Source organism: Aspergillus alliaceus (genome assembly GCF_009176365.1).
Source record: "Aspergillus alliaceus strain CBS 536.65 unplaced genomic scaffold BDW43scaffold_24, whole genome shotgun sequence".
In the NCBI taxonomy this organism is placed as follows: Eukaryota; Fungi; Ascomycota; class Eurotiomycetes; order Eurotiales; family Aspergillaceae; genus Aspergillus; species Aspergillus alliaceus.
This window is the reverse complement of record NW_022474707.1, coordinates 96,871-351,271: the sequence shown is the minus strand read 5'-3', so window position 1 is coordinate 351,271 and position 254,401 is coordinate 96,871. Positions and strand designations below refer to the sequence as shown.

The 254,401-nt window shown below is 47.7% G+C and overlaps 80 protein-coding genes and 11 non-coding genes across 91 annotated transcripts in view; 46 read left to right on the top strand and 45 right to left on the bottom strand.

Moving 5' to 3' along the window:
* Positions 1-2,221, top strand: part of BDW43DRAFT_300577 (FAD-dependent oxidoreductase) — a gene marked incomplete at both ends in the record, with an annotated part of 2,433 nt that extends 212 nt beyond the window's left edge. Inside the window, 10 exons of the mRNA XM_032044921.1 lie at positions 1-91; positions 170-209; positions 245-420; positions 479-589; positions 675-843; positions 1,032-1,200; positions 1,247-1,402; positions 1,447-1,610; positions 1,671-2,042; positions 2,107-2,221. The exon at positions 1-91 is cut by the window's left edge and continues 83 nt beyond it. Coding sequence (XP_031899969.1) covers positions 1-91; positions 170-209; positions 245-420; positions 479-589; positions 675-843; positions 1,032-1,200; positions 1,247-1,402; positions 1,447-1,610; positions 1,671-2,042; positions 2,107-2,221 — 1,563 coding nt within the window. The remainder of the gene's footprint in view (positions 92-169; positions 210-244; positions 421-478; positions 590-674; positions 844-1,031; positions 1,201-1,246; positions 1,403-1,446; positions 1,611-1,670; positions 2,043-2,106) is intronic.
* A 166-nt stretch (positions 2,222-2,387) lies between these two features.
* Positions 2,388-4,110, bottom strand: BDW43DRAFT_94944 (bZIP transcription factor). The gene is made up of 3 exons (XM_032050758.1): positions 3,983-4,110; positions 2,852-3,932; positions 2,388-2,787 (listed from the first exon to the last, which is right to left on the bottom strand). Exons 1-3 carry the CDS (start codon positions 4,055-4,057, stop codon positions 2,687-2,689), a joined length of 1,257 nt encoding a protein of 418 aa, XP_031899968.1. The 5' UTR covers positions 4,058-4,110; the 3' UTR covers positions 2,388-2,686.
* Positions 4,111-4,442: 332 nt separating this feature from the next.
* Positions 4,443-6,777, bottom strand: BDW43DRAFT_94937 (uncharacterized protein). Its single transcript, XM_032050757.1, has 3 exons — positions 5,550-6,777; positions 4,808-5,496; positions 4,443-4,755 (listed from the first exon to the last, which is right to left on the bottom strand). The coding sequence occupies exons 1-3, from the start codon at positions 6,325-6,327 to the stop codon at positions 4,495-4,497; spliced, it is 1,728 nt and encodes a 575-aa protein (XP_031899967.1). The 5' UTR covers positions 6,328-6,777; the 3' UTR covers positions 4,443-4,494.
* A 280-nt stretch (positions 6,778-7,057) lies between these two features.
* On the bottom strand, positions 7,058-9,345 carry BDW43DRAFT_277479 (DNA-directed DNA polymerase eta). Its single transcript, XM_032042066.1, has one exon. The coding sequence runs from the start codon at positions 9,248-9,250 to the stop codon at positions 7,229-7,231; it is 2,022 nt and encodes a 673-aa protein (XP_031899966.1). The 5' UTR covers positions 9,251-9,345; the 3' UTR covers positions 7,058-7,228.
* Positions 9,346-13,735: 4,390 nt separating this feature from the next.
* On the top strand, positions 13,736-15,119 carry BDW43DRAFT_94748 (putative transcription factor RfeG). Its single transcript, XM_032050756.1, has 3 exons — positions 13,736-14,097; positions 14,205-14,249; positions 14,326-15,119. The coding sequence occupies exons 1-3, from the start codon at positions 13,951-13,953 to the stop codon at positions 14,971-14,973; spliced, it is 840 nt and encodes a 279-aa protein (XP_031899965.1). The 5' UTR covers positions 13,736-13,950; the 3' UTR covers positions 14,974-15,119.
* Positions 15,120-16,107: 988 nt separating this feature from the next.
* Positions 16,108-17,976, top strand: BDW43DRAFT_94725 (uncharacterized protein). The gene is made up of 2 exons (XM_032050755.1): positions 16,108-16,581; positions 16,637-17,976. The coding sequence occupies exons 1-2, from the start codon at positions 16,366-16,368 to the stop codon at positions 17,798-17,800; spliced, it is 1,380 nt and encodes a 459-aa protein (XP_031899964.1). The 5' UTR covers positions 16,108-16,365; the 3' UTR covers positions 17,801-17,976.
* Positions 17,977-18,458: 482 nt separating this feature from the next.
* BDW43DRAFT_311530 (NADH:ubiquinone oxidoreductase subunit NDUFA3) lies at positions 18,459-18,754 on the bottom strand (the record flags this gene model as incomplete). Its single annotated transcript, XM_032047210.1, has 2 exons — positions 18,459-18,505; positions 18,571-18,754. 2 exons carry the CDS (start codon positions 18,752-18,754, stop codon positions 18,459-18,461), a joined length of 231 nt encoding a protein of 76 aa, XP_031899963.1.
* A 346-nt stretch (positions 18,755-19,100) lies between these two features.
* On the top strand, positions 19,101-21,116 carry BDW43DRAFT_94657 (dolichyl-diphosphooligosaccharide-protein glycotransferase). Its single transcript, XM_032050752.1, has 4 exons — positions 19,101-19,308; positions 19,359-19,469; positions 19,538-20,247; positions 20,306-21,116. Exons 1-4 carry the CDS (start codon positions 19,167-19,169, stop codon positions 20,729-20,731), a joined length of 1,389 nt encoding a protein of 462 aa, XP_031899962.1. The 5' UTR covers positions 19,101-19,166; the 3' UTR covers positions 20,732-21,116.
* A 2,261-nt stretch (positions 21,117-23,377) lies between these two features.
* Positions 23,378-25,222, top strand: mpkC (mitogen-activated protein kinase mpkC). Its single transcript, XM_032050749.1, has 9 exons — positions 23,378-23,531; positions 23,591-23,638; positions 23,722-23,851; positions 23,910-23,953; positions 24,057-24,156; positions 24,208-24,564; positions 24,630-24,708; positions 24,767-24,950; positions 25,001-25,222. The coding sequence occupies exons 1-9, from the start codon at positions 23,479-23,481 to the stop codon at positions 25,116-25,118; spliced, it is 1,113 nt and encodes a 370-aa protein (XP_031899961.1). The 5' UTR covers positions 23,378-23,478; the 3' UTR covers positions 25,119-25,222.
* An 87-nt stretch (positions 25,223-25,309) lies between these two features.
* On the top strand, positions 25,310-26,047 carry BDW43DRAFT_94591 (uncharacterized protein). The gene has a single exon (XM_032050750.1). The coding sequence runs from the start codon at positions 25,568-25,570 to the stop codon at positions 25,940-25,942; it is 375 nt and encodes a 124-aa protein (XP_031899960.1). The 5' UTR covers positions 25,310-25,567; the 3' UTR covers positions 25,943-26,047.
* A 354-nt stretch (positions 26,048-26,401) lies between these two features.
* Positions 26,402-26,507, top strand: BDW43DRAFT_t127. Its single transcript has one exon. It is a non-coding gene; the product is annotated as a tRNA-Met (tRNA).
* Positions 26,508-28,168: 1,661 nt separating this feature from the next.
* BDW43DRAFT_277454 (uncharacterized protein) lies at positions 28,169-28,931 on the bottom strand. The gene is made up of 2 exons (XM_032042065.1): positions 28,428-28,931; positions 28,169-28,337 (listed from the first exon to the last, which is right to left on the bottom strand). Exon 1 carries the CDS (start codon positions 28,900-28,902, stop codon positions 28,606-28,608), a length of 297 nt encoding a protein of 98 aa, XP_031899959.1. The 5' UTR covers positions 28,903-28,931; the 3' UTR covers positions 28,169-28,337; positions 28,428-28,605.
* A 350-nt stretch (positions 28,932-29,281) lies between these two features.
* BDW43DRAFT_94552 (uncharacterized protein) lies at positions 29,282-29,777 on the top strand. The gene is made up of 2 exons (XM_032050748.1): positions 29,282-29,519; positions 29,569-29,777. Exons 1-2 carry the CDS (start codon positions 29,387-29,389, stop codon positions 29,688-29,690), a joined length of 255 nt encoding a protein of 84 aa, XP_031899958.1. The 5' UTR covers positions 29,282-29,386; the 3' UTR covers positions 29,691-29,777.
* On the top strand, positions 29,282-32,909 carry BDW43DRAFT_277448 (transcription factor domain-containing protein). Its single transcript, XM_032042064.1, has 5 exons — positions 29,282-30,041; positions 30,102-30,392; positions 30,459-31,500; positions 31,555-31,970; positions 32,037-32,909. Exons 1-5 carry the CDS (start codon positions 29,864-29,866, stop codon positions 32,261-32,263), a joined length of 2,154 nt encoding a protein of 717 aa, XP_031899957.1. The 5' UTR covers positions 29,282-29,863; the 3' UTR covers positions 32,264-32,909.
* A 4,593-nt stretch (positions 32,910-37,502) lies between these two features.
* On the bottom strand, positions 37,503-37,584 carry BDW43DRAFT_t126. Its single transcript has one exon. It is a non-coding gene; the product is annotated as a tRNA-Leu (tRNA).
* A 176-nt stretch (positions 37,585-37,760) lies between these two features.
* On the bottom strand, positions 37,761-38,697 carry BDW43DRAFT_277445 (uncharacterized protein). Its single transcript, XM_032042063.1, has one exon. The coding sequence runs from the start codon at positions 38,456-38,458 to the stop codon at positions 38,255-38,257; it is 204 nt and encodes a 67-aa protein (XP_031899956.1). The 5' UTR covers positions 38,459-38,697; the 3' UTR covers positions 37,761-38,254.
* Positions 38,698-42,018: 3,321 nt separating this feature from the next.
* On the top strand, positions 42,019-43,667 carry BDW43DRAFT_277434 (uncharacterized protein; the record flags this gene model as incomplete). Its single annotated transcript, XM_032042062.1, has 2 exons — positions 42,019-42,728; positions 42,803-43,667. Coding segments are annotated over exons 1-2 (1,258 nt in total), but the record flags the coding sequence as incomplete, so codon positions are not given.
* A 45-nt stretch (positions 43,668-43,712) lies between these two features.
* On the bottom strand, positions 43,713-44,396 carry BDW43DRAFT_311524 (uncharacterized protein; the record flags this gene model as incomplete). The annotated part of the gene is made up of 1 exon (XM_032047209.1): positions 43,713-44,396. The coding sequence occupies one exon, from the start codon at positions 44,394-44,396 to the stop codon at positions 43,713-43,715; it is 684 nt and encodes a 227-aa protein (XP_031899954.1).
* Positions 44,397-45,103: 707 nt separating this feature from the next.
* BDW43DRAFT_94454 (uncharacterized protein) lies at positions 45,104-45,496 on the bottom strand. The gene is made up of 2 exons (XM_032050747.1): positions 45,328-45,496; positions 45,104-45,248 (listed from the first exon to the last, which is right to left on the bottom strand). The coding sequence occupies exons 1-2, from the start codon at positions 45,388-45,390 to the stop codon at positions 45,141-45,143; spliced, it is 171 nt and encodes a 56-aa protein (XP_031899953.1). The 5' UTR covers positions 45,391-45,496; the 3' UTR covers positions 45,104-45,140.
* A 107-nt stretch (positions 45,497-45,603) lies between these two features.
* On the bottom strand, positions 45,604-47,876 carry BDW43DRAFT_319874 (uncharacterized protein; the record flags this gene model as incomplete). Its single annotated transcript, XM_032048984.1, has 4 exons — positions 47,497-47,876; positions 46,779-47,351; positions 46,581-46,637; positions 45,604-46,514 (listed from the first exon to the last, which is right to left on the bottom strand). Exons 1-4 carry the CDS (start codon positions 47,510-47,512, stop codon positions 45,604-45,606), a joined length of 1,557 nt encoding a protein of 518 aa, XP_031899952.1. The 5' UTR covers positions 47,513-47,876.
* A 1,744-nt stretch (positions 47,877-49,620) lies between these two features.
* BDW43DRAFT_277418 (putative transcriptional regulator (Cti6)) lies at positions 49,621-52,981 on the top strand. The gene is made up of 4 exons (XM_032042061.1): positions 49,621-50,622; positions 50,848-51,129; positions 51,217-51,473; positions 51,534-52,981. Exons 1-4 carry the CDS (start codon positions 50,024-50,026, stop codon positions 52,229-52,231), a joined length of 1,836 nt encoding a protein of 611 aa, XP_031899951.1. The 5' UTR covers positions 49,621-50,023; the 3' UTR covers positions 52,232-52,981.
* Positions 52,982-53,641: 660 nt separating this feature from the next.
* hexA (putative Woronin body protein HexA) lies at positions 53,642-54,972 on the bottom strand. The gene has a single exon (XM_032050746.1). It carries the CDS (start codon positions 54,401-54,403, stop codon positions 53,723-53,725), a length of 681 nt encoding a protein of 226 aa, XP_031899950.1. The 5' UTR covers positions 54,404-54,972; the 3' UTR covers positions 53,642-53,722.
* Positions 54,973-57,486: 2,514 nt separating this feature from the next.
* Positions 57,487-62,231, bottom strand: BDW43DRAFT_277410 (uncharacterized protein). Its single transcript, XM_032042060.1, has 2 exons — positions 61,823-62,231; positions 57,487-61,765 (listed from the first exon to the last, which is right to left on the bottom strand). Exons 1-2 carry the CDS (start codon positions 61,856-61,858, stop codon positions 57,743-57,745), a joined length of 4,059 nt encoding a protein of 1,352 aa, XP_031899949.1. The 5' UTR covers positions 61,859-62,231; the 3' UTR covers positions 57,487-57,742.
* Positions 62,232-64,440: 2,209 nt separating this feature from the next.
* Positions 64,441-64,585, bottom strand: BDW43DRAFT_t125. Its single transcript has one exon. It is a non-coding gene; the product is annotated as a tRNA-Lys (tRNA).
* Positions 64,586-65,228: 643 nt separating this feature from the next.
* Positions 65,229-65,787, top strand: BDW43DRAFT_311520 (uncharacterized protein; the record flags this gene model as incomplete). The annotated part of the gene is made up of 2 exons (XM_032047208.1): positions 65,229-65,400; positions 65,474-65,787. The coding sequence occupies 2 exons, from the start codon at positions 65,229-65,231 to the stop codon at positions 65,785-65,787; spliced, it is 486 nt and encodes a 161-aa protein (XP_031899948.1).
* A 4,189-nt stretch (positions 65,788-69,976) lies between these two features.
* BDW43DRAFT_t128 lies at positions 69,977-70,060 on the top strand. Its single transcript has one exon. It is a non-coding gene; the product is annotated as a tRNA-Arg (tRNA).
* A 1,323-nt stretch (positions 70,061-71,383) lies between these two features.
* BDW43DRAFT_t129 lies at positions 71,384-71,467 on the top strand. Its single transcript has one exon. It is a non-coding gene; the product is annotated as a tRNA-Arg (tRNA).
* Positions 71,468-71,842: 375 nt separating this feature from the next.
* BDW43DRAFT_311519 (uncharacterized protein) lies at positions 71,843-73,586 on the top strand (the record flags this gene model as incomplete). The annotated part of the gene is made up of 2 exons (XM_032047207.1): positions 71,843-71,906; positions 71,962-73,586. The coding sequence occupies 2 exons, from the start codon at positions 71,843-71,845 to the stop codon at positions 73,584-73,586; spliced, it is 1,689 nt and encodes a 562-aa protein (XP_031899947.1).
* A 140-nt stretch (positions 73,587-73,726) lies between these two features.
* On the top strand, positions 73,727-75,790 carry BDW43DRAFT_319867 (aminotransferase-like domain-containing protein; the record flags this gene model as incomplete). Its single annotated transcript, XM_032048983.1, has 4 exons — positions 73,727-74,149; positions 74,203-74,236; positions 74,308-75,470; positions 75,533-75,790. The coding sequence occupies exons 1-4, from the start codon at positions 74,012-74,014 to the stop codon at positions 75,788-75,790; spliced, it is 1,593 nt and encodes a 530-aa protein (XP_031899946.1). The 5' UTR covers positions 73,727-74,011.
* A 573-nt stretch (positions 75,791-76,363) lies between these two features.
* BDW43DRAFT_311517 (alpha/beta fold hydrolase) lies at positions 76,364-77,578 on the top strand (the record flags this gene model as incomplete). Its single annotated transcript, XM_032047206.1, has 1 exon — positions 76,364-77,578. One exon carries the CDS (start codon positions 76,364-76,366, stop codon positions 77,576-77,578), a length of 1,215 nt encoding a protein of 404 aa, XP_031899945.1.
* On the bottom strand, positions 77,345-79,317 carry BDW43DRAFT_277401 (copper acquisition factor BIM1-like domain-containing protein). The gene is made up of 3 exons (XM_032042059.1): positions 78,403-79,317; positions 78,026-78,339; positions 77,345-77,970 (listed from the first exon to the last, which is right to left on the bottom strand). The coding sequence occupies exons 1-3, from the start codon at positions 78,635-78,637 to the stop codon at positions 77,779-77,781; spliced, it is 741 nt and encodes a 246-aa protein (XP_031899944.1). The 5' UTR covers positions 78,638-79,317; the 3' UTR covers positions 77,345-77,778.
* A 13-nt stretch (positions 79,318-79,330) lies between these two features.
* BDW43DRAFT_277400 (SRR1 family protein) lies at positions 79,331-80,586 on the top strand. The gene is made up of 2 exons (XM_032042058.1): positions 79,331-80,026; positions 80,107-80,586. The coding sequence occupies exons 1-2, from the start codon at positions 79,600-79,602 to the stop codon at positions 80,463-80,465; spliced, it is 786 nt and encodes a 261-aa protein (XP_031899943.1). The 5' UTR covers positions 79,331-79,599; the 3' UTR covers positions 80,466-80,586.
* Positions 80,587-80,960: 374 nt separating this feature from the next.
* bgt3 (putative cell wall glucanase) lies at positions 80,961-83,050 on the bottom strand (the record flags this gene model as incomplete). Its single annotated transcript, XM_032047205.1, has 2 exons — positions 80,961-81,105; positions 81,159-83,050. 2 exons carry the CDS (start codon positions 83,048-83,050, stop codon positions 80,961-80,963), a joined length of 2,037 nt encoding a protein of 678 aa, XP_031899942.1.
* A 1,797-nt stretch (positions 83,051-84,847) lies between these two features.
* BDW43DRAFT_300562 (uncharacterized protein) lies at positions 84,848-88,732 on the bottom strand (the record flags this gene model as incomplete). Its single annotated transcript, XM_032044920.1, has 5 exons — positions 84,848-85,050; positions 85,204-85,926; positions 86,267-87,319; positions 87,439-87,703; positions 88,658-88,732. The coding sequence occupies 5 exons, from the start codon at positions 88,730-88,732 to the stop codon at positions 84,848-84,850; spliced, it is 2,319 nt and encodes a 772-aa protein (XP_031899941.1).
* Positions 88,733-93,704: 4,972 nt separating this feature from the next.
* BDW43DRAFT_277375 (uncharacterized protein) lies at positions 93,705-94,565 on the bottom strand. The gene is made up of 2 exons (XM_032042057.1): positions 93,906-94,565; positions 93,705-93,843 (listed from the first exon to the last, which is right to left on the bottom strand). Exon 1 carries the CDS (start codon positions 94,484-94,486, stop codon positions 94,277-94,279), a length of 210 nt encoding a protein of 69 aa, XP_031899940.1. The 5' UTR covers positions 94,487-94,565; the 3' UTR covers positions 93,705-93,843; positions 93,906-94,276.
* Positions 94,566-100,133: 5,568 nt separating this feature from the next.
* On the bottom strand, positions 100,134-102,837 carry BDW43DRAFT_93818 (uncharacterized protein). Its single transcript, XM_032050745.1, has 2 exons — positions 102,397-102,837; positions 100,134-102,338 (listed from the first exon to the last, which is right to left on the bottom strand). Exon 2 carries the CDS (start codon positions 102,242-102,244, stop codon positions 100,427-100,429), a length of 1,818 nt encoding a protein of 605 aa, XP_031899939.1. The 5' UTR covers positions 102,245-102,338; positions 102,397-102,837; the 3' UTR covers positions 100,134-100,426.
* Positions 102,838-106,032: 3,195 nt separating this feature from the next.
* On the bottom strand, positions 106,033-108,145 carry BDW43DRAFT_277361 (DHHC family palmitoyltransferase). The gene is made up of 6 exons (XM_032042056.1): positions 107,841-108,145; positions 107,279-107,783; positions 107,104-107,227; positions 107,005-107,045; positions 106,343-106,944; positions 106,033-106,296 (listed from the first exon to the last, which is right to left on the bottom strand). Exons 1-5 carry the CDS (start codon positions 107,947-107,949, stop codon positions 106,383-106,385), a joined length of 1,341 nt encoding a protein of 446 aa, XP_031899938.1. The 5' UTR covers positions 107,950-108,145; the 3' UTR covers positions 106,033-106,296; positions 106,343-106,382.
* Positions 108,146-114,464: 6,319 nt separating this feature from the next.
* Positions 114,465-118,249, bottom strand: BDW43DRAFT_300559 (uncharacterized protein; the record flags this gene model as incomplete). Its single annotated transcript, XM_032044919.1, has 5 exons — positions 114,465-114,664; positions 114,892-115,132; positions 115,200-115,936; positions 116,056-118,041; positions 118,171-118,249. The coding sequence occupies 5 exons, from the start codon at positions 118,247-118,249 to the stop codon at positions 114,465-114,467; spliced, it is 3,243 nt and encodes a 1,080-aa protein (XP_031899937.1).
* A 7,091-nt stretch (positions 118,250-125,340) lies between these two features.
* On the top strand, positions 125,341-127,045 carry BDW43DRAFT_93502 (type II myosin). The gene is made up of 3 exons (XM_032050743.1): positions 125,341-125,380; positions 125,476-126,514; positions 126,575-127,045. The coding sequence occupies exons 2-3, from the start codon at positions 125,609-125,611 to the stop codon at positions 127,001-127,003; spliced, it is 1,335 nt and encodes a 444-aa protein (XP_031899936.1). The 5' UTR covers positions 125,341-125,380; positions 125,476-125,608; the 3' UTR covers positions 127,004-127,045.
* Positions 127,046-128,036: 991 nt separating this feature from the next.
* Positions 128,037-129,100, top strand: BDW43DRAFT_93492 (pre-mRNA-splicing factor ISY1). Its single transcript, XM_032050742.1, has 2 exons — positions 128,037-128,110; positions 128,230-129,100. Exons 1-2 carry the CDS (start codon positions 128,108-128,110, stop codon positions 128,983-128,985), a joined length of 759 nt encoding a protein of 252 aa, XP_031899935.1. The 5' UTR covers positions 128,037-128,107; the 3' UTR covers positions 128,986-129,100.
* BDW43DRAFT_93489 (putative GTPase MTG1) lies at positions 129,100-130,386 on the bottom strand. Its single transcript, XM_032050741.1, has 2 exons — positions 130,043-130,386; positions 129,100-129,964 (listed from the first exon to the last, which is right to left on the bottom strand). Exons 1-2 carry the CDS (start codon positions 130,310-130,312, stop codon positions 129,215-129,217), a joined length of 1,020 nt encoding a protein of 339 aa, XP_031899934.1. The 5' UTR covers positions 130,313-130,386; the 3' UTR covers positions 129,100-129,214.
* Positions 130,387-131,150: 764 nt separating this feature from the next.
* On the top strand, positions 131,151-132,564 carry BDW43DRAFT_93440 (uncharacterized protein). The gene is made up of 3 exons (XM_032050738.1): positions 131,151-131,614; positions 131,672-132,016; positions 132,073-132,564. Exons 1-3 carry the CDS (start codon positions 131,403-131,405, stop codon positions 132,263-132,265), a joined length of 750 nt encoding a protein of 249 aa, XP_031899933.1. The 5' UTR covers positions 131,151-131,402; the 3' UTR covers positions 132,266-132,564.
* A 400-nt stretch (positions 132,565-132,964) lies between these two features.
* Positions 132,965-134,301, top strand: BDW43DRAFT_311505 (alpha/beta fold hydrolase; the record flags this gene model as incomplete). Its single annotated transcript, XM_032047204.1, has 6 exons — positions 132,965-133,055; positions 133,115-133,164; positions 133,225-133,332; positions 133,402-133,514; positions 133,569-133,954; positions 134,015-134,301. 6 exons carry the CDS (start codon positions 132,965-132,967, stop codon positions 134,299-134,301), a joined length of 1,035 nt encoding a protein of 344 aa, XP_031899932.1.
* Positions 134,302-134,469: 168 nt separating this feature from the next.
* BDW43DRAFT_93448 (uncharacterized protein) lies at positions 134,470-137,046 on the top strand. Its single transcript, XM_032050739.1, has 4 exons — positions 134,470-135,076; positions 135,159-135,252; positions 135,321-136,252; positions 136,307-137,046. Exons 1-4 carry the CDS (start codon positions 134,637-134,639, stop codon positions 136,893-136,895), a joined length of 2,055 nt encoding a protein of 684 aa, XP_031899931.1. The 5' UTR covers positions 134,470-134,636; the 3' UTR covers positions 136,896-137,046.
* On the bottom strand, positions 137,033-140,055 carry BDW43DRAFT_93468 (phosphatidylinositol 3-kinase VPS34). The gene is made up of 2 exons (XM_032050740.1): positions 139,915-140,055; positions 137,033-139,820 (listed from the first exon to the last, which is right to left on the bottom strand). The coding sequence occupies exons 1-2, from the start codon at positions 139,971-139,973 to the stop codon at positions 137,171-137,173; spliced, it is 2,709 nt and encodes a 902-aa protein (XP_031899930.1). The 5' UTR covers positions 139,974-140,055; the 3' UTR covers positions 137,033-137,170.
* A 327-nt stretch (positions 140,056-140,382) lies between these two features.
* BDW43DRAFT_300552 (Nse4 C-terminal-domain-containing protein) lies at positions 140,383-143,537 on the top strand (the record flags this gene model as incomplete). Its single annotated transcript, XM_032044918.1, has 5 exons — positions 140,383-140,695; positions 140,748-141,593; positions 141,649-141,823; positions 142,350-142,354; positions 142,852-143,537. The coding sequence occupies 5 exons, from the start codon at positions 140,383-140,385 to the stop codon at positions 143,535-143,537; spliced, it is 2,025 nt and encodes a 674-aa protein (XP_031899929.1).
* A 6,929-nt stretch (positions 143,538-150,466) lies between these two features.
* Positions 150,467-151,732, top strand: BDW43DRAFT_93380 (MARVEL domain-containing protein). Its single transcript, XM_032050737.1, has 6 exons — positions 150,467-150,541; positions 150,609-150,796; positions 150,881-151,040; positions 151,103-151,290; positions 151,351-151,397; positions 151,449-151,732. Exons 2-6 carry the CDS (start codon positions 150,734-150,736, stop codon positions 151,486-151,488), a joined length of 498 nt encoding a protein of 165 aa, XP_031899928.1. The 5' UTR covers positions 150,467-150,541; positions 150,609-150,733; the 3' UTR covers positions 151,489-151,732.
* A 402-nt stretch (positions 151,733-152,134) lies between these two features.
* BDW43DRAFT_277299 (uncharacterized protein) lies at positions 152,135-154,414 on the top strand. The gene is made up of 2 exons (XM_032042055.1): positions 152,135-152,801; positions 152,868-154,414. Exons 1-2 carry the CDS (start codon positions 152,608-152,610, stop codon positions 154,312-154,314), a joined length of 1,641 nt encoding a protein of 546 aa, XP_031899927.1. The 5' UTR covers positions 152,135-152,607; the 3' UTR covers positions 154,315-154,414.
* Positions 154,415-154,427: 13 nt separating this feature from the next.
* BDW43DRAFT_277297 (putative serine/threonine-protein phosphatase) lies at positions 154,428-156,253 on the bottom strand. Its single transcript, XM_032042054.1, has 3 exons — positions 155,538-156,253; positions 154,979-155,463; positions 154,428-154,895 (listed from the first exon to the last, which is right to left on the bottom strand). The coding sequence occupies exons 1-3, from the start codon at positions 156,085-156,087 to the stop codon at positions 154,653-154,655; spliced, it is 1,278 nt and encodes a 425-aa protein (XP_031899926.1). The 5' UTR covers positions 156,088-156,253; the 3' UTR covers positions 154,428-154,652.
* A 267-nt stretch (positions 156,254-156,520) lies between these two features.
* BDW43DRAFT_277296 (uncharacterized protein) lies at positions 156,521-157,178 on the bottom strand. Its single transcript, XM_032042053.1, has one exon. It carries the CDS (start codon positions 157,126-157,128, stop codon positions 156,862-156,864), a length of 267 nt encoding a protein of 88 aa, XP_031899925.1. The 5' UTR covers positions 157,129-157,178; the 3' UTR covers positions 156,521-156,861.
* Positions 157,179-160,045: 2,867 nt separating this feature from the next.
* Positions 160,046-161,877, bottom strand: BDW43DRAFT_277295 (tRNA threonylcarbamoyladenosine dehydratase). Its single transcript, XM_032042052.1, has 3 exons — positions 161,644-161,877; positions 161,486-161,588; positions 160,046-161,422 (listed from the first exon to the last, which is right to left on the bottom strand). Exons 1-3 carry the CDS (start codon positions 161,824-161,826, stop codon positions 160,167-160,169), a joined length of 1,542 nt encoding a protein of 513 aa, XP_031899924.1. The 5' UTR covers positions 161,827-161,877; the 3' UTR covers positions 160,046-160,166.
* A 284-nt stretch (positions 161,878-162,161) lies between these two features.
* On the top strand, positions 162,162-163,136 carry BDW43DRAFT_277293 (uncharacterized protein). The gene is made up of 2 exons (XM_032042051.1): positions 162,162-162,188; positions 162,250-163,136. The coding sequence occupies exon 2, from the start codon at positions 162,500-162,502 to the stop codon at positions 162,770-162,772; it is 273 nt and encodes a 90-aa protein (XP_031899923.1). The 5' UTR covers positions 162,162-162,188; positions 162,250-162,499; the 3' UTR covers positions 162,773-163,136.
* A 111-nt stretch (positions 163,137-163,247) lies between these two features.
* On the bottom strand, positions 163,248-165,139 carry BDW43DRAFT_277292 (homoserine O-acetyltransferase family protein). The gene has a single exon (XM_032042050.1). The coding sequence runs from the start codon at positions 165,066-165,068 to the stop codon at positions 163,473-163,475; it is 1,596 nt and encodes a 531-aa protein (XP_031899922.1). The 5' UTR covers positions 165,069-165,139; the 3' UTR covers positions 163,248-163,472.
* Positions 165,140-168,080: 2,941 nt separating this feature from the next.
* Positions 168,081-169,232, top strand: BDW43DRAFT_300548 (glycosyltransferase family 32 protein; the record flags this gene model as incomplete). Its single annotated transcript, XM_032044917.1, has 2 exons — positions 168,081-169,146; positions 169,204-169,232. The coding sequence occupies 2 exons, from the start codon at positions 168,081-168,083 to the stop codon at positions 169,230-169,232; spliced, it is 1,095 nt and encodes a 364-aa protein (XP_031899921.1).
* A 1,407-nt stretch (positions 169,233-170,639) lies between these two features.
* On the bottom strand, positions 170,640-172,267 carry BDW43DRAFT_93301 (cAMP-dependent protein kinase). Its single transcript, XM_032050736.1, has 4 exons — positions 171,917-172,267; positions 171,756-171,848; positions 171,577-171,701; positions 170,640-171,468 (listed from the first exon to the last, which is right to left on the bottom strand). The coding sequence occupies exons 1-4, from the start codon at positions 172,167-172,169 to the stop codon at positions 170,749-170,751; spliced, it is 1,191 nt and encodes a 396-aa protein (XP_031899920.1). The 5' UTR covers positions 172,170-172,267; the 3' UTR covers positions 170,640-170,748.
* A 259-nt stretch (positions 172,268-172,526) lies between these two features.
* Positions 172,527-174,002, bottom strand: BDW43DRAFT_277284 (V-type proton ATPase proteolipid subunit). Its single transcript, XM_032042049.1, has 8 exons — positions 173,749-174,002; positions 173,662-173,679; positions 173,595-173,607; positions 173,451-173,533; positions 173,279-173,391; positions 173,134-173,218; positions 172,991-173,076; positions 172,527-172,937 (listed from the first exon to the last, which is right to left on the bottom strand). Exons 1-8 carry the CDS (start codon positions 173,794-173,796, stop codon positions 172,895-172,897), a joined length of 489 nt encoding a protein of 162 aa, XP_031899919.1. The 5' UTR covers positions 173,797-174,002; the 3' UTR covers positions 172,527-172,894.
* Positions 174,003-174,561: 559 nt separating this feature from the next.
* Positions 174,562-178,549, top strand: rom2 (putative Rho guanyl nucleotide exchange factor (Rom2)). The gene is made up of 2 exons (XM_032050734.1): positions 174,562-177,850; positions 177,914-178,549. Exons 1-2 carry the CDS (start codon positions 174,764-174,766, stop codon positions 178,397-178,399), a joined length of 3,573 nt encoding a protein of 1,190 aa, XP_031899918.1. The 5' UTR covers positions 174,562-174,763; the 3' UTR covers positions 178,400-178,549.
* Positions 178,550-179,728: 1,179 nt separating this feature from the next.
* On the bottom strand, positions 179,729-181,269 carry aspA (putative septin AspA; the record flags this gene model as incomplete). Its single annotated transcript, XM_032044916.1, has 6 exons — positions 179,729-179,960; positions 180,019-180,621; positions 180,677-180,764; positions 180,822-180,938; positions 181,004-181,079; positions 181,249-181,269. The coding sequence occupies 6 exons, from the start codon at positions 181,267-181,269 to the stop codon at positions 179,729-179,731; spliced, it is 1,137 nt and encodes a 378-aa protein (XP_031899917.1).
* A 1,634-nt stretch (positions 181,270-182,903) lies between these two features.
* Positions 182,904-184,676, top strand: BDW43DRAFT_93089 (phosphatidylinositol-3,5-bisphosphate binding protein HSV2). Its single transcript, XM_032050732.1, has 5 exons — positions 182,904-183,177; positions 183,260-183,298; positions 183,377-183,474; positions 183,544-183,900; positions 183,953-184,676. Exons 1-5 carry the CDS (start codon positions 183,057-183,059, stop codon positions 184,478-184,480), a joined length of 1,143 nt encoding a protein of 380 aa, XP_031899916.1. The 5' UTR covers positions 182,904-183,056; the 3' UTR covers positions 184,481-184,676.
* Positions 184,677-185,890, bottom strand: BDW43DRAFT_93109 (uncharacterized protein). The gene is made up of 2 exons (XM_032050733.1): positions 185,762-185,890; positions 184,677-185,692 (listed from the first exon to the last, which is right to left on the bottom strand). Exons 1-2 carry the CDS (start codon positions 185,815-185,817, stop codon positions 184,873-184,875), a joined length of 876 nt encoding a protein of 291 aa, XP_031899915.1. The 5' UTR covers positions 185,818-185,890; the 3' UTR covers positions 184,677-184,872.
* A 157-nt stretch (positions 185,891-186,047) lies between these two features.
* BDW43DRAFT_277263 (dynein family protein) lies at positions 186,048-188,504 on the top strand. The gene is made up of 6 exons (XM_032042048.1): positions 186,048-186,504; positions 186,592-186,753; positions 186,829-187,211; positions 187,291-187,384; positions 187,449-188,080; positions 188,152-188,504. Exons 1-6 carry the CDS (start codon positions 186,348-186,350, stop codon positions 188,299-188,301), a joined length of 1,578 nt encoding a protein of 525 aa, XP_031899914.1. The 5' UTR covers positions 186,048-186,347; the 3' UTR covers positions 188,302-188,504.
* A 183-nt stretch (positions 188,505-188,687) lies between these two features.
* BDW43DRAFT_t124 lies at positions 188,688-188,759 on the bottom strand. Its single transcript has one exon. It is a non-coding gene; the product is annotated as a tRNA-Ala (tRNA).
* Positions 188,760-189,539: 780 nt separating this feature from the next.
* BDW43DRAFT_300541 (uncharacterized protein) lies at positions 189,540-191,563 on the top strand (the record flags this gene model as incomplete). Its single annotated transcript, XM_032044915.1, has 3 exons — positions 189,540-189,635; positions 189,690-189,854; positions 189,932-191,563. 3 exons carry the CDS (start codon positions 189,540-189,542, stop codon positions 191,561-191,563), a joined length of 1,893 nt encoding a protein of 630 aa, XP_031899913.1.
* A 732-nt stretch (positions 191,564-192,295) lies between these two features.
* On the bottom strand, positions 192,296-192,367 carry BDW43DRAFT_t123. Its single transcript has one exon. It is a non-coding gene; the product is annotated as a tRNA-Ala (tRNA).
* Positions 192,368-194,124: 1,757 nt separating this feature from the next.
* On the top strand, positions 194,125-194,196 carry BDW43DRAFT_t130. Its single transcript has one exon. It is a non-coding gene; the product is annotated as a tRNA-Ala (tRNA).
* Positions 194,197-194,299: 103 nt separating this feature from the next.
* Positions 194,300-196,454, bottom strand: BDW43DRAFT_277255 (spermidine synthase). The gene is made up of 3 exons (XM_032042047.1): positions 195,288-196,454; positions 194,934-195,240; positions 194,300-194,886 (listed from the first exon to the last, which is right to left on the bottom strand). The coding sequence occupies exons 1-3, from the start codon at positions 196,235-196,237 to the stop codon at positions 194,491-194,493; spliced, it is 1,653 nt and encodes a 550-aa protein (XP_031899912.1). The 5' UTR covers positions 196,238-196,454; the 3' UTR covers positions 194,300-194,490.
* Positions 196,455-196,575: 121 nt separating this feature from the next.
* On the top strand, positions 196,576-197,790 carry BDW43DRAFT_277251 (uncharacterized protein). The gene is made up of 2 exons (XM_032042046.1): positions 196,576-196,817; positions 196,911-197,790. Exons 1-2 carry the CDS (start codon positions 196,661-196,663, stop codon positions 197,363-197,365), a joined length of 612 nt encoding a protein of 203 aa, XP_031899911.1. The 5' UTR covers positions 196,576-196,660; the 3' UTR covers positions 197,366-197,790.
* Positions 197,791-198,801: 1,011 nt separating this feature from the next.
* BDW43DRAFT_311483 (putative serine/threonine protein kinase) lies at positions 198,802-199,917 on the top strand (the record flags this gene model as incomplete). The annotated part of the gene is made up of 2 exons (XM_032047203.1): positions 198,802-199,513; positions 199,586-199,917. The coding sequence occupies 2 exons, from the start codon at positions 198,802-198,804 to the stop codon at positions 199,915-199,917; spliced, it is 1,044 nt and encodes a 347-aa protein (XP_031899910.1).
* Positions 199,918-201,018: 1,101 nt separating this feature from the next.
* Positions 201,019-201,089, top strand: BDW43DRAFT_t131. Its single transcript has one exon. It is a non-coding gene; the product is annotated as a tRNA-Gly (tRNA).
* Positions 201,090-201,183: 94 nt separating this feature from the next.
* BDW43DRAFT_311482 (uncharacterized protein) lies at positions 201,184-201,872 on the bottom strand (the record flags this gene model as incomplete). The annotated part of the gene is made up of 2 exons (XM_032047202.1): positions 201,184-201,344; positions 201,407-201,872. 2 exons carry the CDS (start codon positions 201,870-201,872, stop codon positions 201,184-201,186), a joined length of 627 nt encoding a protein of 208 aa, XP_031899909.1.
* A 722-nt stretch (positions 201,873-202,594) lies between these two features.
* Positions 202,595-204,925, bottom strand: BDW43DRAFT_300539 (ketopantoate reductase PanE/ApbA C terminal-domain-containing protein; the record flags this gene model as incomplete). Its single annotated transcript, XM_032044914.1, has 5 exons — positions 202,595-203,579; positions 204,012-204,227; positions 204,308-204,369; positions 204,451-204,782; positions 204,844-204,925. 5 exons carry the CDS (start codon positions 204,923-204,925, stop codon positions 202,595-202,597), a joined length of 1,677 nt encoding a protein of 558 aa, XP_031899908.1.
* Positions 204,926-205,249: 324 nt separating this feature from the next.
* BDW43DRAFT_311479 (MFS transporter) lies at positions 205,250-206,962 on the top strand (the record flags this gene model as incomplete). The annotated part of the gene is made up of 2 exons (XM_032047201.1): positions 205,250-205,639; positions 205,691-206,962. 2 exons carry the CDS (start codon positions 205,250-205,252, stop codon positions 206,960-206,962), a joined length of 1,662 nt encoding a protein of 553 aa, XP_031899907.1.
* Positions 206,963-208,196: 1,234 nt separating this feature from the next.
* Positions 208,197-210,079, bottom strand: BDW43DRAFT_319835 (uncharacterized protein). The gene has a single exon (XM_032048982.1). It carries the CDS (start codon positions 210,043-210,045, stop codon positions 208,303-208,305), a length of 1,743 nt encoding a protein of 580 aa, XP_031899906.1. The 5' UTR covers positions 210,046-210,079; the 3' UTR covers positions 208,197-208,302.
* Positions 210,080-210,772: 693 nt separating this feature from the next.
* BDW43DRAFT_319832 (uncharacterized protein) lies at positions 210,773-211,814 on the top strand (the record flags this gene model as incomplete). Its single annotated transcript, XM_032048981.1, has 2 exons — positions 210,773-210,937; positions 210,990-211,814. 2 exons carry the CDS (start codon positions 210,773-210,775, stop codon positions 211,812-211,814), a joined length of 990 nt encoding a protein of 329 aa, XP_031899905.1.
* A 442-nt stretch (positions 211,815-212,256) lies between these two features.
* Positions 212,257-213,694, top strand: BDW43DRAFT_300535 (major facilitator superfamily domain-containing protein; the record flags this gene model as incomplete). The annotated part of the gene is made up of 6 exons (XM_032044913.1): positions 212,257-212,291; positions 212,345-212,487; positions 212,544-212,563; positions 212,616-212,971; positions 213,112-213,486; positions 213,610-213,694. The coding sequence occupies 6 exons, from the start codon at positions 212,257-212,259 to the stop codon at positions 213,692-213,694; spliced, it is 1,014 nt and encodes a 337-aa protein (XP_031899904.1).
* A 2,032-nt stretch (positions 213,695-215,726) lies between these two features.
* Positions 215,727-217,440, top strand: BDW43DRAFT_311475 (fungal specific transcription factor domain-containing protein; the record flags this gene model as incomplete). The annotated part of the gene is made up of 2 exons (XM_032047200.1): positions 215,727-217,322; positions 217,390-217,440. 2 exons carry the CDS (start codon positions 215,727-215,729, stop codon positions 217,438-217,440), a joined length of 1,647 nt encoding a protein of 548 aa, XP_031899903.1.
* A 447-nt stretch (positions 217,441-217,887) lies between these two features.
* Positions 217,888-219,586, top strand: BDW43DRAFT_277236 (putative sulfate/molybdate transporter). Its single transcript, XM_032042045.1, has one exon. The coding sequence runs from the start codon at positions 218,056-218,058 to the stop codon at positions 219,370-219,372; it is 1,317 nt and encodes a 438-aa protein (XP_031899902.1). The 5' UTR covers positions 217,888-218,055; the 3' UTR covers positions 219,373-219,586.
* Positions 219,572-220,042, bottom strand: BDW43DRAFT_277234 (uncharacterized protein). The gene has a single exon (XM_032042044.1). The coding sequence runs from the start codon at positions 219,933-219,935 to the stop codon at positions 219,657-219,659; it is 279 nt and encodes a 92-aa protein (XP_031899901.1). The 5' UTR covers positions 219,936-220,042; the 3' UTR covers positions 219,572-219,656.
* Positions 220,043-220,642: 600 nt separating this feature from the next.
* BDW43DRAFT_t122 lies at positions 220,643-220,714 on the bottom strand. The gene has a single exon. It is a non-coding gene; the product is annotated as a tRNA-Ala (tRNA).
* Positions 220,715-220,870: 156 nt separating this feature from the next.
* BDW43DRAFT_277233 (snoRNA-binding rRNA-processing protein UTP15) lies at positions 220,871-223,142 on the top strand. The gene has a single exon (XM_032042043.1). The coding sequence runs from the start codon at positions 221,005-221,007 to the stop codon at positions 222,628-222,630; it is 1,626 nt and encodes a 541-aa protein (XP_031899900.1). The 5' UTR covers positions 220,871-221,004; the 3' UTR covers positions 222,631-223,142.
* On the bottom strand, positions 222,734-223,863 carry BDW43DRAFT_319830 (phytanoyl-CoA dioxygenase family protein). The gene has a single exon (XM_032048980.1). The coding sequence runs from the start codon at positions 223,800-223,802 to the stop codon at positions 222,837-222,839; it is 966 nt and encodes a 321-aa protein (XP_031899899.1). The 5' UTR covers positions 223,803-223,863; the 3' UTR covers positions 222,734-222,836.
* Positions 223,864-225,100: 1,237 nt separating this feature from the next.
* BDW43DRAFT_319827 (dipeptidyl peptidase III) lies at positions 225,101-227,493 on the top strand (the record flags this gene model as incomplete). Its single annotated transcript, XM_032048979.1, has 6 exons — positions 225,101-225,415; positions 225,472-226,300; positions 226,356-226,405; positions 226,461-226,896; positions 226,955-227,052; positions 227,104-227,493. 6 exons carry the CDS (start codon positions 225,101-225,103, stop codon positions 227,491-227,493), a joined length of 2,118 nt encoding a protein of 705 aa, XP_031899898.1.
* Positions 227,494-230,053: 2,560 nt separating this feature from the next.
* BDW43DRAFT_t121 lies at positions 230,054-230,125 on the bottom strand. Its single transcript has one exon. It is a non-coding gene; the product is annotated as a tRNA-Ala (tRNA).
* Positions 230,126-231,412: 1,287 nt separating this feature from the next.
* On the top strand, positions 231,413-234,674 carry BDW43DRAFT_277224 (uncharacterized protein). Its single transcript, XM_032042042.1, has 2 exons — positions 231,413-231,886; positions 231,957-234,674. Exons 1-2 carry the CDS (start codon positions 231,654-231,656, stop codon positions 234,430-234,432), a joined length of 2,709 nt encoding a protein of 902 aa, XP_031899897.1. The 5' UTR covers positions 231,413-231,653; the 3' UTR covers positions 234,433-234,674.
* A 225-nt stretch (positions 234,675-234,899) lies between these two features.
* BDW43DRAFT_92926 (putative pathogenicity factor) lies at positions 234,900-236,018 on the top strand. Its single transcript, XM_032050730.1, has one exon. It carries the CDS (start codon positions 235,035-235,037, stop codon positions 235,914-235,916), a length of 882 nt encoding a protein of 293 aa, XP_031899896.1. The 5' UTR covers positions 234,900-235,034; the 3' UTR covers positions 235,917-236,018.
* A 103-nt stretch (positions 236,019-236,121) lies between these two features.
* On the bottom strand, positions 236,122-237,297 carry BDW43DRAFT_92902 (uncharacterized protein). Its single transcript, XM_032050729.1, has 4 exons — positions 236,978-237,297; positions 236,851-236,918; positions 236,495-236,779; positions 236,122-236,421 (listed from the first exon to the last, which is right to left on the bottom strand). The coding sequence occupies exons 1-4, from the start codon at positions 237,075-237,077 to the stop codon at positions 236,248-236,250; spliced, it is 627 nt and encodes a 208-aa protein (XP_031899895.1). The 5' UTR covers positions 237,078-237,297; the 3' UTR covers positions 236,122-236,247.
* Positions 237,298-238,133: 836 nt separating this feature from the next.
* On the bottom strand, positions 238,134-242,538 carry BDW43DRAFT_92871 (U6 snRNP complex subunit PRP24). Its single transcript, XM_032050728.1, has 3 exons — positions 239,720-242,538; positions 239,439-239,666; positions 238,134-239,382 (listed from the first exon to the last, which is right to left on the bottom strand). Exons 1-3 carry the CDS (start codon positions 242,273-242,275, stop codon positions 238,282-238,284), a joined length of 3,885 nt encoding a protein of 1,294 aa, XP_031899894.1. The 5' UTR covers positions 242,276-242,538; the 3' UTR covers positions 238,134-238,281.
* Positions 242,539-243,776: 1,238 nt separating this feature from the next.
* Positions 243,777-245,684, top strand: BDW43DRAFT_92790 (mitochondrial 54S ribosomal protein uL22m). The gene is made up of 2 exons (XM_032050725.1): positions 243,777-244,144; positions 244,221-245,684. Exons 1-2 carry the CDS (start codon positions 243,823-243,825, stop codon positions 245,225-245,227), a joined length of 1,329 nt encoding a protein of 442 aa, XP_031899893.1. The 5' UTR covers positions 243,777-243,822; the 3' UTR covers positions 245,228-245,684.
* Positions 245,445-247,040, bottom strand: BDW43DRAFT_92799 (phosphoglycerate mutase family protein). Its single transcript, XM_032050726.1, has 5 exons — positions 247,004-247,040; positions 246,779-246,925; positions 246,499-246,711; positions 246,153-246,395; positions 245,445-246,060 (listed from the first exon to the last, which is right to left on the bottom strand). Exons 2-5 carry the CDS (start codon positions 246,881-246,883, stop codon positions 245,662-245,664), a joined length of 960 nt encoding a protein of 319 aa, XP_031899892.1. The 5' UTR covers positions 246,884-246,925; positions 247,004-247,040; the 3' UTR covers positions 245,445-245,661.
* On the bottom strand, positions 246,819-249,406 carry BDW43DRAFT_92842 (uncharacterized protein). The gene is made up of 3 exons (XM_032050727.1): positions 248,432-249,406; positions 246,962-248,382; positions 246,819-246,858 (listed from the first exon to the last, which is right to left on the bottom strand). Exons 1-2 carry the CDS (start codon positions 249,257-249,259, stop codon positions 247,477-247,479), a joined length of 1,734 nt encoding a protein of 577 aa, XP_031899891.1. The 5' UTR covers positions 249,260-249,406; the 3' UTR covers positions 246,819-246,858; positions 246,962-247,476.
* A 569-nt stretch (positions 249,407-249,975) lies between these two features.
* On the bottom strand, positions 249,976-252,056 carry BDW43DRAFT_311462 (putative GPI anchored protein; the record flags this gene model as incomplete). The annotated part of the gene is made up of 6 exons (XM_032047199.1): positions 249,976-250,570; positions 250,624-250,688; positions 250,739-250,840; positions 250,894-251,140; positions 251,200-251,538; positions 251,590-252,056. The coding sequence occupies 6 exons, from the start codon at positions 252,054-252,056 to the stop codon at positions 249,976-249,978; spliced, it is 1,815 nt and encodes a 604-aa protein (XP_031899890.1).
* Between the last annotated feature and the right edge of the window lie 2,345 nt (positions 252,057-254,401).

The window sequence follows — 254,401 nt, the reverse complement described above, 5'->3', positions numbered from 1 at the left end:
CTGATTACCCACCGGATAAGGTCTTCATTCGTGATTCTTGTGGAAGACCACTCCTGTCCATTGAGAACTATAACCAGTATACGTCTGGACGGTTTGTAGAGCCGTACTCCTATAGATTTGTTATCATGCCTATCAATCTGACAACGAATCCCCCGCTATGGTTATCTAGTCATCTTTTTCGACCATCTGATGATCGAGATTCTCTACAAGTTCCAAGTTAAAGATGAAGGTGCTCACTTCTCAGAGTTCAGACTATCCGAACTGATCCATCCTGTGTCACTGTCACTACCAAAACAGGTCAATCCTACATGGGTGATATTGTCGATGGAGCAGATGGATTCCATTCGACAGTACATAAGCAAATGTGGGAAGAAGCCAGGGAAAAGGAGCCTTCATGGATAGTACCATTGGAAGAAAATGGTGCGGGCCTCTTCGATTTGCACTAGTTTATACAAGGCGCTGACATCTATGTGGACAGGACTCCCGACGGCATATGCATGCATATTTGGAATCTCGGAAGGGGTCCCCGGTATCGAGAAAGGAACACTCTGTTCTGTGTGCAACGAACATTTCTCGTACCTCGTCCCTAGTGGACCTGGGGAAAGGATATGCCAGTTCCTGGGGAGAAACATAGGGAAAACGGCGTGTGGACCAGATATCCTCGATTCTCAAAGAAGAGGAGGCTTTGGCGAAGGAACGCGAGAACGATCAAATTACTCCAACGTTGAGGTTTTCAGATCTGTACAAGCTCAAGACCAATTCGGTGCATACCAGTCTACCCGAGTATATCTATAAAAGATGGTATTTCCAAAGAACTATTATCATTGGCGATTCTTGTCATAAGTTGAGGACCTCGGCTATCTAGAGACTTGGAGGTGATTTCCATATTGAGATGCCGTAAACAGTTCGAGCCCCTGACAGGACAAGGAGGAAACTCGGCGATTGAAACTGCCGCCTCGATCTTTATCAACGGCAGACATTTCATCCGCTTTTGAAAGGGTCTAATGCCAACGCGAAGAACATATGTGGAGCTTAGTTAAAGCCTCCCATGCTCGGAAGCATTTGGAGTGCAAGGAAACTCCGCTGTTGAAGTTGATAACAAAATATATCACCCCCTACTACCCTTTACAAACGATAATGGATAACTCGACCGCGACATATTTCAGCAGTTTCATTAGACATGCTCCCTATACCAAAGAGGTCAAGAGGTATTCCTTTCACATTGAGCTGCTCAGGGCTCCGACAGCCTGAGGGACGACCATTGGACTTCTGCCATACGCAGGATATCTCCTCATTGCTTTTGTCGCTTTCCGATTACTTCGCTGCCGCCACAACCAATGGGTCACGAGCATTGGTCTGTCAAGCAGTCCGTAACCAGTCGGTAAAGTCGGGAGTGATGGAGGTTCCTATTCACCGAAATATACCCAATTTCGGCCTCTCAACAAGATCCTCCAGTCCCTGGTAACCATCTTTCTGTCCGTGGTTGCAGGTCCATCCAGACCAGAACAAGCTTTACACCTGTTGTACTTCTTGGTGTCAATGTTAGCTCTAACCTCCATTTTCACGGTGGAGGGCTATCGACCAAGGAATAAATGGACCCTTCTAGCAAGGTATGGATTGCATCGAAATTTCGTGTTTCAATTGTTTCTGATCTTTTCCTACAAGCCCAGTTTATGGGCCGTTCTGTACCAGCTTCGTGGAATTGGATTGATCGCCTCATTCTCTTCCATGATAGACATGTTCGTTACAGCTAGGATATCCTACTTTTCACTGGTCACTAGAACTCTGGCAGAGTCGACAGCTAAAGCCATCCTCCCCGCAGTGGCGGCAGTATATATCCTTCCTACAATGCTTTTGTTTTTTCCCATTGGAGAAGCACAGGCGCGTCAGGCTATAGTCACTGGGTGGCATCCAGCGCCGGTCTTTGCTGTTATCGGAACCGAGATACTGTCCCGGGCAATCAAATGGATAGATCGAAGACAGAGCAAAACCAAGACGCTATCAGCTGATGAGAGAGCTGATCTTGATCTACCCACCTGTGTGTTCTTTACACAACGATGGGGGGCATATCGGCCTGTTCTCATCTGACCTGACCTCAATCCTCAGCTGCTTGCTTTTGGACAAGCCCTCCCTCACCCACCTATTCTTCCCAGTGGACGTTTTTGCACCTGCCGCGACCTTGGCAGATTGGGTTTTCTTCAAAATGATCTCCTTCTGGTAACTGCTTCAACATTTCTGTTGGGCTGGATTAGTGTTGGGGTATACACCGAGTCCGAATTTCGAATGTCTTTTCGTTGCCAGCGTTGGCCGCAATTGCTATAGGGTACTTCGGAGTTGAACCAGGTGCAACCGCAGCAGCGACCTAGAACTAGCGTAAACAGATAACGAGCCGAAGGAATTCCGTCAGCATAGTTGAACAGTCGGTCATTCCCCGTCGTGTCGTTCCAGTGGCTGAGTATCGACGTATCGACTATGGAAAAAGACGAAATGGAAACATCGCTGTTATACCGCAACGGGCATGGTCAAGATAAACAAGTTGGTTCTATATCTGTCAATAGTCTTGCTTTTCCTCTTCACTATCCATGAATTGTCATAGGAATGGGGACATTGTATAGGAATACTGAGCTGTACGTCATTGGTTCTGGACGTGGAGCGCTTGTTCAGAAACATTCGTACGGCCCGCTAATCAGACGGGTTTCCATGTCACATTCTGCCATACCAGAGTCTCGACATCGGATCGACGAAATCCTGCAACGCAACCAAGACAGATACAGAGTCGACTTAGTCCTAGAATATAATTCAGTAAAAGCCGGTACGAGGCCATGGGCTGTATACACCGTAGGTAACATACCATCGATGACAGGATCCTCGTCAAGAACCATAACCATGTTACTAGGGGTAGATTGATCAGGTATAAACAGGCCAGAAGAATCAACAATGTTACCACTTTGAAGTGGCAAATTGTGCGTCATGCTTGAATCGCCGTCCATACGAGATATTGATAATACCGAGGCTAGGTAATTCTCCTTAAGTACGATACCCTTCTCGATCAAGAACCCTTCGATATCATTGACATCGAACCACTCTTCATCACTGGGGAGCTCCAGCACGCCATTTGTCGTACGAAACGGAAGCAGGTTCTGAGAACGAGAGCCCTGTGTTGCCTGTGGGAAGTGCGTTCCGGCGCCGCCAAGACTTATGAATGGAAATCGACGGTCATAGACTGGATTACATGGTCTCGTTCGCAGTACTCGCCCAAAGTAAACTCGGAGTTGCTCTCGCGAAACGGATTGCGAAACAAGCCCAAATTGCGGCAACATGTCCTCATCTACCACGGTGGCGTTGTTCAGGTACCGGTATCCGTTTTCTGCGGAGGTGCGATAGAGCCTTTGTGTGAATGTCGTGGTCGCGTATACTATAGTGTGATTATCACGATCTATAGACAAAGGAAGACTAATGCAAGGGCTGGATTCATGATCAATAGGCTTAACCGGTGGCAAAAAACCATTAGATGAGCCCAAGAAGCGACGCCAGAAATCAGACGATTGTGCCTTTTCTTTGGTCCATGCTGGGCCACCTGTAGTTGCTTTGTCGCCCTGACAAGGCTTGGAAGACGGCCTGTTCCTAGTCTGTTGGTGGTTCTGATTATGGGAAGTTGGACTGCAGCTGTCTTCATTGGGCGAGGCATGACAACCAGCCCTCCTTAATTGGAAGGAAATCTCATTCTGCAGAAGCTTCACAGCCTGTAATAGTTGAGCTTGGGACAATTGAGCGCCTGGTTTGACGACTCGAGAGTCAAACGAATCCATGATCTGACCAAGCTGTCCGAATGCATCTTCTAGTATAGCAACTCGAGATTTCAACGTGGCAAGCAGCGACTGTTGCCGGGATCGATAGGCCCTTTGGGCTTCTCGAAGCTGGGTTCGTCGTACCTATGCCAACCATGAGAAAGGGGCCAAGGAGCGAGTACTACACAGCTCACCGTGTCTGGTGTCGCGGTTGAAGCCTTGCGAGGCCGGCCTCTATTTCGAGATGGCTCTTGAGGAGAGCTAGACATTGATATTGATAGTGTCTTGGAAGTTTATCTCCGTTCTTAATGGGCAATTCTGGTTGGTTCGTTGTTCAGTTGATGTTCCTGCAGGTTGAAACTTTCGCCTTAAAAGGCGATCGAGGGCTTGGCGGTCTAGACTATCGATAAGTCATCATCCAGAGTGCACGTGCCAGCTATTAATAACCATTCCTACAATCCATGTCATCATCTACAGCTTATGTGAAAATTGCACATATGAACTAAATTACTGAAGGAGAGATGATATTTATCTATAAGTCATTCAGGTGGTCTCTCAAAAGTATGATAGCAGTATCTAAACAGCTGTTTCGGGAAACCTAGAGTAGTATCCGTCGTGTCATCTAATCATGATAGCTAAAGATCAAAGGAAATGCAATGAAAGACCGGCCTTCCAAATAAGCTACCTGTGTGGGCAGATAAGTATTTCACCATCTGCCCGAATGAGGCCTCCCACGCCGGTCGTCAACTAGATTGCGTTCTTTTATCCGTCGCTCTTCGCGATGACGGAAGGGAGGAGAAGCCGGCCTGTCTAGCATCAATGGCCGATCCCCTGGCATTGCTGCTGGTGGTACTGGAGGGGGTGGGGGAGGAGGTAAAGAGGTCCTCCCACGATGGATCTCCTGGATCCGTCGTCGGCGTGCGCGACGAATTTCTTCTGATAAGTCAACCAGAGCAGAAACATCTTCCTGTGCGAATCTGTTAGTTGAGGGATTCGTAGCGAGAGGAAGGTTCACTAACGAATTGAAGGTATGAAAATACGTAATAAGAAGACACTGTTTCCTCGTATTCATATCCTGACTTTTCAATTGCTTCCCTCACCACGAGATCTTTGGTGATCTCCGTCCAGAGCCCATCTCGTTGGTCTTTCATCCCTATATATCGTCGCCCTACTTTGCCCCGTGCAAAATCCGGATCACTTTCCGAATGTCTTTCTTCACTTACAGTGAATTTAGGCTTTCTGTCTTTGGTGAGGGGTTCTTTACCCCCCTGAGGAATATCATCTAGAATGGCTTCTCGATCTGCCTTAGGGGCAGCGGTGACAATTGCCCAGTCCTCTCCGGCCATTTTGGGGGTACTTTCCCGTATAGGCCGCTCAAGCTCACGAGGTCTACTATAGACCTCTTCCGCTACTTCGCGTTCGTCGAGCATGCGCCCGCCATTTGGCGTAACTTCGTGAATGGATATTTCTTTCTCACGTTCGATAGACCTTGGTCGGGATCGATGGATTGGAAAGCCTTCCTGCCTTTGCCGGAATAAAGGTTCTGCGGGTGGCCCCCGTGCCAGGATTGGGGGCTCCGGCCCACCACGTTCCTCAACGAGTATCTCTTCAAGGGATGTGCTTCTTGACGTTTCCTTCCTAGGCTTCTCAAAACTAACTTCTGGACTAGGTGCACGGGGCGGACGTGGAGGACGGGGTATGTGATAACCTATCAATAGGTCAATAAATGCGATAACAGTCTCAGCCATTTCACTAGCCCACCTTCCGGGCTATGCATATGCCGCTTCGCTAAGTTGTGATGTATGGGCACCTGATCTAGAGAAACATCCGCAGAATCTTCTGATTCAAGGGATGACATGTCTTGATCGTTCTGTTGGAGGTCAAGTTTGTTTGGATGCCTTCTTCGCCTCTCTTTTCGGAATAAAAGCTCATCTTCCTGTTCATATTCGTCCTCATCAAGGTCCGTGACAGGACCCGATCCAGGGCGTAACCGCGGCAGTGCATGGTAACGAGGGTCACCGAGGGTTCTTCTATATTCGTGTTTTAAATCATCGATGCTGGGTGGTAAGTCCCGTTCATATTCTGAGCGACGAGTTCCATGTTTCGAGAACTCGTCGCGGACATCACCGCGGTGCGGCGCAGAACGTCTGCTTGGAATGATAGGAATCTCTCCTTCGGAGTCACTTTCCGTCATCTTCCTAGTTAACTCTTCATCTTGAGAGACATAGTCTTCCTCCTCGATAATTTCTCTTCGACGTGGCCGCCGACTTTTGAACGTGTCATCTCTAACCTTCCGGAACTCCCTCGATGTCTCACGAGGGGGTTCGCGGATCAATTCAGGTCCTGGATTATCTCGAATGCGAAGACGGTCAAATTCATCGACTGGTGGAGGGCTTGGCGCTCGAGGTTGTTCATAAAGTACTTCCTCTTTGTAACGACGCCCACCTCGAGGTCGGTGTTGGTGCTTATGACGATAATGGTCCCGTTCCACTTCGTACATGTCCTCGTCGTAATCACGGACATGGTGTCGCCGAGGCATGGTGTAACCAAGGAATTGGATAGCAAATAAGACAAATTATCCAGGTTGGCCGAAAAGAAAAATAAGAAGTGGAGCTAGAGACCGTTACTGGGTGCCTTCATTGGACATTTCTGCTACACCCGTCCTGTGAGGGGCTTGGTGTGCAGAGAGACCGATTGTACAGTAGATAAGAACTCGGAAGCTTCTGGTGATTCCAAGGTATAGGGAATGTTCTGAAGTCCAGGTGTAGGGAGATAAAAGTGAGACACGTGCACAAATATGGTAGGTGAGAGAAAGAACTGAAACATCAAATCACAATGACTGTTGGTTTGGATTGAAATTCAACCCCGCGGCTGGTTTTGCTGATGTCACCGCTGCAGAGACGGGACCTAAAAGTGCAAAACCACCACCAATTGGACAACCCATGTTGATTGCAATGCTTTTCAATTCCAAACAGTTGGGATCTCCTTAGCTTGTCAGTAAGTTCGATTCTCCAGTAAACTAAGGCTGCACTGGAACCATGGTTGACATGGGCCTACGGCTTTCAGCTAAGAACTCCGATAGTTATTTTTATCGATTGGAGTTTGCTGGTGTTAGTGCTTTCCCTTGTTGTGTGTGAGATCCTCAGCGAAATTTACGAAGCATGATCCCAACGGATATGTTAATGGTGCAGCACGTGTTTCTAAGAACCTTTCACATAGCTCTACGATGCGATCTTGTTGAACGATGAGATCCGCTAGTATCAGCCAGAGGGGGAAAAGAGACAATAGCATGTTATCTCCCCCCCCCCCCCGGCCCAACGACTGGAACAGGCGCAGACAAACCTCGGGGAAATCAGGCTCGCCTGAATGAGCAAAAATTCTTTTTGTTCGCCCAGCCGATCTAGATGTTAGGAGGGATAAGCGAGTCGAATTCAATGGCATTATCCGAAGGCGAGACGCCTTTGCCCTTTCTCAGGTTTACCCCGATTATTACGGCCAGGTCTGCCGCGAGCGCTAGAGGATCTCGTATTATTTGGCGGGCGTGCTGTTTGCTGGGATCTCATGGCTGCTTGCCTTTCTTCTCTTTCTAACTCCTTAGCAAAATGCCAGTCATCGTGTTCGTTCCTCTCAACGTCCGGTACCGAATTGCCGCAACGATCACAAATATAGAATCCCGTCGCCAGTCCTGCCAGCTCAGTATTACATGGATCCACGGATGGAAGCATGCTTTCTCTGTTTTCTTCGGGACCCGTCGCGAGTATCACCGATTCACCTTCGCTCAGCTGTTGCTTTGTGCTGATTCCGGGAGCTTGGTTGAAGAAGCGTTTTATGCCATCTTCCTCAACTTTTCTCCGTTTCTCACTTGGTTCTAGCATCTCTGGTAGGCTTTCTGTAGCACGGTCCTTTGCAGAATGACCGATGTACTTAGCCTGGTCTCCCTTGAGAAGGAATGAATCTATTGCTTTGTTATTGCCAACCCCATCTTCAAACCCACCGACGCTCAGAGACAAATTTGCGCAAGGCCAGGCACGTCCATCACCGATAACTTGCCGGAGCAATGTCCTACCGAGTTCGAAAAGTAATGTTTCGTCGATCGGCGTTGAGCCAGGAATGGGGCTTTGGCGAGAGCGAACCTGTGCACCTTGCCTATGATGCAGAGCGATAGTCTTCGGACGGCGTCGGTGCTCAAGCACACCATCCTCCACAAGACGTCCATAGATATCGGCTGCAAAGATCCGCAGCCACCTTTCCGCCTGCTCGATGGAGTTGATACTCGGTCTGAAAGACTTTGCGGATAGCATAGATTTAATTTGTGTCCTGGGGTTGACTTCGCTCCGATCCTCGCCGCGGATGATTCCATATAGCCAATTAGCAGTATCATCATCCAGTTTGGCCCGGAACTGTTCTACCGTAACCTGTAAAAGGTCGCTGACTTGCTCGGTCCCAAATAGAGCCGTAACCTGATCCCCCAGTTTGCCCCCAAGCATTCGTATTTTGGTAAACTTAAAGCCCGCCAAAAACTTCTGGATGGCACGATTGCGCACAATGGTCTGTTTGTCCGGTTTGTTACTGGAGCTCCCCAGTTTTGCCATCATCTTGTTCTTTGCAATACCTGCAGAGCACGTATATCTCAGTTTATCCCAGACAGCTGTGCGAACCGATCGAACAATTTCGGACCCTATAAGCATTGCAATATCATCCCAATCGGGATCATCCACCTCCGTTTCGTTATCATCTAAATCTACTAGGCAATCACCCTGGTTCCATTCCAGCGCCGTTGTAGGAGGGCGGGGCAGCAAAGCGATACGGTCATCACAATCAGGTCCGTTCCGTAATTCTGGATACCGCTGAAGAAGGACTCCATAAACCAGCGGGGACAAATCGATGAAAACTTCATCGACGCTGGCTTTTTCAACGTTCGCTTGCTGTATCTGAACCTGGGGACCCAGTCCCTGTTCTCCCTCTACCAGATCTGCATACCACCTCGCCAGATCCTCCCTCATAACTTTCAAGATCTTGCGAGATTCCGCCCGATACGGATCCAAACACACTTTATCCGTATTCATCCTCTTATAAGCATCATCCCTGTACGCCCATTTCCCACCTTCGCCTTCTCGGAACGTAGCAACATGCTGCAAAACAACTTCCGGACAAAGATTTCGCGCTTCCTTCGCGGAAATCATCCGGGTTATCCCAAAAGCTCGCGCTGGATAGTTGATCGCGATAAGCGAGTCCCACTGCCGGACTGCGAGGGGTATTTCTCGCGGCGTTTGCAGCCGCACCATCTCGCATTGAGCGTAGAAAGCATCCAGATCAACATGGGCGATTACCCGGAGCGGAGAGGCTGTCGAACTTTGCCGAAGGAGCTGCAGTTGGCGGTAGGTGTAGCAGGAATGTTTCTTCACGGGGTTGCTCGGGGAGGAAGGGGACGCAACGAAAGGGTCTGGGGAAGAACGCGGCATATCGATAATGACTGTTCCGGTGTCATGCTGGCTTTATGGACGGGTTATAGGAAATCGGGGCGCCGCGAACGCGTGCAGTCTCTGCTGTACCATCGGAAAACAGTGTCGAGAGATTGAAGATCGCTGATCCATCGTATAAAACCGGACTGTCGCCCTAGCAGCCAATTGGATGCCGTGAGCTAGTACGAATATAGTTTAGTGTTAAATTCATATCTGACAGACACTGGGTTCAGACCCACAAGATTTTAAGTAGTTACTTATGATTCCGAATTCTTACAGTATGTTCATCACAAATCCATTTGTTCAAATGTATCATTTTGGCCGACAGAAACACGGTCTCCGGCGATGGGTGGTTCCTATGGTTTACCTTTAGGCTGAACTGGTCGCTTTGTGGTCAGGACTGAACCACCAAACTTACGAGTATTGGAGACGGTTTAGACTCAGGATATAACCTCCTACCAACCGCAAGGACGAAGGGATGTTGCATGAACTTGATATTTTCACAACTTGCTTGTCACTTACAAAATTTGAAGCCTAAATAAATGACAAAGTGACAGAGTCTCGATAATCACATACAAATAGTCAACTGCGCGCAAAGCAGCCTGAGATTCTTAGCCTTCGAAGCCGGGGGAAAACAACGGATTTACGTATATATGGTCCAGTGGTGAATAAACATAATAGCTAGCTAAATGACTAGCCCAGATGGCTTAAAAAAGAATTACTGTCAAGGGTCTCCAACAATACTAGGGAAATTCCTTTGTCTTATTCGCAAAACAAGTATAAGCGCACGTATACTACATCGCTAGGCTTTCCATTGCTGCAAGAGTGGGAAAAGACGAATGGTTTAGATAAGAGCTAAAGCGTGCAGTTTTCACTAAAGTATCATAATCCAGGTAGCCATGGTGTTGAGGGTGTTTACTTTCTCTGTTTACTCCCACCCGTGATTTGACTCGGAGGGGTTGCAAGGTTGGTGTGGCAATATAACAACCCGCATTTCGACTGTGCAAATCAATCGAGTATCGCTATGAATAACTTGGTCAGTGGCTCTCGAAGCCGACTCTCGGCCAATTTGTTAAAGTCCCCCATTGGTTAGACACCAGCCTTCTTATCGCGGGAGCGGTCCGAGGTATCATTGGTATCGGACAATCCTGGATCGTTGCAGAGTTATGTGGTCCAATATGTGAAAATGTGACACTCTTCTCCAATTCTTCTTATACAGTGCAACCATGTTTCAGTATTCCGGCTTTGAAGCAATCGGAAGGTGTTGAGGGCATGGCATCGGGGTTGGAAATGGCTGTAAGTGTTGCAATCCCTACTACAAAAGCCACCTGCGTTCGCCATGGCCAAAAAACAGGGAGTAACAGGATGTCATTTGTTTATGTTCGCACAAAGTTCCAGCAGTCCTGGCCATCTGACTCGATGTTTGCAACGCGGCCGAAGGCAAAAGGAGAGATTCTCGGGCATATCGAACACAATGCGATGAATCAGTTGACACCGCAAACACTTGATGGGACTACAAACGATGATAACGGTTGAGAGCCGACAACCAGTCGACAGACTAATGGCGTTCTACTCTTGTCAGTCATCACGAGTTCGTCTTGGATTTGATCGGATAGAGGCGTCATGATATCATGACGCATGGACCCCAACAGCTTTTAGCCCATGAGCATCATGCCCTTTCCTTTAGGCAAAGGGTGTATCCGCCAGGTCCCAGGACGGCCAGTCAAAAGCAGGTCAATCGTATGTTTCGAAACGAGAAAAGTCTTTCGGGGCGTCAGACGGTCGCTCTCATGCATGATTGAGTCGATTTGAGGCTTCCCAATGGCCCAAGTCTAAATTTTGCGTTCTGCGGGCTAGATATCAAGTAGAACTGAGGTGACACCGTAGCCTCTCTAGCATCTCCATCTAGGCACCCTCAGCTTGGTGATCGCCCGGTGAGGCAAGATGGAAGACATTCAATAACGGGATACAGTCTGCATCCGCATCGCCTGGGTCTGCCTGCTCCCCAGCGAGACAACTAGGTTAGATGCAGCTACCGTACCGAGCGCCGCCCCCATGCAGCAGCGGAAGGACACCTGGACGGATATCATTCGGGCATCAACGGAAAGGATCCACCCTCTGGGACTCACCGCTGCATATAACGTCGATTCGTATCAGGGCATCAGCAGATGTAGGGAAGAGCGTAATCACCGGAAGGGCCTTATTTAACTCGCCCAGAAGACCTTCGACTAAAATAACAATAAAATAGAATAAAATAGCAATAATAAAGTAAATTCAATGAGATAGATACCGGCGGCTAACTGGCTAATAGGTGAGGCTTCAAGCCAGTCTCCACAGTCTAGTGAAGGGAGGAGGGGAGGAGAGGGGGAACTTGGGGGGATGGAAGGCTGGGCTTCCGATCAGATGGATACTCTAACCTGCAGAAGTGGTCGGTGGCGGAATTGACTAGGATAGAAAGGGAGGAGAGCGATCATGCAGCTGGCCGGAAATGGCTACTGTACTGGTCATGGTACCCGTAACCGCAGGTGTGTGTGTGTGTATAATCTTCGGTTAGTGATGGAAAGCTGGCTCATAGTTAATTGTTAATTTCGAGAAAGAAATCCATTAGTCACCCTATGTTGAACTGGAGCCAGAAGAATGGGTAGGCATCCTCCACTCCGGGTAGCGGGTCGGGCGGGCTCGAGCCTTGGATCGAGAAATGATTTTACGGCGGAGCGTTTGACAGGGCCCGTATGGAGAGACTAGTTCATAGTGTAGGATGTCTTAGTGTCAGCGGGTAATGAACGAATGACTGCCCAAAAACCCGCCACGCATTCCTACCCAACATCATTGACTATCCTCTTTCTGACTGGCTGGACAATATTTCGGCAACGAAAGTTACCCTTGACTGGTTGTTCAGGTACTGGGATGATGTGAGTGGTAATCCGTAGGTAGGAGGAGGATGTTACTCTTCGTGGTGTGTCAGTGACAATGCGCTTTGAGTGGCAAGTCACCGGAACACACCACTTGGCCTCTGGGGATGAGGACCTACAAAGTAATTTTTTTTCTGAAGGCGATGTTGCAGATGCAAAAAAGAGTTGAAAGAAAAACCGGGTAACACGCTTTGTGTAACTGAATCATAAGATGAGGATATACCTCGTTCTTCCATCGTTGATTTACTTCTGGAAGTTGTTGAGTCCACCTCAGCTCGAGAAGTACCGCCATCCTTGCGCTGGACGTACGTATTCTGCGACAGTTTCTGTGTGACTTCGAAGAATCTTACAACCGAATTGAAGTCAATGGGCGAGAGACACCGCCCCTTGTCTGTTGATTGGATTTTGACTTTTTATTTTCCTTGAAAAATAACTTTCTATTGATTTTATGTTTCTTTTTTGGGATATAGGATGTTATTGATCTCCTGTGCCTCACCTAAAAAAAAAATGAAGCAATTAGTTATTGCATGGTGGAGCGAGACAAAAAGAGAGAGACAAAAAGAGAGAGACAAAAAGAGAGAGACAAAGTGAGTGAGGCTGGCCAAGGACTGGCTGCTCATTGAAGGGAGTCTCCCATGGTTCCTTTGATGGGTCCCAAAAAAACCCCCCCGATGAAAAGGGAGAGAAGTAAACAACGCTAGAATTGTACATTTTTCTGAATAAAAATGGTTCAACAAACTATAGAGTCAGAAGGAAAAAGAAAAATAGAGAAGAAAAAAGTAAAACTTTGACTCCATACAAAAATTTTCGCCTTCTTCTCCCCAATAAACAAATAAGCAGACGGCTAGGGACAGGAAAATCATTCTAGTTCGTCCGCCTTATTCGTCCATGCAGTTCCTTCAGTGAGAGTGGAGTCCAGTCGTGGCACCAGACAGAAGGCCAGCAGCCCAAAAAACCGGCCCAACAGCCCAAATGGCCAACCGCGCGTCGTTCCCTTCAGTCCAATCCCAGGCAAACAAACCTCTTCCCTCCCCACCCTCCACTTTCGCCTTCTTATCTCCCCGTGCGCCTCTCCGTCCTCTTTTTTCTACCTTGCTTTCCTCTTTCTTCTCTTCCTTTCCCTTTTTTCCCTTTTTTCCTTTTCCCGCAAACCTAACCCCTGGCATCTCTCGCCAGTTCGAAGGAATCAAAAGTGTACAAGGAGTGCTTGGAAAAGAGAAACAAGGAAAGAGAGTCATCAACGGAGTGCCCCCACTTAGGATCGGCCCCTTTACCCCCTCACCTGAAACCCTTCTTCTCTTCGCTTGACCCGAGTGCGCTTTCATTTTATTTCTTCTATCCTCTCCTACAGTCACCATCTCGACTCTTCGGTCCTGTCGTTGCCGTCCGGATACCTAGCCAAAGGAGACCGTCTCTCACAACCATTGTGTGGACAATAACTTGCACCCGGGTTTCTTTACTTTCCTCTCACTGGTGAAATTTCTCCCAGAGAGACCAGTCTGTGGACTCGCTTGCTCTTTAAAGACATCCCTTGTTCTGCGTCGTGGGTGATTTTGTCAATCAAAAAGTTTCCGGTTAGCCATCAGCCTTGGAGTTACCTGGACACACTCTCATTTGAGTTGTACTTCTGCTGTTTCTTCTTCCAAAGCAACCATAAGAGGACATCATCTCCCCATCACTGGACCATTTCAACTTTATAACTTTTTTCCGGACTCCCTGGATTTCCTGGTGCCCATTTGGATCCCTTGGCTTATTGTACCTTAATACTGGACCTATTCCCTGGACAAAATGACTGGACGCCTTGGATATGAAGGACGCCCGGAGCGTCAGAACGAATACTTTATCCCCGGTGATGGAATCAGCCGGGAAGTGATCCAGGCAGACATATGCCGTTACCTTGGAAATGATGCGCTCGTAAGACCTGGAAACCACCAAGTGTGTCTCCCGAAATTTCCTTATAACTGCCGAGAAACGAATCGGTCCAGCAATGGCAATGAGTCTTTCATTCGTTGTAACCCCGTTACTGACTGGATGTGAAACAGGGTCGACAGGGCTTCTTTATCCGTGCTTATAGAAATCTCACTTCAGTAAGTTGGACGCGGTTGAGGTGATGTTGACGTTTGATCTTTGTATTTCGAAACTGACCGGGGCACGGTGTTTTAGGAAATGATTGCTGATCTCAAAGCTGACTCTGCTCGGTGGGAGGCAGATGTGCTCCGTCGCGCTGACCAAGGCTATCCCAGAGGTAGTTACATTCAAGACTACAGTGTGTCTCAACCGCCACCTAACATGGTTCCAGCAACCTATGCTTCTTCATCAATTCATGAAGGGCGTCAGCAGCAGGGTCCATCTCCTCCACCTACATACAGTGCACCACCTCCTCAACCATATGTGGACCCTTACACTCAGCCCCCATACGGGCAGACCCAAAGTCCCCAGTATCCAGTTTCCTCTTCATATCCTGCAAACCACTCACCCTTTGGATCTGGACAAACCTATCCACCTCCCCAGGTTCCTTACTCTGCACCAAGCCAGCCCCCGGTGTCTGCCGATATGCATCAAACATATACGTACACAACCACCGCTGGCTATGGCTACGAAAATGGAAGGAACAACCCTAGATACCCTGGGCCTGGTTATGAGACAGAATCTGACTATTCCCCCGTTACTTCCGGGATAGCTTACCCAGCTACTACTGCCCCAGACCCCCGGATAGGAGGAATGGACCCAAGATATACCCCGGAGTCGGCATACTCGGACCGCAGTAGGCCACAGCCAACAAGGGAGAGAGATCCAGCCCGCCGGCGGTAGAAGAAGAATGCTTTTCTCTTTTATTTTTCTGTGAATTCCAAGGGTGTAGCTGCAATTCCACCTTTTGTCTCGGGAAAACATCGCCTTAGGAGTATTAAAAACCTGCGCAACACCAAAGTTTCGCCCACACCTCCAGCATCTATACGGTTTGGATGCTTTCCTTTTTGCTTTTTACTTAGCCTGTGAAAAAAAGACTCAGGCCGGAGAGAAGATGATGTTCAATATGTGGAGAACCAAATTGCAGTCTATTGGGAGCCATACCTTAGGAAACCCGGATCTCGTTTGACCTGGATGCCGATCAAGATGTCCTTGCTTGATTCTTTATTGCTCAAAAAACGTCTCCGACGTTGGCTAGCTATTCTCTTTTTTTTTTTTTTTTTATTTTATCTTTTCTCTTTTCTGCTTGACCTGGCTATTGCTACCGTTAAAGAGGTCAGAAAGCATTAATAATGTGAACCTTGACTGGCTTTGGGGGCTCTCGCGTGATGGGGGAACGAAAAGGTGGATTTTTGGCTATGTTGTAATGCCCGGTGCTGGTCTTCGTGTTATTGTTACTTTGCCTCCAATCTCCACCATTGGAAAACTATTCCCATTTTTTGCGATTTTGCGGTGTACTGGATGTGGTCTTTGTTGTTTCTTGTGTGCTGCTTCTTTCTTTATTCCATCTCGAGAGGTTTTCTTTTTTCGATTGTTTCTTCCAACGTGAGGAGTGCAGGGAGCATTCGACTGATTCTGGATTCCATCAGCCTAGGAGCTTTGATGATATACAGTGATGCTGTTCATGAGCTATATGTAGATATGAGCATATATGGCGTTGTTCTTTGTCCATTCAATGGCTTTGACCCTGGAGGTGTTCCAGAACCATTCAATAACTGATGTTTGCTAGTCGGCTCAGACTATGATTATCTTCTTCCGCGTTGTTACCCAACTGCCCTTGTGGATTCCTAATCACCGCCCATGGATGCCCTTGATGGCTATAGCCATTTGGTCTCTACCCCGACCTGTGATGTATCCTGGACAATCTATGCTTTTGTGCATTTTTACCAGCAACAGTTGTGCACATGTTCCCGTACCGTGGGCCCGGCTTAAAGGAAGTAGCTGTCATGTCCATTGTTTGCAATAGTGCCTCTGCGCATGAGTCGTCTTTTGTTTACTTCTGGAGAACTCATCAACGCCATGGCGATAGGTGAGAGTATCATGAAACGCAGTAACAGAACACCTCACAGCCATGAGATTTGTTTCGTTCTCTTTCTCTCTCTCCCATCTCTATCTTCTCAGTCAGCTAATGTCCTCATCCTCTACCCTTTACCTTTCGATTTGTTCCCTTGACCTTGTAACTTGTATAGCCGTTTCCCAGTCGTGCCCTCTTCGATACCCTTCTCTGCAGCCAACATGGAGTCAAGTTTTCCACACTTCAGAGACGGTGACGTGAACATAGTCGTATATAAGGACGTTTATCGCCTACATTCCTCCACCCTCAAAGCCTGTTCGCGCGAGTTGAGAGACCTACTTTCGTCACTCAGCCCCTTTGGATTTGGTCACTACGGTTACCTGCAGCTTGAGCTGGTAGAATCAGTGTCGCATGGATATGGAGTGCTAGAGGTTCAGGCAAGTCGATAACTGGGCGATCAAGACCCCCGGCGCTAATAGCTCCATTGCTTAGGATCCGAATGACCAATACCAGAACGGTTCCATGTATATGCAACTCCAGAAACCGATAATTATGTGGCCTCCAGCAGTCCGTCTTGTTTGGGCTAACATGTTCAAGATCTTTTACGACCTTTCCCCACTGCTAGACCAAGGGGGTCTGGAGAATGTCCTAAGCCGCTGCTGGGATTTGATCGATCTGGCCGACTGCCTTAGAGCGACACGTGCGGTATTCCCCATGATCGAAACCTCTCTTCAGGATCTAGGCTCACACTTTTATGCGCTTATCGCTGACGATCCGATCAACTGGATGAAGCTAGGCACGTACATGCGATCGGCGCTTATCTTCAAGGAGGCAGCAATCCACATCATCGGGAACTGGAATGCTCTGGGGGATGATCTTGACTATTTGCCCAGTGTTGTCCATGAATTGTGTGAGAGTAGATACCGTGAGCTCGTCATATTCAAGCAAGAACTTGAAGCCCGAATGCTTCAACATTGTCCTTATCAAACACTGCGTGGCGGTCCGCACAGCGAATTCATGGTCGCTCCCTATGCGAAGGACTTGAGCATGTGGATGGCAATGACCTTCTACAGTCAGTGGTTTTGTGTCGCGATCTGCGAGAACCGCACCTACTTTGCTCGTGATGGTGGTGCCGCGTTTTACCGTAGCATCTATGCTGGAGGCGATGCTTACCTAGGTGTTGAAGAGCAGGAGACTTACAACGTCATCCACATGAATGCACGCAGGGCCAGAATACTCGAAAATAGGCTGGGCATCCTCAAAGCTGATATGAGCAGATTTGTTGCAGTTCTCCTGGTGAATGAAAGCCGCTATGATGCTGACCTTATGGGAGAACTGCCTTACCTGACCTGCTGCAAGATTGAGGACGATGAACTCCCGTGGATCACTTGGCCCGATGGTGATTGGCACGTTGATAGCGACGAGGAGCTTTTCTTATCTGATTATGAACGTATTGCAGAAAGTGATATGGATGACGTGGTCAGCGGGACGGGGTTTACTGAGACCGGGGCTGCTGACTCTGAAAATGAAAACGATGCTGACATTGAAGACGCTGAGGCTACTAATACTGAGGGCTCTGAAACCGAGGAAGAGAAAGAAGACGAGACTGCCACTCTTACAGTCGAAGAAGACGAGATGGCGATGATACCTGCATAAGACCATTACTGCTGGCTTGACGGGATCTATCAAGACTTAGCTCGGTATCTGGGCCTTCTGTACAGCAATATGTCGGCGGAGGAGTCGATTCATTAGTATCTGATCTCGCGTCACTTAATAGCGAATTCGGAGCACAGCTCAACGTAGCATTTTGGATTTGACAACCAACCGTGGCCACGAGAATGCTCGACGGCGAAATAACACAGGAGGAAGCTAGCAATATGTATTAAGACTTATTGAAGTGACTCACACCGGTCATTATGCAGTTAGTATTACAGTTACCTGTGAATAAATGCCGCGACTACTACCACAGATAGGCAGATAGGAAACAAATGGCATTATTCACCCCTCTATGATCGTTTTCCCTGTACAATACAATGTGACGCTGATCACCAAGCTAGTAAGCCGTAAGGGTATAGAGACATTTAGGGGCAATGGCAAAGGAGAGATTGAGCAATCCAGGAGCCATCCATTTTGTCCAGATATCAATCAACCCGGCACAAATCTCCTGCCCAGCCTCAGGGGATGGGCGGCGTAATCGGAGACGTCCGACAAAGAGTAGGTAGTCTTTAAATTGACTGAAATTCCCAGCTAAATACACCAAGCAAAACCAAATCTGAAAATCGACACTTGATTCCGTTCGCTATCCCTGGCGAATTTACTCGTCATCGAACCCTTGCGGGATCTGCCGGGGTCCTTGAGGAACTGCGTCAAATCAGCAAAGCGTGGCCCAGGAACGTCCGGGAAAGCAGTGAAAGTATCACACTTACTGGGATATGTTAGGGGAATGGGTTCCGGGTCAACGTCGCCGAAGGCCCGTCTGATCGGAGGCAGAGCCACCAACGAGATGGGACCCATGGCACCGATGACAAGCGAGTAGAAGATAGCAGGCTTTTCATGAGAGGCCCAGCGGAGGTACCGGAGAGGTGTCGACCAGAATTGAGGGGTAGACATTGTGAAATGAAAGGGTTAGGAAGTAGTCGGACGTCAAAAGAAACTTTTCGCAGGAACGGCCGTCGCGAGACGACTAAACGGGCGGTCCCGGCGGAAGAAAGACAAGGCTTTCAATCGAAGTAATGGGTAAACCGTGGGATTGAGCGATTCCCGGGTGTCTAAGGAAAGGCAATTGGGGTGGGTGGTGTGGTTTGACGTTGCGACGGGGTAGAGGGGAGGTTGAAAGTGACGAAAGGCCGGCAATGCATTGCACCCGTCAGTTCCAAAGCGGCGAGCAAGTCTTGGCATTCGGTCCAAACACGTCGCCCGTTTACATACTGTCAACTCCAAATATCTTCAACAACTCGGATCTGGCTCCGTATTTGTTTCTCTCCCGTCATTCTTTCCGCTCCGCTGCGCGGATCCCTATAAGATGCGGTGGTGTCTTTCTTTACTGCTATTCGGCTTCTTGGCTGTTGTACATGCGTTGAGTAGTTCGGGGAGCCGTCTACTTGTTGTTCTGGAGGATGCAGCTGAGAAGGAGGCATATTCGACATTCTGGGGAGACCTAGAAGGTAAGGCATGCTCTGCAATCTGGAAGCAATTTACGCTGATCTTCTCACAGCTCGAGGATACAACCTTGTCTTCGAATCGCCCAAGAACGACCAGCTCTCTTTGCTCGCACTCGGAGAGAGAGCTTACGACCATGTCCTTCTTCTTCCCCCTCGGTCGAAAGGTTCGCATATTACCCCATTGGTAACGCAATTTGGTACATGTTACAAGTCAATTGACTAAATGGCGCAGGCTTTGGACCTGCTTTGAGCCCCAAGAACATCATCGAATTCCTGAACAAGGACGGCAACATCCTGCTCGCCCTTTCCGGCAAGTCTACCACGCCCAGTGCAATCAGCTCGCTCCTCCTGGAACTCGATCTCCATTTGTCTACCGACCGTTCCTCCGTTGTCGTCGACCATTTCAACTATGACACTCTTTCTGCGGTTGAGAAGCACGATGTCCTGCTTCTCCAGCGGCCGGGCCAGTTGAGACCCGACACCAAGTCTTTCTTTGGCGGCGAGGGCGTTCTAGCCTTCCCAAGGGCTGCCCCTCACACTCTAGGAGACTCCAACCCACTACTCGCGCCTATCCTGCGTGCGCCGGCAACTGCTTACAGCTACAACCCCAAGGAGGATTTGGGTTCGGTTGACGATGTTTTGGCTTCTGGATCTCAGCTGGCTCTTGTTTCGGCCATGCAAGCCAGAAATTCTGCCCGCTTTACCCTTCTGGGCTCTGTTGAAAGTCTCCAGGACGCTTGGTTCTCCGCCACCGTCAAGGCCCCTGGCAACGAAAAGGAGACTGAGACGGCTAACCGTGAGTTTGCCAAACAGCTGACCGCCTGGACCTTCAAGGAGACTGGAGTCCTCAAGGTTGGCAAGATTGAGCATCATTTGGTCCAGAATGGCGAAATTGCTCCGGTGGAATTGAACCCTAAGATCTACCGTATCAAGAACGAGACAGTATGTAGCTATGGCATTTGTAAACTGACACTAGGCTTGAACTAACATGACTTTACAGGTTTTCAGCATTGAGGTCTCCGAGTACGACTATGACAAGTACGTTCCATTTGAAGTCCCCGAGAACGACGCCCTCCAGCTCGAGTTCACCATGCTCTCCCCCTTCCATCGCCTTGACCTCCAGCCTTCCCGCAAGACAGAAAACAGCACCATATACAGCACCAAGTTCACCGTTCCCGATCAACACGGAATCTTCTCCTTCCGTGTCAACTACAAGCGTCCCTTCTTCAACAACATCGAAGAGAAGCACGAGGTGACTGTCCGCCACCTCGCTCACAACGAGTATCCTCGCAGCTGGAAGATTAGCGGGGGGTGGGTCTGGATCGCTGGCCTCTGGTCTGTCATCGCTGGTTTCCTGGCGTTCGTGATAATTTGGCTTTACTCTGCGCCCAGATCTACTGCTTCTACGACTAAGAAAACGCAGTGAATAATGAATGTATTGTATCATCGATGATCACTTGAATGAATTGTCGTTACATGAGCTTTTTCCTTTTTAAGACTGTATATATTTCTCATATTTCTACACGCTGTAGAGAACTGAGATGCAACAGATTTTGTTCGTTCACATGGCCGTTGCGTTCTTTCTCAACTTTCTCTCCGGCCAAGATCGGAATATAATTTCCAGGTCATCCTTGTAGGCTCATGTCCGGACAACCAGCAATAGGAGAGCCCAAGTTGCTCTCTTCGCTAGCTGGTCAGGCGCAGAAGACGCCTGGGTAATACTTTAGCTCTTAGTTGTTTCCCTCTATAATAGGGCTAACACATGTCGCTGTCAGGTCCAATTGATATGGATCGAAGGTATACATTACCACTCCTAGAATATCAGGTGAAAATAATAGCTACCATCTTCGTCAGTCTCTACATCTTCATATATGCTGATCGACATCTGTTACTCATCCACCCACCACCTTAGTCATTCTGCCACCTCGCATAGAGCATATGATTGGCGACAATAGAGGCGGTGATGACACCATTCGCCACAGCGTACCTGAACCTCTCGCAACCCTACCTCAGTACAAAGATACATACTTATCTCATTCAATTAGGGTTGCTCATGGGGACAGCTGGTACGGCATTAGTCTTATCACTTTCCTCTTGAGGATATATTTTTCCCAACTACACAGGTAGCATACAAAATGCGTGATAGGTAGAATGCTTGCCCCAATGGGCCTCACCGTACGTAGGTCCCACTCACCAAATTTTTGAGCATTTTACGTCCCACTGTCGCTGTAGCTTCCGAATCTGGGAAAGAAAGGGCCGTTTGCGCACGCTCTTTGCAAGGTAGCGTCGAGAGGCGTCGAGAGGCGTCGAGCATTTTCCGCACGGCTCCACCGATAATGACGCAATTTTGGGCTCTGTGGCGGCCTGCGACGCCATTGGGTATGCAGAGTACTGTATACCGAGGTTTTGAGGATTTTGCTCAGGCCATTAAGACGGTGTTCAAGGTTAAGCTTCATGGATAATGACAGGGTCTAGACTCCGAGAAGAATGATTGGAACTATGGTTCCGAGGGACGAATCGTCAGAGGTTTCCGAGTATCTCCCGCGATATTTCCGATTCACTATTAGTTATCTAGGGCTCGCAGAACCTCATCGTAGCCTGCGGGAAGCGAGGTTGGTGGCAACCGGTATATCTCCGCATATGATGCTGACGATTGGGAGCGGCTTCTGTCGGCTCTTGTGACGTCTTGAACTTTGTTGGGGGCTATCTTTTCACTGCTGTTGGTTTGGAGTCGGGTCAAATGGCGTTTCGGGGTATAGGGGTTATGGCGAATGAAAGGAGCCTGGGGAAGGTATCAAGCAGGGGGAACTAAGTCAGTGAGTAACAAGTCTGATGTGGCTGAGAGGAGACGGCACTTCTCTCGTTCTATTGGAGGACCGTTCCGTCCACAGGGTTTAAATACTCTGTCGTTCCATGCGGCTGTTCGTTGGGTTGGGAAGCGTGTGTGTCTGACCGCTAGGATGAATGTGGCGAGATTCTTATGAAGCATAAGGCCATGGTGACAATCTGTGGAGGTCAACAACTGTGACAGAGAAATAAGGTCGATCTCTGTGTCAGTTGATTGATGGTCCCTGCATTCATATGGGGATGCGTGTGACAGGGAAGCGAGGCATCCAGGTGTTGGGAAGAACTTGGAGAGACTCCTATCAGGCGAAAAGACATGGTAAATCTCACAGCTGCCAAGCGGGAACCACATCTGACAACCGAATGAAGCGTCCTGGAACACTTAGCTTAAGGCTGAGAGGCAAAAGTCGGAACATACTTCCGAGCCTAGAAACCAATTATAGTCAAGTTCGAGTTATCAATGGAATTGACAGCCTGTTCATACGGGGACCATGGTGTGTGAGGCCATTGGTAGTGTGTCTCCTGTTGGCGACAGTCGTCGTGGGGGTTCTAGATTAGCAACAGAACGTGATTGGGGAGTAGGGTACGCCATGCATCCAGTGGCAATAAGGGTTGAGAGGTGGCTGGTTGAGCAGGAGAACCTCGCTTCAATTAGACCAGAATGATGCCTTTTCTTTGTTCTTATTGCCCAGTAATCCTAAACAACTCGGGATGATCCGAGTTGATAGTAGATGATACCCCTGGCCACGTAGTACCGTAGAAAGCTGACTGGTGAAGGATGTGTCACACAGGACGGACTCTGGAACCACAACGGTTGGAGAGGGCCATGGGTTACTCAATATAGGGGCTCCATTCTTCTGTGGATATAAGGGCGAGTGGATACTCAAGAAATGTTGCACCGAAAATCCGCTCGCTGCCTTGATTCGGGGGCATCCCGCTGGTGGCATCTCATCCCGCCAATCAGGGTTCCTCTTGTCCATAGACTCGAAAGGTCTACGAATGGATAACGCCAGTTCTCCCTTTCGCGCTTCTGATTTCCCCCTCAAACCCACAAGAGACAGTGGCTGGCAGTAGTCACTGGGTTTTACAATTTCCCTTTGGGTAGGTAGCCTTACGGTTGTCTCCATTCACGCCTTCGCACGAGCCCGGTAGTCTCGACTAGATCTTCCCGTTTGCTTCATTGTGGGAAAAGCAGGGCTTGACGTTCTCAATCTGCTCTTTTCGCTTTTTTGATTTTCCCTGTTTTTCTTTTTTTTTTATTTATTTCTTATCTTTTTTTTCCTTTCTTAGCAACCTGCCGCTATTATCGCGCCAATCCTAGACTACAGCATGGAGTTTATTCGTGCAGAAATTCTGGGTACTACGTTCGAAACCACGAGCAGGTACTGATCCTCATGGTGTGAGATACTTCGTAATGATGCCGTAGGTAACATTCAATCAGATATGCAAATGTGCAACCCGTCGGTTTGGGTGCGTTCGGGCTTGTGTGGTATAACTCTACAACTACCCTAGACCTGGGTCCAGGGAGACCATGGCCCCTGGATTCAACAAGCTAACAAAAGGGATTCTCAGTTCCGCATATGATCAGATCACGCAGCAACATGTCGCCGTCAAAAAGATGATGAACCCCTTCGCCAACTCGGCCATTGCGAAGCGTACGTATAGAGAGGTCAAACTTCTGAAACAGTTGCGCCATGAAAATGTTTGGACCCCTCAGCCATGCTCACCCGGCAGACGCCTGCATCGCTAACTCAAGACAGCTTATTGGCTTGTGCGATATCTTTATCTCTCCACTGGAAGACATGTACGTATGGCAGAATTGAACTTACACATGGCTGTTTTTTTTCCTTTTTTTTTTTTCTTTTTTGATCATTCCTCTCAGCGTACTGATGCCCAGGTCTTGCTAGATACCTAGTGACGGAACTTCTGGGGGCTGATCTCAGCCGGCTCCTAGGAGCAAGGCCTCTCGACAATAAATTTGCTCAGTACTTCATGTACCAGATTATGGTATTATTCTTCGTATAGGTGATGTGACATAGAACCTCTAACCGTCTACAGCGCGGACTGAAATACATCCACTCTGCCGGCGTCATACACCGTGATCTGAAACCAAGCAATCTCCTTGTCAATGAGAACTGTGATCTGAAGATCTGCGATTTTGGTCTTGCCCGAGTACAGGAACCTCATATGACGGGCTACGTCTCAACGAGATACTACCGAGCACCCGAGATTATGCTGACATGGCAGAGGTACGATAATATGGTGGATATCTGGAGTGCAGGCTGTATCCTCGCCGAGATGCTTCGAGGGAAGCCGCTGTTTCCAGGGAAAGACCATATTAACCAGTTCTACTTGATCACTGAAATTCTTGGTCACCCACCCCCAGAGGTAGTTCAGAAGGTAACAAGTGGCAATGTGAGTATTTGCGCTCTTATCTTGCAGAATGATCTTGTTTTCACTCACATGAAGGGCCTATTTAGACTCAGCGAGTTGTCAATTCACTACCGAGACGGGAGCCACGTCCACTGAAGGAAGTGTTCGAAGGATATGATAGTGATGGTAATAACCCGTTAACTCGAATACAGTCATAAGGAAGTATACTCACTTGTTATGACAGCCATCAGCCTCCTCGAACAGCTGCTTTTGTTCGATTCAGACAAGAGACTAACCGCCGAGAACGCTTTGAAGCACTCCTATCTTGCTGCTTACCATGATCCCGATGACGAGCCTGTGGCTACAGAGAGATTCGACTGGTCGTTCAATGATGTGGACCTTCCTCCAGAGACATGGAAACTTATGATGTTCGTTGCAATCGGCTTTATATGGTGTGCAACTAACCAAGTCCCTACAGATATTCCGAAGTCCTCGATTATCACAGCATCGGCTCAGCTGGAGCACTAGATGTAGGGTCGACAATGGAAGAAACATCTTTCGACCCTGCTTTCGACTTTCTTCGTACCGACATATGAGGCTCGCCGCGAATCGAGAATACACGCAATGATCTAAGCTCGCCACTCAATACAGAGGGAAAAGACAAAGGGATATTACAGATGTATCTTTTCCCGCGCATCACCCACTGAAAGAATTTTTAGTACATAGACTCCACTACTGGAATCCTAGGATCTGCAGTTAGGGTAATCAGTGTTCTTGGTAAGTTGGCTATATTTGGAGGTTGTGCCATGCCCCTTGCTGGGCGAGGTCTTCCCAACAAATATTAAATAGTGAATCTAAAGTAAACTTTCTGAACTGATCAAAGATTCTCTTTTATTGTTCATATCTCGTACCCACTACTGCAGGCTGCGGCGCTTACCCATTATCAGGACCTTTAGGTAAACGAACCCCACCTCATACCACGACCGACTAGAGACAGTTGACCACTAAGAGTGCAAATACTTCTCAAGCAACAAAATTATACACAATGCGAATCATCTTCGGTACCACCCTCCTCGGCACAGCCTACGCCCTCCCCTCCATTCACAGCCTACACCAAGCCATCCCCAACGCAACCTGGGGTTTTTCTCTATACCAAAATAATCATTGCACGGGAGAGATAACACTCTTCTCAGGAATCAGAGGCACACCATGTCGCAATGCGATTCTCAATGGCGGGGCATTGTCCTACGTCCCAGACAAGATCACAAGTTCCCACTGCAAGGTACATCTCTTCAACGATGGCCACTGCTCTGGTAACCGGACGGTTGGTGTCTTTAGGAAGGCTATTAGACCGACCTGCCGAGTGTCAACGTGGGGAGGAAGGGAGACCCAGATCAGGAGTTTCTATGTAAAGTGTTGAGCTTTGTTTGGGTTTCTTCCAGATGTTGTTTTTCCTGCTATGCGGATAATGATCTTTTACGAGTTAGTTATTATGGCAGGTCAGTAACGTGGTTGGATTCTACATATACGATTATTTATCATGCGTCGCAGCATACGATCATCCATGATTTGAGACTACTTAATGAAATTTACGATGGAGGTTACTTGATTACCTAGACATAAGAAGCCTTCATGCCGAAATGGCAAACCAACGCCTCCTATTCTGTAAGGGAACTGTGCAGAAGCAAGGGTCTAGCTCTAGGGATAGGTTATGGACACGAAAAACCATAGGTGGATGAGCAAGGCGCAAACCTGAGAGTTAGTAACTAGGATTAGATTACCTGGGTTCAAGATGTATAGTTGAACTTTGCAATTGTGGGTGTGTCGCTAATAAACAACCTTAGAATATAAGGTCAATAAAGAGATCTTCTTTCAACAAGTTTCCATAGTCTAGTGGTTAGGACGGCGGTCTCATAGAAATATGACAGATCCTATGCTAAAGGAGCTGCGATCCGCAAGCACGAGTTCGATTCTCGTTGGAAGCAATTTCTTTTTTTTGCCTCGCTTTTCACCTTTCTATACTAATTTTTCTTCTTTTTCACCATGATGCCCCAGATCGAAAGATGAATGAATATGTATGAGAAAAATTCTCTTATCCGTATTGGCTGATTCTACGGTACTCAGATGTATCCCGCTTCCTTGAACATCGAATCGTAAATAACACTCAACACAAACAATCCAGACATTTTGATCAGTACTGGTCCCAAATATATATATATATATATGTATGTATACCAGAACAAATTCCCCCAGACCTAAATGGACCTCTATAATCCGCGCATATTAACATTTTATCAACCGTCCCACCATCATAATGCCAACCAGCGACCGTCGAAGACAAGGTCCGTACTTGATAGCAGCCCAGCCCTCACAGGATAGATCGCCATTGATAAGGGAGAGCTAATGGTAGTAGAATGATAAAGCAAGACTCCAATGGACTCCAACCGATATCATGTTGGAGCTGTGGGCACAGATGGGTACATGCATTGTTCAATTAATCTGATAAAGGGTCCTTCTACTCCAAGACGGTTGGTTAGCTTATCTGATACAAAGCATTCCAGATAAAGGTGGAGAGAAGAGCATGCCCCATATCCATATTGCCCCATATCCATATGTACACAGCCTTGCGGTACGCTTCCCTCGATTCAACATGTTCTCACTTAAATAGAAAGCCTTAGAAGGTCCAAAGCTTGAACCTGTCGTATTAGCAAGGAGCCCAACGGAATTTCTAAATCAGGACTAATAAAGAGATGGCGGTCACTGATCTCCTCACTGACATGCTAATAGGAAAGGAGAGACTTAGAGCTCGCAAGCGACTCGGCTTCAAGTAAAGCTATTGTGCTTTCAATACAAACAATCAAACATAGTTTTACAGCCATTCCTCAGATTCGACCCAGGGTCTTGGAAGAAATTCCTATTGGAATGGCTATATGATAGCCTAATCAAAATTTCTTGTGATATAGAAACTAGACTTTTGGGTGGCATTCATTGGCTTTCGAGCATTTTATTAATATCCAGTAGTTGGTATGAGAAAATACTAAAACCGATGGAGTGAATTGTCTGTGGAGTTGAACACCTGTTCTCTTTCAGAGCTTGGAAATATTGCATTATTGCATGTCTGCATGTCAGATGGGAGAGCCAGGAAGTGAGTGGAGTGGGTCTCACTATGCAATAAGAAGCTCATTGAATATGCATTCATATTGTTCTAGTGAGTTGATCGTGTTGGAGTCGATGCATGCCTACTCCAACGCACATGGGCCTTGGCAGTTGGAGATACGAGATCACATCGCGATACTACCATGAAAAATATCACACAGCTTTCTTTTTCACTCTCGTTTTAGATACTCATATTAGTTGTTTGAATTATTATAGCAACAGTATATGGCGCGTGTGTAACCTGTACATATGATCATCTGCTCAGCATTTAGATATTCAAACGATCAATACGGACTACCAATAAAGCGATAATCAAAACAGCCAGTCTACTGCTATAGACTTTTGTATTTACCTCTTCCACGCCTCCTTACATTACTTGGCCAACCTTCGCTACTTGAGTAGATATCCTCAATCTACAGCGAGGGCATGGCCCTGTATAAAAGATGCGAAAGTAGAACATAGGAATATCACAGTATCAGCAACTTCTTCCGGATTCCCCATCCTCTTTATCGGGGTAATATCCACACCGGGCTTCATTCTTTCCCGGTCCTCTTCGCTGTGAGTTGTCATAGGGGTCTCAATAATAACTGGACAGACACAATTCACTCGGATCCCAGAGCCATCTTTCGAGTAGTCTATCGCATCGGAGCGTGTCATTGCTATAACTGCTGTTTTAGAACTCCAGCATGCAGCAGTAGACATCAAAAAGAAGACTGTGGCGGAGAGAAAGTAAGAAGAAAGTGGCTTACGAGTACTAGGAGCGCCGACAATCCCCAACTGACTAGTGATATTGACTATAGCCCCCCACCCTCCCTCTGAGAAGGGCGACCAGGATAGTGGCTGAGTAGTGGTCCCTGCTTGATCATTTGCCTTAGCTCCGCCCTTGAAAATAGCTAACAACCTCGATAGTTAACACTGTTAATGTGGTCAAAGGCATCCGTTGAACAATTCTGTCGATCGCAGAGCGTCTCCGAGAATGCCGGCACATTTTACTGCGTAGTCCAGTCGCCCAAAGACGTCGACAACCTCAGCGATAAAGGACTCCACAAATGGTCCATCTACGATATCTCCAGCTCGAACAACGAGGGTGGCTGAGGGGGAGAGATTAAAGATCGCTTGTTTGGTTTGATCCAACGAGGTCGGGTTGAGATTTGTGATTGCGATCCGTTCACATCCTGCTGAAGCAAACTTTTCGCAACCGCTGCCCCGATACCTAGTTAGCATGTTAGCAAACCACCCACAGGAGCTTTGTAGGTAGTATTCTCGTCGCACCCCCGTTACCAGCTCACGTAATGACGGCGACTCCGGGAACTGTGTATGTTCGTCATTGATTTGATCTGTGGTTTATGGTTTGGTTTGTTCCGTTAGCTTGTTGAAGGGCTGTGAAAGGGAAGGTAATCGTTAAAAGCTTCGATGTTTAATCCTGAGATAATATCTACTAGCACTAGATATATGTGTTAACGCAAACTGGTTCTATATTTGGAGTTGAAGCGATTAAATCAACAAATCGGTGTCAGAGGTGGGGGTTTTCCAACTGCCGAAAGGGTGGCGCTAGTGTTGGAGTCAGTTCTTCTCTTCCTCAACTCTTTTCAAGTTAAACCTCCTCCAAGTCAATGAATCCACCCACCCCCTTGCATTCTCATTGTCTCCAAGTGGAGAGACCTATACTATCTTTAATCTGTCAGCGTGTTTTTCCCCAAATGTCTTGATGTTGTCCCAGTCATCCTCACCTCAACCTCGGGGCACTCGTCGCTCGAGCGTTGGAGCAAAAGCCCGAGTTTGCGACCATTGCGGACGCACTTTCAGAAGAACTGAACATCTGGAACGGCACGTGCGCACTCGTAAGTTAAAAAAATCCTGGCCTCGTCCAAATTAAAAAAAAAAATTTAGTAATTCTTCGGTCGGACGCTATTCGCTTCGGAGATCAATCATTGAGTATTTCTGTACAGATACAAAAGAAAAGCCATATGTTTGTTTCTGCGGGGCTGCCTTTACCCGACGAGATCTTCTGAAGCGCCACACGCGCATCACCCATGAGAGCAATGGTTTAATATCACCGACCTCACAGCCTCAGCCAGAATCCTCTGGCCAGTCGCTTGCGCGGCGTACGTCAGATCCTCCAGTAGCTCAGCAATACAATGTACCACCCGCACCGCGGCCGGACATTCCCCTGGTCCCACCTCCTATGGAACAATGGACTGGCCCACAGCATGGACCGTACCTAGAACATAATCAGAGCCTACTTAATGCAGGTGGTAGTAGTGCAGGCTTAAGCCCGCATCCTGCTGTGACCCATGACGCGGACATTCTACAGGCTGCCCAACTTCTACTTCCCGGCAGCTTTCGGGACACTCAGCCTCCTCGTGATTATTCCCTATCGGTCCATGATGCTCAGATAGTACATACAGCTAACTCCTTTCTAGCCCAACCGATACAATATCTCCCGGAGGAGCTCAATCACTTCCAAGAGTTTACGCACTTCCTAGACTCCATCGGATTGCCATCCGAATGGGTTCCCACCCTGAGAGAAGTTCCTCAGGTTCAGAGTACAGTCCCTGCCGACATTCCGGACACTGTCAGGAATACCAGAGAGCAGCAACCAGGTACTTCTCGTCGGGGTCAGGCGGAGCGCACACGCGCTGATTCTCCCTTCCGATCTTGGTTGCCCTCTGTGCCCCCTGGGGACCAGAGCTTGGGGACGGTCTCAGACTATGGTAAGCAAAGGTCCTTTGCAGGGCGCATCTAATATCTAGCAACTCAACGTGCCTAACTTGACCCAGAACCTCCTCAAAATTCCATGAAGGTCAACCCGTCGAGGGTCACTGAAGACCAACGATTACGTCTTGCAGCTTCTTTGGAAGAGTATCGCCACCTGATTCCGGACTTCGTCCTCCCTTCGCGGCACACGTTGACAAGGTATTTAACGTCTTTCTTTGATGGATTCCATCCCCATCTACCATATCTACATCTCCCAACGCTGCGAATCAATGAGCGCGCCCCAGAGCTTGTTTTAGCGTTGATGACAATAGGCGCTCAATATCGATTTGAGCATCGAAATGCAGAACGGCTTTTCTATGCTTCCAAAGCGATTGTGCTACATAAGCTTTCAAAGGAAACGCACACACCACTGGCCGCATACAATGGTATCATCCAAATACCGCTAAACGACATTCGTGAACTATCGCAACAGTCAGGCCAGGCTACAGCATTACCTTCTTCGGAAGATGCTTTAGGAATGAGTGCATGGAGGCAAATTGAAACCATACGCACCCTGCTTACTTTAATGGGATACTCCACGTGGGAGAAGCAAGAACTGGTTCAAGAAGCTTATGGTTTACAAGGCCTCCTTGTGCGATGCTTGCGCGAGTTCGGCATGACAGAAAACATTACGGTTACCCCACGACAATCACCCATGCAGTGGCATGAGTGGGCAGAAGAAGAGTCGATCCGGCGTACCAGATTTATCTCTTTCTGTTTCGTTCATATCCATAGTATAGCATACAACATCTATCCGGTCCTTCGCAGCAGTGAGGTTTATTTGCGCTTACCCTGTTCCACGAAGGAGTGGAAAGCAACAACCGCCCAGGAATGGGAGCTCGCTCAGAAAGAGGCTGGTCGCCAACAGCTGTTCTTCCAGGATGCCCTAGCCCTTCTTCTACAACCGTCGCGGGCGACAGTCTTACTAGATCCGATCCCGGCGCCACTGGGAAACTATATTCTCCTTCATGGTCTTCTTCAACGCATCCACCTTGTGAGTGAACTTTCCCTGCCAACCGGAGATCAAACATTTTCGCTACCGACAGAGGAACTGAATAAACTGGAGTAAGTTGCTATCATTGCTTGCCTTTCGATATTACCGCTGACATGACACGCTAGGAGAGCTCTCCGGTCCTGGACTTCCGTTTGGCAGCAGGCCCCAGAATCGAGCCTTGATCCTCATAATGAGAACGGACCCATTCCTTTTACTTCGAGCTCACTTCTGGGATTGGCTTACGTTCGTCTCTCCCTAAACCTAGGACCTTACCGTCAGCTCGACACAAGGGACCCGTACCGTATAGCCTCTGCATTGCACAGATCACCGCGACCCGGTAGAAGCTATCGGTTGACGCCCGCTCTCATCTACTCAGCACATGCGCTGAGTATTCCTGTGCGGCTGGGCATTGACCACGTTGCACGCAGTCAAGCGTTCTTTTGGAGTGTCCGCCATTCGATTGCCAGCCTGGAATGTGCTGTTCTCCTTAGCAAATGGCTTATTTTTTTAGCTCAAGCTGGAGGTGATCAGAGTCTGAGTGGTATGAACATGTGTGGATCAATTTTTACCCTGAAAAGTACAGTTTTACTGACTCTATCTTGCCTAGATAATGAAAGTCGAATATTAAACTGGACCCGTTGTATTGTCGAGGAAGCATATTCTTCAATGGACTTGGAAGAAGGGGAAAGTGTCCCTACCCTGGACCCTATCGGCCTTGGGCTTGCAGTCATTAAACTTTGGTCTCGCCTGTTCCGAAAGAACACCCAGTGGCCATTCATCAATGTCCTCGGAGATAGTTTAGAGAAGTATTTGGCCCTGATTCAGCAAGGCTAAAGATCCGTATACGCCGTGATTTCCATGGTATAAGCCGCCGCTTATATCAGAATACAATACCATGCAGCTGGTTCAAATATGACAGAAACAACTATGCGCTACCGTTTACTTTGTTTCCATCATAGGTCCATCAGTTCCTTCTCAGGGTCTGCTGCGTATAGACCAAGTCAGCCTACTCGGCCGTGCCTCCCTTGTTCGATACTCAGGCCATATCGTGGTCAAATGAAGGACCGAGACGATTCCACCCTTGCATCCGGGTAGTTGAAGGCTCCCGTCCCATCAAGAGCGCAGCTTTGTGCACCATTATAAACCATCGGCAGTCGGTGAATACAACGCATCAAACACTGAGGTTTTTGTCCAGGATATAGAGAAGACGCACATTGTCATGAACCTCGATCCAGCTCAGCGGAAGAAATGCTCTCCATCGTTGAAAGCTATCGGAATGCTTCATAACCTATTTAGGCGGGGCTCGCCTTCCGGTTAGCCTTTTCCAGGAGCGCATACAAACATTTCTCGTCATACATCCTTATATCAAGTATATAGCCATGTACATTACATAACACCGTGCGGCTTGCCAAGTTTTCAGTCATACTACAACGGTGAGCGCTGGTACAGTCGGTGAATAATAGAAACATATAAGTGGAAATTGTAATTTTCTACCTACAATGAGCTGTATGCCCGGATTGGAGAATATAATAATATCTCAGAAGTATCTTTAGAAGGGAAATGGAGCAAAGAGATAAAACGAATAGTTTCTGGAATTTAGTAACTTCTATCAAAATGATAGATAGGTTCATATAAATAAAAGAAAGCATTGGAGATAACAGCATAGATTATATACTTGATAATGCTCATCAACAAACTCAACCTTCACATCGTCAAGACAGAACCCCCAATCCCGTCCATCAGGCGCATAAGCAAACAATTCCACCACATTAACCCTCCGACCCAACGTCGAATCCCACCTATCAAACTCATAATACTACATTGGCTACCTCCAGGCCTCTAAGTATATAACCCAGGCAGGGTACACGTTCCGCGCCCGAGAATCCGACCCATCTAGAACCAGCTCTTAGGCCCTCACTTCTACAACCGAACGGTATGGTACTTCGCCCAAGGGCTTGAACGCCAGACCCTTGAGGTTGAAGTACTGGGAAACGTCGTTGTCAGCCGCCGAGTTAGAAGCGAATCGGGGCAAAGAACGGCGGTTTGATCGAGAGGCTAAAAGCGTGTTTGAGAATGAAAAGGCACGATCCACGTCTTCTTTGTCGATATAGCCATTTGCGGTGGCACTTAGAGTATCAAGGACTGTGAAGGAATTGAAATTCAGGTTGGAATAAGTGGAGATGCTCCCCAGGCCGTTTGGGGTCGGAAGGTCGTCGAACTAGGCCCTAATGCAAGTTTCTTCCTTGCCAACTTTAGGCGGGATGGGACGTATGTACGTTCAGTGTGGTCTCTTGTTCACTTATCCTGGGACTATTAGTGCTGTTTAGTGTTGATACATGGCTCAATGCTATCTGCACTTCTGTCGTGGCCGCCAGGTGAAGAAGTACTTGGATTATAACGAGAACCCGGGATGGATTTTAGTCCTATTACAGAAGAGAGTATTGGAAAAATTCAAGTCATCTGGGGAACGACGCGGGGTGCGCTAGTTAATATATCCTGACCATCATCACCAAAAATGTAAAAGGTCGACATTAATAAACCTAGTACGTGTTTTAGACTGCTATAGCCTAAAGCTGGCTAAATAAGATGCTTCCTACAGCTGCCTGTTCGTCTTCGAATATAAGATTTGAGCAAGATTTTGCGGAGATATATGCATCCAGGCTCTGGAGAGACTTGTATATCCCCACATAATTAACCCCACACTGAGCGAGGAATAGCCCATAGCCTTTCGGGATGATCAGCCGAATCCCTAAATATGACAAGGACAGATCTAGATTGCTGTATGCTACGTTACCTATTCCTAAAATAGTTCCCAATAAAGATTCATTAGCGCAGGTGGCTCTTGTTTACTCAATTCAGCATCCATCGATAATATCCTCGAATATTAGCACCACGTAACCTATGCTACGGGAAAAAGAAAACGGAAGTACTACACTAATCCATAATACTCTCATACCATAATATCTTTGGTTATAAAGTTTCATCGACGCTCGTCGATACCATTATATACTGACCGGACATTGAGTAAGATATCTATTGCCCTGCATGCACTGAGAACGTAGATTAGTGGTAAAGGCCAGTTATCATGCCATGTCATACTTTAGCTTCAAGAGGACTAATCCAAGTAAAGGTTCCATTTAAGCCATAAAGCATCCTTCCCATAGCTCTTGAAGGGAAACACCTCTTGGGGAAGCAGACAAGACCTTTAGAGTCCATTGTATCCATGAAGTGAAACGGTTTCCAGATATTTAAGGTCACTCCCTGCCTTGTATCTCTCAAGATATCTTCTCATAAGCCCAAGCTCGCTTTTCGAAATCTCTTCCCACCGGTCATCAAACAGGCCTCGCAACACTTGCACGGCATTCAAACCTCGCTTCTACCCAAAGCATCAATATGTCACTTATTGTCCCTAGCGTTATGCTTTATGCTTTGTCATTCTCTATACCTGGCAGCTGTGGTATTGTGATCTGCGGGTCTCCCGTCTCTTCAAGGGTACGTGGAGAAGATTGCGGTTGTACCTGTGTAGGGTCAGGTATGGCTTGTCACGGTAGCGGCATCTCCTGTCTCATCGCAACTTTCAATATCTGCTATGGTGCATGCAATTTGCTCTGCGGCAAAGAATATAGAGGATGGAGAACCCGGCTTTCCCGGGACACTTACATCCTCTACTGACCCGGCTGCGTCCACGGGAGCGTACTTTGAAGCTTAGAGGCTACAAAGCAGACTAGGTCATCAGATTCTCAGGGTACGTATGACTGAATCTCGTTAGACGTCAATCTTTGGAATTTCATCAATGCTTAGTAAAGTCGGGTCAAGCACGATTGCGGAATTGAGGGATCTTAATTCTCGTAATAATGCCCCAGATAAGAATTCATATGCTTCTGAATCATATTCTGGAGGGTGTGATGAGTGTTGATAGTATCTTATTCGTGTTCTGACGCTTGTCGAATAAGGTGATTAGCAATGGTATGAATAAGTATTTTATATTAAGTAGCCTACATTTTAATACATGCTGGTGTATGAAGACCTCCATCACACATATGGGCAGAGTAGAGTTCGTTGGCAAGAACTATATGTCTAAGATCGATCCGAGGACTTGGGGTCAGAAGATTCCACAAATCGGCAATTTTATTCAGTATAAAGCTGCCACATCCCAACAATCTCCCCTTCCCAGGCTCAGGGTCCAGAATCATGCGAGCCGGTCTAAAATATGTTGACTTTACGAATGGTCATGAACTATTAGGTAAATCAGACAAATCCCAGCCTTCCATGGACAACACATTCGAGCCATCTTCATCTGCCTCTGCGTTGGATGCCCTCATCGTCTTGCTCAGAGACTGAATATCCCGACGGGTTCCTATTGAAATTCCTTTGGCTGCTGTTGAACCATTCCAGCCCTCTAAAATAGTCCCAAAGAGTCAAAACTCCGCATATAACAAGCAGAAACCTGTCTATCGACTTTGAGAGCGCCATATCTCGCGTCTATCTTATGTTTACACGCCCCATGGTACTTGTAACCATCTGTTCGGGAGAAATTCACCTGGAGCCAATTGAAAATGAGCGCCATGCTGAAGCTAAAACTTAGCGAACGCGAGTCATGAGTGGAAATGACACATACAATGACCTTTGGGATGATGATCAGCGGCTATCGCCGATACCGATGCAAGGACTGGTAGCATATGTAACACCCTTAATCAGTTGATGGTTGGGGTATCATGCTCCCTTGGCACAGCGTAGTTTACCTGCACACAACTAGTTATCACCCAGCAGCTAGCTATCTTATTGTTTAATGGCATTGGTCAAGGGACATACTTCGGGTACTTATGTGTAATTTGACGCGCATCGGAATAAGTGCTGAATTCTGCTGGGATTAGAGCATGCGGGCAGCGTTCGTCATCTATGGAAACCAGATACTGATGCTAGATATATTATCTTGAGATTTACTGACCATAGTAAGCGTGTGTTTGGCATTCTTCATGTGGATTGGACGTCAGTATACGCTCTATGCTCTGTTGAAGGGCTTTTTGGGATAACGTGACCGGAGCATGAAACTGTTCACACCCCCAACTCACATTGTGTAAAAGTCAATGTTACAGCAAGGTGAGTGGGATAGCTATTTAGTCTTCCATACCATGGTCTTTGGACCGCGTATGGGGAAACATTGGAATACAGGTCGTCTTACACTAGCAGCGAGGGAATTCGGCCAGGGAGGATATGGCAGCCATGACTCCTCATGTGACCTGGTTTCCGAATTCACGGCGTATACTAGGAATGGCAAGGTCGATGACCGACACATGAGAGAAAAGGGCCGTGATATAGGCCACATCGGCCGTATCATGGAAACAACGACGGTACAACGCACCGGCGACTAATGGTGTACTGCCTGTCGGGACAATGACGAGGAATGACGGGCCCGACTCTGAGATATGTGTACTGCAAGAGTCAGCCGGGGGATATCTGTGCCCGTCGATGACGAGTTGTTCTTGTAGGCGATTACAGTATGTTAGAAAGACGATAGTTTACATGGCAAACCTTTGCTGGCGGCTGGTGTGCCTAAAGCCACGGGGATATTGACTATCTACTTCGGTTCAACCTTGGGAAAGCACCTGCGGTTGAAGCTTAATATTTCCGGAATAATGGAAGCCACAACGCACTTGGGGATGGCATTTATCACTTGACATGATGTTACATCGTTAGACGGCCTCCGGATACTGGTACATGATGTGAGCCCCCGAAGGATAGCTCTAGATTTAGATGATGTGGCAGAAGATCACTTTCCAACAAATCATTAATCAATCCGTTTCCTGAGGTAATTCATTGTTCCACTAGTCAACTTCCATCGTTTTTAATTAGTTGATCGCGGTTAGTCAATCAATGTGAATTTATTATTCTTCAGTGACTAGGATCGGTAGGATGAGTATTACAAAACAAAAGAGAGGGAGAGGAACTAGAAAAAAAAAAAAAAAAAAAAAAACAAGAGCAGCAGGAAATGAACATCAATCGTGGGGTTAATTTAATCAATATTCGGCTCGGGAATTAGAAAAATTCTAATTTTTAGAGCTAAAAAATATGTTGACGAGAGTGGGATTTGAACCCACGCCCCTTTCGAGACTGGAACCTTACTCCAGCGCCTTGGACCGCTCGGCCATCTCGCCTATTGATATAGGAGAAAAATCTTATTTGGCATTATGATAGAAAATACAGTTATACTTATCCGCTGACCGAAACATAGGGACAATTCGCCGCTGCTCTCTTCTATCCTTATCTTTCATTGCATAAATTGAATCGATAAAAGAAAACTGATAGAAACTGGGTTTGGTACATACCTAGCGTCGGGTGATTAAACATGGTTTATATCCGCTAGACCCAGTGATGCTACCTAGGATTATATATGATGGAACACCTGCCGCGCATAGGGAGATCCCCGCAGCCTCAATCCTTCTTTTAGGGTATCTATCCACCCCACCTTACTTCATTTGTTATGCATGCATCAGGCTGAAGACTTCGCTAATTTTGCTACACATACCGAGTTTAATCCGGTATACGTCCTCATAGTATGCGCTCTTCGACTTCACCGGTACCTGTACCAAATGCAGCAGACTTGGTTGCAGGAACGTCAACAATTTCCATGCAATGCCACAAAATAGCATCTGCAGATAGCATGGACACCTTCCGATGGTAACCCATGAAGCTTCTAGCCTGCCTATAGAGCTATGAGATTGAGACTGTCGAGACTACTTCATACTATATAAAATGTCAGCATTAACTGAACAGAACCGCGAAGATAAGCACCTACATGCAAGATACTATCAGTGAGCCCTTCTATTATTTCTGAGAATGACCCATGCCTTCCCTTTGATATAGCCTCATTGCAGATGCTAAATATTGCCATTCAGTGTCCTGCAATGCTGATGATGGATTATACCCCTCGGTTAAGCCCCGCTCCCTTCCTTTTTGTCTCACAATTACGATATAGTTACCCTGGCTAGCGAATTCCTTCTTGTCATCCGCGCTCTTTGGATGACTCATCTCGTCCTAATTCCACGGTGCGTCCATAGGTGACGGAACTACCGAAAGAGTCAAGAGAATTCACCTGATATCTCACATGGACCTGCAAAGGCTGCCTCCCAATCGATGACCTTGAGTGGACCAGTGGGCGTAGAGGACCTTCATTCAGGGGAGAAAAGTAGAATCATCGGGGTATCCAGAGAAACTATCACCCTTGTGCAAAGTAGCTTCGGCCATGATCGACGTCGAGGTACTCAAACAAGAGATTCTTTCTTTTTCCTCTGTATAAGTCTAAAACTCTACGGGATCTATAAAAAGACTAAGAGAAACTAACATCCATACGTAGCCGTAGATAGCAATTATGGGTAAGAGATTATATTAGTAGCGGTGAGGTGCTTGACAGGGTATGGCTTGAGTATGCAGGATATAATGTACTTGTCCTTCAAATGGATAATTCAACTAGCCACAAGTTTTAATGCGATTCGTGTTTCATTGGTCGGATGGTAGACACTCATTCCTCTGAGAGTGATACACACCATGGTTTTCTGTACAAGCCGCCGGCTAGGCTATCTTGACCGCGATGGTTGTGTAACTGTGTTGAATGAATGAGGAGACACCTGGTAGCTGCCCGTAGCGGTGTTGAATTAAGTTATAAGAGGTAGCACGAAGCAGAAGTGATAGACCTTACACATCACACAGATCCAACATGACGCTAAGATATAGGGTAGACGAACTGTACAACAATATTTTATCTGCTATCCCTGAAACGGGAGTGTGCATGCATGGAAGAACAATTTATATCGCCAGGCATTCAGGTTAACACTACTACAGACATGAATATTGCATTGCGAGGCATAAACTCTGGCAGGTCAAGAGTCTAATTACAGATCGGATCTAGCATACTTAAGATACTAGTATCATGGGGCTCTCTGTGCCGTGTGAGCCGTCTAACATATCAGCAAGTGTGGAATGTTAGATGGAAGCTACCAGATAGGATCGGCTTTGTTGTTCTAGTTTCGTAGTCATTGTATGTTGTATACTAAATGAAAAGACAACTGACAGATCATGTCAGAAGCGAAAAGATTTCTTAAGATAACGATTTAAGTATATATTGGTGGCTCTCCTATCACAATTAGAATTTCGTTGATACTGTACTGACTATAAACATGATGATCATCTGCAGATAATTATTCAACTTGAGTAACAGTATGATGTGTATGCAGGTAACTGCAGCAGAACAAGCTTAGAATTCTATCAAAAGAATCTCCTACTTGTAAAAGATGGATGCAATAGTGCAGGTTAGTTCTAATAGATGTTGGCGGGAAAGTAACCCTACCCCAGTCGTTAGGGAATTAATGGATCCATGATCACCATTCTTTGAGAACTCCCGGGCGTGAAGCGGCGATACTCACCTACGTATGCTCGAAACAAACAAATATCCCATACCGGAATCTAGGCATGCTCGTTGATTATTGTTTCCCCCCTCTCTCAACAATTGTAGATTATGGGTGGGACGACGTCCCAGTGGGTTAGATTAGCTTTCCGCCTGTATGCTTGTGGGTAGCTAGGAGCTATTGGTCTTAATATAGTGCTTATTATAGTTGCGGAATTTCCCCGACATCGTGACTCTGGATGTAACACTTGCCTGACCGGGGCTGGTATTGGCCTATCAGAATGACGAGAAAAGCGGGAAGTATTTGGGGGGTTCTTGATTCCACAATTTTGTGTAGTAAGGAGCTCATACAATTATGGAGTAATTATGGGGTAAAAAGGTAAGGCTGGGGTTTAAAATGCGCGGCAGGGCAAGTGACCCATCAGGTGATAAGGGCCCCGTGACCAACAATGGCCTATCGCGTTCGGTTTGCGGTATGATTTTCAGGGTGCTAGTCCCTACTATCGTCCATTCTTCCTGGGTTGGGTTTAATTTTCCCGTTCATGTTCTGATTAAGACCAGGGGACATATGCTTTCTTACGACAATGCGAGGACAAACAATATTCCCCGAGACCAGACACGATGCGGTTTTTCGTTTGTACCCCGGCTGGCCAACCAATTCACTCGGGGATGAGCAATACAAGTCACTAGTACCAATTTAGGTCTTACAAGACCCTCGGACAGATGTAGTATGAAGTCTTTCATGGTCCTTTGAGAGAAGGAAATGGATCACCAATGATACTCAGGAACCAAACAGTGAGCTGGTCATTTGACGGGAAGCCCTCCCCACCCTAGCCCTGATGGATTGCGCGGTCCTTTTCACTCCTTAATTCGCCCCCATGTAGGAGTAGGAGTTGAAGGAGTAGTGGAGTAGTCTAGAAGGGAAGGGCCTGAATATAGATTCCTCTGGATCCCAGGAGGGACCCAATGAAGAGGAATGAGGAGAATCCAAGAATACGGTGGCGAAGAATAGACCAATTGTTGCATTCTTCGTGGACATTAAATCTTACCATCATGACCTAATCTACTAAACCCGAAGTAGTTGATCCACCACTTTTCTATGACCATTACTTCTTCCCGCTACTGCTAATGCTAATCCTACTTACAAATTACTGCTTATACTACCTTGGATGATGTACACTCATACCCTTATTCACTTATTATGGCACGATGATTTTCACTGACCACTCATCGAATTCGGTACGTATGCTAAGTATGTTATGCTATACTTTTGTTTTACGTTTGCTTGTAAGCATCCTCGGAACCAGTAGGAGTCCGTGAGAAACACCAGCGATAAAATGGTTTCTCTCTCTTTCTTTGCTTTTCTTCTTTTGACCCCCTATTTGTTTTTTCTCTTTTCCTTTTTCTTTTTTGATTATATTATGCACATGGGCAGGCTCTTACATTTAAGTACAGCTATCGGTAAAACCCAGCGGGTAAGGCAACAAAGAGCGAGATCGTCGCTTCTTCTGCCTGCTTTAGTTTCATCTCGCCTTCCCCGAAGTTGCTGCATCTGCAGGCTGTTCCCCGACTTTTGCAGCTGAAGAACGGTGTGAATATTCTGAGTGGATGGCTTGGCAAGGGGTGCTTGATTGCTTCGTCCCAACGTTGTGAGGATTTACTCGGGCCTCTGACAACTTGGCCCTTGCAGTGGCTCCGGACTGGCCAACGGCTTTTTCCAAATACGAGAGGGTATTCCACCTCTCAATCCCTACTATCTCTCTCGTGGTCATTTATCAATCCTACCTATCATTGTTTGTATCGCTTCCCCCTGCGTTGGCTTTATTCACCGCCAGGCTTCTTGTGAATGCCACATCCTCATCTCTGTTACCACTGTCTTTGTCTCTGTCAACCTTTTCCCGTTCTTCTAGAAATGCAGTTGCACACTTTCCCCTTGATCATGTAGTTTCTACAGCCAACGTGACTCGCTCCATACTTACCTCTCACCAAGCTCAACACCACCCCACCTTCAAGATGGACTGTCTCCCGAAAGGCTTGGTGTCGATAACGAGGAAAGTGCCATCGGAGCTGGACGACATGAATGTTGTGGACACAAGAGATATTACACGGCTATGGAAAGGTAAGCCCGCCCCCTTTCGAGGTAGTGATAAGCTGACTCAGATGTTGAAGTATACAATACTCATCCTTCAGTCCATGAAGGCGACATCGGATACAGGCTGGAGAATTTCTTCTGGAGGATCTGGGGTAGCGACCGGCTTCGCAGCTCAATGGACGGTTCGACGCTGGCCAAATTGTTCCTACAAATATGCGACTCTAATCCAATGTCGATTTCTATACTCCAGCAGTTAAAAAGGGTGAGTGGACTTAGACTTGCAACAGGAAACTTCCTTTCTGTTTCTCTAGGCAGGAGGCTGATTCCGTTCACCCAGGAGAATTCGTCTCGTTCTGCAAGGGGAAGCGACGACAAACCGCAAGAGACGCCGACTAGTAACACTAGAGCCAGACGAGCCCCCCTACAGCCCATCTTGAAAAAATCAAGTACGCCCTCAGGGGAAACACACAAAACAACTCGGCTACTTCTTACCAGTGTCGAAGGCCAGAGCATTGAGCGCAAGCCATCCAACCCTCCGACCCCAGTTCCGCCATCTCAACCTACACTGGAAGATTTCAACCGACCAGCGCAGAAGAATAAGACCGTTTTTGTGGCGGGAAAAGGCAAGAGTACCAAGCGCCGGCCGGTGATCATGCGACGCAAGTCATCGCAAACATCTTCTGGTGCAAGTACCCGTACTCAGAGCCCGCAGCGGGCCTCCAAATTATTGACCCTGAGAACTCGAGAAACACCATCGAAACAGGAAGACTCCAGTGATTCCGAGGCAGATGCAATGCACATAGAACGTAAGTAGTCGTCTCAGGGTGCTAGGATCATACCTTCTCTTGAGACCTCCCTCCAACTTCTGACCCATCCACAGATGTCGTGCCTCGTGAGAAAATTAGCGATGCGACCGACAAACCCCCCGAGCTGCCACCGGAGTTTCTATCAAATCTGAAAGGTATCCTCGCCGATAAAGGATCACCGCCGCAGAGTACCAAATCGGCTCCCCCCAAATGGGGCTTTGTTACAACCGATGACTGGACCCACTACGATGTAAGGTACCTAGAGCCAGAGAACTATGAACAGCCATCATCAGAGTCACTCGTTGATAGAGGCTTCCGTTCGCGCTTTACAGAGCAAGTTGACCTGGAGAAGGAGTATTTGGCCACGTCCGTGGGGGCGAGCACAAAAGAGGGACTATTGCAATTTCTTCAATCTAGATCATCCGAAGTCAAGACCAGCGACGATGCCTCTCACGCACAGTCGGGCCTGAATGTAGATACGCCCACCACGAGCTCTGGTATCCCGATCCTAACACCAAACACTGATAGTTCTACAACATTCTCTACTAACAGTGACCGCGCGACATCTGGAGGCTTTCCAACTCTTCTAACACCTTTCTCCCTAACTCGCGGACGCGGCCAGCTTAGTCTGCTCATTGAAGAGAACCGAAAGAAACAAGCAGCCGAGGGTAAGCAAGTGAGCGGTGGCGTCCTAGCCTTGACATAGTGTGGGCGCCTGGATACCTAGTAGTTGTCACATTGGACGAGAATCCTGGTTACAAGAGGTTTTTGAGGATCAAGACCTTACTTGGGGCTAATAAGAGATTCAGGAACTATGATATGTATTAACGAAGACCAAGATCAGGGTAGAATACAAAGGCCCATTTTTCACTTGAGCTGCTCTATTAAAACCAGAAAACCCCATGAGACTGGCTCACTCCCCCCCCCCTTTCCATCCCGATTGATTTAAAACACAAAGGAAAAAAAACATTCATGACCCCACAATCACACCGAAGCAGCCTCCTTCGGCGCCTCACCCTCACCCTTAGGCTCCCCCTTCAGCATCTCAATATCCCCAACTCCCCCAGCACTCCGCAACCTCCACCACCTCAACCCCTCAATAACAGTCGTCCCAACCCAAAACACCAAATTCACCAAATCCACCCAAACAGCTCTCCTCATCCTCTTCGTCCTCTCTACCTCCTTCTCGCTCCCACTCCCATAAACCCCAATATACATCCCCCCAAACACCCCAAACACCACCAACCACAACACGACCAACACAACCCCCCACCCAACCCTCCCCATCGACCCCACAACCCTCCTCTCCCTCTCCAACCGCCCCAGCTTCATCATCACCACCCCGTACCCAAAATACACCAGCCCCGTCCCGGCCCCCAGGAACCCCGTCACGAGCGCATACACCCACTTCGCGTTCTGGGGGTCGCCGTGCTCCCGCGCGGAGTGTACGTCCCGCCCGTAGAGACCGATGACCGTGAGTCCGAAGACGAGTTGCAGGAAGAAGAGGGTGAGTTCGACGTAGGCTTTGTAGCGGACGGGGCGAGGGGCGAGGGGCGCTGAGCGGGTGGTTGTGTTGGTGTCGAGGGGGGTGCCGTTTTTCTTGGCTTGGTGCGTTTTGTAGGCGTTGGCGCCGATTTTGGCGGCTTTGCCGGCGAGGACCCACCACATTATTCTTTTGGAGTTGGGTAGTATGTATGTATGTATGTATATATGGGTATGTTGAGGGTTGGTCTTGGTTTGTGGGAGCCGCTGTGGACACTAAGGCAGAAGAGAAGATGGAGGGACCGGATGTGAGTGAGGCTTTGTCTTTGGATGAAGATGAGGTCTTGATTAAGGAAGAGGATTAGATTGAGGAAGTGTGAGGTGAATGCGGTCCAGCGCGGAAATATGGAATTATGTATGTCCTGGCAATGGGTCTATTCGGTATGATTCAAAGAAATAGAGAGAAGTTGGTATGCCGCGAGAGGGATGGTGGGGGTGTTATGAAAGAAGTGGCTCAACGGAGGCCACCCGGACAATGGAAGGGTTGGAATTATTGATTGATTCAATGAGGGGAGTGGTTGTCTTCTCTTGGTAGGATCTATGGAGGTTCTGTTCCTCTTATATATGTTGACAATGAAGGGGTCTCGAGGTACATGGTTTATCATTCGGAGCTTTGTCTTCGTCAGCTTTGCCTGCGCGCCTGCCTGTAATTTGAGTGTTACTATATTAAGTACCTGCTGGGATTTTGTTTCTCGGACTGTGTTGCGGAGTTCTTGTCCATTCATTTGGGGGTTTGCTACTTGAGTTGAAACATGGGGTTGCTGTATTAGGATGGATTGAGGTTGCGCGCGCTTAAAGGTGGTCTTTAGATGTGCTGGGTAGCGCAGTAGTGGCCGTTTGGATTGGTGATCAGGGAAGCGCTATGGTGGATCATGGGTCTATGTTTGGTTGCAGAAGATCATTGAGACTAACCATGGTTGATTGGAGGATAGTGCTACTTATCCCTACGATTAACCATGCATGCATACATCCATATCCCTGATCAACGACTGTCAGTGTTCCTGTTCAACATCCCAACGATCCATTCGCCCCTCGCCAATCCATCCAACAGTCATACATAATAAATATCAATAGATACCAAATACCAGCCTGGTCTACAACAAGTAGCCAGGAAATCCATGCATTATGCTGCCAACATCAAGTTCATCAATACTCAGAGTGGGGATTCATTAATACAACCGTTTGCTGAAGAAATGAAAGGCTAATAGGCGATCATGTAAAACCAAGAAAGACTAACAACAAAGAGAGCATGACAAAAGGAAATGAGAGGCACGGCCTCTAAGGTGAAACATCACTCCACGAGAGTGGATCGCCTGGACCGTGCATCTATTTGTCAGGGCGGTCGACTCGTCCCGTCGTCTATCGCAGCTTTAGCGCCGGCTGCGGCAGTGGCCTGATTCCCTGGCGGCAGCGGAGTCTTGAAGCACGCCGGAGGTGCAGGTGGCACTGGGGGTGGTGCAGAACCCGGCTCATCGTCATATTCATTCGCTAAATAGTCATCATCATCATGCAGCCCTGGCCCACCCATGGAAGAATGATCGGCAGACGCTCGGTCGCATCCTTGATCAAAATGTACCTGCTGAGTCGCCGCATTCTTCATTGCGTTCTTCGTCGCCTTCTTGCCCTTTCGACCTTTCATCTTCGCTTTCTCCAATAGTCTCTTCTTCTCTGCCAATCGCTTCCGCTCCTTACGATCTTTGATCTCATACTGCCGAATAAGAGCCTCCGGGGGACGGCCAAAGATACTCTCATATTCGCAGAACTCACATATCCAAAGGTCTTCCATGCTCGGTGGATGATGAAGATTAGAGTACTGCTGCTGGATCTTACGTTGGCGTGCAGCCAAGGCATAGATACTTCCAGGTGACCGCTTCTTCTTTTTACCCGCAGTTGCAGGTTCTGTCCCTGGAGCTCGTTGCTGGGATTTCCCTTGCTGGTCCATCTGGGAGGTGATGTTGGGGCTTGTTTGTGTTCCTTGTGTAGAAGACCCCCTCTGATTCTGTGCAGGGCGGGGTAGGGAATTTGGTGAACGATGTGTGCGGTACGGGCTCTGCGGCTGTAGTGCCATACCCTTTGACGAGTCGGACTCGCATGTGAAGGTGAATTGGGTCTTGGTTGGGGTGGTGGTCTGCTGCTCCAACATGCTAACATTGCTCGATCCTCGTGGGGGTGATGAGAATGACGCTGCAGCATTGGCTATGGCAGCGGAGATGATGCCTTGATCGGATGTTGCAGGGGGTTCACCTGCCATGGGATGTGAGGGAGGCCCTAAGAGAGGAATAGGAGGTATGGAATAGAGATCCTACGTACCTGGTAAGGACAAAACCCCGTCCCGGCGACCTGATGATCGCCCTTGTGGCCAACTGACTTGAGTATGGAGAGACAACGAAGCCCTCCCTGTGCTGCTACGAGTGCCATGACGCGAAAGACGCCCTCTTCCCGCACCAGAGAGACCATTGGAAACCGGCGATGCAGGGCTTCCAGTGCCATAGAAAGTACTTACATGACTTCCGTCCACCGGCACAGTGGAAGGTGCAGAGCTCGCTAGACCCATACTGGAGAACTCGGGAGAGAGCGCGGAGAGATGGCCAGCCAAATTCCCCGGTGTGGGGATCTTGCGTTTCTTCTTATTGTTAGTGTTCTCAAAGGCATCGTACCCATCGGGACCTGCCGAGGATGACTTGATTTGAGTGCGTGATCCGTTGCTCGAGTGCCCTGGTGGCATTGTTGGGGACGAGGATGATTCACGAAAACCGGCACTGCGGCGCACAACCACGGGGCCATCTTCGTCACCGCTCTCTGCGTCGAAACCGTTCTCATAAGGATGGTGGTGGTCGGGCTCCGGTGTCTGGTCATGGTCGTCACTCTGCTGCACATACACTTTAGATTCATTCACAGCCTCTCCGTTATCCGTACAAGATCCGTAGAACAGTTGGGTGGCTGGGGGAGCCGGGGGGTAGAGGATGGACTCGGCCGTCTCGGAGGACAGCCGAGAGCGAAGAGTACGTTTGGGAAGGGGACGAATCAGCCTATCCGGATAGACAGGCGACGGTGTATCTGGGGCCGTGTTATACATCCCATCTGCGGGCGACAGTATCAGCAACTGAACAACCAGCAGATCCTCTCTCGGGAGCTTGTCATCCAGCCATGGGACAATCCCCTGGATGACACATATCCAGACTAGATGATGTCCCCTAGAGTAGGCATCCTTGGTGGAAGGACATACTCAGCGTAGCAGTCATTATGCCAGTGTCTTCGTCTCTTTGAACTTCCACAACCACAGCCACACGGGCTTTTGTCTCTTGACGTTCCAATTTGCCGATGATGAACACGACTTAAGTCTCCCCCGCTTCCTTCTCCCTATGGCCCTTTCTTTTCCTTTTCTTTTTCTTTCTTTTTTCTTTATGTATTTAGGAATTCCCAAAATCCTTTTGAATTATCTAGAGTGATATCCGTGGTTTTGGTATAATATGGTGAGGGTGCAAAGTAAGGACGAATACGGAGATGGTCCTAAACCTCAATACCCACTGTCAGTTGTCATGTTCACAAATGCTGGCAACCGGAACCACAACCCAAGACCGAGTTCGGAGACTGGGTGCCTCATTTTTGTCTCCAGGTTCCAACCGGCCTCAACGCCAAGGAAGGTACAAAGGGCAATCTCGGAAAGCAAAAGAACTCACCAACTTAACCAAATACCGACACCGCCGTTGCAGACTTTTTGGTACCCAAGTTGTCGGCAAGGACCTGGCACAAACCCCGACCGTCACCTCAGAACGAAAGGAAAAGGGAATGACAAGGGAAAGAAGAACAAATTACGGGCAAATCCAAACAATCGGAGAAGGGGAGAATGAAAACGGGGAACGAGGGGGAAGTATAGGGGAGAAAGGCGGAGGGGTGTGGAATAGTCTTGTCGTTAATAATAATAACTAATGTTCATCTGGAGCTGCGGACTAAGGAAGGTCTGTGCCTCAGGCAAGCATCAGCCGCTAATCCCGTTTGGGTGGGGAATATCATTTCGGCATCTCGGCCGCAGTGAAATCAATGGCAAGAGACCCCTTCGATTCACCATCCTTCGATATTCATTCTTGTCTTCTCAGAATTACTACTATGGGGACCCTAACACGGACCAAACCGTCAACCCTATAACCTACTCACTACCGTGATTGGAGATGGAGTCTATCATTCGTTAATCGCCCGGACTGACACTTCCCAAAGTCTAATCTACTGCCCCCTTGTTAAATTAACTGCAGTTGGTCTCCATCGCTGCAAGGAACTGGTATTTCTCTTTCCCATCAACAACCGCGACCTTTCCAAGTATTCTAACCTCACTATGGTTCGGAGGTTAATTGCGTGGATCAACTCAGTGATCCCCACGAGAATAGAGTTGTTGCAAGGTACACACGTGTCACCCATAATCCTATGCGTGTACCAGGTTTGAGGGAGGGGTGCAACAGTTCACCATGTTTGTCCCGACGCAAATATCCCTGAGGAACTGGTATGAAACTAGTCTAGGCATGACTCACCCAAGAGTCTATCGTGGATCATGGTGACTCGGCGGGCATCCTATCGATCCAAGGTACAACCGTAGTCATTCGCAGTGCGATCGCTGTCTCTCAAGCGCAAACTAGGGAAGCCCGACAACACTGGTTCGTAGTAAATTCTGATCCGAACTAGAAAGTAATTAGTCGGTATTTTACACACTGCAACTTGACATGGCAAATAGGGGTCATTGCGACCCTTGGTGCATTGGTTTCGGTTTGGTTCTGCCCGCTTTTTTTCATTGCAGATACCGGAGATTTTTGTAGGGTAAGATGACGGAATACTGCGATCCGTGCTTTTCAATCAATTGTTAGCCGCATCGGATATGAAAGAGATTCATTTCATGAAATTGTAAGAGGAAAAAAGCGGACGGGAGGGCAGGAATGTAGAGAGTCGGTCGCAGGATGACGATGTTATCAGCGCGGGGTTTTGGAATTGGACGGAGATAATTCCATACACGCGGGAACGCATTCACCACCCACAGCAGATTGTAGGAAATATTGATGTTGATAGGGTTAGTAGCTCTAGAGAGTAGATAACTCCACATCAGAAGCGACAGAATAAAAAAATAAAATAAAAAAAAAAATCACACAGATCCTCTCCAGGTTCCAAGAAGGAGAAATAAAATAAAAAAGCCATCGTGCGGTGTCGCGTCGAAAGTTCGCATCGCGAAGGAAAAGTGAAAGCGGGGAAGAAGGCGGACCGGGCAGTAGCCAATGGCGAGGAGGGGAGAAGCAGAGAAATGCGCGATGATAGTAAGTAGTCCGTAGTCCGTAATCCGTAACCGTTCCCGTCACTGTCTCTTTCCGCTCTTCTCGCTCTCCTCACTCCATTTCTCTCGCTCGCTCGCTTTTCTCACAAAAAGCTCCCCCACCCCTCAGACTATGTAGTCCTCGGGTTTGGTGCGAGCTCGCTGACGCTGCTTTTGGATCTTCTCATCCTTTTGTCTCAATTGCCAGCTTTTGTTCCTTCTCTCACGCACTTTTGCTTTTCCCTTCTCTGCATCATTTTTTCATTCTTGTACAAGTCGCTTTCAACTCCCAGCTCTCCACTTGCGTGCGACAGCTTGCACACGGGCAGCGTCTGCTCGACTTCGCCCTCTACCGAAGCCCTATAGCTATATCATCTTTCCTCTTTACGTTCTTACGGATATTATATTGTCAGATTAGAAATCCTTATCCTTATCCCACCTTATATAACCGCCGCCTTGCACCATGACTCCTCGTCGCTCCTCTCGTGCCCGTACCTCCCAACCCTCTCCCGTCATTCTCCAACACACGAATTCCTCGAGTTCTTCTGTCTCACTCACTCGTGAGCGAAGTACTCGTTCTAATGCTAAGGTTCCGTCTCCCCAGGGGTCGTCGGGGCACCGCTCCCAGTCCATCGATGAGAACGACGGCTCAAAGCATGACTTCCCGCAAACGCGGCAGCGCCAGCGTGCCCGAGGAGACGAGGAAATAGACAAAATTGCGGAAGTGGAGGAAGAGGAGGGAGAAGAGGATGAAGAGGAAGAAATAACCAGATGTCTCTGTGGTCAACAAGAGTACCCAGGCCTGCCCCCTTCTCGTCGGGACCTCCTCGGTCGCAATGGTGTGCATGCCAGAGTTAAAGATGATCCCATCTTGAACTTCTCGGCGGACTCGTCGGATTTATTGTCCGACGATATTGGAAGTATGTTCATCCAATGTGATCAATGCAAAGTTTGGCAGCACGGTGGCTGTGTTGGAATCATGGATGAGGCAATGAGTCCCGATGAATATTTCTGTGAAGAGTGCCGCAAGGATCTCCACAGAATCAAGAATGAGTCAAATGGGTATGTTCACCACCGTTATTCAAGATCTCTCTCTCTCTCTTCCTCAAAATCCGAACCTTCTATTACGTGCAATTACCATTGAAATGTTATCCTTGCCCTCGTTCTTTCAGCGTCTTTCTTTCTTCCTTTCTTTCTCTTTTTTACTTTTTAGTTACATATCGTTATTTGCAGATGCCGTTGAGACCCCTCAAAAAACTTACGAACTTGGCACTTACCATTTGGCAGACAATACTCGTCTCAGTACCTTCCTGTTGCCCCCTCTTCCTCAGCGGCTTCCTCCCGAGATTCATCCCGAGACAATTCTAAGCGGGCGAAAGACTCCAAATCGCGATCAAATGATTCAGCTGCCAATCCCAAGCGTCGGTCGACTATGAATAGTCGTGATGCCGCCTACGATGAAGAAGAGCTAATTCGTCGTGCGATTGAGGAAAGCAAGGAAGAAACCAAACCAGCTTCGGATGAGGCTGCAGCTCGGAGAGGAAAAAGAAGTCGCAGTGACAGTGAAGCGTAAGTACATCATGGGACGGAGTGGGGTTGCATTCCCTTCGGGTCGATGGCGGCCGAGAACGAATTGCTAACTGAGGCATACTCTAGTCACAAGCAGGCGACGAAGCGACAGCGCACGAGCTCACCATCCCCCGGTGCTACTTCGAATAAACAAAGTAACCCACCATCCCAGCCCGCTTCAGATGATGACAAGGCCAAGGCCGCTACAAATGGGACTCGAAGACAGAGAGCTGCGTCCCGGAGTCAGCGTGACAAAGAGATAAAGGACGTTGAAGAGCCTGAGCCTGAACAGGCAGAGGCGACCAACCGTAGAAAAGGAAGGCCAGATCGACGGAAAGGCGACGGTTAGTAATTCTATTACTTTTCTGTGGTCAGTTGTATTTGTGAGGCTAATTACCTTATAGGAGCGGACTCTGATCATGAGGCGGTTTCTCCAACAAGAACTGTTGCGACCAACCCAGAACCACCACTGCCGAGCCCTGATACCACAGCCCCTGCTACAGAGCCTGCACCCTCCCGTCCATCTACACGAAAGTCTGGTCGGCCGCCCGCACGTCGTGGTGGCCGAGTTGGGCGCAATCAATATACTAGAGATCGTGATGCGAACGGCAATGGGGACCCAGGTTTCATGATGAATTCTCCGCGGCGCGGGCAATCCCACGATAACGGTGGTGATTCACCCAGGGTGGGTGGACCCAATGGGGCATATCTAAATGGCAGCGAATCGGGGAAGCCGAGCCGACCACGATATATGACCCACCGAACTACTATGAATGAGATGAAGAGGCGTGTTGCCGCCATTTTGGAGTTCATCTCCCGAATGCAAGTGGAAATGGCCTCCGCTGGGGAGAACACTACACCTCCCGGACATAGTGACCAGATCAACGGTATCCTCATGAAGGCTGTGAGTGAGCAGCTTGAGAATGCCATGACGTCAGCGGTCAGTGAAGCAGATTCGGGCACAGCTACCACGGATGGTGAATCTGGAAGCGCACCGACAGAAAAAGATTTTAAGGACTTGAGTAGTGTTGAGATGATGGATGTACTCACACGGCATCTTCTCAAGTGGCAGCAGGAATACGGGAAATTTGGGGAGAGGTGACCACGTCAACCTTACTCTGGATTCCTCTCTCCTTATTTCTCATGTGAACCATTTCTTTCTGGGCAGGTATTTCCACCAGGGATGCTTTTGATGCGTACGATACCCTGTTCGTCTCTTCTCAACATGTGGATTTGTATATTACGGATACTGGTGCAACATTTTAAACTGGATCGGTTGCGGCGTTGCGCGAAACTTACGGCATTAGTACACTTCTCTGCTTAATATGATTTTGCTTTGACCCTCTTGATGAGAACCGGCGTTACAGTCACGGTGACTTTGGATACTCTTTCTTCATACTGATTATCGGCATACGGTATACTGATCTTGGATTCTTCCTTGAAGGCGTCGTGTTGCCTTGTGTCTACGACATTCTACATCTCTACACTTCCCAATCCTTCCTTTCCATTCATGTTGACAATAGCTTTGTGTGATGTTTATTTTGGATTCATATCTGGCTCGGAGTCATTCCTCGGTTCACTACAGCACGGGGTTATTGGTGTTGGTCGGCTGCTTTCATTTCATCACTTGACTACCGTCCTTGGCTCTTACCGGATGGGCTGCATTGGATCCATGTTGGACAATTCTCCTTCATTTTGCTTTTCTTTTTAATTTCTTCATCGACGTTTCGATATTGAGATACAGTTGTAGCTCTATTCTTTGAGTGAATATAAATACAATATCCTTTCTATCTATCGAGGGGTTTGTCCATCATAAATATATAATGTTCACGACAATTGATATTAGAGCGGATTAGATTATCAAGTAAAATCTACGTACTATATTTATAAATTTTATCAGCCTGATATTTGTTGAGACTTTTATTGGACCGGGGTACGCAAATTACTAATCGGTACTTTTACAATGCTAATGGCAAATATCCATCTATCCAGGATAAGTATGGCAACGATGATCTGATTCAACTGCATACACGTACGGGAAACAAAGGGGCCAACATAGGGATAACCGTAGTGTTTTGTTATTTGGTATAGGTAACCTTAGGCTAACTACTATACTATCTAGTACTTACTCATGCCCGAGGTGAATATGTGGGCAGGGAATGTAGCAATGAGAACAATACTACTGTCGACGAAGCGTATGACCTGGATGGATGAGTCGAGGCGAAGAGAATGTGTGATAATTATGGATGGTGCTGGGCATGACTCTACTACGAAGGATCGAAGAAAGGAGTGAATCACGGGTACAGAGAATGAGTAAGGGAAGATTTACATGAATCAAAATCCAGTCAATTACGTTGCTAGGTACAAGGCCATCATACAAATTGAAGCACATTGAAAAACGTTGCAAAGGGCCATTTTCATCCTCCGTCATCCATGAGAGATACAAAAACTCAGGTCGTGATTTGATCGTTCGCTATTCATCGTGCAAGGAGAGAGGACTGTGACGTCAATACCCCTGATCCGGGTCCAGTGGAAGAGGTGCGGGTACACTAACCTTAACCAGGTCCCGGCTAAACAAAAGCGGGCAAATGATTTACAGGCGGGAAGCGTGGATCACCTTGTAGTCCACAACAAGCTCGCGGCCACCGTCGTTGATGACCAGAGCACGCACGCTACCACGGCCCTCCTCGAAGGCATCCTTGATGCGGCGGAAGAGGTGGCCCTGGGGCACAACGGGGATACCCTGCTTGACGTCACCAGTCTCGGTCATGGCGACAATCTCACCGTCACGGAGATCCAGGATGCGGTAGGTCTTGTAGACAGGACCCAGCATGGTCTGGACGACAACCGAGGGGGAGGGGTTGGAGATGAAGCTGGACTCTTCTTGCAGTTGACGGGTGAAGAGGTCGACACCAAGGTAGCGGTGCTGGCCGGTCTGGGGCGACACGGAGATACGGATGACCTGGCAGGGGCGGCCCTGGAGGATCAGGATGTCGCCAATGCGGATGAAGTGGCAGGGAATGGGCACAGTGTCAGCGTTGTTGCGACCGCCACCGCTGCGTGGTTCAACGATGCGAACATCCTCACGGACACCCTCACGGATACGAACTGGACCGCGATCGTCAGCAACGACGGTATCTTGACGGTCATGGTGATGATGGCCATGATCATGATGGTGATCATGGTGGTGGAAAGGGTGCATGATGCGGTCGGCAGCGCGTTCCACACCACGACGGAAGGAGTGGTAGTTACCGTCGTCGTCGTAGTATCCCATCTTGCGAGCTGGGGGATGATCAACTACAGTAGTAGTGCTAAGAACCTTGACCTTCGACGAAGGAGGGTTGACTGGTTCGACAGCGAGTTGAGACTGGCCAACAGAGGAGCCGGGGTACGTGTCGCGGACGGGAGCTTGATAAGCTTTGTCGTACGAGACGTTGACCTGGGAACGGGAAGGAGTACGGTCGTACGAGACGTCAGTAGTGTGCTGGCGTTGCTCGTAGGATTCTACACTAGGCCGTTGGGTAGTGTTGGTGTTATAAACGTCGTAGGTCGGAGTGACACGACGACGATATTCACGCTCAGTGATGTCGAGCTGGTTGGAAAGCTCTTGATCGTAAACCTTCGGGGGCTCTTGGAAGCGGACCGACGAGGTAGGTTCACGATAGCTAAGGGCAAGTCAAGTTAGACTAAAACACAAAGGAGGAGGTTGGGGGGGAGCGAGGTGATTGGGTGATTATATTGGGGACGAGAGCGTTGGGGGGAAGTGGGAATGTTTTTGAGATGATATGATATGTGCCATGATTTGTTTTGTTTTGTTTTGGTGCCACGTAATTAGTTTAGGGACTAATGGCTTTTAGCCCCCGATGCAGCTGAAGCCACTAGACCTGTGGTGACACCGCTTGTTGTGACCATCTCCACTTGGTGGGTAATCCCCGGTCCCCTCCCCAATAAGCGCCCCCCGTAAGGGAGAAAGAAAAGAAAAGGAAAAAACAAAACAAAACACGAATTGTGCAATACACCTCAAAACCAAGGGTGGCGGGTCTTCCCCCAATTGCGGGAGAATTGATTGATATCAGAAAACAAAATTCCGCGGAGAAAATACAGTCCAACGCAGACAATGGAGAGATCGGAGCTCTGAAATTGAGATCAGATGCAAGAGGTACCAATAGACATACCGTTCACGGGCGAGATCAATCTCGGGGTAATTCTTCTGCTGCTGCTGAATGCGCTCTTCGGTGTAAACCGAGTAATCGTCAGACCGGCGGGATGGACGAGAGTCGCGCTGGACGTGTAGATCTATCTCTTCCTTTCCGTAGATACGGGGATCCGGGAGAGGAGCCTCTGTTCGAGTATCTTCCCGTTCGACGTGCGAAGGACGATCGAAATTGACTTCTCCCTCTACTCTTTCAGCGGCAGGAGTAGTCTGAGAAACAGCGTCACTCCGGTACGACGACGGGAAGACACTGAAAGGGATGGGGACGCGGGCGTCAAAGTCCAGATTGGCTGTCCTTTGGCGGTCTTTCCTCGAATGCCTTTCGAACTGTTGCGAAACAACTCGAAAGACTAGACAAGAAAAGACTCTTTACGAGGGGGAAGTCTTTCTCGCGGGGAAAGTGAAGTGGAGGTGAAAGAAGCGATTACAGATCCGATAGATAGATCTATAAAAGCGGAGACGAATTCCTGATGAGAGGAATGTGAGATAAGCTTAAGGGGGGTAAAGAAGGATTGAGGAATGTTGAGGGGAGATGGAGATAGAAAAGAAGAGGAAAAGCAGAGAGGAGGGTGCACAGCTTGAAATAATAACACCTTTTACTTTATTTTTATTTTTTCCCTCAGTATTCTCATTACCGTCGTCGTTGTTGACAACACGCGTTTGTTTACGGCGCTTTCCCTCTTTCGGGGTGGACCAACCTCCTCTACTCAAAAGTTCGGTTGATCTTATCATTTTGCGCTCTTTCTCTCTCCCTCGCTCTTTTTCCCGAGGCTCTTCTAATGCTTCTCTTGGAACTACTATACGTACTTTCCGGGGATCGTCTAATGAGATGTTTCGTTCTCAGCAACATCAAAGAAACCCGCAGAACCCGTCCCGAGCAGTAAGGTCCCTCCTATATATATCAAACCTCATCCACTCTCTTTTCCAACTTCAGTTAGTCCAATCGGTGCTCACCGCAATCCACGAGCTCTCTGGTTTGCCTGCAAGCTAAGACTCTTCACATGCATATCGCCAACTTTAGTTTGGAGTCTGAAACCCTGTGATTATTCTTAGTGTTGTTCTTCATTTATCTAATTTTTGCTGGCTGAACTTGAGGACCTAAGCACCAGAATCACCAATCTTACGGGAAGTCAGCAGCATCCACTTCTATCACCATGGCAACCTTCGCTTCCCCCGGGGCGAATCGGGCGTCTGGATCCCTTGGCACTGAGCTCCAGGCGATCGACAGTGGGAGCCCACGGGTGTATCGGCTCGAGTCTTTTCCCTCCTTCACAGGCTAATAGATGTGGCCGACTATTCTCACTCGCCTCGATCCTGTACGGATGAAAGTACGAGAGTAACAATTATTATATGGGCTAGAACCTATCAAATCTGGTTCCACCATCGGCATCTGCAGCTCCCCCAAATACCTGCCTTCGTGGAACCTCGTCATTGGAGTTGCACTGCTCCTCCGCCCCTCGGCTTTTGACTCCACCAGAGTGCGTCCAAGCTCGATCGTGATTGCTCTGGATTCACGGTTGCTAGTCCGGCGCCAACCTCGCGATTTTCTTACCCAAGTCCTCCCCAACGAGCTTTGTGCATTGACTTTTCTTTCAAGAAAATTTGCCACAAATACCCGATGGGATCCCCAGCCACAGGTCTAGGCTCGTCAGCATAGACTCGAATTGGGTGGCTGTATGTTTGGTACTGTACCTCTGGGTGCCCGTGTGGGGAGTTCATCGTTCCATCGGTCGGAGTGGAGAGCACCCGAGATTCTGACCAGAATCGATCCCCAGGGCCGTGCAGTGGTGATCAACTGATGGTAAGATATTCGGCATGACATTGATCCTCATTGAAAAGCAAAGGTAATGATTATTGTAATATAATGCAATGCAATGTAAATCGTAGAACTTTTGGAATATTCATGCGCATTGTTTCTCTCGATGCCCCGATTCCCCACATGTTAACCGAGCCAAGACGAGTAAAAAGAAAAAAAATAAAAAATAATTGACGAGGTATGATTATAAATTAAACAGAAGTCAATGATTATACTCTGTATAGATGATACATAATATATAAAGGATCATAAATAAATAAATATTGCTGGCCTCGGACCGCCACAGATAAGAATGACATCTCCAACGAGGGTATCAAATGTCAGTATTAAATCAACATAGTAGTGTACACTCTACCTGCGGTGCTGAGACAATCTCGGCCGCTGAAAGCGTGTATAGGTGAGCCGTATCTCATTAGTCTTTTGTTTCCTGGTGCCACCAACTCCTTGTATAGGTAGAGCCTCCTAGTCACAGACAGCAGGCGAACGTATTAAAAATAACATATGAAGAATAAATCGAATATTAAAGCAGACGTGTCATAAACATGGGAAGAATAGTGCGGCCCATACTATAAAGAAGAACAGGCCTAGATTCGCAGGCCAAATGCCTTCCGCAGCCGAGGGAAACGCTTCTTTCGACCGGAGGCGAAACCTACTTCCATGGCATCCGTGGCATTGGTGCCAGCCAAGTCGGCTTTCCCGGTGTTAGGATCCACGGCATTTGATGCTGTACTGCCATTTCGAAAGGCTCCGTCTGCTGTCCTAGGCCGCCCAGCGGGATACAGGGACGAGGAAGGAGCGTCAGTGTCCACCTCTTTGCGATCGGAGCGGAGGGGCCAGCTGTCGCCATTGGATGACCTGGAGATTCCCCTCCTAAGGCGTCTGGGGGAAGAGGCTGGCCTAATGTTGTTTGCGGTTATCGTCGTGATAGTATTCCCCCGACCACCATTGAGTCCAAGATCTTCATGTACTTGATCTGGGTTTAGGGAGCTGTTTCTGCTTTCCGGGTGGCCCCGGGGGATTCTATGCTCCGACAGTGCTCTAGGCTTTCTGATGCTGAAACGATGAAGCAGACTATTTCTGCGTCCATTGGGTTGTCGGAGAAACTCCTCCATTTCTTCCTCAGACATCCCACGAGATTTGGCCACAGCTGCAAGCGCAGGGTTCCGGGCAGTTTTGAGGTTAGTTGCTTGATCCTTGGCGACTGGGGCTGACTGTTCGTTATCAGAGCTATCTTCTAACTCTGTCGAGTCACCATCATGGGCTCCTTCTCGCCGAGGGATGCCGCGAACAGGAGGGAGTTTGCTCATTACGCAGTCCTCATCGTCGCTTGAATCTCCGAATCGACTTTGCCATCTGTGTTGACTGGTGTCCTGTTCATCGTCTGACTCCGCGAAACGTGATGAAAACAGTGCCCCAGACACCCTTGCATTCCTGGCCCTCTGCACTTTTCCAGTAGAGAAAAAAGCATGTTTTTCACGCCGAGGGTCACTCGACCGCAGAGTGACACGTAGAGTACCAGTGCCTGAGCCCGACGAAAGAGGCCGGCTATTAGTAGGCGGTGATCTCGTTCTATGAGGGGAAGAAGTCCGTAATGGACTGCTTGAGTGACCTCGTAAAGTCTGTCGTATGGTGTGTGGCGAATTTTTCCGGGGACGATTCGATCTTTTGAAGCTGCTAGATGAATCACTGCCGTTCGACAACGGCCTTTGAGGCTCAGAGCTTTTCGCATTGGCATGCAGTTCGTCATCTAGACCTGCAACCACACCATTAAGTAGATTTGGGGCCCATGAAGCGGGTCGCTTTTTGATCTGTTCGTAGCCAGCTTTATGCCGTGGCTGATATGTAGCGTTTCCGGATTGTGGTTGAAGTGGGCCGCCTTGGATAATTGAGCTGGTTGTTTCACGCACAGGACAATCCCCCTGACCATTCACCAGTATAGATCGGTTTTCCTTGCTTGTAGCTATAGAGGAACGTGGGATTTCTCGTACATTCGTGTTACTGTTGGCCCGTACAGGGAATGGAGGGTACGGAGACGAGTACGGAAGTCGCTCGTGTGAAGAGGCCGGCGATTCTGGAACTGGTGAGAGAGATAAAGTGTGTACAGGGTTTACCACGCGAGCAATCTGACAGGTTTGCGGAATGTCAGGCAAGTTAGATGGTCCTTCCTCAATCCTGCGCATGTTATCATCTGTAGTCACATGCACTTCCACTACATCTTTGTGCTGCTCAGACAGGGGTTCATCAACGACAGCATTAATAGAACCAAAAACATCGCTCTCAAGCCCTTCTTCAGCATCACTGTATATACTCTCGCCGGACTCGTCATCGCTTATATTGCTCCGAGTTATATCGACGGCAGTATCGCCTGTGGGCTGCTTCTTGTCTTTCCGCCTAGTAGAGTCGTGGCTTGTGGAATCGAACTCTAAAGATGATCGCGGAAATCCTCCTGGCACGGTATACCAGTCAAGGCTCGAGCGCCCTTTTTCACCTTCAGGGGTCGCTGGTTGGACCGCGATCCCAGGCATTGGTAGGTTTTGATTGGGCTCCTGCTTTCCTTCATCTTGAAGCGAATTTAATGGCACTGGCCGGACACCCTGTGTATTTTGTAAGTCTCCTTGGAGAACGGGACCTTTTTCACCCAGAGTCTCTGTGAGTGCTCCCCTCTTAGCCACCACTGCAGGGGTAGGCGATGTTGTTTCTTTGAGTTGTGCATGGGCGTCCTCTGACTGAGTGTTGGATAGTATGGCTCCGATAGCATGGTCATTCGAAAAAGAACTCGAAGACACGTGAGGCTCTGAGGAAGCTGTCGACTCGTTATCACTTGATTCCTGCCGAACTGGTTCTTGATGCTCGCCATCCTTGCTCCGTCGTACACTACCAAACGAAGGGAGCTCAGGTCGAGGCTTGAACACTTCATCAAATCCATCTGATCCGGCAGCTGCGGATTTCTTTTTACTCATTCCAAACCAACTTGTCCTTCCCTTCGACTTCACTGGAGGCGACTCAAAACTAGTAGCTTCTGGGGAGGTTGGTGGACTTGCTGCTACCCCAACCACTTCCGCTTCATCATCGAAACTGACCTTGACGGGCTTTCTTCGGAACCCGAGCCTAGAACCCTCATCAGATCCCACAGAAGTCCCATCTGAGAGTTCGCTGAGAGCGGGGCCGGGCCGCAGCACTACTCCAGTCCTACCGTCAGGGGATAGCGAGCACTTTCTCGGGTTCTTCATTGCTGATTTGGCAGGAGACACTGACCGGGGAGGAGGTTGATGCAAGTGCTCTCCAACAATGCTCATAACCGAGAGCTGGTTGGAGAAGCGAGCCGATCTCCCAGGGCTGCTCGGCTGGCAGGCTCGCGGCAGTTGGGATTCCCGGTCAGGGCCGAACGAACTGGTAGACTCCGGTGAGCTGACGATGGAGCTCGGTAATTGGTCCTTTAACTTTTCAGGCGTTGGTGTCCGGGCAATAGGCAGGGTCTCCGACAACGATGGCTCGACCGGCACCGGCTCAATTCCCTCCATCGGCACGCCTGCTTCCGCACGTTCCTCCCCCTGGTAATCTTCAGGAACAGTCGAAGGTCGTTTTGTAAGCACTGGACGTGACGGTGGCTGTTGATGATCTGGCTCTAGAAGATGTCCACTACGGGCAGGGTCACGAGGCTGATGCTGGTCGTGTACTGGCTGATCACGTACTGGCTGGTCGCGAGCTTGGTAAGCTATAGGCCCCCTAGATGCTTGGTCTCTGGCATTCTGATCTCGGTGCGCAGCCAAGCGAGGAGGGGATGATTGGTATGTAGCTTCATCATTTCGGGGTACTATTGCCGCTTGCGCCGCTAAAACCGCAGTGTCTACCGGCTGAGCACCTCTTCCGGGACTACCAGAAACTACCTCTCTTGTCTTCCTCCGTGCGGAAACATTGGCAGTCTGGGGAGGAGATTTTTGCGCTTTCGGGGAATCGGCAGATGATAAATGGCTAGCTATGGATGCGCAGGCGGAGGTGTCCCGTCTGTCAAGAGGCTCCGAAGCCAGAGTTGGAGAGTTAGGCCGAGAGATCATCGGGTAGGAGAAGTTGATCGAATTCCTACTTCCGGCCCTCTGGATTTCCGGTACCTGGTCCGACCCTCTGACATCCGGATCAACGCTGGCACCTCGACCAAACGGCTGCCGCTTCACGGGGGACGTCGGTCGCATGGACGGCCCGACACTTACTGAGCGCCGATTGGGGGGGGTTCGTGTCGCATATTCCCGGGGAATTGAAGGGATGGGAGGGGCGATGAGGACTGGGCCAGAACTAGAAGTGGGACGATGAGGTGACTGATCTCGGAAAGTCCGGCTGCTCATAGAGCTTGAGCTATTGGCCCGACGAAGAGCATTCTGACTGGACGGGTGCAAACCGCCGGAGAGGCTGGACTGAGAGGCGACGGAAGCGCGCCGCTGGATCATCCGCTTTGTCTGAACATTTTCCACGGGAGTCGGTGTGGGCGTGAGACTCCGCAAGGCAGCGGCGGCGGCGGCGGATGAAAGACTCGATGAGGAGGGTTGAGATTTGAGGAAAGCATGGGAGGCGGCCGACTGAGCCGATTGCGCATTAGATGTAGAGAGTGGTTGCTAGAAGTAGACATTGGTGTTAATGTTTGATGCAGCGAGATCATATAGCAGACTGACTTGATGATGCGACGAGCTCCTTCGTCTCCGGAACATGTTGGTTACCCAAGCCAAAACTCCTACGGCGTGTTGCCACCAGGCAGACACGTGAGGTTATAGATAGTAATCCCTCTCACCCGAGAAAAACAACAGTTCGGACCGTTGAATAGAATGCGACTGTTTTGACGGGGGTTTGTGTTGATCGAGGGATGGGGGGGACACGGAAATGGTAGAGAAAAGGTGACGAGGGGAGCACGAGGGGTTCGTCAAGCCAGAGCTAAAGCAAGGTTAAAAAAAGGAGTCAACGGAATTTTGGGTATTGACTTCGTTAATCCATGAAGACGGTGGTTTTTGGGGGGAGAAAAGTTCAAGTTTCAAGTCAGGGATCATTTCATTACATAGCGAAGTTGTTTTCTAAGGCGGAGAGAGAGGTCTGGAACTTGCGTCATGACGCCAATTCAATCAAAACGAAACGTTTTTTTAAGGTTAAGTTCGGTTTTTTTTATTTTCCCAACCGCAGGAACATGAACCTTCCAGTTTAGAATTCCCGAGAACATCTCATCGTGACAACCGAGTTACCTAAACTCCCATATGTACAGTGCCTTAACTATAACGCCCCTGATCGAATTACTGTTAACAGCCTTTCTTCCTTCGAAAAGAAGCATGAATCTCTTCCAACCTCCAGTCAACCACTGTAAATCATCGTATCTTCCCCCCAGCAGCTGAGCTTCTTCTCTAATGCCCCTTCAACATATTGCAAAAAGATTCTTGCCTTTGGCATACATATCAAAGTAGCAGGACCTTATTCCTCCACACTACTTGGGTTAGTAAAACTATGATAATCTAATTTGCTACTTTAGTATTTCCAGGGCTTACCGGAGATCCTTCCGCACAGGGAACTTCCCAATCAAGCCTGCTTCCATGGATAATTGAAGGTGTACGACATACGCCTGGGTTTTCTTCAGTGCGTCCGGCACAATTCTTTCATATTCAGCCGTATATTCAATGGTCCTTTTTCATGAGATGGCTTACACCAAGTAGAGGGGCTTGATGTGATTATCCCCTTTTGGGGTTGACGCCTCCTCGGTCTTATCTGCAGTATCAGCACCTCCAGTGCTCGCAGAGAGAAAGCAAAGATAAAGATAGAGATAAAAGTAATCTTCATGGTGCGATACTTGAAGTGGTAGGAGGTGTTAGTACTTTATTTGAATGGATAATAAACCTGATTCATAAAGAAAAGATACAGTTTAAGGTAGTATACTCATGCTGGAAGATGGGAGTCCTTATATATTCAATGAGCCAAAAATCAGTTCTTCGGTTAAACGATATACTTAGTGAATAGGATTACAGTTCGAAAATTACCAGTTCTTTAAAGATTGTAGCTTTATATTCACAGTTTATTTCTCTTAAATGTGTTACATTGCTGTTTTAGGCTATATTAGTACTTCATGGTGCATGTAAGTCTAGCTAGAGACCTCTAAGCCTATATCAGAGACCTATCAAAGAACGATCGGCATATGTTCTGTTCAACGCTCAACTAGACACTAGACTCTGAGTTTCTCGCTATACCTTAATGGTAACATGCCAAAATCCTACATAAACCAAGGATTCACATTCGTATAACTCACCAACAAAAATATTCAGTCTTGAAGATTGTGTGGCCTTCGAATATAGAGTTAGCTCTAAATTTGGCTGTAGTTAACATCCGAAGCTCTAAAGACACGGTCGAATGTCTGATGAAAAGAACAGCAATAGCTTCCACCACGGCCATTACTACCATTTTCAAGTCAGCCTGACCTATAATAAAAAAGCAATTAGTGGATCGACTAAGTTCCCAACGTTGGGTTAATGAACCGTGCCCCGGGGAAACGACATTAAACTCCAAGCAAAGTATATTGCCCGGGCTGAAGTCAGACCGTTCTCGAATTCACAACTATCCCTTGTTTCCTTCCCATGAACACTGTGCTGGCTGATTTGATATGGTCTTCAGTGGCAGCTTTATGAATTAGTGTTAGTGATTTACGCAAAATTGCTAACCGTTTAGCTTGGGGCTACATGATGAGTCTCATTGTCTACAGACTGACTCTGATGAGCCTACAGTGTGTGAGAAAATAGGGTCTGTACATACATCCAGTGCCAAAAGAATTAGGATATTCGTCTCTATTTGCCACAAACAATTCAAATGACTGCAATTAAACCCAGAACAATAAACCCGCAATGAGCTTCACACGGATCCTTGAACTTCGAGATTCACGGCAGTTTAATGACATGGAAGCTATGAAGCTTGTGTGGCCAGGCATACACGAACCGTGCGCCTTAGAGCGCTCGATGAACTTGCCAGATTCTTACTATATTACTCAGACAAGATCTTACCTACATAAGTAAAGCGAAGCGAAAATGTCTTATCCAGGCCACCGGTCAAGTAATGAAAACCAAAGAAAAAGATATGAATAGGAATTGTCATTGGGAATGAAAACAATTATTCCAAGATATACCGCAGCCAGAATTATATAGGCAGACATTTAATAGCCACGTTAACCTGATACTCCTTCACTCTGATGTGACTCCATATACTGTTCGAAGAAGCTGGATGTTTCCCTCAAAAGAGAAACTGAAGATTCAGGAATCAAAAACTTTGATGACAAGGACGGGATTCGAACCCGCGAATCAATCGAAACTAGTGATTGGAAAGAACCTAACTTTGAGGTTGTTAGTTGACATCTAATGCTACTGGTGAATGAGGGGGACAAACAACTAGCGCCATAACCACTCGGCCACCTTGCCAGGGCATAAGAAAGACTATCTTCGCACTGCCTCTTCAATATAAAGATAAGGTGAATCTCAGTATGTGGGTAAGTGATTACCTGAGGGTATTCGTTGAAGATCTCTAGAGATATCCTAAAGGAAAGTTGTAGCATTGCGTGGTCTCTGGCGTATGTTTCTATGTTTCCGAATATCATATTCGCCATGGTATTTCTTGCGTCATTATACCCATTGCAACCCCAACAATTGATGGATCTTGACTCTACAATGAATATAGTCTATTGGGTGATAGATGAATATCGAATTTCAACGTTGAGACTATCAAGGCAGCATAGGGCTGAACTAATCTAGACTAGGTTCCCGAATTAGCAGAAGCTTGGTGTATCTATTGCACTCGGAGTTCCATGTTCCACGTGTCTTAATATCTAATGCTGAACTCCCGTTCTCTCATTTTCTATCTTAGATAACATAAAATTATTTGCTAGACAGAGTCACTGTCTTAGTCCTTCGTATACCTGGGTATAAAGATGACAGAAACCCCGTCGGGTTGGTGTTACTAGACGCAAGGAAATCTGAACCCGTTTCTCTCCAAAACTACTTGTTACAATGAAAATTTATAGTCCAGCAATTCCATTCGGCTCGACAACCGTGGTTTTAGGATCCAATGGCTACATCGGCTCTGAAACATGTGAAAAGCTCCTCTAGGCAGGGTACCGGGTGCGGGGCACGGTTCGAGACGTCGAAAAGTGTCAAGGTTAGATACCCAAAGATTTCGGCAAGAAATAGCCCGGAAGATTCGAACTTGTCTGGGTCAGAGACTTCGCAGCTGAAGGAGCGTTCGATATAGCCCTTCGAAGGTATATGGCCCTGCTCCATTCAGTAACACCAGCGCTAACATACGGTATGTAGGAGCGGCGGGGTTGATTTACGTTTCAACTGCTATAATCTTCTGCCCAGAACCGGAAAAGGCAGTGGACCCCGTGGAGCGAGGAACTATCAACACACTTGAAGCTGCATCTCGAGCTGGGGTGCAGCGTCATGTATTGAGCTCTAGCTCTAAGGCTGTCGAGGCGACCGTCTATGACCAACCGCACAAGATAACGGTCGACACATTCAACTACGAGGGTCTGCGGAACGCAGGTGAAGGGCATACTGTGGAGTCACTTGACAGCTCATGGAGCGTGTATAGCGCTAGTAGAGCTGCTGTAGAGCTCACATTCTAGGCCTGGGTGAAGGATAACAACCCCCCTTTGAGGCTAACTGTGTTGTGTTCGATAGAAAATTTGGACGTGTTTTGGATGTGGAGAATATTAATACCGGTCCTAGTTCTTCGACAGGAATTCTAAAGAATGCCCTCGCTGGTAACTGGGACGGCGTGTTTCTCTATCTTGATAGTGTCTGGCCTTCAGACCTGCATATTAGGCTTTCATCTCAACCTTGTGGGGCCAGTAGTATCCAAGCACCAATAGGTTCCGACAGCATATTTCGCCAACGTTGAGGATAGCGCACGCCTTTTGGTGGCTGCCACTACTCTGTCTATGGTTAATAAAGAACGAAGTTTCGGCTACTATGGTCACGCCACGTGGAATGATTTACGACAGTGGTACACCGTGTCTTTCCTGATCGACAGGATATTGTGGCCCGAAATGATCTCGATATCATTGGCAGAGATCAGTCAGATGCGGATGAGCTCATCCAAAGGACCGAGTAGCTGCTTAAACCAGCCCGGTTTTCCCTGCGCGGAAGATACACTCCGAGCTTTCGTAGGTAGTTTCTACTAGAACGTAGGGACATTGTCAACATATAAGGAATTCAAGATTTTTGGGGATGAAGGCCAACTCAGAAGACACGCACACCATATTAGAAATTCTAACAAGGCTAATAGCCTCGGACAGTGCGGTAAGCTCTAGAAGAGAACTTTCTGATTGGCCTATATCGCTTATCCTAGAGATGATCAGATGATCTTCTGGAATATAATGGTCTCGGAGGATAGAGTGTTTTAGCTTTTGTTGAGGTGCATAGTGGAATTTCCAGTGAGAAAGTGTCAGTATAGTGATTGACAACAGAAACTGCGAGAGTTGAGAGCCTAACCCAGAGATGGTTCTTAATATCGATATAAACTGATGCACACGTCAATGTATTTACATCATAGCAATTAAGTCAGGACCCTTCTGGTATAATTCACTAAAGTAGGCCTAGTTGCCAAATAATTGAGAACATTCATTAGGTCCTAGGAATTAGACGAGATGAAAAGAGCTGCTCAAGGAGAATTATGGGGAATGAACCGCTTCGGTGTGATTAGGGACGCAGGTAGCGTTGGTAGGGGTTAGACCCAAGGTAATAATTCAGGGCGCCTCAGCAATGGCGCAAAAGATCTACAATGACTAAACCGAGGGGAAAAATGTGAAATCTCGGGTCTTTTTTAAAAAAAAAAAAAGAGAAGGTGCTCTCCAGGGCGACTCTTATTGCTGATAGATTTTAGCAATGTTAGACAGTGAAGTGTTGAGGCCCAATTCGGAACGCCGAATCCTCAATACACAAAAGACTACGATGACAAGAATACTGAAAACAAGCAGCTTAAGGTGTGATTAGCTATTAATACTAGCTAGGCTTTCGTATCTCTATTTTTTTGGACCTCAAGTTTTACCCCGGCATCCTTCAAACGATCAACATAACTCATCCACAAGTATAAACGTGACAAATTCACTATATTTGAAAGTTCTTTTCCCCATTATTCTCATGCTCTGTCATCCAATCGATCCAGCAAGCAATGTGCACCCACGCATGTCACAAGTGCGTTCAACTTCAACTCATGTAACGATCCATGGTGTGTAAAGGATGCCCACATTCGCGGGGAGACACTTCCCCTCATCTTTCCAATAGCGCGGAACTCTGCACTTTCTAAATGACGAAGTTTGTTTACGTCAGGAGCGGGGGCTTTGCAAGTCACAACCTGTCGAATGAGATGGGCACGACCCTGACCATGTTCTTCTTCGGGTCCGAGCACGTATGAAGGGGATGGACAGCAGAATGAGATTGGCCTTCGTAAGCAAGTGCACAAGAAGAGCAGAGAGGACGCCGCCGACTGGAAGGTGTTCCTCATAATGGAAGCCGTGGCCGTAGAGGTCAAGATTCTAGGAAGTACTACAGTGCTCTATAGGCTCATTACCTGGACCTACAAAAGATGTTGCAATGCTCCTAGTCTATGAATGCAGCGGTATCCAAATAAACAAGTCATCAATGGTGGCTTTGGGATAACGCTTGGGCGTGACGGAGACAAGTTCCATGAATGGCCCCAAAAGATACCATGTCGAGCCATAAGTTGCGAATAGATCGGAACAGTCATGAGTGAGCCAGCGCTCATTGCTCTAATACTGGAACGAGCTGTAGGTAACTGGTCAAGTACCTTAGGGTAAAGGGTACAGAAGCCTTTCTTACTCAAGTTTTCCATAATTTCAATTGGCTAGGAATATCGCGCTCACGCATCTCCTTCGCAATCAGGAATGTAGTGATATCCGACGGCGTGTAAGTGAAGAGTCCATGTAGAAGCTGCATCATTCTTTGCTTCAAGCTTCCAATTCTAGGCCACTGTCACTCTTACTAGAGATCCACTCTTTCTAGCTGTTTCACCATAACGCACCATCATGTCTTCAATTCACGGTGTCTCTGTTGTGCTGGAAATCGTCACTAAATGAAGCCTTCAGCGGAAACTGGTTATTTACAAGTCCACATCATGAACCCCAAGAGTAGCACATGCTACTACAATGAGTATTTAGAACTGGTGAAATGGTCCGACCCCATTGATGACCACTTTCACTTCCGAAGAATTCGATACAGGCCTTCAGGACCAAAACCTATGAAGCCGACCGCATGTAAAAGGGTTAGATCGTGGAATATTTTCGCTGATAACAAGATAGACGTACCAGGCTGTGCTCGATTGGGATTGATGGCTTCAATCCCCCTACCAGATTCTCCAAGCGAGACATATATCTACCTAAAATGCACCATTGTAGACTTGTGGGGTAATTTTGCGTAATAAATTGTGCGCATAACCTTCCGGTGAAGCCAGGAGCACCGAAGAGAGCAATATCATGCATTATTCTGCACCACGGCCGTGACGTGACCTTCGGAGACGAAGTTGTTTCTTCGACTATCTTATGATGGAATGGTGGTTCCAATAGTGTAGAGAGCCACATATTCCGTATAGGCTGTTAAACTCGATTAACCGGAGTTCCGAGTTGAGGTCAACCCGAAGGTCCGGTATGACGGGCTTGAAACATGGCTCAGCAGCAAATTACAAATCAGCCATGCACGCCTCGGGGCTTTCTAATATTCTGGGTTAGTGAGATTGTCGACATGTACCCGACAGCGAGACGATATTGCACCGAAGGATCGTGCAAATTCCCAGCAGCAAAGTATGGCTAGTCGTGACCGTGGCTCAAATCCATCGAACACACTAGAATACCGCTTCGAAAGAGCACTTACAGCATTCCAATACGTTTATATAGCATTTCTAGAGGTTTTGTTGCTGATAGATTGAGCATAGGGCATGCTATATATATATTTTTATGTATCTTAATAATGGTTTAGAACATGACCCCACAGACGAGGCAATCGATCTTAGACTTGGGGGCTTATATTCACCACAGGAGTAATTTTACAGCTTCGCCTACTGCTCCTAGACTCTCCTAGGACTAAAAAACAAAAAGACATTAGTTTTTGGGCATATGTGTGCAAACTGTAAATACGAATCAAGGCAAATATGCTGTCAGCAGGCATAGCACCGCTGCATTCTCGAGGCATAACATCCCATTTCTAGACCAAGCTTATAGAATGAGATAGGCGCAACTCACCAGCATGTAAAAAGCTTCAAGTACCGTGGTCTCAGAAGGTTATTTTGTAGTGTGATACTTGTTCTACGGGGGTATATCTATAGTAATATGGGATTCTTATTTTTCTGCTGCTGTATGTGATGATTGCTCATTCATAAATAGCAATCCCACGACAGAAAGTTAGATATTGTAGCATTTCCGACTGAATTCAACTATGGGAGAAGAAACACTATCATACAAGGATTGTGTTATGGGAAGTAGGCCTGCCTAACCACGTGACAGACAGGTCGTCACACTGTAGGGCTAACATTCGTTGGGCTTAGCCAATGGAATTGATTTGTTCTAGTCTACATGAACCAGAATCAGGTACTCTAGATGGATGACCCCAATAGTGTTTTGGGGAGGAAGAGGGGAGATGAAAGGAAGTATAATATTTGTGTCATCCAGAAAATTTATGTTTGTAGTAGGGGTTAAATAAGACTATATATTTTTGTGTCGGTGGGGCCGCGAAGCTTTAACCTTAGGAGATTTTCGTATTTGGGGACTTAGACACAATAAGCTCCGGCAAAACACAACCAAGGCCCCCGTAGCGCAATGGTAGCGCGTAAGACTTCTAGCTTTACAAGCGATCTTAAGGTTGCGAGTTCGAGCCTCGCCGGGGGCTTTATACCTTCTAGTCAATTTTTTAAACCAATTTTTAATAACCATTATTATTATCAATGTGTTCTCAATCCAGCATTTATTTTCCTTTCCTTTCTTTTTCTTTTCTTTTCTTTTTTTGTTTTTCACTTCGAATTGGCCTAGAAATTCGTCCGAACCTACAGCTTTACAACCAAACCCCTTCGCATGCAGTCTCGATACACTGAGCTATTGTCTTATGCAGAAGTATCGGTAGTCAATGACAGGCCTACGCAAAGCTGTGCCTTCCACGAAATCAACGTTCCTGTATGCATCTATAACCTCAAGCGATTCTCCAGTCTCACACCTGATGACCTAACTGAAGGGACCGATGAGAAATGCTATAATTCTCGTGGTCTTTTGAGGGCATTGCACGCACTTAGAAGGGGAAAGCTGGACCCGCCTCCGAGAGGCCTCCTTGTCCTGAGAGTATCAGAGGGAAAGCATTCGTGTCTATGAAAAGCTTTGACAGCGAAAGCTATAAAAACAAATCAAATGAACTAGTCTATAACTGAGTGGAAATACAGGACATGTTATTCATGGAGCACCTCTGTGGTGCTAAAGGAAGTTACAAATACTGCTGAAACCCAAATCACGACAACCAATGGGACACTCTTCTGGTAGAGAATATGGCGGTAGTCCATTCACAGACTTGATTGTCTGAACGCCAAAACGAGACGACAGGGTCATAAAGAATTAGCCAGTCTTTCTGAGACTATTAATAGAGATAATCTAGACACCACACGTCATGTTCAAGCCCGAGTCGAGGATTTGACACCTTTAATAAACCAAGCGACTGCGGATAGATTCCTTAATCCGGCTACTGACCCCTACAAACACTGGGGCGAGAGTCTTTTGCCTTAAGTCCTCGAGAAGGGAAGGCTACAAAACTGAAAAGAACGTCGCTGGGTGTAGCCGAAAGATTTGGCGAAAAGGAAAAGGAGTTTTGCAGGGCAAAGTATACTAGTATACTATACCTCTGGTATAACTTAAGAGATATTGATTTCTCTTACTTACTGTTCTATCAAGTTCCCGCCAGATATAGATATTGAGGGGTGGTAACCAAGTGAGATTTGTGTTTATACAAGAGAGGACGATCCTGCTTGTCGCCTGGCATTTCATGTCTGACCTACAGTTCCGACTAGATCAAGGTAGTATATTATGAGAATAATGCAAACATAATTCCCCTCTGCCAATATATTCATGGACATATATATCTGCTGATAACTTCACGGGGATATTAAAAAATTAGTTGGATGCTTTAAATTTTCTTTAATAAATCCTAAAAGTTGAAACCAACGCAACGACAGCCCCCGTAGCGCAATGGTAGCGCGTAAGACTTCTAGCTTTACAAGCGATCTTAAGGTTGCGAGTTCGAGCCTCGCCGGGGGCTTCGCCATTGCTTTTTCATCATTTTTTAACAAATATAATTTTTTCTTGCTCGTCCTTCATATACAACCAGCTGTGTGTGATTAAGTAGTTTGAACGGTCATCGCCGAGTCAACGTTCAAGAACTCAAATGTATCATGGAGTCCTATGGATCTGCGAACATCCAAAGTCCCATTCGAACTGATTACAGAGATTATAGCAATAACTGCCAACTTTTGGCCGTAAAATACCAAGATTTCGGTAAAATATCCAGAGCTCCATTCAGTCCGCAATCGGCCTCACTAGCTTGATAAGGTTTAATTAAAATCTCCGTGCGTTCCTTCAACCATCTATTAACCTCTACTACTACTACTACTACTATCACTCAACTTGAGCACTCATGGATTCTCAGCGCGAGCATGTCGACTCTTACCCAACTAACTTCAATAGTATATCTCCTAATAGTTAGTATACATACGCCCCTTGTGAGAAGGTAGTATCTCTAAACTATTCTTGTAGCTCAACCCTCTGAAGGTATGCTCTCAGCTTTACTGCAGGGGGATACATCCTATCAGAATTATGGGCCTCGTGATGATCCCACAGCATTCCTTTCTGAAAGTAGTCAGCATGTGCCCCTCAATATGTATCCGCTCAACGAAGAGATGATACTCCCCGAGGTGGACAACTCTCTCTATGATGCTTCGTCCTACAGCTTTTACGACACTGAAAACATCGAGACCTGGAATATGGCAGAGTTACAGAAACAGCAATATATTGGCAATTATAATGGACAGTTACAGCTACAACAGTCACCGAGCATGTTATCTATGCCAAATTTGGGGGTTTGCGAACCTGACGTGGCTTTACCAGACTTTGATAGCTCAAATGCAAGCGCAAGCCTGCCTTGCAGCGGAAGCAACAGCCTCAGCCATCGCGGACTAACCGGGCGTTCTTTATCAACACCCACGTCTATATCATCGGATAGCGGCATGGATCCAATGCAGAGATGGCGCGAGAGCCCTCCAGAAACCGAGCCAGCATCTTTGTCAGCTATAGCAGATGCCTTACGCAAAATGTCCACCCGAGGAGTGGTTGGTTCAAGCTCAGGCAGAAGAGCGGAATCTATTGCTAGCTTTCAAAGCGGCACAAGCCGTTCGTCAAGCTCGGTTGCATCAGCCAGATCGTCGAGATCGGTCGGCCGCCGAAGCCCAATACCTGCGTTCCGAGGCCAAGTTAGAAAGTCCCGGAAGAATGATGCAGTACGAAGTAGCAACGCTCGAATATTCCATTGCACATTCTGTTGCGATACCTTTACGAGAAAGCACGACTGGACCCGCCATGAAAAATCTCTCCACCTGAATGTCGATCAATGGGCTTGTGCTCCATATGGTGGCTCAGTTCTGTCACCCTCGACGGGAAGAATCCACTGTGCCTATTGCAACATACTTGATCCGACTGACGATCATCTGGAGAGCCATAACCATAGTGCTTGTCATAGCGCCCAAGTGACGCGTTGTTTCAGACGCAAGGACCACCTTGTTCAGCACCTTCGCGGATTTCATAGTCTTAAAACTCTACCAATTATCGAAGACTGGAAGGTCGAACCTCCTTCGATCATCTCTCGCTGCGGCTTTTGTGATGAACAGCTACCCTCATGGCAAGCACGTGCCGATCATCTAGCGGCACATTTCCGGCAAGGCTTGACCATGAACGATTGGAAAGGAGACCACTGCTTTGAATCATCTATCGCAGCTCAGATCCAAAACGCCTTCCCCCCTTACCTCCTGGGCTCTGAAGCCAAAAGCATGGTACCGTTCTCTGCGACCGACCCAAGAACGCTCGATCATCTGTCCCAAATTTATCAACGAAATGGAGAGGTATATTCAGACCGGCAACTCGATGTATTCGACTCTAACATTAGACCGGTGTTTGATCTCACTCCTACCTCTTATTTAAGGTGGATGACTTTTCGCTTAGGGCGTTTTGCACAACAAAGCATCGCAAATGGCGTTTTCCCTACCGATAAGATGTTCCAAGATGAATCCCGGCGGCTGGTGTATGGGGATAAAGATGCATGGGAGCAAACTATAGCCGATAACGACGAATGGCTGTCCTCCTTTCGGAGACAGCACCTTTCGAGTTGAATAAGAAATGGCACCTTTCTCACTCGGCTTTCCGATCTATTAAATAATCAACTTACTTTCTGCACACGGTCTGGGCGCACATTTTAAGTACCATGCCGCCCTATACGCCCAATCTTAGAGCAACACACCAAGCTGCGCTTTTGGTGGCAACCCGAAAACCAACGCGGGGCTAAGTGGATACTCATAAGCCCTAGGGCGCATAAACTCCCCGCTTGTCGCGCCTTAAGGCCCAATTCGTACCAGACTTCTGATGTCCAAGAAACTTCTTCGTCTTAAACTATGAGGAAGCACTGCAATATGCGTCATTTACATATCCCCTGGGCCTCAGAAAAGGGATCGATTTCTGCATTTGAGACGTTCTTTGAGCCGTCTCATTCAACCAGTATAAGCGCTTCTCTTCGGGCTAGTCTTCGATCGATACTACAATGGCAACTCGGCTGAGCAGCACAGGTGTCTCTGACAAACGGAGACACCTAAATGATATTTATGAGAGAAGAGCCAAAGCTGGCAAGCTTGTCGCTGGCGTGGGTGCTAAATCTAACAGCGACATGTTCAAGGCCACTGTGAGATTATCCACCCAATCTTCCATTACTATGCCCTAACATGAGGATATAAGGGAGGCGGCAAACCGAAAGCTAAGAGTTGGGACTGTGAGAGAGCCTATTCCTAGAAACAAATGTTGACAAAGAAATCGACTTGAGTTCCTGACACTTTTATGTAGCTCATTTCAGCCGGGAAAGCAAGTCACGATTGCCTGGTATGCTCAAACAAGCCGCTGGGTACCTCAAAACCCCGGGCCTCGTCTCTCTGGGGGGTGGTCTCCCATCTAGCGAACACTTTCCGGTTTATAAATGCAGCCTTCGTGTGCCCACGCCGCCACATTTCTCCGAAAAGAATGCGATTTCGCCCGATAGTCCTACAACCCAGACTGTCAGCATTGGAAAGTACGACGTTAATGCTGGGCTCTCAGAGTATGACCTCTCCATCGCATTGAATTATGGACAATCAATGGGCTCGGCCCAGATGCTGCGCTTCCTCACAGAGCACACCGAGCTGGTCCATAATCCAGCCTACGCTGACTGGCAAGTCTGTCAGACAATCGGGAGCACCGGTGCTCTTGAGCTCACCATTCGCATGTTTTGCGATCGTGAACGGGGTGACTCCATTCTCACCGAGGAATACAGCTACGCCACTGCACTTGAAACCCTTGCTCCCCTGGGCATTAAAGCCTTTGGCGTCAAAATGGACGACGAAGGCCTTCTTCCAGAGAGCATGGATGACCTCCTTAGCTCTTGGGATGAGCGGCCCCGTGGCGCCAGAAAGCCACACATTCTGTATACAGTTCCTTCGGGACAGAATCCAACAGGCGCGACCCAAAGTCTCAAACGACGTCGTGACATTTATGCAATCTGCCAGAAGCATGATATCTTTATGATCGAAGATGAACCATATTATTTTATTCAAATGCCCCCCTATCGGGGCAGAAATGGCTCAGGATACAAATCCCCGGAGGATATTGAATCTTTTCTCGCTGGACTTGTCCCCTCCTATTTAACCATTGATGTCGACGGCCGAGTGTTGCGCATGGATTCTTTCTCCAAAGTACTCGCACCGGGATCGAGATTGGGATGGATCACAGCCAGCGCGCAGGTAGTCCAACAATATATCTATCACTCCGAGGTTGCCGATCACGGTCCAAGCGGAATCTCACAAATCATGCTGTGGAAACTGCTTGATGAAACCTGGGGGCATGAAGGATACTTAAAATGGCTGATTGATCTGAAAGATAACTATACCAGAAGAAGGAACACGCTGCTTGCTGCTTGCGAACAATACTTACCCACGTCCATTGTTAGTTGGACACCCCCCGCATCGGGCATGTTTGTGAGTATATTCTCTCCTTTACTCCTTGGTTGTCTTGCACTATTGCTGACAACATACCGCAGCTCTGGCTCAAAGTCGATCATTCTAAACATCCAGATTACCCTCGCCGCTCTACTGAAGAGATCGAGGAAGAAATTTTCAACCAAGCTATTGGTAATGGAGTTCTTTGCGCTCGCGGTTCCTGGTTCCGCACCGAATCTAGCACGCCTGCGAGCGGGTTGTTTTTCCGTACAACGTTCGCAAGCGCCAGCGAAGAAGTGATGGATAGCGCTGTCCAGCGATTGGGCCAAACAATTCGCCAATCATTTCAAATCGACTAGAAACTTCATAATTATATGAAAAGGTCTGATCCTGTATACATCGGGTGTCTCTTTGATGAATTAGTATTCTTCATATAATATAATGTGATAACTACAAGACGACATTAACGCATGCATCGCTGGTTTAAAGAATGGATATACAGAGATCCTTTAAAGAGATTTTCGACTCAACCAGATAGTGGTTCACCGATTTATACAACAAATATGATGTCATGGGTGGGGAATGCATAGATATTGAAGTCCCAAAGTTTCAGTAGTCTTCTATAACTCTACCAGAAACGAAACATGATCTACAACCAACGACCAGCCAATCAATGGCTTACTCACCCTCAAGATATAGTTAACTACAAACAACAGCTCCACAGCATGTGATATGCACCACCCTCTCCACCTCGGGTAATCAATAAGGCTGATCTATGTATATTAATCAACTACACATTCAACTCTGTATATAAGAACAGAACAGAACCACAACACACCCTACACCAACCTAGAACCCTCAAACGAACCCCCGCAATCATATACACACCCATATCCCCATACTACCATACCTTCATCCAAAAAATCCCAAAAATGACCACTACCACCACCGAACTCCCTCCCCTCCCCCTCCCCCCGACCATAACCACCCGCCTCATCCCCACCAAAACCCTCACCTTCCATATCCTCGAATCCGGCCGAGACCCAAACACCCCACGCCCCCTCCTCCTCCTCTGCCACGGCTTCCCCGAACTCGCCTTCTCCTGGCGTAAAGTCATCCCCCCGCTCGCAGCAGCCGGCTACCACGTTGTAGCCCCAGACCAACGCGGCTTCGGCCGCACAACAGGCTGGGACACCCGCCCCTTCGATAAGGTCGACCTAAACACCTTCACGCTAACCTCTTTCGTCCGGGACATGGTGACGCTTGTACACGCCCTAGGCTACACATCGGTGAAATGCATCGTGGGGCACGACGCCGGCGCCGTAACGGCCGCAATGTGCGCGCTCATCCGGCCCGATATCTTCACCAGCCTTGTCCTGCTCAGCCACCCCTTCAATGGGAGTCCGGTGTTACCCTTTAACACAGCTTATTCCGCCCCCGGAGAAGGGACAGGGGGCGGAGAAAAGGAGAGCGGAGGGACGGAGTCCGCGGCTGGGGGCCACGTGCATGCTGAGCTTGCTGCGCTGGGAAGGAAGCATTATAAGTGGTATTATTCGACTGAAGTGGCGGATGGGGAGATGACGAAGCCACCGAACGGGCTGGCGGATTTCCTGCGGGGGTATTTTCATCTCAAGAGTGGGTCTTGGGGTGGAAATCGGCCGGTTCCGTTGAGTGGGTGGAGCGCAGGGGAGTTGGTGCAGTTGCCGTATTACTATGTTATGCCGGTGGAGGCAAGTATGCCGGAGGCTGTGGCGAGGCATATGGCGGAGGAGTCGGAGGCTGCGGTGCAGGCTTCGCGGGAGTGGTTGTCGGATGAGGCGCTTGGGGTTTATGTGGGTGAGTTTGGGCGGACGGGGTTTCAGGGAGGGTTGAATTGGTATCGGGTGCGGACGGCGGCGGGGGGACGGTATACGGGGGATTTCGATGTGTTTGCCGGGAGAAAGATTGAGGTGCCGACGGCTTTTGTGTCGGGGAAGTTGGATTGGGGGATTTATCAGGAGCCTGGGGCTTTGGAGAAGATGGTGGACGGGAGGGTTTGTGGGGATTTTAGGATCTTGAGGTTGGTTGATGGGGTTGGGCATTGGGCGCCGCAGGAGTGTCCTGATGTTGTTGTGGAGGTTGTTTTGGAATTGGTTCGGGGTTTGTAGATGACGACAGGAGGAAAGGGCATTGTATGCATGGTTGTATATTGTGAGAAAGTTTCATATTAAGCAGGTTAATGCACACATTTAACCACATGTAGAGTGAGAAGTCGGAAACTATATTGGGTATGGTATGTATATATGGGTGTTAAGTCGGCCTAGCAAGCGGGCTCAATTACGAGTATCGTGACAAACAAAATGAACATTTACATCATCATAAAACCCATCACAGTCGCCAGAACCACAGGTAATAGTGTTGTAAACGTCCCTCTCGTTGCACCCGAAGTTAGCGATGTTGAAGCGAAGACCTGTGAGAAGGTGATATGACTCGAGTTGAAGCAATTATCGCGGGTGACCTCGGCGACGTCTTCTGGTTCGGCGAATTCGATATCCACACACTATAACATGTCAGCCTATATCCGTTGGCCAAGACTCAAGACACATAGAACATACATTGTACAAAGCGGCGCCATGCTTGGCCGTCTCAATGACTTGGATCGTAGCATGATCGCCAGGGCTCACGCTGATGCTGGCCGGCAACGGGACTTGTGGCAAGCAGACCGTGCCCGGATACGGGTCATTGGAAGGACCGTTGATCTGGAAGGGTGGGATCATGGGGTGGCTCATATTCGGGGGCACCGTTCCCAAACCCAGGTTGATGTAGATGAACGCTGTCGCATGACCCTGGAACCAGCCAGGTTGGAAAGCGACCGCACCGCCGCGGACGGGCCATTTAGTTCTGTTGGTTGATGTGGGCATGCCTCCGCCTGTGGGATAACCCATCGTTAGAAAGTTGATAGCTTAGATGAGCTGTTCTCGGGTCATCATACAAGGGTAAATCCATTCTTGCCCATAGGGATATATCAAGGAGTAACTGTCAGTTGCATTGGCTGAAGAGTTAAGCCTGATGGCTGCGCCGAGACCATTGGCTTCCTCGACGGTGCCGTTTGTGTGCAAGTTATTCCCTCTATACCCGGGATACGTGATGACCGTGTGGGCGTTTGCCAAGCCCAGGCATATAAGGAGAATGGCCATCCATTTGGATATTGATGATTGGAAGGTCATGGTGCTTAGAATGAGCCTCGTTGACCAAGATAAAGAAAGGGGGAGACCAAGAAGTAAAGCTGACAAAAGACGGCGCAAGAGCGCAGAGATGTGGAAGTCTCCTGTGCTCTCTCGACTAGAAACACATCCAGAGAATCAAGTCAACTCGACGTCAACCAATATGCGAACAGTTCAATTGTCCCAAACGATCATCCTCGAAACAAGCTTCCAGCATGGTTAGGAGGAGGAGCGGGTGGACAAGACTTTTTGAGGGACCCAAGGCATGAGCTAAATCCTGCCATAGCGCCCACCTCCAGACACAGCGGGGAGGAGAAGAACATGCCGGACGAGTGAGGATGCAGAAGCGCGATGTGACCACACCCGCAGATGAGGTGTGCTACACAAGAACTCTGTGAACAAAAGTGACAGCTGCAGCAAGGCATTGGATGTACGTGAGGGGAGTAAGAGGCAGATCAACGCCTGGGATTGGACCAAGAAGGAGATCCAAGACGCCCACTGCAGGTGGCATCACTTTCGGCAGGGTGATCGGCCGTCTCATTCGTGGAAGTTGGGGATTGCAAGCGCCCCTAATCGGACGCTAAGAAAGGCACATCACAGCCGCTACTGAAGGCTGGGCGCTTAGAGAGATCATCTGAGGGAGAGCAAGAGCGTTGATGGGAGGGGGGGTGGTGAATGGAACAAAACTATTGAGGGTAAGCATTCAGCATCTCGACATGTTATGCTACCCTCTGCTACTTACCTTCTTGCCATCATTTGGTGGATGATTGAAGGAATGAATATGAGTATCAGAGACATCGCCTATACTATCAGACTACTATTTTGTTGGAGATGCAAACCCGATAAGATAACAACACTCTTGACCGCCCGCATTTATCACGATCAGTTAATCTAATTTATTCATTCATTCAATCAATCACAATTCCAACACTAACTTTCAATCCCAGTTAAAAATCCCTGCAAAAATGCCCCACAGCAACCGCAAGAGAAATCTCAACTACCACAAGCGTCTCGAAGTCACAGACTCCAGCGGCTGGACGCACGTCACGGCAGGCGGAAAAAGCGCCCGTCGAGTTTTGCACACCTCCCAAAAACATCATGGCAATACAGAACAAGGCGAGCAGTCCCAGATCCTTGTCCCCGCCGAAGCGCCGACGAATTTGAAATTGGAAGATCTACAAACACAGTTCCAGGGTTATCGACAACGATGGGAGGGGTCGGAGAGTTGGAGGGTAGTTGAGGGGACATTATCGTCGGCGACGGCAAAAGTGGATCGCATGGTCTGTATTGGTCTGGGAAGTCCCAGCGGGTTTTTGAAAGGTGGTTGGGTGGACCGGAGGAGTGTATCGATGTATCAGCTCGCCGGGTTGGTGAGCGTCTTGGATTTGTTGAGTGAGTATTGCTTTCTTTTATCGTTCTGTCCTCTTTTCTACATGTGGGTGATTACTTGTATACTGACAATGTCTGGTTAGGAAAGTTTAACCCCAACCTTCAAGTTTACGCCCAAGACCCTGTGTTTAATACTCACGACAAGTCCCTGCTCGCGTCTCTTGATATCACCGTTCTCGACCATCCTCACGCCTTCGAACAAGTCTCCCCGGACACCGTCCTCTACTGCCCCGGTGCGGAACGGACGCATCTTGAGCAACTGCTTTCTCATGCGCCTGTCCTCGTCTTTGGTGGCCCCTTGGAAGATATCGAGTCGGAGGCAGTGAGGCAGTTCGCGGAATCAAGGAGGTCGGTAAGGATTCCGCGGTTTGAGGACATGGAACATGCATTCTGGAATATGAGGGTGTATCTACCCTCAGAGGCCGACAACGCTGGGGAATAGATGAGGGGGCGACGTTGTGTCTGGAAACCACTGTAAATATATCTGTATGATACGATTAATGACCTGACCGACTAGACTAACCAGGTGGAAATAAACTGCTACTACGGATCCACTGTAAACCGACTCCCTAACGCTAAACAAATGTAGTATTTGCAATATCCTGAAACCTGCCCATCAACGTCAAATGCTCAGCAGATATATACAGGGACACTCTTCCATCAAAAAAACATCCAGCAATGAATGTGCAGTATAGAACAATAGTAAACATTTCGCACAGAAGGGACATGAAAATACATCAATCAAACATTTCCACCATCCACTAAATTACAAATCAGACAAATATTAAACACCGAAGCAAGCTCTCGCAAAGCCTATATCGCATCATAAAGGGAACGTGGTCATTATTATCGTCAATGAAAGTGGGAAAGAGGGAGGGAGAACGGGAGTTCGTCAAAATCATAGAAGAGCTCATGACAAAACAAAAGGCACCTTGAATTATGTAGCCGTTTTACCCCCACAATCAGGGATTTTGAGGCCCGGCTTCAACTTGCGCCCAGCATCCATAAGGCCCCATTTATCTTCCCAATTCTGGTCCTTGGTGTTGAACTGGATCTTCCAAGGCTCATCAAACGCCTCGAACCTAGAGTATCTGTTAGAATGAGATCCGACTGAAGTTGAAGCGGGTGGACATACCAGAAGTAATCTGTGCCATTTTCCATTGCCTGGCAAACCCAGTCTGACATGAATTGGTTCATCTCATCAACGCCGGCTACGGAGCCGGCTTTATCGTCTGCACATTTATTGTTCGACCCGCAATCATTACCTCCACCACTTGGCCACCCCACCTCGGATATGACTTGCTTCTTATTTGTACCCTTCGTTAGCGGGACATCGTGGGCATTCCAAAAAGTCCAGGTCCAGCTAGCAGCATCTTCAACCTTAACACCTGCGAAGAAGGGGTGCACGTTGGACATGACCAGATCCGAGGCTTTAACAAGTTCTGGCTTCCAGTTGTCACCGAGGTCCGATGTCGCTATTGGGAGGTCAAAGCTCTTCTCTTTGAAGTGATTCCTTACATCGTCCATATAAGAAATCAGCTTCTTTTGCGCGCTAGTGTCGTCATTCCCCGCTCGATAGAGTGCTTCATTGCCGACTATAGCGCCCTTAAAGATGGAAATGTCTTTTGCATCGTCCAAGACCTTGTACAATTGCTTGATCTGCCTATCGTTCGTCGTGTCATTTGAGTCAATCCACACACCCAGCCAGAGCTTCATGTCCTTCAATTCCAACCTGTCAATGGCATGTAAGACCATCTCTGTCTGATTGCAATCCGTGCCATATAGCCGGATAGTGTTGGTCAACTGCGAAAGCACTGCCAAGTCGCGAGTGACGTTATTCTGAGAAGGTGGGTATTTGAGGCACAACGGATACTGGACTCCCCAGGGAGTATAATCCATACCTGGAAATACTTTGTGGAGGTCCGGATTGTTCATCAAAGATTTGATTTCCGAGGAGTCCTTGTCGAGGTCACCGTTCGATTGCGTATCGCTGGACGCCGATTCCGTGGTGGGGTCCGGATCTTCATTTTCTCGGTTGCCCAAAGTACCGCCGACAGCGCCGCCGACGATCGCCCCGACAATAATGAAGGCCAAGACTATGCCTACGATCCACCCGCGTTTGCGACTGCCCCCTCCAGGCATAGGTTTGGTCCATCGGCTCTTTTCTCCAGCCTCCAAGCGTGCCCCTGGCACCGGTCCATAGGAAGGATTGTCGACTTTCTTCGATCTGAACAAGCCAAATAGCCCACCTGCAGCGCCCCCCCCAGTCGCAGCCGCCGGAACTGCCCTCGCAGTTTGACTGGCGGAGTTGCTATTTGGGGCGGGCATGAAGCCATCGTCCCCATCATCGGCTATCTCGTCAGGATTTATGACGAGGGGATAATCCCCAGCGGAGCTGTAGGCGGACTGTCGTTGATACGGGCCCGCATCCATAGCCGGTATACCCTGATACGGACTGTCAAAAAAACTGCGTTGAGACGGATTTGAGCCACCTGGAGTTAATTGGCCCGCGGGAGCAGCAGCGGCTCCTAGTGCAACATTAGAGCCGTAAGAGTCTCGAGGGCGCAAGTTCTCAGAGCTTTCGTGCGATCCGCCGGCGGGTGGTGTCGGAATATAAGGGTTGTCCGATCCGGTGGTGTTATAACCTCGTTCAGCAGGCATGTTGCGTCCGTCTGTATCCCTAAAAGCGTCAATTCCACTCTGGCGGTTATGGGAGTTGGCAACGCCAAGGGCGATACCACTGATTCCACCGCCAACGGCGGCAGGGCCAAGATTATCCATCCCTGGTGTCGTTGAATTCATGCGCATCGGTTGCGCGTTTCCCAGGGTTTGACCCCAACCTCGGTCGCCTTCTTCCTGGACTGAGAGAAACCCACTAGAGGGGGGGCTTCTGGCGGAAACGGGGGAAATGTCGCTGTATTGTGGAGGACTGTTTGCGAAATTCCCGTCTTGAGAACGAACTGGCGAAACTTCCCCTGCACCGTCATCACCTTGGTTGAAGCTGAATGTCCGGTGGGGACCGGACATGTTCATGGACAAGAAGCGGCGATGCTTTTTTTTTTTTTTAACTCTTATTAGATGTCGTGATGAGAGTTTGGATAAAATTCCGCGAGAATAAATCTATGCAACTAATAAAGAAGTCCCAATAGTAGGTTGTCGACAGGTAGATGTGGTGAAATGGAGAGTTGAGCGAGCGAGCAAGGAGCCGAATCAAATGGGGACAGCGCAGAAGCAGTTGGGTTAATTAATGGGAGATAAAAGGCCCTGAAAGTGTACCGGATCAGCGGGCAGGAACAGAGTCTGGAACCACGGTTCCCGAACGACCCAGACGAAGTGTCCGGATCAATCAGATCATTCGAACCGAAACGGAAAGCGTGTGGGATTGCGTATGGTGACAACTTTCAGAGTCGGTGACACGATAGAACACCAGGAAAGATCATACTGTAGAAATCAGACAATGTCACCGAAATAGATGCGACGGGATGTGAGGTGAGGGGCCACAGCTCATAAGCGGGAAGTATGTATGTACTTTGTATGTAAATCGCGGGAATAATGGACGAAGAATAGAGGAGACAGAAATCCGGGTCGTGGAAGATCGATCAGAAAGAAGACAAGGGCAAATCACAAAGATGAATGACTTGACTTGATTTGAGAGAGCAATTTCAAAGGAGAGAGGAGACAACTGCATTCGGAACCTAGAAGTTGAGAGTTGTGGCGGCTGGTGACCCCGACAACCATTGAATCTGATTGTTACCGTACCTTTACATGGTCCAGGGTCCAATCCCGTTCGGGTGTCGCTCCACTCCTAGTCTGGAAGTATTCCGTAGGTAAAGGTTCTAATTCAATCGAAACACCCTGAATGCGGGCATCCTTTTCTTTATTTACGGAGTAACCCTGCATGGAGTCCGTCAGCGTACATAATTATCCTACCCCTATCATTCTCTTCCAATCCTCACCCTGTTAAATCTGTCAACGACAAATTGGCCGCTCTCGGAAATACATACGTAAGCTTTTCCCCGGCATGCGCACATGCCTCAGGTTTGTCTCAAGTCATGATCACTTACTGACCTGCACCCCAAGTGGTCAAAGCTACCTTACTCCCCCATACAATTCGTTACCCGTAGTCTCCGAATTCTGTCTGCATAACTACTCTCGTATTCGCAATTCTTCGTTATCAGATTTTAGCTTGTTCTATTCTAATATTATACTTGTACAACTCCCCTCGAAGTGATACAATTCCTAGAAACATTCTAATGTCTCGGATTACGCTTCGCCGAATTCCGTCCCGTCTTCTGCCTGAACCTTAAACGAGTCTATAAATATCTGCACCGAGGAAACATGACAGGCCTGTAAGCCTTACAGTAGTTATGGTCCTCTTGAAAGAGAAAGTCAAAGACAAAGTAGAAACACAAAAGCGTACATGCCATCCATTCATGATACATAAAATGATTCATCGACGACATCCATACTATCCATATCACCAGAGGAAATCATTTTTCTGTCCTAGATCCCGTCATAATCATTCCTTCCAGCATAGTCATCACGGTCATAAAAACGAGTCGTTAAAGGAAAGCCAAAGGAAAAGAAAGAAAGAGAAGAAAAGCATGGTGTTTCCACCCTTAAAACACCGTATACCCTGTAGAACCGCCTAAAACCGCCATGTTACCGGTTCTCGAGACACCCACGATCTCTATATACTCTACACACAGCGGCCAAGTCTCATACCCCAGATTCACTGCCAGACGAAAGCATGAAAACCGTAAGAAATCGTGAAGAATAGAGTTATAAAAAAAGGCGGCGACAGTGACTTTTGACCTAGAACCCCTAGGCTTCAACTTCCTCTGCACTGCGTCGGGATGCAGAGTATGTATTTGCCCCACTGGCCCGACCCGGAGGAGCAGTTGTTCGTCTTCTGCGCTCCTGGAATCTTCGTTTTCCCGCTCGGGTCTCGAAGTGTCGGGGGATGGAAGTCGGTTCCTGACCTGCAGCTAACATGGTGCTGCGCATTTTGTTCCGGTACGCGTCAACTGTTCCCCGGGAAAATGATTAGCCTCCGAATTCATTGCGATGTTTTATTACTCTGTGGTACGGGAGTGAGCCCTGTCGATGACATCGGACGGACAGTTACCCGATCCGTCGATGCCACAAGGCGTACGAAATAGGTATGGGGATTCACGTACGAGATCGCTGTAGGAACAGCATGCGCCCTGCAAAGACACGGCTCTGGCTCCAACTCATCCGGTAGCCCAGGTCGTTCAGTAGCACTTCCTTCTTTCGACGTGCTCTCGACAGTTTAGGAACAGTAACTTCGCTATCTCCATCAATACTGGGTGCCGGGACTAGGATTCGTCCAGCGATGGGGGTTTCCTCGTCATCTTCCTCAGTGTCATCCTTGATGTATCTTCTGCCAGGAACGACCCGACCAGGTGGGTTTTTCATCTGAACGGGGAAATATGTTCGAGGGTAAACAGAGTTCGACATCCGGTATGAGTCGGGGATCTCATTCATATCCACCTGGTCCAGCATAACCTTGACACGAACACGACACCCCCGTTGACTGTCCTCGACCAGTATAAATTTGCGCCGTTTGCCTTCAGGAAACACACCGAATAGCGCGTCATTGCTTGGGTTACGCTCATCCTCATCGTCATCTTCAATTTCCTCGATCTTGCTCGAGGACGTTGCAACAGTTGGGTGCCGTCCAAGGGTAGTTATCCCACTATCACGAATGAGAGGGGGTATCGAAGGGCCCCTGACACCTCCTGGAGTACTCGGAGGAGGCGGAAATGCAGGATAGCCGTGGAATACCTGCCCAGTGCGGAGCTCCGTGGGCGAATGCCCAGGGGTCGAGTGACCGTCTGGAGCAGGTGGACGATTGGTACCATTCGCAAAACCAGCAGTACCTGTATTATGAACGTATAGCAGTATATAAATTAGCCTACACTGAAATGCATATTGCGGATCGTGATTCAGGGTGCAAAAGGGTACAGAATGAATGGTAAGATAACAAACACGAAAGGGTATGATGGGTAAAACAACAAAACACGAAGACCTCTCCAGGCATAATAGAAATACATAGGGTACAATATCCACCAGCCCACAAAGCTTCCTCTGTTCAAATATGGTATCCTTCCGCACGGTGTTATGACAACATGAATGGATGATACATGGTATTTAGACAAGTCCACCATATTCAATGAAAACGGCGGTAAACGTAAACAAATTATACGTGGTGGAACATACCGCTTACTTCCTCGTTACTTGCATTTCCCTCGGGTTGAGCATGATGGTGATGCAGTTGCGGAGGCCCCATAGCTAAAGGGCCCAATGAAGGACGTGGACCAGGCGCTGCCAAACTGGCACCGGGAACAACGGGGGCAACGGGTGAAGCAGTGGCCATATGAGCAGGTGGTTGTGCAGGCAGGCCTTGCCGTCTGTTCATCTTGGCCATTCTTCTCACACGCCTGCTTCGAAGTCGAGGATCCTGATTGCTGTTTCTCCAGCTGTCAACAGCGCGTTGAATCAACCCACGTTTCCCCCTTAATGCAGGATTAAGCTCTGCTAAAGCCCATCCAACAGCATTACACTCTGTCTCGTATACTAGTCTGTTACCTCTGTATTGATCCTTGCTGCAACAGGCTCGGGGGTAAACGCAATTTTCCGTCTTGAACTCTTGGCTTAGGTTATCCACGTTAACAGATTCGACATCACAACGGATGGTATATTCCATCTTAACGCGATCTCGAGAGTATTCAAAAGCGATCCATTGGACCCCGTTGCTGTCCTGGCGTACCACCAGTGGGGTGGTGGCTGGAATGGGGCCCGGCGCAGCGCTTGTACTTGCTCCGATAGCTGAATTTTGATGGTGCACACTGCTTGCAGGGATTGAGCCACCGCTTGCTGCAGGGAGTGGCGGGTTCAAGACTGTTCGCTGCGGAGGTGTCGGTTGTTGCTGCGCCGTCACGGTACTGGGGCTAGTAGCCATAGTGACTGTCGGTGCCTGTGTATGGGGTATGGGCGCGGAACTTGTCTGATGGGGCAATATCATCGATTGTGACGTGAGAGGGTGCTGGGACGAGGCGTGTCCGTACGCTGAAGGCTGCACAGGATTTATAGAATACGGTTGATAACCATAGATCTGCGATGCCATTTGTGGTGATTGACTATAAAGATTCCGACTATGCTGCTCGTGGGACTGGGAAGTTACCGATGCAGGAGAGCCGGACTGTGGTGTTTGATACATTGGAGGATAAGGCCTCTGCATCTGTGTGGTTGTTGCCATCATTTCAGGCGGCCCTAGCAGCGAATCAGTAACGGAAGCCCGGTTTGGTCACCCGGCCTTTCTCCAATTCTGGTGAAGATATGACCGAGTAGGTGTGTGCGATTGATGGGCGATCTACGAAAGTTTCACTCACCACTTGAGGGATATTGAGCTGGTGCACTCGCTGTTGTATATGGAGGATGGGACGCGTAATACCCCGGTTCCTGTGCTGATTGTCCGTACGGATGTGGATGGTGTAGAACTCCGTTTCCCAGAGTGTGAGAGGCGTATGATCCAGAAGGTAAAGTAGTGCTGGGTTGGTGAGGAGAGTTGGGCTGCTTTTGCTGTTGCACAAGACTTGCTGGTCTTGGATGTTGAAGGTGAAGGTGGGGCGGACCTTGATGCCCAGAATGTCGTAGCTAGAATCCAACTCAGTTAGCTCTTGTTCATCACCTGGGACTCCATAGGAAGTCTGCTAATGAAATTATCCACGGAGATTTGTGACATAGATAAGAACAACAAAGATAGTGAGAAATGGGCACGCTCTGAGAAAGCTGGATCATTTTGTGCTGGCAGTGGCTGTTGTAGTCCTGATTGTAGCCAAGCCTCATAGAGAGCAGCAGTCTATGGTGCTGTAAAATGGTGCAGGCAACTTTAACGCCAATATTTGATCTATTGCCCTAGTATAGGACTGGATCTGATAAACCATTTCATGCGACAGTGCCAATAGATCTCATGGAGAATGTGACACCAATTTCAACTTTTGTTTTCTTTTCTCTCCATAGTTGGAGATTCAGAAGACCTCTGAGAAGCTCAGACCAAACTTGATGCAACACATGCCGAAGAAACGTGTGAACCACATTGACAGGAGGGCCACCAACAATGGTATTATGAGGACTGCGCGAAGTAGTGTTTTAAGGGCTGGAGCCAGGGTCAGGTAAAACAGCGGAACACATTCAGGATCTTTCGGAGTCCAACGATCTTGAGAATGTATCATGTTTGACTATGATTTGCGAAAGCACTCGGCTTCAGGGATGAACTCAATTTTGCGCGTAGTCAAGATACCAATTGAGACAGAACAGCAGAACGTGAGACCTGCATGGGTTCTCTATCAAGCCTTAGACAAGCATACCCATGGATCGGGCGCTCTGAAGGATCATGAATGGGAGAATGGGCACAGTAACTGACAATGCCTGGATCTTGGTCTAGGAGTCCGGGATCTCGCTTATTGCCGAAGGTCTCTCGTAACTCTCATACAATAGCTGGGTTGCCCTTGGATGGAAATAGAGCCATCGAAGTATGGGTTCCAATCGCGATGAATGAAAAGAAAAGAAAACAAAACAAAACAAAGCACAAAAGCAAACCGCACTTACATGGTCGTCAGCAGGCTCGTCTTTGTATTTAGACGTCGATGGATGGGCTAGGTCAGTCTGAACCATGCCGGTCATGACTGACCTTCAAGTGGCCTGGAATCGAATTATCTTTGTTTTGATTTTTTGTTTGATGAACCCGACCCGTACACTGTAACGGAGGGCAGTTTAGACAAAATCCGATTAAAATTCTTTTAGAAGGAAAGGATAAGGGGACAAGATATTGCTTGGGGGGATGGCAAGGTCTTCGAGGTGACGAACGACGGTTATGACCAAATTGAGAGGCTCAGTGGCAAGGGTAGTGGCTTGTTGGTCTGTGGCTCTAGACTGGGGGGCGGTTAAGGGATCTTTGATGAAAGACTAAGGGTGTGCTGCAAGAGCCAGTGTAATGTGGAGGGTCCAGGGTTGTTATTTAGCTGCACTGGAGACCCATCCTTCAGGCAGACAGACGTCAGGAAAGGAAAAATGGAACCATCCCGGATATGGACTTAGAGGGCTGAATGTGAGAGGAGAGGAGATTTGGGAAAAAAGAAAAACAAGAGAGGAAGAAGTGAATGGTGGGGATATCAGAAGGAGCTTGTAACTAGCGGGAAGGTGGTGTAATATTGGCCGGGGGTCGATGCAGGACACAGGTAAAAGTGAATGTGACAGTGAAAGGGGTCCTAGATTAAGCCTAGAGCTTGTAACTAGAGCCGAGAGAAGATATAGATTAGATGCTTGGGAAGGATGATTTGCAGCATGCAGCGACGGTGCGTGGAAACGATGAATGAAAGGACCCAGACGAACCTTGTACAGACAGAACAGGGAGTTTCCTTCAAACGCAAAAAAAAGAATAATGTGCAGATGATGTCCGTTCACGTCGAGTCCAGGTTTCGGTGTTTTTTGTGATTTGCCTCCAGGCTGGTTGGGAATAATAATGTAAAATATAAAAAAGTGGAGGGGAACAGATCGTAAAATAGAATAAAAAAGGGTAAGGAAGAGTACGGAGTACTTGTTTGTCTCTCCTTATTTGAGTTCGTAAAAAAAGAAAACCAAAAAAAGAAAGAAAAGAAAGAAAAAACCGAGTCAGTGAATTAGAAAACAATGAAAATAAATCCTAAATAAGGAATAAAGACAAAGACAAGGAATCGGAGAGACCCGCCAAGTGACGTGACGACAATTTATGATAATGGGAGACACCTCGTCTCTAGTTGGATCTTCACGTCTAGTACTCCAAGGGACAAAATGTATCTCAAAAAAAAAGAGGGGATGAGAGATGTGGAGGGGAAGAGGATGTAAAAAAAGAGGGAGAAGAGGGAAGTAATACTACCTGTCTAGCCTATCCATTGATGATTCTCTCTAATAAGGTAACAGTAGAATTAGTTAGTACTTGTATGTATGTATGTACAGTAGGAGCTGCTGCAGAGGCAGTATGGGTGCTGCTGATAGCCATGTATAATTTTCATCACAAGTACTCCCAATAATAATGAGGGTAATAATTATAATAATGACACTAGTAACCATAACCATGATTGTTATTATTATTATTACGATTGTATAGAGATAGAATTCACAAATAAGCAAATGAATGAACAGAGACAAGAAGTTAAAAAAAAAAAATAAAAATAAAAATAAAAGTAAAAATTGAAAAATGAAAAATGAAAAATGAAAAATGGCTCTGGCAGAGACACATGCAGCTTCAAACCAGAGAAGGAATAGTGTGATGTGGGTGTGAGTGTAAGTGTGTGCCCCCAGGGGAAATGAGTGTGTGTCTGTATGGCTGTGACAGATCGTGTTGGGCAGAAGAATCATTGATTGCTTGCTTTCTATTTTTGTATTAAAACCTGTCGTAATCAATACTACTTCCTTTCCCCTTGAGACACCGTGAGGGAGATTTATTTAGTGAGTGATTAGTGTCATTGTTATCTGCGGGAAAAAAAGTAAAAAGGTAGAGAAGTAAAGAAGAAAAAACCGGACAGAAAAGCTATCACTGCAACCAACAAAAAAAATTAAAAAAAAGAGAGAAAGAGGGAAAGAAGAAAAAGAAAAAAAAAGAGCTAAAATTAAAATTCCCCATTGGCATCGACGAAATCCCATAACCCACAATATCCTCTTTAGGTTTGGGGGTTTCTGGCTTGGATGGTCTGGAATAATGAAGATTGGCGCCGGGAGGAATAGGCACAATACAGTAGTCAATTTAGTTTAGTTTAGTGTTTAGTTCATCGGGGGGAAGACGGCGACTATGGGTGGGTTATTCCCTGAAGCCTTTCAGTCATAGTGTCCTTCAAAACAGGCAAAAGTTAGTCGGAGTTAAGAGAGCTAACGTTGTGTTCCAGGTTATGGATCTGGCAGAGCCCGAATTCAGGTACCACACACACACACACGCTTCAGCTTCTTTCACTCACACGAGCAAGACCACCGAGAACAAGGATCATCGGCACCGTGACTTTGGGCGGATGAGTAGCATCAGTCATGCGTCCAGTGATCTCCCTTCCATTGACAAACCAATCTAATATTGATAGCTCGGTGCTGGGCCCTGACAGCCTATGACATCCACTTGGTGTGCATGGACCTGTAGTATTTTAGTATCAGTGGGACCGTCCGAGTTTTGAGGTAGGTAGTATATCAAATATTCCCAATCATCTAATATGACCACGAGACCAGAGTGACGTAGAAAAGCACTGGTAAAAGTAATAGTCTTGGCTGCTGAGCAGCATGTATAGTCAGAGTCACAGTATTTTATTTTATTTTTTGACCCATTCTGTGCCATTACTTTTCTTCTTTCTTTTTAGTGTGTGTTGTTGATGTTGTTGGCATTTCCCTTCACGTTCCTCTTTTCCCTTACCCCGAGTAGAGGTAGCAAACTCAACGCAATAATACACCCGCGACTCGATCGGGTTACACTCCGGTATGGAAACAACCGATCTAACTTGCTCCCGTCAGCCTTGCTCCCACTTTTCCAGGCGCCACACGCCATACCTATCCACCCCTCCCGAGCTCTCCATCAAATAGAATCCTCTCGTGAGGGGCAAAAGGTGAACAGCTCCATCGTGCCAGGTAAAGACCTAATGATGATGCAGAAAATCTAAGGAGGAGAAGAAATAGAAAAACCTAGACAATGTCAAATAATCCAATAACTAATTTATTACGAGCCCCCTCCGGCCCCGTCCAAATAAACTCGAAACAGTCTAACGGCGTTCGGCCGGATGATTCTCCCTCATTACTCTCACGAAAGAGGATGTTGTTGACCTGTGTAACCCTAATCTGTAAGAAGGCAAGCGGCTGATCGATCATTACCCTCCTCTGTTTCTGGTGCGTATCGCCAACCAATCTCTGCATTGTGCTTTGGAACTGGGAGCCATGATATCAAAAGAAAATACTGATCTAATAATGATGGTAATAATCATCATCACCATCCTTATTCGATAGACTTACCCGTGCAATGAGTGATCGGGTCACCCTGTAAATGGTTGGCTGGGGGGAAATCTGCTGCCCTCTACTAGTATCGGAGCCGTAGCCACAATCGTGACTTAATTAGACTGTCCGTCACTGCTCCTCGGGAGTCGGGGACTCGCTTGAATCTCCAGATTCCCTCGAACAAACAGCCTCTCAGGCGTCAGGATTCCATGTCTGCGCCCCCACATGTACTTCTGTGCAATCAGACTGTGGGCCCACCGAGTTTAGTGAGTCTTGGCTCTGGGACTTGATTGAGAGCGACTCTTCGAGGCCTTGATTTCTTTTCTTTTTCATTTTCGCTTATTTATTATTATTATATTTACTATTTTATATTATCAATATCATCATCATTATTATTTCTTTTTTTTTTTCCTCTCACTTTTTTTTTTTTTTTTTTTTTTTTTTTTTTTTTTTTTTTTTTTTTTTTTTTTTTTTTTTTCGTCTCTCCAGAAGAACTGGCAAAGACAATAAGAGTGGTAAGATAATTTCGGTCACATTGCGACAGAGACATTGGGGTATTTTTTTTTCTAAGATAAGCTCCCCATCCTTTTCCCGAAACAAAACAAGCATGGGATTGCTCTCGTGCATCTTACCCATGTGAAAATTGAAACTGAATCTAGCAGCGTGTGCAGGTAAGATCTCCGTCATCTTGAAATTGCTGGGACCCCATCACGGTCCATACATCTCCAGAGAGGCGTGCATGCTACCGCTTATTCCCCGTATGTCAAAGCAGATAGTGCCTTAATCAAGGGGTTGGATCTGTCTACCGATATGTGCAGTAGAGTACAGTTAATCTGCCACGCAAGCTAGGCCCTGAACAGGTGCCACTTAGCTAGTCATAGTGTTACCTTATGGTGCTGCTGTTGTAGCTGTGGATGCTGAAGAGGTCCAGGTAGGCAGTCACGGGTAGATTCAGCTGTCGATACTACACTACTTACCATAGCGCGTACCATTGTTTGGTGGACTAAATCCTTCCAGAACAGGGCTAGCGCACAGGTCGTTGTCATCCAAGCTCTTCCTTTTCAGTTCACAACTGCTGCGCCGCTCAATCGCTTGAAAAATCAACCGACCACTCTTTAGGAGGCTATGTGTACTCTGTATGGCATGCTCACCACCTTAGCTGCCTTTTAGCGTCGGGTCGGTGGAGCTTTTGGGCTGGACGCAAGCAACGGTGTCAGGCTTCCTCGGCCTACGATTGGCACAGGCCTTTATGATCGATGCAGGGTGCTAAAGACCGCTCATCTTCCGCCTCCATAGTCCTGTATTCCCCCCGGTCGCTTGCCGTTCACCGGCCTCTTTTTATTGTCCTTTTTTCTTTTTCTTCTTTTTTTTCCCCTTTCTCTGTGCGAGAATCTTCAAATCCCGCTATCTACGTTTTTCTTTCTTTTCCTTTTTATTAATATTGTCCTGTATTATCTTTTCATTTGCTTCGTATGATTTGATAATCCCCCTTTGTTGGACCGGAAATCCGAAACCCACATATTGAGGGCAGTTCCAGAACAATCCCCCCCATCTGGCTTGAAAGTTATACTGCACGCCTGTGTGGGTTTTATCACACAGAAAGGAAGCCGCGGATCTTGAGAGATTTTTTCTTTTCTTTTTTTTTTTTTTTTTGAGACGGAAAAGAAATCCTCTAGGGGCGTGTGGGCAAAGCTTTGACAAACGATAGAGACGCGGAGCCGACCTATATACGGACGACTGGAGCGAATAATTACCAGTACATACGGAGATAACCGCTTTGATCAGTACCGGTAGTGAGTGATCCTATGGGTACCGATCAACCTCTATCGGTTTTCTGGTTGACCCTGGCTTCAAGTTCGTTCCTCCGTGCAGGGATTGTTTCGGGAGGCCGTGCTCGGAAACAACCATGCGTGTCGATTAGGGTTGTGGGAATTGCTAACAGACTTACGGAAAACACGCTTAACCAGTCCTGGCCAGTATGTTAGATCAACAAGTGTATAGTGGAGCCACTGGGAGTGGGTGATACATCCTTTACCTCTCAATGTAGACTATACCTGTGCCAATCGAGATCTTGATACTGAATCAACAATGTGACTAGTTCACAAGTTCCCCCGCCCTGTTTGCTTGTTTTACTGTGGTAGAGAGTCGCCACATACATAGTAGTATGCCTATTGTCTGACGAGTGGAGGAGACTTGTCGACAGCTGGAACCGAAAAACGAGGACCATCATAATAATAACAATAGATAATGAGCCCCGGATGACAGTGAAAAGCGGAGCAATATCACTAAAAAAGCTAAGGAAAACGAACCACGGGGGGCTGTCTTTCCGACTCCGACCCCTGGGCGGATCAAACAAATCCCACAGTGGCTCGATATCGTTGGATCGACTGGGGCTGTGAGTTGATCCGCGGTGATATCCGGTAGGTCGTGGAGCATATCCTTATAACAGAGAGGGCACGGAGTGTCCCTCCGTATAAGGTTGATCTAAATTTGCCGTTGTCAACTAGCAATGTAGGCAGTATTGATTATTATTACCATTATTATTACTATATTATGATTATTGTAATCATTGTTGTTCCCCTTCTCCTTTACTATGCAAAACATGTGCAACGGACGTCCTGCCAAAAATGTAACTCTGAAAGTTAAAAAGATAGTGGGGAAAAAGAATTACAAAGAGAGAGAGCGAAAACGGCTAACTGTTAGAAACTCTCAAACACACTAACTAGATTTACTTAGGTAAGCCTAGAGAAGGTTAACTTCATTTCCTCCAGTGGAACATTATTATTATTATTAGTAGTAGTATGATCATGAATATTTCTCCAAAAAACTTTTTCTTTTTTGACTTTTCACTTAAGGTGCTATCTTACTTTAGGAGATGATCAGCAACCGGGGGTGTCATGCACATCAGAGTCTGCTCTATCCATACGGATAATATTAATAAGAATCCCTGATCAAAAAACGATCAACTATATTGGAATAAGGCAAAGTGACCAGATAGGTACCACGTTTCATACCTTGTCTGTTAATCTGAAATGGTCTACTAGACAATATAATAGTGGCTATACTAAGGGGAAGGCCACACCCTTATTCCCATCGCGGTTTCAGCCCTGATGCTCTTCATAAGACGTCATGCAATCACAGCTATTCTCCTTTATGGATCATCTGGGATAACAACACCAATATTAATAGGTTCAGTAATATGAAACTCCAAAGATCTCCAACTAAGCCCAGTCCTGTCCCTATTAGGCCCCCTTTAGCAAGAAAACTAAATCAGCGCTGCAACCCTCCTCTCTATCCCTCGATGTAGCCCCGCAGTCCGTCTCCACTGGTATTATACTCCCGCCGGAACCCTAACATTATAACCCACTTTCTCCTCGGACACACACTGTGATTCTTAGCCAATCTCTGGCGCTTCCATTCACAGCAAAGGCGAGACTGTTCCATGATCGCCTAGTTCAAACAGCCACTGGAATCTCCCTACAGCAAGTGAGAATCAATTTCTTTTTTCCTACCGTTCAGTAATACCTACGATGTGGGCCCGAATCACCAACACTACTACCTTACGCGATGATATCCGCTACTCGTTCACTTCCCTCTATAGATAGTGTACTCTGGGTAGATCCAGCGCAGCCCCGGAGATCCTATCGGGCCCAAAAAAGACTCACCACAGTGTCTAAAAAGGAAAAATCTTGACCTTCTTGGCATTTCCTTGGCAACCTCAGTGCCTGATGGTTGCCCTAATCCACTAGCTTTTCGCCTGTAGCCTTGGCTCAACAGGTGATCCAAGTTCCCCTAACGTTCAGATCCATGACAAAGAGAAGGAAGGCTTCGAACCTAATCACTAACAGCAACCTTCAGGAACTATATCGAAATTTGTCATTCTTAAACCATGGGACCCGAATTTCAAATCTTGCCCAACCCATGGCACCACGATGGGCCCCAGATCGGATATTCATCGTTTATGACATCCGAGGGAGGTCTCCGTGGTAGATATCCGAGACCTTCATTTCACTTACTATGATAGCACTAGTCTGTCCAATCCCCATATCGTTCTGTAGGAGTTTGATGAAGGGTCGGTCTCGACAGGCCGATTGTTACCGACCATCAGATTTTTCATCCGGAGTAATCCTTTTTTCTTTTCTTTTGAAGAGTGATGTGATCATCCACGCTAGTAAGGGGAGCTGGAGTGTGGGAAGCAAGCATTTCGAGCAACTAGGGAGGGCATGAGTCTCCACTTCAGCTTCCTTTTTTTCCTCTTTTATTTTCTTTCTCACGTTCCTGTGTTGCATCGATCGTTCTTTGGAACACTCGTGCTCTGTACTTTCTGGCAAGCAGATATGGAGCAATCTTGCGCATATTACTTGAGGGGTCATACAACCTTGTTGTTGATCCATGCTTCAGTCGGCTGGGCTACCCAATGAGGCCATTCCAGAATCCCTTTTTCGTCCTCCTTGAGACTAATACATCCCATGCATACAACGGGAGACTCACAATGCTACATGACAGGAAAGGCAAAATAAATGAATTGAGCCCAAGTCAGGCTAGTGTTGATTCACCCAACCAGTCAACGGTGGGGTACGGTGTGCTCCGTAGTATTATTGCTATTATTATGATTTTCTAGGTACATATCTATTTCTTTTTCTCCGCACTGAGCAGATCCATTTCAAGTCCAGGTATGCAACCGGAACACGGGCCAAAGAGCCGCTTACCCGATTAAGGTTAGTGGCAGGTAAACTTGAACCACTCTACTAGGTAGTGGTGGCCGAAGCTCGGGAAGTCCAGTCAAACAAAGTAGCCGTCCAGTGGTAGAAGCAATTTTAGTGGATGGGTACCTACTTTTCCTCTACTAGCTAAGGTTCACTTCCTACGGGCCCTTACTAAACTCTCCGCTTCGTGTGGTTACTAATCCATCCGTCTTCTAGCTAGGAAACTAGTTCACTAACTATTAGTAGGACGATCTATGGTTGCCATTATGGTCCATTGTTTGGCGTCCGTGGACGGAAATAACCGAACGTCTACCGGACAATCCATGAGTTTCGGCGCCCCTCATTAAACTTATTTGTGATCGATTACCAGATCCAAGAAGTTAGTAGGAGTACGTACTCGTGTAGTATCCGTCTACTCCGGGGCTTTCCGTCGAAAGAGAGCTACGGGACTCGACCAAACAATCGAATGATAATGAGGATAGATAGTAAGATACTACCTCGTAATCCGTTAAGGTGATACAAACGCTAACCTAAAACAAAAAAAAATCATCGATGTCAACGAATAACCAGTCAGATTGATCACCCCGGAAGAACATGTGATCCGAGCCCCCCCAGGACAGGGCGCAACCTTCCAATCTATGTACTTGTACCTAAAATACCTAAAGGCAACCGGTATTCTCCGGCCCCACCATCCGGCGAAAGACAACCGACGGAGGGGTTTCTGGACCTCAACGGGAAGGGGAAAAAGAAATAGCTGCTACTACTGCTGCCACTACCACCTACCTCTTACCTACTAACCAGCTAGCCAGACCACACCAACATATTAAATTATTTTTAGGACAAGCGACACAGACAGGACAAGTGGACCAAAAAAAAAAAGAACCAAAAAAAACCCATCATCCTAATTTCTCCCTCCATTAACTTATCATAGCAATAATCCAACCAAAAGTTGCCTGTCTCATCTTCTCTATGCGGGTACTCCGCACGTCCTAATATAACTGACTCGTACACACCCGTCATGCCTGCCATTAACACCCACTTAATGCGTCCAAGACATGCAATCACCTCAGTACCAGAACAATATCTACCTACCTGCAGCCCCCTATCTATAATGATGCGGTAGTTGGCACATCCGAGAAGGTAACTGTACCTAGCAGACCTTACTAACGGAAAAAGTGACCAATACGCGAATCAGTAAATTAGACTCGCTTACGTCCAATTAAAGACCATGTTCATGTTTCATCCTTGGTGTGGTTTTTGCACTGACGCCAACGCGGACTAACGGCGGGTGATTAGCGGGCGTCTCCTTGGACTTTGACTTCCCGGTGAAATTTTCACCGTTGGTTTTGTTTATGGTCTTTTTTTTTTTTTTTTTTTTTTTTTTTTTTTTTTTTTGTATGGGTATCTTGAGATGGACCATTGGGATTGGGGGGAAGCAAGATTTTGGGTGTTATGTTATTGTTAGTTAGCACATGCGGGTTGGTGTAGGAGAATGGAAGGGGGGAAGTATATTCCGAGGTTGAACTGAGGTTACTACTTAGTACTAGTAGGTAGTAAGTAGTAAGTAATTCATGGGGGAGTGATTTGAAGGAGGGACAATAGAAAATGAAAACGAAAAAAGAAGCAAAAATTAAATTAAAAAAAAATTCAACGACTCCAAAAAGTAAGTTAAGGCAAAACCATCATAGAGTTTAGTAAATATTCACCGACAGGCTCAACAATGTGAGCAGTGTCAAAAGTTATTTAATTTATCTTTTTTATTCCTGCCCCCCCCGTTTAATTCAATGCAGAAGCGTTGTGAGGAAGTAATGATCTAACGACGATCCCTTTCCTTCCCAGGCATACTATGCTCTCCAGTACGGAGTTAGATACTGGGATAGCCTGAAGTATGTACTAGGTAGAGTTCCTACCTACCTACGCCCTCCCATACGAGGGAGACCCAAACCCAAAAACTATAATAATTAAATAGTAATAAATCCCTCCAATGTGTCATGGTCGAACCCCAAAAATATTGTAATACTACATAGTATTATCGCGCATCACTACTTATCCTGGAGCAAACATACATGACAGACGGCCACACGGTCTGAATTAATCAGAAGTAATCATATTTTTCGCCGCCCAGTCTGACCTAGTTTGCCGATAATCCGAAAGGATTGTCGACCACCAGGCAACACATCCAACAATTGCCTCGTATCCCCAGATGTGATTGGAAGGCTCGCTTTTACTGTCTTCCGTCATCCGGATACTAGCGGTCTTGGAAATGCAACGATCCTCGGACAACTCGGGATTTAACTTAGGGGCATGTTTGTTTGTTTTTTTCCCCTCCTCGAGACGAGATGAACGAAGTAGCTTCCTACGCGCCACAGCATTGGTTTTTTTTTTTAATTTAATTTTTGACCATCCACCCACCCACCCACACATACATACATACATACACATCCGATAATCTTTTTGGAGAAGGGAGAGAATTCCAGCGGCGAATGACAACGCCGGTGCTATCGCTATACCGGATTGTCCTTTTCTCTCTCTCTCTCCTTTTCTATTTTTGACAGATGACAAGAGATTTTAGTGACAATATAACAAATTCAAAAAACCAGGCCTCGGAAAAAAGAAAAGAAAAAAACAAAAGAACAAAATTCAACGGTTGACAGATAAAAGGATCAGGGGACCCTTGTCTTCCCGTCGATTCCTTGTAGACGTGCGTGCGATAAAACATGTTCATCCGCTGCGGGAGAGTTGCGTTAGGATGCGCCTATAGGATCTCTAAAGTCAAACTAAAAAGGAAGCTAAACGCGGGCGATGCGACGTCCGACGCTGATCGAAATATAGGGCTTACATCTATCGACAACCGGACGTGGAGAATTGGCTTATGAGAACGAATGGCTTGACTTCTCCGTACCGGAAACAGTAAAAGAAGGAGCAGACAGAAAAGAGAGACTGGGAGGGAGGGGGAAACAAACAACAAGTGACAACACTCTGCAGAAGCACGCAACTCTGGGTCAGTGTAGTACACACTGCTCTCCGTATCTTCCTGATCTCGTATCATAAGCCAGTCACCGGAGGTTCCCGCGTAGTACAACATAACTCATACGAGTAGTCAGGAGACTTGCAAGATTGTCTTTCTTCACTGCTAATTGGACCGCTCTATGTTTGCTTAGAAAATGACTTGGCCAAAATGATGTATACAATGATGCAATAAATAACCCTCAGCGAATAGCCAATACAACAAAGTCCAGCTTGATTGATCGCTTCACTCTTCACATGGACAATAAACATCATCAACTATTCATCCGCACGTCTTATGTCTTATGTTGTAATTGTCCACAACCCATTATCCGTTTCAAAACTTCATTTCTTACCCGTGACTTCATGTGTACAGTTCAGTGGAAATCAGAACAATCGGAAATGTTAAACAGGGAAGGAGGGAGAAAAGCAAGGAACAATGTGCCAAATCATAACAGATTGTTTGTCATGCTGCTGAATTTACAGGCTCTGCCGTTCGGTGCAAGTCTGCTGCTGGCTTGTCTTCGATCGTCAGAGGATGATCATCATCGTCCTCCTCATCGTCGCTCGAGAAGTCCTCTACCGCACGGCCACGTCTGCGGTCTTCCTCTCGCCGCCGACGTCGCTCCTGGATATATTCGTGGTGACGAGCATCTACAAACAGTCAGTATCGGAAACTCAAAACGCTAGGAACGTTCGGGCCAACCATACCTCGTATCTCTTGAGTTTTGACTGCATACGCTTGAATTTCCTCTTTAGATAGTACCCGCAGAACTATCACGTAGTCCGACCGTTCCTCAAAGCGCTCACGGCCAGCTTCCAGAGCCGCAGGGTTGACCAGTCGGCGGTCAATTTTAGTCCATCTCGCTCCAGGAGGGATTCCTTTCTTGTGCGCGTCCTTCAGAGGTGCCACTCCTTCTCGTACAGGGTTAGGTTCCTCTGGGAATTTGTCTGTAGGGGTCTTTAAAATCCCTCTGGGTGGAGTATCAGAAGCTGTAGATTCTGCCTTTTTGTCATCCCCACGACTAGCTGGTTCGGGATGGTCCGCTTCCTTCGTGTTAGGACTATCTCGTGTACGATGTCGCGAGTGAAATCGGTGTCGTCGAGGTTGCTCAACTGTGAGGTGTTGAGATGGGCGGTCGCTACTGCTTGTAGAACCATGAGATCCACTACGTCTCTGGTGGGGCAACACCTCACGTCTATACTTCCTCGTGTCCTCGTCTGACGTGTATGCATCCGAATCGCCGTCGACTCGGCGCCTGGACGACCTTTGTGCTCGACTATGACGTGCTCCATGATCGTGATCGTGCAAGCGATGGCGCTCAGCTCTTTGAGACTGATTGTAGTCGTCGTATACACTGCCTAGGACAGCCGTCCCTAGGCCAGTAGTAGACCCTGGGATAGCGTGATCATTAGCTACGGAATTCCTCAACCCGCCGTCGTCGTGTAATTGTCGACTATTTCGATCGCCATCATGCCGCCGGCGCTGATGCCGACGTCGATGAACATCGTCGTAATCACTCCTGTAAGAGGAATATCCTTCATCCGCCTCCTGGTGTAGCGAAACTGGATTCCGTCGCCTGGACCGCCGGTATGCACTAGCGATGTCGATATCGCTATCCGCAGTGCCATGGGTCGAACGCCGCACTCGCGGATCCCACTCAAGTCTGTCAAAACCTCTTGTAGATGGGGGAGGCCTTGGCGAACGAGACTCTACCCTTGGTAGCAATTGGGGGTCGTCGATTCCGGTCAAGCTCTGGGGTCTCTCTCCCCAATATGAGCCTCGGTCGTGACGCAACCGCGCGGCAGAGTCTTTCTCAAATTGCTCACGAGGGTTGGTGTAGGAGTAAGCATCGTAATCGTCAATGTCCTCTCCTTTGCGAAGGCCACCCGGCGGCGGATATCGCGAGCGCCTATTGTGACCATGCTCCCTGTAGGCGCTGTGGAAAATTGGCGACCTCATCGGTCGATCATTCGGGTCCAACCGTCCTGTATCGCTGGCATAATCGATATGGGAGATGGAGAGAGGATGACGCCGGTGGTGTCGAGACGAAGAGGATGGCATCAGATGGTGATCTTGGTTTGTAAGAGGGCTAGGAGAACGGCGATGGCTTGTTGTTACCACGGGGGGTGCTCTGGGCCCATGAAGACGGCCAGGGGCCAGATGGGTGTCTGCAGCGGACGTGGTGCTGCTCCGTTGCCTTGGACGGATCGCATATTCCGTCCGCAACTTCGTAGAATGGCCAGCGTCTCGATAGGTTTTAGAGGAGACCTGCTGGGCTTCTAAACCTCCTTCTCGAAAATATCGGGGGTCGTACGCCGTCACCACATAAGGACTGGATGAGTGGCCCGAGTATGTGGATCGACTGGCGGAGGGGTCGTAGGAAGAGCTGAGCTGCACCGTTCCGGTGGAGGCTCGCATGGGATCAATCATACGTGAGCCGCTCGGAGACATGGACCGGTAGTGTGCAGTAGGGCTCATTCCAATGCCTTGCTGACAATGGTGCGAGGTATATACCAAGACCGATCGTAGAAATGCGGAGGCGGGCAACGTTTGATTCGAAGAAAACAAAGCGCTGAAATAAGCTCTGTCAGGGCGACGTCAGGAATTTAAAGGAGATAGACAAATCAGACGTAGAAGACACAAAGAATTTACATGAAATCCACAGAATAGGGTAGAAATTTGCTGTCTGGAAAAAATAGAACCCTTTGGGCACCAGGCCAGGAAAGTAGTCAATGAACTAAAGAAAGTTAAGGCTGAGGGGCAAAAAAAGAAAAGGAGCTAGTACTGGATGCCTGAACCCGCAGGCCACGAGAGAGGAAGCGAGATAGCACGAGCGGAGAGACGACGATATTTATGATTGATAGTGGATCACAGGAGCTTTCACAACGAGATGTCGGCAGCCGGACAATAAAAATAAAAAGAATACTGAACAATAACGGATGGTGGACAAACCGTCAGAATGGAGATTGACCATAAAGAATCCAAATAATCTTCTTTAGGAGTCTTCAGTGGGCTGTGACGAAAGAGGGTCCTCGACGACGCGCACTAACAACGGTCAGAGACTAATGATGGCATAGATCACCACAGAAAGTGGAACACCAACCAGATTATATAATTAGTAAGGTTAGATTGCCTCCCGTAAGAATCGAGTACTCGCCCCAGCAGGGCTCCCTTAATAGATAGTTGTGATTCGTTCAAGGTTTGAAGTGAAGAGATATGCAGTCTCAAGAGGTAGGTTATTTTATTATTTCTTACATTGTCGGTAGGAATAGAGTGAATAGTGTCTGGGGGATACCGGTAAAAGAAGGAAAAAGTAACCATGGATGCCAATGGCTTGGGGCCGCTCCCGTGCCATTGGGTGCTTGTTGTATGTTTTCATGTTTGCACCCCCTCCCATGGTCACGCCCCCTTCGGATCATCTCTGTTTCCTTTTCCGCAACTCAATCGCTTTGCTTCCACCAACCATTCGGATCAATGCCAAAGAAGAGCCTCAGGGTATGACTCGGATAAGAGGTATCACAAGGCCTCACTGCCTCTCAGCATTTCCCATATCGGTCTCAAAATCGGGATGACGATGCCGGTTCAACCGCTCTTCAACCTTCATTAGGTCTTTGTCTCCACTGCTCCGGTTTTAACCGTGGTGATAGTGATACAACTACTATGGCACTAGTAGTTCCTGACCTATAATGTGTAGTTGCAGTCTATCGAGCACGCTTCACATCATCCGTCAAGGCCGTCAATGTTCACTTTTGATTCGGGGTGAGAGCGTCCCCGTTGTCTAAGTATTGGCGGGCGAATCACCCGCTCTCCCGTATCCACCATTTCCACCTACCGTCGCCAAGCGATGCATCGGGTGCACATTGCTGTCTACTAGTCTAAGCGCAGGAAGAAGCACCGCATCAATGACATCATCTAATGGGTGGTACTGCCACTCGGGATCTCGATGTGGGCTCGCCTAGCCCAAGTATCTGTACTACGGAATAAAATTAAGGAACTTAAAAGTGGGGTCGCCGAATTTCTAGAAAAATACTCCCAAGGGGTGTATGTACGAACTATGCACCCTTGAATGCGGACAATCTTTCATAGAATCAATCTACAGGCATTGCTAAAAACCCCGCTTAGTATCTTATGGTCATGATGAATGTCTACGCATGCGTTTGTGATGTCGACTCGCAGGTGATCGAAAACTCCCCAAGGCTCAGCTCAGCACGGGCAACCGGGCACCTCCCGTCTCGTCATCAGGAGGCCCAATAGTAGTGGGGAATCCCCGATTCTCCCTTGCTTGATCGTGAGGGTTTTCGGCGATAGCGTTGGGTATTGAGCGCCTTGAAACAACTTTCACTCTCCCTTACCCACACATTTGCTTCACTTTTCTCGCCTCTAGCTTCCTTGCTCTTTACCGGCCGAGCAAAGAGGTTGCGGGATTTCTTTTAACTTCACCTGTCGCTGTGGTAAATTTCTTCTTCTGTAACCGAGGTGCAACCCGTCAGGGTTAACCGGGTCCTAATTACGATCAGGTCACATCCTTGAGTGCATCCATAGCACAATTTTGACACGGGATATCAGCATGTTGAAACGCCCTACTTATGTAGGCAATTGAAACCGTTGTTAGAGAATCTGTTCGTCACATGTCACCAAAGGGTATTCCGGGTTTGTGTATATGCATGAATATCACCCTGGTACCTTGGGATCCCTTTCCACTGAAGAATAACGACCCCATCTACGACCCATCGGTGCTGAGCAGTTTTTTATATGTGTCTATCTACATAAAACCTCTCTCATTCATGTACCGCCCATCTTATAATGACAAAGGATGAATGTCTACGCGAAGCTTTCACAATTAAACCTGAGGAAGCTTCTGGCCACAAGCTCAGGTATCCAATGATAACAATCATTGCGGACATCGCAAAACCAGCTACTAACCTACTCAGCCACAGCTGTGCCCTAGAGTTAGCCCAGCCCAGAGCTTAGATTTCCAAATCTACGACTCAATGACCCATATTTAGGGCTTCGGATGACGTACTGATCATGTGGCATAGGCCTCCGGGGGTGCCTACATTCTTTGTCCCTGGTTTTACAGATGCTTGATAGTGGGAAGTCACATATGACATTAGACCTTCGAGACCTGAGCCTCATTCAAATTCTCGATCTCATTGCATTGCGCGTCAGGCACAATCTTGCTCACAGCACGAGCCCAAGATACTGGGTGTTGACATCCCAACCTATCTCAAATGGACTTCGGTGAATTCAACGAAAGTGTTTTGGTAGGGCACACTGGCAGAAGGATTCGGGTTCGTGCCCTGCAATGCCCGTGGTAAACGTTCAGAAGGGCAAAACACGACGCTTCACCTGGTGCTTGAGAGTGGTATATAAAGTCGGTTCGAAACGACCGGAAACTTTATCCTTATCTTTTTCTCTGCCATCCTAAGTCATTCCATGGCATTACACCCCTAGTCATCGAGAAGTATAATATCGCAGCCGATTTAATTCCGCAAGATAGATTAGATCTCCTCTCAACCGGTACATACTTTGCCCCTTCCATAATCTCCTTCTATCTATTCCTGATACACATTAGAACACTCTCCTCTTAGCCAAACGACATACCTTGGTTGTCCATCTATCACCGGAAAACATCTACATATCTCCTACCTTAAAATGGCACATAACACTCCGCTAGCCCCTCAACACATTCAGAACGCCTCCCGGCCCAGCATGGTCGGATGGTGGATATGCTGTTCATGTGGTTGCGAGAACAACCCTGCTTTGAGTCCCGATCAGTGCGCTGTTTGCGGACACAGTAAATGCCCTTACTGCCCCCAGGCTTGACAACAATGACGGATAACTTCCGATGCTAAATTCTGTACTACTTCTGCTTCTGCTTTGTTTTCGTCTTTTTTCTATACCCCTTTTTGGTTATCTTCTGATGGGAATATTTCGGCTTTATCTTCTATATAATATATAGCATAGTGGTCTTTTTTCGGGTTTATTAGGGTGATCCGCTTTACAATGTACTATTATTCTTGGCTTTTACTTTATTTGGTTTGTTTTTATTTTTATCTTTATTAAGGGATTAGAGTTAGTTGTACGTCATTGAAGTACTTGGAATGCTGTTGTAGGTGAAGAACCACGTGAGCAGATATCGTCAGGGATGTTAACTTTCTTTGTACTACTTTCTATATGTAGAGAGATTATAGGTCGCGGACTATCTCATGTAGATAATGACATAGGCAGGAGTAGTGATAGAATATTGTTTTTTGTTGCTGCTCTACGGGGTTATCTGCACGTCATGCATACATATGTATTTATTCTCGGCTATTTAATGGCTTATCATTAGTTATGTTTAGTCTTATGTACCAATAGGCTGGAGTATTTCTCACGGCACTGAGGCTATATATCTCTACTCTTATTAATGTATGTTATTGATTGCTTCGTGTGGTCCAAGTTAGCCAGTGATACTGTGCCCAAAAGCCTGTAAAGGTGTTGAACAAAAAGAAATTCCCAGGTGCAATGCTTGAATAAGGATCGAGCATCTTCCAGAATTAGCAAAACTCCCGCATGATGGTGATGGGTATATACCGCCGCAATGTTCCCAGTATCTATTAACCGAAATTGTATCTCAACTGTGCTGTTTATGTTTGCTTCGTCTCCGTTTACGCTTCGATGCCCTATCTCTAGGCTCGCTATCTTCCGCCATGGGATGCTCGAGTCCGGCCTCGGCCTTTAGCCTCTTTACCACCGGCCCAAGCGCAAAAGCGCTTTCCAGACTACTATGATCTGCACATGGGCTATGCTTGAGAGGAAGTAACCAATCAAAAAGAGAGTAACCCAAGACTTGTTGGAGGTTTTTGAAAGAAGTACCCAGGTCGAAAGGATTTTCGCCTGGGAGGGTCTGGAGAACAGCAAATACATGCTGTTCTCCTGCTGGCTGATATTGCTGGTGCTCTGCTATATCCTCCGCATTTGGAGGCCTCGGGGGTAAAGGGTAAGTTATAGTACGGAATGTCGGTGCCCACCGGGAGTTGGGATTGAGCTTGGAAAGCATATGCCCGGGCACACGTATAGCCAATGTCCAAACCGCAGACCGACGATTCAAGTTCTCAATTGTCGTCAAATTATACATAGCCAGCTGTACAGAGCTGAGAGTCATTCCAAAGGCGAAAACCCCAAAAAGACAACTCCTATGATTAATTAGAAGACTATTCAATGAGACGACAGCGATTGCAGCTGCGCGTACTTACAGTCCAATGCCAACAGCCCAATGAGGGTTCACCTCGCCAGTCTTGAAAGGTTAGTCGAGTCATGGCAGGCTTTACTACGCTAAAGAGATATGCACTTACTTCTCGTCGGAGCTCAGCAGTAAATATCGCACAAACAATAAGAGCAAACGTGCAAAAGACGGTGGTATAGGACACAAACTGAATGAAGAATTTAAATGATGTTTCCGAGACCACACCTCCTACCCTTGTAATGGTTAGTAAGGCCGTGATTTCCGAAAAGAGAAGCATGACCCACCAAGGACAGAAGTGATCCATTTTACGAACACACCGGTCTACTTCCCGACAATGGTGCGCTCTGTCTGTCTTGTACTGACAACAAGTAGAACAGTATGTAGGCCTTCCATCTGGCTGACACACAAACACATCCTTCGTATAAAAGCTTTCCAATCCTTTCGTATCTAGGGGAAATGCGTTTCCTCCAGCGTTGTGATCGACGCCCCTTTCAATATCTACCTCATCCGATATGTCCGATTTCTCTGTTGTTTTCGGCATTCGATGGCTTCTCTTCCTCCGCTTGCTCTCCCGGCGATGTGGAGTCGGCACCTCGGCGTTCTGTTGATCAAGAAGTGATGGAGATCCTCGTGGGAGGAAGCCGGGATTCCAGATGACATTATACAATAGCCGAAGGTACGTTACAATCACCGGAATGAGGAAAACGTAATATACAGTAACTATCGCTGCTCCAGTACCAATTCTAGGGCTGCGATCATACTTCGGTAGAGGATGGATAAGGTAGTCGACTATATTTGAAGAGCGAATTAGCATCACCTTCGATCCGAGAATGGGGGAAAACTTACTACACAGAGGTTTTGTAATGGCGTATGAGGCGTAAATGACAGTACAAAGCAACACCAGAGGTATAATCCTAGCTACCGCTATACTGACGCGCCTGTCTGGACGCGCCATCGGAAATTAAAGGTGAAAGGGATGAAATTGCCTTCGCATTGAGGCGTACTAAGGCGGATAGGTATAGAATTGAATCGGAACCTGTATCTATACAAAAAAGAAGAAACGAATATGTACAGCTACCACACGAGGCACTACCAGCCGGGGAAATGAAAGCCTTGGGCTAACTGGGAAAATATGGCCGGCAGGGAGAAGAGGAGAGTTGTTGCCTCTGTCCTGAGGAACGTGATAGCCTGGTGCAAACCCGTCAAACCTCAAACAGGACGACGTCATGTGCTGTCACATGATGACAAGCGACTTTTTAGTTTCACCCTCTCTATCTAATCACGATCTCCCAACTATTTCATAGATACCCGTGCTGCCAAATTTACATGATGTTCCGTGCACAACCAACACAACGATTGATGGGTAAAGGGCCTTGGCATGGACATCCCATCCCCTTCATGTCTTTGATCTCATCATCAATGTGATCAACAACAAGGATCTTGCTAGGCGGTAATGTCAGGTTTAGATTAACTCCCTCAAGATCTGGCCTTACAGAATGCGATTGAGATCCACCCAAGCATTGTCTCTCGCCTTTTTTTTCTTCTTCTCTCGTACATTCCATTAAAGCGCGCTTTTTGATGAAATACGCTTTTGAAAGGTTTTAAAATTTCTGCCTATGAGTTTGTATCAACGTAAAGAGTCCCCATTTGAGATGCGAACGTCATCGGGACGGGAATAACATGGAGACCTGAAACATATCATTTAGTCTGGGTCCAATAGGTGTCACTTGTTGAACGTGGTATCGGTATAGCAGGACGGTAGCCTTGTAGAAGGATCGTGCCAAGAGGGGAGAATATGCGACATCTCTGAGTTGATTCAAAGTGGATGCAAGCAAGTACAAGCTTTACGCATGACGCAGGATTTAGCATTCCCTTTTTTTGCTCCAGGTATCAACATATTGTACTCCTAGGATTGGTGATCAGTCGATTAGCTCCTAGGAGCTTTTGTTTGATGCTTTGTGCTGATTTTGACGTAGGCACATATTGGATGCCATGACCACGTCTAGACTATGAGCGAGTTATGAGTTGAGTTACGACATCACCTCACCGTTGTGAAGGGAGAGGATCAGAGAGAAGAAAAGAAATTTGAGATGGCAAAAACAAAGGAGAGAAGGCGGGAGAAGAGAAAAAGCGAAAACAAGAAGATTTCGGGGAAATAGCATGATCAAAAGAAGAACAGCGAGTGTGTCATTTTCCCATGAAAGTAATGGTCATTCTTCGTGTCGGGCGTCATACAAACCCGCAGTGTGCAGGGTTGTGGATGGCCTTGGGACTATAGCAGGCAGCAAACAGGGATGCCTGCTGAGTCGGAAGCTGGGGTGGGCGTTTTTGACCGACAGAAGCACTAGTAACTGCACTTGTGGGCTCCCATAATGGGCAAAAAATGACGGTAAGGGCCAGAAGGCTTAAGATTGCGATAGAGAGAGAGGTGCTGAGCTGGAGGACTGAGGCTCTAGGGTCGTTGCCTGAATGGTAGGGTACCTTGCCTAGTACCCATACTAGTAAAAGTGGAGAACACTTTGCCCGATCCAGCATCTTATCCAGGCTATGCTTCGTCTGCATCCACTTAATTAACAGGGAAAAGGAAAGGTATGGAGAGAAACAGCAAAAAAGATTAATCAGTTTCAAGCCAGAAAAATACAGGCAAAATGCGCGGGGATGAACGGGCAAAACTGAGTGCCCCAAGCCTTGTCAGTCTTCCGCCTTTTGGAAGACATTCCGCCCACGCCGACAATGAATTGAGTCAACTTGCTGCAGGATTCTTTTAATCCTTCTTCTAAGGCCGCCAGTGTATGATTCATAGTGCTGCTGAATGTTGTTCAAGGTGATCTAGACACATAACAGCCGGGGCGAAAATAATATCCTGCCAAGCCACTTTTTTGATCTACTTCCTAAACGGCCCCTTATTGCAGAAGATTACACTTACCCGATGCCTGAGGTAATATGATTTTAGCCCCGATTGGGGCAGAGTAGTGGCCTGGGGCTTGCCTGATATGTCGAAGCCACACTATTCAGGCGAAGACTGCCTTGTCATTGTCAGAGTGATTCACCTTTCTCGTCTTCCATCTCTATTTAAACCTCTCTAGCTTCCTCTCCCATCTTGAATCTCATTAACAGCAAACAATTTGACTCTTACTGACTCTCTCATACACTCTTCGATCATCGTCGCTCATCCCTATTGAACATTGTCTTCCACTGCCTCTAGCTACCACTACTTCATCCTCTGCAGCATCCTCATTGATTGATACTGCACCTTGCACTCTCCACCCTCTATCTAGGCAGAGAACAATTGTAACCAACATAATGCCTTGCTACCACGAGTTGTCGCCCTTCTCTCAAGTCCCCTCTCATGTCGAGCGCAGGGACTCGGTCAGCTCCCTGAGCTCGGTATCGTCCATTATGGAGGACGACTCCTTGGTTCATCGGCCATCCATCTCCCATGTGGATGTGCCTGGAAGCTCTCTCCGAGGCCTCTCCGGCCATGTTAAGAGCAATTCATACCTTTACATCTGCTGCAAGTGTCATGATGGACCGAAACTATACACCTACCAACCCAAGTGTGTTATGTGCTCCCACACTGTCTGCTCCGACTGCCAGTATGTGAAGTAGTGCTCCAGAGCCTTCCGAGCGCCTGAGGTAAGAGCTTCCGGATTGGATACTAGTGTGGTAACCTGAAGCTGACATGGTTGTTTAGTGTTAAATTACTATTTCTTTTAATGTCGAGACGGGATCTTACGACGTCAACGCGTTTCTGATGGTTATCTGAGCGATTTCATTATGAGCATGGCACGGAACATGAAACAATCATGGGCAAGGGAGTCTTGGAATGGTTTCTCTAGCTTTTTCTTTCTTTTTATCTTGGAGTGTTTAATCATGCATGAGGTGCATAGACTTTACCGGTTCCAGCGTTCGGATTATTGTTGATGTTTTGAGTTTCGTGATGGGCCCATGGGGCCGCTGCACGACTGAGTATAGCTGGACTATACTTAGCCGAAGGGTGCCTTGCTTGCAGCCGGAACCATGGGTCGTGGGGCATATCCATTGTTATTATTATGGCTACTTTATTTTCGTTGCTTAGATGTTGCTATTAGAGCTCTGATGTTTGTATTCTAATGAAACCAAGTTTTGTTTATTTTTGGCATCTTTTCATTACTATAGTAGGGCTCGATTTAATTTATTAAGTAGTGCTTCCCGCCTTTCTGCCTGGCCTGGTCACCCCGTAACCCGAAACCCTCGCTGGTTTCTAACGACAGAAAAAGAAAAAGAAAAAGTCAGAGCATTAGATAAAAACGATAGCCAATCAATGAATTGTACACATTTTTAGAGATCAATAAATAGATACAAAACATTTGCCACCTGTCATCCGTACCGGACTCTCTAAAAATTGACAGGGTGCATACCATACATAACACGTGTGGTCGATCCGCCCCAAGTTCAAACGAACCACAGACCCCCGTATTCCAATTTCCGCAGCTGAGCCCATGGACAAGCTCGAGGCTGACTTCTGGTAGGCTAGTTTCCCGAGCCTCAAGTCTTGGTCTACCAGTCAGGACTCAGACTGGCAAAGACCTGCAGATCATGCAAGCCACTTTCTGGCTCTTTTCTTTCTTACTTTCCCATCCCAAGTTGATCCCACCGCCCTTTCTGCCGGTAACAGTATGCGTTTAGCCCTATGCTGGTGAGAAAATGGCGGTCTTGCGGCGTTTTTCGGCCTTGGTTACTATCTTTTGACGATTATTTCTCCGCTCTTTCGGGTTCTGCATGTTCAGGTCTGATGACTCTTATCTCGTAGATCTTCTTTTCTCTGTACTTCCTGTCTTTCCACCATACGGATTGAGTCTCAACCTGGCCGAGAGGCTGTGTTCGTGATCTCTTTCTTGTCGCAACGAAAAGGTCGTACAAAGTAGCCATCTAGAACCCAACACTCTGGAGAGCCTGGCGTTCGATCGTGAGTGCAAAAGACTCTGGGAAATAGAAAAGGGAGAAAAAAAAATCTAGTAATAATAATAAAACGGGGAAATATAGTATTCAATTAAATTAGACATCTACTAAGCCATCATTCGGGCTCGGCCAAATCAAGTGCCCGTCAAAACGGGTCTCTATAACTATGGAGGGTGTAAGACGGCACCCGTTCTCCCAACCCCACTTGCTGTCGAAGAGCGTGGGACAACATTCCGAAACCCGTCAGAGAAAAGAAAAAGCCACATGGTGTAATCTTGGCATGATATTACGGCTATAATTATGTCTATATCATTCCATTGCTAGGGGTTCATCCTAGTTCACTACCGTATATATTCAACGTTACTTCGTATGTAGATTCTTTTTGTGTCGATCTTCTGTATGACAATCTGCTATTTCTAGACTTGTCAGATTTCCCACCTGAAACTTGCAGTGCCTTTGTGCTGTAAAAAATAAATCCGGGGGGCGGTTACTATTGTAATTCAGACCGGAACATGCAGTACAAATCTGATCTATTGCTGCGTGTTGGAGCATTCAGGGACTGATTAAGACATGCATGGATCTATACATATCCCCTTGTTCTGGTTTTTATGTGTCTCTGAAAATAAACATCAGGGCGCATGTTGTGTTGATTTGTGATAACTCCTTTAGTACATTCCTCGTAGCACTACATTAATATGTCGAAGTCGACCAGATCATTTCTCCAGGCTTCGATTTGTAAGACTTTCTCCAGATAGTGATTCAACATCTATGGGATACAGTCATATTTCCCCCATAATAGCCACCACATATACCAAAAACACCCGACCGCTTGATAATCTCCGCCGAGATTTTAGAAATCAAGATTCCAGACATGATATCACACAGACCAGTAATTGTAAGCAAAATTAATAAGCAGCTTTCAGCCTTAAACAAAAGTACTAGCACACGCTACCAGCTACCCGGGTACTTGGTTCATGTATGATTATTTTTGAATTTTTATTTTTAATAATTTATTTTTCAAAATTTATCTGTGGTCTTATTTCTCACCTGCGTTAACGGACACCCATTAAGCCGTTTGATTTTAGTTCCATCCACTTTTCTGGATCAGAAAAGGTAATACGGTCACTTGCTCAGCTCCTACCGTATCGAAATCCAATCCGTCCCCCGTTTGTTGGTTGTTGGTGTTACCCTAAATGCATTTACTCTATCAGAATGTCTCGCGGCACGGATCAGTAACTATAGATAGCACTCTTAGTTTTAGTTTTCAGTTTTAGTTTAACTCTTTTCCTTCTTTCTTCATTCCAAGATATGGATTCATTACTTTTTAACTGGCTGTCTCGTCAGCGATGTCAGGATCCAGGAACAGCACAGCCCCAAATGCTGAAGACTGGGGAATGCTAAGGGGAGATTAGTATCGTGCTAGTTCATAGTGTTAGTGGTCGCCCTGATGTAACTTAACCTTCCATGCATGCCTGAGTCAGAAGGTCATAGGATTCCTGATGAGTCAGTTCTTTTGAGCAGGAAGCTTCAGTGACTCAGTTGGTCTTTGTATTCCTTGCTGGATGGGTCAGAAGTTGATGGAAGAGCAGGTGACACTGTTCCTTCGGGGGTTGTCGTTGCGACCTCGTCCTAAAGTATCCGAACTAGGACTTTCTGTGCGGGGAGCCTGGCAGGTCACGGGTAAATTACGGAGTCGGGCCCTTCGGGCTGATCATTGGGGGCCGACCAATGGAAGCCCTTGAGTAGACGCCCGTTTGCGCCTTGGGGTTAGGTCTTCGGTCATAGGCGCTAGACGCCCCGCTCCACTCCGCCTACGAATAAAAAAGATTATCAAGGGAGTCAAAAACAAAAATTAACAAGATAGATTAAATCAGTTAATGCAGTATTGGTCGTTTGTTCATTGCTATGTACTCCTATGATCCGAATGCCCGGCTGTACAATCGCATTCTTCCACTCCTCCCGGAGGAAGTAACGCCCGACCAGACCTGGCGAGGTTGGATTAAGAATAAGCTGTTCTCATTCTCTCCAGGCCGTCGTATGGCCTGTTCTGCTGTCAGGGCATAGGTGGAACCGCCTACGTCCACCTCCTTAAGAGGAAAAAGAAGAAAAGAAATATATCCTCACCAACTTCATGCTCCGTTTCTAGCCCAACTAGTGATAGATCAAAGAGGCAAGATAATGGTGCTCACTTAAATGAGTCCAATGGACACATTAGATCCCGAATCTGTTAGAAAACAAAGGCGGAAAGCTTGACCTGCTAATATAACAAGGCTGGGAAAGAAAACTTTCTGGTCAAACAGAAAGGAAGCGAGACGCGGGTATCAGGGTAGTGATGCAAAGAAAGCTGTTACTGGAGTATCCAGCATGAAGGAATGGACTTGCATGTCTAGATGGCTTGACGGTTTCGCACATATATGTGCTTCACCTGGTTTGAGTCGGCAATACTCAGAAGATATCGGTAGCTCACCTTAGGAAGAGAAGAAGAGCTCCCTCGAGTGTGAATGATTGAGTATTGTAGGCAAAGGCTTGTTACAAGGGCAAGACTCGTGAAGGATCCTGAAGGAAGCGTCTACGGTATGCGGCTATCTCGTTGGCCACAGTGTTAAAATCTTTCACCTTGTCGCGCCGCATGTCGTTGATAATGTTTTTCAACCCAGCAATGTAGCTGTCTTTTTCTTCGGGTGTTTTGCCCTCACGAAGAGATCCCATCTGGACAAGGATCTTGTCATCTGTTGACGTTAATAGCCCTGTTTGTCAGCATCCGCACAGTGTAAAGGCGACCATAGCAGGCAAAGGTAAAGGTAGGAGGTGACTGAAGGGTATAGAGGGAAGGGGTAGAGTGCGGAAAGGATGTCATGATGAATAAATGAACAGAAATACGTGAAGTAGAGAAGTGACTTCAAGTTATGGTACATGGGAAGGTGTTGTAATTGTTTGCTCAAGTCTGTCGACGCACCGCTAAGATTCATATCGCGAAAGTGTTGAAATTCGCAGGACCGGTCATTGCAGACACCGCCTGCCCCCTCAAAAGGACAGAGATACACCATAGGGTCAATGTTATGGCTGTAAGTTAGGGAACGATAGCCGCCCGTAACATCATTAGTGTAGTTTGGATGATACCGGTAAGCCTTGAAAGATTTCAATGGACTAATATAAGGCGAGAACTTATGATCTGAATCTCCTGGCTGCCGAGCATTCTATAACTTGCGTCAGCCTTCGATCCCTTGCTTGAACCAGAGATTATCGCACATCCAGAAGGCCAACCTGATTATCCTCTCCCAGCTGTGAGACGCCTGGGCCTTGGGCATTTCCCATCGGTAGCTCACCGGTGATCTGAGGTTTTGTTGCGGGAGATGTAGAGACTATGGGCTCTATGGGTCCAGGAGAAGCAGGACTAAAGGGGGGTGTGTAGACCAAGTCAGCTGGGCTTGCATTGCCTTCAGGTTCTGGGGGCTCATAGGCTTCTGAAACAGAGGATTTAGCAGAAGCCTGGTCTTCAGTCATTTCAACGTCTTGTTTATCAGAACTCGAGGACCTATCGGATCGTATTTCCCCGTTCGCGGATTGAGACCTTTTCGGTAGGGAGTGATCATGTGCCTCGTTCGACATGCTCACTTCCACCTGGCTAGCGTCTTGTACTTCATCTGCCACTTCTGACATACGGATGTTTGGCACGGGAGTCTGGGCCTGAGAGTCTCTTTGATCAGAAGATACAGAGTCATCAACACTGTCATCCTCACTGTCACTGTCACTGTCACTGTCACTATCACTGGACTCATCCATGGACGATCCCGTGGAGTCGGATGAAGAAGTAGGCGTTGATTCCCTACTAGCTTCGGATACGATAGGTTGGCTCGCGGTAAAGCCATGGCCTGGGTCAGCCGGGGTTTCGAGAGTGGCTTCTTTGGTGCCAGCATGTTCCAGAAGCAAATTTTCAGGTTCGGAGCTGACTGACACTTCGCTTTCTTTTCTATCCGGAACGTTTGGCTTGGGGGGTTGGGCTATACAGAAGTATTTAAGATAACGTAAGTCCAGGATCCGTAGACACTGCTTCAGTGCGGAAGCTATAAAGAATAGCCTTGTCGAAAAAAAGTGTGCAATATACACGAACAATACATACCTTTATTTGCCGATTCTTGCTCCTTACCCTTTAGCCTGTCCAGTGCTGATTCCACCTCTTCCAAGGAGACTCCATTGAGCTCTGTGTTAAGATTGCTGAGTTCCTCTAGGAGTTGCTGTCGGCCCTCTTTTCCCCTTGTGATCTCCAGCAGTAGCTTCTCCTGTTCGATATTGAACTCCGCTAGCCTTGTTTCCGACTTTTGTATTTCTGCCTCCAAGGCAGGAACTCCAGATTCGATCTCATGTTTCCGCAAAACTTTGGTCTTCATGTTTTCCAATTGCGCTGTGTCCATGGAGTCTAAAGAACATGGTAGATCATTCGGAGTAATATAGAAACCAGGAGTTGAGGCTGTAGTTTCTGGTAGAGCATTCACGATGTTGTCCTGCGAAGAATCGCGCCCACTGGAAGATTCTGCAAGGTGTATAATGGATTCACGAACTTCAGCATCCGATTGTGGGGAGGTTTCAGGAGGCGATGACTCTGAGGAGTCCACTGTACGAGGAGACTGGGTACGGCTGGCAGCTAACTTTGCCTTCTTGCGTTGCTCAAGCTCAGCGATCCGCCTGTGCATTGCTTGTATCTCGAGATCTTTCCTCCGGAGATCGTCTTGATCATGGTTTCTCGGATTTTGCGGAGTTGCAGACAGGGAAAACCCTAGACTTGATGATGTCACGGGTCTCGGGGGGAGGGACTCCGTAGAAAGATAAGTTCGTGCTGGACCCTCCATGATTGAAGAGCCTGCATTTTCTTCAGAAGTCTCAATCTCCATAGCATCATCTTCATCATCCGCATATAAATCGTCATCGCTGATGTCGATAATGAGTCTATCCGCAGAGACACCATGATCCACTCCGTTGTTGAAGGCTTTCCTCGGCATGGGAACAGGCTCGTCGAAATCAGATGCTCTTGGACGCTTGCGTTGGTTGACGCGAGGCTGCGGCGTCGAATCGACCACAAGTTCCTGAGAAGGCGTCACATATGACTCGTTAGGTGATTTTTCTTCTACCTCCGTCATGAATAGGCCAGGGATACGTGCAAGAGCACCGGTCTCAGGATCAGGGGGACGATCGGGCAGTGGATGCTGTATAGATGGGGACTTCGGATTTGAAGCGGAATCGTAGACTGGTTTCGTATTTGACTGTGTGTTTTCCAGAGACAAATCATCTTGGGTCGGTTTTTGCTGCAGCCTCATCAAGCCCTGCTTCTTGAGTTGCTCGATTCGCTGCCTAGCCAGCTCTGTCTGTGCCTTGTTCTTTTCCCTAACACGCATCTCCTTTTCTTGCGAGGTTGTTCCTGCAGAATTAATGGCATCGCCTGGCTTTTCTATATCGGTTGCCGCTGAGCTGCTGGATGTTGGTGCTTCCTTTGTCGCATTCCTTTGGGGTGATGCAGGTGCTCCCGATGACTTGGCAGCCTTCGCAGCAAGCATACGCGCGATGACTTCTTTTCGTTCCATAGGCTTTGGTGTGCCTTGCTGGGATGAAGGAGTAGTTGTTGGGGCGTGTTCTGGTAGCCCACTCATTTGCGTCATATTGTCTACCCTTATTGCGTCAACTGCGTGCTTTCTCCCTGACTCTTGCGCACGAGAACTCGCCGTCGGGATGGTAGGTTCTGTGACTGAATGATCTGGTGTTGCGGAGGGCATAGCAGATACCTGAGTTGATGCAGTATCTGGTTGTGGTGTGGGAACCTTGATGCCAACTTCTTCGTAAAGTTGCTTGAGTATCACTGGATTGATACCTTCCCCAACTAGCTCGGTGTATCGGATATTGTGAGGAGCTAAACTAAGGAGAGCACCCTGCGCTTGTACTCGAAGTTGTGCAGGCGACTTTCCACCATTAGGCATTGCCTGCGAGTCTGTTGTAGATGGGAGAAATGTGGACTTAGTAGATGAGCCTTGACTGTGCCGTTTCGGTGGTGGTTCCTCAACGATCATATCTGCGGAGATAAATGGTTCGGCATTCACTGAGATTGGGGGGTTATATGCTGCGAATTATTAGCTCATAACAGGGTAAAATTGAGAAGAGGGGGCTCGGTTACGGGATCCACTATCTCGGCTCGATGAACGACAGCTAGGTGAGGAAGCCTCCCCTTCCTCAACATCTGATGAAGCACACCGGGTGTCTTTTGGCACGTAGCCATTGGACTTTGTCTGGTGGATATTTCCAGCTCGGTCTTCCCTCCCATTCAACATTCTGAGATCAGTACGCTGCTGGGGTCCCCGTCCTATAGTTGGAGGACTCAAATTATGACGAGACTCTGCTTCTTGTTGCAAAGCCTCTTCCCCATCAGTAAGTTCACCTTCCTCTCGGTCCAAATCCTGGTTTAAGGTTGACGGGATTACAGGCTGTTGATGAGTATTAGTCACGGAGCCCGAACTGTTTTGCGATGGAAAATCACTCGTCAAAGGGCAACCGGGAGGCGTATCTATGGGCACGCTCGCAGCTGGTATCGGTGGGTATCTTAACGGTGGCATTTGCATAGGAGGGAAAGGGGGAGGAGGAAATTGCGACGGTGCAAAGTTTCCCATGAAAGGGAAAGGAGGTGGCGGTAACGACCCAACGGGCCCGGGAGCTCCTAGGCCCGGGAGACGGGCATTTGCAGTGAAATTAACTTCATTGAAGTTAAGCGGATACTGAGCGCCATCGTGTGACTGCTGATACGGAGGCATTTGATTTTGGTTGAAGGGAAAACTATGCGGTAGTGAGGGCGGCATAGAGGCTGACGGAGAAGAATTTGAGTAAGCCCACTGTCGCGTATAATTGGAAGGTCGCCCGAAAGAGGAAGTTGGGGCTTGGTAAGACATTGTCCAGTGACCAACTGAATTATTACATTCAAGATCAAATGTGTGGTGTACTGCGCATTGTGAGTAACAGATTAGCTACCGCGGTGAAAGGCTTCGCACATCATCAAGCTCGACGAGCAGAAATCCGCAAAACACCAAACTCTGGAAGATGGGAGTGAGGGCGCGATCGGACAGTAGTCAAACTATTCTTTACATAGAAACGACTGTGCGCGCGACATGAAATATGCTTTCCTGGGAGAATACAGAGTTAGAGGGGTAGCAAAGAATATTTCGCAGCCGAAGCGACACAAGACCGCAGGAAGCGAATTGTTAAAGGGAGGCAATCGATGTGCAGCTCCAAATCCGAAAGGGTCAAGTTTCGTGCCGTACACGCCACGTGACAAATGTATACAGATCGGGACTAGTGCGCGATCGGCATCGGGAGCCCAAGGAACGCAGGATGTAAACAAACATGCGGGCCCAATAGCGCATGGAGCAAGTGGTCAGTGACCTAGGATACAGGGACCTGCACCTTGCTGCAGTTTTACCAATTACTCTCTACCTAAGGTTCTGTCAACCGGCCGGTCTGCCGACTTCCTCTCTCACTGAGATTAATGCTTTGATTTGTGGTGTCCTACAGCTCAATTACTGAGCTCCTCACGACTTACATCCATTGTTATATGATAATAACCGAACTTTCGAATGATGACCTATTGAATTGACGACGATATGCTTCCATCCCAGTTGAATGGCTCGCCAAAGCGTGCAAACCCCTTCAGCCGCGCATCTCCGTCTCCGTCACCCTCGCCATCTCCTGCGCCCAGAGCTGCACGGCCAAAGTCGGCGCTAGTGACGTCGTCAAGTAAATTCGAAGAGGCAAGAGGCCACTTTCGAAACTCCTCTTCTCTCACACCAGCCACACAAGCTCCATTTGCTCGGATCGCTAGTCGTCAAAGGTCGAATTCTTTACGAAACGATGCCGCCTCCGGGACATTTGCTCCGGAATTCATAAAGACAGAGGAACTCAAACGTGGAGCAGACCAGATTCGGGGCCTTGAAGGTGACAATGACTTTTCCGGGAATAAGTACGTCTGGTTACGTGATCCTGAAAAGGCGTTTATACGAGGGCTTGTGCTAGAGGAAAGAGATAACGGGAAGCTTCTCGTACAGAGTGATGATGGCGAGGTATGAGCTATGGATTACTATCGCATCGTCTTTACTCACATATCAGCAGCAATGCGAAGTTGATTCCGATCAAGTTGACAAGGTCAACCCAGCGAAGTTCGATAAAGCGGATGACATGGCCGAACTTACTCATCTGAATGAAGCTTCGGTGGTACATAACCTGCATAGTCGATACCAAGCAGATATGATATATGTCAGTACTTCTTTTCTCTTCTTCGGTGTTCGTTGGCCCAACATGCTGACTAGTTGAACCCAGACTTACTCAGGATTATTCCTTGTTACGGTCAATCCTTACTGCCCATTATCAATCTACTCCAACGAGTATGTGAAAATGTACAAGGGACGAAGCAGAGAGGAAACTCGACCCCATATCTTTGCGATGGCGGATGAGGCATTTCGGAACCTGGTTGAAGAGGGCGAGAACCAAAGCATTCTTGTGACGTAAGTTTCTCTGTCAATCAGTCATTGTCAGACCATGCGTTGACATGAAGATGAAGAGGAGAATCTGGAGCAGGCAAGACAGAGAATACCAAGAAGGTTATTCAATATCTTGCAGCAGTCGCAACGTCTGATACGCCACATGCCCGCTCAGGGACCAAGCATTTATCCATTCTGTCTCAGCAAATATTGAGAGCAAATCCAATACTTGAATCGTTCGGTAATGCCCAGACAGTGAGAAACAATAATTCTTCCCGTTTCGGCAAGTTTATTCGAATCGAGTTCACCCGCTCTGGTCAGATCTCTGGTGCCTGGATTGATTGGTACCTGTTGGAAAAGTCTCGAGTCGTGAAACCTAACACCCAGGAACGAAATTATCACATTTTCTACCAATTACTGCGGGGTGCGGACCAGACCTTGAGGGAAACTCTACTCTTATCGAATCTGGGAATTGAGGATTTTGCGTATACACGAGACGGGAATGACAGCATCGTTGGGGTATCAGATGAAGAAGAATGGAACTCATTACTCGAAGCATTCCATGTTATGGATTTTTCGGAAGCCGAACAGATGCATATCCTTCGAACGATCTCGGCTGTGCTTCATTTAGGAAATGTTACTGTTGTCAAGGAGAGCCTGCGTGCTGATCAGGCAGCCTTGGGCCCTGATTCACTCAGTAGCATAGAAAGGGCTTGTCAGCTGCTAGGGATAGCCACAGGGCCTTTCGTAAAAGGCTTACTACATCCTAGGGTGAAAGCAGGGCGCGAGTGGGTGGAGAAGGTCCAAACACCTGAACAGGTCCGACTTGCCCTCGACGCTCTTGCAAAGGGTATCTACGAACGTTCTTTCGGAAATCTTGTCACTCGTATCAACCAGCGGCTGGATCGCGGCACCGTCACTGGCGACGATAATTATTTTATTGGAGTCCTTGATATAGCTGGATTCGAAATCTTCCAAAACAACAGTTTTGAGCAACTATGCATCAACTATACGAACGAGAAGTTGCAGCAGTTTTTCAACCACCACATGTTTGTGCTGGAACAAGAGGAGTACGCAAAGGAACAGATCGAATGGCAGTTCATTGATTTCGGCAAAGACCTGCAGCCGACAATCGATCTAATTGAGTTAACCAACCCTATTGGTATTTTCTCGTGCTTGGATGAGGATTGCGTCATGCCCAAGGCCACGGACAAATCATTCACGGACAAACTTCATTCGCTCTGGGACCGAAAATCTCCCAAGTATCGTGCCTCCCGGTTGAGCCAGGGGTTCGTCCTGACTCACTACGCCGCCGAGGTAGAGTACGATACTAATGGCTGGCTTGAAAAGAACAAGGACCCCCTGAATGACAATGTGACTCGCTTACTTGCGGCCTCGAAAGATCAACACGTTGCAGACTTGTTTTCGGATTGTGGAGACCCGGATGATGAGGCGGATTACCCTAAAAGCCGAGTAAAGAAAGGACTATTCCGTACAGTCGCGCAGAGGCACAAGGAGCATTTGTCAAGTTTAATGTCTTCATTGAACTCAACACATCCCCATTTCGTTCGGTGTATTATTCCCAATCACAAGAAAAGGCCGAAGATGTTCAATGCGCCTCTGGTTCTCGACCAATTACGATGCAACGGTGTGTTGGAAGGGATAAGGATTGCCCGTACGGGATTCCCTAACCGACTGTCATTTGCCGAGTTCCGTCAGCGATATGAGGTGCTCTGTCGTAATGTGTCGAAAAATTATATAGACGGACAAACCGTTGCCCAGATGATGTTGGACAAGCTAGGCATGGACCCAACCTGGTACCGTGTCGGTCGAACGAAGGTATTCTTTCGGGCTGGTGTGCTGGCCGAGCTGGAAGAAAAGCGAGATGAGCTCATTCGATCCATCATGACACGCTTCCAGTCGGTAGCGAGAGGTTTTGTGCAGCGGCGTATCTCCAACAAACTCTTATATCGAGCCGAAGCGACCAGGATACTTCAGCAGAACTTCGGAGTCTATCTGAAATTAAAATCAAATCCATGGTGGCGGTTATTTTCTCGCATGAAACCCCTACTTGGAGAGACGCGAACAGCCGACGAAGTCAAGAAGAGAGACGAGAAAATCCAGCAACTGGAAGTGAAGGTGAAGCAGGACCTTGCCGACAGGCAAAAACTAGACGAAGAAAGACGTCGGACAGAGATAGAGATGCAAAAAATCCAGCAAACCTTGGAGAGTGAAAGGGCTCTAGCTCTAGACAAGGAGGAAATATTTAAAAGACTCCAAATGCGCGAAGTTGAGCTAAGCGAAAAGTTGGCAGGTGCAATTGCGGACCAAGAAAGTCTAGAGGATCAATTAGATGAGCTGATCGCAGCAAAGAAGCGATGTGATGAGGAGCTCCAGCAGCGGATAACACAGCTCGAGCAGGCTGGAGAGATTATACAACGCTTCGAAACTGAAAAGCATGAGATGCAGGCACATCTGGAAGAAATTGACCGCAAATTGTTGGAGGCCGAGCAAGCCTCTGCCCGGAAAGATGACAATCTCAAAGAGTTAGAGCAAGAGCTGAAAATGCTGCAGAGCCACCTCACCTTGAAAGACCGTAAGGTTCAAGACTTGGAAGCCAAACTTCTGAAAGTAGATCAGGACCTCGACCTTAAGTTAGCCAAGACATCCAAAGAGCTGGATCAATCAAAGATACAGGTTAAAGAGTTGGTTGATGAAAACCGCTCGATTCGCCAGCAGATCTCTGATCTCTCTGCAACATCTACAGGTTACGAGGAGATGCTCAGACGTAAGGAAAGTGAGATGGCCGTGCTGCGGAACGATGCTAGAAGACACGAAGAGGACAAGCAGCAATTAGAAACCGAAAGGAATTCCCTTTCAGCCCGCCATGACAACATGCAAAAACGTCTGCGCGAACTGCAAGCAGAGACAGATGCTATGAAATCAGAAAAGGCCCAACTGGAGCGAGAGCTAACTGATGTTAAGAAGCTTCTCGAAGAGAAGATCTCAGAGGATGCAGAAGCTGTAGAGAGCCGGAAGCTCTTGGAACAGCAGATCCACGATCTTAAGGAACAGTTGTTTCAGGCACAGGCAGAACTCAGTCGAGAGCGTCAATCGAGAGATGATGTCCAAATGCTTGCGGAGCATAATCTCGCAGAGTTGCGCGACAAGTACACTTCCTTAAATGAATCAAAAATAATCATTGAAAAGGAAATGTATATCCAGCAGGACACACTCCGCCGTGCCACCGAGGCCCGCCTAGCAGCTGAGCAATCACGCAAAGAGCTCCAGACAGAGTTGATCAAGCTACGGGATCGCTTCACTAGCGTGGAAAACGCTCGTCTTAATGCGGAGGCCGAAATTGAACGAAACATCATGAATCAAGCCAATGACCGGGTGGATAGCGTCCGAAAGGACCTCAACGAAAAAACATGCCAGCTGGAAGAAATAGAGGCTGAAAGAGCGCGTTTATCGGCTAGGGTTCAAGAGCTAACGAACGCAATCGCGGAATCGGACAACTTCCGTATTCGCCATGACCAACATAAAGAACGACTGGAACGGGAATTAGTAACTCTGAAGGGCCGACTCACTGCATCAGAAAATGACAATCGGGCATTGTTGACCAAGATTCAACAAAAGAACCTCGATATTGCTAGGTCAAACTCAAAGGCCAGCGAAAATCAACGGCTCCGTGTCACAACACTGCAGAGGGAGAAAGCCAAGCTGGAAGATGACAGTAAGAAGCTCGCCCGCCAGCTAGGGGATCTTCAACTTTCAATTACATCTCTAGAAAAACAGAAAGAGAAACTTTCGTTAAGCTTAGAGGACTTGAACCACGAGGCAAACAGGGAGCGCAAAGCCTGTAGGAATGCTGAAAAGGCCGCATCCACTGCCAGCCTTCAGCTTGCTGAAGCCAATAGGAACTTAGAGACGGAGAGGCAATTGCGGACTCAAGCTCAAACAAACACACGGACACTTCAAACCTCACTTGACACTGCAAATAAAGAGATTGAGGACCTCCACCGTCAACTGATGCTGCTTCACAAGGCCGTTGACCCTGCCTCCGACCAGTCTCCTGAGTCCTGGGAAAATGTGCAGCCTGACTTATCGAAGAAGGTAGACCTAGCTCAATTACTTGATACTACACGGACCCAGCTGCAAGTAACGGAGGAAAAGTATAACAGAGCCGAAAGCCAGCTTGCCGAAATGCGCCGTCGCCACGGAGACGAGATGCGAGAGCTAGATTCTCGTTATTCTTCATCCAAGCGGGCATTGCTGGAAGAGATCGACCAAAATCAGGCCGTCAACCGTACGCCAACGCACCTGAGGAAGGACCCTGAAAGCGGACTCGTGAAGAAGTATACTACGCCAACGACACCGAATCGAAGGTTTAATCTGAACGAAGCTGCCAATGACTCTGCCCGGTCCGATCGTACAGTCGACACTGTAGGTTATCAAAGGCGCATGGACATGGCAGCTGAGCTCGAGGAGCTTCAGAACAAACTTCAGATGAGTGAAATGCAGAACAAACACCTCCAGAGCCAACTCCAGCAAACAACCCCTCTCAGGGACATTTGGCAAGATGAGAGCCCTTCAGTCAGACGAATGCAACTCTTAGAACGTGAAAATGGACGTCTGCATGACCAGCTTGATGACTCTGCCAAGAAGGTTTCTGCACTTGAGCGAAGTATTCATTTGGGCGACCTCTCCTTGCGGGATGTGCAAGCCAAGTCACACGAGGAGCTTTATGACTTGATCAATTCCCAAGAGCAATCCAGACGGTCATTACTCAAGGTCCACAATGAAGTTATTGCCGAATTCAGCGACCTCAAAGCCCAATTGGAAAAGCACAAGCGATCGAAAGCTACCCTCGAGGTTGAGCTTCGTGATTTACGTTCTGAAGCACAAGAGCTACAGCTGACTAGGGATCAAGACGCTGTAAGCAGAAACCAGCTTCTTCAAGAGTTCGCTGATCTGCAAATTCGATTAGATGCGGAAACGTCGAGATCTGCTGACCTTGCTTCAAGCCAAAGCCTTTACAAAACTCGTGCCGATGAGTATTTTAGCAAACTTGAGCAAGCAGAGGTTACTGTACTCAAAGCTACTCGAGCAGAACAATTTGCTAAAGTGCAAGCTCAGGAGGCGGAAGACACCTGCGCACGGATAATGTCCGAGCGCAAAGAGATGGACAGCCTTGTAGAAGATCTGCAGCGACAAACGCAGTCCCTAGAGGCGAGAATGGAGGATCAAGCAGCGGAACTACAAGGTGCACTACAATCGAAGCAACGTCTTCAAAATGAGCTTGATGACTATAGGAATCAACGCGCCATAGATATTGAGGATAAGGAGACTTCTATGGAGCAAACCCGTCAAAAGTACCAAAGGGAATTCTCTACCCTCACTAATGAACTCGAGATGGAGCGGGAAAAGATCTTGAAGGTCCGCAGTGAGAACTCCCGCCTTCGAGAAGAGCTTGAAGATCTCCGCAGTAAATGGGACAATGAGGTATTGAATAGCTCGACATGGGCCAAGGAGAAATCTCGAATGGAGGTCATGCTCCAGGACGTGACGACATCTCGGGATGACGCCGTCAACGCCCACAATGAAGCCCAAAGTCGGGTCGTAACTCTTCTATCGCAGGTGAGAGACTTGCGAACCTCAGTTGATGACGTCACTGCAGAACGAGATATGTTGCTTAAGGAGAAGAAGATGCTGGAAGTACGCCTGACTGAAGCTGGGGAGAGATTAGAGGAACTCGCCAAGGGAGAAAGTCCATCTATGCGCAACGCCGCAAGCATGGGCCGTGAACTTCTTGAACTCAAATCTAAGCTTGCCCAGCAAGAGGATGTTTCTGCTGCTGCCGTTGGGAAAATGAGACGGGCAGACGCTCTTGTGACAGAAATCCAGAAGGAAATCACCGCGGAAAGAGAGGCAAACGCCCAGCTCTTCAAGGATAAAGCTGCTTTGGAGAAGCAACTGAAAGAATCACAGCTGCGCTGTGTAGATCTGGAAACGAAGAGCTATTCGTCAGGTAGCCAAGACGTCAAATTCCTGCACAAGAGAATCAAAGATGTATGTACATCCCCCCTCATTGCTTAATCATGTCCACACATTAACGAACCGATTGTTCAGCTGGAGGCCCACCTCGAGGAGCAGGAGTCTAAACATAGCTCAGAGCAGCGTTCCCTTCGGAACGTTGATCGTACTGTCAAAGATCTCCAGTCTCAAATAGAGCGACGGGATAGAATGAACGCGCAACTTACTGACGATGTCAACAAGTCGCGCGATAAGATTGAGCGTTTACTCAGAAACATTGAGCAGCTCCAGCACAACGATACAGATACGCAATTCCAAGTGCGTCGGGTGGAACGTGAGCTTCGAGAAGAGAAAGAAAAATCATTGCGGCTAGAGCGCGAATTACAAGGGTGGAAATCTCTTCGAGTTGAACGAGGACGCGGTCATGTCACTTTCAATGACGTTGGAAGCAGAAAGGGTAGCAGTGGGGTTTCCTCCGGGGCCATACCACAAAGAATGCCTAGCAACACCAAAGGCTTCTTATAAACAAAATAATGACCAAGCAGGTTGATCCTGCTGAGCACCGCCGCATCTAAGGAATCAGGTTCTTCAAGAAAGGACCTGAGCTATGGATAATGACAATGACGTTATGTCTATGCTGCATGGCTATGGGGTGTTAATGTGAAGGACTCGTAGATTACTTTCCTCTTTACCTTCTTTCTATCTTTTTTCTTGCTTGTCTTTTGGTGGCATATGTGTATATGACCGTTAAGTGATACAATGATCTGCATTCGAATTGGTTGCTATTATTAGTATATCATGTAATTTTACAAAGTATTGTCTACAAAGTGTAATGCAATGTTTCCTCACCTTAATATAGATATACAAATCAATGGTAAGATCTGAGTCGCGCAGGTAGAACAGCATTGTTTAAGGACATTCATGCAATAGCTATTCAAGCTCCTAGACTACTATGGCCACTCAACAAGGTCCTCTAATTTATTTTTTTATTTAATTTTTTTTGAGTTGTTTTTATGTGTAGAGAGGTGCCTGTATTCCGTGAAAGATGGGGACGGATAAACATACTATATATTTCCAACTCAAAAGAGGTAAAATAAACATGATAAGTTGATAACTTGTGCATACCCTCTGCATGCTATCATCTTCTTCACCAGAAATCCGATGTTAAAAGATATGTGATGGGCATCGACTCAGATTAGTATAGTGGGAACACAAAACATGTTGTCCTTGCTGGTAACCCGCTTTGCTGCGTGCTTGAGGAGTTGCCCACTATGCCTTATCGATAGTTCATATAATACCCTGTAAGAGCCTAATAATATAAAATCAGAGCACCCAGTCCTCCAAAGCTCTAAATACGTCCCAAGACCTAGCATAGACCTCGAACCAGTTCCGATTCCATGGGTAGTAGTGATCCCTTCGAAAACCGTTTTTGGTTGGTCGACACCGAGATACATTAGCCGCGCGCCTAAATCCAAACAAGTTTAGCGCTCGCTTGAGCCGAACGTTTCCCGAGCCCACCCAAAGCTCGGATCAAGTTACTGCCATGACATGAAGGTATATTTCTTCAACCCGCCCATCTCCTATCCCTCCCAGACACTGCACTGAGATCGACCCGCGCAGCTATCCACCATGGCAAGTAACCCACAATCCTACCACGACCAGCAAAGAAACCTTCCCCACCCCTCCATATGCGCTCCCATACCCAAAAAACAGTTACCCTCGCCCGCTAACCAAGCTATGACCGATAACAGGCGCGAAACAGCGAAAAAGCCCAGTCGATGCTCTTCCGCTTCCGGGCGCAGCAGGCCGCGGATCTCGGAATCATCGATATCGGCCGCACTCGGCGGCCTAAGGCGATTACGTCGGTGGACTCGATCCCCATGTGCGAGAAATGGCGCGGGCAGGTCCTTAAGGAAATCTCGCGCAAGGTATCTCGCATTCAGGAGGCTAGTTTGAGCGATTATCAGATTCGGGACCTGAATGATGAGATTAATAAGTTGATGCGCGAGAAGTGGATTTGGGAGATGCAGATTCGGAATTTGGGCGGCCCGAATTATATGCGTGGTTCTGGGCGAGTGTATGATGATGAGGGGAGGGAGATCCCCGGTGGTGGGAAGGGGTATCGGTATTTTGGGCGCGCTAGGGAGTTGCCTGGTGTCAAGGAGATGTTTGAGGCTGCATCTCGACGGGGTCGACGGCCTGCGGAGGAAGAGGAGGAGGAAAGTCGCGGTCGAGGTGGAGATATCGCGACGAAGAAGGTGGATGCGAATTATTTCGGTTATGGGCTGGATGAAGAGGATGGCACGCTGCTAGCCTATGAGAAACAGAAGGAGAAGGAGGCTGTTGAGAGTCTGCGGGGGAAGAAGGAAAAGGACGTGGAAGATGGGTGGGAGCCACTGCCTGGTGATGCTGGTGATGGCGTTGAATGGAGGCTGCCGACGCTGGAGGAGGTACAGGAGGAACTTGTTGATCGCCGGAGGAGAAGGTTGCTGGAGAAGATCACTTAAGATGGCGTGCATGGCCTGGTGTACAGGGTGTCTTTCCAACATTCCGTTGCTCAAGAGTTTCTTCTAAAGGCGTTATGGGTGTCGTTTCATAATGTGCTATCATATGCGCTTAGCTCTCGTTTTTGATATATGACCTTTTCTTTTTACGCATTCAAGGAGAAGCAGAAAAAGCTCAACTTATGATACCAACAAGTCTCGTTCTATTGTACAATGGACATATGATTTTTATTTACAGTTTCTGGGGGTGTTGTTTTCTCGCTATTCTCTCAGCCTTCCGCGCCTGGGACATACTCATTCCCACTTCATCCTTCGTACCTTCTTGGATATGACGCTCCTCGGCTTGCAGATCATCGAGGAAGAACTTTCCTAAGCCACCAGCGCGCCATTTTTGGATGAAATGTAGGGCCGCAAGTTCGGTATTCGGGACACCACCTTTAGCAAGAAGACCGGTATGGCGGGCGAAGTCGTTCAGGAGAGGCATAATTTCATTTGTTGGGGTAGACCAACGCTCGTATACTTGGGTATTATGCAAATTTATATGATATAACAGGTAGTCTGCTAAAGTGACGGGTGAGATAACAGAGTCCTTGACGCAACCACAGAGCGCCAGTTTTAGCATTTTCTCTGCATCGGGGACATAAGGCATGAAGACACCGGGCGTGTCTAGCACGTAGACGTGAGAGCCATTCTCTCTCTCGATAATCTTGACGGGGGTCCCAATTTTCCTTGTAATACCCGGTTGGCCGCCTGTCTGTACAGCCTTGGCCTTGCGCACACCCTGGTTCCGTAGGTTATTGATTAGTGTCGACTTGCCAACGTTTGGCATGCCGACAACCATAACTCGACATCCAACGAGCTTGTCGGGCCCTTCGGCGTCGTTTCGTAAATGTTTTAATATTGAACTCACATCCGGGCGGGACGCAGAGCTAACAAAGAACACGGCGCTATTTTGGTCAAATCTTTGAATTGTTTTCTCTGCCTATACAAACGAACAGTAAGATATTGTTAATTATATATTATGCCAGGTTAGGATAATATATAATCGGACTGAACTTACCAATTTTTGCGCTGGTGACCCTGATTCTGCACCTAGATCCCTTTTGGTATAGACAATTAACCGTCTCGTCTTTCCCAAGGCCTCCTCAAACATGGGATTGATAGATGTAACTGGCACTCTGTAGTCGCGACATTCAACAACATAGTCAATGGACGACAGCATATTCTGCATCCTTTTCAGGCCAGCCCTGTGATGGCCTAAGAAATACGACCTTGGGATGGACGCATAGCTGGGGAACGTCTGCCGTGGAAGGAAGTTGGCTGCCATCATACAATGATTTGATAGATATTAGCGGGCAATAAACAGAATCGAGAACGAACTCTTCCTCCGAACATTATTGAGAGTCTACTGCGCAATAGTAAAGACTATGAAGAGAAACAGATAGTTTGATATCACTGTCGGCAATATGTCAAGAACCAACAGGCGGTGAGGAAAGCGGTGATATTGGTTTCCACAATCGTTACCTAAGAGGTGATTGGCTAGCGGAAAGAATGGATATACTAATCATGCTTCAGGTGTTCCAGCAGTCGAAGGGTGTGTACACAGGTCACGGCACCTCTCCTCAAGGGTCGCATGACACTTACCTTTTTCACGTGATTGCCAAGACCATTAACAAGCAGGAAGAAGTCGCATCAGATCATAAATTACAAGCCCCTGAGTGAATTCTGATACCTTTTTATTTCTGTAAGGGAATTATATTTACCTGCTCATACTCCGGAAGCTGTAGCTGTCCTGCAGTCACCTCACGAAGTTACCATATGTACCACATCTAAATCATTAAAATTTAAATATAGAATTTAACAAGTAATAATTTAGCACTTGATAAGCAGTTCAACATACATTCTTTGCCAAAGACGCCATAATTGGTGGCGAGGATAGTAGTGGAGAGGATGGTGGCGTGTAAGGATATTGAAAGGGGTCATGCGAATTGAAATTTTGGTCTTATGGGGAAACACCTCGTTCGGTGATCACATGATCTAAGCTTGCTTAATAAGCAATTTCGGGTCACACCACCTAAAACGAGCCCAGCTCACCTGAAACCACAGGGTAGGTTAAGTACTCCACAATGTATGACAAATATGAGATTGAATCCACTCTACCATGTTAGGATAGATAGATACTATGGATTCAGTAAGCTTATCAGAAGGTACTATGTCCAATCGGCTCAAAAAGGATGAGAGGTTGACGTCAGTCCACGTTTGCACCTTCCACTGCGGCAGCTCACTGCCACTCAAACCAAAGTCATATAGTTAGATGTTGATGTCACTCCACGTTGTCAAACCTTAACATAGATCCTTTTTCTACCCTTGCAACCCAAGTTTAACAGCACCGGAGTCTAGACCCATATCCTCTCCGCATAATGTCTAATTTCAAGTGGGCTCATCGAGTTGGCCATCTCATTGTTCAACCAGTTGATTTGCAGCATAACCCTCCGGAAAGTTACCTCTTCGTCCAAGATGGGCTTATCGTATCATGTGGAGTGTTATACGCTATGTGCTATTTTTTTTGTATACTGCGAACTTACAGAGACAAGACATACCCAGGAGCCAGTTTCGGGGGCATTCAATACCTGTAAGTCTCAAAATCATCGTTGAGGTGTGCGATTGCATCTTACAACGTCACCCATAGCAGCTTGACCATGGCATATGAGATATATTACGCGTTCACCACCACATCTACATGGTTCGAAAAGCTCGCTTTCTTAGTCTGGTTTGAATTCGACCTCGGTTTCTCAATAACAGCAATTCAGCAAGCCCACCGCCCGGATCAGAGGATCCGTCTTACTCGGAATATGATCTGCGGCGTCTTAGCTGGGATATTGTTCCTCCGGTGGTTGGCCAGTATGTACCCAGATGAGCGAGAACAAATCACCGCGTACTGGACTGGCATCCTTCTGCAATTTCCTATTGGTTGGATATGCTTGTATAGCCTGTGGAAGAAGCATGACACGAGCGGCCATTCTCTCGAGATGTGGTACGTGTCCTTCCTGCCCATTGTGGCACAAGCACCGGCTTTGCTAAATGGATCAGGGTTACTCGATACCTGGGATGCTTCACAGCATATGGCGTCTTTTTCTGGCGCTATCTGAACATCCCTCAGAACTGGGCATATGTGGGGTCAGCATGGAGTATTTGGACCATTGTGTTGACTCTGATTCCGGAGACGATTTATCCATTCGTCTATTTCTGGGTTTTCAGGGCAAGCAAGGTCAAATCAGAGTGAAGGTCTGCTGTAGTTCCAACTGCGAAGAGCTTCGGGGGTTATCGTGACTCTAACTGCAGGGTAAAAACTTATGCAAGAGGATCACAATTGGTAGTACTGGGGATCGGGACAAGCCCGTTGCCTAGACTCTTAAGTCACTAAATTGATAGGAATTCATACTAGTACCAACTCGGGAAGGCTTTCCTAACGGTTTTCTAGAAGTACCTCGGCTCTTCAATGAACCATCCTCGTTGATTCGTGCTGTTGTTACCCCGTAATTTCATAGGGTACTGTACTAGGTAGGATGCATAGGGCGGGTTCATCCTTCAACGATTTACAATACTAGGATCTCCTACATTTTACGTAACTCGTACTTTGGTGTCTACAACCTTTTGAAAGTCTCTCTCCGCTCAGAGCAGAGATTGGGGGTCATCACACATCACTAATCATGATTTAATATCCGCTGTGATGAATGACCCACTTCGCCGGAATGTATGCCCCACTTTAGCAGAGCACATAAGATCACATAAACATAATTCACCACAGGGTCAGAAGATCTAAATGGTTGTAGATCCCCTCTCAAAACAATGGCTGTGGTACAGACTAGGGATCTTTCTTCTGGGACTGGCGGAGGTAGGTTTTACTACTTAACACAACTATACCCCTCGTGAGCCGCCATACATTGTTACACAATTCTCTATTCTCAGAAACCACATCAACATGTCTTCCTCTACTACCCTCGACAAGATCAACGTTGTCAACGATCCTCGGATCCGTCGCTGCTCTGCCACCATTAATGGCAAGACATACGGTAGGGTTTCTTGCTTCCTCGATTAGAGGGAGAAAGCCTAGCTAACGTTAGTTTGATAGGGTATCTTCTTGCCCAGCCTGAGGGAGGCTTTACCCGCACGGTCTTCTTGGTATAACATCTAGTTTGACCAATGGGATCACTGGTCGCTAACCCGTGCAATAACTTCTAGATTCATGGCTTCCCAGACTTGTCTATGGGTTGGAGATACCAGATCCCTGTTTTTCTCAAACTTGGCTTCCGCGTTGTCGCCGTCGACTGTATTGGATACGGACGTTCAGTAAGTTCTAAGTGACTAAATACACGGGAAGGGTTTGTCCCGGGGTTTTTGCTAATCTAGGTTGTTCAGGATGCACCAACTGGGTCTCTCGACCCATATTCCTACCAGTCGCACGCTGATGACTTATTCGAACTTGGGAAGCAGCTTGGCTGTGAAAATATTGTTCTTGCTGGTCATGACTGGTATGTAGCCACTTACTGACATATCATGAGAGCATGTTTAATATTTTCATAAAGGGGTTCGGTGATTGCCTCTCGGTTTACTCTTTACCACCCATCTTTCATCACCCATCTCATTCTCTTTGTTGTCCCCTACCTTCCTCCCTCGTCAAAATACATTGATACGGCGGACCTCGCCAAGCTCGTCCCCACAGTTGCCTACCAACTGCAATTTGGCAGCGCAGACGGCGTGGTAGAGTCCCATACCCAAGATAAGGAAGGTATCCGCGCCTTCCTCAATGGTCTGTACGGTGGAGCCACTCCTGAAGGCAAGTTTGCCATGGATTCAACCCGCGGGTTTGACTTTGATTTGGCCACCAAGCTGGGCCATACGAGGTTGCTCAGCGAGGATGAACTGCAATATTACGTAGAGGAGTACTCAAGAAACGGGCTCCAAGGACCATGTGAGTACACCTCGTCCTCATTCTGCCAGCGTCAGAAAGCAAAAGCTAATATACTTGTAGGCAACTACTACCGTATTCGCCAGCAGAGCTTCACGGATGAACAGCCTCTCCTAGCTCAGGGCAAAGAGGCAATCTCAATCAAGTGCCCCGTGCTCTACGTTCATGCGCTAGCCGACCTTGTGGTCAACTCCGAGATGCCAAAGGCCATGGTGCCCTTCGTGCCCAATCTCACCGTGAAAGAAGTCGAGGCAGGACATTGGGCTCTGTGGCAGAAGCCAGCGGAGGTGAATGCTTTTGTGACGGAGTGGTTGCAGCAGCAGGGACTTGTTGAGTCGTCTAAGCTGTAGAACTGTGGGTTATTAGCTCTAAAGATATTTTCCGTAATTTAAAGAGTTAATGCATCTGCTAGCTTTTTTCTTTTCGGTTCCTTAACTTTATTATGTATGTTCAGTTTTGGCTTGGCGTGAAGTCAATCTTAGTAGTCAAGAGACCACCCCTCATTGGCGCACGTATTTAACTAAATCCATGAACAACGACTATAAAACCAACAACGTCACCGTCTCCACCAACGACTCTGCCTTTGCTTCCCCCAGAGTCTACGAATAGGTTGATAATTTATTTCTCTACTTAGAGAGACTGGGAATGCGATCACAAATGCTACATTGTCTCAATTATCCAATACATGTCCCTGATCTCGGCTTTTCGACCCCGCTCTACTCGAGCCTCTGCCCTACGCCACAGGCCCCCGAGGCGACCGAATGGGCGAGAACAAAGTGGTGTCCACGAGATTGAGGTTGACGAAAGAGATGATGCACATTCAATTATAACACCCTCAAAGCACACCCCTAAAGCGTTTCGCGTCTTACGGGGCTCCGTATCGGCTGGCGGGCCTCTACGTCCCTTCCGGTTGGTGAAGCAGGATATCGTCAACCTTCGTCGCCGATATGTCTCAGACTGGACGTTATTCAACCAGTTAATTTTTGCCAGCGCGGTCTATCTCTTTTTCACTAACCTTCTTCCGGGAATCACTTTTGCCAGTGATTTATATGTCCTGACTGGCAAGACTTGGGGCACTATTGAGGTCGTGTTTAGTACAGGACTATGCGGGGTTATCTTCTCTTTGTATGTTACCCCCAATCCACGGTGTACATATTTGTCGTCGCTCGCGTAGCTCCGTTAAATCTTTGAAGCTGACGATTTCCAGATTCTCCATTCAACCGCTGACAATTCTTGGTGTCACTGGTCCTTTCTCTGTACTAGCTGAGAACATCTATGCATTATGCGACGAAGTGTTCAAGGTATTCTCCTTATCAAAGCAATGACAACATCTGTCTGCTTTTTGACAGCGCGTTAACAACAGATATAGGTACCCTTCCTCCCTTTTATGGCATGGTCCCTGATTCACGCAGCATGGCTACATTATATCTTGGCCATAATTAATGCTCACGACTGGACTATGCGCTATGTGACAACATTTGCCACGGAGATTTTCTCTCTCCTGAACAGTATCATCTATTTTCACAAAGCAATCCAAGAGCTTGAAAGAGCACACGATACTCTCTCGTTCGCTGCTTTCCTGTACGCGGTGATCGGTGCCGTCGGCACCATGCTACTGGCCATTTTTCTCTCCACAGCCGAGAGCTGGAAGCCTTTATTCCATCGATACATCCGAATGGGGCTGACAGAGTATGCTGCTGCAATTTCCATTATCGTCTTCATTGCCATGCCCCACATTGGTGAATTAGCATATCTCGACAAGATGACTCTGCCCGTCAGCAGCTCCTTCAAACCCACATCACCAGAGCGTGACAAGTTCTTCGTTGAATTCTGGACCCTACCCATCGAATGGGTCTTCGCCGCCATAATCCCAGGAATCATCATCACCATTCTTTTCTTCTTCGACCACGAGGTCAGCTCCATAATATGCACGATCGATAGATACGGAACCCGTAAGCCCGGAGGCTTCGCATGGGACATCATCCTATTAGGCACAACAACCGCTCTTTGTGGAATCCTGGGCATCCCACCCGCCAACGGCCTCCTACCCCAAGCACCCCTGCACTCTGAATCACTAATGCATTCCGAACGAGAACAGCGCACCATTACCATAGACAGCGAAGAGAAAGTCGAATCGCACGATGTTAAACGCGTTCACGAACAGCGCTGGTCATCCTTTCTGCACGCAGGGGCTATCCTTCTCTTCGTCAGCCCGCCATTCATGAAAGTCCTTGGCTTAACGCCGACAAGCGTTCTTGCTGGATTGTTCATGTTTATGGGCGAACAAAGTCTATCAGTCAAGTAAGTACTCTGCGTAGCTCGATGGCACGGGAAACGTAGCTCATGCAGCCGCAGCCCCATACTATATCGAACCTTCTACCTCCTCACCCCGCCTTCAGAACTCCCGCCTCTGCCCTCGTCCTTGGCGAAGCAGGCGGATGGTTCAGATATGAATGATACCAGCCCGCCACCACGCCCCTCTTACGTCCCCATCCACCTATACACTATCCTTCAGATCGTCATCTCGGTGGTCATTTTCATCGTCACTCTGACGCGAGGCGCTCCTGCCTTTCCCGTTCTCATCGTTGCTCTTGTCCCCTTCCGCCTGCTAGTGATGAAACGCTGGTGGCCGCGCGAGGTCCTCCGCTTCGTCGATGCCTGGGCTTGCAGAGAAGGGACGCCTGAGGATGATGAGGATGCAGAGGCAAAGAAGGATGGGACCATCAGCGGCGCTAGTCAGAGTACCGAAGTAGGTGGTATATTTTCCTCGCGGTTAGATGAGACTGGGATGCATTCTGGGACGCCGGCCGTGATACCTAGGCCAATGTCTCATCCAGGTGAGGTGGATATCTTGGACAGGAGTGAAACTGGACAGGAATGGGTGGAGCTTGAGTTCCGAACACGGCAAGACGAGGAACTGGGTCGGCCGATCAAGGGTTGTTGATCGTGTTGATTTGCCGATGTGGATTGTCAACTATGGAGGGTTAGGAGTATATATTTATCCCGGTCATATGGAATTCCTATCTATAGATCTATTTATTGACAAAGAATACTATCCCAAGTCGACTAGGGTATCTTCCGCAGACAAGACGTGCGCCGACCCCATCCCATGACTCCTTATTATACCAATACATTAAGAATAGCGCCAAAGCCAGTATTAGTATCCCAAAATCGAAGCGGCAAATAAGAATTCCGGCGAGCGCTAGCTGTGATGTTACATCATGCTCTCCAACCTTGGACGAACTCATGGAGACGGTCAATAACCACACCAAATATAGCGTTGACGCTGTCACCGATAAGCTGTTCGAAATGACGAATAGCCTCCTCTTCTGTCATCTCGAGGTGGAATCTCTCTTTGACCTTGAGGACCGCCTTATCCGGTTCGACACGGATATCGGGGATATTGGCGTCGACCATTAAACTGAAAAGGTTAAGGATAAGGTTTGCTGACTTGCGCAGCGTGGTATATGCTGTGAAACAGTATTGCTTGAATTGGAGGTAATGAGGAGAGGTGGTACCGCCCATTCCTTCGACCATTTCTTTGCAGAGCTTCATCATCGGGGCAAATGGTTTGGGGTCTCGGCCTAGAATGAATCCGAAGTCGGCGTGGAAGAAATGACCATCTGGAGCTAGTAGGAGATTCTCAAGGTGCCTGTCGCCGACGCCGAGGAGGTATGTGATCACGCAATAGCCGGCACATGATTTTATATAGGTATCCATGGTCTCCTTTCGGACGCCGAGGGGTTCACTTTCATCGGGGTTGTGTTCTTGGAGGTATGCAAGAACTGATCTATGCTTGGCCGAGATCGCAGACAGAGAGGCTGACGGAATGAACTGAACGGCGCCCGCCGTAGCATTAGTCGCAAGAATTCGATATGGTGTCAGTTTGAGATCTAGGTTTTCCTTCTGTAGGAGACGGTCCATCAGAATGATAATCTGTATAACGAGTTGATCTTGGCGAAGATCATCGCCGACTTTGAACAAGATCGGATATTTCTGCCCTCCTGATGTTTTGAAAGTGATGAGTAAAGGAGACAATGTAGATTTGAAGACATTGGACTCATCCGGAAAACAGCCCGTGACTAGAATTTCCGGGTCTAAGGGTAGCGGCAATGGAGGCTCAATGTGCACTATATCATTCTTAGGGTCTTTTAGGTACTTTTTGAGCTTCTCGATTTTTAGTGGTCGGGTGTCGCGTGAAAATCGAAGATCCTTGGCGATTTTTGACAGTATGGCAACCAGTTCGCCCTGACGCAACAGTGTCTTTCGATGCCCGGGATGAACTTGTTCTAAGTCAGTCATGAAGTAATATTCTACCCGAGCAAAGAGTCTGCGCTGGGCTGATAGGGTTCCTGGGCTGGTGTCATCACATTCAACCATTAGATACCAGTGGAAATAGTTGCCAAGCTTGAAATTGTTTGCAGCACGAGTGATTAAGAAATTAGCCAGAGACGAGTCATGAGCACTGTCCTCGGTTTCATTGTTGGAATTGTCCTCGTACTTTAGCGCTTGTACCAACTGGAGAAGGTAAAGGAGAAGCTCTTCGTCATCAGCCTTCCGAAGTCTTTCAACTGCATAAGAACGAACTGCAGAATTATCGAAAGTGGGTCCTAGGAGCTCCAAAGCATCGTCAACATCGATTTCAGTCCATTTCGGAAGGATTTCCACTGCTTGATGCGATTCACCGGCATCCCGCCAATTCACGGACTTCACGAATTTAGTCAATGCTCTCTTCTCACGAGTTAAATAGTACCTGAAACGCCAAACAAGGTCTTTCTCCTCAGCAGTGAGGTCTTGCGTCGGCTCGTATGATAGTATGGCATTTAGTTCATCCCGGATCTTTGGATTCGGTTTCAGGTCTCTGTCCATTATGCCAGTACGATGACTACGAATGAGTCTCCTATGCTTATCCTCACAGGGATTACCTGTCTGACCAACTTCAGGGTCGTAGATTCTGATTACGCCCTCCCCGTCAGCGCCTTCGATTCCGGGACCAAAGCGTACCTCCGGAGCAGGTTTCAAGGCAGAGTTAGGATTCGTAGGTGCGGTCAGGGGATAGGGCGAGATAGGAGGCGGCGGATACTCGTGGTCGGACCAGACGATGGGGTGGTCAAAACGTGGAAATTCGACATAGAGAGTAAAATTTTCGTCATCAAAATCCTCCCCATCTGAATCCTCTCCATCTGCGCCATTTTCGCCTGTGGATTTTTGCTTCGTCGATTTCAAGAGGATGGTCCGCTTTCTAGCGGCTTCTTCGGCATTAAGCTTCAGCTTCTCCAGCTGACGGAAGACCATCTGGTCCATCCAATCAATGCGTGGTATTTCTCCCATCTCATGTTTTTTGATCAAGACCTCCACTCTTTCCAACTCCATCTCCTCGGGAGAAGGGCCTAGCGGGTCGGGGATATTGGCCTTCCGTCGTCTCATCGGTGGACTGGAAGGGGTACTTGTCGAAGAAAATCCATCCGCAGCTTTATGGCGATATACTTTGCACTTCTGCCTTCCTGTTTTCAATTTACCCTCTTCATCAAATAGAGATAACGTTGTTCCGCCAAATGGAATATAATGACCTTGCGCACCTTCGCCGCCAAATGGGGACAGGTCCCAAACTGTTATAGCAAGCTGACATCCAAATGGGGCATCTTTAAGGGACATGGGCATTTGCAGCCATTCGTTCCAAGTACGGGTCGATTTGAACGTCCTATATGAGGTCTGTAAAGGCACTCCCAGCGGCTTTGAATCCGACCATAGTTGCACTGTAACGAACAGATCAGACGTTGGATTCTGCGTCGAACCGAGGTGTCGTAATTCCGATCGCTTTAAGAGTACAGAAAAGGGTATCTCTTTTTGCTTCCCTTCCAAGGAGCCACTGCCAAGTAGTCAGTCAATTTGTTAATTTTGCGTCTAAGAGCATCCTGCCATTGCAATGCAGCTCACAGGTCCATTGGAGTCCGGTCGCTTACATTTTGATATAAATCGGAAAGTCCACCTGAGTGGAAACGGCGAAAGTAAAGGCCTCCATTCTGATTCGGAGATTCCGAATCCGCCCTCATTGACTCCTGGAGCCCTTCATTGTGTATGTTTAAGTAAAAGGAGGACAAGAGAGCTCCGTCCGGGGAGATGGCGATTGATTGGCTGGGGGCCAAGAGCACTTATCGGATGACGCGGGGTCAGCTGAGTCCACGTGATGCCGTTCGCAACGCGTTTTGATGCGCGAAATCAAAGAAGTTATGGGGTTGACTGATGTGATTATTTTTTGAGGTAATTGTGAGCGGCCTATTTTCCTTATGTCTTACTTGTCCGAGTGACCTTGGCCTCTCCAATCATCGCTCGTAGATTATATCCGTGTTTCACCACCCTGTCACTGTCTTTGTCCAATCGTGGTCGCGTTTTGTGTTCGACGTACTTTCGTCGAAGTCCCGCCGCTAAGCATGGCACGCATTTCACATGCCCAAAGTCCACCAAGTCAATCTTCATCGTCAGAGCCTTCATCCGATAAGGAGAACCATCAAGCTCCTTCTCGTGTTGCAAAGAGAAGTCAGACCAAGACCATGGCCTCTGGCGCTACTGCGAAGCGCCAGCGACTGTCAAATAGAACGTCCGATACTATTCAAAGTGACAGTCAACCTCAACTACCACCGTTGCAACAAAATATCGATAAGAGATACTACGATCCAGATCAGGATGAAAATGAAAGAAGACGAGTAAGAAAAGGGCTCAGGGACTTGACGCGCGAGCTACATGGTAAGGTGTCACCGGACAAAGCTCCATTTACGACTTCCTAACGATCGTGTAGATTCTAGGAGTGAGTTTATGCAGGCTGGGAACCATGGCATTCGGGATACCATCAAAAAAGCCAATGAATACTTTCAGGATGTTAAGCAAACTTCCGACGCTACGATTGATTCCCGTCTCTTGGTCACTGCGGCCGACCTGTCATACAAGAAAACAGCACATTTAGTCTTAGGAGATGGCTCTGCAGGTATAGACGTTGACGAATTTGTCTCTAAGTGTATATCCTTCATGCGCAGTGCTCCAGGAGATTCACAAAATATAATGCCTAGCACGCAGCGTCGTCGTACGCAAGCCCCGGGTAGAAGCCAAGCGGACCCCAACGATAGTGATGACGACCAGGGAGATGCACTGAACTGGGACTGGCTTGGGCGATCTGCTTGCTTTCGCCATAATTCGCGACCGTCCATCTCTGGTTTCTTGCTAGGGCCGTTATCGGTACAAAAGCGCACACGACAGATTACACAGCGAAGGGCTACAGAGCGTCGCGATCCGTCACAAGCAGTGCGACCGCAGGAACTTCAAGAAGAAGACCTGGACCGACAAGAAACGTCCAATCTTACCGCCATGTGCACTAGTATAAACAAACTGCTGGCGAGAATACAGAATGCTGGCCAGGACAATGTAGATAGGGTCCTATTGCAGCTGGATGAGGAACCAACAGAAGAGATGGTACAAGAAGTGATGGCTAAATATCATGTTGCTGATGATGGCGGTGTCCCTCTGTTTCAGTTCTGCATAAATCCGAGATCTTTCGGACAGAGCGTGGAAAATCTGTTTTACGTCAGCTTCCTTGTCAGAGATGGCACTGTTGGTATCCAAGTGGATAGTCGGGAATTGCCAACCTTGCGTAAGTTTCCCTCTATTCCAAGTCCTGCTTCGTTAACTAACACCGGCCATTACAGATGCCGCGAAACCGTATGCCCCGAGCGAAGCCTTGAAGAAAGGGGTTCAAAAACACCAGGCTATATTCAGCCTTGACTTTGAAACCTGGAGGGACTTAATCGAGGTATACGGCATCAAGGAATCCATCATTCCTCATCGTGCCGAAGAGCAACAAGAGAACAATGGGCGGGGCTGGTATGGCTAAGGTGTTCGCCTAGGCATGTCTTCCAACTGCAACCTGTGGAGCTCGGCCTCAAACTCTTGTTCTCCCTTTCCGCCTTTTGCTTAAATTGCACATACTTATGATACCCATATTACTGTGAAGATTCCATATAACATCATTTTTGGAGCATATCTGTGGTGACTTGTAAATTGTTTGTATAGCGACTTCATTTAGTGTCTCACATCTGCTCAATCAAACATATACTATCCATACATTTTGTTCACATACCAATGCATAATACTTGGTAATATGGCAGCAAGATAGCTTAGGAAGCAACAGTCTTCAAATTGTCGGCTTAGAGATATTCAGCGTTCTAGACCGGGAGTACTTACGCATATAAGTATAACTATGGAAAGGGCAAATTCGTATTAGTAAGCCGCTCAGCTTCGAACAGTTAGTAGCTGAGGTACTAGTACTACCCTATAATAGTACGGAGCAGTGCTGTAACATGTCCCAGGCACCAGAAGATCATTGGAGAGATGAGGTTCACAGGATTAGGCCGAGTGTGGCCACAGTGCGGAGAGAATTATATGGAGCCCCGCTCTATGTTGACGTCACGCGTAGCCACAGGTCCAGATCCCGATGCTTAATTAATTGACGGATTATATGATCATGCCAGAGGATATGAGATCCTATGGACAACTCAGCAGCTAAAAGGCCACGATCCTTCCTTGGACCTCGCCTGTACTTGATAAATATCCCATTCCCCTCATCATCATAATTACCATTTGATACGAGTCGCACGCAAGAGACACGCAAGCCACACTCGAGGAGATTCAGCCATGGCTCCTCAACTTTTCCCAAAGAACCCCTCTGAGGTGATGGTGATCCGCAATGTGACGTCGGATGTGATAACAATGAGCCTGCCATTCGCGAGATTTGGACGTTTAAAGTTCGGTGGACGAGGGACTCTAGGTATGTGACTATATATTCCTTTCATGACTACATCCCACTCCCCATTGGCAAGCTTGCACAACAAATTAACTAACGGCCCCCGTAGTTAAGTTAGCGTCCGGTGCTCTCGCAGTGTTCTCTCCCGTCTCTCTTACACCAGAAGTCCGCGAAACCATTTCGAGTCTGGGCGGCAACCTCAAATACATCGCCGCGCTGGACCTAGAGCACCACATCAACATAACGCCGTGGAAGGAGGCATACCCCGACGCTAAAATCATCGCGCCCGAAGGTCTCTACGAAAAGCGACAGTCCAATCCCGAACACAAAGATACACCGTTCCACCACGTGTTCCGCAAAGAGAACAAAGGGCAGCAGAAAATCTCCGAAGAGTTTGACTCGGAGTTTGAGACTGAATACGTGTACGGGCATCCGTCGCGGGAGCTTGTCTTTCTGCATAAGCGATCCGGCACGCTCATTGAGGCCGATCTTTTGTTTAATCTACCCGCAAGGGAGCAGTATTCGAAGACCGGTGAAAGTGCCACTTCAGGGGCTCTTACCAAGATTATTAGCCCATTGTTATCGACTCACCCGCCTGCGACATGGCAGAAGAGGTTCGTGTGGTATATACTGTCGAGTGGTGATCGACGGGCGTTTAATGAGTCGGTAAGACGGATTGATAAGTGGGATTTTAATCGGTTGATCCCGTGCCATGGGGATGTGGTTGAAAGTGGTGCTAAGGGAGTTTTCCGGACAGTGATGGAATGGCACTTGGAGGAGAAGAAGAATATCTGATTATTTTTCTTTTATGGTTTGACATAATTTGTTTCCTGTTGCTGGGGTGTTTCCCGCAGTTTACTACTACTACTATTATCTGTAGGGAATAAAAGATTTTAATAATATTTTAAAGGTATACCTATCGAGTATTATTGTCTAAAATATGTAGAATTCAGGATTGACATATGAGCTTTCTCAAATCGTTTTAGCAAGTAATCTATATTAAGTTTCATATATATAACTTTAGTGCCTATATAGTTTAGTAATATCTTCAATATTCGGAGGTAATCATATCAAAGTTGGAGAATGATAGAACCAGCAATCTACTGTTTTGTTTTTGTTCGAGATGACTCTATATAACTATTAGCTGACGGGCAAATGGTAGTAATTGTGTTCATAGAGTAAGTCTTTATAGGTAGAGTTGTTTTCAACAACTCAAACGAGATCATCGAGAACAAGTAGAAAGAATACTATCCAGAGCAATTTCTAGATGGGTGCAAGAATCCAGCATCAGGATAAGAATATACTATTTAAAAATGATTTTTTTTATCAAGTCTAGAGCTCATTCATTACCACCATACTCTTTTTTTTTTTAAAAAAAGCACCATAAATTAACGATGTCACCTCCATCTTCCTCTATCAACTCATAAAAATGCTTCTCGCGATCTGACCCCAAGTTGTCCAAGAGCAGATAGAATATAAGATATTTCAATTTGCAAAGCACCTATCCTGTGAAGTGAGGGAGCATCCCAGATTATACGAATCAAACAAAGTCAATAAAGCCTGGCACTCCCCGATGATAAAGTATAGTCAGATTTATTGAGGATCTTGAAAAGCTTTTGGGAGAAACGGCTGACAGATGACGTGGTGAAGCTACATCATGGTCTATCTATCATCCTGCTATCTCCTTGGGTCCACGCCCTTCTTTTGAAACTCACCTAACGTACTAAGGTGCCTATGCCCTAGGCTGCATGCCTAATGAGGACTGCCTCCTATCAATATCTGAAAGATGTGGAAGTGAGCTATGCCAATCAGCAATTGATCTGTCCACTCGTCTTACATTTCTATGGATTGTAGCACCAGGTCGAAATGTAGGGAACTAACTGGGTAAGGGATCTGATATCACCTGCCTCAACTCTAAATATGTTGACCGGAATTACACAGTACATGACGGCCCCTCCCTCATTACATCCTCGGGTTTAAAATCTAGCCCACTAACTGACTATGGAGTATGCAGATTACTAAGGTAACAGCAAAGATTCCAGAGAAAAAAATTATATATACATACTCTGCTTAATAGAAAAGAACAGCTAAGGTCGGATCTAGTATACCAATGCGCAATCAAATAGTTTCGTCTGTACAGGGGTTTCTCTGATAACATGATCAGGACCAAAGGGCCATTAACCAAGCCTGGGGCCTGGGAGAACATCGTTCCTATGCACCCCGTACTCCCACCTGATATTGTACCATCCCAGCTTTCCCCTTCCTCCCCTCTCCCCCCATTCTTTTTTTTCACCTTCTCTAAGGGGGAGGGAAGTTTGAGTCTAACACCCCTCCCAAAGTGTTCCAAGAACAAATAAATCGAAAAGAAACAGGAAATTCTTGACGTATAGCGAGAGAATGGTAAGGTTCATCGAGCCTCTACGATTACGCCAGGACATCATGGTTAATAGTGGTTTTACATTATACGCTCAGCGCTCTAATCTGTTCAGAATAATCATTTTACCCTTATATTACATCCGCATCAGTGCTTGACTTCGCCGCCTGTTCCTCAACTCCTCTTTACGAACCGGCACAAAATTTCTAAATCTGCTGGAGGCCAAGAGGCCCTATACAGCGCCGTTGGGGTATTTCCTAATTTCATCTTGGATGGAGGCAAACCCACGACCTTTCATATCACTGTGTCAGCCGGGGCAGCTCTCCTGAGCGGCATATGGACAGGACGCCTATATTCCAGGAAATCTGAACTGTACTCAGAAATACTGGTCTGGATAATACTGCCGACCATGTTTAAGATAGCAAGATGACTAGAGGTTAACAAGATCCGAAGGGGAGCCTCTTTTAGCGATCCAGTACCTCAGCCTCTGTCCGCAACATCATTATGGATCGTTGCGCTAGGTATTGCTACGTTTTCTGTCTTCCAAGCGGAAAACGAAACACTTGGACTTCTTGTAAGTATCTTACTATTTGAAAGGAGTTATCCCTAACGCTAATCACTAACAGCCGCTATTTACCCCACTTCTAATATCAGAGAAGTATCTTGGTTGCGAGTTCTGTGATACTACAATATTTGATTTCATGCGCTTTACTCCTTTTATGCACACAGTTTGGGGTACAACCCTGCTTGCTTCATTTTTTATCGTTACTTTAGCAGGTTGGCATTTTCAGGGATATTTCCTTTCGACTATTCCGGTCCCTGCTCTATTAGGTATCTATATCATTCTTACACCCAGGACTGGTCGAAGCACTCGGGTTATTCCTTTCTTTGATATTGAAGCCGCCATTTGTCCCCTTACGCTGCGTGTTGTCAGTCAGTTGGCCATGGTATTTGGTGTGGAGACTGTCGCATTTGGTTCCCTTAGAAGCCAAACTAAAGCCACTCTTATATTGGGCTTAGTGAAAGCGTTAAATTGGTATTTCTCAACTGGAATAGTATGTTCCGTCCTTCATCAAGAGATTCGAGCAACACTTTCTAGCTTAGTAGACTCAACATGGTTCTTGGCGTACTGCCACTACTATAAGGATATTCAGCGTTACGTCCACACGAAATACCATGATGCTGTCCTCGGATTCTCGACCTTATTACATATCATAGCATCACTTCTCGCATTTAGTCAATTCATCTATATGCTTCCAACAAGGTCCCGGTCAGTTCTCTGGATCTTTTCTTCTGTGTCTCTTATCCCATTCCTTGCCAATAGATTCACAATGCACAAACTTCAGTGATCCGTTCTGGACTGCATCCTGTTGAATCTTTGATCCACAATGCTAAGATGGGCTTCGACGGTCTACTTCGAAAGCAATCGCAAAATTATACCGCTGCGTATAATGAATATCGACATCGATACGGCATATAGCCGCCACCTGGTTCTGAAGCCTGGTATAAGTTTGCTAAATTACGTCAACCGCCTATTGTTGATGAATTTGATATGATATATGAGGTTGTCGCACCATTCTTGCAATTGAATGGTCAAGACATTCATGATATTATGAACGGTATTCAAGTCATGTCGAACAGCGAGCAGTGGTTCTGTATATTTTCTGGTCAGCAGGCTAAGACTCACTGTAGTCATGCCGATCGCACTTTTGACAGACATATACAGCGCTTGTTGAATCAGCTTCTGGAGAATTTAGGCAGCGGTCTTCCAGACATTAGATTACTTGTTAATCATCTTGATGAACCAAGCGTCCTCATTCCCCCACGATTGCTGGAAAAAGATGGCCTTCGCACTAAGTACTTCAACTTAAAAAATGTCGAGGTAGCCGGTCTGGGATACGCTTACGAAATTTTGCTCCTCCCGGAAAAGGAACAGTGCCCAGATTCCAGCGGATAGATTTATCCTCTCCTTAGCGCTATGGATCTTTGCCAACATTCTGAGTATAGCGCTATGCATGGCCTTACTATTAGCCCTACATCTTTCATCTCTTTGAGGTTACCGTGCCAATTTTGTCAACGGGTTCTCTTTCCACAATGGGCGGTTTCTTATATCCTAGCCCAGCCTATAATGAGACTGAATTTAGATACTTAGATGCCGTTATTGAAAGGGAGAAAAAGCAGAACAATCTTTACTGGGCAGGCTCTACTACTGGTGGTTTTGCTGTGGATGAAAAGTGGCAATGCTTCCATCGATAAAGATTTGTTCAGTTGGCGCAGAATTTAGAACACTGTCAGTGTTCCTATCTCCAGGGATATGATGGTGTTATTAGCCAAGCGAAATCATCATTCCTTGACAGCCAGTTATTCAATGTGACTTTCACCCGAATATTTCAATGCAAGCGAGGATACTGCAGGGATCAATATGCCCACTTTAATATAATGTCGTGGGCAGACAAAGATCAGGCCCTTTAGTAACGGCTTGTATTTGATATAGATGGAAATGGTATAAGCGGCTGTTATAATAAACTTCCTGCTTCAAAATCAGTTCCATTAAAACAGACTCTATTGCGAGAGTGGCATGTTGAACGTATCAGGGAACGGGTTCATTATATTCCAGTTAGTCCAGGTATGGAAGAGCTTCCTGAGATAATTTTATATCTTACATCTACTGAAACGGGGAAGAAAAGGGCTCAAGAAATAGCGAAGCAGGGTCGTGACCGGTTTTCCAAAGCCTTCTGCGATGTTGACCTGTCCATATACGTGTACAGAATATTGCTAGAGCTATCGAGGCAGAAGATCTGAAAAGGTTGGCTATTTGATACAGAATGTTTATTTTAGCTTCAAATGCACTTGTGCCCAAAGCCCACCATAAAGTACGCAAATCTTGCAATATCACTTCATTTCACTGCCACAAGCTAGTTCAGGAGCTACGGCTGTTTTGGAAAGTTTGCTAGGATTCCTTATAAGCTGATGCCCTGTAATCCATTGATGTACATGTCTTTACTTTCTTCTTATGCTTAGAACGTTTAGTTATGTCCATTCTTCTCGCCTGCTGTAAACATGTTCACCACCGTGGACGCCCTCGCCGCTTTCTTCTGGGTTTGTTGATATGGTCGATTATATGGACTGTTCTGGAGGTGCTTTTGATTCAGCAACGAGTCTACACAGTGGATAACATTCCATCTTCTTCATCATGCCGGTTTGAGCGGATATTTATTTCCAGTACGCACTGGAATAACGAAGCTATCCTCCGGAGCCATTGGAACAATGCGGTGATCCAACTGGGCAAAGACATTGGGTCCAGAAAACATTTTCATAAGCATTTTCGAAGGTGGGAGCTATGATAATAGCAGGGGCGTACTTCAAGACCTCGATTTGAGCTAGATCACTTAGTCGTACGGCGAAATTTCACCCTCTCCGAAACAACTCATCAAGATGAGATATCAAACTATCCGAGCGACGGTTGGATTGACCCTCCCAGTGGTCGAAAGGAATTGAGACGCATACCTTATCTGGCTCGATTGCGCAACTTAACTTTTGAGACCTCTAGAGGATCTTCTTTGTTAAGGCCGCTCGTCTAACCACAGGCTTTTATAGTAGCCATACCTATATCTCCCTTTCTATCGAATACTCCTTTACTATTTCGTGCAATACCAGATTCTCTTGCACTTTTCATCTGGAGGGTTCCGAATGTTGCTTGACATGTGCGTGCACGTGTGTTTTTTTAAGGGACATTGGTTGCGGCGAGGAAGGTATAAAAAAGATCGTGGATTTCTGAAATCATTTTTCAGGTTGCCCTTACTATATCACGAAAGGTACACCAAGTGGAGTTTTTGAGTCCTTCCAAGTACTCGGTATAAACTGTCGAATCGTTAGAAAATTGGTAAAACCGTAAAATGGACCAATAATGTACTTGATAGCATGTATACTAGCTGTTTTATACTCAGGGATTAGCTTAGGGGAGTTTACTTTTAGCCTTAGACTACTGTTGGCTCTCTTAGTTACTCACTACTAATATTTTAAAGATAGTACTTTCCCGGGCTTTTGAAAAGTAGTGCCCTTACTTTAGAAACTGATAAATTAGAAGAATATAACAGTATTACTCTAATTAATAGACTTTAAGAAATTTTAATATAGACAAAATTTACAGTACTTAGCACCTTATACCTATGAAGAGTGGTAGTTACTATATGCTATACAATCTTGAATGATCCTCATCAGCGAACGAACAAAACCAAAAGGGGATTTCCGGAAGGTGATAGAATGACACTTAGAAGAGAGGAAGAATATCCGATCCCTTTTCAGGGCTAACATTTGCTTTCTGTTGTTGTGCTCTCTACATTTAATTTGTTGATGCGGGCGTTAGACCGCACTGCGATGATTTTATATTTCTTCTATTCCTACGTACTCTGTACTGTACTCGGGACTACATAAAAGATATGGGAATAATCAATGCACATCAAATCACCACCACGCGTTTATCGTTTATCGCGAGTTCTGGAACGAGGGTCGATAGAAGATCGGTCAGCGGCTAAGAAAATCGGAAATCATGGATAGTATCATCACCTAGTATTACTGAGTAGTAGTAGTAGTAGTAGGGAAACAAATGGGAAATAATTGAACTGATTAATGACGATGTGGCGGTCAGATGATCTTCAGGCTACAATGTTGCGAATGACGTCACCCTCACTGGTATTTCGTCACCCAAGTTTGAAGAGTCAAATGAGAAGAATCCAAATAAGAAAAAAAGAAATTGAAAAGTATAAAACAGATATAGAAATAAATTTACAAAAACAGAAATCTGACCCCGAATATATCGTGTTGCCCTTTTATCCAGAACATCCATCCGTGGTAAAGGTATGGAGCTATTGAACCCTTCCGGGTATAGACTATCGAGTGATGGGCGTGGTGGAGTCTATTTTCAGCCTTAGTCCACAAATTAGCTCCTGTTGGTTCACTACTAATATATTGCAGGTAACGATTTTCTATGATTTCTGAAGTGGTGCCTTTGCTGTTGGTGACACGGAAACTTGAAAATTTGAAAGAACATGACGGTATCGCCCCAACAAATACTTCATGGTACAGTACAGTAGGCGAAATAGTACGCGGTACTTGGCACTTTTATACCTATAAAATTAAAGAGTGTTGACCTTTATGTACTGTACAATCTTAACCGATCCTCGTCACCGAACGAACGAACAAGTGGATCGGTCAATGATGAGCTATATGGTGCCTAGACGTTGGGCAGGACACGAGGGGTTCCCATTAGCCAATCGTTTGGGAGACGACGATGTCATGTCGCTGAACTGACGATCAAGAGAAACTTAACTTCATTAACCCATTTGAGCAAGGGCTTAACCATAAAAAAAGTGAAAAGCCAAAAAAAAGAATAGTAAGGAAAAGCCGCTGCAGATCTTGTGGCCTGGTGGGTATTTAAACAGGTTACCTCCTCCTTCTCGCAGCCGATCGCTCATATTCATACTCGTCTACAGTATCTCGCAGCTCACTGTAATTACTCCGCATAACTGCCCATACTAGGCACCGTTATTCTGTACCTGCGCCTCTAATAAATTTTACTCTCCACACCGCTACCCGATTCAAAAAGCTTGCCGTCATCATGCCTGTCGTCTCGCGTTTAGTCTCGATTGTCCTCCGTGTGGTGGAAATCATCTGCGGTGCGGTACGTGCTCCATATAAATGCACATAAGAAACGATTATAGGTGGAAAACGAAGAAAACTGAGAAACTGACATCGTCATATCCAGATCGTTGCCGGTATCATCGGTTACTATCTGGGGTCCTTGAATGATCTTGAAGCATGGCCTCAAGCACGATGGATCTATACGGAAGTGATCGCGGGTGTATCCATTTTACTCGGCCTGATATGGCTGATACCCTTCTCATTTAGTTTCTTTTCATGGCCCTGTACGTCACCACGGGATTCTATCGCAGCGAAATTAAGGTCAACAGCTAACAAATGTTAATAGTCGATATCGTCATCTCTCTCGCCTGGTTTGCTGCGTTTGGTATTCTTGTTGACGCTATCCACAAATTTAACTGTGGAAGCATCTGGGGATGGGGTAATATCACTCATAACGACTCATGTGGTCGGTGGAAAGCGGCGGAGGCATTCAGCTTCATCTCTGCCTGCGTCTGGCTTGTTTCTGGTCTTGTGGTTCGTGCACGCCTTGGCTTCCATGACGATGTCTCGCATACTGACAGGGCTGGTATTTAGGGCCTTTGGTTTACCTTCCGTGTCCGTGGCACTGCAAGTGACAGAGTGTAAGTTCGCCATGATCTCTGATTCCACACGTGATACTTATCTGTACACAGTAGCAACCGCCGTGGCTTATTCAAACGATCTGCTGTTTAAAGGTTAAAAGCTACAACCTACGATATCGTTCGGTCTTTCGAACTGCCCGATCAGCCCCCGGGCGTTGTCGTGTGTTCCCAAGATCGAACCGGAGATCCGAAGAGAGACTTCTATAACACTACTCGACACTCTTTATACCCCGCTCTGACACGATACTTCGTATCACCCTTTACCTTGCTTCGCAAGACCGCGTCACCGCTTTTGATAGTCACGTTGATTTCCGCTTGAGGTTCATAGCTCGCCACGAGCGAGATACATGACCATTAACACGGGAAATGATCTAATGATTTTTCTTTTTCTATTAAGTTTTAATACTAATGCAGATACCCCGTCGGCGTGTGGATGAGCTCATGTGGCATGTTGGTGGCAGATTTTATCGCTCGTTACGTTTAGAACATGATATCTTTAATCCTTAGTTCATAATCTACCTTTTGAAGTACGATGTTATCGGAATTGATATTGATTGTGTTGTTGAATGCCTCTTTTTTCAGGTGTCCGAACCTGTTACAAATGAAAAGAGACGAAGTATGGATCTCGGGCTAAATCTAATTCCAAAAAGCCAATAAGCTGCCACCTTCCCCTTGGCACTTGAGACATTCACCAAAAGTTCCCGGAGAAAAAAATTCTATACTAGAGTAGACTTCGTGCAGTTGAAGCCACGTTGAGTGATCCCGATGACTAAGTTTCAAGTAAAGGGGCTGAACTTGAAATTTCACCTTCAGGAGTGTCTCTTTCCCGCGGTTCACTTTTCACCCATCCATGGCTTAAGTTGCCCAGAATGCATTTGGATCAGGCACCGAGAGGAAGATCCCGGTCCAGGTCCTCGTCGCCTGAAAAGGGTTTCTCGGGCCCTGAGGAGTATCCGATGCATGTCCTGGCCCATGAGGATCCAGCAGGAAATCACCCATTCGTGATCGTCACCAGGCCGAGTACGGACTCCATGCACGCCGACAACGACCATATGCAGGGCACCGATGAGCCGCTTCTGCCAACAGCAAGCTCATATTCGCGCCCTGTTAAAGATTCGGATCGATTCTCGTGCTCACTCTCTAAGATCCGTGCGTGGATTAAAGGGCCATCACCGCCGCGCAAGTATCAGATCAACCCTTGGCTGCGCCGATGGCAAACTGCACCTGGTCGGCTCGTGGAACGGTACTTTCCCAGCACGAGCGCCAAAGTGTGGTTTCTTCTCCTCTCTCTGGGTATTTGGGGCGCTGTGTTCATAGAGACTTTGCATTATTCTATCACTGCCCAGGAGATCCCGGGCTATGGAAAACCTGTAGAACTTCCATGTTATGGCGGACTGTGGTATGGTAACGTCGACTGTTTTCTTCCTAGTTAGCGCCTTATTCCGTGTACTTATCGACTTATCATGGCAGGTCGAACGCTACTAATTGCGGGATTGATGGCGATGCTTGCCGTCCCTTTGACAAAGGAGGGTTTGCATTCCGCTGTCCTGCGGGTTGCGCCTCCCTGATGGTTCTTGAACCATACTACGTAGGCCTGGAGGAGATCAATTACAGGAGCCTTGTCATCGGAGGTGGTGGGGAGAGCTCTGGAGGTAACAACTTCGGCATATACCGTGGTGACTCCGCGATTTGCTCTGCGGCACTGCACGCTGGAATCATTAGCGACCAGAAGGGTGGTTGCGGCATTTTGCGCCGGACAGGCGAATACTCCGGATTTGTATCCATTGAAAAGAATGGGATATCAAGCATAGGCTTCCCGTCTAGTTTCCCACTTTCTTTTACCTTTGGTAGCGGAGAGTCTTCAGACGCGGGCAGTGTTAGCTGTCAGGATCTCCGGTGGCCGTTGTTCACCTTCTCATTGATAGTGACTACCTTGCTATCACTATTCATTACGTCGCCTGCAGCATTTTACGCTTCTATATACTTCATCGTCTACTTCCAAGTAGCTCTTTCCTCTGACCACCCCTATTCCCCAGATTACTACGAAGTGGTATCCACCGCACTGGGTCGGTTTCTTCCTTGTGCCTTCGTTGGATTCGCAATGTACTATTTCTGTGTTCGCCACACGCTAAAGGATCTAGATGCCCATTGGGACAAGACAGTTCTCTGGCTAGGTCCGTGCTGGGTGGGAGCTCTCAACACCGACACATTCGACAAGATCCCAATCTCCCGTCTCACACCCCACGACATCCAACAACAACCGGGCGCCATTCCCGCGCTGATCATCATCGTCGCTCTTATCGTCCTCATAGTGCTCGGTCAAGCTTACGCATTCCGAAACGAGGGCCGGTTTCTTCAAATGCTATCTATATACGGCATCATGGTCGGTTGCATCATGGCCCTACTGATTGTGCCAAACATGAATCTACGAATCCACCACTACATCTTAAGCCTCCTTTTCCTCCCAGGGACAACCCTCCAAACCAGACCTAGTTTGCTCTATCAAGGTCTCTTGGTCGGCTTGTTCGTCAACGGTATCGCAAGGTGGGGCTTCGACAGCATTCTCCAGACAGCAGCTGCCCTGCTCGACGGCGCTGAGCTGGGAAGTATGCTTCCCGTAATCGGGGCACCCTTGATACCCTCGGCTCAGAACATCATCTTCAATTTCCCGGATATCACCGAGGATGCGGATGGGATCAGCGTACTGGTGAATGATGTTGAACGCTTCCAGGCCTTCAAGTCAGACAATGGCTCCGTTGACTCGTTCAACTGGACCCGTATTAGGTCCGATGTACCGGAGTATTTTCGGTTCGGGTATGTTAAGATGAACGCACTCGGTGGGATCTGGTATGAGGATTTTACGAAGCCTGCTGTTTGGGAGGCGGATGGGCAGTGGAATAGCTCCGGCAAGGGTTGAGAAGGTGTGTGTTGTCCTTAAAGGGCTTTTTTTATCATTCCGTATCCATATATAAAGTGTATATATTACTGTCAGGTCCACGTACGGACCATCACTCTAGATGGAGCTCTATGGTCTTCTTGTAGCAGATTAGTATATATTTATTCTAGATTATACAAGCATTGTTTGATCCATCAAAACATGAAAAAGCCCAAGAAATGACCCGATTTCACAATGAAGCGCCATAACACCAAGTATGCTTATGTGTTTGAAAATCACACGCCTTACCCATCCCAGTGGAGAACAAGAAGCAAACTGGGAAACCAAACCCAATACCCGACCAACAACCCAACAACCTCTTACTCTTTAGTATGGTCGTTACACTTGACCTGCACGAGGTTCTGCTTTCCACCGGTCCCGACGACCAGCGCCGTCAACTTCCCACCCCTGACGCAAGCGGTGTCGATGCCTTTGGTGTATGTCTTGAGAGCAAGCGACGTCTTAGAGTCGTGCCCGTAGATAACAGTCGTAAGCATCGACTCAGGGTTTTCAAAAGTCTCAAGCAGACTCTCAGAAAGGAGAGTCTGATGCTTGTTAAACAACTAGGGGAAAAAAAACCTCCCATTAGCGCTTCACAACCAATTGACAACTTACACAACCAAAACAAACAAACAGATAAGCTCACCTTCGTCCACTTCGTGCCCTTCCTCGACGCACTCGGCACATGCGTATCCGTATCAACCGTCAACATATTCATAACACTGTATGGATCCTGCTTATCAAGCTCCACCCCCGGAACCAACCCCGCGTGCACAACAACCACCTGTCCCATACCCTTAACCTGACCCACGTTCAAAACAACCGGACATGTATCAAGCCACTCAGCCTGCTCATCGCTCATCTCCCGCGCCAACTTGCGCTCCCTCGTATACTGCCCGCGGTGCAGGTTCGCGTCGTCCAGGAACTCATCGCCCATTGTATTCGCGGCAATCATGTTGTGCCGCAGACTGAGCACCCGGTCTTCGTGGTTGCCACGCACACAAGAAGCAGAGTACTGCCGGGCTAGTTCCACCACGCCCAAACTATCGGGCCCCTTGTTGATCATGTCGCCAGTGAAAATAAGATGGTCGGCGTCCGGGTTGAAGGATGTCTCTTCGAGTAATCGGCCCACTATAGCCCAGCCCCAGATGTTAGCACTAGTTAACAAGAAAACAAAAGGTATATAGGTATAGTAATAGACGCACACTCAACCTTGCACCCATGCACATCACCGATGAAAATCAACCGCTTCTCACCGCTCCCCGACCCCGAGACAGTATCCGCCGGTACCAGCGATGGCTCCAGCGTCCTGAGCTGAACAATATCATCGAATCTCGGCAGTGCGTTCGCCCCAAACCACCCTACTTCCTCCTTCGTCTGAGGATCCAGCCCACGAAGAATAGCCGTGTGTTCCTCCAGCCTTGGCGAGATCATGAACTTCCAAGCCACGAAGCACGAGACCAGCACCGACATATAAACGACGACGTACCGGCGAAACCGCGGCGCCGTGACGATCGAGCCGAGCATCTGGACCCAGCGCGGGGAGTTGGAGGGGTCGTCGGTGTTCGTGGTGGGAAGGGAGGCATATTTGGGGTTGGCTTGCCACTCGTTTCGGGCGTAGTCGATTAACGGGCGGACGTATCTGGTTAGGCGGTAGGAGGGTATGTCGTTATTGTGGGTGAAGGAGAGTGGAGTGGTATCGTCTGAGGTGTTGTCGGGGTAATCGACGTCGTTGAGGTTGGCATAAGTCGGCATGATTTTTGTTTTTTTTGGGGGGGGGATTTTGGTGTTAAGACACCCGCGTTTGTTCCGGGAATTGTGGATTTATGGGGTTTCCGGGGCGGGGGCTGTTAGCGTTTTCAATGCACGGTGATCATGCCCTGTACCCTGGGGTGACTGAGTATACGGTTGGAAAAGAAGCGGAGAGTTCTTCGGGTCTACTACGTAGTAAAACAGTTAAGCATGACAGGGTACCCATACAGGGTAAGGTTCCTTGTTATGTACATAATTCGCAGCCACAAAAACGGGATCGGCAATAAGCTCTGGCCTAGGCTTGGTTGGGTTAGGGGGCTCTAATTATAGATTATATAATCCATTAATAGATCGAGATTAGATTACTGATATTTATGTACATCATTTCTCGCCATTGTCTTGCTTTAAACGAATGTCCCCTGGCACCTGTAGTCTTCTTGATGTCAGCTACTAAGTCGTCAACGTGGGTGAAGTACCCGATGCGCCCGTCTAGTACAACAGAGAAATGCATTCCGACCATCTTGCCTTCTTGTGTGAAAACAAGCGAACCAGAATCGCCGGGTTGCATAAAGGCACCGCTTAGATATGGCCAGGTGGCGGTTTGTTCCCACGTAATTTGTGGTTCTTCTATTCCCCTATGTCTTATCTAAACGGTTCTGAGACTGTTGAACTTACCCGTTGTGATATCTGTCAGTTGATCACACTTGTACACATCCGTGTCTTCATCTAAATGATCCCCGGGTGGTGGTATAACTGGGCGATCTAGATTCATGATCATCATCTGTCCCTTGAACTTGACTCTTTATAGCTAGCTGTTGGTCTTAGGGGGTTGTATTCAATCCTCACATTGTTAGATTTCAGGGCCCGACCCCTAAAAGGCCGAATAAGGGTCCAGTCCGTGATGGTTGGCAATTTTCTCTTGAATGTAGTGAATTTTTTAACGCGGAACCCTGATGCGGCATAAACCGTCCCAAGGGCATAGTGCTCTTCTGATTTCTTGTCTCTAGGAGACATGTTCACTACATTCGATCGTCGTTTCTCCATAGACTTAATCCTTTCGTTCACGTCAAGAAGGCTAGGACAGTCGGCTTATAGCATCTTCTGAACCGAACAATCCTTTGGAGTCAGGCCTTGAAGTTTCCAATCGCGTATTTCTATACAAGATGTCAGAATTAGGCTTACAGTAGATCGACAATATACCTAATAGTTCCTCTTCTGACAGCCCTTCATCGCTGTAGGACAAGATACAGTGACAGCAGGTAAGGTCGGACGGCTCCCACTCCCCTGTGTCGGGACTCCGTAATTCCAATCAGACGCCAAAATTCACGTATTCTTTAGCTGTACGACCGCTCACACTGAGCCCATATAGCTTGAGGGTGAGCTTCCACTTCAAAAAAAAAGTGAACTTCTTAGATCCACCATAGTAGAAGGTATTGTTGTCCTCGTGGATGATGACTGCTATGTTTAAGAACTCAAAGCTACCCAAGTTTCTCTTGATTTCTACTTCAACCACATTACACTATCGGCCATAGTCCTTGTCGACACTCAGTAGTACTGTAGGCTGGCAATTGTCGACTGATTGGTCAGAACCGATTCGGTAACACCCGAGAGACAAAACTCCAGATAAGGGCAACTGCTTCAGAACCTCCTGTGCAACACTTTCCCATCTTGGTTATATAGAATTGTGGCTCTTGGAGGGATGGATACACAGGCTAAAGTCCCGAGCGTCAGGCATAGATTTGTCTGATGTGGAGGCATTTTGTGAATCTCCTGAGAAATCAGATGACTACATAATGATAAGACGCGTGACTGTGGTTTCTGTGAGTGTCAGTCATTTTCACATTGAAGTCGGCGTAGAGGCTGTAAGTTAGAACTGGAAGGAAAAGCAAAAGCTCGCCCTTGCCTCAACGAAGGAAAAGATTGTAATCAGTATAATCAGATACGGACTTACCTATACGAGCTGATAGTAATATCGCAGGGGAGGAAGACCTAATTTTCTTCTGATGTTAACTATATGTATGGTATAAGCTCACCGTGGAGTATGTCTTGCATCCAACCAGCAATGTCTAGATCATAGCTACCCGTGGGTGATGGCTGGGATGGCAAACATTTTGTATCTAGTGCAGAAGAGACAAGGAGAAGTCATATGATGTGTTAGCGTTTGTTAGGTAGCAAAGACCAGTAAGATACACATGCATACTCCTTTGTTGAGGGGTGGGATACCAAATGTAACATAGAATAATCCATGTCTTTCTGTGACGCACATTGGATGGGAAGATGGAAGGCATCCATATAAAAAATCTTAATCTGAAAGCCCGATACTCTAATCTCTCGGTAAGAACATATTCTAAATCTATTTATTTACACCATGATGATGTCAATCAACTTTGTGATCTCTATTTACTATCCTCCGCCCAAATTTGGAAAATTCGCTGCTATTATGACCGCTACTATTCCTTTCTTTGTTGTGTTTTCCTTGTCTCAATAGGTCACAGGCTAGGTCCATATTTTACCAAACAGGGATTCTGCGTCTGGACTATTTCAAGGCCATAGAAGCAGAACCGCAGGATCTTTTAGGACGAACCAATTGGTACCTTGTGATGTACTGTTTGAGCGGTGTTTCTACCCGACATGGCGGCCGATCGCGGTTTGAGCCTTACCGAAATAAACTCCTCCAGGAGCTCTCCCAGTGGGCTATGGTAAGGGACGAGGGGGATATGCACTTTTACTTAGCACACGCGGTGGAATTCCCTAATAAGGTGCTTTATGATTTAGTTCGTGAAGCACCGCCGAACAAGAGATGGATATACTTGGACGTAACGGAATCACGCACGGAAAGAGTCAATGGTTGAGTGTTTGGTATCTCAGATCAGGACTACGAAATATCCCCACTTCTCTTTTGAAGGAGCACCTTAAAGATAAGGACCCCGATGTCCGAGCACTAGCCTTGGAGGCCTTAGCGGAACAACCGTCCTTTGTATGCGAAGAGTACCATGATATCCTTGTGCACTGTTTAAATGAGGAAGCTAGTGTACAGGAAGTAGCGATGACAACCCCTGTTGAAAACCCTGAATTGATGTGCGCAGTGCTCTGATAGCGTATGCCATCTTTTATCTCATCCAGAAGAAAGAGTGAGGGTCCCTACTGTGGGAGCTTTCCAGCAAGGTTTGCCAGTAAATGTTATTCCTCATTTAGTTGGAGTGTTAAAGGACCCTGATCTAAATGTAAGAGCGCATGTCATCTAAGCCCTAAGTTTCCAACGCCCTTTGCCGATTAGGGTACTCCTCGACTTGCAAAAGGCAATAGTGAAGGAGGAAGCTGATAGATTTGTTCGAGATATGGCTGAAAGATCATTGATTCAACCATCGGACCTGCCTCTGGGGTTCTTTTCGCTTTGACTGAATCTTTAAGTCTGGGCCAAGCGCCTCGTTTGGCTTCCAACATCCTTGATAGCCAGAAGACCTTCCATCACAAATCGTCACACTGCTTGCTACGTTAATTGGGGATGGTAAATATCCGAATCCGCAGTACGGATTCTTGAACAAACGGAAGACTTTTGCATCGTGCTCTCAAAACTCCTCCTGCGGTGCATGCGGATATTTTACCAACGGGTCCTACAGAGGAGGCACAAAAGCAGATATCTCTTTTATTTCCATGATGAATGCCTCATCGTGGATATTTCTAGATTTCAGTGGAAGGTTCCAATATCTCTGTCCTAAAGAGTCAAACTTAAGTGCAAAATTGAGCTTTGCCGGGTCGCGACAAGGGGGGGGGCCTCGGAGATCCAGGTGATCGAGACGTGGATGTATCACGGGAAAATTTGGCTTAATAGTAAAACGAGGAGCTCTGATTGTGGCGCTTTTGGTTCTAGCGTTGCTTGCCTGTTTGGCCTAGATTATATGTTGTTATATTTGTTTCACTCTCTAACTGGACTCTTGGTCCATCAAAATAAAAATGACCTCCAGACAGTAAACCTAGCAGACTCGGGACAATGGGCTTACTTTGGCCCATGGATATAGTTTTGAACGTAGTGAATATCAACCATGCTTCATCATATTTAATTTACAGAAGTTTAAAGTCTTCTACCGGAATTTCTCGTAGAATTCCACCTCCCCAATTCGCTCCTTAATCTTTTGGATCGTCTTCTCATCGTATAAGTCTTCTGGTTTCTTCTCACCCAGTAGAACTTCCTTCTCATGCTCTGCGCTTTCCTCCTTAGTCATACACACGAGGTCTTTCAGCTCAAATGGGATGAACTTCTGTCCATGCTGCTCCCACTTAGTGTCAGGCGCAAAGCCGCGTGCCGGTCGCTCCCATGGAACGAGAATGAGTCTGCCAGGAAGGCCACTGATAGCACTCTTTCCTCGCCAGATTTCGTCCACAAGGAAGACAACATCATCCTTGGTGATTGGAAGACGAAGGCCAATGACATGTTGTCCGACTTCAACTCTAGCCAAGCGCTCCATGAAACCCTGGGTAGACGTCATGACCGAGTCGTATATTTTATCCTTGCCTTTCCTGGCAATACTGTAGTCTCTCGGATAGCCCGCAATATCACAAATGACATGGTTGGCAACAGCGTATCCAAATACTGCAGGCATGGTTCCAAGGACAGGCAGAATCCGCGCGCGGAAGTCCGGTAGAACGCTGAGCTCACCAACCTGACCTTTGCTGAACTCGTCCTCCGCGAGCGGCAAAAGACTAGCCTTGCCGGGACCGGGCTTCTCGGTCGAAAACACCACCGGAATACCGGTGCTTACTCCGAGGATCTTAAGACGTCGTCGAGTGCTGCGCGAGAGAGGATCATCTGTGCTGGTCGAGATGTCACCTACGGTGACGCATGTAGGGTCGGATTTGCACCCCGCACCCATAGATGAGATCACTGGAATGGAGTGTTGATGACAGTAGTGTAGTAACTCGACTTTGGAGGTGATGTTATCAATGCAGTCCAGCACATAATCCGGCTTCCGTCCTTTGTCACTATCATTCATCGACCACGGGGCAAGAAGACCGTCGGCAACGGATCCTCCGAAGAGTTCGTTTCGGCAGTCGAATTTGACCCATGGTGTGATTTGTTCCATCCTTTTGCGAATGCAATGCACCTTCGGTGTGCCCACGTCAGCGAGAGTGGCAAGAGCATGTCGGTTCAGAGACGATAGAGTGACTTGATCGAAATCAATCAGCCGTATCTTAGATACACCCGATCTTGTAAGGGAGGCTGCCGCATGCGATCCGACGCCCCCACAGCCCACAACTATTATGAATGATGAACGAAGCTTCTCGAGGCCTTCGTCGGTGAGGAAAACGCGGTTACGGGCAAGTTGCTCGAGGATAAGCTCTAAATGAGACAGGAGTTAGCCAACAGGCTGGAATGAGCTTTTCATGAGAAAACCGTACATACCGCCGTCATAGTCGCCCATCTGCGCCCTGCGCGCAAGCGCCGCACTGCGCTCATCTTCATTACTCAATTGCTGCACAGGGTCTGCGCTACCGAACTTGGTAAGCTACATAAAAGGTTAGTTAAGGCAATCGTGAAATACACCGTGCGGAACAGAATACCTTCCCGACAGTATGGTTGTCACCGATGCCCGGAATAGACGCCTTTAGCTCCCTGACAGCTTCTTTCCTTTTGAGCGCTTGGTAGCCAAAAATGGCGCCTGCAACAGCGGCTCCCGAGAGCACAGCCGTTGCAGCAAGCTGTGACTGGTGGGAGCCAGCCTGTCGCTGTAACCAAGAAGACATTGTTCCGCTATTTTATCTCTTGTGCTGTCTCCCCCAGGCGATTTCCGATTTCTAACTCGTAGACGTCAACCAATCGTTCAAACGATCTAGGAATCCATCAGATCAAAGCGCATTGGGCGACTGGAACACAGATTTTGGGAGTAGAGATTCAAATAAATACAAAATGCTTACCATTGCGATTTCCAAGATATAGAACGCCTATGGACTAATACGTAATGCCATAGAATTTCTCGGAGACTCGCCGGCCACTATACGGTCACGTGCTGCTCCCCAAATATTCCGTAGCTTCAAACAAAGCTGGGACGTTTCTCTCCCTTCCAACTTTAGACAAGTCGTTCATCTCGAACCAGGTAGACTACCAGGTGCGTTAGTATGGACCCTTATCCTGATGGCGAGATTATCCGCTAACTCAATTCCATACAGTTCGAGAAAGGACTACTTTATTCAATCCCGATGACGATAACCCATCACTAGAGCTTCTCATGACACCTGTGTATCGCACGATACAGGCGATGGACTTTATCCTTCGCGCCGCCGAATGGAAGAAGACATCATGCTTCAGAGTGGGTGATTGAGACAGAACAGAGATCTAAGGGATCAGCAAAAGCAAGTCTCTCGTCGTACTACCTATGGCGAGTCGCGTTCACGCAATCAACCGATATTTTTCATCCTAATGCTCGGGAGTAGAAAGTTGGGCACTCTTATACATTTTCAAATTTGCTTATCACCGACCGCGATGTGTTCGACTGCATTCACTGCAATACAATTCAGTCTTTTACTAACATTTGCTATCCATCTCTCTGACAACTCGAAGGAATTACTCACTTTTCTAGCTTCTATTATCTCATCAAGGATATCAGAGGCCCACCATTTAACTCCCTACGTCGCATGGCAGTCGATCACCCTGAAGTTGCTAACCAACTACCCCACCCGTTTCAACGGCTAACGACAATTTATACCGGTGACCCAAGGGGAAACAAGTAGGTTATCCACAAAAACATCTGTGCTATAGTTATATAGCAAGTCGCAACAAATATTATAGCGGACTAGCCGGAAAGGAATATTTCTAGTGGATATGCCCGTATAGTTTGCTTGTTTGCTAATGGATATATGATCAAACTGCTGCAGCTGTCTCTCCCATGTTTCTTTGATCTTGTTCATTGTTCTTCTTTCAGAGTGTTCATTTTATCGTTCATTGCGTGCCCGGTGACGAGGTGAAACCAAAAGCCAAAGTTGTATGGTATCCGGCAATTTCGTGTGCAAACACGCTCTACAATAGCCTGGAAACCGATGAGAACCTGAGAGCTAATCTGAGGGCCATTCAATAACTCGTTTTCAAACTTTGTTCTATTATTGAGATGATGTTTTTGGGTTTAGCATTTGCAGGTATACTATTATTCTATCTACATGGAAGTTATTTTGGGATATTTGCTATGTAGGTAAACGTTGATCATTGTAATCTGCTCGTTACTGCTTTTTGGTATTAAGCAGGGAGTAGAGTGGCCTGGTCATCTGAACGTTTCACAGCCAGGCTCATAAAGGTATACAGGGTAGAATATACAGGAGAAATAAAGACGCTCGGGACGCAATAGGCCATCGCTTGCCCGCTCGTAAAACAGATAGAAAGGATAGCCTTCGACATTTCCTCAGCGCAAGAACTTCTCTACCGCACCGCCAATGTTCTTCAGATCAAGCAGGAATGTATCATGTCCGAACATTGATACGTCCTCGCCCAGTTCGATATGTTGGACCTTTTCGTTTCCACCGGCTTTGAGTGTCTCTGCAATCTCACGCTGCTGCCAAGCAGGGAAGAGAATGTCACTGGCAACACCCATTACCAGAACCGGATGGTTTTTTAAGGGGGCCAGTCCGGCGACGAGATCCTGTGGCGGCGCATCTACTTCTGCTTCGCCTCCAGATACAGACTCATCCATCGAGGGCGTAGACGCAGTAACAACCGGTTGCTCTTCGTACGGTTTCTCGGGAAGAGTAAGGCTGCAAGCAATGTCGCTCGAGTCAAGAGTCTTGCCTCCGTCCGCGATGTTGGCTTCATATTCGGCCCGTCGTGTCTTCGTCTCCAGTTGGTGTGCATGGCCGAGGTCAAACAAGTCCATGGCCTTGGACACATACAGCAGACTGTTCGGGTCATATTCCAAACAGAACTTCTCGCCCGCGTGATCAAGGTATGTCTCGATAAGGAAATCGGGACACAACGCAGGCTGCTTGCTAGGATCTGCGCGCTTCCGACCAAACCGCTTCTCCCACTCCGGTCCACTCCTGTAAGTTACTGTCGCAATTTCCCGCGCGAGCTTCATGCCCGAATGAGGCGGAATAGAGTCGTAGTAGAATCCACGGGCCCACTTCGGGTCCATCATAAGCACCTGACGCTGGGTGTGCCGCATGGCGATACTGTATGGATGGCTTCGTGCACATCCACTGATACTGACAATCTTTTCGATGCGCTCTGGGAACAGGACGCCGGCAGCCAGACTCTGCATGCCGCCCATACTGGAGCCCACAGAGGCATACAGCTTCCGAATCCCCAGAGCGTCCAAGAGACGGAATTGTGCCCGCACCATGTCATCTATGGTCAAAATGGGGAATCGGGTGGCGTATCTCTGGCCATCAGAGGGGTCGATGGTCGATGGCCCGGTGCTGCCGTAGCAGCCCCCGATGACATTCGTACAGATAACGAAATATTTGTCTGTGTTCAATGGTTTGCCGGAGCCTATGAATTTCTCCCACCATCCGGGCTTTGGGTTAGCCTCCGTGCTGTGGGCATGGCTCGAGGCGGAGAGGCCGGTATGTAGTAGGATAGCGTTGCTCTTGTCCGCGTTCAATTGTCCCCATGTTTCGTATGCGATGTCAAATTCGGGCAAGACACCACCCCAGTCTAGCAGCAATGGATCTTCACAGCGGTACCGCTCATGGTGACCAGTAGTGTATGATGGTTCGGGGCCGGACTCGAGAGAACGTGCGGAGAGGAGTGCAGACTTCGCATCTTGGGCGTCAAGGCAAGGGAAAGACAACGCTGGGTTGGATGAGTTATTATTCGCCGTAGCAGACTGTGATTTCCGTGGGCGGCCGTTATGCAGTGGCCTACGACTAGTTAGGCATTGCGTCGACAAGCATACTGCTGCTAGTCGATTCCTTCCGGCGAGAGTCGAGAAGCTCTCACTATGTCTGAACAAAGACGTGAGACTCCGCGGCGCTGAGCGCGCCACGCCACGCATAGATCCCATGGCTAACTGAGCAGGTAGTAAAATCGCAGTACAAAAGCGATCTATACTTGCAGTACTAGCTGTTGGCTAGGAGATCTGCGGTTGAGAAGACCGTGTTTATAACTATTTGATCGCCGATTACGCAGGCGGGAGTCGTGCCTGAGGCGTCAACAGCTGCGGGAATGCTCATGGCGTCATCTCCTCGTGGTGTGATTGGCCGGCGGCTTACTATATCAACAACTTTAAGATGTTGAGTTGTACAAGGAAATTTAGAAGACTTGGTATATAATAGAATGCGTCAAGACTTAGATCCATTATAAGCATCTAGTTCGGGTTCTACAGTGGCATTGAGGGGTAAGGTAATGACTAAGATCGTGACTTCGAGGTTGACATTCTAGATGCCTAGGTAAACCTATCATTTATTCAAAGTATATGCGTCTGCTAGTATAGAACATTAGTACTAATACTGCAACCCGCATACAACGCTACACTGAGAAGTATTTGCATTGCTCCTAAAGCTTTGACATACAAGGCTACAGTATCCAGCAAAAGTCTCAGTTTTATCGAAGTGCTCTTTCGCCTGTAGCTGAAGAAGCATATTCAATTGACCTCGTAGTTAGCTGACTAGGTATATTGACCATGAATAGGAAGCTGAGCTTTATTAGTAGGCGTCCACTTGCTAAGTTACAGTGGAGGAAATGAAAAGGGTCTCTGGCCGGTATTACTCCACTGTGTTCCATATCTCGCAGCTTGGTAGTAACAGGTCATTCCACCATCCTCGATACTATAGATGTCGACGGTGTCGTAATTAACCTATCCTGGAGATAGCAACGCAGTACACTGTCATGGCGCCCCTTCGGTTTCCCGGATTTCTAGGCTAGTGAAAGGTGATACTGCTATATTTAGAAGATATGAAATTGATGTGCCTTGTTTTTCTCGCACATGCAACCGCCTCAGGTACAGTAACATCCAAAATGGAGTATTTTGGAGACCCATCCAAGGTTCTTCTCATGAAGGAGGTTGAAGCAGTGTAACGAATCTCCACTGAAGATACCGGTTTGGGGTTGAAGGTGGGACTCCCGCACTTCTGGCCAAACAACGTCTAGGCCGCTCCTCGTGTTCCAAAGAGTGTTTTACTTATTCCATCTAACTGGGATTGATGAGTAACTACTAAGTATACAGGGGCAGACGCTGTTTAGGACTGAATTGAATTGATCTAGTATGGAGTGTATGTGCAAGTAACCATCTCGGAGTCAATCTTGGAGACAATAATAGCCATCCGATGCAGCTAGTACCTGACACAAGCACGATCTACATACCATATACCCCATATATGTTTCATATAGTGCTAATCCTCGATCTCCTCCGCCGGAGGCCCGAAGCGCAAGTGTATATAAATTGAAGATCATCCCAGGTCAACGTCTGTTCAATGCTACGTCCTACGTACACCTCTTCACTAAGGAAGCTGGGCACATTTAGTTGATTTGCGCACCCATTGAGAGAAAAGTTCCTTTCTTCCTAAGTTCTTCCTAAGACATATTGCCGTCCCGGTCTTCTAAATGAAACCGATGATCAACACTTTCGGGCGCTCTAAACCTTGCTGGGTATTGGAAACACATAGTAAATACATACCACGGTTGTAACGGAAGGAAAGACATCTCTGTGCGATACGGATCAGATATGTGCGATTCAGAACTGTACTGTACTGTACGTGGTTCTCCTGACGTTGGATTAGTACTTGCCAACTTGACTTAAGTCCGCTTTAAGATGCAGTCAACCGGACCAATCAAACGGTAGCAAGCCTGCAGATCTGTCGGAACGAGGCCAAATGCTAATGACGCGGCTTGACCGGGATTATTCTACTATACCTACAGATGCCCGCCAATAACATGCATGACGACGGTCTCCATTATATTAAGTACATGTCTGAGAGCAGTGCATACGCTATCGCCGTGTGCTACTATGTTTAACACAAATGAAGATAAGGTTGGGAAAGGAGCGCCTTCAGGGTTTTTATCTCAGGTAACGTTACTGAAGTCTAGATGTAATTTATTGCCCGCAAGCGGCAGACGGTGGCTTGTGGGGACCCAGGTTAATAACATAACATGAACCTCATGTAAGCCACTATCTACTACTTATTTACAGATGCCTAGTCTTCCGTTCCAAGGATCCAAACAACTGACCAAACATAAATCAGCCCATCGCGTCAATGACGAATCGTGAAGGTATAGGCTGATCATCTCCCGTTGCGGAAAAGAGAAAGAAAAAAGGTGTCCATGGCCAGCGTTGCACGAAATGATCTCCACACTTCCTCAATTTCAACCTCCGTAAAATTAACCGTGGTTTTATGGTCTTTTAAATAAGGCACGCTGACACCCCTGGAAATTCCATCCTGGAAGTCTGAACAACCTCACGTTGAAACTGCCCCCAAAACCCTCTGCTTGTCAGACATCTACGTGGATTCTTACGCCACCAAAGAAGTGCCGTCGTCATTTGGCTCCACCTAGCCTATATTTTTTTTCCTTTTTCTTTTCTGTATTTCCTCATCTCAGCCTCTCGTATTGTTCTCCACCGGATCTTCTATTATTATTATCTTTTTGTCTCTTAATTGATTCTTTTCTTCTTGAAATTGCGATAGTCTCTACATGGGATTCCTCTTCGCCAATTGATCAATTTGCTCCGTTTACACAGCAGCTGGATCTCGTCGCACGCCGTGAAACCGCCGAGACTCCGTCAACTCCTACGCTGGAAACAAAACACGATTGGTCTTAGCCCATACAATTCTTTATTGTAATTACAAATCATTCGAGCTGGAGCGAAGGGAAGATATGTGCGACTTCAACGACCATTGAGTGGGACGCAAATCGAGATCCATTCGCATAAACAGTCTGGCTGTTGCCGCATCTCAACAACCGTTGTCACTCACTGATCGTCGGCGGAGTCTGCGGAGAAGATTGTGACGTATCTTAAATCTTGCTTACGTGCCAGTGAATTACGACTTCGCGTCAAGAATCTTCGTCGCCCCTTTCAACTATGCTCACGTTCCGAAGGTCGCTAATCGCGGCCCTCCTCCTTATCACCTTCGTCGTCCTTCTAAGGTCTTCACATGCGACATCGTCTCCCTCATCGTCCGCTGCGCCCGTATATCTACGCGAAGGCGACCTTTATGATAGCAACGAAGTTTTAGAAGAGCACTCGCCAGGGCCGAAAAAGGATGCGGTACAGCAGCAGCAGCCGCTCAAACCCTCCCCAAGCGCTCCCCTGCGCGAACGGTTACGTTATCACTTCCCCTACGATCTCGATAACAAATTCCCCGCATACATCTGGCAAACATGGAAATATACTCCCGATTCTTTGTGGTTCGGTCAAGAGCTGCGAGCTGCGGAGGCAAGCTGGACTGAGATGCATCCTGGGTTCGTCCATCAGGTGATTCCAGATGATACGCAGCGGTATCTTGTCAGGTACCTCTACAGTTCGCTTCCGGATGTGTTCGAGGCCTACGATTCGTTGCCATTGCCAGTCTTGAAGGCCGACTTCTTCAGATACCTGATCCTGCTAGCCCGCGGCGGAATCTACAGCGACATCGACACCAGCGCTTTGCAGCCCGCTGCTGATTGGCTACCCGCGAGCTACGATCTGTCGACTATCGGATTTGTGGTCGGCATCGAGGCGGACCCTGACCGTCCGGACTGGCATGACTGGTATTCGCGCAGACTCCAGTTCTGTCAATGGACCATTCAATCTAAGCCGGGACACCCTATCCTCCGCGACATTGTGGCCTACATCACAGAGGAATCGCTCCGGATGAAGAAAGCGGGAATTCTCAAAGTCGGCAAGATGGACAAGACCATCGTGGAGTTCACGGGACCGGGAGCCTGGACGGATGCCATCTTCAGATACTTCAACGACCCAGATTACTTCAACATCGAACCGGATTCTACGAAAAATGTCACCTACGAAGATTTCACAAATCAAAAAGAATGGAAGAAAGTCGGCGACGTGGTGGTTCTGCCCATTACGAGCTTCAGCCCCGGCGTACAGCAAATGGGCGCAGGGGACTATGATGATCCGATGGCCTTCGTTAAACACGACTTTGACGGTACCTACATACCCCTCCGTATCTCTGATTCAAATCAATACTAACGGCCACGACCAGGCACATGGAAAACAGACCCATCTTTATAAAAAAAAAAAAAAAAAAAAATAAAAAAAAAAAAAAAAAAAAAAAAAAAAAAAAAAAAAAAAAAAAAAAAAAAAAAAAAAAAAAAAGACGAAGTTGATCGATGACACCACCCGCATCACAACTCCCTCCGGGAATTTCCCAATCTCCAACAAACATAGACAGTGAGAAAACGCTCACCTGTCGGCTCTTCTACCACTACTTTATATACTATGAAAACCGACTCGACTGGTGTGTTACTGGAACATCGCAGTCCTATAGTGAATCACGTTAATGACGGCATGAATGACGTATACACGAGTCATGCCCCTGTGATCACAACCAGCTGCCAACCCTACGCAGCTGACCATTCAGAAAATGAATCCAGGGGTTTTTTTTATCAAATGATGGACGGGAAGTGCACTTAGGTACTATTCTCGAGGAATCGAAGATCACCAGCCCTGAGCCTAACAAAAATCGTCCTCTGGCTAAGACTTTTCGATCTGATCCGATCTGATCTAGTCTATCTACCCTTACTTAATTCCTCCCGTGTGTTCATATGAAAGCCTCCTTGTCTGTTTCTTTTCTCTTGATACGTGATCTAGAATTTTTGTATAGATATAGAGAACTTAACGAAATTTAATGTTGCTCCTTGTGAATTTTGCTTTGATAAGGCTAAGTAGTCCACGATTTAGGATGCTTCAGGCAAGAATAAGTATGCGCAGAGAAACGTTGGTATTAGGTATTTAGTAGTATAGAACTCATCAAACTGTACTGTATATCTTTTTCGTGAACAAGGTAGGGAAGCAAACCGTACAAAACCTCATATCGTTTTATATTGTCGTAATTTCATATAGCACCGATTAAGATTGTAAAGATGGGCAGGCATATAACAAAAGTATAGAAGATCCCGGATTGAACCGAGAGAATACAAAGGTAATCGTGTAGCATAATAAAATCAGCTAATGTATAATAGCGAAGCTGTGAATGGAAGATAGTACATCATATGCTTAGGTGAATAACAAAAATACACGGGAACAAGAAAAGAGAGAGAAAAAAATACAGAGCAAAAGATAACCGTAACTTCATGACGGAGTTTCGTGGACCTTTTTAGTTGACAATGACCTTTGCAAGGCATAAATAGGGTACTGATTCGTATCCCCTGGAAGGCCGCATGAGGCGGCTGACAGGGAGAAGCATGCCAAGAAAAAGGGAAACAAGAGGGACTGAGTGGTAAAAGTCCCGAGAATACTATGTAAGCCGTATAAAGTCGTCAGGCGAACGCGGACGTATTGGGACACTCTCTTGCGAAGAGGAAAGGTCATTAAGCATGATGCGCGAGTATTGCATGGCAAACTAGATGTCGCTCGTGAATAGGCATGTATGGTAATTCGTTGGTTTTAAGCAAGGGCGCTGAGTCTTAGTTGCCATCCGAATGCCTGAATCGTCCTCCGGCGTGCTGAGCTTATCGCGTAGCGTCAGTATGTTCATAAAAGGATGTTTGCTCAATTGTATGGTTGGGAGGTTTTCAGAACACCGCTCCTAAAAGTCGCTAAACAAAGCCTCGTATTTTTTCCTCAAATCATCGGTGTAAACATTTTGACTTCTCACATCCGGATCAGGATACTCTTCGAAATTTCCGGTGTCTGCAGGATGGTCGACTCTCGGAATAATGGGTCCTTTAATACGGCGGTAAAACAAATCATCCCATTGAATATCCTCAAAAAATGGATGTGACTTGACTCTGGCAGAGCCCCCAGAAATGTGCCCTAGACGCTCTGTCGGGCTGGTCTTGCAAAGTAAAGATATGATGTTCTGGGCCGCCGGCGACATATTTTGGGGGAAGCGTATGCGGCCTTCAACAATCTGTTCGTATATACGCATAGGATTCTGATCCCAGAAAGGCGGCTGTCCAACCAGGAACTCGTATATCAAAATACCTAGGGCCCACCAGTCGACTGCAAGCCCATGGCCACTGTTATGAATGACTTCCGGGGCAAGGTACTCTGGGGTGCCACATAGGGTGTACGTCTCCCGATCACCCACTTTCTTCGCGAATCCAAAGTCGACAAGCCTAATGTGGCCTTCGGCATCCAGAAGAATATTTTCGGGTTTCAAGTCACGATACACGATACCCTCCACGTCGTGGAGATATTCGATAGTGAGAGTTATTTCGGCCGCATAGAATTTGGCCGTGTTTTCGTTGAACCGTCGCGCGCGCCGTAGATAGCTAAATATCTCACCACCAGGGCAATAGTCCAGCTAAATAAATGTTAGATGGCCACCATAAGTTTTACAGTAAACGTTGGTGGGTCGATAACAGGGGGAGCGTAGGGAGGAGACACTAATGGAAGAATTAAGGGCCCGTACCAGCATGTATAAACTTTGGCTATCGGAGAAAGAGGCTATTAGTGTCGTTATAAAAGGGTGGCCTGCCACCGCTGAGAGGGTCTTCCGCTCATTGCGCACATGTTCGACCTGCTTCAACTTGATCACTAAGCCAAAGGTCAGCCTGCAATATGTAAAAGTGAACGTCCAAGTAGTCTCACCATCTGCCTTTCGTAGTATTTTGAGTGCATAGACTTTATCCCTCTGTCGAATCTCGTCCTTCAATCTCACTAGCCATACCCGGGCGAACGTGCCTAATATTAACAACAGTCGTACTGTTAGCCACCAACTATGCCCACCCAAACCAAGCAGTTAGACCTACCGGTGCCAAGGGTTTTCAAAAGCGCAAAGTCATCAACCGTCAAGGTGCGGGTAGACACGCCGAGCTGTTTTTCCTCCGGCCGCTCGGTGATGACGAAAGGACTTAGATGTCGCTGGTGCGGCGGTCGGATAGCAGCCACCATCTGTTTTTCCTTCTCATGAACATTATTTGGCCCCGTATCGATATCTCTGGGTGGGGACGAGGACCCCTGGACGTCCTTAGGGGCCGAAGGGTCGATCGTTCCTGTAGCCATGGGGATGGGGAAGGATCATGTCTCGGGGAACCGCAGGAATCCGAACGCCCCGACGAGGGGGGAAGAGAGGGGCGCTTTAAATAACAATTGGGCGACTGATAGGCTCCCTAGAATCACGACTAAAATGCGAAGTAAACGTGATATTCCATTGGGTGCGGATTGGATGTGCGGAAGTGGCGCGGGGGAGATAGTGAAGATTAAGGTAATTGCGGGATGAAAGAGCTGTGGTGAGGTCGTCCTTGTCCGTCGGCGGCGCTACGGGGGTACACTCTGACGTTACCGACTGGCGGGGCAAAAACCGCGGGATGAGAAGGAGTCGGTCGCATCCACTGCTACCCACCACCCGATCTCTCGAACATTTGATTTTGCCCCATAGGTTTCTTTGATTATGATGCGAAGGGGAAGAGAGAAGGTAGAATGCATTAGCTTGAAAAGGGAAAAGGTTCAATATTGTTATTGTTATCCAAAGCGTGTGGGCATATGATATACTAGTACAGAAAGTCTCCCGAAGGCTAAAGGGGATGAAGTCCCAATGGAAACACCTGCGAGGAAACATTCAAAGTGTGGCCACAGAAAGGGGAGAAGACCGCTGTGAAGGAAGCAGCGGTCTAGAGGAACTCGTAGTCCTGAGTGATGGGCCCTTGGTATAGAAGAAGCTCAAGGAGTTGATAAAAGTGCAAGTCGCCAATATATCGGGAATATCAAAATGTAACGCCTAATCCAGTTTAACCGTGACTCTTCGAATTCAATATCAGACCGACAATCAAACTGTCCCAATTAGCGTCAAAGATTTTTATCCGCGCATGACAAGAATCACATACCCGTAGAGGCCAAGAACTTCACCGAAGATGAGGATGAGGATCATTCCGACATAGACTCGGGACTGTTGCATGTATGCACGTACACCCTAGGGTAGCTGTTAGAAGTGTGCAGGTATACGCATAGCCGCGGGAAGACCGCTTACCGCATCTCCAACAATCCCAATAGTGTATCCGGCAGCCATGCCTGCGAGACCAACCGACAATCCAGATGCAAGGTGCATAAATCCACTTTTTGCACCGTCAGAATGTTTTCCATTTCGTGAAGCGTAATTTGCAAATTGTACGTACGTATATAGACTCGTGTTCTGTACCGGAGGTGGTTGCAAATCCTGTGCGATGAGAACCGCGATGACAAGGCCGTATACCGCGATGATACCAGACATAACGACCGGAACCAGCGACTATTTTGGTCAGCAAATCAATTGCTGGATATGTTGATGGAAGGAAATGCCGTTCATGCCTTCATAATCAGATCCGATCTAAAGGTTCCCACACCCGAGATACCAATGCCGGACTTAGCCGTTCCATATGCTGCTCCCATTGCTAAAAGTTGGATAAGTATTCGATACTGTCGCTATCATTCAAGGATCGAGTGTAGACATACATCCGAAGATCATCTTTCGAGAGGGCGTTAGCGTAGAATCGTCGAGTCACACTCACGGAGTACTCACAGCTGCAGCTATTCCTGCCTTAACACACAAAGTCAGCAAATTTCTACTGTATGGAGTATGAGCCCCGCGCCCAGTTATTTGTCTTACAAAGGAGAAGAATGGGGCAAACTTTGGCGAGAACTCGCTGTCGGCCATTATGACCAGATTTCGATGGGGAATGGGAAGGAGATAAGAGGAGAGGAAGAGAGAACGAGGGAAGTGTTAAAGATAGAGAATAGACTAAAGTTGAAATGAAGCCCTAGAAAAGGGAGGGAGAGGGAAAGGAAAAGAAACGCGACTAGAATAATGCTTTCGTTGAAGCTCGGGGATCATTAACTTGGAGATTAGGTCGACGAATGTTGTCCGTCCCAAGTTGCTCGCCCGGGCCACCGTACAGCCGCAGAGCCACACTCTTGGCCTATCCGGGTTAAGACTGACATGTGCCTGTTCAACCCAACAACCCCCGTGCTTTTCCATCACGGACGGACCATTCTTCACCATTTCCCATACATACTCCCCTTCAAAATACAACCCCCCCGCTCCTCCCACCCCCAACTTTTCACCTTGTCTGGCCCTTCTCTCTGTCACCCTCTTGCCGGACTCGCTTTTACCTCGACCGATCGACTAGTCCGAGGGAGGATGCTAAGGCTATGAACTTACAGGGGGCCCTGGCTTGCCGTTGCGCTCAAGGCTCCTTAGTAGCGCACTTCCATCGTTAGCACACCACGCGGTCTTGTCAACGCCTTCTTCCAGGCTTTGAAATCGCCTCAGGACAGAAGCCTCCCCATTGAGGCATGATACGCTCAGAATTATTCTGTGTCTAGAAATTTTCTTTCTTATTCAATTTGATTCTTGTCTTTTACTTGATTATAAATTATCGCCTGTGGAGTATCATTTTCTCTTCCCCTACGTTTCTTTTTCCGTCTCCCCTTGTCCCTCCTCCTTTCTCCACGATTCCCAACGATCATCTCGCGACGCTCTCTACGACCGGTTCCGATACCCTTTCGTTGCATCAGGGCTAGGACACTCACAATCTCCCGACATTCTCGCTAACCGTCACATTTCTCTATCCGAATAAATTCCGAAATTAGGGTCGGAGAGGAAAAGAGGGAAGATCACAAATATGGCCGATCTTGGAGGCCACCAAGGCCGGAACTACCGGCCCTACGGACATCCCTCATCCTTCCAACGTGATGCTGCATTTTCCGAGATATTCGGTGGGGCACCACCACCCGGGCGCTCTCAGACGATGACCTCGCAAACACCTCAATTTTCTCAGGATAGGGCTCACACTATGTCATCACACGTGCCGCATCCCCAGATGCAGAGAGGTCCGCCGCCACCGCAACGCCAGGGGCAGAATGGGCATCCACCCAGCACTCCAAACGGATACTATCAAGCGTACCCCGGGTCCGCAGCAACTATGACTTCTCACCCTCCCCAGAATGCACCACGGCCGTATCCTGGACGCTTCGCATATCCTCAGCCCCAACGGTTAGACTCGAGGCCGAGCCCAGGACCACAGTATCCGGATGCAAAGGGATATAGTCGACCTATGCCGCCCCCTGCGCTGAACTCAGATGCTTATAGGTCAAGGTCAATGGCGAGAATGGGCGGACCACCGATGTATCAACCACCACCTAGTAGTTTCAATCATACCTCTGCAAGCGCTTTTCGCCAGCAGCCGTATAACGCCGCAGCCCCAATGACCGCACAAGGAAGAGTTGTGCCGGAGAGACATGGGAACGAGCGCACTATGTCATTGACTTCATATTCCACTGACCGCGACTACAACCATACTACAAGCACGGGGAGGGTCATCCCTGCTCGAAGACAGCCATCAGGCCCTAGCCAACCCCCACTTCCTCGCCAAGAGGTGGACCCAGCGAGTGTCCAGAATGTCAACGGCAGGCCACGGCCACCGAGTGATAGTTCGACGGCCTCGCGATCCATGTCGATGGCATCAACGGTGGTGCCAGATCGAACAATGAGTATGCAAAGCCAGACACCTCAGAAGCCTCCTGGCCAGACAACTCTTGTGGCAAGCAACTCCCGCAGAAGCAAAGTCCCATTGGTTTATCCAGCTTTACTTTCGCGAGTTGCTGATGCCTTTCGAGAGAAGATTGTGCTGGCCGAGCGGCAGAAGAACGGGCTGTCATATCAAAACGCTTTCTCTGGTGCGGATGCAGTAGATTTGATCGGCTATATTATTAAAACGAACGATCGGAATCTAGCTCTTCTTCTAGGGCGTGCTCTGGATGCGCAGAAGTTTTTCCACGATGTGACATACGACCATCGTCTTCGAGATTCTCCTGCTGAGCTCTACCAATTCAAAGAAACGATGGGAGAAGAAGCGCCCAGTTTTGAAGTCAATGGAGTTTTCACGCTTCTCACCGAGTGTTACTCCCCGACTTGTACTCGTGACAGCTTATGCTACTCAATCGCATGTCCCAGGAGATTGGAGCAACAAGCAAAACTGAATCTCAAGCCACAGCCGGGTTTGCGGTCGTCTGCCTCCAAAGGGAGTCTGCATGGCGATGATGATGATAATGACAACCAGAAATTATGGATCAACATGGTTCCTAAGGAAGTCTCTGATGGCCTCGATGATCGCGAAAAGAAACGACAGGAAATTATTTTCGAGATTATGTACACAGAGCGTGATTTCGTCAAGGATTTGGAATATTTGCGAGATTTCTGGATGAGGCCTTTACGTTCCGCTGGTAACAACAATATTTCACCCATTCCAGAGCACCGACGAGAAAAGTTCATCCGTACAGTATTTGGAAATTGTTTGGAGGTCCTGAAAGTAAATGGCGGCTTGGCCGAGGCTCTCAATACCAGACAGAAGGAGAGTCAAGTAGTGAAAACTGTTGGTGATATATTCCTTCAGCACGTCCCACGATTCGATCCGTTTATCAAGTACGGTGCGAACCAGCTTTACGGGAAGTATGAGTTCGAGAAAGAAAAAGCGTCGAATCCAGCCTTTGCAAGGTTTGTGGAAGAGACGGAGCGTCTTAAGGAGTCACGAAAGCTTGAACTGAATGGTTACTTAACTAAACCTACCACCCGTCTTGCAAGATATCCTCTGCTCCTTGAGCAGGTCCTGAAAAACACGGCCGATGATAACCCCGACAAAGAAGATATTCCTAAAGCTGTCAAGCTTATCAAGGATTTCCTGTCCCGCGTTAATACCGAGAGTGGAAGAGCCGAAAATCATTTCAATCTCGTTCAGCTTAATGCAGCACTAAAATTCGGCCCTGGTGATTATGTCGACTTGAAACTTACCGAAGAGAACCGCCAAATGCTAACGAAAATGGCGTTCCGAAAGACACCTACTGATAGCTCCGAGGTCACAGCATATCTTTTTGACCATGCTGTTTTACTGGTGAGAATCAAGGTTGTGAACAAGCGCGAGGAGTATCGAGTCTACCGGAAACCAATCCCTCTAGAACTCTTGGTCATTGCGCAGATGGACGAGGTAATCCCCAGGGCCGGAATTGCCAAAAGACCCTCGTCTAGCCTACTCCCAAATAAGGCTGCCGCGAATCCGCCGACCACGAAAGATGGACTCCCCATTACTTTCAGGCATCTTGGCAAGGGTGGTTATGAGCAAACTCTCTATGCCACGTCCCCCACGCAAAGACGAAAATTCATTGAACTTGTGGAAGAACAGCAAAGAAAATTGAGGGAGCGGAATAGCAACTTCTATGATAAAACTGTGCTCTGCGAGAATTTCTTTACAGCAATCAATCGGGTAAATTGCCTTGTCCCTATCGATGGTGGCAGAAAGTTGGTGTACGGTACAGACAGTGGTATCTACATCTCGGAGCGTTGGCCCAAGGACAAATCTGCGAAGCCAAGACGCGTTTTAGACGCCAGCCAGGTTACCCAAATAGACACACTGGAAGAGTATCAACTACTCTTGGTCTTGTCGAACAAAACGTTATCCTCTTATCCCATGGAAGCGCTTGAGATAGGGGAAGGCCAGAACACAGTAGCAAAGAGACCCAAGAAGATTCAAGGCCACGCAAATTTCTTCAAAGCCGGTATTGGTCTTGGTCGCCATCTGGTCTGCTCTGTCAAGACTTCTGCTCTGTCAAGTACTATCAAAGTATACGAGCCAATGGACAACCTGGCAAAGGGGAAGAAGAAGTCTGCTGTCAGTAAGATGTTCCAGGGTGGTCAAGACACCCTAAAGCCCTTCAAGGTTCGTATATCTCTCCTAGTCAGCGTAATACACCTGCAGATCCCCATCTAATAACGCTTTTAGGAATACTATATCCCTGCTGAATCCTCCTCAATTCATTTCCTCCGTTCAACTCTTTGCGTTGGCTGTGCTCGTGGTTTTGAAGTTGTCAGTCTTGAAACGACCGAGACGCAGTCCCTCCTAGATCAAGCCGACACCTCCCTTGACTTTGTGGCACGCAAAGAAAACGTCAAGCCAATTCATATTGAACGAATGAATGGCGAGTTCCTTCTCAACTACAGTGATTTCTCGTTCTTTGTCAATCGTAATGGCTGGCGCGCTCGTTCAGACTGGAAGATTTCATGGGAGGGCAATCCCAATGCCTTCGCACTCTCTTACCCTTATATCCTCGCTTTTGAACCGAACTTCATAGAAATCAGACACATCGAGACGAGCGAGCTGATTCATATCATGACTGGGAAGAACATTCGCATGCTGCATTCCTCGACAAGAGAGGTACGTAAAAGAAGCCTAACTTATATCGATGCCTTGTTGACTAACGCTCTTTAGATCCTGTACGCCTACGAAGACGAGTCCGGTGAAGACGTAGTAGCCAGTTTGGATTTCTGGAACAAGCCGCAGCATTAGTTGAGCAGAAATGGAGGGAATAAGAGATAACTTTTTGTTCTTTCAAGTTAGTTTTGATCGCTCTTAGACCGGTCTTTTGTTATCCCAAAAGGCATTTCGATCTCGCTTTGTTATGCATTTCGCGTCTCTTGTTTTCTTCCTCTAATCCCTCCATGTTAGTGATTTGATCTATATCAAGTCAGCCTTTATCTATCATCATTTGCCTATTTTCCGCTGTGTACAATGAAGCGCAAATACCACATGTTTATTGTTGTTGACATTCTGTCTCGTTTCCTCCTTTTTCTTTTTCTTCCCTCTTCGTTCTGCTTTTCCGCCAGTCTGCATTCAACGTATAATCTCTTTCCTCGGGTTGTCGTGTCAGCCTTCTGTATGTCCTCTTCGAACCGTTCAGGCTACCCATAACCAAGCTACAATTGAAGGGAAAGCTGGTGCTGACCCATTCATCACGGAGACTTGTTTTTCCCTTGTATATTTTGCTCCTTATCGCAAGTCAACGGTATCGATACACCTTAGGAATATGACTAGCTCCAAACCCTGTAGAGCAAAGAACTATGGGTCCAGACCACCACCGGCTCTTGGCATATTGCTTACCAACCATCAGTGTATGCGACATACACCGAAGGCATACAAACTGTGAGGTACTTTTCCTTCATGTACTACTATTCAACTAGAAGACATAGAATAATAAGCGACAAGGCATAAACCACAACACACAAAAGATAAAATGACAAAAGAGGGAATCTTGCTGCGCTGTTGAGATTGGGACAGGTGTCATTGATGATAAGAGTCAAAAAGAAACAAAGGGCGGAAGAGATAAAAAGAAATATATAAGACGGCAAAAGGAAAGGAATTTATGCAGGTGTTCCAGTGACAACTGTCAACGATTAAACGATGCTATCTTTGACCCCCCGAGCATCATAAACACGGGCTGCGAATGGAGAAGAAAACTCCAACCGCATGGAAGGAATAGAAGATATCAAAAGCTGGAAAAGTAAGTGGGGAACTGCAGCAAAATTTTCATCGCCTCTTGTCCAAATCCCTCTTTGCAGAAAGGGAGGAATGGCGCCAGTCATCGCAAATTAACGGAGCGTTGCATTTTCCCTTCCCTCCCTCTCAAACGAAGTTATTAACGTGAATAAGCAAATCAATATTAACCCCCAGACTGTTACAGCCGCCGCGCCATAGGTTCCATTACGTCGACACGGTCAGTGCCAGACGCGCAACGTAAGACTAGTCTTTGACAGGTTTGGATTAAGCTTCACCATTGGCGACATCCTGGCTGCTTGATTCGCGTGCCATACGAGCCTCAATCTCTCTCAACTGGCTCTCACGAGCCAATAATTCCTGGCGCTTCTCAGCAATCTCACGCTGCACCCTCAGTTCGATCTCGCGGAGTTTCTCCTCCTCGCGACGGAGTTGCTCCTCCTTCAGCCGCACAGACTGGGATGCTAGGTCTTCTGGGTTCATCGACGAATCTTGGGTACTACTAGAGGGGTCAGTATCCTACAACATATGCAGAAAAGTAGTGAAGCATGACTTACGGTGTAGCACCGTCGACACTCTTACTGAGCTTCTCGGTACGGTAATTCTCGTAAAGGAAGTCATGGGTGATCTCCTTCAGATCTGCAAGGTGACTGTGAAGAAGGGCACTTCGGATGGCCAAGAAATCAGAGTGGCGAGGGTTCTCAACCTCGACAACACCCCAAGGATATTGCCTGGCTCGCACTTGGCGGCCCTCGATTTCCACGAAGTCGTCAGAGCCAACGATGGCAAAAGGCATAAGCCCACGCAGTTCAGCATTCTCCTCTACGGTATCCTCATCATCCTCCTCGATATCGTAAGGGAAGTTGTAGACAGGGATGCGGTAGTGCTCGATATCCTCCATGATCAACTTCTTCGACTCGGCCAATTCGGCAGGAGTGAGGGAGTCAGCTTTCCCAATGACGGGGATAACGTTGACACGAGGTGAAAGGCGTTTCATCAATTCGATATCCAGCTCACGCAGGCCGTGACCAGTCGGTGTGATGAAGTACAGAAGGACGTGGACACGATTGTCCCTGAAGCGGGGGTTTCGTTTGATTCGTGATTCTTCGGCTAGAATATCATCGTACTGACGCTCAAGGTATCCAACGATCTCACCAAAGCTATAAACGGTCAGTCTTGCGAGCGGCGATTCCAGCACTGGCAGCGATCACATGCCTTGCTTCATTATCAATCTGATCACCGAAGCCGGGGGTGTCGACGATAGTGAGAGAGATGCGGGTGCCTTCGTCATCCAACTCGAGCTCTTCGGGCCGATCAATCAGTATACATCCCCCTAGTGTCGATTCAAATGTCGACTTACCGACCGTAACGGGCTTGATGCGGACACCTTCCTCAAGATGAGCATTGGTAGGATCGTCGGAGTCCTTGCCCTCAAGAACTGACTTTCCGCAGAGGGTATTAACGAAGGTAGTACGGCCTGTCACAAGAGCGATTCGTCAATTCCCGCTGAGAGTAGAGTACGGGGCCGTTTTCAACACGCACCAGTTCCGCTGGCACCACAGACCATCAAACAAAACTGGATACCCTTCTTGACATTCTTCTTGCGACGGAGCTTGATCTGTTTAGATAGTGGGCTCATGGTCAGTAACTCATGTGAAGTAGATTGGGTGGAAGTCTGAGTGAGAGAGACCCATCCAGGGACAATTGGGGGTAGAGTGGAGGTTAGGAGGGGGTAGAAGGATGATCTGTTTAAGTAGCGAGGATGGAAAGGGGAACAAGCAACATACCGCGTTGAGAGCCGACGACATGGTGGGCTAAATAAGGAGAGAACGTGGGGAGAAAAGGGGCTGACAGGGAAGATGAAGAAGAGGAAGTTGAAGGAAGAAAAGCGAGCGGCTAAGCACAAGTGGTTTTGGCTAAGGAAGGGACCGGGAGAAGGAGGTGAATGGGGGATGAATCGCTGCTCTCCTGAGGTCGAGTAGGAGCAGACAAGTTGGAGTGAGAGGAAGAGAGACGTTACCTTACTTCGTCCATTAGGGGGAAAGTGGTCTTAGTTTGTTTAGTTTAGCTCCCCGTACAGTAAGGCACTTCGGGTCTCGGTATCGTACCATACAGGCGGTGTATCACCAATACATGAATTGCTGGACATTACCCCTTTAGAGGCCCTTACAGGCCAATCACACCTATGGATTGCTTCTCCAGATTGGTCTTCATCCATGAAATGAAGCGGTCCAGTATTGTCACAGCGTCAGGTACCTGGTTTCCATCCGAGAAGGTCACTCAATAGTTTACCTGTCCGATATGGAAATGGGGGATCATCAATTATTGCTCTCTAATTAGAATCTCATTTGTGACTGATGAAGATATCTAATGTTCTGCTAAACTTAGCATTGAGTCAGAACCAGTCTCAAATTTTTTTCCTTAATATTATTTATTTCATAATAACCTTATACATGGTTGGATTCATACTTCATTTCTTTCTTGATCTCCCCCAGTTCATGTCCCTTTCAGGGGTAGCACATCCAATGGAAGCCGTGGGTCGTTGCGGGCCGTTCAGAAGGTACTGAATACGTGCCGGGTACGATACACAGCGCATGAGATGACCATTAGTCGTCGCCTTAGGCAGAAAGCCTCTATGTGCATTGTATGTGGATACGTGAATCCTTCCATTGAGGCTGTCCAAATATCCCCAAAAGACAAATATATCTTCTTTTTGGATCTATAAAATAGTAGATATTGTGTTGTAAGAGTGCGAGGACACGAATCTATAAGATATTCGGATTTTCTAAAGGTGCATCTCTAGCATTTCTAGCTCTTGGAGAAATCACTACTAGTAACCTTACACATCATTCACAGAGACTCTAGACTATCTCAATGTATGTTAGGTGATCTTAACCGCACCGAAGTTTGGAGGCTTCTGGGCCAGGCCATGCTACAGGCATCCAGGAGGGCATTGTGGGGAATTGCGTATCAGTTGAGAGGGAAAACTGGGGATCAGGAAGGACGCATTCCACCCATATTGTAGATAGGAAGAGCACCCGTCCATTGAGAAGTATCAGTCTCCAAGGGGATGTGTTGGTGTATCTAGATGACGTTTAAATATAGACAGATAAGATGTAGTTAGTGACGCTAGGATGTAACATAATTTAAGCACAAGTCTTAGCCTAAAGTGGCAACGCCCCATCAACAACTCTGACTGCACTGTGCACGGTCATAATGGTCAGTGTAAGGCTCAGGTAAAAAAGGAAAAAGGAAAAGTGGTGATAGGGAAGTTATTTCCACCAAAAAAACCAAAAAGAAAATCATGACAATGCCGGGATTTGAACCCGGGATTGACGAAAGGCCACTAACCTAAACAGTAGTAGGCCTGGCCTCTCCATGATCAATTCATTGGCTAGTTGTTTCATCATACAACTCATCCGGCCCCGAGCAACAACTGAGGTGATAACTTAGCATTAACGTTCACGTGGGTAATCTAGGCTGTGTCTTTGTGCTATCTTAAAGACATAAGGCGCCTTGAAGGCCCTCAAGATCTTCTAGGGGTTCTCCTCGCTATAGCACAGATTCAGCCTCTCAGTTTAACGGCCTTTCTTTCATGGTTGGCATCATGAATACCCGACAGGTTATTGATGAATCTGTGGGACCTTTCTCCCTCTCTGCAGCTTTCAATAATGACAACTGCTGCTTTTCCGTTGGACTGGATACCGGATTCTGTGGTATGCCGTGTTAATTTGTGCCGTATATGTCTATATTGCCTTAAGGGAATAACCAAGCTGAGAACAGAATGACCTGGTGTAGTCTTTACTGCTGACCCTTGTGAGCTAAAGGTGTCGAGAGGTATGCAAGCTCTGTTGGTCTCTATACCCAGTGCGTGTAGACTCCCTTTCAACCCGCTAACTCTATGATGCCCTGTAGACTTTAATGCGGGCATCGGTGTCGTGGTAATGCTCGGTCAGTCAAACTACCTAGCCCTCGTCGGTGGAGGAAGACAACCCAAATTCCCGCAGAACAAGGTGAGTAAATTATCATGTGCGTGACTTTTCCACACTCGGCATTTCTGTACTCATAGTGTATCTGTATAGCTGGTTATCTGGGATGATGCAAAACAGAAAGCTGTTATTACTCTCGAGTTCCGCACCTCTGTACTGGGTGTCCGCTTATCAAAGTCACGAATTGTCGTCGCCTTGTTGAACAGTATCCACACCTTTGCATTCTCGAACCCCCCACAGAAACTTTCTGTCTTCGAGACAACAGATAACCCCATGGGACTGGCATGCTTGGGACAAAAGCTGCTGGCTTTCCCAGGCCGATCTCCCGGGCAAGTTCAATTAGTTGAGCTAGAGACAGGGAATGTCAGCATCATACCTGCACATAGCTCGCCATTACGCGCTATGGCACTAAGTCCAGATGGAGAGGTTCTGGCAACAGCGAGTGAAATGGTATCGTCCGCAAGTGCTCTACAGTGAAATAACTCGTGACTAACTCCTTCAGGGGACTTTGGTGCGGGTGTTCTCCACCAGCAACTGCGCGAAGATGGCTGAACTACGGCGGGGGGTCGATCAGGCAGTGATCTTCTCTCTCGCCATCTCGCCTTCGAACAATCTATTAGCCGTAACATCTGACAAGTCTACTCTACATATATTTGACCTCCCTCACCCACGAAACCCACCCCATCGCAACCCGGTAGCATCTCCATTAGAAGAAGAAACAAACCAGAAATGGGGCATTCTAGGGAAAATCCCGTTGCTACCAAGAGTGTTCTCAGATGTTTATTCATTTGCAAGTGCTCCGTTTGAGGTGGGTGACGAATCAGCCCCAGGCTCTCAGCTTGCACCACCCCTTGGAAGCTCGTTTGGAAGGCCTCTTAAAGGTATAATTGGATGGCCTGACGACCAAACGATCCTTGTTCTTGGATCAGGCAGGGATGGGCGTTGGGAGAAGTTCGTCCTCCGTGAAGGCGGCGATGGAAAGCGCTACTGTATGAGGGAAGGTTGGAAAAGATACCTAGGAGGCGGTTGAAGTGAGTGAGGGGTCTCCGCCACATTGTGCGGAGATGAGGTCTAGCATTAACAGTACTACCTATGCGCGTTTTGTTAGGATACTCATGTTCTTTTCATTACAAGCAATTGACCGCTTGTTTGACAAGCGCTGTGTCGAAAGTTGCAGAATGAAACCATCTGCCATATGCAGAAAGAACCTGCTGGGTTTCATTCTGCATATGGCAGATGTCGAGCATCTAGCATCCACTTTTGTTGTTGACCGCCATCCCACACTTTGGCTGATCCACGCACTCCTCCATGGGTATCTGAAATTGAGCCAGTGGCCCATCAATCGCGCTCCGATTACCATATAGAAAATTTGACCAAATTTGTTACCGTGATGTAGAATTTGTGTTGTCACATGCTAGACGTTTATCGGTGTCGATCATCCCTATCGCGATTTCTCCGTGGTTCGGGTGATCGCGACCACACCGGTGTCCTATCTCTGTAAATTCTCTCTTTCCTTGAGAGTGATCTGTCTCGATGGGATCTTCCTTCTCTCGAACGTGACCGCTGATTCTGATGACTCCTCTCCCGGGAACGGGAGCGGTCCTCATCCCGCCGGCGACGGTGGTGGCGTTGACGATGATGGCGACTAGATCTTTCCCTACTAGATTCTCGCCTGCGAGATGATTTCCCACGGTCAAGTTTTTCCAGTGCTCGTGCAATTTCTTCCTTCTTCTCCTGTATGAGATACTCCTTCATTGGGTCCTCCTCATCATGATTCACCATCAACTCCTCGAGCTCCTTCTCTTCCTTCAGTAGAGGTCGTCTTCGGGGATCGTCTTCGCTAATTCTCCTCTTACTCCGTCTGCGTCGCTCATCATCTGTATCTCTGTCGCCTGTACCCTTAGCAGCCGTGTCGCCCAACAGTTTTGCGACGTTATCCCCTTCCTCTTCGTCGTCCCGCCTCTTATATCTCGCATGATCCACGCGTAACACCCTTCCCAATACCGTTGCTCCACCTAGGTTATCAACGGCGAGGTCTGTACTGCGCTGGTCCTCGTATTTCAAGAATGCAAATCCTCGACTCTTTCCGGTTTCTTTATCGCGCACAAGGTTCACATGAACTGGTTCGCCGTATTGCGAGAAGATTGTCACAATGTCACCCTCGGAGAGATCGTATGGTAAGCCGCCAATATTTATGTAGGCTGTATCTCTGTAATCGGCATGCCAGGATGCTTCGGGTGGGCTACAGTAGTTCACATGAGTTAGCAGGATATCCTGGACTGGAGAAAAGTCGAGAAAGCGTATCACGCACACTGCATTTTCAAGTTCGCGTTTATTGAGCGACTGGATCTGTCGAATAGCGTTCATTGTCACGAGGAGCCAATCATATATCTAATCATATATCTCGCTTCGGAAGGATGATTGACCAACTGGGGTAGATCTTTTTCGGCGCAAGAGATAGCTACTATGTCGAAGAGAATGGGGCTAAGCTACAAAGAGATCAATCACGGGCGGCCTCCGCGGGAGGTCCCACCCGCAAGGACGGCGACACTTTCAACTATTGTTTACAACAAAATAACTTGTAATTTCCCCCTCTGTGGAACGCTCACCCTTGCAACACACTTGAAATTTTCGCCATCTTTCCAGGCGAAGTATTTGCTCTATTGGAGACTTTTCTCCTCGGAGAGGGTTCCTTCTGTCGTCCTATTTGATCGGCTAACAAAGTATATCGGCGACACATCCATCTCCCCTGACACCGTTCCTACCGCTGTTCCATTATTCACAAACATCGAGAGATCGGAACGCACGCGTCATATCCGTCGGAATACTGACAGGATTGTCTGACGGCCGCTTGGGATGGTCTGCGCAAGCTGAATACGGTCGAACTGGGACAGACAATGTTCACTTCAAGCCAAATTCCCGCCTCCAAGCTCGGGTCGGGAAACAACAGTCGGCCCTCGAGCAAGGATGGCCCAAAGAAGAATATCTGGTCATCTATGTTAGATAGCGTCGCCAATGGAAAGCGCTTGCCAGAAAAGAACCTTCTCATCCTAGGTTTGACGCCTTTTCCTCCCCGACTCCTACAATGGCTTCGCTTTCCCCTTCGTGTTCATGTTGCTAATGAGGACACGTTTTTCCCAGGAGGCACTCCAGAGAGCCAAAGAGACTTTCTCGACACATTATCTGCGGACACGTCTGATCCCAGCTTGTCAAACGACAGGCGGAAAGGAAGAGTACCCCCAGTCGCCAATCAGTTCGCTTTAGGATATACATACCAAGATGTGTTAGACGCTGACCAAGAAGGTAACTACGGCCATATTTTCACACCTTCGAGGATATTTACTCTTTTGAGTGGCGGCTAATGTGTACATTTGAAAGATACTTTGGCGCGTGTTTCTGCATACCTACTTTCCGAGCCCTCTCTATCTTTTGCGCCCCTCCTGAAACCGCTTTTGACCGCCCAATCCGTCCCGGAGACGTTGGTCGTGATCCTGCTAGACTGGTCGGACCCTTGGACATGGGTCAGGCGCCTACGGGAATGGGTTCGTCTCCTGCGACACGTTCTCATTTCTCTGGATGACGAGACAAAGATTGTGATGGAAGAAACTATGACAGAGTGGAAGGATCGAAAGAGGGGCATGGATCCTAGTTCAGCAGGAGCACAAGGATTGACCAGCTCAGGTGGGCCGGTAACAATACCTTTAGGGCCTGGCGAATGGGATGAGGGGCTAGGCGTTCCCATGTGTGTGGTCTGTCAAGGAGTATGTAGTACCCAAAGCGGAATATGTGCGAACGGCGCAATCAAGGGAATGATATGTTTACGCTGACAAATTCTCTTAGGCTGATAAGATCGAGAAATTAGAGAAGGATCACGGCTGGCATGAGGAGGAGTTTGACTTCATCCTCCAGTTCATGAGGTCAATTCTTCTTAAACGTAAGAGGCCCCTGCACCATTTCTCTCTTCATATTGCCTAGAGCGGCTCTCTGATTACTAGTAGATGGCGCATCACTTATCTATACCACACCTTTTCTGGCCAACTCGCTCCAGAGCTTAATACATTCATCTCTTGGGATTCACTCTCTCTTGAAGAGGCAATCACTAAAGCACAACGTGATTGATCGGGATAAGATTCTGGTGCCTTCAAACTGGGACTCATGGGGTAAAATTCGAATAATTCGAGAAGGGTTTGATATGGAAGGAGTCTCAACAGCTTGGTCAATTGAAATTCAGGACCCGCCAGAACCACTCTCTAACTTATCGATCGATGATGATAAGCCGGAAGGCGAAGGTGCAGTGGTTCCGGATGATGGAACAAGCGCCGTAGCTATCTTCGAGCAGACGATAAAAGATCCCAAGCGGGACACATCCATGACGCATCCTGGCAGTCAACATAGCAAGAATAAGGTTGAGGTCGACACATCTGACATGCAAAACTTCCTTACGAAGCAGTTGGAGGTTCTCGAACAGTTGAAACTTGATGATGAGAAGGATCGTGCAGCTAAGCAAGTGCCCCAGCTCGAAATGTCGCCGCTAGATGACAATGGCCGTGTGAATGAGCACATTGGGCCTGTGCAGTTTAATATGGGCGGAATTCAGGTAGATGCCGATGATATGCTACGGAAACTCAAGGTGAGTAACTACTTCACCGGCGCTTGCCCTCTTCGAAGCCCTGGCCGCTAACTCTCGTACCAATTATCTAGGAGAGAGAGGCCAATCGGTCCCAGAGAAAGGATACCCTTTCGGTACCCAGTGGCGAGAAATCGCACAATCAAGCGTTGGCCAATTTCTTTGCGGGCTTGGTCAAAAAGCCTGGAGGAAGTCCTCGCGGGAGTCCAAGTCCGTCGGGATAGTCCCCTGCTTTTTGACTGGTGTTTTTTTGGTTTTGTAATTTTATTCACCCTCGCACACCGTACATACTCTAGGCATCGAGGACATCGGCTTAGCGACGCTCATTGTCATTGTTTTTTGATACCGGAATGGCTTTAGGCTGGGTTAGGAGTCGAAGAGACGGCGGCGGATTTCCATGAAGATTTTCTTGGTCCCCTTGCGAACTATCTGTATTCCAATTGAATAATATATCCTCTACAGTTACTGGATTGATCACCACGATGCGCTTCACGGTTGTCTATCGCGGTAGTAAGGAAAGCTGGGAGAATAACTACATCAGTAAAAGAAGGAAAGCAGAAGAACCATATCATATATAGATAAGGATTATATTATCGAAGAGCAAAAAAGATGGAGATGCGGGGAATTGAACCCCGGACCTTTCACATGCTAAGCGAACATTATACCACTAAACCACATCCCCAATTTCTTGGAAGATCATTGGTTGGATGGACTATATAAACCTTATATAATCAAAGTCACTCTCGCAATGGTTATAAAGACATGGGTGGGTGATTGAAGCAGTGGTATGTATATAACTAGCCAATGGAATTTTTTTTTTTGGATCTATTTTTCCACCTCTTCTGCACCAAGTCACAAAGATACTGGCACAATATGAGTCTAGATATAGGATGGTTAGAGTACTCCGTACCTGCTCCCTAGAGTCGATGCATAAATTTTGGCTGGAAACCCATTGCAGATCCGCATATGTAATTTTCCGGCAATCTATTCATAACCTTCACAAGTTTACGTAGACCTGCCAAGAACTACAGACCCACCCCAAGCGTTGCACCTTCAACTCACAGGGCTGCGACGCTTAAGTCCTCACCTCTGGATGAGGATAGGATCGACCACGGCCAATCGTGGGACTCACTAACTTGGGCCGTTTCATCACGCGGTGCGTAGACACTAGATACTTATATTTCTTGGACCAAACTCCTTTCCCATTTTATTTTCATGTTTCCACCCCCCCTCCTCCTCTTGTACATAGTTGACGAGAGAGCTTGGATGCTGGACTCCATGCTTGTCTCCGGAAACCCATGGGAATCAACTTTTACCTTCATTTAATTTGACTCTTTTTCTTTCTTGTTTGAGTGATCTCTTTTTCATGCGGTGATCCTGTTTTTTCTAACCCTTTTCATTTTTTTTTTTCTTTCCTTTACCTACCGGCCAGATCTTCTCCTTTAAAAGTCCATAAGTGAGAATGATCCTTTACATTTACATCGTGGCATGGCTCCAATTGGCGCTTAGCGTGGTTGCACAACTTAGCTCCGATGGCGATTTAATGTCCTTTGTCACGGTAAGCTTAGCTTAAACTCAACCAACGACAATGATGCTAAGATCAGGGTTTTAGCTTCCGGGGGTCAGAGCTCTAAAGTATGAAGTGTACTATAAGGATCGTGATCGTGTCAGCCCAGGCTACTGGTTCGTCGCACCCTATGGCAATATCGACCCGGAGCCTCCGTCGCAACAGTACAAACCATACCAAATCGGACCCTATATTTACGATGGCGATGGGGCATGTCTCACTTCCTGAGTTCCAACCGTCCCACCCCCGTAATCAAAGTGTGACTAACGGATACATTTCAATACTAGATGCTCATCTGGGCCGGTTCACCCATGTTTGATAACCGCAACGTCTTCGATTTCAAGGCGGTCCACAGTATTGGAAACAAGCCACACCTATCGTTGGTTTGGCAATTTGCCTACGATAAGTCGGACAATGGACATGGGGTGATCTTAGACAACGGTTATAATATCAGAAAGAAAATTCCCATGCCGAATGAGTATGGTGCCTTTGATATCCACGAATTCAATGTCCTCGATGACGGCAGAACAGCTATGGCTATAAATTACCGAGAACACGAGATCGCCCTGGATACACTCGACCGTCCGGGTGAGCACACTCATGTCTTGTCGGGCGGGTTTGCTCAGCTGGATTTGAGAACGGAGCAGATTACCTATCTCTGGGATGGCATCGACAAGATTGCCCTGAGTGAATCGGTCGCCATCAATAAGGAGTACCCGGCCGTGGGACCACCGGGGTGGGACTATGTTCATATTAATTCAATCGACAAGAATGACCATGGCGACTATATCATCTCGTATCGGTTTACCAATACTATCTACATGGTATCCGGCCAGGACGGGGCTATTATGTGGCGGCTGGGCGGGCAGTTCAGTGATTTTGAGCAGGACTTTACATTTTCCAAGCAGCACGACGCGAAGTTTATCGAGTCCAATGGGACGCACCATATCATTTCGCTCCTGAACAACGCCTCTGATGAGCAGAGTAATGACGAGGATGTGTCCTCGGCACTTTTCGTGGAGCTAGATACCACCACATCCCCTAAGACTGCTAGGGTTATCCGACGCCATAACCGCCCCGACGGCGGTCTCACTCGGCTCCGTGGCAATGCTCAACTACTTCCAAACAACAATGCGTTCGTTGGATGGAGTGAACGGGGCTATATCTCCGAATTTTCACCCGAAGGCGACGTTTTGTTGAACGCAAACTTTGTTTCCTCGCGCTACTCGACCTATCGAGCATACAAGTTTGCATTCACGGGCCGCCCTAGTGCTCCCCCAGATCTGGTCTCATCTGTATGGGGCACTGACCAGACGGATCTCACAACGATCTTCTATGTCAGCTGGAACGGAGCAACCGATGTAGCTGGGTGGAACTTCTACGCGCGGGCCGCGAGGAATGGCCACCCGGTACTTGTTGGCAACGCCACCAAGACCGATTTCGAGACGATGTTCATCGCCCGTGGGTACCTGGACTGGGTGACCGCCGAAGCGGTTGACCACCAGGGTCGTGTTATGGGCACTTCTCGGGTCCAAAGGAGCAAGATCCCGGACAAATGGGGTGCAGCTGGGTTCAGAGGAGACCTTGAAACACTTACACCTGATGATCCAGCGGCCCCCAGGCCAAAAAGCAGTACGCACCCTGTTGCTGAAGAAGAGGCTCATAGAAATGTTACGTCCACACCATCTCCGCACCCGGTTGATCCAGAGACGAACGAGATCGCCCATCTGGTGCACGATACATACGATCTCGTCCGTAACGTCAGTGGCGTCTTCGTCCTCGTCGTCCTTGTGGGCATAGTAGGTGGCATTGCCTTCAGCATTTACCTCCTGATTGTCCGTTGGACGACCCAGTCTTACCGCCAGGTCCCCGCAGAAGACGTTCCAGATGAGGAAGTCCACCTTCGCTCTGTTGACTAGTTGGCTGGGTATGAGGAGAGGGGTCACTTGAGTAGGCCTACTGTACAAAACTCTTACCTTGGGGTGACTTATGTATATTATATACGCTTTTATGTCTATATACAGACGATACACCATATATATTATTTACGAGTAGATTCTCGATACTCTCCGAATAACACCGTATCTGAATTACTAAGACCAAACAAATAGACCCCAGCCTTTCTATGTCTACATCTCACTATGCACACATACTGGCCATATTATAGTGGTAGATTTAATCGATCTATACCTCACACAACAGCCCTTTCGATAGAACCAAGGCCTTCGAGCCCGTACATAGATCAACTAGATGGCAGGTTCCCAGTAGAGCCGTATACCAGGCGAGACAGACCAATGTCAGTATTGAGTAGAGAAAGTAATCACCAGTCCCCACAACAGGCTCATTAACCAACACACGCCGAGCAGGCCTCATCTTTGCCTCACCATACCCTCCGCCCATCTCTACCATACCATAGATAAACCTACCCCATGCCGTCCAAAAATCCAATACCAGTAGCTGAGCATCGATGGTTATAGGTTAGAGCGAGTAGATCACTCACTGTCTTCGGGGTCTATGTATTGGCACTTTCAGAAATTGAGACAACCGGTGCCCACGCAAGATTCTGGTTAATAACACTAGACACTGCAAAAAGAACCAGTAAAAAGCGAGTCTGAAAAGACCCAAAAAAAATTTGCTTGAGCCAAAAAGAATGGAGATGCGGGGAATTGAACCCCGGACCTTTCACATGCTAAGCGAACATTATACCACTAAACCACATCCCCAATTGCTTGAGAAAAGTTTCTGTTTAGTGCTTTATCAGCCTAGGGTTCAGTCATCAATATCATGCCCCTGATTCTGGTCGTCTTGTTGGAGCACGGGCCAAACGCGGACGTCCTGGATGAAACTTATGGTTCAATCAAAATCTATACTAAGCATAGCAATTGACTTCTGGTATGAAACTGATGGACTAGCCCTGAATCTATACTAGGTATAGCAATTGACTTACCGGCTAGATTGTGAACCGTTGGTATGGGTTACTTCCTAGACAGTTTCATGCGGGTCGTACTCGGTGTCTGAGGTTAATCCCTTGAGTCATGGTATGGATTCCGTGGCACATTTTCTGTAAGCTTACTTCCCGAGTCTTTGGGTGTGGGATAAATGGTCTGGTGGGTGTTGTTGTTCTGTGACGGGAGTATCAGCATGGACAGGGGTGCTGTAGAGCTACTATGCAGCGATAACTAGGTGTGGGTGGGCTTGATCTCTCGCGGTGTGTATATTGTACCTGGTGGTAGGTCCTTAGTGATTGGCAAAGGAGATGGGAGATGGAGGGTGTGGCATTATCTCCCTTGTTGTTGAGTATCTCAGTATTTTACAAGCCTTTGGGCTTTTTTCGTTATTAATTAGTTGGGCGGGGTACTATAGACCCCTCAGATAGTCCTAGTTAATCACTAAGTAGCTGAATTATCTTTTCTTCCTTGCAGGGAGTTTTCTCCAGGTTATGAGCCTGGAGTCTCTATACGAAGCTAGCGTACTACCTTCTTCCCTTATCCAATCGAGTATTCCTGGGGCTAATATCCCACTACTCAAATAGAGCCTGATCGCCCTACCCCTACTGATCGTTCTGCCTCTCCTATCTGGCTCTATTCTGACAAGAAGCCTGGGATTTATATATATCGGCAACCGGATTACTGCTAAGAGCTCGCTTTTCTACTGCGCCTGTATGCTGGGGAGCGGCGTCCTAGCTGCCTATTCGACTGCGGGTTGCTTATGAATGCCACAGGCTCCCGCAGCACTTCTTTTTCATTCAGGAACACTATACGGTTATCTATAGGATGCCTAAATTGTGCGTAGAATGGGGTGCGGCGCCCTATGAGTCGACCGCCGGTGTGGAGAATCAATACATCATGGTCTATAGGATGCCTATAATTTATTCTTGGAGACCGACTTGCTTGGGGATGCCCCGGCCTTGTGCTGATACGCCTCCCCATGTATACAAGTTCCCTAATCTGGAAAACAGTTCTGCTTCATTTGTTGACTTTCTCTAACTTCTTTTCCTTTTGGCCTTTCTGTGGCTTTCAGGTGTGGGGGGTGTTTTGTGTATCTCGGTGATTTACAAGCCTCAGCAGCTTCTTTTTTCCCCATTATTAATTAGTGAGAGGCTTGTAAATTACCGACATATTCAACACGGTTGAAACCAATAGTTTTATTACTTCAGAAATCCTCCCACACTTGTTGACTGTGGGTTTCATTGTCATTGAGTATATTCGGCCCATCGCCAGAGCTAACCTTAAAGTTATAGCGAGAATCCAGCGCATAATAAAGGTCCCTGCAGTGTGAAGTAAGCAGCAGTATACTCAGTATATTGATGGTTTCATGAGAAAGAATGAGATACGCTACATATACGAATAGAGAGATACAGCAAATGACCAAGGAGACGATGCCATACCTGACGTTCTACGAATGTAAGGGTTCGATAAATGGACATTGATTTAGAACATAGGCTCATTATGCAAGAATCTAAGTCTTCGTTCAAGAAATTGGGGATGTGGTTTAGTGGTATAATGTTCGCTTAGCATGTGAAAGGTCCGGGGTTCAATTCCCCGCATCTCCATCTTTTTGCCCTCTTATATCCTATTTCTTGTTACAATTGTTTCTTACTCTCATCGGGTGTCTAGAGAACTAGAGGGTACGCAATGTCATTACAGCAAGTACATCCTGTACTGTGGGTTGAGAACGAGCAAAGCGTGTAGCATATATACCCCACGAAGGCACGAATTATTAAACTCATCTCTAACTGACAAATAATCTGGTCACTCTGCCTTAGCTAAGCGGTAACGGATAGAAAAAACACGGTCTGCACCAGGCAATCGCTACTATACAGGTATACTCATATAAGCGAGAATCTCTACCAATTCTCCCACACAGCAGCCGGCAGAACCTTCCTCATAATAGCCCAGTGCTCCAAGGCACCCTGATCCTGCCACCTATAGAGCTTACCCGTGTCCTTAGCTCTCAGGACGTCTTTTCCACCCGTAACGGTGGCAAAGATGGCCGGATTAATCTCATGCTTCGGCACCAGGTACGTCTCACGGAACTTGCTGTCCAGGAAGTCGGCCGGGACTGGATCCCTGAAGCGAAGAGGGGTAGTAGAGTCCTTCTTGCAGAAGATGACCATGTTCGTGAAGTCACTGTTGCCTTCTTCTCCTGCATCCTCACGGAAAAAGCGGCAAGAGGGGAAGACTGCCTGGATGGTGCGGACTGTGAGAGCGGCGGGGTAGAGGGAGAGGTCGCCCGCATAGTTCTGTCTGGGGTTAGCGCGGGAGTGGAATTGAATAGGGTTTGACTTACGATTGCGATGACACCCTCCTGCTTGAGAAGGGAGTTGAGGCCCTCAAGGAACTCAATGGAGAAGAGCTCGATTGGCTCAGCGCCGCCGGTGAACACGTCGTGGACGATGTAGTCGTATTGGGCCGGCTGTGGGGATTTCAAAGCGCGGTCCACGAACAATGTAGCATCCTCGAGCGCTGCGATGTGGTTGGGTGGCAGGTGGAAATATTTGCTGGCGAATTTGTGGACGACCGGATCAATCTCGACAATTGTAGTTTCGATCCCGTGGGTGATGAGTGCAGCGGGCAAAGTGCCGACTCCAAGTCCACTGTGACACAGTTAGCTTGGTGAAGTGGGAGGTTGACTTGGACTTACATGACAAGCGCCTTGCTGTCTGCATCTACTCGTGGTGCCCCGTGCCCCGTTTCCGCCAGCCGGACGGCCTCGAGCAGAGAGAAAACTGCATAGATCGGGTCCTGAACTCTGGGTTTGTAGTTGCGGTAGGTCTTGGTCCACTGGCCTCCGAGAAGGCTGTGGTCACACCGCATGACCCGGAAACCGTCCTCCAGATTGTCCAGAACCGATATATAACCGGTTGAAGACTCCTGCCGATCCACGAGCGCAAACCCCTCCTCATTGAGAGCAGATTTCAATGCCGAAGTCGTGCCTCCCAAAGGCAGGTGCACGTTAGAGGTGAGAGTGAACAAAATAGACGGAATAGCCAAGAGGAGCCACTTAGAGGGGATGACGGCAGAACACAAAATTGCAACCAAGAACTGGAGGCCAGTGCTTGAGAAGAGCCAGAACGAACCGATAAACCTCGAGATGAATGACTTTGCGAATGTTTCTCCGACAGAGTAGACGATATACGAGCCGATGAGAGGCACATGCTCTTTGGCCAGATCACCATAACGGTCCAGGTTCAGGCCAGATTGCACCAATATCCCGGCACAGGCCACAGAGAGTAGAACAAAAGGGTAGAAAGCGACCACCTCGGTGATCACAGCCCCTGTAGGGTTTCCAAACGAGGAACTCTGCTGATGCAAAAAGTACTGGATGGTGGGGTACCAGAATGCAAGCACTGGAAGTAGATACACAGCCCGGCGGTTCGTAAGCCGCTGGATAAAATCCTTAAGGAACCATCCAGCACCAGCAGCAATAGCCACTCCATAGCCATGGAAGAGGTGCGACGGCGCAGAACCGTACACTGGAGCCAAAGTCAGCACGAAGACAGGCGATGAGAATGCAGCAAGGGCCAACAAGGCCGCGCCTCTCCACAGCCTTCTCGAGTTGACCTGTTGGAGGATTTCTTCAAAAGACGACATGGCGTCGGACCTCCACAGACTGTTGTTCCTGGCCTATAAGTTGCACAGAAACGTTAGGTACTTGGTCTGGGGAGGCTTTGCTGGATAGTTGTTGGTTAATTGATACCTTGAGAGTCATTGGGGTAGGGGAAAGGTGTGGGTGGGTAGATAGTAGGGGATGAACGAGCCAAGCGCAAGTTCCACGCGCGATATGAAACAATCAGGAGGTGGTTCTTACCTGTCGTTTTCAGGTAGAAAGCTCAAAGCCCATATTATTCGCTGAATGGAAGCCGGAGATTATCTTTATTCCACGCTGTTTCTCGAAGGAAATTTGCCGCCTTCTTCCGGCCCAAAACAGTTTAGGCTAAGAATTGAATCCGCCGCCACCTCAAAAGTTGTCCACTTTCCCAATCCCAATACTATTTATAACCCGGTCAAACCACCATGCCTCTATTCCCAATGGGCACTGGAGTTCATGCGGATAAATCCCTAGGCGATGCAAACACCTCTCCCGGTGTGACGGCGACGCAGGTGAAGAACCGTCGCAAATGCTATCTGGATATGCATCCGGAGTATTTCTCTGCAGACCTCGAGCTAGCTGGTCTGCTCGCTCTATCCTTTCTTTCTCGCGATTGATCGCATTTGCTGTCTCGATCGGGGGAAATTGACCAAAGCTGACACTCTAGCGTTGTAGACCCGTTGCTGTACGATCGCTTGATCCGTCGTTTTCAGACACCGGCCGAACGAGAGGCTGAAGGACGAGCTAAAGGATTCTCCGGTATCCTTCAAGCGGATCTTGATCGCTCTGAGGCCAAATTGGATGCTCTAGCTCATCCGGATCCCCACGCAATGTTTAGTTATACCCGTGGTCCAAACGGGGAGATTCTCGCGGAAGACAAAGATGAGATACCGACGAGCAGGGAAGAAGGCGAAAAGATCTGGCGATGGGAGATGACATTGCGGTTTTTGCGGGGCGAAGATCGTGACTTTGACTATACCACTGTTGATGAGAACGACGATTATGATGACTGGAACGAAGAGCAAGAGCGGTACTTTGACAATGAAGAACCTGAGTGGATCGTGGAGGGTACAAATGGTGGTAATATTCGATCGCAGTTACAAGGGGAGACCGGTATACAAGACTTTTGAAATACCACCCAGTGTCTAGGGAACTGTGGTACTGCAATTGGATCACACTGATGCAAGTCCTTGGCCGCATCGCCCTAAGAATTGAGGTCATTGTGAGCCCCAATGACTCTTAGGCCAGCACGCAGACATGCCGAAAGGGATTCTGGGGCTGTTTAAAAGAATATATGCCTCGGGGGGTAACCTTAACACCTTTCCCCGGTCTGCCACATGCTACTTGCCATACTAGTATGTGTAGCTACCAAGATGGCAACAAAACTCGACGAAACTCGTGCCATGGTGAGCATTCGCGCATGACCTGTCAGGAAACTACGGTTCTCATACTTTTCACGGTGCCAATATCCGATATCTGGTACTTTTTAGTTTTCTTAAAATTCTTAAAATTTCTTTATATATATATATATATATATTAAATTATTAAATTTTCAGTTTTTTTACTTTTTTTTCTTTTGCTTTTCTCTTTTTTAGAAAACAGAGGTAACCCTTGTATTGTCAAGGACTGTTTTACAGCTGTGGGATAAAGGCGGTTTCCCTCTACAGGACCTGGTTTCCTACTATAGGGAGGTTTGGCACTGTTGAATGGCGTATATAAAACACGCAGGCAAAGATTTCTTTCAAGTAATAAACACGCCAATTGATGGTCATCGTGACTCTATGTAGAATACGAATGACAGAAACCGTTGCGGTATTCACTGTATCTTTTCCTCTCTTTTTTTCAGGTAAATAGAACGTATACTTCACGCAGACTCGTTCCTCTATCCTAAAGCTCTATATCTATCAAGCTAATAGTCGTAGTCAATATCATGATGAGGAACTCCGAACTGCGTATCTGGGTCAGGACAGGGCCAGGCCAACATGATTTACACTGGAGTATACTGGAGTATATAGGTCCGTCCGCCCGAGGGGAATCTAATGTGAGCCTTAACACTGGCTCTGGGAATCCCCCTCAAAATGCCCTAATTCCTCTTGGCTTGCTCTACTCCCCTCCCAGAAAAGGCCGTGACGATACTTCAAGCTCCCAATTGGCCAGTGCAGGATCAACATATGCTGTCTGATTCCGTAAGTTTACCCCGTTGCTCCAGGTGAACCATGGGTTTAATTATACTATATATTTACTGTGGGCATTTCTTTTTCTGGAGTCGAAGAAAATTACTCGGGGCAGGTGCTCTAGTCAAACCATGGAATTCTATCTATGCGTGTAGGTGCAACGATGAGACGATACATACACTGACCTTGTGGACCGCTGCTTCTTGCCAGCTACAAGCTAGAATCCATTCTTCTCTATTATATACTATAAACCAGCTTCTATACCCAGCTCGTTCGTTATATTCTCTTCCTCTTAGTGACCGGGGTATATCATCCTTTCCCTCGAGTATCAAGCAACGAACGCTAGATACTACCAACAAAACCTCGAAACATCACCCCGAGTGCTTATCAAAATGGCACCAATCCGAACCGCCACAAGGAAGCAAAGCCGCCAAAACCGGCTTGTCCCTCGCCTAAGGCTCTTAGTTCGGCCACGACCACTTTACAAGACACCAGCATACAGGATCCGCAAGCTACAAAGGAAGTATGAGGTGACGAAAGACGTCATCGCAGAAGGTGGCTTCGGCAGCATCAAGGTCGTCTACAAGAAGGGCAGCCCGACAAAATACGTGGCCAAGTCCTTGGAGAGGTACCAAGATGAGACCGACGATACATATACGGACCGGGCTTTGAAGGAGTTCAACATCGCCAGGGCACTGAAGCACCCAAATATCATCAAGACTAAGCGCCTCTGCCAAGATGACTCTAGTATATGCCTTGTTATGGAGTGTTGCGACAAGGGAGACCTGTGCCACGTCATGGATAAGAAGCAGCTTACCCTGATCCAAAAAAAGAGGATCTTTAAGCAGATACTCAGGGGTGTTGCATACATGCATAGCCGCGGTATCGCACACCACGATATTAAACCAGAAAACCTGGGCATCACTGAGAACGGGGATGCCAAGCTTCTTGACTTTGGGCTGTCCAGGGTTTTTGCTGAGCAGCTCCCTCCTAATAACAATGGCGAGAGGAAGCTTGGTGAGGTCAAGATGTTCTCACCTCTCCCCAGGGGCACGAGAGCTTTTCTTCCGCCAGAAATAATAACCCCAGAAATAAATTCACACGGTATGTACCCGCTGTTATGTTTCTATACACTGAGAGATCTTGTGTGCACTAATTAGTTCTGATTGTCTATAGGCGACTATGAGGACTACGACGCCAGAGCAGTCGACGTATGGAGCTGTGCAGTAACTGCCTACTGCCTATTCGCGGGACGAGACTGTCCGTGGGAGGAGGCCAGCCCCGACGACGAGATGTATTCGCTCATTTATCAAATTTGGGCTCACATTGTCGAATGTCCTGGCAGACCGGTCGCGGATTTTCTTCCACTATTTGCAGATTTTGTCGGCGCCTTGCCTGATCCAGAAATAGGGCGACTTCTTCTTCGGATGCTGCACCCATTCCGCGAGGACCGAATCACAATTTTCGAGGCGTTGGAGGACCCTTGGGTTCAGGCTATCGACTGCTGAAGAGCCCAATCTATCATCCTCTTATCGATCGGTCGCCTATCAAAACTGATGATCTCGCCACTTCCAAGACATGATCGTCGTACCGGGAAGGACAAATAGGTTGCCGAACCTAAGTTAGGGCTGCCGCAGTGTAGCATAGTGGGATCTATGTGGGGTCTATATAGAAAATTGGTATATTGGTAGTATATTGGTTTACTATGGTCTAAGCATATTTGCCTTGTTGGATGATGCCCCTTTTTCTTTTGCATTCTTTTCATTTATTTGTACTGAGTCTCCTTGTTGTATACCTGATGGGTGCAATCCATGTGTATACCTCTTTGTCACTTGGATTTTGTCACACGCTTGTTATATTCAAGAGGTTGGATCACCATAAGATCACCTCGCTGAACTAATCACTACTCATCTCGACATCGCATCGAGATTCAGGCCCTCTGGTTGGAGGGTTGGGACGGGCCTGGGATATACATTTAACTTGCATTGCGTTTTCCATTGATTACGATACCCTACTCAGCATGGAACGCATCTGCATGCTAGCCAGATCCAAAATACAATTCTGCACTATTTGTCGATATATTTATCTTGATAAATCAGTATCAGTTTTAGACTGTGTCTACCTTCCGATTCCGGGCTTTCTTAATTGTGTTAAGGCTTAATGGCTATACTATGAAGGGACTAATAATGTGAAGAAGTATAGAGTAGCCTATGAAACCTGGAAAGTGCCTCAGACTGGGAAATGTGTCAAATGACTCGACTAAATTTTAAGTGACATACAGATGCCACAATACTTAGCCGACTATGATATGATAACTTTACGGATTTATCTGGTGAGCGTGGGCAGGTGAAGAACTCCGTTATATCGCTTTTGGCGAGTATAAGATAAGGGCCGTGTAAAAAAAGAAGGCGAGATTGGATCATGATAAGCGCTGTACGGAGGACTGCGAATGGAATTTATTTTCCTTCTACACATTTTATTATTCTCGGGTTGAAAAGTAAACGTAAGTCCAGGACTCCAAAATTTGGAGACAGTATACTCTGTAAAGTCATTTGGAATATAGGGCCAATCTAGTTAACCTTTTCCCATTAAGAGCCAATAGCTCAGTAGCATCATTGGTCTAGTGGTAGAATTCATCGTTGCCATCGATGAGGCCCGTGTTCGATTCACGGATGATGCATAACTTTTTGTTTCTGCTTTTATTTACTTTTTTTCCTTTTGGCTCACCAAGCCAATTAATTCTATATATATTCCTGGTATTATACATTTAATAATTATGAACTTTTGGACTTTACACAGATAGCAATCCCTCCTAGTACAAGGACCATCCCCAACCAAGTCTCCTTTTCAATGACCTTCCGCTCCACATACCACTCCCCCAGAACCGTGAAGAGAAAAGCACTCGAATTCGCCAGCGGTACCGTTAAGGATAGTTCTATAATCGTCAATATACAGTAATTGTAAAAAAGAAAGAGGTAGGGGGGGAGAGCACAGTACCATGTTTCCCAACCAACAGGAAGAACCAAACACTCCCCGTCAAGTTGATAACCAGGGGGATCGAGTATGCCGGGGTGCGGAGAAGGTTAATCACCGTCCAGAACAACGTTGTGATCTTCGTCTTCAACCAGCCCGAGCTCGAATTAGATGGGCGCAGCCAAGCCGGTTGTGTAGTGGTTGTGGTAGGGGGTGCTGGGGGAGGATGGTCTTCATCTTCACTCGAAATTTCGGGCTCGGGTTTTTGTTTCGTGGATTTAAGGCCTGTTTGTTGGAGTTCTTGTTCTTCGGTTTCTGGTTCTTGTGCTTGTTGGGGCTGCGAGTGTTGCTCCTGGCGCGCGTTGAAGTCAGCTGCGGCGCGGCGGATAAAGGGGGTTGTGAAGCCCCATGCTACGCCGACTAGGAGGAAAGAGAGAATGTAATTGAATACGGGTGGCTGGTCGGGGGTGATACTGGCGTCGGGGTCCATTCTTGTTCGGTGTGTTGTTGTGTTTGATTGTAATTGACAGGTTGGTTGAAGTTGAGTTGCGGAGAGTTGGAAGGGTGGAGGTTAATTGAGTAGTGATAAGATTGATAACGTCTTGGCTGCATTGACACACACCCTGGAGTCTACCATTAAACTTGCATTATATATTATAGGAAATTTTTACTGGAAAGCATCCCATTCGTGTGGACTTAATTTAAATACTTGCCCATAGCATTAAATTACTCGGTATAAAGTGCTTAGACTTAGAACTGTTGCCGATGTATTTTGTATATAAACATACACAACCGCGAGCAAGTGGACTGTGGCTCAGGTTGGTACACCACTAGAAGCTGACACTGTGTCGAAGGGACTAGAAATGCAGTGCGGTGGCGGACTTGCGCATTAATACTGGTAGTAACCTATCATATTGGACGAATTATTAGCTACGAAGGGATACGCGCGATGTCGATGTTGTCTTGCCAAGCTGGCTATCCCTCGCGGGGACTACAATTGCAGTGTAATCCGCAACCTATCGCCGCAGCGCCGCAATCTATCAATCACCCAATCAAGATTTTATTGGGGGATCGTTAAAATAACGGCCCATCTTACAAAAGAATTGTCCGCTAAACCTGAATATAAAAGATTGTTTAATATAGTAGCCGCGCCAAAAATATAGCTAACAACCATCGTTCTATCAACTCTATATATAGTCCTGTACACACAAATCATGCTCCACCCTTCAACATAACTTCATATCTCCCCTTAGCCAAAGCATAAATAGTCTCCAACCGAGGCATAGGAACCCCCCATTTGCGACCCACACGAACTGTATTCCCGACAATAGCCTCTACCTCAAACAATCTCCCCTGCTTGACATCCTGCAGCATACTAGGTTCCCGTCCCGTCCCAGCATCCGCGCGAGCCTTAGCAATAGCAAACCGCTTCTCAGCAGCCGCCTCATCAACCCCAGGAATACCAATCTTCCGTGCCAGCGTCACAATCTCCATCATGATGCCCCACACCAACTCATTTGCAAACTCCGAACTCCGCAAAAAGTCCCCATCTGTACACAGCGACAACGCAGTGACCGGACCCCAGGCCGCATTTAACAACAACTTCGACCACCTCGCAACCTGAATATCATCAAGTACAGTAGCGTCCCCACCTCCTTGAACCAGCAGGCTCGCCAGCCGTCTGGCAGAAACCTTATGCGCTTCTGGCGCATCAGCCGGAAATGTGCCCAGTTCGACGAGATTCAACATCTCCGCATTGTCGATGACTCCAGGGCTGGTTTGGGCGGCAGAGATGTAGACAACGCCACTTAGGAGCGGATTGAGAGGGTATGCCTCAGCGATTTCATTTTCGATCTCAATGCCATTTTGCGCTAGAACAATGGTGGTGTTTGGTCGGCCTTCTAGAGCGGGTCGGAGCTGATCCGCCAGTGGGGGCTGTCTGCCCTGGACTACCTTGCTAGACACAATGAGATAGTCGTAGACTGCGTCTGGGGGGCATTCTGCGATGGTGCGGATAACGTGGTCGGGCTTATAGGTGGTGTTTCCTAGCCGCTCGCTGGTTATAGTGAAGCCGTGTTGTTTCACGACTTCGTAGTTGGAGCGGCAGACGGCTGTGACGGTGCAGCCTGCTCTTTGCAATTGGAGGAGATGGACTGCGCCAACACTGCCGACTCCGAATAGGAGGATCGACGGTGAGCTTTGTATCATTGTTTTTTATATGGGGATTATCTTGTAGTGGTGAAATTGGAACTTTGGAACTGGAACTTTGGCGGAGGATCCTAGACTGACTCATGACATTCGCGGGGGCCTTTAAATCACCCCCGCAGCTTCCCAGCCTTAGCTCGTATTATCACTAATTAGCCTAATATCTAGGCAGGACTTGGTTAATCTACCTAATTTACTATTGGTACTACTTAATAGGCTGGTATAGAACATTAATAAACAATGCACTCCTTATATCTTAGTTAGAATTAACCTCTCTCAATTATTCTTCCAGGTTGTACACAAGGCTCCCTATGAACAAGGCAGGAATTAGAGATACTTTTCAAGAAAGTCTGCAACTTGGGTATACCTGCACCATAACCGTCAGCCATCGCTTTTAGAGAGAAACTCTGGATCTTGCTCTTACCCTCGTCTGTACTCCGCGTTGCTTTCTTCTTCGTCTAGATTGGCACGAGCCCCCATCCAGCCGTGCCACATGGTATTATATGTCTCGACATGACCGCCAATTCCATTCTTACTGATGACCTCCGCATAGCCTTGAATCTCCTCGACCGGCTCGTCCTTTGACGCAAGGACAATATGGGGAATTGTCAGCTTCTCAGCGTCTGCTTTGTCCGCTCGACTGTGTGAGCGAGTCAAGTCAGTAAGTCTCCTTCTACGCATACAAGCCAGGTAAAATAAAAGAAACGAGGTTAAGTTTACCCAGGATGTACTTGTGCAGTCGCCACAAACGGCGTACCAGGACCAGAGGCTAGAACAGCGACCTAGAAGGAGGTATGTTATCAGTGGTATTGTGTTGACTCCCTCCAAGAGAGTATTTAAATCCATGATAAAAGATAACTCACCTTCCCACCCCAGCAGAGACCCAGAGCGGCCCATTTCGCCACAGATGGGAACAGCGTGTTGTACTGGCTAGTTATTTCCAACAGAGTGTCCACATTCCTCGGAATCGATGCTTTGTTGGCGACGAAGCTCGTAAGAGAGTTCTTCTTCTCTTCCGTGTCCGCTGGAAACCATTCGGGTTGCGCAACTTCTCCTTCAAAGAAATCGGGAATTAGGACCAGGGAGTTTAGTCTTGTGGCCAGAAGGTCCGCGCCCTGGAGAGTCTGGATGGCCAGGCCGAATACGTCATAGAGAACCACAATGCCTGTGGAGGCATCTGATGGGCCAGTTACATCTGGGAAAGTTAGAATTTGTTCTTTTTCATGTGCCTGTGTGTGACTTGCAGGTGTTTAGACCGGCGACTTTTTTAAAGGTGCCTTTGGGGGTGTATCCCTGGGGGATCACCTGTGGTAGTGTGCGGCAGGCGTCACAGGACATGATTGTGATGTTTTCTGGGTCTTTTTGGAGATAGTTTGTAAACTTGATGTTGCGGTTGAGAGCCAAGTTATTTTATAGTGAAAGCCGAACTATTTACTCGGAGATTATCCCTTAAAGCCGCCGGGGATAATGCATTCTGATAATGTAGGCTAAGCTTTCTGCTGGGATTCCCGGGACCGGCCCGTTAACGGGAGATGGGAGTGGAGCGCTCATAGCCTTTATTCCCTAAACGACCTTTTCTTATTGTGTTGATCAAAAAGCACGATGTCAGTTGAATATAGGGCTACCGCTGACTTTGTACTTTCTACGCAATAGTGGCGAGTCATGTCATTATCAGGATCTGTTCGTCAACCAAGTGACTCGCAGAAAGATGGAAGGAGTGAACAAGCCAACCCCGCAGAACATGACAAGTCAAACAGCGGGACGGAAGATGTGAATCCGTCTGAGCTTGAAACTCGCACTGGAGGTCAGATCGAAGAGAGAAATGCTGACGAAAGAGGATCGCAGCCGGCTAAGATAGAGCCCAACACGAAAGTTGACCCTCCCTACTGTGCCCTCTCCGAGCGCAGGAAGGTCTCAGTGATGCTTACTGCATCGTTCTCTGGCATTATATCCCCAATATCTGCCAGTATCTATTATCCAGCGATTCCCTCCCTTGCGAAAAACATGCATGTCTCCATATCCCTGATCAACTTGACCATTATGACATATTTGGTACAAAAGCCTTTCTCATTATTCGTTCCAAACGTTCTAACATGCCCATAGATATTTCAAGGAATTTCGCCTTCTTTCACTGGGTCCTTCTCTGATGTTTATGGACGACGACTCGCCTACATTTTCTGTTTCACCACATACATCGCGGCGAACATCGGCCTTGCGTTACAGTCTGATTACGCCGCATTAATGGTTTTGCGTTGTATTCAGGCGGCTGGTAGCAGTGGCACAATCGCCATTGGGAGCGCCGTGGTAGCAGATATATCTACTCGAGCTGAACGAGGAAAATACATAACATATGCGACCATGGGAACGACCCTGGGGCCAGCATTAGGGCCTGTCATCGGAGGTCTCCTAGATCACTTTCTCGGCTGGAGGTGGATCTTCTGGTTCCTTGTTATCTTAGGCGCCTTCAATTTCACTCTTATTCTTGTGACATGTCCGGAAACGTGCCGTGCAGTTGTGGGAAATGGTTCTATTCCCCCTGCCAGTTGGAACCGACCTTTGTGGGCAGTGCTGAGAGAATCAGCGTGGCCTCGGAAGAACAAGTCAGAAAAGAAGATCTACTACGAAACCCTCGAAAAGAGCAGAAAACGCCCGAATCCACTAACATCCGTGCATATTGCTTTGGAAAGAGAGGGAGGCTTAGTTCTCATCTACGGGGCACTGCTATATGCCGGGTACATGATCATACTGAGCACGTTAACATCACAGCTCGAGAGCGAGTATGGATTCAACGCTATCCAGGTCGGACTGTGCTACCTACCGCTAGGAATAGGAAGTCTGACATCCCGCTGGACTGTCGGACCGCTACTGGATTGGAATTTCAAACGGGAAGCCAAGCGCCAAAACCTACCTATTGTCAAGAATCGCCAGCAAGATATCCGAGACTTTAACATTGAAAAGGCCCGTCTGACTATCACATTGCCTTATGTGTACGCTGCTTGTTTGTTCCTTCTTGCGTACGGATGGGTCATGAGACTCCAAATTTATCTTGCAGTCCCCTTGGTGTTGTTGTTTTTCTCGGGCCATCTCACGACGGGGGCGTTTTCGACTCTAAGCACGTTGATTGTTGACATTCATCGACAGAGTGCGGCAACCGCTGTGGCCGCTAATAACTTGTTTCGGTGTTTACTTGCGGCGGGAGCGACGGCTTTCGCAGCACCCCTGATCGATCGTATTGGCATTGGCTGGACGGCTACATTCATTGTGGGGGTTTGGATTGTGTTCAGTGCGTGTCTATGGGCAGTCTATCTCTGGGGACATAAATGGAGAGAAGGATTGCACATCAAAAGGAGCGAGAAGGATGGTGTATCCGCATAGTCGCCTTGAAGGAAAAAACGATCGAGAAAGATACAAGGTGCTTTACTAACGGTATATATACCTATATTTGGTGCTTAACTACCGAGAATACCAATCAACTTGTTTCCTTTTCGCCCTCTTATGTCCTCTTATGATTCGACTTACAACTGCGGACATCGGCTATTTCTACATGGGCCAGGAATGTAATGTAAACTGCGGACTACGTTTCCGCCGTCACATATTCATCATGTCCATGTATTAACTCAGCTAAAATCCTTAAGAACGCCACAACACTTCTTTCAAGCAATTCCGCACCAATGATCCCGGAATGTCCCATGGTGTCTATCACATCCAGACCCATGGCTGACCCCACAATTTAGCTCAACCGGAGTTCGCGGTCTATCGGCTTCCTGAAGTCCCCTCCGTCTTGAATGCATACTGACCACGAGCCCCTCTTAAAGCCCGGGGAGCCCTGATATTCTCGCTACACCATAAAACCCTCCTCTGACTTAAGGCAGAGTGCCCCCTCCCTTATCAACGATGAGGATACCCTACGAGATCTTCCTTGGCATCCAAGTCGTCAACATCAACTGGGGTACATTTGGCACCCGAAATGAATATGTCTGTGCTGGTAGATACACACCCTTAGAGTTACGTGGCCAATATCGAATCAAACCTGACGGTGATTAGTCCGCGGTCGTGGGAATAGGAACTTTGGTCGCGCGGCCATTACTACAGCTCTGGATGGGGCCGTAACAAATCCACACGGTGCGACTCGAAAGTCTTTTCATATCGATCATCGTTCAAATTGAGGAACTAATGTGGATCCTTATGGCAGCTGGATATCCACATGTCTACCACGTCCAACCTCAGGAAGGACACTGTGCAGGCCTTACTCTATATGGATACCCTGCTTTCACTGCCGGGGGATTCGGAAATAATGCCGATCTGTACAGAGCGATTTACGCGAATGACCCGAATGGAGGAGTTAGGTGAGTTCTTGAAAGCCGTCTGGACTGGTTGTTGTTTGATTAATATCTACTTTAGGTTCTGTGGTATGGTGTTTCACCCAGCTGCGAATGATAACCGTTTGAATTACTGTACTAGACGTTAGGTAGTGTCAATATATGAATATTGTGTGTGTGTGTGTGTGTGTGTGTGTGTGTGTTTTTGAATGGATTCTATTTCTTCTCTTCTTCGTCACTAGTATTATCTCTTGGGGGGTTGTTCAGCTTAGGCGTAGTTATTCATGTTTGTTCGACTATGACTGGCTGTTACATATCTACTTTTTTTTTGCATACTATACTAGCTTCATCTTGGCTATTATGTCCAGTTATAACGCCCAAAGTAAGCTGTCTTTACTAATTCCGATACTGGCAGGTAGACTGTTCAAGACCATCGCTGATATGTCCCGGGGGAACACCAACAAATCTCCCCCCACAGCCCGCCTCCACGCACTCCGCAAGGCTCCCAAAATGTATGCCCCTCTTCACCATCCCCGGAGCATAATGGGCGTATTTTGCCGAGTTCGTCATAATATTTCGTGATCCGAGGGGGATAACAGGCTCACCGAGCATGCACCAGCAAGTATCTGTGATGATTGTTGCACCGAAAGTGTCAATAATGTCAACATAACCTGCCTTTTCTGCGAGCTCGTATGTGTTTCGACCGGTGGTGATGATAAATTTAACATCCGGACTCTTCTTGCGACCCGAGCATAATTTGGCGAGGACTTGGAACTCTGCAAGGAAGAAATGGGGATTTCCCAGGGATACAAGGTCGACAGAAAGGTCCTGAGCGGAATTCAGCATACGCCACGCCTCAACTATTTCCTCGTGCTTGAGGTCTATGATCGGTAGTTCGCTTTCTAGTTCCGCAAACTTAGCGGCCTCAGGAGTAATGCCTTTGATGTGGAACATTGCGGCTGAGGAAGTGGTGCCAAAAGCGGCACTGAACGCTTTGAGATCCATGACCCGGGGCTGCAGGTATACTAGTCCGCAAACTAAGGGTATGTTATTCTGGGCGAGTTTGCCAACGACGTATCCCAGTAACGGATAGTACGAGTCATCGATTGAGACCAAATCACACACGCGGATACATACGGTGGGTCGTCGACCCTCGGGCAAGTGACATCCAGCTGAGGGTGCCCTTCCAGTCAAAGCAATGCAAACGTCGATAAAATCCGGATATTTCTGGGTCTGGGCACCAAGGATACTATTAGCGAAGACAACAGCGTTCGACTCCGACCAGCCAATGTCCTCTCCGGCCTTGGGGGCATCTTCGAGCGTGTATGGGGCGCAAGTGAAACTAGGTTGCGCACCCATAGATAGGTAGACGTTAGCTAGCGTACCCGCCTGCGAGGCTAATGTGGGGTCCACATTTAGTTCTTTCCAGCGACGTTGGTCAATCGAAATGGAGTTGAGAGTGGTTGGGAGGGTAAATTTGGCGCCCATCGATTGGAACTTTTGGGCGAACCGAAGACTTGCAGGGCCTGTGTATATGCAGGCATCTATGTGAGCTTGGGAAACGTCTAATAGTGAGCGTGCCCCTTGAATAACTGCGAAGCTGATGATGATCTGCAGGGCGACGTTGGCAGCTTGGCCTTTTTCCCCAGCAAGGATGCTCCGGTCCAAATCTGAAAGGTCGATATTGCCTTTTATGGGATCGGATGATGGTTTCGGAATCGCTGAGAGAACATCACTGACAAGCACAGTTTCTCCATTAATAGCAGCGTAATGTCTATTGCATATCTCTGAGAAGTCTGACGAGGACAGGACCACAACTGGTATTGGGCATTCAAATAGTACTTTTCCTACTAGCACTCCGAGTGTTAGGATCTGCTCGGGTTTCTCGAATATCAGTGCAGCGGGAGCACATCCATTTAGCAGGAGCTCAAGCATGACAGTACTCCCTGAGCATGATCCTCTGCCACAGGGAATGGCCAGAATCCGGCCGGCGACGGACTGGCCGCAGAGGGGATGATGATGGTCTACAACCTGTCCTGTTTCGGGGTTCACTCCGCCCCAAAAGCTGAGGCCAACAGGACAGCATTGCAGCTCGGCTGACGCTGTGCCTTTGATGAGACACTGGCCGCGAAATTCCATGGTGCCGCAGGGATGTGGGAGAGGCGTGGGGTCGAATGGATTTTTGGTTCTTCTCCTGAACGAACTATATACTCTGTATTCTTAGAAATTGTATAGCTGGCGCACTAGATGTACTCTCTAGGGTATTGAAACTAAGCAATTTGTAGATATCTGAGATGGAATTATGAGTAGCATAGTCTTATAGACTACTGCTAGCGTATGTAGCCCCGCCCGAACTTGGCACTGGTCTTTATAATTTTGTTTCACTGGGTCCGCTTTTCTTTGACAAATTGGGGTCATATAGCAGGTATTATGAGGATTGTGACTCATTTTTGGAAGATTCCAAGGCGGATTGAAGTCAATCTTGAGGTATGAGTAACACTCATGCTTGTTTGTTGGTGTTTGTCGCCCCCAAACAGGATTGTAGATGTTGCCCTTTTAAGGATGTTTGATGGATTTGCCTTGTGGGGGACACAAACAGAGCAAATGCTGCAAACCCGGTATTCGTCTGTTCTAATTGGTGGATGGTACTCATTCCTGGATGCTGCTTGACAGATCAATTTGATTAACCATTAATGCTGATGAATAGAAGTAGAGATGAAAAGGCATATAAGGTGTCTACTAGCAGCCCAATATCTTATAGTTCTCTAAGAAAAATTTCATTTTAAGAACAACCGTCACTCTTATACTGTCCTAAATCTTTCTACTTGTTCTATATATCCCGTAAGCTTTTTTCTACGTCTTTACAATGGCTGTCTCGATAGCATCGCACGAAAAGTTGGTCGGGTTTGACGTACTTCAAACTAGTTACAAGAAAATTGGTGACCATGAAATCCGGGCAGATTTTGTCATACCACATTCAGAAGCTTCCGGAAAACGACCTCTTATTGTTCGGTTTCACGGGGGTGGTCTAGTAAGCCCAATCAGATGGTAACCTGAAACCTGAATATAACTAAGGAAACCAGATAACCGGCGACTCACTATGCATGGAATGGTTTCCACACTGGCTTCTTGATCTGGCCAAAAAGCATAATGCAGTGATTGCATCCGCCAACTACCGCTTGCTTCCCGAAGCCACAAGTCTCGACATCTTCGAAGATGTCGAAGACTTCTGGACTTGGCTTCATTCCTCAGAAGTCGCAAAGTTCCTGTCATCGCGCGTCGACCATGTAACATTGGATCTTGACCGTATCATCACGGCAGGCGAATCTGCAGGTGGTCTGCTTAGTATTAGCTTAGGTCTCGCTCATCCTGATAAAATCCGAGCAGCAACGGCCACTTACCCTGGACTGGATATGGCCTCAGCACACTTCAGCACCCCGAGTCCGACGCCATTAACTGATCTACCTATCACTGAGTCGTTGGTTGATGAAGCCCTAGCCCAAGTCAAGCCTGGAGCTATCCGATCATCGGTTCATTTGCCCGACCGGCTAGATTTGATGCTTGCGGCAATTCAATACGGGCGTCTGACTGACCTATATGAGAGGGGGATTGACAGCTCACTCCATCGAGAAATACGATATCCTTTGGAGAAGCTAGACCAGCCGGATGCTAAAGTTCCCCGTGGTGGAATTGCCATTATTCAAGGATTGCAAGATATCATTGTTTCCGCTGAAGGAAATGAGAAATTTGTCCAGAAAGCCCGTCAGGTCATGAAGGGACAGCTGGGGTCTGACAAAATTTTATTGACACTACGGGACGGTGGTCATGGATTCGAGGTTGAGACTCGATTAGAGGAGGAATGGGTTCAAGAACACCTTAAGGAGGCAGTTGAGGCTTGGTTAGAGTAAATATAGGATCTACATATTGCATGTATATAAACAGTTGTGAGGGGGGACTAGGCAGTATCTATAGAAAGCCATACATAATGTGATCAAAGTAGCTGGATGGGTCTAGCGGTGATTTCCGCATTGGGAACTCCCCGTCGGTATTTTCATTTCAACGTCTAACTCCGGTGTAGAAATCACCACACCTTGGACACATATCTGCATCGTGACAATATTTAATCCTTGCATCTGCCGTTCAGAATGGGAGCTTAAGTTTCAGGTCGATTTCTACAGGTGACAAACTCAAGCCATGGTGACTCCTTCCCAAGAGAACATGATAATCATGTATACACCCGAGACCCAACCTGCCAGCCTGGAAAAGTCTGATTCAGCATCAAAAAGCGAGGTTTAGTATCCTGAAGGCGGCTGGAGAGCTTGAAAAGTTGCCATAGGAAATACTTGAGTGATGTTCTGTACGCTAGGTTATGTTAACTCACGGAGGTACGCATATAGTCTATCTGATATAGGAAGCATTTGACACTAATGTGTAGTAGAGTTTATCAAGCCTATTGTGAGACCCATCAACTTCACAATGTTTCACGGTCCTCTATTGCTCGGATTGGGTCATTACAAGCTTATTTCATATTCAGTGGAGGTCTCATTGATGCTCCTTTATTTTCATCGATATGGCGGCAAGGTATGCATGCGCAAGCATTTGAAGCCCTAGAGGTGTAGCTAACAAATCCTGATAAGTCATTCTTCCTTTAGCATTGGTCTATGTTTGTATTTTTATTTATTTTTTTCATGACTAGTCTCTGTAGAGAGTTTTATCAGTTCATGCTGGCCCAGGGCATCTTAGGTGGCCTTGCCAACGGGTACACCATGGCACCATCCATGGCTGCGACGCCTCAGTACTTTAATAAGAAGTGTGGTGCAGCTATGGGAATCGCCATAGCTGGCTCATCTATCGGTGGAGTTATTCTTCCTATCGCTTTGAACCGGATGCTCAACAATACCAACCTCGGATTTGGCTGGTCCGGTCGTGTCGTCGCTTTTATCGTCACAGGCATACTCATTCCGGCCTGCATTCCCATTAAAGCTCGCCTGCCCCCTAGGAAAAGTCAATTCCTCTTACCTTCTGCATTCAAAGATCCTCAATATTCTCTTCTCGTTACTTGTTAGTTCTTCATGTTCTTGGACATGTTCCCGCCTATGTTTTATATCCCTACCTACGTCCTCACACAGGGTATTAGCCCTGCACTTTCCTTCTACCCCGTCGCCATTCCCAAAGCAGCCTAATTTCCCGGTCGAGACATACCAGCTGTACTTCTGATCGCCTCGGACGACTGAATATTCTATGCGCACCGGGAATTAGCAGCGGGATCCTTACTCTATGCTGGCAACGAGTACAAGGCAATTCCGGTATCATTATGTTCACCGCTATATATGGTTTCTGCTCAGGAGCTATAATTTCAGGGTCATCTGTTAGTTTAGCCTCATGCTCAAAAGACCCCAAGAACATCGGTACATTCATGGGGATGGGTATTGCATTTGGGAGAGTTGCAGCACTAATCGGACCCCCCATAAGCGGCGCGCTTTACGATCAATACGAGAATTTGGATCAGGTATCCACATTTTATGGCGTGGTGTGTTTATTCGGTGGTATTTTGGTTCTCCTGACAAAAAATAGTGGCAGGTTATGCTATCTTGTCGAAAACGTAACGGGTTGCCGTCGAGGACTTACGTTCGAATCTTATATGTGTGGGCCAAGGGATCCTACGAATTCATTTGCTCTAAGTAATTAACTTTAGACTGACAGTTTGCCATACCTCGTACACTTTCTTTGCCTCCTCAGTCAACGATCGGAACAAAGCAAGGATCCTGATTTTTTTGACACTACTTGAATTAGCAGAAATATAATGAGATGCTCCCAACAGTTCTCTCCCTATCTAGAGACACCTCTGGAACGAAAAACCATCCATTCGGTTTTCCATCGACAAGTTTACAATAATTCTTGGCTCTCCCAACAATGCTTTATATACAATTAGCCGTATGATTCTCAATTGGCTTGTAGGCTGATTGACTAACGCCTTCTCTCTTCGGACGGATAACTGGTTCAGGCCTCGTGCTTGGGCTTGGGGACTTTGCTAGACTGTTGGGCAACAAGGTAAGGATGAATGCAGAGATAATGGTGGCCTTATGCTGTGATGCCTGTAGACTAAAGTGTGCCTTGGAGGAATAATAGATAAAAAAATAAACATTGAATGGAGAAAAGAGGATTATTCGTGTTAGAGAATCGAGGTCTTTATACTTGATCCTCTAACATACCAAGATGGTATGGTATTATTTATAAATTTAATATGTTATGGTCTCTTTGAATATACAGTGGGCGCTTCAGACTTGCACTACTTTTGCTCCCTCACTCTTCAAATATATAGGAGGGAATGCTCTTCTCTCTTTGTCAGGTATATTTGCTTTGAGTTATTTAAGTTCGCTTATTAAAGGGGTACACACAGACTTTGATGAGACAATATCATATTTTCGTTTTAGCACAGGAAAATCAAAGATATCATCAAAGCGGAATGATAACGCTTCAATTCTATATTAATGTATCTGTGTAAAGAATGCGTATTTATGCATTTGGTTTCCCTTCAAGGGAAGCAGTGGGGTTATTTATTTGGACTCGCATAGATACGCAGATAATGAGAGACAGAGAAGGCCCTGTATTAGATGCGATAACCACGGATTGCCTTCTCTACTACATATAGTTACCAATCAATGACTTCTTCGTGACTGGGCCGGTAGGTATATAGACTAGGAGAGTAAGAAAATGTGCTGAAGGGTGAATCTCCGAAAGCGAGGTAGATTCGTCGACCCCGAAATATCAAGGAATCTATGAATTTCTACGTTCAAGGATAACAGGAAAGGAACCGTGCTGTATTTGAGATCGGATTGATTCCGTATTAAGTGAAAGGGATGAGAGTAGTTCAAGACTAACAATTAATCAAAAGATGCCTAGAGCAAATGAGAATAATTATGTAGGCTATTGTAGATTACTTAGGCAGAGTTAGGGTTTCTAACCCCGAAATTGGTTAAGACCGAAAGGTCACAGGATTCCTTTAACTCCACTCTCGTCAGTATTTATACCTCAGTCTTGAATAACACTCACGCCTCGATAGGTTAACGTAAAGATCCTAAATACGGTAATCACTAGTTCCATATCATTTCACATCCCATATTGTCTCTATGACTAGTGCCATAGCCTCTCACTCTCAGAGGAAACGCCGACGCCCAGCTCTTGCCTGCGAGCAATGTCGTCGTCGGAAAATCCGGTTCGTTGGAGTTATTCCCTGACTCGTATAGCACTTTCTCATTCTACTTCAGCTGCGATAGAAGTCTCCCATGTGCTAACTGCATGCGGTCTGATTCTCAATCCTGCTCTTATGTTGACATTGATAGGAAAACCAATGTCACACATGATCAGGTCATCGATTTGGCCCCCACGTCATCTTTAGATGACAGTCCACTGCTGGATTCATCTACTTCACGATTTCCTGGGATTGTAGACCAAGACATACGTCAATCTCATCGTTCATTATTGAAAACCCCAACAACTGCTGGATACTCAGAGATTTCCCACATACCTGAGGGCCTGCAAGCTGCATCTCTTGTTCAAAGTTTAACAGACCGGGTGCATGGGCTGGAAAAGAGGCTCGAAGAAGTTCTCAATTTGAAGTCATCTGGTAGCTGTTTGAGCCAATCGCGAGCAAGTTTGGCTGAGCAATGCTCAATAAATGGAAGATTCCTCAAAACAAGGTTCTTCGGGAATAGCCACCGGTCGATTTGTGAGTTCAGGGTACTACTCCTTACCCCTGAGTATGTTTGTATTGGACTAAAAGATTAAAGCTTCAAGACATGATTAGTGTATTCTATGGGATGGCATCTGAGAATCCCAAGATACAGACCCTCTATGAAAAATGCAAACAGCTCGCAAGAACAGCCAAATCCCAAGAGATAATTCACCAAAAGCTCTGCCCTGATCTGAGGGATTATATACCATCGAAACAGATATCGGACAGGCTCATCCAGGCTTACCTCCGTACCTTTGAATCTATCTACCGCATCGTTCATGTACCATCGTTTTTACGCGAATATGATCAGTACTGGGCAAATTCAGAAACAGCAAGCCCGGCTTTTATCATAAAGACACTGCTTGTGCTAGCAATCGGAAACTCATTTTGCCAGACCGGAGACCTAAACCAGGGCTGTGTTCCGCGATCTACTTCGTTGCAGTGGATATATACGGCACAATCCTGGCTCGGCTCTCCTTTTGAGAAATCCCGTCTCAACATCGCCAGCATCCAAACACATTGCCTCCTACTGTTGGCCCGTCAGACCAATGCTGTTAGCAGTGATCTTGTTTGGATTTCAGCAGGAACTCTGCTTCGAATAGCTATGCATATGGGCCTCCATATTGATCCGCGTCATATGAATGGCATTTCTTTCTTTGATGCAGAGCTGAGACGGAGGTTGTGGTGTACGATCCTTGAGATTACTGTCCAATCTAGTATGGATGCTGGAGGTCTTCCGTTGATCCATTGTGAAGAGTACGATTGCGAACCTCCCAAAAATGTTGACGACGCACAGATGGAAGAACCCATGCCCCAGGCAAAGCCTCTTGAGGAATTCACTAGCACATCTCTGCAAATAGCTTTACAGCAATCACTACCTGTCCGACTTCAAATTGCACAATTCATAAATGATTTCCGCCGAGGCGCCTCATACGACGAAGCTTTGCGACTCAGTAAAAGTCTTACGGAGGTGTATCGCGAGAGCTCGGCGTTATTCGACGGGTTCAAAGGCAGCGGAAGGTTTCCTAGTCTCTTTCAAACCAACCTCTATGACATAATGACGCAGCGGTTCCTGCTCGCTCTCCATGACCCTTTTGCTATAAAAGCAAAAACTAATCCGGCATTCTATTACTCACATAAAGTTGCACTTGGGGTATCTCTGCGTATTCTAGCCCCAGTCAGCGCTTCGAAGGTTCAAGATGATGATTACACTGCGTTGCTGCTCACAGGCTCGCCATCCTTTAGGGACGTGCCTACCCAAGCAGCCGCTGTAGTCGCGGATGATATAATCTACCGTCTCCAGGAGCAGTCAATAAATAGCTCAGTATCGGCACTGTATACACCATACGATTTGGCTTATGGGGAGTCCAAGGGTATTATCGAGAAATTTATTCCTTGTATGCTGGCACGGCTCGAAATGGGGGAAACAAACATAAAGGGATACCTAGTACCTGCATGCTTTCTGGCACAGATCGAGGCCATTGAGTCGGGTCAACCAGTCAACGAAGCTCTACGTAAAACGATGTTGGCGGTACTTGAGAGGTGCTCAAAGATCTTGGAGGACAGAGTTGAAAGATCAAGTTTCGTGATGCCTGGTATAGATTCAACCGAGGCTACCAATGGGGGTTTAACTTTGACTGGAGCTGACACCCAGTTCGATTGGTCTCTCAGTGATGACTTTGTAAGTTTATTGCTTGCTACACGTTGATAGAGGCAGTCTGTAATCGCAATATGCTGACGAGACCTAGGAGATGGAAATGGATATAGGTTCATGGTTTCCATCACCCACACTGTCCTGAATCGTCTTATGTATATTCTTGAACATTGCTGGTTTGATATTAATCTGGCGGTAGAATGTACCAACACGGAGACGCATATATCCTTGGCAATGGACAACTTGTTACTACGTCTTGTCGGAGGGCTTCTGGGGAGAATGCGGGCATCAGAATAGTTGGTGAGGCCTTGGGCTTTTTCGGGTGGAAAGAAGAAGACTGAATTGTTAGACGTGACGATTTATATAAGAAAAGGTTATCTCCGCTTTGGAAGGTAGAGAAGTAGGGTTATATGTACAGTCGGATAAGCAGCCGGTTCCGTGTCTACGGGCCTGATCCGTGAGTTTAGAATCCATGGGACACGGCGTAAGCATCCCAAGCGGCTAAATCGTAGTAAACTTCCGATATCAAGGAACTAGGTGCAAAGTTTTCTTGGTAATTGGAGATAATCTTGGATTAGCTTCAGGTTCTTGAGGGCACTTGAGCTCACATGGTCCCGGGATGATGCGGGGTTCCGTCCCATGACGTACTGTACAGTATTTATCGTATTTTCTCCTTGGATTTAATCTCTGCATCCTTGACCGACTTCTTCTCCAAGCGTCCCTTCCTTAATCTTGGCTCTCAGAGTCAACCACTGGAAGGATGACTGTCCAGACCCTCAGTCAGATCTCAGCCTACAATTTCAAGACTTTTCGCCGCCATTATGTGTCGGAGATTTCGGGTTCCCTCGGCGATCTCGGAACCTTCCTCCCTATCGCCATAGCCCTGGCTGTCAACGGGACCGTCTCGCTATCCAGCACTCTCATCTTCTCGGGGATCTTCAATATCTTAACGGGCCTATTCTTCGGGATCCCACTTCCCGTCCAGCCCATGAAAGCAATTGCTGCCGTAGCAATTGCCCGATCCTTCAACAACGGCACCATCGCCGCCGCCGGCATCTTCGTCGGCGTATGCATCCTTCTCTTCAGCGTCACTGGCCTCCTTCGCTGGTTCGCAGACGTGATCCCCATCCCCGTCATCAAGGGTATCCAGGTCGGCGCGGGCTTATCTCTCGTTATCGCATCCTGTGGAAACATCCTCTCGTCCCTCGGCTGGGTCGGCCCATCATGGGCGGATAACCGCATCTGGGCCATCGCAGCCTTCATCTTCCTCATCATCACCAACGTCTATCGCAAGGTACCCTATGCGCTGGCGGTGTTCATCCTGGGCCTCGTTTTTGCCATCATCCGAAGTGCCTTGGCGGCCGATCTGCCTTCCATTACCTTCTGGCATCCTTACACCGTCGTCCCCACCCCACATCAGTGGTCCGTGGGTGCTCTGGACGCAGGGGTCGGACAGATCCCGCTCACGACGCTAAACTCCATCGTAGCCGTTGTACATCTTGCGGGCGACCTGCTCCCCAACGTACGTACGCCGTCGATCACGTCCGTGGGTCTCAGCGTGGCGGCCATGAACCTGGTAGGCTGTTGGTTCGGCGCCATGCCTGTCTGCCACGGCTCGGGCGGACTGGCCGCCCAGTATCGGTTCGGGGCGCGGTCCGGGTCTAGTGTGATTTTCCTGGGCGTGCTGAAGCTGGTGATTGGGATCTTCTTTGGGGAGAGCTTGGTGGGGCTGCTGAAGCGGTTCCCGTCTGCCCTGTTGGGGATCATGGTGATTGCTGCGGGACTGGAACTAGTTAGTGTCGGGGAGAGTTTGAATACCACGGGGGCTCGGGATATCATGAAAGCTAGTTTTGGGATCTTGGGGGATGCCAGGCAGGATATTGCGCCGATGCTCAGTGATGCGGATCGCAAGAGACGGTGGACGGTGATGATGGTTACGGTGGGGATGCTGGTTGGGTTTAAGAATGATGCAATTGGATTCCTGGCTGGGATCTTGTGCCACGTCGGTTACGAGTTGCCAGGGCTTTGGGAGAAAGTACGGAGACGGTGGAGCGAGGGTCGGGTCAGATTGCAATGATCGCCTCGCCCGCTTGATTAGATGGACATTGTTTTCCCCCACGTTGATGAGGTCTACGGTTACATACGAGGTTTATTATCACAGAGTCGATGAATAATGACTAGATGTTTGCGGCATTGAATATTGATATTTCATAGTGTTATTATGAGCAGATTATTATATACTTGATAAAAAATGTCATAACGTCAAATCAAGCGCAGTTCATCCCAAGCCATTCGATTATGCTCCCATCCATTAGAAACTAAGAAGCATCTCACATCCTCGACCTCAAGATTTCATGCACCCTAATCATAAGATTCCCCCTCCTCGTCTAAATCCGTAATACGCCGCATTCCCCCTGCCGAAGTGTCATCGGCAGTCAATTGCCGACCCGTCTGATCAAAGCGTCTTTCCTCAACGACAGCCGGTTCGCCCAGATCCTGACGCACGGTGCGAACAGTAGTGGTTCCGTCAGGCTCAGTATGAGAGGTAGTAGCATAGCGCTGGCCGGTGGACGTGGTGCCGTCGTCAGCACTGCTCGAAGAGCTATAGTAGTAGGAAGAGCTGGAGTAGGACTCGGACATTTTGAACGGAGTTGGTTGTAAGAAGTATATGTGTATGTGTTTTTAAATCAGTGGGTGTATTAGAGAGGTATAGATTTCTTCAATCATCTTGCAAGGATGAAGAGGAGCGAATGGTTAGATATCTATAAGTATGGTCATGTGGCGATGAATGATATCATAGCAACATCAGTTAGCATTCACGCACCACTTAAAGGGGGTTATGATATTAGTGTTAATTGTTAGAAAATAGTTTTACCAAGTGAGATACGAGGGCCAACAATGGGGTATTGAAGTGGTGACGTTATGTCTCATGTTTTTGTGGGCTGGACTTTGGCATCTGGTGTCGACGTGATTGTTCTGGAAAGTTGGATGGATTTCGAGGTGGGTACGAGGTATTTCATTCATTGGGTGATATACTTTGATGGTGGATCATGTTCCTGTACTTGTGATAAATTCTACACGTCTTGTTGATGGTCAAAGTCATTGTTTTGTGTGTATGACTATATATTCGGTAGAATGTCGGTATTTGTGCAGGCTGATTGATATAACGGCTGGTATACGGCCCGCTAGTTGTTGGACCTTGAGAGAAGCTCTGCATATTGGCTTCAATAGATGAATGACATACTATTAGTATAATTAGTAAAAAGAAAAGACACCAACTATGCACATTGTTTAGTGACAAAAATGAAGAAATTGATACATGGGAAAAAGAAAGAAGGAAAAAAGAATGGAGATGCGGGGAATTGAACCCCGGACCTTTCACATGCTAAGCGAACATTATACCACTAAACCACATCCCCAATTTCTTGAATGAGATGGACTAATTTAACTTTATAGACCAAATTAATTCCAAGAAACCCAATCCCCACTAGCGGTATTGATTATCCAATCGGGGCCCGTAGAACTTTTTCCCCCGATACGATTTTATCAGAAAAACTTCCAGACCATCAAAAATCCGCATCGACACCTGCAACGCCAACGCAGCTGGTGGATGAGCTGCCTCTGGTAATACCACGTCTGTCTCCTCTGGCAGTCAACTGTCATCCCGACAATACCCGATAATTAATCATAATTCACCCCCACAGCAGCCATGGCTGCCCCCGTCCTTCCTCTCCAACAAGTCAAGCTCCCAGCACTGCCTTCGACTCGCTTGACACCAGAGCAACAATATTGGAAGACATTTAAGAATCCCCTGCTAATTCCTTCCCCCGCCAATGGTCCCGTCAACCTAATCACACAGCCTTCCGCCCCGTCGTCCGCCTCGGCCTTCCCTTCTCTCACCCAGCCTCCCGATGTCTTCACCGTGACCACCGGCGCTCGAGTCCAGATCTACTCTATTCGCACCCGGAAACTTCTTCGCACGATCACTCGCTTTGATGACACCGTACGAGGCACCGACGTTCGCCCCGATGGTCGTGTGCTTGTTGCTGGTGACGATACCGGTACGCTTCAGGTGTTCGATGCCAATTCGCGCGCGATCTTGAAGACATGGAAGGAGCACAAGCAGCCCGTCTGGGTGAGCAAGTTCTCACACAGCGACCCGACCTCTCTTTTCTCGGCTAGCGACGACCGCACCGTTCGACTCTGGGATCTTCCGAGCGAGAATAGCGTCAAGACTTTCGTTGGACACACGGATTATGTGCGCAGCGGTGCATTCATGCCGGGGTCGCTGGCGTCTTCGGGGCTACTGGTGTCGGGTAGTTATGATAGGACTGTGCGGTTGTGGGATCCACGTGTGGAGAGTCGGTCTGCGATGACGTTTAAGATGGGTGCTCCTATTGAAAGCGTTCTGCCTATGCCTGCGGGGACTACGGTGCTTGCGGCGGCAGATAACAAGATCGCTGTCTTGGATATTGTGGCTGGAAAGCCTTTGCATATGATTCAGAGCCACCAGAAGACCGTCACGGCGTTGGCATTGGCTTCGAATGGCGAACGATTGCTGAGTGGTGCTTTGGATGGCCACATGAAGGTGTTTGAGACGACTGGTTGGAACATGGTTTCGGGATCCAAGTACCCATCGCCTATTCTTTCTCTCCGCGCCATCACCTCGGGGCCAGCCCAAGAGGATAAACACGTTGCGGTCGGTATGCAGTCCGGTCTGTTGTCGATCAAGACTCGGCTCTCCGGGCAGCAGAAGATCAAGGAGAAGGAGCGCAGGAAGGAAATGCAGGCTTTGCTGGAAGGCAAGCTGGAGGAACATGATCGCAAAGTAGCCAAGCAAAAGAAGCTACGGGGCTCTGGCTGGGAAAAGCGCCTCCGTGGTCGCGACTTCATTGGCGAGGGTGTGGATATTGTGATTGAAGGTCAGGATCGCAAGCGCAAGAAGGAACAAACTTGGGAGCACGACCTCCGCAAGGCCCGTTACTCAGCCGCCCTAGACCAAGTGCTGGCCTCGGGCGACAAGACCGCACAGCTGACTCTCCTGACCGCACTTCGTCACCGTTCCGCCCTCCGTGCATCGTTACAAGGCCGTGACGAGGTGACCCTGCAGCCTGTACTGCAGTGGGTGTATAAGAATATCAGCGAACCTCGGCTGGTGAAGCTTAGTGTCGAGGTGGGCATGAACGTACTGGATATCTACTCTGGGAACCTTGGTCAGTCGGCACAAATCGATAAGATGGTTGACCGGTTGCACCGACGTGTGCGCGACGAGGTTGAAATGGCTCACCAAGCATGCCAGACCAAGGGTATGCTCGATATGCTGAAGGCGGCCTAATCGAGCGACCGCTAAAATGAAATAAAACTAAATGCCCGGCATACAAAAGCAGATGTTTGACTAGATTTGTTGCATTACTTGGATACCTGGTTGGAGTTCGGGGTTTGGGATCGCCCAACTGTATCATGGCAATATAAATGTAACTAGCGCAATTGATGATATTGACGTCCATCACAAATAAACCCACTACACCGGTAGCTATTGAATCATCGATACAACTTGGAGAACCCCTCCCCGCTCTCCGGAGGCTGCAGCCAGTTCCTCTCATCATACTCCCATCCATCCGCACCCTCAATGACATGGAACGTATACGCAAACCTGCTCCGCTCACTCGTATTCCTCTCACTCTTGTGCAGAACATTCCCATGAATCAAAACCAACGACCCAGCCTTCACTTCCAAGATTTCCAAATCCTCGTCCGTCGGCCCCTGTCCCTCCTCCTCATCCTCTTCCATCCCCCTCGGCAACGCAGCCCCCGTATTCTCCACAAACTCCGTCCCAACCGCCCTCCCCTCCGCATCATTCCTCCTCACAAACCTCCTCCTCACCGCACCCCCCTTTCTCCCCCGATGCGAACCCCGATACATCCCCAGCGTCGCATTCCCCGGCCCAGCATCCTGCAACGCAAACCACCACCCCACCGCTGACGGCGGATTCGTATACAAGAACTCCGAGTCCCGATGCGATGGCACTGCCCCCCCAATCCCCGGCTGCTTACAAATAACCATACTCTGCAACACCCTTGGATCCTTGAACCCCAAGGACCTGGCAATCGCCGCGTTCCGCTCCGACAGTGATACGCCCCGGAACGGCGGCGAGAGCGTGTGCAGCGAGTGCCCGATCTTATTGACGGCTTGCTGCTTGGGCTTCAGAAGAGCGGGTTTCCCGGTGGTTGGGTCCGGGGTGGACGAGAAGGCGTCGGGTTCGAAGAAGAAGCGGATTTTGTCGCCGGAGGTCAGGAAGTAATCGTCGCCAACATGGGGTTTGTTGTCTTTTGCGTCGTCGCCGGTGGTAAATTGAGTTAGGGGATGGGTTTCTAGGGAGAAGGTGTCGAGAAGGGTTTGGGTCTCGGTTAGGAGGGAGGTTATTTCGGTGGGGGTTAGGTGGTTGGGGAGGACTAGGTAGCCGTTTTCGTGGAAGGATGTTATTTGGGTGGGGGTGAGGCCTTCCATTTTTGCTTTTTTATCTTTTCTTCGCTTGAGGTTTGGGGTCTGGGGTGGAGGGAGAGAAGAGTGGATGTGGTGGTGTGGTATGGTTGTGGATGAATTGCGGGGGAATTTATGGGTTTGTTTTTGCTGGCTTATCGGCGCTTATCGGGGTCGCGGAGGATGCTGATGTTTCAAGGGACTGAAAGTATGTACCCTATCAGGTGAGTGGTATTATTTACATCTATAGCTTTAGCCTGTCACCAGAACCCTAGGTAGTCCATTCGTTCAAGATATTGCCCAATTCTTTCCTGAGTAATAGAATGTCATTCACACTTAGAATTATTTGTAGTGTGACAGAACCCGAGCATTGTTAAGCCACAGTTTCCTATGAAAGGTCTGATATGCGAAAGCGGGACCTATTCTGAATACTTTTGGTCATCTTTTGTCAAGACGCGTTTCTGCGGCATTAATAATCTAGGTCATAATCCTACAAAACTAGGGTTTTCAAACCTTATAGAATGGCGAGGCACAGTATGTCCCCATGTTAATCTTTTTGTATCAGTGATGCAAAGGCACCAGAATATTGTATCACCACCGATTGCACTCCGCCAGTACTCCGGGAGAATAGTGGCAGGGATTGCTTCCCAGAAGTAACACAAGATTAGTCTACACCTAGGTGGACAGACATCGGGATCTTGTAGGACTCATGTCTCGGGAGTTCCTTTGTAGCGAAGTCGAATTCCTAGCCTCCGTCCTTATAAGGTTATTGCAGGGGTCGGTAGCCCTAAAGACCATTATATGGCCAAGAGTAGGACTGGAAACTTTACTATTGTATTAACTCAACGTACTGGCTTGGAGTGTACCATTTTAGGAGCTATTTTGATGTCCTGGCTCTTGAATTCTACACTGTTGCTCTTGGGTAATCACTGGTTTGAAAAGCTTTTGTGCGAAGTTGTCATATGCATAGCATTGTTTTTCTCAGCAGAATCCACGACAAATGCATTTGCTTCCATTCTAGGGACTTAATAGTGTCTGTGTGACAAGTGCTATGTTCTCTCATTCTTGTTTATTAGTGCACCATTCTGGTGACAAAGGGTTTTTGATTGCTGTTATACTTGTTGTTGTTTGTGAATTATCGCTCTGGCGACACATATGAACTTTGTTAGGAGCCTACAAGGTCACTGTGCTGGACAGTGAAGTGGTTGTCGAGGACAACGGTCCCATCTATTTAAAACTGTTTCTGGGCCACGTCTCTTACTGTTTTTTGTCTAACTACCCCTTTCCACAATATTCCTGTTACTGCGTGTCCATTCTACGACAAGATGGCTTCAGAAGCCCCATCTCTCTGTCATGCGGCGACGTATCAGCTCCTGATTAAGGACGTCTTTGACGGTCTTTCGCAGCGCGAGAAGCTATACGCCCATCATCTCTCGCAGGCTGCTTGGCATGGTACCAGGATCCTCCTGCGTCAGACCTCCCCCGAAGGCAACGGTATTTTCGACTTCATCATTGAGCTACACAAGGCTTGTCAAGGACAATGGACAATGTTTGTTGAGCGCTTTGGGATCTCAGTTGAGGAGCTGGAAGAATTCTTAGACTTTGCAGGCATGTTCATGTCCAACTTGAACAACTTCTGCGTATGTATTTTGCCTGCCATATGGCACGCACAATGAGATTAATGATTTATATATAGGGTGGTGGTGATCAAAAGATCATACCTAATTTATCTGCGGACTCTCTGCGTAAAATGGCAACCATCTCGCCGGTTGCTAGAGCCGCCTTGGAGAAGGTCATTGAGCCTATGTTATCCACCTTACCCAATACCCTTAAGCTTCGACACTCGATGTACTACCTTGGAAATGATAGCTTTACAGGAAGCGAGATTGCTGCTATCTCTCGTGTATTACAAAAGCATTGTGTGGCACCGGAGAATACCCGTATCCGAAAGACTACGCGAGGGAATAGCACGGTTTACGACATCCTTCAGGCTTCAGTGCAGTCGAATGCTGCATTGGCAGATCAATTAAAGGGGTCAGCTGCTCCCATCGAGGTTCTCCAACACGGCGGTTGGGTTCGAGGTCTCAATAATGCAACTATCCGACTTGAGCGTGGTGACCACTCGAAAGAGTTGGCCCAGATCTGTGAGCACCTCACGAAGGCCATCCGCTTCTCAGCCAATGAGGAACAAGCCCGTTACCTCATAGACTACATTGAGAGCTTTATCACAGGGAGCTTCAGGGCATTCCGTCGGTGTCTGAAACGCTGGGTAAAGGACTATTCTCCGAGAGTAGAGAGCATCTTTGGCTTCATCGAACCCTACAGAGATCCATCCGGAGTGAGATGCGAGTGGAGAGGTGCTGTCAGTATTGCTGATCCACAGCAGACTGCTAAGTTGATGGCTATGGTGAATAGCTCGACAAAATTCATTCGAACCCTTCCTTGGGCGGTGCCTGGTGTCAACAATGGCAAGGGGCCATTCGAGCAATCCGAATTTCTAGCACCCAACTTCTCTATTGTGCACGGTCAGTTGTTCCGTTGCTGGAACTCATTGCTCTCTTGACTTACATCAAGTAATAGTACTTGCCTTCGTCTGTAGTGACGCCTGGGAGACCTCCGATATACCTAACGTAAGTATGTGCGCTCAATCATGGATCAATTCGCTGATGCTTTGGCGACATACAGTATCACTACATCCGGATGAACAGCGAGTTCAAGAACATTGTGTATGCCAACCGGATAATAACAGACACCCACCCAAATCGTGCACTATATTGGATCCATCCATCCGAGGTCCAGGAGTTCAAAAAGATCAACCACATTGTCCGCTTCATGGTCACCTCAATCCGTGAGCTTCTAGGCCACGGGTCAGGCAAGCTTCTAGAGGAGAGCTCGTCGGGTGTTTACAATTTCAACCTGGCGCATCCTCCCATCAGCACGCTCACAGGCAAACCTGTCGAATCGTGGTATCAACTTGGGCAAACACCGAAGAATGTATTTGGGGACTTGGTAATAACTATCAATGAGTGTAGAGCTATGCTCATTTCATATTATCTTGGAGAAGACAGAGATATGCTTTCCTTGTTTGGTTACGACGAAGGCAGCGATATGGCAGATGAATGTGTGTATTCCTGCTTTGTTCTTTTACGCGATGCACCCATGCAGCTAACATCTGTTAGTGATCTACAACATGTACCTTCACATTGGAGTGGAGGGTATTCGTGCCCTTCAGGCATTCGACGTGGAAGAGCAGGCGTGGAATAGCCCATACTGCAACGTATGGATTGTCCGAAACTTTTCGTAAAGTCAACTACTCACTCTTGAATAGGCAAAATACGCTATCTTCAAGTACTTGCTGCTTGAAGCTGTTGGACTCTTTTCAGTGAGCTGCAATCCAGCCACAGGAGAGCTCTATATTCGCGTTGACGGTTCCAAGATCGCTTCTCAAGGGAAAACTTGCATTGGCCACATGCTTCATCGCCTACATGTCTGGTATTGCACTGCGGATGTGGAATGTTCCAAGGCCTTTTATGTGCCACTTAGTGTTGTCGATGGTGACTACGAGGTTTGGAGACAAATCGTAGCATCAAAGCCTGAAGCGCCTTGGAAATTTGTTCAGGCGAACACCATCTTGAAGGATGATGAAAAGGTTGAGCTGAGGGTGTATGAGGCGAGCAATGAAGGGATCATTCAATCGTTTGCTGATAGGAACCTCTGAGGATCTGGGAGTCATTGGGCTCGCACCTCCATGTGGTCATCAAGTTCAGGAGTTGTTCAGAGGGTCAAAGGAAATGAAGGTACCAGATTGTATATCTCTTGGTAGTCAGTCTTTCTCTAGAAGGGGTAGGATGTGTCACCTGATCCCCGATTGTGACCGATAAATTTCTTGATACTCGAGCCAATAAGCCCGTTGATAACACGAAGATCAGAGCTATTAACTTGACGCATGTGTACAATATCAGTATTATTATTCATCCGCTTTCATTGGAGGCCTAATATAACCAACCGTCATGCGTGTCATGTCCATTCTTGACCCTTCTATGATAACAATCCTTCCCTAACTTTTTCTGGTCTTTGACATATCTCTTTCTCCATTTCCCCTCATTGTTTCCACACGAAGTTTGAGGTGTAGAGGAAAGAAACTCTGTCCGCCATTATCTACATACTGCTAATCCTCACGGTTGGCCAGTTTGGCCTATATCTCGTCCGGCCCTTTTACATTAGAAGCGACTCTCTGGGACCTCACCACCAGGACCCCCACGGAAACCCATAATCGGCAACCTGACTGACCTGCCATCCCACGTTGAGCGCAATTGGGAAAATTGGCTGAAAAATACCTCTACGCCCGCTTCGCCAGAGACATACTAGAGAAGCGCTCTGCCACCAGGGCCGGATTTGGTAATATTCTAGGCTTCTTAAGATATTTTAACCCCTCGTGTAAGGAGACTCGAAAGGCGCTAGGCTATGAATTTAGATCTAAGGTATCTACTTCACAGTATAACGCAGTACAGGAACTCGAGGTCCGTCGATTTCTCCTTCGCTTGCTTGAAGATCCGGATCGGTTGATCCAGCATATACGCAAGTATGGTTGCAGGGTTGCCTGGAACTAAAAGCAGATTTGTAGCTAAGACATTAGAGAGGCTGGTGCTATTGGTCTCAAGATCGATTATGGTTATACGATTGAACCATACGGGCATTTATCCCCTTGTTGACCTGGCCGATGAAGCTATGAGAAATTTTGCGTTTGGCGTTACCTCCAAGAACATGGGCTGTTGATTTCATTCCTAGCTGTAGGAAGCTGTTACTAACTCCTATTATTGGTGCTTAAGTTGGCAGGAATTCCAGTGAAATACGTGCCCACATGGTTTTTCCGACATGGTTTCCGGGAGCTCAATTCGCACGCATGGCGAAAAAAATTCCCAACAGAGCGCTGCAAGCGTTTAGCGATGTGCCTTACGCGTTTGTAAAACGGAAAATACCTTAACAAGACTTCCAGCCATCTCTTCTTTCTAATTTACTCCATGGCAGCAGGATTGAACAAGGTCATACGAGGAGAAAAGTGATAAATGGTCGGCCTGCCTCCTTCTATGGTGGAAGCTCCGATACGGTATGCATACACCCTTGCCATACTACGCAGTAGCGAATCATGCAAACGCTGATTTACCTCAGACTGTATCGGCAATGACAACTTTCTTCCCCTTTTGATGGCACCCTTTACAGAGGTGCAACAGACGGCCCAAGCAGAAATTGATCGAGTGGTAGGGTCAAGCCGGCTACCGAGCTTTCGTGATCACGAGAATCTACCATACATAGATGCCATAATCAAAGAAGTTCTCTGGTGGCATCCGGTTCTCCCAATGGATGCTGCACACACTTCTGTGGAGGATGACACGTATGAGGGATACGCTCTTCTCAAGGGTTCTGTTGTCATCCCGAATTGTCTGGTGCGTATTGACTTATCTCCCCTTAGTCCTGTTCTCCTTTTCTATCAAATGAATAAAGAAGGTCACGATGGTGCCAATTGTTGTACAGATCTGTGCTTCTTAGCACCTAGATCATATCTGTCCCCGCTAACTTTAACACCAGGGTTTTTACACACGACCCTAACCCCTACCCAGATCCCTTATCCTTTAAACCCGAACGCTTCCATAAACTCCGAGGGGCATGAGCCGGAGGCTGATCCATACTATTTCGTCTTCGGATTCGGGCGCCGTATATGTCCCGGCCGCATACTCCCCCATGCAACCCTGTATATCTCGATTGCCCAATGTATAGCAGCAGCCTTTACCATCATCAATCCAGAATATCCGTGGGAGAAGAGCCATGCCGGGGAGCTTAGGGATCTTACTAAGGCTTTGGTAGTGGGTTTCAGGATTTTATTTCGTGCTTTTTTCTCTCACATGCTTCGCCATTCTCTTTTGCTATTTAATAGACGGTTTAGAGGGACATAGGGGCCCATTTGTTGTTGTTGTGATTGGTATACGTTGAAACAATATATTATGCACGGGGTCACCACTGAAACACGACTCACGCTATGTATCGTCAGCACTAGCCACAGGAAGGCCCAGGGGAACATTGAACAAAATATGAATAATCGATAGCTAATATTAGAATGGCTGAGAAGAAAAGTTAAGACACACAAAGAAAAAGCAAAAAGGCCACGTATAGTGTCAAGAACAAACCAGGCCTAGCTCCAACCCTCGACATTAAAAGGCAGCAAAAGGAGGGAGCCAAAATATCAATGCCACAGTAAGAGGATATAAGAGGGCAAAAGAATATGGAGATGCGGGGAATTGAACCCCGGACCTTTCACATGCTAAGCGAACATTATACCACTAAACCACATCCCCAATTGGCTGGAAGGAAATTCTTAATTTTGCAATAAGTTATATCAACGATCCGCAAAGGTGCAGGTTCGGCTTAATGTACAGTACATTCCCGGGCCATGCCTCAACAATGAGTATCCCCGGCCAACATTCCTGACCCACGTGGAAGGGAAATATCGCCGTGAGAGCTTGTTCTAGACCATTAGAGAGAAATATGTGGTGAGAGATATTTGGTGTGACTAATTCCGACCGCCTCTTTCGTTGAGAATGAAGAGACAGGGCGGATGGATGGGGGCCTGGGCAGCACGGTCGAGTCGGGAAATATGTTGTTGTCTGACATGATGCGGATACGTAGGTCGTGGTTCCCAGCTTCCCACTGAGACACAACTCTGACCGACGGTCAGGCCGTTTCCTTTCCGTCAGACTGACTGGATTTGCCGGGATTCAGCCGTAGGGGTTTAATTATAGCAGCGAGTGGAGTGAGATGAGTTCAAACATAACTGCCTGGTTTCGTGGCTGTGGAAATACTGAATGGATCTCCGAGGACAGGCAACCGAGTTTCGTTTCTTGCGTTGACAGGGATATCCGCACGTATTCGTTTTTGTACCCTTTTTCTTTTTCTTTTTCTTTTTCTTTTTTTCCCCCCTCGGTATTTCGTTTGTGATATGGAGATGCATAGCTTATCATTTCGAGAGGGAGATATTCTGTGAAACCTACAGTGACAGCTCACGAGGGTGGAGGAGGGAACGCACCGATGACGGTCCAGAGTGTATTAAGGTATGCAGCCCACATTTCAATGTGGAGAACTTGCCGTGAACGGGTCGACATGAATGCAGGCTGGAATCGGGCGCTAAGTCTTACGCCTGACGATGACGATGCCAATTAATCTAAGCAGAAAGAAAAAAGAAAGAAAAGTGGGGTTCGGAATTGAGAGTGGCTGGAATGTGGAAAACTTGAAATGGTGTGAAACTGACGTTGATACTGGGATTTTACACAAAATACAACCGTGAGGCTGTTTTCTTCAAACCTTAAACCCTCCCAGACGATAACACGTCCTAATCCTTCTTCGGTAAGGTCGAATGGGGCACCTGAGCACTGCATGCAGGAACACCGCCTATCCACCAATCATGGGCTGCCGTGCACCCAGTGCCAGCCACCCCCAGCCACCCCAAAAACCTACGGACCCGCTGTCAACCAATCAGGCCGAAAATCACCGTGTAGGGTTGATCGCTCAGATCGTCTTATCGACTCTTGTTTGGCTTTTCCCCTCCCTTTCTTCATCCTCTTTCTTTTTTCCGTCTTTTGTTCATCAATATCCCCTGCAGGTACTCTGTGTGTGTGTGTGTGTGTGTGTGTAAAAGCCCCCTGCTGTAAAGACTCTGGTGCGCACTGATCTTCTTTTTCTTCTTTTTGTTTGTTGTGGTCCATTTGCATTGTCGATTCTTCCTGGTATACCATTGCGACGGATGTGGTGGTCTCGAGCCGTATCGTTTCCCTTGTATTAACTGTCTTCCGTTCAACTCGGACGATTTTTCAATTGGGTAGTCGTTATATGATGGCTTCCAAACCGCCTCGGTTATCTATGCTCAACCATGCCGCAGGCATCTATGCCGACATGTCTGTTGATGGGCCCGCTATTGGGACTCTGGTCCTCGTCGTCGACCGGGCGAAGAACCTGCCCAACAGAAAGACTATGGGAAAACAAAATCCCTATTGCGCGGCTCGTTTAGGAAAAGAAGCGAAGAAAACTGACACGGACATGCGTGGTGGTCAAACGCCGAGATGGTACGAGATGAAATCCATGTTTCCTCCCTTCTTTTTCGTCATGCTTCGATACCATGTTAATATTCTCTAGGGATCAAGAGCTCCGATTCACCGTACATGAGTCTCCGGACTATTTCCGGCTCAAGGTATCTATATTCAACGATGATAAAAGAACCGACCTTATTGGCGAGACATGGATTGATCTCAAAGACCTGATCATCCCCGGAGGTAGCCAAAGCGATAGCTGGCATCCGTTACAATTTCGCGGGAAGTATGCTGGTGAAATTCGTATCGAGATGACTTACTACGACACTAGACCGGAAGATGACGCAGTCATTGAACGACGTACTCAAGTAGTGGAGAAAGTTCACGCTCCGAGTAGACCTAGTACCTCGAGCTCAAGCTTGAACTTAACCCCGAGCCCAGCGCCGATCAGCTCTTCTTCATCTTTATCTGGACCTCGACAACTGAAAGAGGTCAAGCGACGTCCGTTGCCTAGTGATCCGACTGGGTCACGTCCTACGCTTCCAGAAAAGACCGCTTCGGCTCCAGTACCAACCCAGTCACCTCCTCGTCCGGCTCCTGAGCATTCCCATTCGACTCCTCCCCGTCCAGTCCATGAACATCCCCATTCTACACCTCCCCCGGCTGAATATTCACGCCACCCATCCCGATATCCAGTGTCTCCCGAGGCCCCCTTTGATGCGACAGCATATGGTCCACCCCCTTCGCACCCAGGGAGGACCTATGAAACTCCAGATGATTTTCATCGAGAATGGAGTCAACCTGCGTCTCATTATGCCCCACCTCCCTCTAAGCGTCATCCGCAGGAACTGCCCTACCATTCGTACCGTGACAGGCCGGAGTCTTACGATACACGCTCTCACGCACGGCCGCGATCTGGTTATGGTAATATGCCCCCTGCGGACTTCCGCTCTTCGAGGCACGACCGGCCAACAAGTCGATCCGGGCCGGAGATGCATCCGCCGATGTCACAGGCCACCCCACCTCGACCGAGTAGCCACCACAGCAACCATTATTCGTTCCCTTCCGCGGAGCAATATGTGCCGAACGAGATCGTTCATGGACAGCAAGTTTCAAGATATACACAACACTCTCCGGTCAGTATCCACGATCCCCAGGTAGAATACGGTTCCCATCCAGTGGAAACCGAGCCCCGTTATCGCTCGCATAGCAACTCTTTGGTCAAGGAGACCAGCCCTTTCCGCCCTCCTAGTAGTCGTGAGAGTCTACCGGCAGAGTACGCGACGATGCAACCACGGGTGGAAGATGAAGAAGAGGAGGGCCCTCCGCCACCACCCCCAGTTCATCGATCAGGCCTGGTTCAGACCAGTCAGCAGTTAGTACCGTCACCAACCCCTTCGTACCAAGCTTACTCGCCAGAGCTTGCATCCCCCCGGACCTCCAACGAAATCAACCTATCGTTGCCGTCCCACATGCAGTCCGATGGGGGCCGGATCCAGGACCTCCCCCCACATACGAACGGGCCATCCATGCCACCCAGTCTAGTCGCCGGGTTTGACCCTGCGATTGCAGAGGCCGAATCAGACCGTGCTGCACATGAGAGGCGCCAGAGCCGCAGACGCAGTGAGCTGATCGAAGAGGTCATTATGCCTCTGGAACCGACGTCCGTGACCCCCCCTTACCCAGTAGAAGTCTCTCCGCCGATCGTGGACGAGCGCCGATCGCTCGGTAGTAGAAGCTCAGCGCATTCATTGGAGACTCGTCTTGTTCCTCGCAGGAAATCTGTCAGCCCCCGGCCGCCGCTGCTAGGGGAGCGAGAAGCATCACAAATTCCATTCTCGCCAGATTCATATGACGCCTTTAATCCGAACGCAGCTCGTGCGGCAGTCCTGCGTGACCCAGAACCGGCATATGAAACGCCAGCACAGGCGATGGAGGCTGCTCGACGGTCTGAGAGGGAAGCAGCGCGGGACCCAGGTCCGATCATTGGCGACGACGGTCGGGAGATTGATCCCTCTGACCATCTCCCTACCGATACGTGGGCCCCGGAGCCAGAGCGAAAGACTAAGAAACCAGGCGTGGTGGTTCGTTTCAAGAATGTTCCTCGAAAGAGGAGCCCCGCGCCGCCAGCACCCGTCAAAGAGTTTGCCCCACGATCCAAGCCTTTGGTCGATGGACGATATCGCCGTCCCCAGTCGTACGTGGCGCCGGATCCCGCTAGTCGAATATCTCCAGGGGATACGAGTCGTGGCCGCGCACTTTCGCCCTACGGACATGGACGGACACTAAGTTCACCAAATGCGACTCCCTCACCCCATTCTCATCGAAGCTCTGTCTCCCCTTCTCCACGCGGCCACTCACCCTCCAGTTTGTACGCCCCGAGCAACCCCGGGCCGCCAATTCCAGCCAAGGTGCCGATTGCCCAGCCGATGAGCCAAAATTATCCTGTGATGGCGGGTAACCAGGGGATGGATGCGCTCAGTCGAGAGTTGAATACAATCGACATTGGGTCTGTGGGGTTCACCAATAGGCAGGCGCTGAGGAGATATGTCCCGAAATTGCCGGCTGGATACGCGGCCTGAAAACGGTCCATGACTTGATGACCTCTTTCTTTCTTTCCTTTTTTCTTCATTGGCCTTTTAAGATTGCATGGAAAACGAAAACGTATGAATGTGCGTTGGGTTTATATTTTCGGATGGCGTTTGGGTGTATACATACAGATATCTATACATACGCAGATTGATACTTGGCACATGGCTGACCTGATTTGATTTGATGTGACGAATATAAAACGATTGCATTGCCTTGAATTGAATAGAAAGCTTGGTCTGTTCTCTGATTTGCCGCCTCCCTTTCTCAAAGACATCATCACACACAATGACCAACCACCAGAATGACAGGACCTCACCACCATCAACAAACCCCAAACAGTGAAGAGCTCTTTGTCTCCTATCACGCATGATCACAACCATCCACATCCTCATCGGATATCTCCGACGAGGCACTAACATCCTTCCCCCCCCAAACATCGCATATGAATCCCATCCTAACCACATCCACCCTCTCTCTCATCGCCACACAGATCCCATAATACCAGTAGTATAAGAATACCCGTCCTATATTCCAAATCCCACTCCCATCCTATTCCCCTCTCCCCCCGCCAAAAAACATCCCTTTATCAAATATGCCCACCCCCAACCTCCAAAACCAAGATCTCCCTCGAGACCTCAACCAAGAACAAGATCCAACCTTCCCCCCCTGCGAATTCACCCACCCCTGCCCCTCAAGCACCGAACCCAACAACCCCCGCCGAAAAGTCATCTCCCACATCTTCGGCCGCAACAAGACCGCCACGAAGCGCTTCCCGTCCCACCTCTGGGTCCACTACTGTCGCCAGCACTACCAGCGCGCGCGGTACCGCATCGACTGGCCCTTCACACAATGCGAGCTGCTAACGGTCGTGCTCGGCCGGATGGAGAAATGGGGCGGAGTAAAGGGGTGGGAGGTTGTGCTGAGGAAGAGGGAGTTGGAGAGGTTGACATCCTATAATACATGTGAGGATGGAGCTATCGTCGTCGACGACCAGAGGCGAAGTGAAGGTGGTGGAGGTTATGGGCGGCGTAAGGATTCTGTTTGTGAGAACGAGGGGAGGACCCTCTCGTCTGCATCTTCGTCTTCGCTGTCGTTGTATTCGGATGATCCTGACCCCGATCTTGTGTTTGCTCGGAAGGAGGCTAGGTCGAAGAAGCGGAAGAAACCGACTATCTTGGTTGGTCCGGTGCCTGGGTGGTTGCTTGGGGAGGTTGGACGGGGGAAGTCGTTTGCGGATTTGAAGGGTTTGGTGAGTCGGGTTCGGGGGGAGATGGATTCTTTGAGGGCTGCGGGGGTTGCGGCGGAGAGGATTGTGTTTCCGGACATTGAGCTTTTGCCGACGTTTCAGCCTTGGGTTTTGGCGTCGGTGAAGAAGAGGAGAAGAACGAGAGGAGGTGGAGAGAGGAAGAATTCGAGGACTGATGGGAAAGGGGGTGTGCGGAGGGTTGAGGGGGGCGGGGGGGTTGTCATTTGATTTGATTCTTCATTGTGGTGATGATATAGGGCTGGATTTTTGCACTCTGGGTTAGTTTTGTGCGTGATAAATTGGAGTCAGTATGTTATTCTTCAATGGTGAAAACTTACGGATTCATAAACATTACTCGTAGCCATCTAGACTGTATATACATTCAAACATAAGCAGAGGGAACAACGGCCGAGCCAGAAGAATGAAGAAAGAAAGAAAGGGGACATGAAGCTGCACGCAAGATCGACAATCATCAAAATGCCTACCACCATAACCGTATATCGAATCGAATAGTACCACCGTGGACAAAAACCGGTCTTTCCCATCATTCATACAATATTCAAGAGTGATCCGGAATCAACTCATAACCACCTTCGGACGGGAGCACTCGGCCAGCAAGTATCAGACCAGCCGCGCAAAGCAACCCCACGCACCAGCTAACAGTGCAATAAATCCACGACTCGTCCAGCGCCCAGCCGGTGAAAAAGCGCCCCTCATGATCGAATAGGTAAGCCTACGCGGGGAAGGTTAGCATACCCAATTCCTCCCAAGGTCAGTCCGAATTAGATAGACAAGTGAAAACCTACGACAATGGACATGCTGGATGCCTGTACGGCAACAGACAAGATGATTAACAAGCTCAGAACTTTCCACCCGGATTCGCGCAGGCGCTTCCCGCCGGACAATATGATCAAGTATGCGACGATGCTCATACCCTCCAGGACGACAGCAAAAGACATGAGGAACCCCACGGAGCGCCACATGGAACAGAAATAGCGATCGTCTCCGCTGCAATCGTCCTGCAGGGGGAAGCTGTGGCAGGAGTTGGTGACGGAAGAACATCGCCGGTGGAGACCGTATGTGTACCAGATCTAGATATGATTGACAATTAGAATGGATCAGTAAAGTTTTCTTTGAGTGGAGACTCAGCTAGGTCCCGCACCCTGTTGTTATCGCTATGATAGACGATCCATTTTGGGACGACGATTGATGCGACCGTTAAGCCGAATGCTGCAGGGCCGTCAGCTTGTCGTCATACTCCGAATGCGATTGCGATCAACGGCACTCACAGGCGAGAAAGAGGATCAAAGTCGATATGTAAACAATGGTTTTGGTTAAAAAGCCTGTATAATTTCGGTCTTCGCCACGAGGGACTAGGTGGAAATCCATCGTTGCGGGGGAGGGATTGTATGATGACGACAGAGAGGAAGTAAGTGTTGCGCGACCGGGAAGGATTTCTAGGAGTCGAGGGAGGGGATCTTGGAGGAGTATTACAGATACAATCACAATAGAGAAAAAAGGAAACTAGTAGGAATTAGTTGGATGAGTCTAGTAGATACAGATAAAGTTGAGTGGAAGGGAGGAGAGAGAAAGGAAGAGGAAGAGAAAGAGGAAGGGGAGGAGTGGATTAAGTGTTGGGGTTTCATGCCTCAGGACCCCATTTGATAACACGGATGCGGAGATCAAGTTTAATAGTTAAATATTTATAGTGGAGCTTCTTAATTTCTTATTCTTACTGTGGACATAAAATATCCCTAGACTTCAATAGAATATTCATTCCAGACCTCAAAATAAAGTTAACATTCCCAGAATTACTAGACTAGAAAAATACATCCAACAGATAACCTGAATGGGTTGACTGCTGACTCTTAAGGAAACCTGGTGACTCGGATGATCATTCCTTAACGGATGGACTGACATGGAAGGATCTTCAAAATTTATACATAGTCATCATACATACATACACACATACATAACCATTAGCAAAAAAATCCCTCACGGTCAAATGTCCCTTAGCCAGCTGGTCAAAGCGTCTGCGCGGGGATTTTTCTTTTCTTTTCATTCTCTCTTCCCGCTTTTGACGGTGGAAAAGTCTAGCATTGATGTAACTAAACCCTAATCGAAGACTACGGACCAACAATGGCTCACCAGAGAGAACCCAAGAAATTTGATTCAATATGCTTAATACTACTACGGACTACTAGTAAAAAAGGTAGTAAGATCAAAGTCCCGATTTCATTTCAGGAGGGACCCTTCCGGGTGTTGTTTAGCAACAACTACTGCTATGTAGTGACATGAATAATTAACGAAGCGAAGTGATCAAGAAGAATACACACACAAAAATAATCTACATTTCCAGAGAGCAACCTGCAAACCCAGCTGCAAATAATAGTAGAGAATGGAAGAATACTCATACAACGAAACACGGCGGTGCAAGGGAATTTGTGGTACCCACCAGGGACCAAGTGTGACAGATATCGCGGAATCAATTCATTTCATCAGGAGAAAATAGAATAAAAAAAAAAAAGACCACAAGGCAAGCGAATGGGGGAGAGGAACGCCAAACCTGCCGGGCAATCCATTGCGCCAAACTTCAGTTCTCTCGACCCCGCTGGATCATCGCACGGAAGTCATCGTTGCTCTTTTTCGTCTTCCCCCCTTCCGCGGAGGGTGCGCTGTCGGTCGTCATCATAGTCGTCGTCATCGTATTCTCTCCATTGTGTGCGCGCCTCTCCCCGTGAGAGGGGGCCCCGCCACGTTTCATCCCGAGTCCTCCTCGCCGGCCGCCGCGCGAACCCGGTTGCTGGGGTCGCTTGATCGGTCCCGTGGGTGGGAGGAAGCCCCCTTGCTTCTCCTTCGGCTTGCTCGGCTGGGTGGGGCCATCTCTCGTCTCAGCTGACTGCTTCAGCATCTCCGGCACCGTGCCCACATGCAATTTGCGTCCGGGGCTTATCTCCTGGCCCTCAAGCTCCAAAGAAGCCCGACCGGCATGATTGACATCGGCAAACTCCACAATGGCCCCCTGATGATCGGGCCGGAGGACAATCTTAATCAGCTTGCCGTACGGCTCGACCAAGGTTCGGATGCGCGCGTCGTTCACCGTGTCGGGAATATTCATGAGTCCCAGGGTACGGGCGGTCCGGTCGCTGCTTGGCATATCCGCATCGGTCGACCCCTTGTTGCCATTCATCTCGGCAGCAGGGGACTGGGATTTCCCAACGCGAGAGAGGATGGTGGTCGCGTTGCGCTTGGAGCTCTGAGGAGTGGAGATTCTCACGTGAAGGGGCCGCCCACGATACTCTTGTTCGTGCTTGGCAAGAGCAGCAGTGGCTTCCTCCTTCGATGAGAAGACAACGTAGCCAAAACCCTTGCTGCCACCGTCGACCTTCTTGGGTATGCGTACCAGTTCCACAGTGCCATACTGCGAGAAAAGCTCCTTGAGGTCTGCCTCGCTGGCCTTCCAGTCTATGTTCGACACATGGATCTCCCGCCCTTCGTAGATTGGACCGTGACGGTCCTGTTTCCGAGAAGGATCCGAGATCTTAGCCACGAGTTTCAGATGCTTACCAACAGTAGTCCCATCTAACTTCGTGGCGTTCTGGGCTGCCTGGGCAGTCCTGAACTGCACGTAACAGAAGCGACGATGTGTGTTGTATTTGAGAGATGGGAAGCGAACGTCGATAATCTCGCCACACTGCCGGACGGTTAGTGACGTCCGAGATAATGATTGAAGGGAAGGAGACAACTTACTTCGCGGAATAGATCACGGATGTACTTTTCATTTGCCTCCGGGGGAAAGTTTGTGACGAATAATGTTGAGGGTAACCCGATCTGGACCTCGATGGTATTTTCATCAATTAATTTCTGATCGCGGGTTTGGGCCACAAGGGCTTCGTCTTTGGATTCGAACTCGATTACCGCGACTTCCGAGTTCCCGTCGTCACCCGGGAACATCTTGACGCTGTTTATCGTACCGCACTATCATGCTACCAATTAGTCGTGCGTTCACCATGAGGGGAAAAATGACGTACATGACGGAAAAATTGTCGGACTTTATGCTCGGTGATTTGATGAGGTAAGTTTTTCACCACGACTGTGGCGTTTTCACGGTCTCGTCGGAGGGCTGCTGGTTCTGCTTCCGTAGAGGGTGCGTCCTCGTCTCCGCGAGCCCTTTTAGTAGGCAAGCCGTTCGCAGTAGTTTCCTCCTCTCGTTTCCTCTTTTCGGGGTGCGGAGCCTCTTCGGCTACGGCAGCCTGCTGCTGTGTTTGCTGGGCGGCTAGTTCTCTCGCGTCTCGTTCTCGTCGCGTAGTGACAGCCCGCATCGCCTTTCTAGTTTCCAGAATGGCCAGTTGCAATTCATCTGAGTCCTCATAGTCCTCGCAGTGCGCGATATAGGTTTGCATGATTTTCTCTGGCCAATCCAAGTCGGTCCGTTTGATGGCTTGTTTCAACACAGCGGTCGCATAACTGGGGTTAGGGGTCCGGCGGGCGGCATCAACGGTGGCCTCGCCTTGCACGAACTTGCTCCACGAGATCAACTCCCATTCGTAATATGTTAGCCAGAACTCGTAGCTGTTGCCTCGTCGGCCGACAAGTCCCTTAAAAGTTTCCCGCGCGCTATCCCAGCTGCCGCTTTCACTTAGATAACGGATGTAGATGCGCTCTAGGCGAAACAGGGGGTCGCCCTGATAGGATCGACCATACTTCTTTTCACCCAGCTCTTGAACGCTTTCGATGGCCGAACGGATTCCAACCTCTGCGACGTCGAGATCTTCATCGGTGGAATCGGACATGAAAGCTCTGCGACGGAGGTAGCTACACCAGGCCGTGTGTACCTTGAGAACCTCTTCCATTCCGCCGGCATCGAGAAGGCCAGTGCTGGTAGCCTTGTGTTTGATGTCTGCAATCTTCGCGAAGGACTGTCCCTCCCGTTCCGAACTGAGTAGATACTGAGACCAAAGAGTGCCGCAGCACGGGCAGTGCCGTGTTGCGCGATCGAGGGTGGAGATAGTCGTGGTGTTTGCATTACCATGCATAGATTCATCAATGAGAAACATAACGAAGTCCTCCCACATGTTGGTATCGGTCGGGAATCGAAGAACTGCACGCTGGTAGACGGCATTGACCAAATCGAAGTTGGTATGACGCTTCCGACGATTGTTGATGACCTCCCACTCGATATACTCCGTGAATATAGTCCACTCTTGAGTAAGGTTACCCGACTCGGCAGCCTTGCAGAGTCTGATTTCAAACTCCTCGCGGGCGGAATACTTTTCTTTGCAAGCCGTTGCATATCGGCCCGCAGTATCTGCCATGATGGTTTCGTAATTTGCGTTGTAATAGGTGGAGATAAAGCCCGAGAACGTTTGGAAGGTCTGGTCCCAGTTGGCATGAGGTGTCTGCAGTCGAATGTCAAATAGGCCTCGCACATGCCCGATTTTTTCTTGAGTCGGGTTTCGAGCGGTGTCCTGCACGTGCAGGTCGAGAAGTCGATCCCAGACCATATGGCTATCGTGGATCCTCCACCGGGTTGCTTCAGCACCTCTCTGCCAGACGTCTAGAACCGACTGCCAGGAGAAGACCTCGCGGCCGATCATGCGATCCTCTTCTGTCCACTGATGTTGACCACCCTCGCCGTGCGCAGAATTGTAGAGATATAGAACCCATTCACCGTAGATGGTCCATAGCTTCGTACTGCCATATTCCTCCTCGACCGACCGCTGACAGAGCTCCATGACCGCGATGCGCTCGTCAACTGTTTGTGCGAGCATGCTTTCATCTTGTATCCATTCAGCCCAAAGATCTTCCCCCATCGCAAAAAGCTTGTCCATCTCTTCACGAGCGGTCCGCATATCTTTAAGCAGGTCATAGTTTCGAGGGTCGCCGTGGATGTCGGGGTTATTCGGCGGGTATACATGGTTCACGAAGCCCGCATGAAGGAGGCGAACGAAGTTCACATGAGCGTCGTAAGACTGGGGGTTTTCTTGGATTTGAGCAAATAGCTCGGTTGCGAGTCGCTGAGCATTGGGCACTAACGACGTATCTAAGTAGTTTCGTCGGGCGGCTTCCCTTGGGCCGTCTGACATAGCGATATCGAATGACGATCGCGGCGTGGGTGTATTGTGGGAGACGGAGCTGACATGGGGGTACATCGTCGAGGGAGAAAGTTGACTCTCGTAAGATTCGGTGCTTCTGAGAAGCGGGGCACTCGAGCGCTGAGGTTGATGATGCTGCATCGAAGCTAAGTCGGCGAGGGTATCCATTCCAGGGGTGGAAGGTTGTCTAGGAGGAGGTAAGTCTGCTGCCGGGGGAGTTCCGCCACCACTCATGCTTGGACCAACTGTCGGGCTTATCGCTGGCGGCGACGGTTCTGAAACGTGCGGCGGAGCGAATACGTGTTGCGCAAGCGGAGATGAGGTCATGCCCTGTTTCGTTTGACCGGCGCGATTCTTGCGCAGAGGTTTTGGAGGGGGTCCAGTGGACGGTATCGATGTGTTGCTGACCGCCGTCGGGCCTACGGTGGGCGACGAACGCCCTGACTGGGAATTTGAATCCTGCGGCGAAAGGAGTGAATTGATGTCCATCATCGGAATCTGGTACGGATTGGAAGACGGGTAAGAAGAATTAGCTGCCAGTGAGACACTGGCGAAAGAGGACTCAGGAAGTGACAAAAGGAAAAGAGACCAAATCAAAGAACTGCCGTAAGTCGCCTCATCAACGAGTCCATTCCTGCCCCGGCCACAGCCTGTCTAGACTCTGGAACCGGGTAGCCACGATTTCTTGCTTGCTTGCGAAGGGAGGGGGAGAGATCGGCCCAACCACGATCCGTTGCGCAGAAAGAAAAATAAAAAATGAAGAGAGAGAACAAAAAGAGCGAAGAGTTAAAGGAGTTCAAAGTTTGAAAGAAATATTTCTCTCAGATAAAATTCCTTTCCTTTCCTTTTCTTTTTAATTTTTAATTTTTTTCTTTTTTGCTTCGGGCCCTTCGTCTTTTTATTTTGACAGCAGAAGCTCGGGTGGTCCGGGCGCCTGACGAATTGATAAAAGTGAGGCGCTTTAGGACGAAAGAGTGAGACCAACGGTGAGATTGGATGAGAGGGGGTAGAACAAGCTATGGAAAAGATCGAGCGATTCACCCGACGACAGGAAGGGAGAGCGAGAGGGCTAAGAAAGAGAAGCTGGTGAGCGGCGAGATACAAAGAATGGAAAAGGCGGAAAAGAATGAATGGGGAAGTGCCGCAATGAACCTACAAGCAAAAGCGTAAGAGTGCACGCCGAAAGGACCCTTCTAGGCAAAAGGGGAGGGAGATAGAGAGAAGAAAAGTTGGACCAAGAAAAGACGAGAAAAGAAGATGATGAGGGTAGTGGATCGAAACGGTGGAGATGGGGCAGAATTAAGAGACTGTCGAGTCCAAAGTCGAAGGAGGGAAAAGGGAAGAGAGCTCGGTATGTAAAAAAAAAAATACTCTAACAAAAAACACAGCCTGAGAGAACAAACAGTACAGCAAAGCAGAAGCAAAGCAAAGCAAAGCAAAGCCAAATGCAAACTGCTCCGTACGTACGGTAAACTCGTCTTCCCCTCCACTACGGGGAATTTCCTCTTCACCAACTTAAGCTAACTACGTATTGAGTCTTCAACTACAGAAAGGAAAAGTGACCAATCCGAGGGGTCAGATGAGACAGGATTTCACCAGTATTTAGGACGAAGAGAAAATTACAGTGCCTCCAATAGGAGGAAGTGGTTTCATTCTCTGCAGTGATCTGTAACTTGGTTCCTTAGGACTCATGTCGATCGAACAGATGACCGTGTAACGGACTAGAACATAGAATTGTGCAATACGATGGATGTCTCGATGCTGTAAAACTAGGGAAAAAAAGGTCAAACACGAATCAAAAGGAGAGAGCGGGAAAAACAAATAATTTATATATATTAATCCCAAATTATGCAAGCCTACCGATAACTAGAAAGACACTACTGTATGCACATGGAGATACAAAAAGAAAGAGAAGAAGGTATTGTTATTTTTTTTTGTTACTATGGGAATAGGGCTGCACCGAAAAGGGCAAAGTGCCCTGCTCCCGAGAACGACATCCTTGTCCGAGTATGAGGTAATGATACAGGAGACCGGACGACATGAATGGCGGATGGGTTCGGGAGATGCATGGACCTCCAGAGCCACATGAGAAGTGTTCAGAATCCGGCTCAAGGTCGGAGCCCCCGTGTGGCTTGCCTCCGGCTGTGGCTGACGCCCTGATCAAACATTCAAACATTCAAACATATACGGCGAACCAGTCACACCCAGCCCGCAGCCAAGCATTTTGCAATCCCGACCACTTTTTTCCATTTCGTCCTCTGGAAGGTCACGTCCCCAACCTGCCTCATCTGCCTCGCTGGTTGTCCGTCGCCATGGCCACTCTTGGTGCTCTGAACCCCTATGGGCATCTGGCTCGGTCAGGTAAGTGAATCAATTGGACTCCTTTGATGACTCCAACCCATCAATGGCAAAGTCTCACATATCCGAATCTCTCTAGCCCGGACTGGCATCACCTACATACCTCGCCGCACCTTGACTTACTCCGTCAGTCGCCGTGCCCAAGAAAACGGCGACAATGGAAACAAAGTCCCTCAATCGAAAACCACCGCCTTTTCGTCCATCAAGAACTTCTTTTTCGGTGGAAAGTCTGATGCCCCAAAGCCTACGGTCCACCGAAGGACGGCTTCCCAGAAGCGAGAGGGTTCCCTGAGTGCGGACTCGATTTTCGCGGAGGATGAGCCCAATCTGTCTACATCCGGACCCATGCCGACACGTCGAGCACAAGTTGAGCCTACCGAGGGAGAGGAGGCTGCTGACTACAGCGTGGAGCACCGGACTAAGGACCTTATGCGGCAAGCCATAGACCCGCGTCCTAAGCGCCGTATCGCTTGGGAACGTAGCATGGTTGCCCGAGATATTCGCCGCCGAGGCCGTCTGACGAAGACCGAGCAGATTATGCGCACCGAGCGTGAATCGCTCTCCAAGTCCCATTTTTTCAAGACCTCGGTTAAGAAGCTTGGTCCCCTGGCTCGCCAGATCGCGGGAAAGAACATCGATGAAGCCATACTGCAGATGCGCTTCAGCAAGAAGAAGGCCGCCAAGGATGTTCTCGAGCATCTCAAGCATGCGAAGAACGTTGCTATAGTTCGGTCTGGTATGGGTCTTGGCGCCCTCGAAGGCGAGACGGCAACCCGCAAGCCCATTACGGTCACTCTCAAGTCTGGAGAGCGCAAGACGATCACCGACCCGACTGCCATCTACATTGACCAGGCATGGGTCAACCGGGGTCCATATGGTGTCGATTATGACCACCGTGCCAGAGGCCAGATTAACCTCCTCCGCCCCCCATATACAGGAATTTCAGTCGTCCTGAAGGAGGAAAAGACCCGGATCAGGGAGTGGCAAGACCGGGAAGCTAAAGCGCAACGCCAGCGCAAAGCCCAGCTCTGGACACAGCTCCCCGACCGGAAAATCTCTGCCCAGAACCAGTACTACAGCTGGTAAACCGTTTCTCCCGATGTTTATATCCGGCCTTGTCTAGGCAAATGATGGGTTTCTTCGGCGTTGTCTCTTGTATTATTTTAGACCGTTAGCACTCCGCCTGGCGGGTCGACCAGCGTATGTTCACTATTCTTTCTATTTGCGGCATTTCTTTTGAATCTAAACGCGGCCTACCATCTCCCTCATCTCCATGGATCATTCTCTCCGAGCCGAGGAGGTATCAGTTAAGTGCTATCTAGGACGGACCAAATTTTCAAGGAGCTTGTAGTGGACAGAGCTCACCACGTGTACAATATTGAAATATACTACATATATCAGCATGCTCTCTCATCAATCACATCCCTTTCAGAATAGCGAATCTATGGTCACAACAACACCCACTTCTATGACCACCTAGCCCTCTATAAAAATATCAAGCCCAAACTACGCTCAACCATCTAAAGCACCCCCTCCCGACAAGCCGGCGCACCAGAAGGCGACTCAACCCTCATCGGCGGCTTCGGCCCAGCAACCCTCTCCGCCCGAACCAGAACCGGAATAACAGCCCCCGTCATTAACGCAAACCGCCGATGTCCCACCACCTCTAAGATACTCGTGATAGCACCCGAATGCGCCGTCAAAGAGACGACCGTACTCTCATCCCGCGCAAAGATATCCAGCAGTAGATCCCGGAGCCGGGCATCGCGCGCCGAGTCAGATTCTCGTAGCTTCGGGTCATACAGGGGGTCTTCTTCCGCGAAGCCGTCTTCGAATCGGTACAGCGGGTATTCCTGCTCGATGGCTGCCTTGCTGGAGCGGCTGTCACAGGTATGAAGGCCGAGAGTTTCGCGGAGGAGCTGTAATGTACGTTAATTTTAGATTCGTCAAGAGTGTTAATAGGATGCAGAATAGAGCGTGGGATTTTTTATTTTTATTTTTTATTTTTTACCTCCTTGATCACCGGCCGGAATGGCTCCGTGTGTGGTAAACCGAGGCCCTTGAAGGTGACGCTGGCGGTAGCTAGACACCTGTTCAGGGGGCTCACGTAGTATGATTGGGGAGCGGGGATTTTGTTCTGGATTTGCGCTTTCCAGGCCTTGTTTGCTGTTTGGGCTTGGGAGATTCCTAGATCTGTGAGACGGGCGTCGACCCAGGTGCCGGTTTCGTCGCCGTCCTGGAGAGACCAGTAGCACTTTGGGGCAGTTAGTGTTGAATATAGCTAGCTGGTATAGATAAAGGGTAGATGTGATAGGAGTGTCTGTGGGGAAGAGAGTAAAGGAGTGGTGTGTACGTACATCCCAGAGTTCGGTGCCGTATTTTCTTTCCGCGACATTGTGCACCCCCTCTCCGTGTCGGCCTAGGAAGAGGAGTTTGAATTGCGTGTCGGGGCTGCTGTCCCGGTTTAATCTGTTAAGGTGGTGTTCGAAGCGTTCCCATTGGGTTTTGTGACCTTCTGGGTCTAACTCGGTGTCGTAGTTTCGAGGTATGAGGCCGAAATTGGATGTCACCTTGCTTGATTGTGAGTAGTTATTTAATTGAATTTGCATAAGGTGGTGTGGGCTGGGCCGAACATACATAGTCGAAGTTTTCAGGATCAGTATCTGGCTCATCTTGGAGGAAATAGCCAGTCACTGTTGAGAATTTGAAGTGGAAGTCTGAAGGGATAGATTTCGATGTCATTGTCAAAGTAATTATAGCACCGTTGTCACGAGCAACAGTAAGCTTTTGACAGTAGGGTTGGAGATTATGTTAGCTTACTCCTTGTATCTCGCTGACAAGGCAATCGGGGGATATTTATACATGCTATAGTGGCTTTTTCACAAGAGGATTGTCAGGTACCAACATCAAAGACTAGTTGTTATAGACTTGGTGTGGGTGACCCATTTATAGTAACCCTAAACTGAAAAGGGCGTGGGGTAATTTGGGAGTAGTAGAAGTGGGGAACAGATAAAAGAATCAATCTAGATAGAAGATAGAATCTAACCTATGAGTACCGAGTAGAGCCTCATGCATTACTACGACAGTGGATTTCCCTTCTATGTTCACGATAAATAGGCAAATAAGTGAATAAATAATTATGTATATCTCTAACACTAGGTCAATCGCCACAGGCCGACTGTATATTCATCAAGACATATCTAACAAAAGCCGCTAAAAAAGCCCAGCAACAAACCAAACATAGCCACATACGTGAGGTATCTTTTTCCACAAACGAACAATCAAAGGGCAGAAGCCGAAGCACAAGCAACAACAGGCTCAAGCAGGGTTATAGGTTAAATAAGCCCCATTCCCTTCCTAGCGAACCAATGCTGCTTGGAAGCAAAGACGGCGAATTTGCCGAATAAAGCTTTTGCACAAGAGATGACCGATCGCATATTTTGCCAGAAAGAGGCAGCTGCGAGACCCGTTCTGAAAATCGCCGTGGTAGCAAACTTGCTGTGAATGATGCTGTCGCCTCCAACAGACGCTTGACTCGTGACATTGGAACTGGTATGCGCAACACGTACTTGCCGGGTTCCAACGCTCGACGAGAGATTGGTAGGTACCGATTGCGGAGGCAGAGTGCCCATTTCTACTCTGGACTGTGTACGAACCAAGCTTTCGCGGCTTTCCTTTGTAACTTGGCTGAAACACCATGAAACAGCTTGAGGTAGGCCGCTTGACACATAGCTGACGGCAGATCCGGGATAAATTCCCCGTTCCATGACAGATGGGAGGCTGGTCGTCGTCACTAGTGACCTGTGTGAAGGAGACTTCAGGCGACCTGGAACCGACGGGGTCTGAACCAGACCACGCCAAGGCGTTGTCGGGCTGGAAGAATGTGGTACTTGTGGTCTGAGCTGGCCAGCATTTGCAGTTTCCATTGGCTTTGGAAGAGAACCTGGCGAGTACCTTCCATGATGACCATCCAATGGTGAAGCAATGCTTCGGCGATTGTCTTGCGGGAGGCAACGAACGTCGTCGTCTTTGACCGTCCGAATGACGGACTTTGGAGGTTGCACATTGGGCGGAAGAACACCAACTTGCGCCTGCTTGGGGAGTGAAACATGACGTGGCCGGGTATGAAGAGGCCCCTGAAGTGGCACGCTAGTTTGTCTGGTCGAGTCAAGCACCGCCGTGGTAGCAAGAGCAGACTTATGAACATCAAGACGAGAACCATTTATGTCAAGGCAGTTGCACTATATCCTGATTAGTATGGCTGTCAAGGTGCTTTGCGGAATTACTTACCCTTTTATGCTGTTTCCTGTGCTTTTCACAGGCGCCATGTTTCCGGACTTTGATGTAGTTTTCCTTTTGAGCCCGTGACCGAGGTTTCTGTTTCCTTGGCAGGTTCGCCGGTGTATTCATGTTCAGATCTAGTACGAGTTCCATCCCTCCCGGCGTCGTGTCGCCCGATGGGGGTGTCGGTGACTTGCTGGTTGGTTCAGATAGTGAGGTCGTGGCAGGGCTGACGCAAGTAGCGTCACGGGAAACACTCCAAGGAGGCGATGGGAAACTGGTATTGGATTCTGGAGACATGTCTATCTCGGGAAGTGGGGCATCTCCCAGTCGCTGGAGATGTAGGGCGATGGCTGCCTCTCGGCGCTTCTCTTTCTTAGATGAGCAGCGCGGGTCAACCGCTGCTTTAGATTCGACCATATGCCGAATAGTTGAGAAGAACTGGTCATCGTAGTCGTGCGCATCTGGCATCCAGGCACCGTCAAAAGCCCCTCCAACGAACACTTCATTTGGCGAAGTTGGAGGAAGTTGAAGGACATCATTGGGGTCGGCGACGGGCTCAGCGCCTGATGCGCCGGCAAAGTATTCTTGGAATGGTGGTTCATGGTTGACAAAGTCGGTGAATGGAATTTGAGTGCACATATCGAGACCCGAGTCCCAATTGGACCCGTCCATGTCGTTGTAAGTCAAGTCCAAGTCCTTCGGGGAAATTGAGTTGACCGAGGTTGGGTTACTGTCTACAGAACCCGAGGGGAACTCAAAGAAGTTGTCAAAGTCAAGCCATTCATCACCCTGAGACGAGTGGCCCATTGGGTAAAGCAATTGGTCGGCAAACATTTTTATCAAAAAGCGACCCGAGTTCAATGGACAAAAAGATAAAAAAAAAGGGGTGGATAATAATGTACAGTAAAGAAGGGTCGAACCCGATAAAGCCTTTCCCGATAGGGTACTGTAAAGAGGGCTTTTCAGGCGACTTAGTAGTAGGATTCACTCAGAGACGAGTAGGTTGTTGCGCTTTAGAAGCGAAGGGATAAGCAGCCCTACGTCGTGCAGAGGAATAGTTTGTTACTAAGGAACAGAGGATGTTCACCTAGAGCGAGGAGGAGCAGAATCAAGTAGATGTAGAAAGAGATGCCTGAATTTGGTCGAAGGAAGAACCCTCTTTCTCCAGATGGCGCCTTTCCTCTTCGGGATCCCGACTCTGCGCTAACCAGATTGGGTGCCCGACGGGTTCAAATACGACATCACATGTCCTTGTGGCTGTGCGCATACGAGGGAAGAAAACACCAATAACAGGACAGTCCCCGCCCACCACTGCCTCTCCTATATTTATCTACTGGCATAGTTCTTGGCAATAAGTCTAAGAAACGAGACATGGGCGGAACTAGGGATTATTACTCAGACTTTCCCTCGGAATTGTACTAAGTAGTAGTGATCTCTCCCCTGGACCCGTGACGGTTTGGACTCTTCCTCCATTCACAAACCTTCAGTTGCCCAAGCTTTGCATAGTTTGCATCTCGATCTGCCGTCCTTTATCTTATCTTCTCTTATCTTCAGTTCGTCCACAATATCCAAGACAAAAGAGAAACCGTAAAAATGCTTAGCAATACCATATTCGGCCCTTCTACCAATCTTGCTGTGCCGGATTGCTGATCGGCATCAGCTCCCTTCGTTGCACTAGCGCTTGATTTACTACGCGAAGGAGCGCCATATCTATGACCCTTCGGATCAAAATTCAAACACACGGTAGGAAGAGGATAGGAGGTCGATGCCAGCACGGTCTGGACTGCGACGCTTTCACTGATCTGGGCAACATCCACCTGCATGTTGGCCAGGACACCCATGTTGACGTCCACGGAAGGGGCTATATGCATCAGGTTGTCGAAGACATTGTCCAGGGCAGATCGCGAGCTTTCTTCGCTTTCATTTTTGCTGATCACGGCCTCGCACTTTTCATTGACTTGGTGCAGTTGAGTGGCATTGACAGATACCTTTGGCAGATGGACGAATGCTCCAATGCCTCCGGATACTATCCCCTCCACCGTACTGATTCCGAGGAGGATCTGAGGTGTGAAGGTGACACTAAAAATTAGGGATGCCAACGCTGATGTAGATTGAAATGGCAGTGCATGGATCTTGGTTTCACCACTACATCCTGTTAGTCGACCGTCGACGTACGGGGACTGTCGTGGGAAGCCTACAAACCCGTAATGGATGAATTTCTAGGATCACCCATATTGATCTTAATCTTGGAGTTGTCGGGCACCTGGGTAAATCAGCATAGTCACAGCGAATATTCCAGCTAGGTCACAGTACCGAGAGGTTAAATCCATAAGAGAATCCGATCTCTTCGACCAGATCTACGCTGAAGGTGAGATCGGGACGGATTATTGGCCCGAAAGCCACTACTCCTGGTATCTAGAAACATGTCAAGACCGCAAATGGAGAACACCTTGTGCTCAGGTACCTACCTCGAATGGGGTGAGAGGAATCGTAGGAAGTGAGACGTTCAGAGAAGCGAGGGATTGGCTCAACGAGAGGTCGAGTCCAAGCTCAACATGCGCGGACAAGCCGTTCGAGATGATTTCAAGCGCACCGTCATCAAAAAAGGCTACTGTGTCTTTGATAGAATTACCGGAAAGATTGAATGAGCCCCTGGTTATCTCAATATTGCCCTGAAGTGAGCAGTTTTTACATGTCACTATCACTCCTTGCGGTCTGAGAGGGTTAGCAACGTAGACTTCACACGTCTTTGCGCACCCCATACTTACATGAACATGTCAGCAGCGGGAATATCTGGCGGAAATATCTTCTGGTCAATGTAATGTTTGTCGAGTGACTTCGTCGCGATCGAAGGTAGTTCTGATGTTGCCGTAGGGGCCGTTGGAAAATATATAGAAGGTGCAGCACCATCGTCTATTACCTTGGTGCTTGTCGGTGCATCTGAGTGCTCCTGCTGTCGTTTCTTATGTGGGGTATATGTGCGTTTCTGAATCCCCGATCGGTGCCTATGAGAGAAGGACACCCTGGTGGAGTGGAACGCATCATGCCAGTCATACTTGACTTTGTTGAAGGTAAATATTTGACGGTCAAGATCAACAGTTGTCTTTGTGACACTGCATCTAGTATGAGAAGGATTCAATCTCGGTGCCCTGCTGGAAACCTACCGATGAACGGACCTTTCTCCTTCTAAGTCACAGCCCCTATGAGAAGTGACGATCACGAAGTCCGAGACAGCCTCAAGCTCCTGTTTTAATACTTTGGATCGGCTAAGCGTTCTGATAGACAATCGAATTTGAGAATCCGAGCAAGATATGCTGTCTATGTCGGTGTCTAGAGCCTCGACGGCAAATAGTGGGTATTGAGATACCACATTGAGTGTGGTGGTGAAGACATATTCCGCGTCATCCTCCAGAGTTTCGTGTATGAAGTGGAATGATGCTTCTCTATTTAACGCATATGTTCCCGGATCTGCTCTTGCTTTGAGATCGAGAGATGGACTGGCCGCATAAAGTTGTCGGGCCTTCGGGAATTCTATGGCTTGGTAGCGTTGATTGAGCGCTAAGTGAGCCCCTTCAGCAACGTTGAAGATTATGAAGAGAACAATCAGGTCATACACGCTGAGGATGTTCATCTTAGATGATCAGAAGGGCAACTTGTCCCTGATGAGGAGTTTCATGTATCCAGGAGTGAGCTAGGACCAGAGAGATATAATTAAAAACAGAACGTGTTCCACCTCGCCGGATATGTTCTATGCTACATATACCAGTTGGCTTCATCCGAGCCCTCCTTGCACACTGGACTGTCAACGCGTAGAGGAGGATGTAACCATGGGGAGGCTGTGGTAATATATTGTAAACCGCTCAGCCTTGCATTAGTTCAATAGCAGCCTAGGCATATTATGCTCGGTTGGGTATAGCATAAGCTACTAGACATGCCGCTAGACCCAACGTTAGTGGCATAGCAATCTCGTACCTCACTAATCTAACACAAAATGCCTCATCTACAGAGGACCGAACAAGAAAATATCATAATTAGCACATCGTCCGTCTATATTATTGGCTATTCGGGCCGTGCTATTTGGGCCGTTTGCTCATGGCTGACAGACTGTCAGGCCAGGGATATTTATTATGCCATGGTAGGCTAGATTCTCCCAATTCATCTAGCCTGGGACGAATGCACCTTGACTGTATGTTGAGTTTCATTAGGTATCAAGCACGGACACCCTTTGTTGAGCCAAACGAGACCAGCCCAAAAGTAACCTCTCCACGCCAAAAGATATCCGTAAAGAGAGATTGGGTTAGACCCCAATGAGCCTCTATCATTGCCTAGCTAGCATCCAAGCTACTGGCACTAGTTGTTACTACTGCCGCTTACTAAATACTGCCTACCGCTAACGTATTTCCTGGTCGAGTGGGCCACACGGTCGAGCGGGCCACCTCATTAAAAATTTACGCGTTTTATTGCCTCACTCAATTCAACCATCAACCATGCCTCCAAAAGCGCGTCAAAATCCAAGAAATCTAGCTGAGCAGGAGGGAAGACTACTGCTTGCTATTTCTGCTTTAAAAAAGCAGGAGATTTACAATATTCGCGAAGCAGCACGTGTCTATAATATCTCTCGTACAACTCTCCAACAACGACTTAATGAGATCACTTCACGCGCAGAAACACACGCCAATAGCTAAAAATTAACCCAGAATAAAGAGGATTCACTTATACAATAGATTCTATCACTAGATTGACATGGAGCATCTCCCCGACCATCTTATATACAAGAATTGGCCAATATTCTCCTTGCTACGCGCAGTACTACATCTATTCAGACTATTAGAAAGAACTGGGTCTCTAGCTTTATTAAACAATATAATGAAATCAAAACCCACTATTCTCAACGCTATAATTATCAACGTGCAAAATACAAAGACCCTAAAGTTATTAAAGAGTAATTTAACTGTGTATAAAATAACTATAATGCAATATAGGATCGCACAGGAAGATATCTATAATTTTGATGAAACTGGCTTCGCTATAGGCCTAGTAGCTACTGCTCAAGTAGTTACTAGAGCTGATTACTATAGAAAACCGCTTCTTATACAGCTAGATAATTGGGAATGGGTTACTTCTATTAAATGTATCAATTCAACTGGATGGGTGCTTTCTCCATACGTTATCTTCAAAGAAAAGATCCATATAGAGGGCTGGTATCAAAATAACAAGCTCCCACCCGGTAGCAGGATTGAAGTTAGTTCTAATAAATGGACTTCTGATAAGATAGGTCTTTACTGGCTTAAAAAATCTCTTTATTCCTGTGACTACTAGCTATACAACTGGGAAATACTGTCTTCTAGTTATAGATAGCCATGGCAGTCACCTTATATCTTAATTTGATTAAATATGCAGTGAGAATAATATTATTCCTATCTATATGCCTGCACACTCTTCTAATAAGCTCCAGCCTTTAGATGTAGGCTGTTTTCAGTCTCTAAAAGGCGCGTACAGGAGCTTAGTGGAGCAGAAAGCATACTTAGGAATCTATTATATTAATAAGGTTAATTTTCTAAAGATCTTGCCAGAAGCTCGCAAAAGCGCTTTCACAGCAGAAAATATTCAGAATAGCTTTGCAGGCACTGGCCTAGTTCTATTTGATCCGGATAGGGTACTTAGTAAGTTGGATGTCTGACTAAAGACCTCTATACCACCAGGCAGTCAGGCAACTAATTCCGTATCTAAAACGCCCTATACTACTAGGCAGCTAGAGAAGCAGGCATCTACAGCAAGGAAACTGCTTAGAGAATATATCTACAGTTCTTTACCTTTGCTAGAAATGTGATTAGATAAGATTATAAAAGATCATGAATTGACACTTAATAAGCTTGTTCTTGCGCGGGATAAAATATGTTAATATCGCGCTGAAAATAAATAAAAAGATTAAAAGCAAAAGTACTCTACTAGACAGCTAGCCATTATAGAGGGCTC

Coding starts and splice junctions, on each gene's coding strand:
- rom2 (XM_032050734.1), top strand. CDS start 174,764: ATGGCCGATCTTGGAGGCCACCAAGGCCGGAACTACCGGCCCTACGGA. Junction 177,851..177,913: donor ACACCCTAAAGCCCTTCAAG/GTTCGTATATCT, acceptor TAACGCTTTTAG/GAATACTATATCCCTGCTGA.
- BDW43DRAFT_92799 (XM_032050726.1), bottom strand. CDS start 246,883: ATGACATCGAAATCTATCCCTTCAGACTTCCACTTCAAATTCTCAACA. Junction 246,712..246,778: donor ATCCTGAAAACTTCGACTAT/GTATGTTCGGCC, acceptor CAATCAAGCAAG/GTGACATCCAATTTCGGCCT. Junction 246,396..246,498: donor ACGGCACCGAACTCTGGGAT/GTACGTACACAC, acceptor ACTGCCCCAAAG/TGCTACTGGTCTCTCCAGGA.
- BDW43DRAFT_92871 (XM_032050728.1), bottom strand. CDS start 242,275: ATGATGGACATCAATTCACTCCTTTCGCCGCAGGATTCAAATTCCCAG. Junction 239,667..239,719: donor TCCGACAATTTTTCCGTCAT/GTACGTCATTTT, acceptor GTAGCATGATAG/TGCGGTACGATAAACAGCGT. Junction 239,383..239,438: donor TCCGTGATCTATTCCGCGAA/GTAAGTTGTCTC, acceptor ACCGTCCGGCAG/TGTGGCGAGATTATCGACGT.
- BDW43DRAFT_277263 (XM_032042048.1), top strand. CDS start 186,348: ATGTTCACTTCAAGCCAAATTCCCGCCTCCAAGCTCGGGTCGGGAAAC. Junction 187,212..187,290: donor TGTGTGTGGTCTGTCAAGGA/GTATGTAGTACC, acceptor AAATTCTCTTAG/GCTGATAAGATCGAGAAATT. Junction 188,081..188,151: donor ATATGCTACGGAAACTCAAG/GTGAGTAACTAC, acceptor CCAATTATCTAG/GAGAGAGAGGCCAATCGGTC.
- BDW43DRAFT_277479 (XM_032042066.1), bottom strand. CDS start 9,250: ATGCCGCGTTCTTCCCCAGACCCTTTCGTTGCGTCCCCTTCCTCCCCG.
- hexA (XM_032050746.1), bottom strand. CDS start 54,403: ATGGGATACTACGACGACGACGGTAACTACCACTCCTTCCGTCGTGGT.
- BDW43DRAFT_94552 (XM_032050748.1), top strand. CDS start 29,387: ATGTTGTCCCAGTCATCCTCACCTCAACCTCGGGGCACTCGTCGCTCG. Junction 29,520..29,568: donor GGAACGGCACGTGCGCACTC/GTAAGTTAAAAA, acceptor AAAAAAATTTAG/TAATTCTTCGGTCGGACGCT.
- mpkC (XM_032050749.1), top strand. CDS start 23,479: ATGGAGTTTATTCGTGCAGAAATTCTGGGTACTACGTTCGAAACCACG. Junction 24,565..24,629: donor AGAAGGTAACAAGTGGCAAT/GTGAGTATTTGC, acceptor GGGCCTATTTAG/ACTCAGCGAGTTGTCAATTC. Junction 24,709..24,766: donor CGAAGGATATGATAGTGATG/GTAATAACCCGT, acceptor TTGTTATGACAG/CCATCAGCCTCCTCGAACAG.
- BDW43DRAFT_277295 (XM_032042052.1), bottom strand. CDS start 161,826: ATGTCTTCTTGGTTACAGCGACAGGCTGGCTCCCACCAGTCACAGCTT. Junction 161,589..161,643: donor ACAACCATACTGTCGGGAAG/GTATTCTGTTCC, acceptor CCTTTTATGTAG/CTTACCAAGTTCGGTAGCGC. Junction 161,423..161,485: donor GATGGGCGACTATGACGGCG/GTATGTACGGTT, acceptor TGTCTCATTTAG/AGCTTATCCTCGAGCAACTT.
- BDW43DRAFT_92902 (XM_032050729.1), bottom strand. CDS start 237,077: ATGGATTTCCACCTAGTCCCTCGTGGCGAAGACCGAAATTATACAGGC. Junction 236,919..236,977: donor TTTGATCCTCTTTCTCGCCT/GTGAGTGCCGTT, acceptor ACGGCCCTGCAG/CATTCGGCTTAACGGTCGCA. Junction 236,780..236,850: donor ATCATAGCGATAACAACAGG/GTGCGGGACCTA, acceptor AATCATATCTAG/ATCTGGTACACATACGGTCT.
- BDW43DRAFT_94591 (XM_032050750.1), top strand. CDS start 25,568: ATGCGAATCATCTTCGGTACCACCCTCCTCGGCACAGCCTACGCCCTC.
- BDW43DRAFT_277234 (XM_032042044.1), bottom strand. CDS start 219,935: ATGTCCGAGTCCTACTCCAGCTCTTCCTACTACTATAGCTCTTCGAGC.
- BDW43DRAFT_93440 (XM_032050738.1), top strand. CDS start 131,403: ATGTCTAATTTCAAGTGGGCTCATCGAGTTGGCCATCTCATTGTTCAA. Junction 131,615..131,671: donor TTCGGGGGCATTCAATACCT/GTAAGTCTCAAA, acceptor CGTCACCCATAG/CAGCTTGACCATGGCATATG. Junction 132,017..132,072: donor GGCCATTCTCTCGAGATGTG/GTACGTGTCCTT, acceptor TAAATGGATCAG/GGTTACTCGATACCTGGGAT.
- BDW43DRAFT_94748 (XM_032050756.1), top strand. CDS start 13,951: ATGACTGGACGCCTTGGATATGAAGGACGCCCGGAGCGTCAGAACGAA. Junction 14,098..14,204: donor TAAGACCTGGAAACCACCAA/GTGTGTCTCCCG, acceptor GATGTGAAACAG/GGTCGACAGGGCTTCTTTAT. Junction 14,250..14,325: donor CTTATAGAAATCTCACTTCA/GTAAGTTGGACG, acceptor ACGGTGTTTTAG/GAAATGATTGCTGATCTCAA.
- BDW43DRAFT_277448 (XM_032042064.1), top strand. CDS start 29,864: ATGGAACAATGGACTGGCCCACAGCATGGACCGTACCTAGAACATAAT. Junction 30,393..30,458: donor GGGGACGGTCTCAGACTATG/GTAAGCAAAGGT, acceptor AACTTGACCCAG/AACCTCCTCAAAATTCCATG. Junction 31,971..32,036: donor AGGTGATCAGAGTCTGAGTG/GTATGAACATGT, acceptor TATCTTGCCTAG/ATAATGAAAGTCGAATATTA.
- BDW43DRAFT_277299 (XM_032042055.1), top strand. CDS start 152,608: ATGGCAAACTGCACCTGGTCGGCTCGTGGAACGGTACTTTCCCAGCAC. Junction 152,802..152,867: donor TTATGGCGGACTGTGGTATG/GTAACGTCGACT, acceptor TTATCATGGCAG/GTCGAACGCTACTAATTGCG.
- BDW43DRAFT_277410 (XM_032042060.1), bottom strand. CDS start 61,858: ATGTTCCGGAGACGAAGGAGCTCGTCGCATCATCAA. Junction 61,766..61,822: donor GGAGCTCGTCGCATCATCAA/GTCAGTCTGCTA, acceptor GTCTACTTCTAG/CAACCACTCTCTACATCTAA.
- BDW43DRAFT_277454 (XM_032042065.1), bottom strand. CDS start 28,902: ATGCTAACTAGGTATCGGGGCAGCGGTTGCGAAAAGTTTGCTTCAGCA.
- BDW43DRAFT_277361 (XM_032042056.1), bottom strand. CDS start 107,949: ATGGCGCGTCCAGACAGGCGCGTCAGTATAGCGGTAGCTAGGATTATA. Junction 107,046..107,103: donor CTGCTGAGCTCCGACGAGAA/GTAAGTGCATAT, acceptor TAACCTTTCAAG/ACTGGCGAGGTGAACCCTCA. Junction 106,945..107,004: donor TGGGCTGTTGGCATTGGACT/GTAAGTACGCGC, acceptor AATTAATCATAG/GAGTTGTCTTTTTGGGGTTT.
- BDW43DRAFT_277251 (XM_032042046.1), top strand. CDS start 196,661: ATGCCTCTATTCCCAATGGGCACTGGAGTTCATGCGGATAAATCCCTA. Junction 196,818..196,910: donor TGCAGACCTCGAGCTAGCTG/GTCTGCTCGCTC, acceptor CTAGCGTTGTAG/ACCCGTTGCTGTACGATCGC.
- BDW43DRAFT_94454 (XM_032050747.1), bottom strand. CDS start 45,390: ATGGATTTCCTGGCTACTTGTTGTAGACCAGGCTGGTATTTGGTATCT. Junction 45,249..45,327: donor TATCTATTGATATTTATTAT/GTATGACTGTTG, acceptor GTCGTTGATCAG/GGATATGGATGTATGCATGC.
- BDW43DRAFT_94657 (XM_032050752.1), top strand. CDS start 19,167: ATGCGGTGGTGTCTTTCTTTACTGCTATTCGGCTTCTTGGCTGTTGTA. Junction 19,309..19,358: donor ATTCTGGGGAGACCTAGAAG/GTAAGGCATGCT, acceptor ATCTTCTCACAG/CTCGAGGATACAACCTTGTC. Junction 19,470..19,537: donor TCTTCCCCCTCGGTCGAAAG/GTTCGCATATTA, acceptor TAAATGGCGCAG/GCTTTGGACCTGCTTTGAGC.
- BDW43DRAFT_93109 (XM_032050733.1), bottom strand. CDS start 185,817: ATGAACGCTATTCGACAGATCCAGTCGCTCAATAAACGCGAACTTGAA. Junction 185,693..185,761: donor CGCGAACTTGAAAATGCAGT/GTGCGTGATACG, acceptor GAACTACTGTAG/CCCACCCGAAGCATCCTGGC.
- BDW43DRAFT_277236 (XM_032042045.1), top strand. CDS start 218,056: ATGACTGTCCAGACCCTCAGTCAGATCTCAGCCTACAATTTCAAGACT.
- BDW43DRAFT_92926 (XM_032050730.1), top strand. CDS start 235,035: ATGCCCACCCCCAACCTCCAAAACCAAGATCTCCCTCGAGACCTCAAC.
- BDW43DRAFT_277297 (XM_032042054.1), bottom strand. CDS start 156,087: ATGCCGACTTATGCCAACCTCAACGACGTCGATTACCCCGACAACACC. Junction 155,464..155,537: donor GCATGGGTGCAAGGTTGAGT/GTGCGTCTATTA, acceptor GCTGGGCTATAG/TGGGCCGATTACTCGAAGAG. Junction 154,896..154,978: donor AGGGCACGAAGTGGACGAAG/GTGAGCTTATCT, acceptor TTTTTCCCCTAG/TTGTTTAACAAGCATCAGAC.
- BDW43DRAFT_277255 (XM_032042047.1), bottom strand. CDS start 196,237: ATGTCGTCTTTTGAAGAAATCCTCCAACAGGTCAACTCGAGAAGGCTG. Junction 195,241..195,287: donor GACAGCAAGGCGCTTGTCAT/GTAAGTCCAAGT, acceptor ACTGTGTCACAG/TGGACTTGGAGTCGGCACTT. Junction 194,887..194,933: donor AGGAGGGTGTCATCGCAATC/GTAAGTCAAACC, acceptor AACCCCAGACAG/AACTATGCGGGCGACCTCTC.
- BDW43DRAFT_277375 (XM_032042057.1), bottom strand. CDS start 94,486: ATGCTCCACGACCTACCGGATATCACCGCGGATCAACTCACAGCCCCA.
- BDW43DRAFT_93502 (XM_032050743.1), top strand. CDS start 125,609: ATGTCCGAGCGCAAAGAGATGGACAGCCTTGTAGAAGATCTGCAGCGA. Junction 126,515..126,574: donor TGCACAAGAGAATCAAAGAT/GTATGTACATCC, acceptor CCGATTGTTCAG/CTGGAGGCCCACCTCGAGGA.
- BDW43DRAFT_319835 (XM_032048982.1), bottom strand. CDS start 210,045: ATGGAATTTCGCGGCCAGTGTCTCATCAAAGGCACAGCGTCAGCCGAG.
- BDW43DRAFT_319830 (XM_032048980.1), bottom strand. CDS start 223,802: ATGGAAGGCCTCACCCCCACCCAAATAACATCCTTCCACGAAAACGGC.
- BDW43DRAFT_277400 (XM_032042058.1), top strand. CDS start 79,600: ATGCCCCACAGCAACCGCAAGAGAAATCTCAACTACCACAAGCGTCTC. Junction 80,027..80,106: donor GAGCGTCTTGGATTTGTTGA/GTGAGTATTGCT, acceptor ATGTCTGGTTAG/GAAAGTTTAACCCCAACCTT.
- BDW43DRAFT_277296 (XM_032042053.1), bottom strand. CDS start 157,128: ATGGAGAAACGACGATCGAATGTAGTGAACATGTCTCCTAGAGACAAG.
- BDW43DRAFT_93468 (XM_032050740.1), bottom strand. CDS start 139,973: ATGGAGGCCTTTACTTTCGCCGTTTCCACTCAGGTGGACTTTCCGATT. Junction 139,821..139,914: donor TTTCCGATTTATATCAAAAT/GTAAGCGACCGG, acceptor ACTACTTGGCAG/TGGCTCCTTGGAAGGGAAGC.
- BDW43DRAFT_277292 (XM_032042050.1), bottom strand. CDS start 165,068: ATGGGATCTATGCGTGGCGTGGCGCGCTCAGCGCCGCGGAGTCTCACG.
- BDW43DRAFT_92842 (XM_032050727.1), bottom strand. CDS start 249,259: ATGTTTGCCGACCAATTGCTTTACCCAATGGGCCACTCGTCTCAGGGT. Junction 248,383..248,431: donor ACAGGAAACAGCATAAAAGG/GTAAGTAATTCC, acceptor ATCAGGATATAG/TGCAACTGCCTTGACATAAA.
- BDW43DRAFT_92790 (XM_032050725.1), top strand. CDS start 243,823: ATGAATGGCGGATGGGTTCGGGAGATGCATGGACCTCCAGAGCCACAT. Junction 244,145..244,220: donor TGGGCATCTGGCTCGGTCAG/GTAAGTGAATCA, acceptor GAATCTCTCTAG/CCCGGACTGGCATCACCTAC.
- BDW43DRAFT_93489 (XM_032050741.1), bottom strand. CDS start 130,312: ATGATGGCAGCCAACTTCCTTCCACGGCAGACGTTCCCCAGCTATGCG. Junction 129,965..130,042: donor GGTCACCAGCGCAAAAATTG/GTAAGTTCAGTC, acceptor TCGTTTGTATAG/GCAGAGAAAACAATTCAAAG.
- BDW43DRAFT_277401 (XM_032042059.1), bottom strand. CDS start 78,637: ATGACCTTCCAATCATCAATATCCAAATGGATGGCCATTCTCCTTATA. Junction 78,340..78,402: donor GCAAGAATGGATTTACCCTT/GTATGATGACCC, acceptor GTTATCCCACAG/GCGGAGGCATGCCCACATCA. Junction 77,971..78,025: donor ATGGCGCCGCTTTGTACAAT/GTATGTTCTATG, acceptor GACATGTTATAG/TGTGTGGATATCGAATTCGC.
- BDW43DRAFT_94944 (XM_032050758.1), bottom strand. CDS start 4,057: ATGTCTAGCTCTCCTCAAGAGCCATCTCGAAATAGAGGCCGGCCTCGC. Junction 3,933..3,982: donor CAACCGCGACACCAGACACG/GTGAGCTGTGTA, acceptor TGGTTGGCATAG/GTACGACGAACCCAGCTTCG. Junction 2,788..2,851: donor CGAGGATCCTGTCATCGATG/GTATGTTACCTA, acceptor ATTATATTCTAG/GACTAAGTCGACTCTGTATC.
- BDW43DRAFT_93089 (XM_032050732.1), top strand. CDS start 183,057: ATGGTTGGCATCATGAATACCCGACAGGTTATTGATGAATCTGTGGGA. Junction 183,178..183,259: donor ACTGGATACCGGATTCTGTG/GTATGCCGTGTT, acceptor GACCTGGTGTAG/TCTTTACTGCTGACCCTTGT. Junction 183,901..183,952: donor TGGCAACAGCGAGTGAAATG/GTATCGTCCGCA, acceptor TAACTCCTTCAG/GGGACTTTGGTGCGGGTGTT.
- BDW43DRAFT_277293 (XM_032042051.1), top strand. CDS start 162,500: ATGCTCGGGAGTAGAAAGTTGGGCACTCTTATACATTTTCAAATTTGC.
- BDW43DRAFT_94937 (XM_032050757.1), bottom strand. CDS start 6,327: ATGCCTCGGCGACACCATGTCCGTGATTACGACGAGGACATGTACGAA. Junction 5,497..5,549: donor GCATATGCATAGCCCGGAAG/GTGGGCTAGTGA, acceptor ACCTATTGATAG/GTTATCACATACCCCGTCCT. Junction 4,756..4,807: donor TATTTTCATACCTTCAATTC/GTTAGTGAACCT, acceptor AGATTCGCACAG/GAAGATGTTTCTGCTCTGGT.
- BDW43DRAFT_93380 (XM_032050737.1), top strand. CDS start 150,734: ATGCCTGTCGTCTCGCGTTTAGTCTCGATTGTCCTCCGTGTGGTGGAA. Junction 150,797..150,880: donor TGGAAATCATCTGCGGTGCG/GTACGTGCTCCA, acceptor CGTCATATCCAG/ATCGTTGCCGGTATCATCGG. Junction 151,398..151,448: donor GGCACTGCAAGTGACAGAGT/GTAAGTTCGCCA, acceptor ATCTGTACACAG/TAGCAACCGCCGTGGCTTAT.
- BDW43DRAFT_93448 (XM_032050739.1), top strand. CDS start 134,637: ATGTCCCTGATCTCGGCTTTTCGACCCCGCTCTACTCGAGCCTCTGCC. Junction 135,253..135,320: donor TATGCGACGAAGTGTTCAAG/GTATTCTCCTTA, acceptor CAACAGATATAG/GTACCCTTCCTCCCTTTTAT. Junction 136,253..136,306: donor GAACAAAGTCTATCAGTCAA/GTAAGTACTCTG, acceptor ATGCAGCCGCAG/CCCCATACTATATCGAACCT.
- BDW43DRAFT_277224 (XM_032042042.1), top strand. CDS start 231,654: ATGATGGCTTCCAAACCGCCTCGGTTATCTATGCTCAACCATGCCGCA. Junction 231,887..231,956: donor GGTGGTCAAACGCCGAGATG/GTACGAGATGAA, acceptor AATATTCTCTAG/GGATCAAGAGCTCCGATTCA.
- BDW43DRAFT_94725 (XM_032050755.1), top strand. CDS start 16,366: ATGGAGTCAAGTTTTCCACACTTCAGAGACGGTGACGTGAACATAGTC. Junction 16,582..16,636: donor ATGGAGTGCTAGAGGTTCAG/GCAAGTCGATAA, acceptor TCCATTGCTTAG/GATCCGAATGACCAATACCA.
- BDW43DRAFT_93301 (XM_032050736.1), bottom strand. CDS start 172,169: ATGGCTACAGGAACGATCGACCCTTCGGCCCCTAAGGACGTCCAGGGG. Junction 171,849..171,916: donor TTTGAAAACCCTTGGCACCG/GTAGGTCTAACT, acceptor TGTTAATATTAG/GCACGTTCGCCCGGGTATGG. Junction 171,469..171,576: donor GCCAAAGTTTATACATGCTG/GTACGGGCCCTT, acceptor ACATTTATTTAG/CTGGACTATTGCCCTGGTGG.
- BDW43DRAFT_93818 (XM_032050745.1), bottom strand. CDS start 102,244: ATGAGCCCTACTGCACACTACCGGTCCATGTCTCCGAGCGGCTCACGT.
- BDW43DRAFT_277418 (XM_032042061.1), top strand. CDS start 50,024: ATGACTCCTCGTCGCTCCTCTCGTGCCCGTACCTCCCAACCCTCTCCC. Junction 51,130..51,216: donor AGTCGCAGTGACAGTGAAGC/GTAAGTACATCA, acceptor GGCATACTCTAG/TCACAAGCAGGCGACGAAGC. Junction 51,474..51,533: donor AGATCGACGGAAAGGCGACG/GTTAGTAATTCT, acceptor ATTACCTTATAG/GAGCGGACTCTGATCATGAG.
- BDW43DRAFT_277284 (XM_032042049.1), bottom strand. CDS start 173,796: ATGGCCGACAGCGAGTTCTCGCCAAAGTTTGCCCCATTCTTCTCCTTT. Junction 173,219..173,278: donor CAGAACACGAGTCTATATAC/GTACGTACAATT, acceptor CGGTGCAAAAAG/TGGATTTATGCACCTTGCAT. Junction 172,938..172,990: donor GAAGTTCTTGGCCTCTACGG/GTATGTGATTCT, acceptor TAATTGGGACAG/TTTGATTGTCGGTCTGATAT.
- BDW43DRAFT_277233 (XM_032042043.1), top strand. CDS start 221,005: ATGGCTGCCCCCGTCCTTCCTCTCCAACAAGTCAAGCTCCCAGCACTG.
- BDW43DRAFT_277445 (XM_032042063.1), bottom strand. CDS start 38,458: ATGAGTCATCCAAAGAGCGCGGATGACAAGAAGGAATTCGCTAGCCAG.